A 288,358-nucleotide genomic window follows, 5' to 3' on the forward strand; every position below is an offset into this window, starting at 1 on the left:
CCATATTAGGCCAAACACAGAAACAGACAAACTAGACATACAACATAGAATGCCCACCCAGCTCACGTCCTGACCAACACTAAAACAAGCAAAACACACAAGAACTATGGTCAGAACGTGACAATTTGCCTGATCAGAGGCAGTAGGGATGACCAGATATGTTCTCTTGATAAGTGTGTGAATTGGACCATTTTCCTGTCCTGCTAAGCATTGAAAATGTAGTGTACATTTGGGTGTCAGGAAAAATGTATGGAGTAAAAAGTACATTATTTTCATTGGGAATGTAGTGAAATAAAAGTAAAAGTTGTCAAAATATAAATAGTAAAGCACAGATACCACAAAAAAACTACTTCAGTAGTACTTGGCCATGTTCTGTTATAATCTCCACCCGGCACAGCCAGAAGAGGACTGGCCACCCCTCATAGCCTGGTTCCTCTCCGGGTTTCTTCCTAGGTTTTGGCCTTTCTAGGGAGTTTTTCCTAGCCACCGTGCTTCTACACCTGCATTGCTTGCTGTTTGGGGTTTTAGGCTGGGTTTATGTACAGCACTTCGAGATATCAGCTCAAAGTGCTGTACAAAGGGCTATATAAATACATTTGATTTGATTTGATACTTTAAAGTATTTTTACTAAAGTACTTTACACCACTGATATTACATACAAGTTTTGCTCAAAGCAGCCAACTAAAGTCATGTAGTTAACATAAGTTCAATCACAAAGGCTGGTCTGAGTGCATTTCCTCATAGTTTCAATCAGTAGTACAACACAATTCACATTGCATTTTATCATGGGCACACTGGGAATTGATATATGTGATGTTTAAATGATGTCTTACCCCCAGAGTGAGAGAGTACGTCACCTCCAGCAGATCTCCTGTCTGAGGGTGGCGTTGATCATGCACTGCTTCTCATGGGGTGAGCCTGATGTTCCGCATAAAGTCAAAATGTTTATACATCTACAAATTAAATGTTTTACACAATATTGTATCATATTTGATGAGTTACTGACCTGTCTGTCCACAGGCTTGATCTGCAGTGGTCTCCACAACCGGATCACACTGGCACAGGGTGTCCATGCACCGGATAGCATGAGGGATGCACTTCCTTTGGATTTGAAAACAAAGAGACATGTGGTCAGTGGTAGGTCTTTTTCCAATGCTGTATCACCATCTTTATCTGGACAGAAAACAAATGTTTTATCACACAACACCCAATCCTCATGCTTCAACAGTATGGATCTTCCAATCAACAGTATGGATCTTCCTCTTCTACCATGGTGGATGAGCTAACTTTTCTGGTAAATACAAGGCCATTTCTCTTTCGCTCCGGAAAATGGCAGCTACAGACCCGAATGTTGTCACTGGGTTTCCGGTCTGACCATCTGAAAGACAAAAAAATAGATATTTTTACAAGCTAGCTAAGTTGATTACTAAAATGGTAACATCTACTGTATATTAAAATACCATCACCCACAGACCTGTCTATAGTAATGGTAAACTCGTCTGGGCTTTGGTCTATCTGCACGTCTAAAATCCTGCTATGTGGATGGGACATTTCTGCTGGGTTGGAGGAATTATCTGGAATGCTCAACTTGATGATCAGGACAGTCTACGGTACTATTTCCCAGAAGAGGTGAAGTATTGCAATGCGCTATACGACTATACTTCTGATTCTAATTCTCAAGTTTCAAGTTAAAACCCTCAGCCGTAATTTCACTGAGGAGGACCAACAGTGATAGGGGGATCGTCTGAAAGGGACTGACATGAAGGGAGTAAAATACGAATTTTGGGCACTGGCCGGCAGACCACGATTTCTACATTCAGGTCCTAAATATGTGACATGTGATGTTTGTAAAGGCAAAATTTCACTGCAGTGTTAGGCTAGTTTGGCCCATTGTCTACAAGCCCAGTCTGAAAAGTACTAGCCTCTGGATAGCTTAATTTTCATCCCTGCTGACATTTCTAACTGGCTTCACAGGTCATTTGATTAGTCATGTACAATAGATGCACTCGTTGAACAAAACCGTTTCTGTGTTTTGTATGGGGAAAACATTGAGCCCACAAGTCCTTTGTGAGCTAGTTATTCAACTTTAGTTATTGTAACCAACCAAGGTGCCTAACTAGCTAGCTCACCAGGCAATATTTAGCTCGATAGCTAGTTAACATTATCTCACTGTTTGTGTAGTCATACTTTTCTAAGTGGTGATATGCTAGCTAACCAACTATCCTTGCCATGGTGCTGGCCTGTCGTTAGCTAGCAAGTCTGACTACATGAACGGTGAGTTAACTAGCTAGCTAAATATCCTAGCTAATATCCTAGCTATAATATCCTATTATAGCTAGCTATAATAAATATAGCTAGCATGTCACAATGTGAGAAAAGTAGCTGGCTAGCTCACTAAAGACTTGTCAGTAAAAAAGTCACAACAGTCATTAATGCTAGCCTATGCTGGTTTTCTTTTTACTTGTAAGGAAGGTAACATGCGTTGTACACGTAACTACAGTTTGTGGTTATCTAGAAAAATGTCCTAAGCACCTACCATAGCTAACAACAGTTCTGTATGATAGCCACATTAGTGGTTCATTAGCAAAATTACAGGCGAATATATGAATAAAAGTTACATTGTCCAACAGAGATTTGTGCGGTTATGAAAACGTCATGCCAGGGTAAGCCTACACGAAACACAAACCTTATATGAAGTAGTTCTAAAATCCCAGATGCAAAAATGAATGGTGAAAAAACTATTGGAACCATTTCTGTGTTCTACCGCTAGGTTTTATATTATTATGACTCATACTGTGGTACTCAATGCATTTAAAGATAATTTTTTTTTACTATATGTATTTAAAGTATACCATAAAAGTGTATTTTGATGTAATTCCTAGGGTTTCACCGCCACATTGAAATGAATGGACCACTTAGCAGCGTTGCCTTCTATAAATTGGTGTATGTGTGCCTTATATTACCACAGAGTTTTCTTATACTCATACCCAGGTTGAGTTAAATAGTCTACCCACTGGACACACCATGCTATTTCAATGTGAAAAATTTGGTAATATTTGGTTGAGACATTGATCAATGAGATTACAACCTACACTGAACAAGAATATTAACGCAACATGTAAAGTGTTGGTCCCATGTTTCATGAGCTGAAATAAAAGATACCAGAAATGTTCCATATACACAAAAAGCTTATTTCTCTCAAATGGCGTGCACAAATTTGATTACGTCCCTTTAGTGAGCATTTTCCCTTTGCTAAAATATTCCATCCACCTGACAGGTGTGGCATATCAAGAAGCTGATTAAACAGCATGATCATTACACAGGTGCACCTTGTGCCGGGGACAAATAAAGGCCACTCTAAAATGTACAGTTTTATCACACAACACAATGCTACAGATGTCTCAAGTTTTGAGGAAGCGTGCAATTGGCATGCTGACTGCAGGAATGTCCACCAGAGCTGTTACCAGAGAATGTAATGTACCATAAGCCGCCTCCAACGTTGTTTTAGAGAATTTGTCAGTACGTCCAACCGACCTCACAATCGAAGACCACGTGTAACCACGCCAGCCCAGGACCTCCACATCCGGGTTCTTCACCTGCAGGATCGACTAAGATCAGCCAACCGAACAGCTGATGAAACTGATGAAACTGCACAACTGAAGAATTTCTGCACAAACTGTCAGAAACCATCTCAGGGAAGCTCATCTAGGTGCTCATTGTCCTCACCAGGGTCTTGACCTGATTGCAGTTCGGTGTCGTAATCCGACTTCAGTGGGCAAATGCTCACCTTCGATGGCCACTGACACTTCACGGATGAATCACGGTTTTAACTGTCCCGGGCAGATGGCAGACGTGGTATAAGCTACGGACAACGAACACAATTGCATTTTATTGATGGCAATTTGAACGCACAGATACCGTGACGATATCCTGAGGCCCATCGTCTTCCCATTCTTCTGCTGCCATCACCTCACGTTTCATCATGATAATGCAGGGCCCCATATCACAAGGATCTGAACACAATTCCTGGAAGCTGAAAATGTCCCAGTTCTTCCATGGCCTGCATATTCACCAGACATGCCACCCATTGAGCATGTTTGAGATGCTCTGGATCGACATGTATGACAGAGTGTTCCAGTTCCCGCCAAGATCCAGCAACTTCGCACAGCCATTGAAGAGACGTCTATGAAACAGAAGTTTGGACATTAGAGTACAGCGCAGTAGAGTATAGTTCAGTACAGGATAATACATTATAGTGTGCTCTACTGTGTACTGTACTCCACTCTATTCTACGCTACTGTACAGTACAGGACTGAACTATACTCCACATGACTATACTGTAGTGAACACTACTGTACTGTACTGAACTCTACCCTACTTTTCTTTACTGTACTATACTCTACTGTCCTATAATGTACTGTACTGAATTATACTGTACAGTAATGTACTGTATTCTCCAAATGTGTGAAACAGAGACGTCTATCATTGGTTCAGATTTCGTCCGGACCAATCATTGACGTCTAAGTTTGGGCCAAATGAAGGCCGGTCCAGACGTCTGTGGACGTTGAAATCAAGGCAAGGGCGGACTTACCAAATGTCTACTTTTCAACATCCATGTACATCCGGTGTCATTTGGTGCTCAGTGGGTGAGGATGCTAGTTAAAGTAAATGGGGAGAGGGAGAGAGAGTCCAGATTTGACCCCCAGATGACAGATTTGAGATTTGACCCCCAGATGACAGAAAGAAAAAAGTTATCAGCTGAACATAACAGAATGCCAGTGGAAGGGAGGACAGTGGCATGTGACTACATGTATCAAATAATCTCTCACACCAAGGTACTTCATTCCTCAGTGTCAACATGCACAGACGCAAAGATGGGCCCAGTCACCATCCCCACGGATGCACGCACACACACACACACACACACACACACACACACACACACACACACACACACACACACACACACACACACACACACACACACACACACACACACACACACACACACACACACACACACACACACACACACACACACACACACACACAGACAGAAAAATAAACTCAGTTTATTTGTCGCATACACAGTTCAGCAGATGTTATAACGGATGCAGCTCAATTCTTGTGTTAATAGCTCCTAACAATGCAGTAAAAATGTCAAACAAGTACACAATTAATAATAAGAATCAAGAAATCTGCACTCTATATTGTAGCAGGGTTCCACAAACAGTGGAAACTTAGAGGTGCCCTTTATACAGTATGGCAACGCCGTATGATTTGTCAAACATCTAGTGCTTATGAAGATATTTTATATGCTGCACTGTATTATAGCCTTTATATGTTGTAGTTTGTTAAGAGTGGGGCTGCCTTCACAGGTTGAAGCCTTCCAGGAGCAGGTCTGGACCTAAAGGATGGACACCCCGTTGCTCTAATGACTGTGTTTATAGAATGCTGTATCCATGTTGTCTTAATTTGGACAGGAAGGATGCTGCTGGGTAAACGGTCCTTAGAAAATTCGCAAATATATATATTAACGTATTTTTGTTGATGTTCAGTAGGAGGCAGATACCTGGCCTAGAGCGTGTTCTCTGCCAAGAGAAGCCAATATTATAAGTTCCCAGTAAGCCAAACTGGTTGACCTGAAATGACAGTTACACCTGACCTGGTGCTCATTTTAAAATGTTGTTTTGCATATCGATGTTGATACAATCCAATCTTATGTGAAAGCCTGACATTAGTTCCACCAGGTTATCCCGGCCAGGATACGCTCTAGGCCAGGTATTGCATTTGCATCATACTTCAGATCCCCCTTCTATCAGATATTGGATAGTTAGACTTAAATCATTTTCTAAGAAAATTCCAAGGACTATTTACTCAGTGGCATCGTTCTGAATTACAATACGACGTGGCAGCATACATTAAAAAATGTATTTAACCTTTTATTTAACTAGGCAAGTCAGTTAAAAGGATCAGACTCTTTTTTTCAATTTTCGCCTAAAATGACATACCCAAATCTAACTGCCTGTAGCTCAGGGCCTGAAGCAAGGATATGCATATTCTTGATACCATTTGAAAGGAAACACTTTGAAGTTTATGGAAATGTGAAAGGAATGTAGGAGAAAATACAAAGAAAAAAACATTCGTTTTTTTTGTTGTTGTTCCGTCTTTGAAATGCAAGAGAAAGGCCACACTGTATTATTCCAGCTTAGGCGCAATTTAGATTTTGGCCACTAGATGTCAGCAGTGTATTTTTTCGACTGATCCAATGAACCATTGTATTTCTGTTCAAGATTTGTATCAAGACTGCCCAAATGTGCCTAATTGGTTTATTAATACATTTTCAAGTTCATATCTGTCCACTCCCCTCAAACAATAGCTGTAATTGTAACGGCTCTCATCGAAAGTAGTGGACCAAAGCGCAGCGTGGAAAGTGTTCATGATTTTTATTATCAAAAAAACACTCAAACAAAATAACAAAACGAAAGCAAACAGTTCTGTCAGGTAACAGACACTAAACAGAAAACAACATCCCACAAAACCCAAAAGGAAAATGACAATTTATATTTGATCCCCAATCAGGGACAACGATAGACAACTGCCCCTTATTGGGAATCAACCACACCAACATAGAAATAAGGAAACTAGAATGCCCACCCTAGTCACACCCTGACCTAACCAAAATAGAGAATAAAAACCTCTCTACGGCCAGGGCGTGACAGTAATAGCTAATGTAAATTGAACAGTGCAGTTAGATTAACAAGAATTTAAGCTTTCTGCCCATATCAGATATGTCTATGTCCTGGTAAATTTTCTTGTTACTTAAAACGTCATGCTAATCACATTAGCGCACGTTAGCTCAACCGTCCCGTGGGGGGGGGGGGGGGGGGGCACCGATCCCGTAGAGGATTTACTTCTTATGGGCAGGTAACGTCCCACCTGGCCAACATCCGGTGAAATTGCAGAGCGCGAAATTCAAATTCTAGAAATATAAATATTTAACATTCATGAAAATACAAGTATTATACATCAAAATAAAGCTTAACGTCTTGTTAATCCAGCCGCTGTGTCAGATTTCAAAAGGCTTTACGGCGAAAGCACACCATGCGATTATCTGAGGACAGGGCCCCGCATACCAAAGCATGACATTTTTTTTCAATCAGGCAGGTACGACACGAAAGTCAGAAATAGCGATATAAAAAATGCCTTACCGTTGAAGATCTTCTGTTGGCACTCCAAAAGGTCCCAGTTACATCACAAATGGTCCTTTTGTTTGATAAAGTCCTTCTTTATATCCATAAAACCTCAGTTTAGCTGGCACGCTTCATTCAATAATCCACCGGTTTCCCTCTTCAAAATGCATACAAAATGAATCCCGAACGTTACCAATAAACTTATCCAAACAAGTCAAACAACGTTTATAATCAAACCTCAGGTACCCTAATACGTAAATAAACAATACAATTTAAGACGGAGAATAGTATGTTCTTTACCGGAGATAAATAACAAATAACGTGCTTTCCTCCAAGCACATGGAAACACTACAGCCAAAATGGGAGCCACTTAGAAAAACTACAACTTCTAACTCATTTTCCCAAAAACCAGCCTGAAACTCTTTCTAAAGACTGTTGACATCTAGTGGAAGCCCTAGGAACTGCAATCTGGGAGGACTTCGCCTCATAATAAACATGAAAGCCATTGGAAACAGTGTTAGGCTGAATTCTTTTTTTGTTGTTGGATGGTTTGTCCTAGCGGTTTCGCATGCCATATCAGTTCTATTATACTCACATACATTATTTTAACAGTTTTCGAAACTTTAGAGTGTTTTCTATCCAATTCTACCAATTATATGCATATCCTAGCATCTGGGCCTGAGTAACAGGCAGTTTACTTTGGGCACGCTTTTCATCCGGACGTGAAATACTGCCCCCTACCCAAGAGAGGTTAAAATAACTAACTTTGGCCTTCCGAATAGCCTGAGTGTACTTATTTCTCATTTACCTGAACGAGAGCCAGTCAGCCTGAGTATGCGTGTGCCGAGCCTTTCGCCAAATGCAATGCTTGAGGTGGGGTAACTCTGCAAGATCACAGTCGAACCAGGGGCTGAACCTGTTTTTTAATTCAATTTTTTTTTATGGGGGCGTGTTTGCTAACAATACCACTGAAAATATCAAAAAAGGAGGTTCAAGCGTCTTCAACGGAGGGGATCAAACTGATTTCTATACCATTTTACAGAGGCCAGGTCATGAAGGAAGACTTTTTTCATTAAAGTTTTTTAGCAAGCGTCTATGACAAATCAGGACAGGTCGTTTCACTGAGCAGTCATTACGAACACAGGCTGTAAAACAGTGATCACTAAGGTCATTACAGAAAACACCAGACTGATTCCTATCAGGATTATTTGTGAGGATAATATCGAGGAGAGTAGCCTTTTCTAGGTGTTTGGAGATTGGTAATAATAATCTGAGAAATGATTAATGATTCACCAAATTATATTTTGAAAGAGGAAGTAAAGTATTTTAAGAATATGTTTTCGTTTCAGGCTCCACCTTCTCCACTAACCGAAGCGAATTGTATGGATTTTTTTTCCTATTAATAATGTAAAATTAACATTTGTACAGAAAGACTCATGTGAAGGCCAAATTACAGAGGAGGAACTTCTTGATGCAATTAAAGCCTTTAAGGCTGGGAAAACTCCAAGGCTGGATGACATACCAGTGGATGTATACCAAACTTTTTTTATATACTCAGAGGACCATTATTAGCATGTTTTAATCACTCCTATATAAACGGTAGATTATCGACACACAACAAGGTCTGATTTCATTATTACTGAAACAAGATCCAAGTGTTGTATATATAAATATCCAGTCCATTTAAAAAATTGGAGGCCTCTTACATTTCAGTGTTGTGATGTAAATTTCTAGCTAAATGCTTGGCGCCTGGAATTAAAAAGGTATTGTCAGATATTATTCATCCTAATCAGACAGGTTTTTTACATAAAAGAATACCATGAAATATCGGGGACACCAGGCCTGGTTTTCATACCTGATTTTGAAAAGGCTTCTGATAAAGTACGACTGGAGTTTATATATAAATGCCTAGAATATTTCAATTTTGGAGAATCTCTTATAAAATGTGTTAAAGTTACTGTATGTATAGGTGTAAAATAGTGTAAAATAGTATATAGGTGTAATAGGTGTAAAATAATAAAATAAAATAATAAAATAAAATAAAAAAATAAAAATAATAGGTATAAAATAGTAAATAATGGCTGCATCTCAGAAAGTTTTAAACTGTCAAGAGGAGTAAAACAAGGTTATCCACTATCGGCATATCTATTTATTATTGCCACCAAAATGTTAGATGTTAAAATTAGATCCAACAATAATATTAAGGGATTAGAAATCCGTGGTTTAAACAAAGGTACGCTGTGCGAAAAAAAGTACGCTGATGATTAATGTTTTTATTTAATGTTTTCTTTTAAAACTACAATTAGAATCCCTCCACAGCCTCATAGAGGATCTAGATACTTTTGCTATCATCTGGATTAAAATCAAATTAGTATGATAATACTATATTATGTATTGGATCACAAAAAATGCTACTTTTACATTACCCTGTAGTTTACCAATAAAATGGTCTGACGGGGATGTGGACATACTCGGTATACAAATCCTGAAAGAAAGAAATTATCTCACTCGAATAAATGTTTATAGAAAGTTAGCAAAAATAGATAAGATCTTGCTACCATGGAAAGGAAAATACCTGTCTATTTATAGAAAAATCCCCATGATTAACTCTTTAGTCATATCACAGTTTACCTATTTGCTTATGGTTTTGCCTACACCTAGTGAGCTGCTTTTAAATTATATGAACAAAAAATATTCAATTTTATTTGGAATGGCAAGCCAGACAAAATTAAAAGGGCCTATTTATATAACGAATATGAATTCGGAGGGCAGAAATGATTAAATATTAAATCATTAGACCTCTCACTAAAGGCATCAGTCATACAAAAGTTATACTTTAATCCGGATTGGTTCTCTAGTAAATTAGTAAGAATGTCTCAAGAATGGCCTTTTTCCCTTTATTCAGATTACAACTGCTCACTTTCGGTTATTTGAAAACAAGATAATCTCCAAAATATCGTTATTTTTTAAACAAGCCTTAGAAAGTTGGTTGCAATTTCAGTTTAATCCACCTGAAAAGACAGAACAAATAATATAACAAATATTGTGGTTAAGTTCAATTATACTAATTGATAAAAAAAAACATATTTTTTGATAAGATGTTTAAAAAAGGTATCATTTTTGACAATTATGTCATAAATAGGACTGGTGCCAGAATAACAACCTATCCCTCAACGTAACCAAGACTAAGGAGATGATTGTGGACTACAGGAAAAGGAGGACCGAGCACGCCCCATTCTCATCGACGGGGCTGTAGTGGAGCAGGTTGAGAGCTTCAAGTTCCTTGGTGTCCACATCAACAACAAACTAACATGGTCCAAAAACACCAAGACAGTTGTGAAGAGGGCACGACAAAGCCTATTCCCCCTCAGGAAGCTAAAAAGATTTGGCATGGGTCCTGAGATCATCAAAAGGTTCTACAGCTGCAACATCGAGAGCATCCTGACCGGTTGCATCACTGCCTGGTACGGCAATTGCTCGGCCTCCGACTGCAAGGCACTTCAGAGGGTAATGCGTATGGCCCAGTACATCACTGGGGCAAAGCTGCCTGCCATCCAGGATCTCTACACCAGGCGGTGCCAGAGGCCTTAACATTTGTCAAAGACCCCAGCCACCCCAGTCATAGACTGTTCTCTCTACTACCACATGGCAAGCGGTACCGGAGTGCCAAGTCTAGGACAAAAAGGTTTCTCAACAGTTTTTACCCCCAAGCCCTAAGACTCCTGAACAGGTAACCAAATGGTTACCCGGACTATTTGCATTGTGTGTCCCCCCCACCCCTCTTTTACGCTGCTGCTACTCTCTGTTTATCTTATATGCATAGTCACTTTAACTATACGTTTATGTACATACTACCTCAATTGGCCTGACCAACCAGTGCTCCCGCACATTGGCTAACCGGGCTATCTGCATTGTGTCCCACCACCTGCCAACCCCTGTTTTTACGCTACTGCTACTCTCTGTTCATCATATATGCATAGTCACTTTAACCATACCTACATGTACATACTACCTGAATAAGCCCGACTAACCGGTGTCTGCCTTGCTACTCTTATTTTCAAATGTCTTTTTACTGTTGTTTTATTTATTACACACACACACACATATACCTTTTTTTTCGCACAATTGGTTAGAGCCTGTAATTAAGCATTTCACTGTAAGGTCTACTACACCTGTTGTATTCGGCGCACGTGACAAATAAACTTTGATTTGATTTGGTGGAGTTATGTCACACATGCAGCTAACACAGACATATGGAAATGTCTGCTCTACCCAAAATTACAACCAACTAATTGTAGCATTACCACAAAAATGGAAGAGGCAAGTAAAAGGGGAAAAAAGTAAGGAACTTGTCTGTCGGCCCTGCATTAAACACCATAAATGGTTAAAGAAATTTGTGATAAATAAAAACATATACCAATTTCATTTAAGGACCAAAAAATTGACAGCTGTGCCATTTAATTGCAAAATAGTTGGGGAGAGATTCTCTATGTACCGATTCCATGGCACATGGTTTATGAATTGACACGCAAAACAACGCCGGATTCAAAACTTAGAATTTTTCAATTTGAATTATAATACAAAATTCTTGCAACCAATAGAAGATTGTATGGGGGATACAATCTTCCCAGCTCTGCAGATTTTGCTGCGAGGACGCAGAGTCATGTTCCTTTCATATTATTCATTTACAAAGTGTTGGCTGCTCTTCGATTCACAATACAACCACAATTAGTGTGGGCCTAATAAATATTTGAAGTGTAGGCTACACTAAAGTCCCACTTATACCATGTATATTGCTGAATATTCCTTTCTTATTGGCTTGAAGGGCATTCTAGAGCGTGCTTTATTTCCATATAACGCACGGTATTCATAGGTTGCACCTCCGTCACTAGGCTGTGTCATGACTCTCCTGTGAGGATCCAAAGATCAGGTTTACAATGGATCTGCCTTTCACCAAACCCCTCTCACTCGCAGAGGGGAGGAGGGATTGATGTGGGGGTTTTATGTATGCAGCAGAGGACTTTTCTTTTGGTCTTCAGTAGTTGTGATTGGAATCTCTTTGTTACAGAGACATTTTGCCACCCAAAAACTCTAATGTCTAAAAGTGAACACTGGAACAATATTTATAACATCCAGATGTGGGGAATGATGAGAGATGGAATATGGAAAATGAATGTCTATTTTGGGATGTCATTAAAAATGGTATAAAAATGATATAAGAAAAATATTGTAACTTGAAGAGTTTTCACACTGTGTATGTCAGGTTTTCATCCTTTACGTTGTGTAGGAAATATCATGGATGAAGAGAATATTTTTGTTAAGATTGGAATTATGTTATTTTAGTTTTATAATGAGAACATAGTTTTGACCCTGAAAATCAACACGAGGTGAAGATGACAAAGTAGCCTCTCTAACAATCAATGTTACGGCTGAGTAGCTGTTCTAAGTACTGCATCTAGGAAAGTGAATTTAAGTAGGACCATCCTGTTACTCTCTTCAAATCATCAACTACACTGCTCACATCACCCCACTGGGGATCATCGACACGGCTGATTAGCTGTCTTCAGAGGACCACTCTTCCAGAATGGGTGAAAGTAAACACCATTCTGTTAGTTCTGCTTAAGACTACAGGACAAGGGATTGAAGCCACGGACAACTAAGAAGGACATTGTGACCTCTTGTGGACAATCAGAGCCTTACACTTAAGAGCGCTGGAGAAGGCCCAACGGAACACTTTTCACAAAGGTCTGGAACCAACAGAGATACACGAGGAAGGAAGACATTCAAACACATAAATACATTCATTACTTCTTACCCCAAACGGGCGGCGATTCGTGGCAAAGTATTATGATTACTGCGAGTGTAGTTCCAAGTGTATAAGTTTGTCTCTCTTTCTTTGACAATTTGTTCCTCTCTACTCCTCCCTCTTTTCATAAACAATAAGTAATGTTGTCATTAGTCCACTAGGGACCTGTTTCCATCGTATTAAGTGTGTGTGTGCGCATGTGTGTCCTGTGTTATCATTTAGTTAGATAGTAAATAAACAATTAAATCAATTTGTGTGGTACGGAATGATCAGTAAAGCTGGGGTTTGTGCTGATGCAAGGAGTATGCGACTTTCAGAAGTATGAGACTAATATGAGGTAATGATTAATAAATGACTGTTATCGATATATATCTTATATATCATCTAGAGTTTAATTCAGGAGATGGTAACTCGTTAAACAACTTCTTCCATGGTGCCCCAAATACTAATGAGTTAATTATTACATTATTAATTTAATCGAGTAACAATTAAACATACTTAGTTGATTCGATACATAACAATCATCAGATTAATGAAAGTCACATCAGGACAGCCGCGTCATGCCATTGTTCTGAACAATCTCAAGCCGCACTCTATCGTTGGCTGGATAGTGGTGCCCTGAAGTGGTGATAAGTCCCCCAGACAGCACACATCCATCTCGCAGATGTCGGCCTGACAGCAGTATATTGTTAGTAGATTGCGTTCCATTTAGAAGGTCAGCAGGAGGGGGGCTGTGAGTGTCAGCATCACAGAGTCGGCCATAGATCGTGTAGACAACAAAATTGGGACCCTGATAGCACGCGTCTGCCCAACGTAAGCACGATGTATACATTATACATCAGGAAGATGTAGTATGGAGAGTGTTAGGACATTGGCAAGACGTCTTGCAGATGTATTTTGAATGCCTACATTCTAAATTCTACATCGTTTATACGTCGGCCAGGCATCCACATTCTATTCTGATGTCTCGGCGGCGTCTTGCCTATGTGCAAACGCTCTCCAAACTACATATTCCCTACGCATTTTGATACGTCGTCCGAAGGTGTGTGTGCTGACTGGGGACGAGTGCCACAATGCTGCCTTCTATCGAAGCATAATCATTCCTCGCCCGCGGGTTACATTTCACATCTTTTAGCCTACACATGGACAGTCAAACATTTTCGGGTCATGATTGGCAATACTTTTATCAGAAAATTTGTATAAAGCCTATAGGCTTAAATAAATGAATAAAAGTGCCTTTTCTGATTTACAGTTAATGCCCCATGCATTCTTTTCACCACATGGCTCAAATGTTACCTTTTTTTGTAAATATAGCCTTAGCCTGTAATAAAACCTTCATTCTATATTGTAGTAACTTGACAAGGAATGACCACACACATTTCTATATAACTCCTTTATTTTCAACCTAAGAAATACAGCCCACTCAACATGTGATAGTCGCCTTGAACAGATCCGACTTTGGATGATGACCCCATCAAAGGGGAAAGGTCACAGTCAATGCCAATGCTTATAATAACCATGCACACAAAATAGCAATCATACTGTTACGCTCGTCGTTTGAATGAGGAGACCAATGTGCAGCGTGGTAGGCGAACATCTTACTTTTATTAAAATGAACATTGAAACCAACAAAATACAAAACGAACGTAAAGTTCTGCAGGCTACACAGCAACTATACAAAATCAAGATCCCACAAACTAAGGTGGGGAAAAGGCTGCCTAAGTATGATCCCCAATCAGAGACAACGATAGACAGCTGCCTCTGATTGGGAACCAACCCAGGCCAAACAAAGAAATAGGAAAACTAGATTGCCCACCCTAGTCACACCCTGACCTAACCAAAATAGAGAATTAAAATGATCTCTAAGGTCAGGGCCTGACACATACTGTACTGCCTGTAAGTACAATACATATTCAAAGTAATATAGGGTCCACACTATAACACTTCTCCCCCTATAATTTCAATCCCCCCCTGTAAGGAAAGAACATAAGGTTAACCAGAAAACCACATCAGTGTTTTCTTTTCTCTTTTTCACAACACTTTAGAACTTCTGCTAGTGTTTCTGTAAATGTAAACAAACCAAAAAATATGACAGTCCTTATTTCTTTTCAACTAGGTCTGATGTTCCAACCAAACACTAACACCACGAGACTCTCAGTCTCAACTACAGAGTTATCCTTTCAGGAGGCTTGTGACTACCCTGTGATCTGCGCAGTACTCCTGGTGTGCCACGAGACACAGGTAAGGTGTGTACTGGCGGAGCTAGGTCTGTTCCTCAGATACTGTTTCCTGTGGGGTTTCAACTTGCATACTACCACCCGCAGCTGTTCTGAATGAAAACATGGTATTTTCTTTGTCATAGCGCAGGCGGATGTGGTCCTGGTGTCTGCGCATGACTCGACCATCAGTCAGTTTGACCACAAAGGAGACTGGACCACTCTGACTCAGAATGATACCTGGCAACCAGCACTGGCTGCTGTTTGTGAAGTTGCGGATGTAGACAGTGTCATTGGGTTTTAACTGTCTCTCCCTCGCTAGGTGGTCATGTCTATTTATGTTCCACTCGTGCTTTGATGTCTGGACGCAGTAGATCCAGGTGCGCATTTGGCTTTCTGCCCATCAACATTTTAGCTGGAGCCGGTTCTATTGTTGTTTGCAGCGTGATGCAGTTCTTGAACAAGAACCGAGAGAGCTTAGTTGTGATGGTTCCCCCAGTCATCCTTTTAAGTCCCTCTTTCAGTGTCTGCACAGTACGCTCCTCTAAGCCATTTGAGGCCGGGTGAAAAGGAACGCTGCGGACATGACGAACCCCGTTTCTCCGCATTAATTCTTGGAACAAGTCACAGGTAAAGGTTCTGTGGAATGTTTTTGTATCTTCCCCTGCATATGCCTGTTACATAAGCAAGGAGACACACTTTCAGTTCATTACACAGAAAGTCAACCAGTCTGTTTTTTTTACATCCATTATGAATGACAACAGTTCTTCTCTCAATGCAAAAATATATTTCCAACACTCCCCCTCATTAACCACCAAGCCTCGGTGTGAAATAGAACATTGTCATGCTCTGAACCCATATCTCCACATAGTTTTGCGAACAGGTGTGCGCGCAGTGGATGTGGTTTGATGTACAGTAGTTCACAATCGAAGTTACCTGCTGCTGCATATCTCTGAGTGCTGTGCTCAGCTCTTTTGCCGCCAGTTGCTCGGTGTATCATACAATGCGTCCATCTGGCAGAGGGAGATACATTCATAACTAAAGTATAGAGGCCTGTTCGCCGTCCCGCCATTCGAGCCCCATCTGTGCAAAAGCCCACCGTTCGATCCCATGGAATCTGTTTTTCGTATTTTGTAGCCACCCACCACACTGTGTCGTTGCATGCTCTGGAATTGTGAGATAGAACTATATGTCCTCGCGAATTGCATGCCCCGGCATGTGTAGCAAACAAAAGTCAATGCGTGGGCATCTCGGCCCTCACAGCTAACGTCTGTTTGGAGAGCATAAGCTGGGGAGTTTTTGAATCGTTCAGTCAGTTTCCTCTTGATTGCTAGCAATAGCATAAATTCTTTGTTTGACAGCGTTATCTGACAAAGGTATTGATGTGAGTATCTGTGCCTCTGCCTCCCCACACATTACCATATCAATTGCGGCAGGTAATATCAAAGTCTTTGCAATAGTGTAGCAGGCCTAGCTATTCACCGTGGGAATTATTAAAGTGCGGCTGGTTGAGAGAATGCCAAGACTGTGAAAAGCTACTACTTTGAAGAATCTCAAATATAAAATATATTTTGATTTGTTTAAGACTTTTTTTTTTACTACATGGTTCCATATGTATTATGTCATAGTTTTGATGTCTTCACTATTATTCCACAATGTAGAAAATTGTGAAAATAAAGAAAAACCCTTGAATAAGTAGGTGTGTCCAAACTTTTGACTGGTACTGTACATATTAATGTATTTTTGTCGATGTTCAGAGGCAGATACCTGGCCTAGAGCGTGTTCTCTGCTAAGATAACTTCCCAATAAGCCAACTTGGTAGACCTGAAATGACAGTTACACCTGACCTGGTGCAGAAAATGCTTTTTTTAAATGTTGTTTTGCATATGAATGTTGATACAATCCAGTCTTATGTCAAAGCCCTTACAATGTTGTGGTCTTTAATGTGATTACAGATGCTGTGGTCCAAGTGGTGTGGTCTTCAAAGACTATATTATATGCAGGGATCATGGTTAAATAAAAACAGTGGGGAAGTTAATTCCTTTATATATTTACCACTTCCTTTACCTTACCAAGGTTGTGGTTAACTGGGAACTAACTAATGATATTGGCTTACCGTGTCAGAAAACTCACTGCAGGCCTGACATTACAGTTATACCATGTTGTCTGGGCCAGAACACGCTCTAGGCCAGGTATTGCATTTGCATCATACTTCAGATCCCCCTTCTACCGGATCTTGACTAATTACAAGATCTAAGAAAATTCCAAGGACTATTTACTCAGTGGCATTCTTCTGAATTACAAGATGACGTGGCAGTATACATAACTCTATACACACTAGGGATTAATGACAGAAACACAGATCCTGATATTTTCTGACCGAGCTCCCTCCCATTTTTATGTGAAAAATTATTTCAAACAAAATGGCAATTGAGTAAATAGATATTCACAAAAAAGCGAGATCAAGGGCTTACCACATTTATAAGTGGTCTTTAAGTCAAGTGAAAGGTGCAATGTGTAAGATTTTCAGGCGATTTCCCGTCAACTTTTTAATCTTATTTATTAATGCCTATCTGAGCTTAGTAGGGGAGACCAGGGGCAATTGTAACACTTTGAATTTCTCCAAACAGAAACAAGCAAAAGTGATCAATCTCACTCATGGCTATTTAGGTTCTCTCCCTGCTTGAAGGGTTTCAGCCAAATATCTCACTATTTGCTTGTTTATTAATGGACTGTTTTTTTCCCTTAAGGGTGAAATTATTTTTTTCCACAGGCTGTGCTGTATATGTTTTATACTGTCCTGAGCATTAATGTGCAAGAATTCAAACTAGCATAATTTTCGTTTCTATATTTTGGCTTAACATTGGCATGATTGACATGGGTCACAATTGTTTCTGCCCATTTTGAGCCTGTAATCAAACCCACAAATGCTGATGCTCCAGATACTCAACTAGTCTAAAGAAGGACAGTTGTATTGCTTCTTTAATCAGAACAATAGTTTTCAGCTGTGCAAACAAAATTGCAAAAGGGTTTTCTAATGAGCAGTTAGCCTTTTCAAATGATAAACTTGGATTAGCTAACACAACGTGCCATTGGAACACAGGAGTGATGTTTGCTGATAATGGGCCTCCGTACGCCTATGTAGATATTCCATAGAAGAATCTGCCGTTTCCAGCTACAATAGTCATTTACAACATAAACAATGTCTACACTGTATTTCTGATCAATTTGATGTTATTTTAATGGACAAAAAATGTGCTTTTCTTTCAAAAACAAGGACCCCAAACTTTAGAATGGTAGTGTACATCATCTTAATGCTAAAACTTTGGACCTATGTTTTGATACTTTGTATGTAAACAAAAGGATTTAGTTAACACTTTGGCGCCATACTTGTGAACTTTTTTTTTTACTTTGACCATGATTTAAACCATTGGTTTAAAATGGCTAGCTGCTAGCTTTTCTCATAAGCCAACCTGGCCAAATTAGCCATGATGCTGAGCAGATAAGTATATCCGCGAACAAAATAACAAATCAACCTATCAGAGACTTTAAACGGTAGAGCCACCGTCCAATCGTATTTGTTCAACAGGTCAATTTGTCCAACAGAGGCAGAATGTTAAACCATCCAAGAGCTTGGTTTAATTTGTTACCTATGGTCTAAGTGGAGTGTGCTAATATATTTTACTATGATGCCTCCTTGACTAGGCCACTGATGTCATACAAAATGCAAGTGGTTGCACATATACATGTTTTTGCTCATACATGTAACATACATCCATGCACTTTCACTGAAAAAAGTAGGAGGATTATATAACATGTAACTTTGTATTTAGACATCATAAAAGGCGAAGGCTGGAGTTGTGGTGTGATCCATTAAAATGATCTACTCCACGGTGTTGGCATATGGTGGCTGTGAGTTCGAATTCCCATTCAAGGCAAGATTATTTTTAAGGAGAAAACCTTTCACTGCTGTTCCTCAAGTGAAATAGCACAAATTTTACGAAGTAGCCAACTATCAAAATGCATGTAAAACTTTGCACAATTTTACCTATATTCACATTTCTGTATTAGGCCTGTAAGATGTATATAGCCTGTAAGATGTTCCTTTCATATTAGTAATTTACAAAGTGTTGCCTGCTCTTCGATTCACAATACAACCACAATTAGTGTGGGCCTAATAAATATTTGAAGTGTAGGCTACATTAAAGTCCCACTTATACCATGTATATGTACTTATACCATGGCATTGCTGAATACTCCTTTCTTATTGGCTTGAAGGGCATTCTAGAGGGTGCATTATTTCCCTATAACGCACGGTATTCATAGGTTGCACCTCCATCACTCGGTCACGTCATGCCATTGTTATGAATGTTTTGAAGCCGCCCTCTATCGGCATCGGGATAGTGGTGCCCTAAAGTGGCGATAAGCCCCCCAAGACAGCACACATACATTTTCCCGATGTCGGCCTGACAGCGGTATATCGTTAGTCGATCGCGTTCCATTTAGAAGGTCGGCGGGAGAGCGGCCGTGAGTGTGGGAGATCGAAATGCATGCGCGCTCAGCATCACAGAGTCGGCCGTCGATCATGTAGACATCTAAATTAGGACCCAGATAGCACGCATACGTCTGCCCAACGTAGTCACGACGTATACATGATACATCGGGAAGATGTAGTATGAAGAGCGTTCTACATCGTTTATATGTCGGCCAGGCATCAACATTCTATTCTGATTTTTATTGGCACATCTCGCCAATGTGCAAACGCTATCCAAACTACATGTTCCCTATGCATTTTGACATGTCGGCCAAAGGTGTGCGTGCTGACTGTGGACGAGTGTCACATTGCTGCCTTCTCCCGATTCATAATCATTCCTCAACTGCGGAAGGGGGGCACGTTTCACATATTTTAGGCACAGCCTACCCATGGACAGTCAAACATTTTCTGGTCATGGTTGGCAATACTTTTATCAGAAAATATGTATAAAGCCTATAGGCTTAAATAAATTAATCATAAGCGCCTTATCTGATTTACAGGGAATGTCCCATGCGTTATTTTCTCCACGTGACTCAAATGTTTCCTTTTTTTTGTATTAATCAAATATTCACTGCTCTTAGCCTGTAATAAAACCTTCCATCTTTATACAAACTAACTGCACACCCTTTGCATAAGCTATATTTTTGTTAAATGTGATGTTTCTGTTTCTCTGTCTTTCTCTTCTCTGTGCTGGAGTTCTTTTAAGAACTTGGTATATCAACACCCTGACCAACACCACTGAGGCGGACGCGTATATACATTTAATAATATTTCCCCTGATGTCATTAGCCGACCTCCTCTTTCTCTCTGTTGTTGCTTCATTCCTTCCTCGGTTTCAACAGTTAAATGAAATACATTGTGTTGTCCTTATCCTCATCATTCTAACGACACCCTTAAATAATATAGGACCAGAATTAGATGCAGAAGGCTTTCACTTCTCTTCACGAGGATTGAATGGTTATGGGTCGGGATAAATGACTGCTGTAGCATATTGCACGCTCGCTCTTCTTTCAAACTATCCTTGAGTTCTATTGGTGGCTGTATTTAACATCCAGCAAACAAGAGCTTGCGTCCCTCTTCGAAAAGTCTATTGCTATAAGAAATGCTAAAAACAATATTGTCCAGCAAGCTATTATGGTCTAGGTTTCCCTGCATTGGACTCCAAGAACTAAGGAGCGTTTTTTAAGGATAGAGGCCGAGCACAGGTGCGTGCGTATTGCGCAAGAGACAGAGGCGATTATGTTAAATCAAATCAAATTGTATTTGTCATATTAGAAGTCTATTATGCAGAACCCATCATTAATTAGCTAAATATAAGGCTAATACGGCATTGAATGTATTACCTGAAAGAGGTAGGCTAGGACATCTATATATAGAGCTTTATATTCATCTAGAACAGGATGATCTATTTTGGATGCAATTTGAATGGAGTTGATGGAGAGAGAGAAAGACTGACAGAGAGTGCTCGCGCGTGCACTGATTTCAAGCAACGGTATTTGAGTGCTAGGCCGTTTTAAAACTCTGCAGCTGCAATAAAATAAAAATGTGATTCCCGAAAGCAAGATGGAGATGGGTAAATTAGACCCGCATTCGGTCTTTATATTACCGTAGCATACACCATGTTGCAGCAAACGCAGGCCTACCTGTCATAAGAAAAAAAGCATTGTGAACTGCGCTCCATACTGAGATGAGCTGTTTGCCCCCACCATGAGCATTGATGACTCATCATGCAGAGGCCGTAGAGAAGCCAGATTTCGACATTGCATACAATTTAACATTTCCATTTCACGCCATGCTGTTCATATAAATCATTTATTATAATTTACTGGTTTCTCAAAGTTATTTTTCCCGGGAAAAGGGAGTGGTTTTGGGCGGTAAATCTCGGTAACCAGGTTCCCCCCTTTCAACTCTATATCAGAAATGTTTCAGATCTCTAAAGTACTCTAATGTCCCAATGAGTGTTTCAATTACATCATAATATTGTTTATTCTATGTTTTATTCAGTGTTACAATGTGAACATGATACAGATTTTTCACCTATATTTGTTTATGCCCGGATTTTTTTTGTATGGAGACGGCCATGAAGAATAGACTATTAAATCCTTAGATCCACAGAAAGCTGCATGATTTTGTCTATATAAATCTTGAGTATCAAGTGAGTAATGCATTACAATTGTACATTTCAGTCCTTTCCAAGTATCGTTCCAAATAGAAGGTGCATGACAGTACATTAAGTATTACTTATACTGTTGTTATGATTAATGGTCAAATAAAATCACCAAAATTGAATTACGGTCGAGTCGAAAACAGTGGTACCACATATGGAACTCGATCTAGGCCCTTTATTTTCATAAGCCAATGAATGTTGAGCATAGACAGTGTTGTCATTCTGTGGTGTAGTAACGCTACCATCCACTGGAGGGCAAAGGATGACACTAGATTGTTAGATATACACACTTGTGAGTTTAAGCAGGTGTAAACTTCTTAACCACTTCCTTTCCATGTAAAGTGATGCGTTTAAGACGTCAAAAGTAAACTTTTGTTACGAAAGTATTCAGACCGCTTGACTTTTTCCACATTTTGTTAAGTTACAGCCTTATTATAAAATTGATTAAATTGTTTTTAATTCCTCATCAATCTACACACAATATACCTCATGACATATCAAAAACAGGTTTTTAGAAATTTTTAAGAATTTATAAAAATAAATCAAATGTCACATTTACATAAGTATTCAGACCCTTTACTCAATACTTCGTTGAAGCACCTTTGGCAGAGATTACAGCCTCGAGTCTTCTTGGGTATGACGCTACAAGCTTGTCACACCTGTATTTGGGGAGTTTCTCTCATTCTTCTCTGCAGATCCTCTCAAGCTCTGTCAGGTTGGATGGGGAGTGTCGCTGCATAGCTATTTTCAGGTCTCTCCAGAGATGTTTGATCGGGTTCAAGTCCGGGCTCTGGCTGGGCCACTCAAGGACATTCAGAGACTTGTCCCAAAACCACTCCTGCGTTGTCTTGGCTGTGTGCTTAGGGTCGTTGTCCTGTTGGACAACGACAGTCTGAGTCTGAGGTCCTGAGCGCTCTGGAGCAGGTTTTCATCAAGGATCTCTCTGTACTTTGCTCCATTCATCTTTCCCTCGATCGTGACTATTCTCCCAGACCACTGAAAACATCTACACAGCGTGATGCTGCCACCACCATGTTTCACCTTAGGGATGGTGCCAGGTTTCCTCCAGATGTGACGCTTGGCATTCAGGCCAAAGAGTTCAATCTTGGTTTAATCAGATCAAAGAATCTTGTTTCTCATAGTCAGAGTTCTTTAGGAGCCTTTTGGCAAACTCCAGGCGGGCTGTTATGTGCCTTTTACTGAGGAGTGGCTTCCGTCTGGCCACTCTACCATAAAGGCCTGATTGGTGGAGTGCTACAGAGATGGTTGTCCTTCTGGAAGGTTCTTCCATCTTCACAGAGGAACTCTGGAGCTCTGTCAGAGTGACCATCGGGTTCTTGGTCACCTCCCTGACCAAGGCCCTACTCCTCCGATTGCTCAGTTTGGCCAGGCGGCCAGCTCTAGGAAGTTTTGGCGGTTCCAAACTTCTTCCATTTAAGAATGATGGAGGCCACTTTGTTCTTTGGGACCTTCAATTCTGCAGACATTTTTTGGTACCCTTGTTCCTCGACACAATCCTGTCTCGGAGCTCTACGGACAATTCCTTCAACCTCATGGCTTGGTTTTTGCTCTGACATGCACTGTCAACTGTGGGACCTAAAACTTAGAGGTAATCAAGACCTGGGGGAACCACAGTCTTGCATTGGATATCTTGTTCATAATGTATTGCAATGCTTTTCACAATAAAAAACGAAGAAATTCAACATCAGTATTTTCACTTTTTGCCTTTATGGCACATTATCGCTCATATCCATCTCTGAAAAGTTTGTTTTGACTTTATATTTATTGTAGCTGACAGTGTGCTGAATCCATAGATCTAAAACACTTCATGGTGCTTATTACAGAAATGCCTGTGGAAGCCAAAATGTCAAGGTAGTGAAAAACTACTTCATGGGGTAAGTGTTATCAGCAGATGTCTTGAAAATAGAAAAAGGCATCGAGTCAGTAGTTCCTGCGCCATAGACAGGCAATTGCTTTGGAGTTGTTGAAAGAATGCTTTGGTATTTCTATATGATCAACCATTACATCATCTAGACCTACATGAAACAGTATAGTACACAAGGTAGACATTTGAAATTTGGTTGTGCATCAGCAGTCACTCAATTAGCCCATGTTCGCAAATTTGTTTTGATTGGTAAGTTAGTCTAGTGGCCAGCTATCTAAACTTGTAGTAAGCATGGTCGAATTACCGACCGGGGTGGGGCCCTTTGATCATCAGTTATCATATTAAAAACGGCAAACATTTGCCTCCACCCTATGGCAAAATGTGTAGGATTGCAAGAAATTAGCTGTAAAACTGCTAATGCGGGTATATGGATGTGGGGGGGGGGGGGGTTGATTTTACTCCTGGCTCAGAGTTTGTCTTAGCAGTGTCATAACATCATCCTAAAAATGACTCTGACATGGGAGTTTTTTTCTTGTCTTAAAACAGGTTTTAACAGAATTCCTGAGACGTTTGTGGATACAGGCCCTGGTTTCCATGTTTGATACCATTCCATTCATTATAATGAGCCTGCAAAATGTCTAAATGATCACAGTTTATACTGCGTGTTCATCTACACTACCAGTCAAAAAATGTAGAACACCTACTCATTCAAGGGTTTTTCTTTATTTGGACTATTTTCTACATTGTAGAATAATAGTGAAGACAACAAAACGATGAAATAACACAACTGGAATCATGTAGTACCCAAAGAAGTGTTAAACTAATCAAAATATATTTGAGATTTTTCAAATAGCCACCCTTTGCCTTGATGACAGCTTTGCACACTCTTGGCATTCTCTCAACCAGCTTCAACTGGAATGCTTTTCCAACAGTCTTGAAGGAGTTCCCACATATGCTAAGCACTTGTTGGCTGCTTTTCCTCCACTCTGTGGTCCGACTCATCCCAAACCATCTCAAATTGGTTGAAGTTGGGTGATTGTGGAGGCCAGATCATACGATGCAGCACTCCATCACTCTCCTTCTTGGTAAAATAGCCCTTACACAGCCTGGAGGTGTGTTGGGTTGGCGCTCCCCCTTGGGTTGTGCCGTGGCGGAGATCTTTGTGGGCTATACTCGGCCTTGTCTCAGGATGTTAAGTTGGTGGTTGAAGATATCCCTCTAGTGGTGTGGGGGCTGTGGTTTGGCAAAGTGGGTGGGGTTATATCCTGCCTGTTTGGCCCTGTCCGGGGGTATCATCCGATGGAGCCACAGTGTCTCCTGACCCCTCCTGTCTCAGCCTCCAGTATTTATGCTGCAGTAGTTTATGTGTCGGGGGGCTAGGGTCAATCTGTTATATCTGGAGTATTTCTCCTGTCTTATCCGGTGTCCTGTGTGAATTTAAGTATGCTCTCTCTAATTCTCTCTTTCTTTCTTTCTTTCTTTCTTTCTTTCTTTCTCTCTCTCGGAGGACCTGAGCCCTAGTACCATGCCTCAGGACTGGCATGATGACTCCTTGCTGTCCCCAGTCCACCTGGCCGTGCTGCTGCTCCAGTTTAAACTGTTCTGCCTGCGGCTATGGAACCCTGACCTGTTCACCGCACGTGCTACCTGTCCCAGACCTGCTGTTTTCAACTCTCTAGAGACAGCAGGAGCGGTAGAGATACTCTCAATGATCGGCTATGAAAAACCACCTGACATTTACTCCTGAGGTGCTGACTTGTTACACCCTCGACAACTACTGTGATTATTATTATTTGACCATGCTGGTCATTTACGAACATTTGAACATCTTGGCCATGTTCTGTTATAATCTCCACCCCTCATAGCCTGGTTCCTCTCCAGGTTTCGGCCTTTCTAGGGAGTTTTTCCTAGCCACTGTGCTTCTACACATGCATTGCTTGCTGTTTGGGGTTTTAGGCTGGGTTTCTGTACAAGACTTTGATATATTAGCTGATGTAAGAAGGGCTATATAAATAAATTTGATTTGTTGGGTCATTGTCCTCACAAAGACATGGCGGTTGGAACCAAAAATCTCCAATTTGGACTCTCTCAATTTGGACACTGCTCGTGTTTCTTGGCACAAGCAAGTCTCTTCTTATTATTGGTGTACTTTAGTAGTGGTTTCTTTGCAGCAATTCGACAATGAAGGCCTGATTCACACAGTCTCCTGTGAACAGTTTATGTTTTGATGTGTCTGTTCCTTGAATTCTGTGAAGCATTCATTTGGGCTGCAATTTCGGAGGCTGGTAACTCTAATGAACTTATACTCTGCAGCAGAGGTAACTCTGGGTCTTCCATTCCTGTGGCGGTCCTCATGAGAGCCAGTTTCATCATAGCGCGACTGCGCTTGAAGAAACGTTCAAAATTCTTGACATTTTCCGTATTGACTGACCATCTCTTAAAAAATGATGGACTGTCATTTCTCTTTGCTTATTTGAACTGTTCTTGCCATAATATGGACTTCATCTTTTACCAAATAGGGCCATCTTATGTATACCTGATTGGCTCAAACACAGTAAGGAAAGAAATTCCACAAATTCACTTTTAAGAAGGCACACCTGTTAATTGAAATGCATTCCAGGTGACTACCTCATGAAGCTGGTTGAGAGAGTGCCAAGAGTGTGCAAAGCTGTCATCAAGGCAAAGGGTGGCTACTTTGAAGAATATAAAATATATTTTGATTTGTTTAACACTTTTTGGGTTACTACATGATTCCATGTGTTATTTCAGTTTTGATGTCTTCACTATTATTCTACAATGTAGAAAATAGTAAAAATAAAGAAAAACCCTTGAATGAGGTGTTCTAAACCTTTTGACTTTTGAGAAGTAACATCTCTCAGCTATATAATTCTGGTTTATCTTCACGTTTACCAGGATGTCCAAGGTGATCTTTACTGTTCCCTCATCACGGTAGCTCTCCACCACTGTTTCCTGCCTGACATCGTTCTCTAGCTGGCTTCCTACAGGAAATTCAGGCTACAGGCTGAAATCTTTCTAGTTGTTCTTCAGTCAGCGCCTTCAGCATCCAGCAGCAACAAGTCTGTGACAACATGTAAGGAATACAACTACTGGCAACAAGAACATCCATATTTTTGGGGATATACTGGAATATTTTAACTTAATCTCTCAATCTCATAATCATGGGACAGATTCACTCACTAACACAATTTGAAAGCTTTCAAATTATTTCAGAGTTGGCTTTAGCCTGCCTGGAGTTTGTACTTCTGGGATCACTGGTTCCATTAAAACAGGCAGGCTCAATCAAGAACAGCCTTAGTATTTGAACTCCCATTCAATGACCCATCTAACCCATTGTCTTGCAAGTAAACCCATTTAATAAACAAAAACAGTTTTTAGTCAGGATACAGTCTTGAACTACACCCATCTGATCCATTTTGTGACTCATCATTGGTGAAAACATTGATTTGACAATGTGAGTGCACTTAAGTGCCATCCAACCAAGTTTGTCAATGAATGATCATAACATAGATGCTAGGTTTGGTTGAGGAGAGGATTGACACTCATGATATTGGCAATGACGTATATATTTCATACAAAAATGACCCTTCTGCATGTTCCAATGAAATAACATGATACATACAAACCATACGTATTTGCATTGGAAGTCCTCATAAAAACATACAAAATCAACAGTGTGCTTTCAGAAATTCCTCGCCGGTGAGCAAATACGGGAAGACGATATGAAGTACTAGATAATATACCATAGTTGTGATTAAGTCCTCTCCCATGGGACACCTCCATGGCCATGATAGGGCCGCATTCGCTTGGCTTCACTCTTTCAGCCCTCTCCTAACCTTATTGGCTCAGTCCAAACTTAAGATGCATGCAAGCATCTGAGACTCTCACATAAATCATACATTGTTAATGGGATTCGGACCAGTTCAACTTACTCACATGAATCTCAAGATAGAAGAGCGGCCCCTTGGTAGATTGGCCCTTAGTAAAAACAAAGCAGTGTAAACTGTTGCTGGGACAGCTTCTGAGGCCAAAATGTCCCACCATCATCATCATAAAGGACAAAGAAAAGAGCAAGACTGTTCCTGGGCCAGTTTCTGAGGCCAAAATGTCCCAATCAGGACAGTCACTTCTGCTGGAAAGGCAGCTTCCTGCGGTCTTTGCCAGCATTCCTCTTCCTCTTCTTGCTGAGGAAGTTTTCCAGCTTGCCGCTCTTCTTCAGTTCGCTGTACTTCTCTGCCAGCTCCAGCTTCTTCTTGTCAGCTGTGAGAGGGTTAAGAGAGCAGAGTAAGGCTTTTGAGTATCCTATCTGCGCTTTCACCGTAATGGCATTACTACAACCAGAGTCTTGTGGTCAATGAAGATGACGTTTGGACAGCGATACAGTCTCTTATTCCATTGTAATATGTCTGATTTACAATGTGAAAAAAACATGAGATTCCCCACCCAACCAAACAGGGTACAGCATTGTATTATAGTCTAGTGGCAAATTCTGAGAGCGGTTCAACGATATTGCATTGTTGTTGCCTTGATTATAGAACTGTATCATATTTGAAGTTAAGAGCTTTACAACATAGAAAAATAATGTCTATAGAGAAGAATAAATAGACTTCAGAGTAGAAGAAATAGAATAGAATGTCACGCTTTTACATCCCAACTTACATTTCTTGAGGAAGAAAGGCTTCAGTCCCTGGCCCGCCATCTCTCTCTGCTTCCTCTTGAACTCTAGCTCCTTCTCACGCTGCTGTTCCCGGCTCTTCCGGGCCCGCTCCTGGTTCTCCTGAATATGAGAAGGAGTCGGGTGAATTATATAGAAAAAGCAGCCCTCATTCTAAAACTACTTTGCATGGTTGTGTGTGTGTTCAGCAGTTAACTCACCATTCTTTTCAACAGGAACTGAAGTTTCTCCTTCTTCTGGTTGCCCTTCATTGGTTTCTTGAGCTTCTTCTGCACTACCTATATATATACCACAAAGAATGAACACAATTAAATTCAGTGATAGTCAAATGTAAAAAATCTTGAGGACAAGCAGGACCATGTTGTACAAGAGATAATGCAGAACAAGTCCTATTTAAAATGTATGTTGTCTAAAATGAAAAACGGACTGATATGGACTAGACAAATATGGACTGATTAGAATTGATCGTTCACACACATCTCTCTCGCGCTGTTTGATGTCGGTGATGAATCTGTATGTTTTCTCAAAGATCTCCGGTTTGTATTCACCGGACAGATCGTCAAATCGAGGATCTCTTGACACCTGAGAGGGGGGGAAAAGTGACAAACGATTACAATTACACCTGGGGCGGCAGGTAGCCTAGTGGTTAGAGCGTTGGGTCCAGCAACCGAATCCCCGAGCTGACAAGGTAAAAATTTGTCGTTCTGCCCCTGAACAAGGCAGTTAACCCACTGTTCCCAAGTAGGCCGTCATTGTAAATATGAATTTGTTCTTAACTGACTTGCCCAGTTAAATAAATAAAAGACAGCATGCAACAAGATGGTTTGAGAGGTCAAAAGCAACATTTTGGAGATGTCAATCTACAAAATACTTCAGAAGAGCCTTACGGATTTCTTGACAGGAACTACTTGTCTGAGAAAAGGGGCGGGCCTCTTGGCTGATATCTCCATTGGCCTTAAAGAGAAAAACAATGTTTGAGAAAGGATTGTTAGGAGTTTAAATACATACACCATCCCCCACAGTAATGAAATAACAGATTTTCTCCAAAATGACGTACGCTCAACATATACTGAATAAAAACACATACAATAAGGTTCACAAAGGAATCGAAAACCCATAACACATATTTAGAGTGCCATCCATGCTCCAACTCAGCTATTGGAATGGCCTTATTCTAATGCATGAAGGGGAACAGACAATTGGACATTACCTATTCTTGTTGAGGCGTTTCTTTGTGGGAGTTTGTTTAGCCTTGGTTGTTCCGTAGGCTATTTCATTGTAGACCTTTGTCCCCACCTTGTTTTGAAGCTTCATAATGTCCTCAAAAGACATTGTTGAAAGCTCTGTAAAAGTCATAAAGAAAAATGAAGGATTCACTGGCTCGCTTAGAATACATGACATTTCACTAGTCGAGAATATTTTATAATCTTATTATGTATAAATTATAAATTGAATCTTCAAACGCAGACAATTTCCATTTGGTTACAAATTGTATAGTTATAATTCTGTATGGATATAGGACTTGTTCTTCATAAATGAGATGGAAAACACACCAAACTATCCTATAGACCGTCATTGTAAATAAGAATTAGTTCTTAACTGACTTGCCTAGTTAAATAATGGTTAAATAAATAAAATAAAAAGACCTAACATTTGTTCCTGGGAGTTCAACTGCAGTGAATGAAACTACGCATACGATTTACCTTTTTTAATGCCGTCTTCTGTTTGTATTTCACCACTGCTGTTTACCAATTCCGGTTGATCTGCGTCATCATCGACATCCTCAGAGTCCTCAGTGTCACTACCCAAACCTGTCTGGTCAACACCATCACTCTCTGCATTTTCAACCTCTGCATCATCTTCATCATTAGCCTCTTCTTCACTGTCATCCTCAAGAGCCTCTCCACCACTCAAACTGTACTCCTCTTCCTCTCGGCCAGACTCTTCCTGGCTCATACCTGAGGAGCTCTTTTTACTGAGTAAGGCAAAGTTTTCTTCCAGTTCAGAGTCTTCACCACTACTGTCAGGGGCTTTATTTGACAGACTTTTGGTCTTTTTTGACTTGTTATCCAACCTAGACACAGTGACAGCCACTTCTTGATGTTGCTTTCGCTTCATCGTTGCTTTCTGGTGCCCGGAGGACATTGTGGACTGTGAAAAGAAACAAAGGAGTTGTAAGCCTTAGCTCACTCGCTTACAAAGTGTATGTGGCCTGAAATAGATTTAGGTAGCCTACTTTGAGAAAGTCGATTTTAAACAATAACAACAAAGGGTGAAACACCTCTACACCTAACATGTTGCTATGAGGCTGCACGTTCTAGCAACACGTAGACACACAGGTACCAGAAACAGCACGCGTATTTAGAGTCCTTGGAAAAACGGTGGCTTTATAAATAAATGTGATTGATTGGCTCACCTGCCTATGCCGAGAAAGGTTACATAAAACCCCTAAAAACAAATTGCCGTGCGCTACATTGGAAAGCCACTCCTTGGTGGAACGGTAAGTATGGTAGCCAACTATTGCTGTTACGCCTACATAAATACTGTAGCTTTTATTTTGTGACATGCAGAAATAATGTCTCTCAACGCAAGTCCCCGGCGTTCACTCTCCCCCCGAATAGAACACAACTCGAGTACCAGGCTTTAGAGAGGCCTTGTCTTGCATGGCTAATGTTACTAGTTAACGTTAGCTATAGTGGCTAGCTTGCAATAAAAAAGTCAAACTAACAACAACGGTGGATATAACACGGTATTGTTTTTGGCAGAAGAGTTATTAAGTAGGTACGTTAACGACCTACCATTATATGAACGACGATCCTTACTTAGAAACGAAGTATAATAGCAACCAGCCCAAGAAGTTATCCACGTGGGTTTTAGTTGTGTACTGTTAGCTAGCTAGCTACTCTGAGTCTGACTGATTCCCGTGCAATATTTAATCGACCAACGGGGGGCACTGTTGAATAGGTATTGAGATACAGGCAGACGCGGGCCCAAAGATGTATGTGTTACCTTAAATTTGACCTTGTTACAATGCTGACATTTTCTAATTCAATGCACCTTTCTCTGTCTATCCTAACAAGAATGTGTTGCTCATCCCCCGATGTACTTCAGACCTTTATTCTTGATAAAATTGGACAACACTGCTCAAACTTTTTTGTCATTCTCATTGGTAGGTAGGCTTACTTGCAGAGTGAAAAAAACGGCCCCGCTTTAAATGATGTTCAGCTTTTAAAGGCTTTATAGTGCCTTCATAAACACTTCATGAATGTGTTACAAATCATCTATAACCGTATGTCATGCATTATACAGGCTTCATAAATGTGGCATAACTGTGTGACATAATCGCCAATATCAAATGTGACATAACCCACTTATGTCGAATATGATATAAACATGTGACATGTTGTGCTGTAGGATTTCCCGTGCTCTGAAGTGTAGTCATGTTTGTCACATTACACCTAATCTCGTTCCCGGACACTTATGCCCAAATGCGCGGAAGGTCCAACGAATCAAATTTGGCCTTCATTAGTTAGGGTTAGGTTTAAAATCCCATTTTAAGAAGATAAATTGTGGAAATGTGTAGGGTTTGCTGTCCTTCAAAAATCAGCAGTACATTAATTACCTATTTATTGGCACTTTATTTTGTGTCCTGTAATACTTAGTTTGAAGTGAGACACTTTCAGTCATTCATAAAGACTATATCGCATGATGCTGTACTTACTTTAAAGTCAGACCCCTTTGGTAATTTGTAACACATACATAAATTCCTTGTATCATATGACGCTGTACTTACCCTAAAGTCAGACACCTTTGGTCATTCATAACACATACATAAAGGCTTAATGATGTAAACACACACGTATTAACACTTAGGGAATTCACTATCAGCTCAAACAAATACACATTAAAGACATGTTTAAAGCGTTTCCTTTTATTTTTACATTCTTAAAACAATACAAATACATTAGGTTTGAAAAAGTCCAGCAATGTAATTATATTGAACATTACACAGGGCTGTGTATAGTGTAGCCTGTGACAGGTACCAGACACAAAGATCAGGAGCTTGTCCCTGAGCTGGTGGACGAATGGTTCTCGACTGCTGGAGGTACTGCATGTTGGTTAAACCTTAAAAGTAACAAAGAAAGTTGGCAGGTCTGTTAGGAAACACCATCTGAATAAAGGCATTTCTGTGCTGCGCCAGAAATAATCTAAATGGGGAGATGGGGAAACTCCATTCGATTCGTATTATTATATTCCTCTTTCATTTACAAATCTCCTGATGTGACTATGAGATGTGGCTGTTTCTAGGGGGATTTTTATTTAGCTGAGCCTTCTAGCTAGCTAAATTTACTTAGCTAGCTACCTAGCTCGCAATTGCTGTAAAGTGACTGAAATTATTTGAAATAACGATTAATCTAATTCAACACTTAACTACTACAAACAAATTGAAATGACAATAAATAAAGGTTAACTTACTTGTTTTCCGCTATCCGGTGGCACCACAAGTGGGCATTGCTTTGCGTGTGCTTACAGGAACACCAATGCTCAAGAGACCACCAGAATGATCCTGCGGTGCAGAGGTGAATGCCACCTCTACAACAAAAGCTTGGGCATTAATAAAAATAAATGAAATGTTACATTTACATAAATATTCAAACCCTTTACTCAGTACTTTGTTGAAGCACCTTTGGCAGCTATTACAGCCTTCAGTCTTCTTGGGTATGAAGCTACAAGCTTGGCACATCTGTATTTGGGGAGTTTCTCCCATTCTTCTCTGCAGATCCTCTCAAGCTTGGATGGGGAGCGTCGCTGCACAGCTATTTTCAGGTCTCTCCAGAGATGTTCGATCAGGTTTAAGTCTGGGCCACTCAAGGACATTCAGAGTCTTGTCCCGAAGTCACTCCTGCATTGTCTTGGCTATGTACTTTGGGTCGTTGTCATATTGGAAGGTTAACCTTTGTGCCAGTCTGAGTTTCTGAGCACTCTGGAGCAAGTTTTCATCAATGATCTCTCTATACTTTGCTCTGTTCATCTTTCCCTAAATCCTGACTTGTCTTCCAGTCCCTGCCACTGAAAAACATCCCCACAGCATGATGCTGCCACCACCATTCTTCACCGTAAGGATGGTGCCAGGTTTCCTCCAGACGTGATGCTTGGCATTGTCTGGTTCACCTAGGGGTCATGAAAAGGGTTGTACCAAAATGTTTGATGTATTAGAATAATTGATTATGCTTATGTTATATTAATAGAAGGGGAGGGGTTATAAGACCCCTCCCTCCTTACATTTATAGGGTCCTAGACTACAGATTAACAATATATATATTCATTATATAGTTTTAGAATTGTCCACAGTTGTTTGCTCTTTCTCTCTCTTTTATAAAGAAGACCCCTCTTAGAAATGTGTGACTGAGACAGAACTCTGCAGGGGAGTGTGGGAGATAAGAGACTACTCAGACATTCCACAATAAATCAACTTTGGGGAGGGGACATTTATTGCCTAGCTTTTAGATAAACACTGAAACTCTATGTTTGTACAGCTGTGGATGCAGGGTTTTGGTCTCAGGAGTAAAAAGGTAATGACGTAGTCAGTGACATCACTAAGGCTGGACTTCGCTTTAATAAAACAACTTGAGACCTTTTGTTTGATGCAGAACTTACTTGGAAACATGCGTGCTATGTTCCTGATTGTCAACTTCTGAAAGAAACGAACCCTAACAGCATTCAGGCAAAATAATTCAATATTGGTTTCATCAGACCAGAGAATCTTGTTTCTCATGGTCTGAGAGTCCTTTAAGTGCCCTTTGGCAAACTCCAAGCGGGCTGTCATGTGCCTTTTACTGAGGAGTGGCTTCTGTTTGGCCACTCTATCATAAAGGCCTGATTGGTGGAGTGCTGCAGAGATGGTTGTCCTTCTGGAAGGTTCTCCCATCTCCACAGAGGAACTCTGGAGCTCTGTCAGAGTGACCATCGGGTTCTTGGTCACCTTCCTGACCAATGCCTTTCTGCCTCAATTGCTCAGTTTGTCCGGGCGGCCAGGTCTAGGAAAAGTCTTGGTGTTTCCAAACTTCTTCCATTTAAGAATGATGGAGGTCACTGTGTTCTTGGGGACCGTCAATGCTGCAGAATTGTTTGGTGCCCTTCCTCAGATCTGTACCTCGACACAATCCTGTCTCGGAGCTTTACGGACAATTCCTTCGACCTCATAGCTTAGTTTTTGCTCTGACATACACTGTCAACTGTGGGACCTTATATAGACAGGTGTGTGCCTTTCCAAATCATGTCCAATCTATTGAATATACCACAGGTGGACTCCAATCAAATTGTAGAAACGTCTCAAGGATGATTAATGGAAACAGGATGCACCAGAGCTCAATTTTAAGTCTTGTAGCAAAGGGTCTGAATACTTGTGTAAATAAGCTATTTCCTTTTTTTATTTCTAATGAACGTACTAACATTTCACCCCCAAAAATATTTGCTAACATTTCTGTTTTCATATTGTGTGTAGATTGATGAGGAAAAAAACGAATTCAATCCATTTTAAAATAAGGCTGTAACGTAACAAAATGTCAAGGGGTCTGAATACTTTCCGAATGCACTGTAGCTACAGTATTTTTGTGAAGTGAAACATCAGGGAGGTTGTCTGTGGAGTATGGAAGTGGAACTGAGGCTAGTGTGATGGCAAGGTTATATATTTCACAACTACAGTGTTCTGCTGGAGGGAGAAGTCTCCACGAACGATTCCACTGTCCTCTGAAAGTTATTTAGTTTTTTTGATTAATTTGATTATATGTAAGCAATGATTTATAATTGATTTTGAGGTCAATGTCAAAATAAGTACAAATAGCTGGGGGATTCCAACGTTATGGACATTACATTTACACGCACAATCACAACTTTAATGTCTCAGAATGGCGAAACAATATATAAATTAAACTTTTGATCTTTGTGTCTATAGTCGTCCTTGGGGGGAGTGTATACTCAACAAGGCAGACTTCTAAATATAGGCATGCTAGAGAAATGAAGCAAATGAGAGACATTATGGACGTTACATGAAATGGACAAGCCTTTTTGGGAGACTAAACATATTTAGCAAAGGTCTGAGTTTATAAGTCTTAAGGCTGCAGTGACACGACGTTAATGTTACAGTACTCGAGTCCAGGACTCGGACTTGAGTCCGACACAAGTCCCAATTATCATGACTTGTGACTCGACTTGTGTAACGGATGTGAAATGGCTAGCTAGTTAGCGGGTACGCGCTAATAGCATTTCAATCGGTTACGTCACTTGCTCTGAGACCTGAAGTAGGGTTTCCCCTTGCTCTGCAAGGGCCGTGGCCTTTGTGGAGCGATGGGTAACGACGCTTCGTGGGCGACCGTTGTTGATGTGTGCAGAGGGTCCCTGGTTCGCGCCCGTGTCGGGGCGAGGGGACGGTTTAAAGTTATACTGTTACACTTGGACTTGACAATTGTTGACTTGGATTTGGACTCGACCATTGCTGACTTGGACTTGCCTTCTCGTGACTTGTATTTGCACTTGCACTGGATAGGCTGATCTGATAAGCAGAGTATGAGCAGCTCTGGCTGCGCAGAGCAGCGATGGTTCTGTTCTCTAGCTGCGGGAAGGACGTGCCACATCCGGCACACACAGCCTACATCAGCTGGTGAGCTGCAGGAGCACAAGCGATGATTGTGGCCAGGCAGACATCGCTCAGGCTTTTACTCCGATCATAGGCTACACTTTTGACTTTCTTGCTTCCCCGTAACCACCAGTCACAAGCCTAATATTTAGCTTTGCCTTTTTAAGAAACACAAACAGCTTTGCGAAATTGCAAACAATAGTATTGAATTTAGTAGTAAAACAACAGTCTAGCTCTCTCTCCCCTTGAGTAGGCGTATAGAAAAGTAGGCTGTCTTTGAATTTGTCATTTTCTCTCTGACTTGGACTTACCCATAGGAACTCGACTCGGACTCGAGCACAGGGGACCTGAGACTTGACTCGGACTTGAGCTTTAGTGACTTGACTACAACAATTTTAGTTGCAGTTGCAGGTTGCACGTGACATCATCTCAATCAACGTTGCTGTTACATGAAGCAACTCAAACACAATTAAATTAGCATGCAACAGCCGATCAAATTGAAGCTGCTTCTGTCATATTGTTTGAGAATTCTAAACTCACTTCATGTCATCTTCTTCATTACATCGTGATTTCACAAATTAGACAAAATGCTGGTTGTACAATTTTGCTAGCTAGACACAATTTCATTGCCAGCCCTGTTTGATCAAGCCAGCTAGCAACGAGCTAACCAAGCTAACCAAGCTCTGCACACATAGACAACAGCCACCCTCGAAGCATCGTTACCCATCTCGCAACAAAAGCCGCGGCCCTTGCAGAACAAGGGGAACAACTACTTCAGGTCTCAGAGCGAGTGACGTCACCGATTGAAACGCTATTAGCGCGCACCACCGCTAACTAACTAGCCATTTCACATCGGTTACACTAGCAACAAATTTGCTAGCTAGTTCATGTTGAACAATTTCAGTTGAAACTGGTCAGAAAGAGGTCTGGGTTCAGTTAAAAAAAATGTTTTTTTATTGACGTCCAAACCATGCACGTTGCTGTTACATGAAGCAACTCAAACACAATTAAATTAGCATGCAACAGCCGATCAAATTGAAGCTGCTTCTGTCACCCTTTACTAACCCTGACGCCAGTATTTTTATATAGCTATATAGCACCTATTTCAGTCCAAGTCCGTCACTGGTCTAAACATGCATACACCCTCAGATAGAATTCTTAGCAAGCAATAGGGAGCGGGTGGGAAAACAAAAGGGATATATATTGGCAATAATAATGTTACATTTTATTTGGCAGATGCCTTTCATGACACTCAAGGACATCGTACATAAAATCTAGTGCTGTACATTTATCTAATCGAGGACCTTGAATACAGTTTTAGTACATTCAGATACAATGATCAGCACTACAACTCCATTTTTATACAACACTCCACTTCGACTCACACTCTCTCCCTCCCTCCGCTGAGACAATTCAGTTGAATAAAAATAAAAGAGTTATTTAAATGTATGGTCCTATGTGCCTCACAAGTAATAGGCTACAACAACTGACATATTACCAGTGTAATTATAAAAGTTATACAACTTTTGACCGGTAGTGTATATGAAAATAGGTAAATGCGTGAAACAATATTTATTTCCAGTACCCTATCATTTTTCGGAATTGAATTGGAAGTAGAACTTAGGTCTGTGCTTCTCTGTCCGTGCACTATAGTTAGGCCCTATAAGCTATTGATAATTTCATTGATATCACACAATACATTGTAGGTGCACTTGATGTCCCGCACCAAGTAGAGAATTGCACTCCCTTGCATAAAGTGATCTCGTCTAAGAATATTATTTCCACTGTTCTAGTCTATATAGGCTATGGCCCTGTTATTATGTGCATTACCATACTATTAGTCTATAATTTAAGTTTTATTTGATGGTGTTTCATATGCAGCGTGTAACCTATTGCAAACCTGATCTACTTTGATTGGCCTCCGTGTCAGTGATTAACACTAGAAAAGCCTGGCCTCGTTGGACCCCCTTTCGGGCCAATGAGGTGTCTTTTGAAAGTCAACATTCTATTAGTCTAATAAATACATTTCGTATATACTATCGGAAGAATAAGAATTTGGTTTCCGTTTATGAAGGTCTTGGGTAACAGAATATGGAAGAAAATGTATTTCAAAAAACACAATAGCATTTTTATTAGTTTATTTAACATTAGGCTGGCTATATGTACAAAAGAAAAACCACTAAAACACCACCATTCAAGTGTTATAATCTATAAATAAATACCATCACAAAGAGTATTTATTTGTTAAGGGCAGGTCTTAAGGAATTTATATCTGAATTTAAGAAAATACATTTCAAAAGAACAGAATGGCATATTCTGAGTTTAAATATATTACTATGCTTTGAGTGTAGAGAGTGTGTCCCGTGTGCTCCCACTCCCCCTCACAGGCGGCCAATCATTACGCACACCTGTCACCATCGTTATACGCATCAGCACTTCATTGGACTCACCTGGACTCCATCACTTATTGATTGCCTCCCCTATATCTGTCTATTCCTCAGTTTCATTCCCGTGTCATCGATAATGTCGTTTTTGTTCCCCCTGTCCAGACGCTGTCCTTGTTTTGTTTCATGTCAGTTATTTATAAAATATTCACTCCCTGTACTTGCTTCTCGTCTCCCAGCGTCTGTCCTCACAGAGTGCATGTAATAGCAGTAATTCTGCTAAGAATCTGCTCTTTCGGATATTATATAGACATCAAAATGTTTTACCTGCTTGTGATTCTGTAGGAGAATTAGCAACAGTCACTTTTTCGCACTCTGTTTTTTTCCCTGCCTCTGTGTTATTTTCCAAGCTGTGCTGTTCATCAGATTCTTCCTATACAATTTATAATATTCTCACCCACCAGACTATTGTCAATGTAATCTTGTCTTTAGGGTAACAATTGTTATATGTGTGAAATTTGTTTTGATATAGTTTAGGTGTAGTTTCAATTGACATGCCCTCTTAAAACTGCTTATTAAAAAAATGGTGTTAAACTTATTTAGGAAAAGTCACGGATGGGGGGACATAACCTTTGAAATGGCAGAGTAATTTAAAAAGTACATTTGTTTTGAGTCAATACGGAGCTCTCGGCTCTCCTCGTGTTAAATGACATTTGTGGCCGCCTAGCCTAATATCTCCTGGTCGCTGAGCCAGTGAGAGGTTGCCAAGCCTATTGTGATTATTACTGTTATACCTGGGCATTATGTTTTAGTCTCATAGTCTATTAATTATAGGTCTATGGTTTAATATGTGTAGGTCGACGTGAGTCGCTTGTTAAATGCAAGCGTCATTGATTTACATAGGCCTAGAAGACTATTTGGTCTGTATAAAAAGAAGTGATGTGGTCTGAAGTGGTCTGTATAAAAATAAGTGATATAAAAAGAAGTGATGCAGTCAGTCTCTCCTCAACTCTTAGCCAAGATAGACTGGCATGTATAGTATTTATATCAGCCCTCTGATTACAATGGAGAGCAAGACGTGCCGCTCTGTTCTGGGCCAGCTGCAGCTTAACTAGGTATTTCCTTGCAACACTCGACCACACGACTGGACAATAATCAAGATAAGACAAAACTAGAGCCTACAGGACTTGCTTTTTGGAGTGTGGTGTCAAAAAAGCAGAGCATCTCTTTATTACTGTCAGACCTCTCCCCATCTTTACAACCATTGAATCTATATGTTTTGACCGTGACAGTTTACAATCTAAGGTAACACCAAGTAATTTAGTCTCCTAAACTTGTTCAACAGCCACACTGTTCATTCCCATATTCAGCTGAGGTCTAGAACTTATGGAATGATTTGTGCCAAATGCAATGCTCTTAGTTTTAGAGATGTTCAGAACCAGTTTATTACTGCCTGCCCATTCCAAAACAGACTGCAACTCTTTGTTAAGGGTTGTAGTGACTTCATTAGCTGTGGTTGCTGATGTGTATATGGACACACATGCCTTGTTTAATGCCAGTGGCAGGTCATTGATAAAAATAAAAGAGTAGAGGGCCTAGAGAGCTGCTGTGAGGTACACCACACTTTACATGTTTGACATTAGAGAAGCTTCCAATAAAGAAAACCATTTGAGTTCTATTAGATAGAAAGCTCTGAATCCAAGATATGGCAGAGGTTGAAAAGCCATAACACATATGTTTTTCAACAACAGGTTATGGTCAATAATTTCAAAGGCTGCACTGAAACCTAACAGTACAGTAATTTGTGTCAGTGCAGTACATGTTGAGTTCCCTTCTCTATAAGCATGCTGAAGTCTCCATATACCAAAAATGTGCGAACCAAAAATGTGCGAATATGAGCTTGGTTGTACCGTTGTTGCTCAGGTCCTATTGCAGGAAGATAGGGGTTGAACAATAAGTTGGTCTGTGCATACCCGCTGTCACCAAGTATGATTCCACTATGAGCATACAAAGAGGAGTTCTAGAGTTGAACCTTTCCGGCGTGCAACAATGTTGGAGAACTGCAAATTGGGAGTGCACACACTTTGTACAGTTTTTAAGATTCCTGTACTTCTCAGCATCTGCTGTAGACGGGAATATGACTTCCATCTATACAGCTAATGACTCCAGGGAAGTTCCCATATTCATATAACTCTACCTTGTAGTTGGCTTGGGTAACAGCATAATGGAACTTCATGTAATTGTCTTTCAGTTCGAAATTGTAGACTTTGTGGACTATTCTGCACACTGTCTGTTCACTTGCACCACACAAATCTCCTGTTTCACAATTGAAGGTTCCAGATGCCAAAAACCTCAATGTCAGCTGCATTTTCTTTGTATATACGGAAACGATCACGAAAATTGATTTAATCAAAATCATTCAGTGGGTTGCTCCTGTCTATAATCGCCCTTCTGTCTGGCCATGGTGGTGGTCTTTGATCATCATTGAAATAGTCCAGGTAATACATTTTTTGGCCAGGTTTAATTTAAGCTTTCACTAAGGTCTTCGAAAGCTAAGTTAATAAACAGATCACCGATCATCTCGAATCCCACCGTACCTTCTCCGCTGTGCAATCCGGTTTCCGAGCCGGTCACGGGTGCACCTCAGCCACGCTCAAGGTACTAAACGATATAATAACCGCCATCGATAAAAGACAGTACTGTGCAGCCGTCTTCATCGACCTGGCCAAGGCTTTCGACTCTGTCAATCACCATATTCTTATCGGCAGACTCAGTAGCCTCGGTTTTTCTGATGACTGCCTTGCCTGGTTCACCAACTACTTTGCAGACAGAGTTCAGTGTGTCAAATCGGAGGGCATGTTGTCTGGTCCTCTGGCAGTCTCTATGGGGCTACCACAGGGTTCAATTCTCGGGCCGACTCTTTTCTCTGTATATATCAATGATGTTGCTCTTGCTGCGGGCGATTCCCTGATCCACCTCTACGCAGACGACACCATTCTGTATACTTCTGGCCCTTCCTTGGACACTGTTCTATCTAACCTCCAAACGAGCTTCAATGCCATACAACACTCCTTCCGTGGCCTCCAACTGCTCTTAAACGCTAGTAAAACCAAATGCATGCTTTTCAACCGTTCGCTACCTGCACCCGCCCGCCCGACTAGCATCACCACCCTGGACGGTTCCGACCTAGAATATGTGGACATCTATAAATACCTAGGTGTCTGGCTAGACTGTAAACTCTCCTTCCAGACTCATATTAAACATCTCCAATCCAAAATCAAATCAAGAATCGGCTTTCTATTTCGCAACAAAGCCTCCTTCACTCACGCCGCCAAACTTACCCTAGTAAAACTGACTGTCCTACCGATCCTCGACTTCGGCGATGTCATCTACAAAATAGCTTCCAATACTCTACTCAGCAAACTAGATGCAGTTTATCATAGTGCCATCCGTTTTGTTACTAAAACACCTTATACCACCCACCACTGCGACCTGTATGCTCTAGTCGGCTGGCCCTCGCTACATATTCGTCGCCATGCTAGGTAAAGCTCCGCCTTATCTCAGTTCACTGGTCACGATAACAACACCCACCCGTAGCACGCGCTCCAGCAGGTATTTTGCACTGATCATCCCCAAAGCCAACACCTCATTTGGCCGCCTTTCCTTCCAGTTCTCTGCTGCCTGTGACTGGAACAAATTGCAAAAATCGCTGAAGTTGGAGACTTTTATTTCCCTCACCAACTTTAAACATCTGCTACATGAGCAGCTAACCGATCGCTGCAGCTGTACATAGTCCATCTGTAAATAGCCCTCCCAATCTACCTACCTCATCCCCATACTGTTTTTATTTATTTACTTTTCTGCTCTTTTGCACACCAGTATCTCTACTTGCACATGATCATCTGATTTATCACTCCAGTGTTAATCTGCTAAATTGTAATTATTCGCTCCTATGGCCTATTTATTGCCTACCTCCTCATGCCTTTTGCACACATTGTATATAGATCCTTTTTTTTTTTCCTACTGTGTTATTGACTTGTTTATTGTTTACTCCATGTGTAACTCTGTGTTGTTGTCTGTTCACACTGCTATGCTTTATCTTGGCCAGGTCACAGTTGTAAATGAGAACTTGTTCTCAACTAGCCTACCTGGTTAAATAAGGGTGAAATAAAAAAAATAATAAAAAAGATCAAAATGAATTATAATCGTCCTTCTGGAAATCAGACTTTTTAAATCTAGACTATGGCAAGTCTGAGACTATTTTAAACCATGTCTGTAATAGAAATTTGTCCAGTTTAAAAGTGAAAATTTGTCTAGGATTAGGCTTAATCTGTGTCCGCGAAACCACCTCATAGAGTTTGTTTTATGGTAGGATCAAGATGGTCAGATTTATATTAAGATACTGCATATTGAAATGTATTCGTGGAATGCTTAATGTTTCATTAGCATCATGGCAAAATGAAAATGTCTAGTAACCCATGTTGGTATAAGTGTTGGAAACGCAGGAGTATGTGACTGAACTCTTTGTTCTTGCTATCAGCAAAACAAGAGCTGTCATTGTAAGGGGTGAGCTATAGCCATAGGAATTCGAGGTCATGCAGCTACAGTGCACATAAGACGGTTGGTTCTTGGAACAGTAAATGGACAGGGCTGTTTCACGCCTTAAGTATTTTTGGTCGTCATGGTGTTGACCCTAAGTCAATTGACTTCAGTTGAGCCTCGAGACAAAGGGGGCGTGGGGTGTAAGGGTGAAATACAAACACGAGAAGGGTGTTTATTTGTGAGAGCGAGCAAGTTAGCACGGTGTAATTGTGTCGCGTTCATAAATCAACGAGGGAATTTCCCCACATCTTGTACAAGCCAAATATGTGAACACAGTTCCACCAGAGTATAGTATTACACAGGGAAATATCTGAGAAAACAAAAGTAATCTTCTTTCTACAAACCCCCAATCCATCTTCATGAAACAAAAACAGGTATTTTCTCCTGTTCCTATAAGAACAAACAACATTGTATAAGTCCCAGTCCACATACAGTATAGGCCTATGGCTTATAACATGGAAAATACCTGTAAGTGATTGCCAAAGAAGGACAGAGGATGTTACAGTAGTAGCCTGATGTAGTTTGACCCATAGATAGGACACCTGGTTCAAATCAAGTGGAAGCCTGAGGCCTGAGTAAGCACAATGTGTTTCCTATGTGTGTCTGTAAATGTTTGGACTGTGAATGTGGAATTAGAAAAATAAGTGGGAAATTGCATTGGATTTTGTTACTCCTCAAAACAAACTCCTAGGGATTGTTATGAAAAAGTGTGAAAACTGTTAGAAAAGACAATGGATTCTTGAGGCGTGTTTGAGGACAAGCAAATACCCTCACCTTTAGTCTTTGTAGAGTAAACATTTGACAATTTGACCAGTTATGGAGAGAAATAAAGAGAGATAGGGAGAAAGAGAGAGAGAGAGCAGACTGCAGACGTGAGATCTAGAGGTGCTTCATGTTTGTTGTTCTTGTTAAAAGCATGACCTCATTGTCCAGCTGTGAGCAGGCGAGACCAGAGTGAGAGCGAGAGAGAGCGCAAGAGAGCATTTTACCCCTCTGTTACTCTACTCATATCTGAGCATGGAGCTTTTTGTTTAGGGAGGAAGTTTTTACAGCTCCAGTTTTACAACCCTCAGTCACTCTGACTCTGCCCAGCCCTTGACAGAAAGTGGTGACCTCACTCCTCTAATGAAACTTCCCCCCTCTCTTTCCCTTCCTATTTTTTCTAAGAGAGCACCCAGGCAGCAAGCCAGACACTTTCCCTTTTCACTCAGTTCTCTCTCTCTCTCGCTCTGTCTCTCTCTCTGTCTCTCTCTCTCTCTCTCTCTGTCTCTCTGTCTCTCTCTCTCACTATTGGCTTGGTGGTTGCTCAGAAGAGGCACTCCTCCCTCCTCATATTGGTTTCCCCTGACATGACACAGGCGCTGTAGCTCAGTGGATAGCTTCGAAACAGACAGGAGGGTACGTTCTATTGTGTGTCCTGTACTTGTCTTCCTCTCCATGAGGTGCAAGGAGGCGGGTGGCTTTTTGAGTGAGTTTTGCGTTTGACAATTTTTTGGGGTAAAAGAGCGTTGTTTATTCGGGGATTCGTCTTATTTTTCCTCTAATTTTGAACTTCTGATACTGGACATTGCAGTACATGAGGTGAGATATCTGTATTGTTTTGTGATTCTTGTCACAGTATGCCCATCTAGACGAAACTGCACAGCTATCAAAAACCATGTCTGAGGGTGTCGTCAGAAAAATCCAACCCTTTACCATTGGGACCAGGCTGTCTGTCCCCTCCGAAGCCAAATGCCAGGAGTTCGTGGACGTCTATCTGCCGAAGTCTGCTGCTCCGAACAAGTTGGAGCTACACGACCAAATGTCCCTTTACGTGGGCCAGTCCCAGGGGTGGCCTGGGGACTCGGAACTCCCACAAGTGGCCACCCAGGTCTACGCTTCAACACCAGAGGGACATCAGGATGAGAGAGTGGAGGAGGACAGGAATTCTGTGTCCCCCACTGCATCCTCTAGATCCATCAGGAAGATTGCTATTTGCCGGAACGTCGAGACAGTCCCCGACGTGTCCGTGTGTGACTCTGACCTGGCCACTTCAGTTAGATCCACGTCAGAGACCATCCGAAGCAACTGCAACAGTGTTCACCCAAAACCGCCATCCTTGATGGTAGAGGACGACTTGGATAAGAGGTCCAACTCTCAGTCTAAGGTAACCTTGGATTACAGTTGTTTTATTCATGGTGTCTCACATGTTATTGAGTTGGGATTGGCTACAAGCCAGCACCAACTAATGTACATTTCAAATCACTTGGTTCAAATCAATTGACTTTGAAATGGTGAATATCTCAACCAGTGTTATGGACATTTGTTTTGTTTCTGTTGGTCAATGTGACCAGTGTTAACCATTCTCGAGCTTTCTGAAAGCAAATGAGTTTACTTGTTTACTTTAAAGAAAGTAAGTCCAGAGCCAAAAGGCAATAGGAGGATTGGGAATTAAATCCATAACCACAAAACCCAGTGTAAGTAATGTTTTGTTTTTCTCCCTCATTTCACATACTATGTGATGCTCTCATTACGTAATAGTGTTTTTTAACATACTAATAATTACTGGATTTGCGTTACTGACTAAGCTGAGTAACAACATCAGGTTCTTTCCATTGGACGCCTTCCACCCTGCAACACAATATACTTTTTTTTCAGCTGTTACCAAAAGCAACGTGATATAAACACCACCATAACGTGCATTGTTCCAGCATGAAACCTCCACACACACACACACACACACACACACACACACACACACACACACACACACACACACACACACACACACACACACACACACACACACACACACACACACACACACACACACACACCATAACGTGCATTGTTCCAGCATGAAACCTCCACACACACACACACACACACACACACACACACACACACACACACACACACACACACACACACACACACACACACACACACACACAATGTGTGCACTATTACCTCAGTGTTGCATTATCCACACTGTACTCTGGAGCTATGAGATCATCAGCAGGCTTTCATTAAGCTAGGCAAAAGGCCACGTTTCGGATGAACTGGTTATTTCCACAGAATAAACGACTCCCAATTCCATAATTGAAGGGGTTGTGCGATAAAAATAGCAATCAGGCACATTGCGTTGGCGGATATAATGATGCCAAACTGAAGTTGGTACCTGTGATTAAGTGTTTCTCCAGATCCACAGCTGGCAAACGGGTTATTTCAATATTTGCGAGTGCCTTTCGGAATTTAACGGGATCCTGATTGTATTTAATGGCGACATTGAACAACTATTTTGAAATGTAACTCCACACGTTCCATAAGTTCCACTCCAGTGGCACAAGCATACCAAAATAAGCTTACAGACGAGGAAGATCGTGTACTTATTATCACATACCATGTTAAGATGCATATTTTATGCACTCCGAAAGCATGACATACATTTGAAGTAAACCGGAAAATTAAGTTAGATATTTATACAGACAACAGTCCCATGGTTACAGTTTTCAATGCTGAGCGTGCAACTAGCAAAAGGACAGTGGGAGGGGGAAAGGAACGCCCCAACAGCGAGAAAGAGGAGCAATTATTTTGAGATGAGATCATGGCTTTGGCTCTCTTCGTTCTTCATCTCGGCCCTGTGTAGGTGGGCTGGCTGAGTCACACAAAGCTGTGTTTAGTACACGTTCCATTTTTCACCAGGCTTGAGTATAGCTCTGGGGGTCCGTTTTTGTGCATCCGTCTGTACATTTCCCTGTTTCTCATGACAATGTCTACATCTCTTGAAGTTTTCAACTTTTCAAGTACCCAAGACTAAATAGACACATTGTTTATAGCCAGCCAAGCTATCCAAATACTACAGGGTATGTGCATTCAGTTTTGTGGTCTTTTGTAGCCTACCTGTGGCTGGAACTACCAAGGCACGTGGAAATCTTGCAACATGATGAAACCTGTGCAACAGTTCTTACATGAAACCTGTGCAACAGTTCTTACATGAAACCTGTGCAACAGTTCTTACAGAGACACATTATTGTAAAACATTATAAAAGCTCATATACAAGCTTATCAACGCATCATACTGCAAGCTTTAAGTAAACTGTTACCAAAGTTTGTATTTCACTGCAGAAAATACAGTACATTACGTTCCAGGAAAACAAACGTCATTCTAAGATGAAAAGCAGGCAGGCCTAACAAGTTTCAGATTATTGTGGAGACTGTAGGGAACCAGCAGCAGGTTGCTCCATGATTTAGCTACACACAGTGATGATGTAAGAGGTCTCAGAAAGATAATAGGCATCATTCAACGTTTTGCATGAGGTCATCAGTACAGAATGTATTGGCATGGCATTGAGAGAACGGCGACAGACAAGGAAAAGGTTATGAAATCGCATGGCGTAGATGGAGATGGAGTAGTGCTCTGGAGCTCGCAGAAAATGATTAATTGCAAAGTAGCAGAAGTAAATTATATGAAATGAATGTATCGCCTGTAGTGATTTAACAGCTATGGTAAAAAAAAAAAAAAATGTTTTTAATTTTTATGTTACTAATACTGATAACCATCTGTATAATGCATGACCATGCTCATAGTGCAGTAAATGCGATAACCATTCATAACACATCATGAGTACTTTTAACAGCACTTCTAAATGAATAACAGCTACATTCCTAATACATTACACTACAACTCATGGATCCCTGTGACAGCCAATGTATTGCAAATGCTTAAATGACCATACAGAAATCCTTTGTAATATATTACACATAGGTGGTTCAAATATATACTGAACAAAAATATAATCGCAACATGCTACTAAGATTTTACTGAGATACAGTTCATATAAGGAAATGTAAATAAATGTGTTAGGCCCTAATCTATGGATTTCATATCACTGGGAATATGAAAAATGGTAGGTGCGTGGATCAGAAAACCAGTCAGTATATGGTGTGACCACCATTTGCCGCATGCAGCGTGACACATCTCCTTCGCATAGAGTCGATCAGGCTGTTGGTTGTGGCCTGTGGAATGTTGTCCCACTCCTCTTCAATGACTGTGCAAAGTCGCTGGATATTGGCGGGAGCTGGAACACGCTGTCTTCCTCGTCGATCCAGAGCATCCCAAACATGCTCAATGGGTGACATGTCTGGTGAGTATGCAGTCCATAAAAGAACTGGGACGTTTTCATCTTCCAGGAATTGTGTACAGATCCTTGCGACATGGCACCGTGCATTATCATGCTGAAATATGACGTGACAGCGGCAGATGAATGGCACAACATTTCTGAGATATTTTATTTCAGCTCATGAAACATGGGACCAACACCTTAGATGTTGTGTTTATATTTTTGTTCAGTATATATATCACCGTTCAAAAGTTTGGGGTCACTTAGAAATGTCCTTGTTTTGAAAGAAAAGTACATTTTTTGTTCATTAAAATAACATCAAATTGATAAAAAATACAGTGTAGACATTGTTAATGTTGTAAATGACTATTGTAGCTGGAAACGGTTGATTTTTTATGGAATACCTACATAGGCGTACAGAGGCCCATTATCGGCAACCAAGCATCCCGGAGTCGCTTCTTCACTGTTGACGTTGAGACTGGTGTTTTGCGGGTACTATTTAATGAAGCTGTATTTCTGATCAATTTGATGTTATTTTAATGGACAAAAAATGTGCTTTTCTTTAAAAAACAAGGACATTTCTAAGTGACCACAAACTTTTGAACTGTAGTGTGTATTATATACAGTTGAAGTCGGGAGTTTACATACACTTTAGCCAAATAGATTTAAACTCAGCTTTTCACAATTCCTGACATTTAATACTCGTAAAAATGACCTGTCTTAGGTCAGTTAGGATCACCACTTAATTTTAAGAATGTGAAATGTCAAAATAATAGTAGAGAGAATGATTGATTTATTTCCAGCTTTTATTTCTTTCATCACATTCCAAGTGGATCAGAAGTTTACGTACACTCAGTTAGTATTTGGTAGCCTTGCCTTTAAATTGTTTAACTTGGGTCAAACGTTTTGGGTAGCCTTCCACAAGCTTCCTACAATAAGTTGGGTGAATTTTTGCCCATTCCTCCTGACAGAGCTGTTGTAACTGAGTCAGGTTTGTAAGGCCTCCTTGCTCGCACACGCTTTTTCAGTTCTGCCCACAGATGTTCTATAGGATTGAGGTCAGGGCTTTGTGATGGCCACTCCAATACCTTGACTTTGTTGTCCTTAAGCCATTTTGCCACAACTTTGGAAGTATGCTTGGGGTCATTGTCCATTTGGAAGACCCATTTGCGACCAAGCTTTAACTTCCTGACTGAGGTCTTGAGATGTTGCTTCAATATATCCACATCATTTTCCTGCCTCATGATGCCATCTATTTTGTGAAGTGTACCAGTCCCTCCTGCAGTAAAGCACCCCCACAACATGATGCTGCCACCCCCGTGCTTCACGTTTGGGATGGTGTTCTTCGGCTTGCAAGCGTCCCCCTTTTTACACCAAACATAACGACGGTCGTTATGGCCAAACAGTTCTATTTTTATTTCATCAGACCAGAGGACATTTCTCCAAAAAGTACAATCTTTGTCCCCATGTGCAGTTACAAACCGTAGTCAGGCTTTTTTATGGCGGTTTTGGAGCAGTGGCTTCTTCCTTGCTGAGCGGCCTTTCAGGTTATGTTGATATATGACTCGTTTTACTGTGGATATAAATACTTTTGTACCTGTTTCCTCCAGCATCTTCACGAGGTCGTTTGCTGTTGTTCTGATATTGATTTGCACTTTTCGCACCAAAGTACATTCATCTCTAGGAGACAGAACGCGTCTCCTTCGTGATCGGTATGACGGCTGCATGGTCCCATGGTGTTTATACTTGCGTACTATTGTTTGTACAGATAAACGTGGTACCTTCAGGCATTTGGAAATTACTCCCAAGGATGAACCAGACTTGTGGAGGTCTACATTTTTTTCTGAGGTCTTGGCTGATTTCTTTTGATTTTCCCATGATGTCAAGCAAAGAGGCACTGAGTTTGAAGGTAGGCCTTGAAATACATCCACTGGTACACCTCTAATTGACTCAAATGATGTCAATTAGCCTATCAGAAGCTTCTAAAGCCATGACATAATTTTCTGGAGTTTTCCAAGCTGTTTAAAGGCACAGTCAACTTAGTGTATGTAAACTTCTGACCCACTAGAATTGTGATACAGTGAATTATAAGTGAAATAATCTGTCTGTAAACAATTGTTGGATAAATTACTTGTGTCATGCACAAAGTAGATGTCCTAACCGACTTGCCAAAAATATAGTTTGTCAACAAGAAATTTGTGGAGTGGTTGAAAAACGAGTTTTAATGACTCCAACCTAAGTGTATGTAAACTTCCGACTTCAACTGATATATATATATATATATATATATATATATATATATATATATATATATATATATATTACCCACATGGGACCAATTCTTCTTGTTTACAGACTGTCGTAAAATTGAACTAACTGTCCAATAATATATGTAAGAAGTGGGAGCTAGAGTCGTCTTTTTAATTCATCACTTCTTTTTCATTTATTTGTGCAATTGTGAAACACAAGAATTATGAGTACCACAGGCTTGCAACTGTCTCTCAGTGCACCTGCAATGTTTGACATGTCTGTATAAATTAGATTGGGAAATGTAAAGGAATGTATTTCATGATATATTGCAGGCTTGTTCTGTTTTGACTATCAATAATATATTTCATGATTATATTGCAGTTTTACTTTGTAACAAATGACTATCAATAATAGTACATTTACTCCTTTTTGCTTGCTCACTTCCAGATGTTTAATCCCAGGTTCCAAACTGTTTAGTTAGCCAAACACGTAAATAAGTGTTCCAGTGTATTTTTATATATTCTTTTCAGTATATTTTCTGTATTTATAAACAGTAATCTCCTCACTAAAGGCACAGTACTCATCAAATGTACTCATGTCATCATGGACAGATACTTTAGTGTAAGAGCATATCTGCTGCAGTAAACATCCCTTGAACTCATTTCGTATCAACTTGATTTTAAAGACTTGTTATTACTCAATCGTGTTTCTATACAGGTGGACTCTTGGTTCAAGAGGAAGTATTGGGATCTGAAGTATGGCTGTAGTGTCCTTGGATGTCCTTTGCAGGACCCAGAGGACGTGTCACCGACCCAACAGCGAGACCGAAAGGACATTGAGAATTCCCTCATACAGATGACGAGAAGTCTGGACATAAAACAGGTTTGTGCTTCAATTAATGAATCAATGTTTAGTGCACAAAGGTCCATGATATGGTGAAGCTCATAGTTCAGTGTTTCTCAATCCATAAAACATATGTTGTTCTAGCCCAGCACTAACACACCTGACTGAGTTGAGTCAGGTGTGTTAGTGCTGGGCTCAAACAAAAATGTGCACCCTGGAATGGATAATGAAACGTTGTCATGGACCTTTATGCACTACACATGAATTACATTTACTTCCTACAATATTGTACTGTATCCACATACATGCCCTCAAGTGTCAGAACCATGCATTGAGTAAACTGGTTCACAGATTCTTCCTTTATTTACATTTACATTTACATTTAAGTCATTTAGCAGACACTCTTATCCAGAGCGACTTACAAATTGGAAAGTTCATACATATTCATCCATATTCATCCTGGTCCCCCCGTGGGGAATGAACCCACAACCCTGGCGTTGCAAGCGCCATGCTCTACCAACTGAGCCACACGGGACCAAATTATAATGTCCTCTATAGGATGGACATCAGTACGAGACGCTTGACGTGGAGACCGACCACAGGGGAGAGAAGAGGAAGAGACTGCAACAGATAGAAGGCAACAAAATCCCTTCTAGAGAGAACACCGTTAACCAAACGTAAGTCCCATTTTTGACCGTTTGAGCAAGATGTATCAATAACACCTTACTTTAATTAAAACATAAAGCAATAACAGCAAGGCACTCGAGGCCCCTAAGCTGTGATATACTCATGATAAATCATGGCCACTCGCGCTTTATTTGAGTTTTTTTGATTTCTCTATGGCTCAATCAAATCAAATGTTATTTGTCACACGCGCCGAATACAACAGGTGTAGACCTTACTGTGAAATGCTTACTTACAAGCCCTTAACCAACAATACAGTTTTAAGAAAAAAAGTGTTAAGAAAGTATTTACTAAAATAAATTGAAGTAAAAAAGAAAAATAGAAAAATAACAAATAATTAAGGAGCAACAATAAAATAACAGTAGTGAGGCTATAAACAGGGGGTACTGGTACAGAGTCAATGTGCGGGGGCACCGGTTAGCCGAGGTAATTGAAATAATATGTACATGTAGGTAGAGGTAAAGTGACTATGAATGGATAATAAACAGTGAGTAGCAGCAATATAAAAATGAGGCTGGGGGGGAAATAGCAAATAGTCTGGATAGCCATTTGATTAGCTGTTCAGAAGTCTTATGGCTTGGGGGTGGAAGCTGTTAAGAAGCCTTTTGGACCTAGACTTGGCACTCCGGTAGCACTTGCCATGCGGTAGCAGAAAGAACAGTCTATGACTAGGGTGGCTTGAGTCTTTCTCTGACACCGCCTGGTATAAAGGTCCTGGATGGCAGGAAGCTTGGCCTCAGTAATGTACTGGGCCGTACGCACTACCCTCTGTAGTGCCTTGCGGTCGGAGACTGAGCAGTTGCCATACCAGGCGGTGATGCAACCAGTCAGGATGCTCTCGATGGTGCAGCTGTAGAACTTTTTGAGGATCTGAGGACCCATGCCAGATCTTTTCAGTCTCCTGGGGGGGAATAGATGTTGTCATGCCCTCTTCACGACTGTCTTGGTGTGTTTGGACCATGTTAGGTTGTTGGTGATGTGGACACCAAGCAACTTGAAGCTCTCAACCTGCTCCACTACAGCCCCGTCGATGAGAATGGGGGCGTGCTTGGTCCTCCTTTTCCTGTAGTCCACAATCATCTTCACGTTGAAGGAGAGGTTGTTATTCTGGCACCACACTGCCAGGTCTCTGACCTCCTCCCTATAGGCTGTCTCATCGTTGTTGGTGATCAGGCCTACCACTGTTGTGTCGTCGGCAAACTTAATGTTGGTGCTTGGCCATGAAGTCATGGGTGAACAGGGAGTACAGGAGGGGACTGAGCACGCACCCCTAAGGGGCCCCGTGTTGATGATCAGCGTGGCAGATGTGTTGTTACCTACCCTTACCACCTGGGGGCGGCCCATCAGGAAGTCCAGGATCTAGTTGAAGGGAGGTGTTTAGTCCCAGGGTCCTTAGCTTAGTGATGAGCTTTGAGGGCACTATGGTGTTGAACGCTGAGCTGTGGTCAATTAATAGAATTCTCACGTAGGCGTTCCTTTTCTCCAGGTGGGAAAGGGCAGTGTGGAGTGCAATAGAGATTGCATCATCTGTGGATCTGTTGGGGCGGTATGCAAATTGGAGAGGGTCTAGGGTTTCTGGGATACTAGTGTTGATCTGAGCCGTGACCAGCCTTTCAAAGCACTTCATGAATACAGACGTGAGTGCTATGGGTCGATAGTCATTTATGTAGGTTACCTTGGTGTTCTTGGGTACAGGGACTATGGAGGTCTGCTTGGAACATGTTGGTATTACAAACTCGGTCAGGGACAGGTTGAAAATGTCAGTGAAGACACTTGCCAGTTGGTCAATGCATGCTCTGAGTCCACGTCCTGGTAATCCGTCTGGCCTTGTGAATGTTAAATCGTTTTAAGGTCTTACTCACATCGGCTACGGAGTGCATGATCACACAGTCATCCGGAACAGCTGATACTCTCATGCATGCTTCAGTGCTGCTTGCCTCGAAGCGAGCATATAAGATATTTAGTTCGTCTGGTAGGCTCGTGTCACTGGGCAGCTCGCGGCTGTGCTTCCCTTTGTAGTCCGTAATAGTTTGCAAGCCCTGCCACAGGGCTTTGCCTGTTTGATGGTTTGTCGGAAGGCATACTGTGATTTCTTCTAAACGTCTGGGTTAGAGTCCTTGACTAGGCTACATATACTTTGTCCTTGGTGCTATGGATGTCTATTTGTTATGGCTACCGTTAACATGTTGTTTTCCTAACTACTCCTATGTAACTACAGCTTTCCATGTTATGTAACAGTACTTGATCTGACTTGAATTACTTCCACATCCATCTTGGATTTCAAGTCATATCTGGGAATTTGACCCCATTGTGATCCCATTGCCAAAGCACTGAACTAGATACTGTGTCTCTTTGGTAGCAGGCTGAGGTTCCAGTCACTGTTAAGAAACTATCACCAAGACCTCAAACTGGCTCTGGACGTCTCCTCCTTCTACCAACAGGCTGACACCATCATCTGCACCATCAACAGGAAGGTAAAAAGGCAGAATAGGAATTTGGACAAGAGTCCTATTTTGCACCAGTGATCCTTTAAAGGTACAATCTGCAATATTTACATGCTGTTAAATGTTTGATTGATTCTTGAAAAAATATATGCGTCATGAGCTTAAGTACATCATCATACATCATCATGTCCCCATCATAACATCATAACCCCAAATTTAAGATCGTTTTACTCCATAGTTCCTCTTTGTTATCATTTGAATGGCATGTGGAAATGTGGTCCCAAGGTTCTGCAGATTATCATTGTTTTGTAATTACACGTGATTACACATGCTTATTATCATAAGATTGACTCTATATTATTTTGTTTGTTTGGTAGAGAAGCGTCCTGTCTGGATCAGATAACCAGGGGAGCTGCGGTCAGACAGAGATCTACAATATTGCCAGTCAAATCATGGTGAGTGGCACATGGGTTATGTAGCTCAAAATAATTCATGCATTTATGGGGAAATGCAGCAATGCATCATTCATGCATCAGGGTTGTGTTCAATTCCATTTCAAGTGAAATACCGGTCGTTTACAAATGTTCTCATTGAAAATACTAAAATGTACTCCGATATGAATTTAAAAGGAATGCACTACAACTGTAATGTATGGTCTAAGCACATTTTGTAACCTTTATCTAACTAGGCAAGTCAGTTAAGAACAAATTCTTATTTACGATGACGGCCTAGGAACAGTGGGTTAACTGCCTTGTTCAGGGGCCGAACGACAGATTTTTTACCTTGTCAGCTCAGGGATTCGATCTAGCAACCTTTCGGTTACTGGCCCAATGCTCTAACCACTAGGCCACCTGCTCAGTACTCAAGACTACCTCAATCCTAAGTAGAGAGAAACACAGAGAAACTATCATAAGACAGTGAAACATAACACTAAAATCTAGACTACTCCTTCCTAGACCTTCTCTGAATCTTTTTGGGGCGTTTCCCCCTTCACCATAGAAGAAGCCTTCTATGACGGGATGTTATACTTCCGTGTTAAATCTAACCGTAGACTTCCATTTTCAAGAGCGTGGGTCGTTTTCCAAGACTGTAAATCAACTGTAAATGAATTGTGTCACATCCATCCACTACCCCCATCCCCTGCTCGACCATGCTCTCTCCAGATGCTGAACGAGACTGTTTCACGCCTTTCGGACCTCCACCCTACCCTGGCTGCCAGAGTGACACGGAAGCAGGCTGAGGTGCAGGAGAGCTGGGGCCTTCTCCAGGAGGGTAGTGGGTAAATAAGGGTCCTAAAGCCCATAATGTTTGTTTGTCGGTTTCTCTAATGCAGCGTTTCCTAAAATTGGTCCTCGGGGACCCCAAGGGGTGCACGTTTTGGTTTTTGCCCTTACACTACACAGCTAATTCAAATGATCAAAGGTTGATGATTAGTTGATTATTTGAATCAGCTGTGTAGTGCTAGGGCAAAAAAACTAAATGTGCACCCCTTGTGGTCCCGAGGAACAAGTTTGGGAAACCTTGCTCTAATGGCACCCTATTCCCTATATACAGTAGTTCACTATTTTTGACCAAGGCCCATGCGACTCTGATCAAAAGTAGTGCATTACATAGAGAATAGGGTGCCATTTCAGGATACCCTATAAAGTCCTTCTATTATATAACACAGTGTTTCCTAACTCCAGTCCTTGAGTACCCCCAACAGCACACATTTGTTGTAGCCTTGGACAAAAACACCTGATTCAACTTGATTACTTGAGAAGTAAAATCAGATGTGCTTGTCCAGGGCCACAATGTGTGTTGTTGGGGGTACTCGGGGAAACACTGATCTAATATCGCATTATCTAGGGGTGTGTTACAAGGATGCCATCTATCATCGTGTCTATATATTATGGCAATATTTTCTATAAATGTAAGATCAAATGCGAACATCAAAGGATTTTGAGAATGTTTGCAACGTTCACACATGGTTCCTGAATGCCCTTCACATAAAAAGGACTGGAATGGTTTCTTCCAAATTGAGAGATTTATTTTCAATAAATATATAAATACAAAAACAGGCTTCAAAATGGCAGAGCTAAAATGTTAAAAACATGGACTAAAAGATGATTAAGCCCCAGAATATAATAATAACCTTCACTGGTCTATCGTTGCTTACCTCTTCTTCCCCACTGGCACTCTCCCACACACATTTAAACATCTGTAGCTCATTATCTCAGTGGGAGCCAATACCAATTCAATACCAACTCAGTAGCCAATACCAATTCAATACCAACTCAGTAGCCAATACCAATTCAGACACAAACACTCAATTACTACACACTTAACTGGTTCAGGTGAATTGGTGGAATGAGATCTCAACTATGGCATGATATGAATAATGTATGTTAAGCAGGAACCATGGAATACAATTAACATAGAAATAAACACTCACAAATACAATTTAAATTAGGGGCAAGGTTCAAATGTTCAAGTGAGGATGTGTTTGTATCACTCAACCCTATTGGTTTATTGAAGACTGTGGTTTCAGGAGGGAAATATACACAGTCTGACAACCAGGTTGCTTACCTGTAGCCTATTTTTCAGTGGTGAAAAAAGTACCCAATTGTCATAGTTAAGTAAAAATAAAGATGTCTTAATGGAAAATGACTCAAGTAAAAGTGAAAGTCACCCAGTAAAATTCAACTTGAGTAAAAGTCTTAAAGTATTTGGTTTTAAATAACAAAAGTAAATGTAATTGCTAAAATATACTTAAGTATCAAAAAAGAAAGAAAAAATAACATTTAAAATGCCATCTGTAAGCCAGATGGCAACATTTCTGTTTTTTTATTTACTTACGGATAACCATGGACACACTAAGACATCATTTACAAACGAAGCATTTGTGTTTAGTGAGTCCGCCAGATCAGAGGCAGTAGAGATTACCAGGGATATTCTCATGATAAGTGTGTGAATTGGACCATTTTCCTGTCCTGCAAAACATTCAAAATGTAACGAGTACTTTTGGGTGTCAGGGAAAATGTATGGAGTAAAAAGTCCATTCTTTTCTTTAGGAATGTAGTGAAGTAAAAGTAAAAGTTACCCCAAAAATGTCTTTTTTATTTTTACTTAAAAGTACTTCACACCATTGCTATTTTTCCCTCCATAAAATCGCTTACATTTGGTAGTGCTGAATAAAATCAATAATGGAGGTCACCAATAACTGAATTAGCGAGCCGTTGCTACAGTATAATGGGCAGCCCTTTTGACCCAACCCACACGTCGACTCCGAACTTTTCAACATGTTGATAAACATTGCGTAACAGTTTACGTCTGGATGAACTCATATGGAATATGTGTTCCAGATGAAAAGGTTTGATGTTTACAATTGGAATAATGGAAAACATACTCGGTGAAGAAGAAGATTGTTTTTCTACTAACACTCTTGTTGCGTAACTAACACGACATTCTGGCATTAGAACCAATGCCCTAATGGCAACTGAAGCCCACATTGAAATGATTCTTGCCCTAATAAGCCATAGTCTGAGTTTCACTCATAACAAATGCAGTCCAAATAATCGCCATGGAATCAATTCGGGGGAATTCATTCTTGACATTCTCTTTGTGTTATGCAATGCGCCAACTTTAAACATGACACGGATTTTGCAAGCCCCTGTGTCTCAGTAAAAGTGTTCTGTGTAGAAGCTGGAGCGATGTGTAAAATTAGATATAGATAAATATAGAGAAAGACATTTTGGGGAAGATTATACTATACGATAAACCTGCTCCTAATTTCTTCAGCAGATGTGTGCAGAGTGCCTCATAAGTATGGTATGGCCTAGTGACCAGGGATACAGATGGATGTAGCTTATAAAGCTCATTGAACAGAAGTATACTGGTCAGTTACCATGTTAGTCATTCGATTGTGGGTTAAATGCACTTCTGCCTTTTTAAAGTTACATTTTGGAAGTTTAATTACAAATGTTCTACCTCAGATGTTGGATTTAAACTGTATGGTTTACAGAGGCATTAACACATTTCTTAACCCATTGAACCATAACATTTTAGGGTATCAAACCTTTGAAATATAAACAGATGACCCACATTCCAAGCATCTGTGTGGAGAGGTGTGCCCATTTCTGTCGCGTGTGTATCAGCATCACAAACGCTGTATTTTTGTTGTACGGGCGGCAATGGGCTCTCTTCTGTCAAAACTGGAAATAGATTTCCTTCACAGGCGCCGGCGGGAAAGAACGTTCGAATTAAAGACAACCGACATACACAAAGTGTTCCTTTTTGATTCCAAGATGTCTGACTCCTCCCAGCTGTTCCCTCTCTATTTTATAGTCTCTTTCAAAAACAAAAGCACTTTCCTGAAACCATGACCTCACCCCTTCAGAGGGGGGGGTGACATCATTCCTTTATACCCCTGCCAGCCCCAGTCAGTCACTCCAAGGACAAAGCCCTCTGTCTGTTCAGATTGTCATGGTTGCATAACATGTCTTTAGCTAATTCAGCTTATCCGGTGGATCCAGTCAATGTTGTTCATCCTGGGATTTCTGAGTCACGTGACACGTCTCCAAGCAGAAGCGCTCTGGACATGTTGAGGAGTGCTCAAACTTGTGGGTATGACTCAAACCCTGAAGAATATACTGTGAAACTGATTAACAGGCATCCGCAGCTGCCACAAAGGATCCACTTTGGACATATTGTCTCGAATGCATGACAATAGGTGCTATGCCGTGGTTAAGTGGTATCACTCCCTTCGCTATGTACCACAGCCCTGGGGTCCAGAGTTCAATCTTCGTGTCCACCCTTCTGACCTCTCCCCCACATCTATCTACCCCTTTGTTTCCAATCTGCCTACATTAAAAGCACTAAAATACAGTATGTGTTTTATTTTTAACACTCCGCACCACAATGCTTTTCTCTCATCTTCTTTGTGGGGCTGAAAATAGAAGCCTCAGGAAACACAATTTCCCTAGTATATCACCGGGGTGTATACAATACACCAATGTTTGCTGTGGAGAATGAGCATAATATCGTACCTTGTAAAAGACTACTCCCGGACACATGATTACATCTGCATGTTTGTTGTTGTCAATATTTCGGACAGTGACTTTTCTCAAGACAATTTTGAGTTAGTTCTCTATCCGAAACCACAATGGCAACAACAGCAAAAACAATGTGCAGAGGTAATCGTATGTGCTGGAATGGTCGTTTACAGTGAGCTTGTTCTTGCTTTATCACGATTTTAGCCCAGTCACTCACATGAACTGTTCTATTTCATTACCAATGAATCTAACACTGAGAGTGTCAACTGGCCTTCTGGATGAAGTAGGGTAGGGTCACTATCATTGATAGAACCAGGGTTACAATAAGTAACCCATCATGTTTTGCCATGCAGGAGCGAGTGGCCAGATTTGCCCACCACCCTTGACATAAATTTCTCCTGCGACGAACCTGGCTCACCGAGTCAAACCAGAGATACGGAACATGAGGCCCAGAGGACCATAGGAAAGGACATCAAAGAGGAACAGAACCGTCTCAAAGGGTTCGAGGTCAGCAGACCCATTTTTTCAAATAACTAGGAAATTCTCTTTAAAAGTAGTTAAAGGGATAGTTCACTCAAATGACAAAATGACGACAGTTCACCCAAATGACAACATGACATATAGGTTTCCTTACCTTCAAAGCAGTCGATTAAAAACGAATATGTAATTTTGTAATATGTGGTGTAATTTGGGTGAACTGTTATGAAACAGGTAAATCATCAGAATAGGTGATACTTGATACCTCTGTGAAATAGTATTTGAACTCTAATTATATGACCTACCAATGACCTATGTCATTTCCTCTCTTTTTTTTTTTTAGAACATGAAAGACTGTGGTGTCCCCAGGAAGCTGACTGTTTGTCAAGTTGAAGAACAGCCTTCCGAAAGCTATGCCCGAGTCTCCTGTGACACCGCCAGCAGTCTGGATGACTTGATTGGAAGACGGCGTGCGGAGAGGCAAGGGTACAGACTTTCATCAGCGTCTTGTTTTTTGAAACCAGATTAAATTGTTGACGACACTTTAAGCAGAACATTAAGTGGACGTGTGTGCTTGCTTTGCAGAAAGGACCAGACAACCCATTTGAACACTTGTTCTCCAGATTCCCAATCGGAACTTGGTATTCAGTTGCAAAATTCTACCACATCTGCTGATAAGGTAGCTATGGATTGATTTCTGGTGTTTTTTGTGGTCTGCTACTACAGTACCAGTACTAATACTTTAGAGTAAATATCCAGTGACAATGTTCGCGACATGAACAGTGTGTGTTGATTTTAACGGGGTTTACAACTTTGGTGCGGTGTAAACATCGAGAGTGAACCCCCAGTGCGCTGTAGTTTTCCTTTATCTGCAAATGATTGAATTTGGGCCTGGATGCATCCCACTGGGTTAACCAAACGTCACTTCCTCCTCTTGTTTCCTCACTTCCTCTTCCTTTCCTGTTTCTTGGTTGAAGACTCTGTCATGGCTGAAAGACAACCTTGCTATGTCAACCCCCAGTCCAGATGTGACTAAAAACCTGCCAGCTGATATTGACCAAGACAATGTTGTTTCGAACACGATTTGCTTAGACCTGTCCAAGGGAGTAAGTCTTGTAGCTTTTCTTTGCATAATATGCAGTCTTTGCGACGGTACTTATCGGATTCAGAAAGTTTTACATTGGGCAATATATACTGAACAAAAATATAAATGTAAAGTGTTGGACCCATGTTTCATGAGCTGAAATAAAATATCCCAGAATTGTTCCATATGCACAAAAAGCTTATTTCTCTCAAATTTGGAGCATAAATTTGTTTACATTCATGTTAGTGAGCATTTCTCCTTTGCCAAGATAATCCATCTACCTGATAGGTGTGGCATATCAAGAAGCTGATTAAACAGCATGATCATTACCAGTGGCGATTTTAGCATTTAAATCTTGTTGGGGCAAACCACTTTTTTTTATTTTTATGTATGCCAGCTAAGCTACTACACAACACAACACTAAACAATACATTCATTGCACTATAATGGCGACAAGCGGTGCCCACAAACTGTTAGGGCCTACATAAAGCTGTCCCAACAGCAGAGCTTTCTTTTCAGCACCATGGAGTGAATCCTTACCACTGCTACACCAGGCTATCAGCGGAGCCTTGTCTGGCAGCGAAACAGTTCATTCATCCTCATTTACTGCCTTTTTAAAAAACATAGCTGATATGGCTGACCATATCACCCTGGCATATTACATAAATTATGCAGCAGCATATAAGACATTTTTGGAATCACTTTGTTGTACGCGCCGGTCCCTCTTTGGCAAATTTTGTCATCAATAAAAATTATTTACAATTCCGAGTTGGATGACTGTTCAAAACGTATTTTCCCGGTCTGACTTCCCAGCTGCAATGCTTGCAATTAACCACTGTCACCGATTCCTTCCAAACAACTCATTGTTGAATTTGCTATATCCAAATTGTTGTGTAATGTTTATGTCCAATGGCCGATGAGCACTGATATGTTTTATCTATATTTTCTCTTCATTATATCTCTTCATATGACAAGGATTAAAAAAGATTTGCCAGTAGACTTGATTCACGAATCATGATGATGACTGCTAGCTAAAATTATGAAAGTAAGATGTTAACATGATCAGTCCAATCAAAGCTACTGGACATAGAACGTGATTTGACGTAATTTATGTGGCTAATGACCTTGAGCCTACCAAAAGAACATGCAAACAGGCAAGCCCCCCCTCCCAAAAACAATAATAATATATATATACATTTATTTATATATTTTTGCAAATGTGGGACTCTGCCCCACCTGCCGTGAATGACGAGTTGCCACTGATCATTACATAGGGCCATTACAACACTACCACAGATGTTTCAAGTTTTGAGGGAGAGTGCAATTGGTATGCTGACTGCAGTAGAGCCCACCAGAGCTGTTGCCAGAGAATTGAATGTCCATTTCTCTACCATAAGCTGTCTCCAACGTATATTTAGATAATTTGGCAGTACGTCCAACCGGCCTCACAACCGCAGACCACGTACAACCACACCAACCCAGGACATCCACATCCGGCTTCTTCACCTGCGGGACTGTGGGTTTGTACAACTGAAAGAAATTCTGCACAAACTGTCAGAAACCGTCTCAGGGAAGCTCATCCGAGTGCTCGTCATGCTCACCAGGGTCTTAACCTGACTGCAGTTCGGTGTTGTAACTGACTTCAGTGGGCAACTGCTCACCTTCCATGGCCACTGGCATACTGGAGAAGTGTGCTCTTCACGGATGAATCCCGGTTTCAACTGTACCGGGCAGATGGCAAATAGCGTGTATGGCGTTGTGTGGGTGAGCAGTTTGCCGATGTCAACGTTGTGAACAGAGTGCCCCATGGTCTCAGTGGGGTTATGCTGTTGTGCTGATGTCAACAGGCATAAGCTACAGACAACAAACAAAATTGCATTTTACCGATGGCAATTTGAATGCCATGATGCGATCCTGAGGCCCATTGTCGTGCCATTCATCCGCCGCCATAACCTCATGTTTCAGCATTAAAATGCACGGCCCTGTGTCGCAAGGATCTGTTCACAATTATTGGAAGATGCAAATGGCCTGCATACTCACCAGACATGTCACCGATTAAATGTTTGGGAATACGACAGCGTGTTCTAGTTCCCGCCAATATCCAGCAACTTTGCACAGCCATTGAAGAGGAGTGGGACAGCATTCCACAGGCCACAATCAACAGCCTGATCAGCTCTATGTGAGGGAGATGTGTTGCGCTGCAAATGGTCACACCAGATACTGACTGGTTTTCTGATCCTTCTGATAAGGTATCTATGACCAACAGATCCATATGTGTATTTCCAGTCATGTGGAATCCATAGATTAGGGCCTATTCATTTATTTCAATTGAATTACTTCCTTATATGAACTGTAACTTAGTGAAACCTTTGACTGTTTCGTTTATATTTTTGTTCAGTATATGTATGATGAGATTTGCAGGTGATATCAGAGTTGGGGTCATTCATTCTGGCAAAGGGTTTAAATTGAACATTACTTTCATTATCGGGATTTTCCTATTGACTAATAGAATTTACAATTCAGAAATGTATAAATGTGACTGTTAAAATGGAAAATATTTTATTTTATCCTACGAAATGACATAATAGACTAGAGCAAAGATTCATGTTCCATGCTTTGGGACAGGAAAAGCCAGGGTCAACCCAAGGCCAGCACAAAGGTGGTGTGAAGATGGAGGACCTCCTTGGCCAAGTGGAGACGCTATGGGAAGTTCTGAGGAGAAGACATCATAGAAGCATGATTGATGCAAACAGCTCTGAGAGGCTCAACTTGGAGGTATTGATTATTGGTGTCTATATACTGATCTGGGCCTGTATTCATAGTGTCTCAAAGTCGGAGTGCTGATGTAGGATCAGTTATGTATTTTACATCATATTAATAAGATTATATGGATAGGGGGACCTGATCCTAGATCAGCACTCCTATTCTGAGACACTCTTTGGTCCCCAGAGGGCAATTTATACAGCATTGAAGACAAATCCATGCTATCCTTTGTAGAGGGATGACAATCATGAGACAGACAAGGATCGGCTCGAAGGACGCATGTCAGAATACAGGGCAACCACGGACAACGTGGAATTCTGGAGCGTCCCAGATGTCAAGGATCTCTCTGAGACATTGGAGGAAAACGACAGAGGAATGCTGACAGAGCTGCTTAGGTGTCTTGACCAGGATGAAAACTTTGATCGTTGTGAGGTAGAGGAACAGGTAAGGTTTCAGCTTTATCCGTTTACGTGGTTTTCCAAATACCACTTTATTAATGTCCTTCTTGCAACTCGGTTTCCTCAAACCTCTGTAAAAGGAAGGTGGGGTGTGTTTTTTCTCTAGATACATACACTCCCACTAAAACTCCCATTAGACCTCAACAAGACATGGTCACTGGCCTTGCAGGCAAAGCTAATCACACTCCAATTCTATCATCAGATAACTTAAATTAGATTAATACAACCACAATCTACCAAAATACTGAATAATTTATTTGAGTATCATGGCAGACCCTTACTGGACAAATGGATGACCAGGGGTGCATGGACCACCCTATGGAGGAATTGGTGGAGGTCCTGGAGGATCTTGGTGAAGCAGTGGAGAAAAGAGGACATTCCCTCTATCAAAGTCAAGACACCCAAGAACGTATGAGTCAGGTAGGAGTTGACGTAACAGTTTTCTATTTGGATGTGGTCCTCTGTAGCTCAGTTGGTAGAGCATTCCCAGGAACCCCCGTAAGTAAAATATGCATGCATGACTGTAAGTCCCTTTGGATGAAAGTGTCTGCTAAATGGCATATATTATATTATTATTTTCTGTTGCTTTTAACATAAAAAAACGCCACAAATTTGCACACTGTGCTTGTAGTGTAAATAGTGTAACCAGTCAATGCTAGTAAAGTCAGGCTGTTTCTGTTACTATTGTTCAGTTTGTGAAACTCTACAAGCACAAATTGTCATTTTTTACCTATTGGCTAAAATAAAATCTGTGATGCCCCCTCTCCTCTCTTCTCTCCTTTCCTCTCCTCTACTAGCAATCAACACTGAAGCTGCGCATCAACCAGCTCTTGTCCAGGTGTGCAGAGTTCAGCATGGACATTCTGGACACTGAGACAGACATGGCGGTCAGATGTGAGCCCTATAGTTCTGAACTCGAGGGACTGCAGGAGCAACAGGATGAGCTAGAGGTATATACAGTGTATGTATGTGTGTTAAAAAGAGGACATTCCCTCTATCAAAGTCAAGACATCCAAGAACGTATGAGTCAGGTAGGAGTTGACTTAACAGTTTTTTATTTGGATGTGGTCCTCTGTAGCTCAGTTGGTAGAGCATGGTGCTTGCAATGCCAGGATAGTGGGTTTGATTCCCAGGACCTATCATCTGATAGGGTACCAGTCAAAAGTTTGGACACACTTACTCATTCAAGGTTTTTTCTTTATTTTTACTATCATGTAGTAACCAAAAAAGTATTAAACAAATTAAAATATATTTTTGAAGAATATAAGTAGCCACCCTTTGCCTTGATGACAGCTTTGCACACTCTTGGCATTCTCTCAACCATCTTCACCTGGAATGATTTTCCAACAGTCTTGAAGGAGTTCCCACATATGCTGAGCACTTGTTGGCTGCTTTTCCTTCACTCTGTGGTCCAACTCATCCCAAACCATCACAATTAGGTTGAGGTCGGGTGATTGTGGAGGCCAGGTCATCTGATGCAGCACGCCATCACTCTCCTTCTTGGTAAAATAGCTCTTACACAGCCTGGAGGTGTGTTGGTCATTGTCCTGTTGAAAAACAAATGATAGTCCTACTAAGCGCAAACCAGATGGGATGGCGTATCACTGCAGAATGCTGTGGTAGCCATGCTGGTTAAATGTGCATTGAATTCTAAATAAATCACAGACAGTGTCACCAGCAAAGTACTCCCACACCATCACACCTCCTCCTCCATGCTTCACAATGGGAACTACACATGTGGAGATAATCCGTTCACATACTCTGCATCTCATCAATGTGGTTGGAACCAAAATTTTCGAAATTTGTACTCATCAGACCAAAGGACAGATTTCCACCGGTCCATTGCTCATGTTTCTTGGCCCAAGCAAGTCTCTTCTTATTATTGGTGTCCGTCAGTAGTAGTTTCTTTGCAGCAATTCGACCATGAAGGCCTGATTCACGCAGTCTCCTCTGAACAGTTGATGTTGAGATGTGTCTGTTACTTGAACTCTGTGAAGCATTTATTTGGGCTGCAATTTCTGAGGCTAATGAGCTTATCCTCTGCAGCAGAGGTAACTCTGGGTCTTCCATTCCTGTGGCGGTCCTCATGAGAGCAAGTTTCATCATAGCGTTGGATGGTTTTTGCGAATGCACTTGAAGAAACTTTCAAAGTTCTTGACATTTTCCGTATTGACTGACCTTAATGTCTTAAAGTAATGGACTGTTGTTTCTCTTTGCTTATTTGAGCTGTTCTTGCCATAATATGGACTTGGTCTTTTACAAAATGGGGCTATCTTCTGTATACCACCCCTACCTTCTCACAACACAACTGATTTGCTCAAACACATTAAGAAGGAAATAAATTCCACAAATTAACAAGGCACACCTGTTAATTGAAATGAATTCCAGGTGACTACCTCAAAGCTGGTTGAGAGAATGCCAAGAGTGTGCAAAGCTGTCAAAGGCAAAGGGTGGCTACTTTGAAGAATCTCAAATATAAAATATATTTTGATTTGTTTAACACTTTTTTGGTAACTATATGATTCCATGTGTTATTTCATAGTTTTGATGTCTTCGCTATTATTCTAAAATGTAGAAATAGTAAAAAATAAAGAAAAACCCTACCATGAGTAGGTGTCCAAACTTTTGACTAGTATTGTATATATATATTCATATATACACACTACTGTTCAAATGTCACGCCCTGACCTTAGAGATCCTTTTTATTCTCTATTTTGGTTAGGTCAGGGTGTGACTAGGGTGGGTACTCTAGTTTTGCATTTCTATGTTGGTCTGGTATGGTTCCCAATCAGAGGCAGCTGTCTATCGTTGTCTTTGATTGGGGATCATATTTAGGAAGCCTTTTCCCACCTGTTGTTTGTGGGATCTTGTTTTTGTATTGTTGCTTTTGAGCCCTACAAGGCTGTACGTTTCGTTGGTTGCTCTTTCTTGTTTAGTTGCTGGTTATCATTAATAAAAATGATTAACCTACCCCACGCTGCATCTTGGTCCGACCATCCTTACAACGACGAAGGTGACCTCAAAAGTTTAGGGTCACTTAGAAATGTCCTTGCTAATTTTTTGACCATTAAAATAACATCAAATTGATCAGAAATACAGTGTAACATTGTTAATGTTGTAAATGACTATTGTAGCTGGAAACGGCAGATTTTTTATGGAATATCTACATAGGCGTACAGAGGCCCATTATCAGCAACCATCACTCCTGTGTTCCAATGACACATTGTGTTAGCTCATCCAAGTTTATTATTTTAAAAGGCTAATTGATCATTAGAAAACCTTTTTGCAATTATGTTAGCACAGCTGAAAACTATTGTTTTGATTGGAGTCCACCTGTAGTCAATTCAATTGATTGAACATGATTTGGAAAGGCACACACCTGTCTATATAAGGTCCCACAGTTGACAATGCATGTCAGAGCAAAAATCAAGCCGTGAGGTCGAAGGAATTGTCCGTAGAGCTCCGAGACAGTATTGTGTCGAGACACAGATCTTGGGAAGGGTACTGTGATAGAAGAATTATGTATTTACCTGATTGGTTTGATATTAATAGTTAACGATTATATACTTGACTAATTGTAAGACATTTCTGTTCTATTAATGCTGTGTTTCTGAAAAGGGATGGTTTCCACTCTAGCTTCCTGCCGTTAGTCTGGGAGTATAGTCAAGCAATGGGTTTTGCTTGAGATAGCTTGAGCTGACAATGACTTGTTGATTAAAAACCTAAAGTTCCCCAAGAACACAGTGGCCTCCATCATTCTATTTGTTTATTTGTTTATTTTATTTGTGATATCCAATTGATAGTTAGTCTTGTCCCATTGAGAGGCAAAGGTCGAGAGCCATGCGTCCTCCGAAACACAACCCTGCCAAGCTGCACTGCTTCCCGGTCATGGCCGGCTGTGACACAGCCTGGGATCGAACCCAGGTCTGTAGTGACGTCTCAAGCACTGCAATGCAGTGCATTAGACTGCCGCGCCACTCGGGAGGCCGGCCTCCATCATTATAAAATGGAAGAAGTTTGGAACCACCAAGACACTTCCTAGAGCTGGCCGCCCAGCCAAACTGAGCAATCGGGGGAGAAGGTCCTTGGTCAGGGAGGTGACCAAGAACCAATGGTCACTCTGACAGAGCTCCAAAGTTTCTCTGTGGAGATGGGAGAATCTTCCACGAGGACAACCATCTCTACAGCACTCTACCAATCAGGCCTTTATGGTAGAGTGGCCAGACGGAAGCCAGTCCTCAGTAAAAGGCACATGACACCCCGCTCGGAGTTTGCCAAAAGGCACCTAAAGGACTCAGACAATGAGAAACAAGATTCTCTGGTCTGATGAAAGCAAGATTGAAATCTTTGGTCTGAATGCCAAGCGTCATGTCTGGAGGAAACCTGACACCATCCCTAAGGTGAAGCATGGTGGTGGCAGCATCATGCTGTGGGGATGTTTTTCAGCAGCAGGGACTGGGAGACTAGTCAGGATCGAGGCAAAGATGAATGGAGAGAGATTCTTGATTAAAACCTGCTCCAGAGCACTCAGGACCTTAGACTGGGTGAAGGTTCACCTTCCAACAGGACAACGACCTTAAGCACACAGCCAGACAGCGTAGGAGTGGCTTCGGGACAAGTCTCTAAATGTCCCTGAGTGGCCCAGCCAGAGACCGGACTTGAACCTGATCAAACATCTCTGGAGAGACTTGAAAACAGTGTGCAGCGACGCTCCCCATCCAACCTGACAGAGCTTGAGAGGATCTGCAGAGAAGAATGAGAGAAACTCCACAAATACAGGAGTGCCAAGCTTGAGGCATCATACCCAAGAAGACTCCAGGCTGTAATTGCTGCCAAAGGTGCCTCAACAAAGTACTGTGTAAAGGGTATGAATACTTATGTAAATGTTATACTTCAATGTTTTTTTTAATACATTTGCAAAGACATTTTGAATAGGGCTGTAACGTAACAAAATGTGGAAAAAGTCAAGGGGTCTGAATACTTTCTGAATGCACTGTATGGTCCAGTGTCTTCAGAGATATTGTGTATGCTTCAGCTTCCTTTAACGCTCCATAGCATTGTATAAAAAAAACTCTAGAATTGTCAGATATCATCTCAGATTCAGACTTTACACCTGTGTTAAAATTTCGAACATCATTAATAAAGGGAAAGTTGTCTCAAACTATCCAGCATAAGCTGTCAATAGTGTAATCTTGGCTATCCAGTCATGATACATGAGGAGTTCAATCATACTAGCCATGGTATCCCTCTGTAGATTGAAAGACCAGAAAGAAATATAGATTTTGTTTTCATAGCAGAATGCAACCCCATGTCCATTATCTATCATAAGATCATGACAGGCATTATTAGTTCAGAACTCGCTAAATTGGATTGGTTTTGAGCCTCTGTCAGGCTTAAACTCCGATACAAGAATATTCATCTCACCTGCGAAAGTGTAATTGTTCCACATACAGTATAAAACATACAGTATGATCTTCTTTCAGAGGGACTATCAGGTCATAAAAGAGGAGGTGGAGGAGATGGAGGGACTGGCTTCGCAACTACAGGTCCTCCTACCTGAGATGGCAGGGGCTTTGGGGGAGAACGTCCATGCGACCCAGCAAGCTTGGCAGGAGTTGGGCTGGAGCATGGCAGAGAACCAATGCAACCTCCAACAATTTCGGCAACTGCAAGACTTTCTTAGGGCCTACCTGGCCATGATGTAAGGGATTACACATACAGTATGATGTCAAATATTGTTCTTGGTACAACTGGAATGTTGTGCCTGTTTTGTCCTGAATAATGTACATGTAAATGTTTAGTGCTCATGAATGCTTATTGTAATAACCAATTGACCTACTGAGCTCTCTCCCCTCTCTCCCCTACAGCTCATGGACAGAGGACACACAGACTTGCATTTTCTCAGAGGCTTCAGCCCAGCAGTGGAGATTGGCAGAATCGAGTGTTCCATCTGAGCTAGATCTGAGGATAGAGCAGAAGTTTGACGAGTTTGACAAGCTCGCTGCTGCTGGGCAGAAGCTTATCAAGGAGCGACATCACTTGGCAGATATTGTGAGTTCTTTTACAACAGGGGTCACAAACATATTTTGCCCTGTGGACCACAGCCTTTGAAAAGACTGTGATTAATTAAAATATTTTGTACTTTCACGTGTTTTAAAAATGTAACTAGTCTAGGTGCACAAACCCCAATGACCCAACCATTAGAAGAGACTGAAAATATCTGGCAACTGTTTCTACAGATAAAGGAGAGGACTGAGGAACTGCAAAGCATGCTGGGATGGATCCTGGTGTACTGGAGGGCGCAGAAAGACCAGCTGGGTCGGGAGAGGTCAAGGGATTCAAGAAGAAGTGATGCCCCTCAGGGAGACGCAACCAGATTTTCACAAGGCCAACCCCAGGTAGGATATCCCTGCTACCCCCTAAAAAATGTATAATAATAGTAAATAAATAAAGGATATCTCTGCTTTCACGTCAATACGATATTTATTCGTTATAACAAATTCTTTCAGAACAATACCACTGCTCTCTATTAGAATTAGACACATTTAATGCACTGAACTACATCGCTGTGGTGAAGCTACTGTATAGATGTGTATAGAAGACCAAGTGCTTTCTGACAATATTCAACCTGCCCAAATCTTGGCAAATTATGCTCCTAAGGATCAAGGCTTATTGCACAAAACCTAAAAATAATTTAAATATTTTAAAATAGGAGTTATTGAACAAAATCTTTGGTTTTCTTTGCAGAATCTATCCTCTCTGGCAGAACACAACAAGTCCTCGGAAAGACTGTCCACAAAGCACAGGCTGATGGTGGCGAGCCGGTTTGAAGGACCACAAAAATCCCAACCGGGGATAGGTCACCATGGAGAAAACTTTGCCAAGCTGGTAAACGTCACACCACACGTCCCCTTGGCTGTGGCAGTAAACTCGCCCAGCATTATCCTTGAAGAGCCCTGTGCTACTGTCACCCCACTGGGCAGCAGCATCAACCTCATCCTCAGTTTTGACCAACAGCCACCAGGGGGCAGTCTGCAACAGGGGCCAGTGGAGCCAAGGCAGGCAGTGGAACCTGTGCATAGGGTGAGTACAGATCACCACATATTCATATCTACATACCACAAGACAACATCAACCAAATTAAATGGAGGATGCAAAGTTTTGGACAACAGTCAGATTTGAATTATGTTGCTGTAGATGTCTGTAAGCAGGTAGTTGATCCAACGTGTACGATGATGTTATACTGTCAAGTCTACCTAAAAGGCACAAATACACTACATGGCCAAATGTATGTGGACACCCCTTCAAATGAGTGGATTCGGCTATTTTAGCCACACCTGTTGCTAACAGGTGTATAAAATTGAGCACACAGCCATGCAATGTCCGTAGACAAACATTGGCAGTAGAATGAGCTCAGTGACTTTCCATGTGGCACCGTCATAGGATGCCATCTTCCAAACATGTCAGTTTTAACATTTCTGCCCTGTTAGAGCTGCCCTGGTCAACTGTAAGTGGAAACGTCTAGGAGCAACAACGGCTCAGCCGCGAAGTGGTAGGCCCCACAAGCTCACAGAACGGACCGCCGAGTGCTGAAGCGCGCAAAAATCGTCTGTCCTTGGTTGCAACATTCACTACCGAGTTCCAAACTGCCTCTGGAACGGTTTGTCGGGAGCTTCATGAAATGGATTTCCATGGCCGAGCAGCCGCACACAAACACACTTCACCATCTGGCAGTCCGACAAACAAATCTGGGTTTGGCGGATGCCAAGAGAACGCTACCTGCCCCAATGCATAGTGCAAACTGTAACGTTTGGAGGATGAGGAATAATGGTCTGGGGCTGTTTTTCCATGGTTCAGCCTAGGCCCCTTAGCTACAGGGAAGGGAAATCTTAAACCTACAGCATACATTGACACTCTAGACCAGGAGTGGGCAATTCCAGTCCTAGGGGGCCTGATTGGTGTCACAGTTTTGCCCCAGCTAATACACCTGACTCCAATAATCACCTAATCATGATCTTCAGTTTAGAATGCAATTTGATTAATGAGCTGTGATTGCTAGGGATGTAGAAAAAGTGACACCAATCAGACCCCAGAGGATTGGAGTTGCCCACCCCTGTTCTAGATGATTGGTTGCCTTCAACTTTGTGGCAACAATTTGGGGGAGGCCCTTTCCAGTTTAAGCATGACAATACCCCCGTGCACAAAGTGAGGTCCATACAGAAATGGTTTGTCGAGATCGGTGTGGAAGAACTTGACTGGTCTGCAGAGAGACCTGAACTCAACCCCATCGAACACCTTTAGGATGAATTGGAATGCCGACTGCGAGCCAGGTCTAATCAGTAGCGACCTCACTAATGTTCTTATGGCTGAATGGAAGCAAGTCCCCGCAGCAATGTTCCAACATCTAGTGTAAAGCCTTCCCAGAAGAGTGGAGGCTGTCATAGCAGCAAAGGTGGGGATCAACTCCATCTTAACGCCCATGATTTTCGAATGAGATGTTCGACGAACAGGTGTCCACATACTTTTGGCCATGTGGTGTATTTCAAGGCCGATAAACCCATCCCCACAGCTAATAACACAAAACATCTAGTAGAACCTCAAGACATTCAGGCACATTTCTATTGTGTTGATCTTAAAAAGCTTTATATTGGGACTGGGATAGGGAGAGCTGATCCCAATGGCTTAGAGCAGCTATTAGTAAAGGAATGTGCTGTAAGATTTCTGTAAGGTCCCCCATTCCAGATGTGGTGTTTCATCAACTTGGCTCACACTCAGTGGATTAGTCATGGTCAAGCCATTGCAGCTGGGTATGAGACCACCTCATCTCCATGTGATTTTGATAACGTTTGCAGAATGTGTGATCCCATTTTGAAGGCTTGCAGCTGAAGTGATGTCTTAAAATAACGTACAGTATTTTCCTACAGAATCCACTACATATTTCATAAAGTTTGCACGAGTATCAAATTGGGTCTTCGTACATGAATCTAAGATGTCTTTGATCATGGTTGCGTAAGCATTTAACTTCCAAGGATAATGAAAGTCACATTTAGCAGAGTTTTGTATTTTAATACATCCAATTATCTTAATCTGTTTCAGGTGAGCACCTATCTGCAAGTCACAGATGGAAGTCCTGTTTTTGAAGAGGTGGCATCGCCTCATATCACAGACACGAGCCACCTGTCAACCACCGTTTCCACAAGCTCAACCAACGCTACTTTCGTACCCCAAGTCAGTACTGTCTTGTTCCCCACCTTACCCAGAACCAGTCCCACCTCTACCTTAAACCTGAAGGGACCGATGAAAAGGAGGAAGAAAATTACACACAGGCACACTGTGACTGGCATTGTCGGAATGCCCAAGCCGGAGGGGGTTACTACCGTGCCCATCGGTGCCACTCACAGAGCCTACACCTGGCCACTGGAGGATAAGAAGGAATGCCGTGCCAAACAAGGGAGTCCAGTAAATACAGAACTCCAACTGTATATCAAAAATAATTCTGTGGTGAGTGTCATAGATAGAAACTCTTCAGACACGTCAAGCATTCCTACCGTTCCTACCATCCAGGGGCATTTCTTGCATGGACCCAATGAGATGACCATTAGGCAAGACAAGAGCCACTATGGCGTTATCCCTCTTGGGTCGATGTTGAGCTTTGACCTGCCCAAGGATTGGGGGAAAATCTCACAGATGGGTGCAAAAGACCTCACAACTGAGAAAGTGCCTTCTGAAGCCAATGGGGACCATGCCAGTCCACCTTCGAGTCTGTATAGACCATCGTGCTCAAACACACTCGGTCAGACTCACGTATCGTCCAAAGTAATTGGACAGACTTTCGCCCTCAGTCCAGAGAAGGAAAGGCATCTTGAAGCTGATGGGGAACATGACAGTCCGAATGGTTCACCTTCGATTCCGTGTAGACCGCCAGGATCAAATACACTCAGTCTAACTCAGAAAGTGATTGGGCAGAATTTCACCCTCAGTCCAGGGGAGGAAAGTATCTGCAAAACAGGGGACTTTGCTGGTCAAAATGGTTCACCTTTGAATCTATACAAATTGGCAGACTCAAACCCACTCAGTCAGACTCACAAAGGGATTGGCCATACTTCCGCCCTCAGTCCGAAAGAGGAAATGAGCTGTGAAACAGCAAGGCAGGACTTGCAGAAGGTCAGCGCAGAGTCTGCTTCTCTTTTGGTTCAGTGTGCCTCGCTACCTGCGAAAGATGACGCCTATCACGACCTAAGATGCGCCACGAGGAGTCCTGCCCTTGCTGCTGGACATGAGAACATTTTCTCCAGCACTGTGGGTCTCCACGATGAGGATAAGGTTGAGAGTTCTGTTCCAGTGGCCATTTTGGACTCTAACAAGCAACGCACTGAACCACACTGCAGCAGCTCGATGATGTATGACTACGCCCGCACTGAACCGCCACCAAACCACAAGCACAACTGTTTAAGTGTTCACACTAAGATTCAAGACCTCAATAACCACATATACTTCCCTTCGGCAAAGAGGCAATTCACTTTCCAAAGTGCACTTCGAGTTGTAGAGATCAAGATCTTGTCTACTGTGTCTGAAGACTCCACGTGGATGGGTGTGCGCAGGTCTGGACGAGTCATTGTGTGCTCTGAGGACAACTGTTGCGTGTGCTCCGACAGCTCCACACCCATGATGGTATTGGAAAAAGAAACTTCACCCAAAAGAGAACCAGATCATATTCATCCTGATCATTGGCAGTTTGAGGAGGAGGAAGAGGAGCTGGAGGATATTTGGAATGGCACAGACCGGGAAAGAGCGCCTTGAATTACTGTGGTCCAAAAATATGAGGTATGTAAGATCAACAAAAGTGTTCATCTTATATTTGTATATATCTGCATTCAAAACACACACACACACACATACACACACACACACAATGCATCTGCAATAGTGTAATACACATACATTCTTGCATTAATATTTCTACACACAAACCAACTGGTTTCATACTGCAAAGTGTAGCCTAAGTAAATAAGTAACATTGATTTAGATTTCAGACTTTTACATTTCAATTCTAAATCAAGTTCTACATGGACACCGCATTAGGAAAAGCTTGAAGTGTATGCATGTCTGTTTTAACACAGATAACACCTTTTGATACAGCCTGAACATTCTGAGTGAACAATTGTCTGAAACTGGTTTTGCCCTGAACAACTCAATTTTAATCTTCAATGTATTCTCATGTTCCTTCTTCTCCCACCAGGTGGTGCCCATGCCACGCTGAAGCACAGACCAGTGACCAACCAGCCAGAGATGAAAGTGGCCCTAAACGTATAGCGTCTCAGAGTAGGAGTGCTGATCTAGGATTAGTTTGCTTTTTTAGATCATAATGAATAAGATGATATGACAGATCCTAGATCAGCACTCCTACTCTGAGATGCTTTGTGGGATTCGGACCCAGATCTATGATCAGTTTATTCTGCCCCTTTTCCAACCTTGACTCCAAATGGACTTTTACTTCACATTGCCTCAGTGACATTAGAGGACTATCGTGTGCAAGCAGCAGTGGTGGAGAAAGTACTCAATTGTCATACCTTAATAGAAAATGACTCAAGTCAAAGTCACACAGTAAACTATTACTTGAGTAAAAGTCCAAAGGTATTTGGTTTTAAATATACTTAAGTATCAAAAGTAAACTGAATTGCTAAAATGTACTTAAGTATCAAAAGTAAAAGTATAAACCATTTCAAATTCCTTATATTAAGCAAACCAGATGGCACAATAATAAAACAAATGTTTTAATGGACGGATAAGCCAGGGGCACAGTCCAACCCTGAGACATAATTTACAAACAAAGCATGTGTGTTTAGTGAGTCCGCCAGATCAGAGGCAGAAGGGATGACCAGGGATGTTCTCTTGATAAGTGTGTGAATTGGACCATTTCCCTGTCAAAATGTAACAAGTACTTTGGGTGTCAGGGAAAATGTATGGAGTAAAAAGTACATTATTTTCTTTAGGAATGTATTGAAGAAAAATTAAAAGTTGCAAAAATATAAATAGTAAAGTACAGATATCCCCCCAAAAATACTTAAGTACTTTACACCAGCTGCAAGCAGTCTGCAAGAATCTCACTACAGGAGACTGAAAACATCCATACAAGACCAAAGTAGTCATGAATGTACTGTTCTTCAATAAGGGAAATTAGCTAGAATTCCCCATATTAAACTCTTACCTGTGATTTTGACTAGGTATCCTCAACCCATTTTTTTTTAACCCTTATTTTACCAGGTAAGTTGAACACATTCTCATTTACAGCAACGACCTGGGGAATAGGTACATGGGAGAGGAGGGGGGATGAATGAGCCAATTGGAAGCTGGGGATGATTAGGTGGCCATGATGGTATGAGGGCCAGGTTGGGAATTTAGCCAGGACATCGGGGTTAACACCCCTACTCTTAAAAGTGCCATGGGATCTTTAGAGACAACAGAGAGTCAGGACATCCCATACCAAACGTCCCATACCAAAGATGGATTTCCACTCAATAATTGATGGGTGTCAATGGCCAATGGAGGGCCGAAGCACTACAATCTTCTTTGTGTCTCTTTCCATTGGTTACTGGCTGTTACCATGACTTGACTGCCTGATACAACATAAAACAATACACATTACTGTATTGAAGCAATCAGACACTTGATGCAAGGTCACAAATAGTGCAATACACTGAACTGAATAGACTTACCCCATTGAATACAATACAAGATGATCAAAATGTATTTGCTCTGTCTCTTTAATGCCACTTGGTGTCTAATTTCTTTCAACTGTGTATGGATTGCATGCAGGGCACATAAAGAAAGAACTGCCATTGATACCTATTTTAATCTGCTGTACAGTAGACTATCATTTATAATTGTAATCACTTTTGTAAAGAAAAAATTAATAAATCAAAGATAATTTGCAGTCTCTGTTCATATTGAATTGAAGTGGTTTGTCAGTTTATTAGTTGTAATAGAGAAGCCTATTTCAGGTTATCATGAAGAAGTTCAACCTCTCATACTCTTTCAATGAATTTGAAGTATCTAGGAAGATTGCCTTTACGAGTAGACATTTTAGAAGGCCAGACTCAGATATATTCACTTTATTATTGTTACAAAAAGCAAGACAACTTGTAGTCCAATTCATGGCTGTGCAAACTTCCAGTTGGGGGTAGTAATGGACCATTTAAGAGCCTTCATTTAGAAAGGCTACTTTATGTGGACACAATGTGGACCAAAGTGGATTCATTGTCGAGCAGTACAGGAAAGATAATGTGTCACTACTATTACTTATGCTCACGTTTTCATTACTGTATTCTGTATGATTTTACTCATTCTTTCTGCATTATCTGTGTCTATGTTTCAGTAATTACAAGTGATGATTGACATCTCAGAGAACAAACGAGCAATAACGTCACGGTAGGTCAGCCTATCCCTAAACAAATTACCGCATGGGATAGGCGGGACTTCTGCCGATGCTGCCAGCGCGACCCAACAGAAACTAGTTGTATAGACAGACACAGCTAGGCCTATTGATACAGTTCATGAATTGTAGGGACGGGGCTTTGTCTAGTTGCAATTGCAAAAAGTCATTGATAAATACAGTTTATTCTTCAACTAGGATGTTAAGCATTCAAGTTAATCGTTTTGGATAAAATGGGATGGGAGTTATCTAGATCTCGCCTGAGGTAAGATCTTTTTTGTTGTTTTAAGTAATTCGATTAAAGTAGCCACATTTATAAGAATTACACGTTGGCATGAATTGATATGAAAGCTGTTCAAATGGTATCATAACCGAATGCAACTTTAAAAGTCGGCCTGACCAGCTAAATCTGGTGTCGAATGGTAAAAACAACAGCGAGATCTGAAAAGGGTCTGCGATTCTATTGTGCTGTGAGTTCGCCCTCAACAGCGGGCTCTCTAGCCTAAATTACATTAACTTTTCATTAGAAGCAAAACACCGTTCATAAATTGTAAACTGGACTGATATTTTGTAGCCAGAATTGATACGATACGGCTTCTTGATATTCTACAAATAACAGCGCTAGCTCAACTTCTTTCCTTTGAGTCAAATGTTGATTGTTTGCAAAACTCACTGCATGCTATGTTGGGATTCAAAGGGAAGAGGTATACAAACCTTTTGCCAAAATTATACAAACTTTTTTGTGAAGAATTCTATGAGAAACAGTGACATACACACCTAAAATGATACATCCTATATTGGTCTTTAAGTCAGGACAACCTAAAGGCGTCCACATACTTCCCGTCTGGAACAGTTCCTGCATATATTATGACGACATTTTGTGACGTTTTTGGTTTTCGGCAAATTTTTTTTTTCGGTTGTTCGTGCACAGATTTTTGTCTAGAGGCAAGCCGAAATAGGTTGAGGAAGATTGGTGATTGGTCAACAGTAGGGATTGTTCAATTAAGTGTTTGTAATTCAAGGAGAGACTAATAGTTTTTTATGCAAAAAAATGTACTTGAGAAAAACTGCACTAAACATCATAGTTAATGTAAAATTGCCCAGCTATGATCTCCTTGACAAAAAAGTGAAAATAATGACCGATTTCTTCAGTTATTTTAGATTAATTCAGACTATTTTGAGGAAGTGTATCTGGCTATGGTGTCTCAAGATGGACAAACAGTACTATTATGGCCTTTTTCTTGTTTTTCTAGCGAAGCACCCTCGTTTGGGTCCCCTAGCTGTAGCATGCAGTAGGCTTAAAGGCCTACATGCTTCCCGTGGAGAAATATTCGGAAACAGTTTGTGTATATATTATGACAGCATTTTGTGATGTTTATGTTCGTTTTGGACTTCAGCAAGGGTTTCTTTGTGCGTTCGTGCGCACACAAAAAATTGAGACAAGCCGAATTTCGGTAGCCTAAGTTTACACCTCTTCATCAGTCATTGTTCAGCAGTGGGGATTCTTAAATTAAGTGTTTGTTGTCGTTCAACGATAGACGGCTCGTTTTCATTCTGTTTTTTTTTCACTTGAGAAATACTGCACCAAAAAACTTATTTGGATGTAAAATTGCGAGACTATGATCTCCTCGACTAAAAAAATCTAAATGATTCACAGATTTCTTGAGTTATCTAAGATTCATCCTGACTATTTGAGGAAGTGAATGGCTACTGGCTATGGCACCTCAAGATGGACAAACAGTACTTTTGCTGCTTTATTCTTGTTTTTCAAGTGAAGATGTGAGCACACTCGTTTGGCTAGGTGCCAGCCGCACTGAAGCATGCGGAAGCCTTAATAGTTAGCCCTTGATCATGACTCATTGGATGAAGGTCATTGGATGAAGGTGTTATCTGTACTGGGGAGTTTTGTTAAGAGCCCTGACACTCGTTCTGAACATTGACATGCATTGCTTGTGGTACAGTTTTGGAAGTATAACGACTTTATATTTCATATCAGCAAGAAACGTTCAATTGATGCACAACTTTTTTATGGGGTTAGTGTTCCCATAAGGCCATATCTCCATCTTACAACAAGTGTTTACAGAAGAAATACGGAAGACTGAGGGACCACTGTGCTATCTAGCATGCTCCGAACACCTGTGTGTAACGGAAGAAGGCCGCCAGAAACGTCACTGAAAAATACTGTCGGCTACAACTGTGATAAAGCTGGTTAAAACAGTGTGTATTTTGCATATGTGAAATTATTTTGTTGGGATAGGAAAGTAAAGTGGTTTATTTTTCTAGAATCGTATTGCAATTGAGAATCAATTCCCGTTTAGATGGAGCATTTGGCTGTTTTGGCAGCCAGAGCCAGTCTACCTCCGAAAATAACATGAGGTCCTTTGGCCTTTAGGAGTAACGGCAATTATTAGGCTCCTTAAGAGTACATCTTGGGCTTGCTAATAGTAGGCCTGCTATTGAAACAGATAAATAAGTCTGTCAACGGAGTCAGAAATTCACAGGTTTCAGATTTGCCCCATGTTTTTTCTCTCAGGTTTTCGCTCACACCTTTTTAAATAAAATATCTAATTTTGTTGTTTTTCTAAGTCCACAACAACGCGTAAACCACATCAGGAGACAACTTTTGAGATCTGGGATTTTTTTTAAAATTTTTGAGTGTAGTTTCCCTTTAATTCAAAGGCTCAGGTACCTAACACTGTGGTTAGTGGTGTTTCGGTTGCACATGAGATGGAGTTTGCAAAACAAATGGCCACTGGATTGATAACAATAATCATGATATTATTTCGCAAGGTAGGCATAGGCTACTTTGTAGCTAGTTAACATTTAATTGAGAAGGCTTTTGGGAAAGCCTTTCCATCTACCTGGGGCCTATCATTAGCATTGCTATATTTTTCCTGTTCCTTAATTGTTTGAAACCTGGACATTTTATTTCATATTATGAGGCATTTCTTACCTAGCTTCAAAGTAGCCTATAGCCAAAATTCCACCATAGAAATGTGGAGGCAATTTATTTTATTAAGCCTTCCTCATATGTATTATCCTGTTCAATTAGTGTTCTTTCATTGTCTAGCAACCAGTGTTCTTTCATTGTCTAGCAACCAAAGGCATTATCCTAGTCATATTGGCAACCCATGATGGCTGTTGCATCTTTGGATCACTTTCTACATTTCAAATGGATATTTCCATCTCTGATGGTATGCATCCTGGGCATTAAGAAGTGAGTAAATGCAATGACCATTGAAAATAAATGGTTATACGCCGTACACTTGCGCATACCCTCCACTACGCCACTGAGTATGCCTTCTCAAATTGGATACGTTTGCTCTACAAGACATTTTGTATAGTTTCTAATCAATCTATCCTAAGTATGTAGGCTGTTGCTAAAAATGGTGTTTTGATAGCGTAGTGATGATGATATTATTATGCTATCAAAATAAGTCTCACACACACAAGCATATATGAGGATAATTTGTCAACTAAACTAGTTGGTACCTGTGTAAAGGGTTGGGTTTTATTAAAACTAAGTCTGTTTCTTCTACCCAGTGTGGCAGTGTTAACCTTGACAGTCCAGCTGTTGCCTTCATCAGCCTACAACGCGGCACTTTTGATTTCAGACTTTTGGAGAAACGCCTGCTAAGTGCATCTTCTTATAGCTCGCTGATGCTTTGCGTGTTTGAGATGTCAAACACAATGACTTGTGAAGTGGTTTATCGGGCCACGAGAAAAGGAATCTGACAGAAATGCTCAACTTTGAAAAGAGGGAGTCGTTTTCTCCAGGATAGACCTTGGTAGATCAAGAGGCAGCCAAGAATACATTAGCCGAGATTAGCTTTTTCCTAAATATAAAGTCCCCAAAACACACAAGGATCCCTAAAAAAATGGCTATGGGAACAAGGGAAGTGCTGTGGTCCTTTGGCTCCCAAAATCCTTCCACTCATCAACATGCCTAAAATGCTCAAAACTGGCAACCAATTCTAGCCTGCATACCCTCCTCATATGGCTAAAATCAATAGCATTTGTATTGCCAAGCGCCTGGGAGGACAAGCTTAAGGGTGATTTTGTTTGGCCAGATTAGCTCCTTTTATCTGAATTTGCAAAAGTACCTGTCAGCACTCAAGCCTGCTCAATGGGGCTCCAACTTTTTTTTTTACTGGAGGCAGCTAATTAAAAGGCATAGCTTTTGTTTTGTAAACCTGTTCCTGGAATGCTGGACAGCTGAGATGAGCCAAGCCCGTTTATAGATGCAGTCCACACTCCAGAGCAGTGTATTCAGGGTATTTTCTGTCTGCATTAAAGGTCCCCTTGAGCAGGCCAAGGAAAGTCGTCCCTCAGCAAGGTGTTCACTGTAGATGAAAGTCATCCACAAATCCTTATCTGCGTTCCCTTTTCCCCCTTTTCCACTCTTGATGTTTGAAAACTCAGAGTACTTCTTGCTGTAGGGCGTTGGAGCGTAATGTTATCTGGATCTGTTGTTTGCGGGTCAGGTTTCTCTACTCATCTCCATATTCCCCACCTCCTTGTACTCTGCTTCGTTGGTTCCCCCGGGGAGGTTAAATAATTGGAGTGTGATCTCATTGCCAGTATCCTACTTGGCAGGGATGATCATGTGCATTGTTTGCGTGATTATAGATAATGGAGTGCGAGAGAATCAATCCTGACGTGTTTCGTGTTCCTCCAAACAAGGTCAAGAGAGGAAGGACTAAGTGCCATACTGCTGTAGACTAAACAAGTTCTCCTCTTGTCCTTCACTTGACCTTTTTCTTACCCTGCCCAGTAGTGTACCGCACATATTTCAATTCCTAACCAGGTGTCTGCAACTTTGTGCCGCATGACTAGAAATACTGTGTGGTGCAGAACAGGAAAATGGCCACTGGCGATAGTCTGCACATCGAATCATCCACATGTGTAACCTGACCGCAGGCCAGCTTGTAGACCTATTTCAATGTGCATGACTAGAAAGGCTGCATGATAGTGTTACAGACAAGGGGTTTTGGGACTGGGTAAACACATTTTTTAAAGGGCCTTCAGCAACTCTTATGACCCGGTATCTGGTAACAAGGGAATGCACGGACGCAGACTGGGATTAGCTAGCCTGGGCCATCTGTGCGAAGGACAGCGGTAGCCAGCCCTTTTCTTGGTGTCCCTGCATGGAGTCCGGAAGTCTCTGCTGGAATCTCCGTTGACCTCCCTTCATCTGGGCCACTCTGGGGGTCTTTAACTTCTCACGAGTCACCAACCCTGATCCGGTAGCACCCCCCCCCCCCACTGAGTAGCATAGCTAGCATAGCGTCACAAGTAACTTGTAGCATCTAAATATCATTAAATCACAAGTCCAAGACACCAGATGAAAGATACAGGTCTTGTGAATAAAGCCACCATTTCAGATTTTTAAAATGTTTTACAGGGAAGACACAATATGTAAATCTATTAGCTAACCACGTTAGCAAAGGACACGATTTTTTTACTCCCAATAGTTTTTTCCTGCGTCAGTAGCTATCACTAATTCGACTAAATAAAAATATATATAGCCACTAACCAAGAAACAACTTCATAAGATGACAGTCTGATAACATATTTATGGTATAGCATAGTTTTTTTTGGGAAAAATGTGCATTTTTCAGGTATAAATCACAGTTCTACATTGCAGCTGCAATCTGAAATAGTGCTGACCCAGCCAGAACAATTACAGAGACCAACGTCATATAACGAATTACTCATCTTAAAACATTTCAGAAAAATACACAGCGTACAGATATTGAAAGCCCAACATCTGGTGAATCCAAACAATATTTCAGATTTATTAAATGTTTTATAACGAAAACAAAATGTAGCGCTAAATTAGCATAGCTATACCAGGCAGATTCGGCTAGGCGCCCACGGCCAGTTCACATGCACAACAGATATGATATAACATCGTAAATTGGGTCTTACTATGGCTGATCTTTCATCAGAATGTTGATCAAAGTGTCCTTTGTCAAGATGAGTCGTTGGTTCCGTTCAGAATTGTTCCTTTCCCACTCCATTTAGCACAGGTACTGGTCGAGTGGCACGGATCTCTCAAACGTAAATAAAATGGTCGTGCCATTTTATATTATATTATATTGAACTATATTGAAAAAACATACATTACGATGATCTGGTCACATGTATCAAACAAACTTCGAGACGGAGATAGTTTTCATCCATAATGGCCGCACAACAGAAGACAATCGCAGCTACAAGTCGCACGATTTAGAGAACCGGAAGTTGTCGGTCACGCCAAAGAATTAGCTCTCATTTCACGTCAGTCCCAGATAAACAAGATATTTTTCCTCTGACGTCCTCTTGACACCCAGAGGAAGGCCAATGAGGTGTGTTTCGGGTCATAGGGGGCACGACCATATATAGGCAGAGAGTTGAAGCTGGCATACACATCTTGCTTTTTTCTTCTTGGTCATGGAAAGTGCTGTCAAATGACTTCTGTATCACTCAGAGACAAAATTGAAACGGTTTTAGAAACTAGAGATTGGAAAGAAAACAATGGTATTATTTATATGCATATAGTAAGAGCAATAATTGAATAAGAGGCAGTTTAATCTGTAGAGCATATTATGCTAATGGGAAAATAGCACCCCCTGTATTCTCAAGAAGTTAATGATTTGATTTCACCATGAAGCTGGAGGGAAGAGCTGCCTCCACAATCACCTCCCTTAATTCCCAATTCTCCATACCACAGGTGAAAGGAGACTGTGGCCAGGCATGCGCCACTCCTCCGTAAACCCCATAGAGAGTTTAGTTGCAGGTCGATGGAGAAAAAAAACGTATCCTTCCCCATGATAGCAGCAGAGAGCCCTAAAGAGGCGACACCAGCTCGGGGGAAAGGCCTCTGACTTCCGCTCTACTGATCGCGGTGACATTCAAACGTGAATCACCTGGTCTTAGCACGCTGCTTTGCCAGCCCAGCTAGTCAGTCACGGGGGCCATAGCCCTTGCAGGTTGACAAATGGGATTTAACAGGTTTACCAGTATGGACGGCTTTATTCACTCGACTCGTTTGTGTGTTTAATCTATTCTTAGCTGTAATTACTATACGGTGACTGGGCCTGCGCGGTGTTTGGGCTGGTGCCATAAACTGGTCAGGTGATTGACTTAGGTCACGGACCACGGTCAAGGTTTAAGGTCAATTAAGTGGATTGACTTAAGTGCAAGGAGTTAAAGCCAATTAAATATTTAAATACCGAAGCAACCTTTTGATGAACTTCCTAGACGGCACAGCTCTACTTTTTCGAGTTTCGAAGAATGCAAAATAATTTCCGGTGTGTAATATGTCAGCATTTCTTCATAGCTATGGCTCTCGGTGGGTCCTTGGGAAAAATATGAACGACTTGAATCAACACTACTGCTGTTCTCTTACACTCCTGTAAAGGAAGGATAACATTTAGCCTGCTCGTGTGTTGTTGTAACCGCATTCCCAGTCTCTGTAACCGTTTGGAACCTCTGCGCTATCATCTGACATTCTCTCTATCCAGCACCACATACTCTCAAGGGAGTGGATCAAGCTGCTGGCAAGGCCTTTTCCAAACACGCAGCCATCTGCCTCGACACCTGACACCATAGCCCACACTGGGATCCAATTCGACTTCTCCTCAGACACACGTTCGTTTCTATTAAAGACTGTTTCAAAGCTGATGACAGAGCTTTATCGCCGCCAATCGAATAGATGGCCTATCTCCGTTCATAGGAGTCATCCACACGTTCCTTTATTTTCACCCAGAAATGAATCTGTTGACGACATGTTTTAGTATTTGAAAATGACTGTGGACCAATCAAGTGTGCCTGAATGCTTTAGCTGGGGCGGTGTTGAACCGGTTTGGATGCATTTCAAATTAGATGTGACAAATGGATGCGGTGTGTAATCTTGCTGACAAGTATAAATGAGGACTTTGGGCCTTTTGTAAATGTATTTGTTTCATTGGTTTGTGCAAAGGGTATTTTTGACTGTGCCGTGTTTCTATTCGTAACATTTTCATTTGGCTGAATTGATGGTTATTGAATCTTTAAGTTAGTAGTAATAGGAGGCCAGGTCCGATACAGTTGCTAAGTACACGCTTTGTTTCCAGAGTGCTCGGTGAAAGTAACTTTAGGATCTTAGACATTTTGAACTTTACATCAAGCTACTAACAAAGACAAGTGCAACGTTGCTTAAAACAAACGGTGTTTAAAGAAGACGGCCACCTTTAATTTCCTCAAGGTTGAAGCTGGTTTCAGGATGTCAGCAAATTGCCTCCGGGTGAAATTTTTAATAATTTCAGCTCGAAATAACCTCTAATTGACAGGCACTTCCTTGGTTGGTGTTCATCTGGGAACTACGAACCAACGAATCGAGCTTGATGGGTCTATGAAAGAAAGAGGAGCCTTATGCTATTGTAGAAACACCCGTCGAAAGGTTGGTAAAGCAACAACCGTTGTTGTCATTGAGGTGTATGCAATCAAAAGACAGACCGGTTTATTTAGAGTGTTACGACACTTGGAGGCCTTCGTAACTATTGAGTAGCGATGCGCTACAAAGCAGTAGTGTGGGTGTCTACATAGACAATCATCTGGGGCTTGTCTTAACTGGTCAAAGCAAAAAAACGTTGTCATATTTGGTCACCGTCTCGTTGAAGTTTTCTATTGGTTCTTGGCAGCTGTGCTGACAAGTTTCTTGTGTTTTTCCTCTTTAACACTACTAATGCATTTGAGGATTGAGCAAGGCTTTTTTTTCAGATGACAGTTTCAGTGACAATGGTTCTGCAATTATTAGTGAATGACAAGCGACTTTGTTGTATTAATGTGTACATTAGCCCTTTGGGGACATTGCTCTCCATTTCTGTGCTTTGCAACATTTGTTTGCTCGATTTACTAATCGTAGTTTGTTACATTTAGTCCCTCAGCGCTATCAACTCCAAACGGGAGTCCCAGAGTTTGTGTTATTTCAGCAACGACATGGGAACCATTTAGTATTTCCATTTGTCATTGCCAGAGGAGACAGCTTTCGAGCCATTTGTCTAAGAATTAATGAGGATGTCGACTAAATGTCCTCGACAGTAGAGTACAAATTATGTTGTTTGTGGCCTACAATTCCCACCATATTACACTGATGGGATATCCCATGGCATTTCTATTTTTCTTTGTGGGTTCGTTTGTGTGGGTGGATGAGGAGCCCTATATGATTGATTCATTTATGTGATCCTCCTTAACCCTTTTCTTGTGTTGTAAAGGAAGATTAGTTTGCTCTGACTGCTTTCGTAACAAATCTGTCTTCAAGTATTGTTATTCTTCGTCGTTTAGTGGATGGTGGTAAATAATAGGGCGACATTGTCCTTTTTCTGGAACACACTATCATTAGAATTATTATTGTGATAATGACAGAATGACACTGGGTGGGTTATGGCATTGTTAGACCCATTTGTAGACCGCACCCAATTGTAATCATGGGGTGATTTTTTTGGGGGGTTAAGGTGCAAGTGCCCTCGATGCACCACATTGACAGACGTGGGTCAGCCACATCCAATCAGAGTTTTTATCTCAATCAAAAGGTTGAGATAAATAAAGCCTTTTCTGTTTGGCTCCCAGAGAGGTGTTCTCACCTAATCCCCGTAGACCGACATCCGCAACCTATGATAGGTCACTAGTGTAACCTTTGTATAACCCTGGGAATCCTTAGATTCTCTGAGGATTTGCATGTCAAAAGTAAAAGTCCTGTCAATGACCAATCACTGCACTGACGTTCTCCCCTTGGTGTCGGTTAGTTGCAGGGGCCGATTTACTAAGTCTTTATACGTGCTTGACCTGTACAGCTGTCTACCAGATGTCTTCCATATATTTGTGAAAGAGAAGAAAAATATAGATCCTTCTCTTAATAAGTGTCATTTGGCTTAATGACCTTTTCAATGACTGAAACATTTTAAAGGGCTAAAAATAAAGGACACCATGAAAAAGTTGTTGCCTTGTTCAATCTTTCAGATACAAACTAAGCCCACCTTACCAGGTATTTTCATACAAAGTCAGGAAAGCAAAGTCTGCCACGTCATTGACCCTGAACTCAAGCTTGTGATAACCGTAGCACGGCCAGAGGGGTTAACTGCAGCCCCTCTGAAGCGAAACAACCTGGGGGAATGTGTTGTGTTTTCTCCGGCCCAGAGCAGAAGCGGGGTACTGACCTCACTGGCCCCAGCCTCGAACGGGAGATAAGAAGAAGATTACCGGCCTTCCCTCCCTGCATTCCTTCTCCTCATTGAGGCGAAAAGGGACATCTCAATTGGAAGCCCTCGGGGGATCTCCTTTTGACATTCCTGGATCACTCGACTCTTCTATCTCCACTGATGTCGTTTATGAATTGGGATGGGAAGTCGTCGGATCAAGTCCCACTGAGCAGAGCTGGCTGAGGGAAATGATGGATGTGCTGATATTAGCAGGAGGAAGTTTGTCACCAATTTTCTTTCTTTTTTTTCTTTTCTTTTTTTTCCTTCTTCTTTTTTTTTGTTTTAAAGGACGAGTACTAGCAACACATTGTCTTTGAACATTTTTGGTCGACAAGTCAAAAGGTAGAAAAAGATGACAGCATATTGGTGGTTCAGTTATTATAGGAACCAAGAAGAACTTTAGTTGGTTAGAGGATGGTGCTTGGAACACCAAGGGTGTGGGTTTGATTCCCTTTTAGGTTATACTTATTGGAGGCCTAAGTGGCTTTGGATGCTAAACAACCATATTGGCTCTAATGGTTTTGATTACTGTCACCATGTTGGCTTGCATGTTAGAGGAATGTTCTGAATCAGGCAACTTCGTCAGACTAATGCATGACTACCAACTAGGGCCGGGCGATGTATCAAAATGAATTCAAATGTATGTTTTCGTGCAATGTTCCAAATGCCTGTATCGCAAGGTTTAAATTTTCCGTTAGTTTTCATGAGTGTTATGTGTTTTTGGTCTCGTCTTCTTCGTTTCTTCTGTGCTGTGTGCACATGTGCACCTTCCCACTCGCACACAGACACCAATTCCTAATAGTTCAACTGGCCTACCTTGTTAGCAAGCAAATAGATCCAAGTTGTCTAGACTCGAAAAATGAGGATTAGCTGGCTACTCACTAGCACGTGACCTTGTGCTTGAGAGCTTGTGCAGGAGACATGTGTTCGTTTTCTACAATGCCTGCTACCAGAAGGTGGTCATTACAAGTGGATGTGCATGGTTCTGGTTACATTTGGAACCAAAAATCGAATTTCTGAAGACAGACTTGAAAGCCAGATCTGTGATTATTGCAAAAAAAGCAGGTTAATAATTCAACTATTTTGATAAAATAATGAAATTATTTGTGTGTGTTATGATTGTGGAATGCTTATTTTGCCTAGGTATAATGTTTCACGCCCCGAATTCATTAGATTATTATTTTTTTTAATTTTCCAACAAAGCTTATTTAGAGAAAACGTTAAAGAAATTGAGATGTATATCATGAAACGCCCATAAATTTGGAAAAAATCGAAATAGGATTTTTAGGCCATATCACCCAGCTCTACTACCAACCAGTCATAAGACCTCATGACAGATGTTTTGTTATGTAGTCATTTACCAACAGTGTGACCTACTCCTAGTGGCTTTGGATTGGTATCGAGTTCTATTTTGGTTGTCGTGCTTTTTTTAATTACAGTTTCCTTATAGGTTTTAAAGTATTATGTTTTGTTTACACCATCTGTGTGTGTTGGTTATTTTTCTGATCCACGTCTTTCAATTCTTCAAACGTTTATCCCTGCCACCACACTAAACTGTTTTCTGCTCCCAAAAGGGATTTTGTAAGAAGCTTTGGGGATACAATAACACACATTTTAGGTACCGACCAGTTGAAATGTTATTGCGTACCTAAGTCTTCTAAATCTTCTTCACTTTTGGGAGCAGCTTCTCTGCTACCTTTGGATGTATTTGTAGAGGGTCCTCAGCACAGTAGGCCTCACCACACAGGAAGAGCTGGGTTTTTTTCTGTCTTTTTTTCTCCAGTCAAGCGATTCCACCATATGCTTCAAACAGAGAAGCTAAATCTTTTTAAAAGTGCTACTCAGTGTCTTACTCACCAAGAGTTTTGTCTATGGATAGGCTTGTCTATGGATTTAATTCATAATTCATGGAATACGTATTGCCAGCTTCACAATTCTGCCACACACATCCTGCCGGATAACATTGACCCCAAGTTGACCCCGCTGACCAGGAAGCCCATCGATATCCCACTTCGGCCATCCACTCGAAGCCATTCCGGCAACTGTGGAAATTATATAGTGAACTCGCCCTCACGACGAGCTGCTGATGAACCGATTACCGGTGCCGTCTCTCGTGTGCCGTCACGTGGGGAGTCCTCCGTTCTACAAAGGGAACCATTAGATGGAAGATGACCCCATCTGTTTCGAGGTTAATTGGAATTATGTTCGCTAATCAAGAGCGGCAACGTGGACCCGGGAGCAGTTTCAACGGGCTTAATTAGTTGCAACGGCAGATAATGGGTAGTGACCGTAATCACCGGATAACATGCTCTTTGCCGTAGTTTGCAATAGTAATCACTCCCAAAAGTACGACTTTATGGATTTAGGATGATGGTGTCTTTTATTCAATGTGATTATTCAATGGACGTTTCTGGCCAACACGGCCATGAACACTCAAAGGCCATAGGTCAAAACGCAGAAAGAGCCACTGGCGTTGTTCAAATTCACTTCATAATGGGCAGAAATGCTCTTCTGATATCATTCAGGGGGCCAGGGTTTTCGTGTGTGTGTTAAGGCTATCTATGGGGCTAGTCTATTCACATGTTATATATAGACATCTAGCATAAATGTATATAGACATCTAGCATAAATATCTGAAAATCTTGGCCCACGTCTATATGGTCCATGTGTTGTTGGATGACTGGGTCATAATGTGCGAGTTTGTCGTAATTGGAAAATCATGTGTTAGGTGGGTGTTAGGGCATATGTCTGTTTGTTACTAGACTGTTGTGTTTTGGTATCTGGTTTATATATGGTGTGGGTGTGGGCGCAGGAATTTGTAGGGCTGACTAATCCTCCCTTACTCAGCACTCATTGTGCACTTTCAGAGTAGAGAAAATGGCTCCTAAACACACAGGCATTTCAACAGGTAATGTTACACCAGAGAAATATTTTATTCTTATAGTCGTCACTGCCTTGAACTATTCTGTTGTATAATACAAGTCAGCATTTCCCCAAAGCCTTGTTCGCTCTTTTCCCCTCTTTCTTTCCTAACCCAGGATACACATTTCATCCGAGTACCTGCCTCCTTTAAAAAGGCATGTCTTTTCATGAGATCATTAGCTCTGACAGACTCGAGAGGTCAAAGGTGGCCACTCCTCAGAGACTAGACATACTGCTCCTGGAGACATGTTTGCTGAAGGAAGCCTCGATGCAGGCATGCCCCACGCCCGCCCCTGCATGCTTTTCCCTGAGTAGAGGAGAGAAGGGGGGGATGGAGGGAGAGGTAGAGAGGACATGGGGGGATGGAGGAGCACGGTTGGGGGGGGGGGGGGGGGGGTAGTTCAATCTGTCTTGGTTGAGGCTTCCCAAACCTGCATCCTAGAATCTACTGATGTGACCGCCTCCGGTCGGGGAAGGGCTCTGATGGGGCATTAAACATGCATTCACTTTCACTCACTCACTCACTCTCTCCACTCTTCCTCTGTCATTGTCTTATTTCTGCTCTTCATCTCTTGAGGCTTTTAGTCTGCTCTCTCCCTCTTGCCCTCACTCTTTCAATCTTTTTTATTTTGTCAATGGCTGTCTGCTGCGTCTTCTCTCCTTCTAATGATTTCTTTCTCTCTGTTTTCAGATGCTTAGTTCTCTCTCTCTCTCTCTGTGTCATTCAATCTGACCTCTACATTTCTCGCTACCGCACTTTTCCCTTTAAAATTTTTTTTTTTTGTATTTTACCCCCTTTTTCTCCCCAATTTCGAGCTTGTCTCATCGCTGCAACTCCCCAACGGGGTCGGGAGAAGCGAAGGTCGAGTCATACGTCCTCCGAAACATGACCCGCCAAACCGCACTTCTTAACACCCGCCCGCTTAACCCGGCAGCCCGCCGCACCAATGTGTCGGCGGAAACACCGTTCTACTTATTGTAAAGTGTGGGAATAAGCTTATGCCAGACTTAGCCTACGTTTAACCTCTCCCTTGTTCATTTCAAAGGATGTTCATGACCCAATTCATATAAATCATGTCAAATGAAAAATTTATATTAACCCCCCCTACAGAATATGCTTTGGCAAGATTTTGAGTGATGCAAAGACTCCAGTGGTCATTCATAATTCATAGATTCACCAAACATCATATTATTATTATTATTATGTGTTTCATTATTCCTGGTAGATACTACTGGTTATGATTGCAGACAGAGCCCAGAGAATGGGACGGTGCAATATTAAATGAGTCATGTTTTGATAAGGTGCATGCATGGGTACGTCTACGTCACCAGAGATATGCCCATGCTGTAGAGATATACCTAGCGGACTGAAACTTCACTGTTGTAGGCATAGTACAGCTAGTGCTATCTAGACTTGCGTTGGCAAACTAAGCCATGACATTAGCTAACTAAATGTGAAGGTAACTCGGCTGAGGAGTAGTAGAGAATGGAGTGTTTGTTTGTTTTACCCCCCTTTTCAACCCAATTTCGTGATATCCAATTACCATCTTGTCTCATCGCTGCAACTCCCCAACGGGCTCGGGAGAGGCGAAGGTCGAGTCATGCGTCCTCCGAAACATGACCCGCCAAACCGTGCTCCTTAACGCTTGCCCGTTTAACCCGGAAGCCAGCTGCACCAGTGTGTCAGAGGAAACATGAATCAACTGACGACCGAAATCAGCCTGCAGGCGCCTAGCCAACCACAAGAAGTCGCTAGAGTGCGTTAAGCCTAGTAAAGCACCCCCGGCCAAACCCTCCCTTAACCCGGACAACTCTGGGGCAATTGTGCGCCGCCCTATGGGACTCCCGGTCACGGCCGGGTGTGACACCGCCTGGGATCGAACCCGGGTCTGTAGTGACGCCTCAAGCACTGCGATGCAGTGCCTTAGACTTCTGCGCCACTCAGGAGTCCTTAAAATGGAGACTTAACTTGAAAATGTGCAGGATACCTCTTTCCGGTATTCCCTGACTTCAGTTTTTTTTTACTGTGTTATGCTTGCAGACAGAGCCCAGAGAATGGTAGCACTCCTCACAGGCCAATTTTTTAAAAATGAAACTGCTAAAACTCAAAGATATTATAATTGCAAGAAGATTTGTTCGAGCCTAAAATGTTAGTCTGTAATCGTAACATGGTGTCTGTATGTTCACAGATGAATTTTAATGTTTACGTTTCACGCATGGCTTTTCTTACGATCCTAACAATTTCCGTATGGATTTTCTTACGATCCTACTGATAGTGGAGTCCTATCAACAGATCGCTTGAAGATGCATATCTTTCATTTTAGCGGGAGAAGTATGGAGCGAGATACCTGACAAAGGTTGAACATCATAGGACAGCGCCTGTCAGTCACAAAGTGAGTGACAACAGTGAAACACTGCTGGTTTGAGTCTGCTGTTCGGTCCTACCTCTCTTTACCTGGGTGTGTTGTGTGCGCTGTGGGTACTGTAACATTTCTGCACTGAGCGTGATAAAATAAACAGATTTAATTGTTTTTTTAAAAGCTAATGATGCTTACAGTGCTGTGAAAGTATTTTCCCGCTTTCTGATATTCTCTAATCGCATATTTTTTTTTTTATACTGAATGTTCAGATCTTCAACCAAAACATAATATTAGACAAAGGGAACCGTAGTTAAAAAAAAAATTATAAACTGAAAAAGAAATGTATTTACAGGAAGCATTTGGGTGCAGTCATTGCTGTTAAAGGTGGCACAACCAGTTATTGAGTGCAAGGCCGCAATTACTTTTTCACACAGAGCATTCGATATTGCATAACTTTGTTTATGACATAAGTATGTAATCGTTGTTATTTGTTCACTCAGTTTCCCTTTATCTAATATTAGGTTTTGATTGAAGTATCAGTATCAAAAGTATGCAAAAATAGAAAAAAATCAGAAAGGGGGGGAAATACTTTTTCACGACTCTGTATGTGATATTTTCGAAGATGTTGATATATGTCTAATGATTTTAATCCAAGTGTTGACAATGGAGTAGTCATCTACTGCTTTCTGTGTAGCAAAGCCCACATTTAACACCTGTATTGCAAATAGCTTAGAAAGTGCATCTTAAAAGGAAGCTTGACGCCTGTGGATGTCCGCAGACTCTTTGTAATTTATGTCATATTGTACAACAGCTGATGCAAGTAACACTGTAAAAGTGTGAAAACATTTTTCTAGCGATGCACCGATATAACATGTTTGGACGATACCGATATCCAATATTTTCCTTGCAAAAAAGCGATAACCGATTTTAAACATTTAGACGGCCATTTTAAGCATTCCAGTACAGTTAAGTAGTTAACACACACATGGACGCGGCGGTCTAAGCCACTGCATCTCAGTGCAAGAGGTGTCACTACAGTCCCTGGTTCGAATCCAGGCTGTATCACATCCGGCCGCGATTGGGTGTCCCATAGGGCGGCTCACAATTGGCCCAGCGTCGGCCCGGGTTTGGCTGAATGTTATCATTGTAAATAAGAAATTGTTCTTAACTGACTTGTCTTGTTAAAGGTTACACACACACCACACTGACCAAACAGTGATTTTGTTGGCATTTACGTATGTCCCCATTACCAGTAAAACATAATCAAAACCTATTTCTTTCACTTACTTGCTGTGCTGTTTCGTTGTTAATTTGTTCAGTCGTTTCATTCTCAACCAGGATTTCGTCAAGCAGTGAAGTTTCAGCTCTATCCGTGGCCTCTTCCTCGGTGCGTACTGTCACTGTGTCCGTTTCCATCTTGTCCAGCTGTGTATGTAACATTTCACGTAAACCCTGGTTTCTTGTCTGCATCAAAGTGGCGGTCCTTGTACATGGCATCGAGCATGGTGGCGACACAGTAAAGAGAGAATGCCACCAAATCGCTTGTTCACAGCCTGTGTCGGCAGTTTTGTTGAGCAGGCGTTTCAATGCCATGACAGAGGGTATCACGCCTGCTGCAGGAGCAGTCGATGAGCATATTTTTTGAGTCAGTTGTTCGACTGGAGCCAGCTAGTGTGTTCATGTTTCAGACATGTTCTCAAATGCCATTGACATGGCAGCAGCGATATGACAATAAGCACATTCATGAGCATGCAATACGACTTTCCTCAGTACGAAATCCTCGACGACCCACTGTGCTGTCAGACTCAGCATGCTCATTCTCATTTTTAGCTAATATCGGACATGTTCACCGACTATATCGTGCATCCCAAATTTTGTTTTGCTTGTTCTGCAAAGAAAATCAGACCCCCCCCCACCCAGCCGGGGGAGCCTGGCTGGCTACTATTTCAATTTGGCTGGCTACTCCATGTGCTTGTGGAAAACACTGCTATGGCCACTGGTCAGTTTGTAGAAACATCATCTGTTTGGCTGTACAAATTCACCATGTACAGATGTGCTCGTTTGCTATCAGTCTGGAACAGGAAAACAAACATACTGTAAAAGGGAGTTCTGAAAATCCAGTCAGTGACTCACACACACACACGACTCACACACACCCTGTCTCACTCTGCACCCTATCTCAGGGCGGCAGATAGCCTAGCGGTTAGCGCATTGGGCCAGTAACCCCAAGGTTGCTAGTTCGTTTCCCCGAGCCGACTCGGTGAAAAATCTGTTGATCTGCCCGTAGGCATACGTGCCTTGCTCAATTGCTCCGGGGTAGGTGTCAGTAATGTCTGATCCCTGGCCGTCTCATTGCTATATGCAAAGAAAACATATTTACATTTTCGCACCACACACTTGTACGGGTTGCTCTTGTACATGTGTGGCCTGTAAAAACAAAAGACCAAGAAAAAACATGTCTGTTTTTGCTGCCTTGCCAACTCTTGTGGCCATGACGACCACCACAGGATTTGTCTACAGCCTACTATACAGCTCAGACACGCGGACAGGCTAGAGCTTGGAGGCCAACCAACTACAATGCTTTGGGTCTAGCCTTAAAGCTCCAGTCCCTTCAAAGACCGACTGTACTCTCTCAGCGAGACCTAAATGTCATACAGCGATGTCTCATACGCTGCCGTAAGCACCACAAGAGAACCCCCAGTCTGTCTGTCATTAGCATCACGCTTCCCATCCACTTCAGAGCTGACATAGTGCAGGTGTTCTGGCTCCTCGGAGGGGGGAGACGGTAATTAAAGCTAGTGATGGCTAAATTGCTTACGTCGTTAGCGTTGCGCGCTGCGCCGCCCCTGCACGTGTGTGAGATGGGATTTAGGAGGAGAGTTTTGAGAGTCCGTGAAAACAAACAAAGCGTTTTATTTGTATTTTCGCCGTATAGTAGAGGATATTTGCATGATCAAGCAAGCCTGGTTGATGATCAAGCAAGCCTGGTTGATGATCAAGCAAGCCTGGTTGACTTTGTAAAAGTTAGACTGCTCTGTTTCTTCTCTCCCTAGATGATGAATGGACATACCATACCCCTCCACTAGCATACAAAGGAATGGAAATATCTTGCTCTACATTCAACTAGACAGTTAGGCTTTCTCTGGAGCAAAACCTTTCATTCAGCTAGTTACTAAGTTTATGATCATTTGTGTGTATTTTTTTATTTTTTACCATGCCTGTATACACACACACACTTTAGCATGGATTAGTGTGTGCTAGGCCGGCGGGTATGAACGTTTTCCTGCTTTTAGACTCTTACCAGTCTGTCGAAGATGGGGGTGAATAGACTGGGTGAATACAGCATGATAAATATTGAAAGTTAAGGCACCATCTCATCTTTTTCTTCCAGCTTATCTCCTTCACACAGGGGCCTCTGAAGGGGGAAAAAATGCTGCCCCTTCCCCTTCACTACCCCTTCAACCCACTCACACAAATGCAACACTCCCTTCTTTTACTCAAGTGGACCACGAACTCGTATCATTTTGACTTTGGCACAGCGGGCTGCAAAACAGATGGCACGTCACTTCTTTAAAATGGGAGTGTCAGGTGGTAGAAACATCTGCTGGCTATCCCCCCCCTGCCAACCCCCCCCACCCCCCCCCAACACTCCCACTCTTTCCTACACACACACCCAACCAACAGATGTGTTGAAGCAATGCCACACTTTATGCAGGCTTGAAAGAGCCTTAAATTACAGTCTATCCCCCTCCTAAAATGTTTTCCCGACAGGCCTTAAGCCAAACGGAGAGGCAGATTCTGTCAATCAAATTCCTCTTCAATGATACGGTGCACGCCTTCCCAGCCGACCGGTTGCTGTCTCTGAAGAACATAGTCCAATCGGTTGGTTGTTGCCTAGAGACGGAAGAAGAGAGGCATCAACATACTCACTGCGACCATGCAATCTCCATCTCTCTCGGTTTATCTCTACCTCATATACTTCCACTCTCTTCCCCATTCCATTGTTGCCTAATCATTTTGTTACCCATCCCTCTTTCCTGCACTATTTCACTTCAAACCTATGTGAATTATTGCTATCACACTCGGTCACCAGTCCAACAGATCACTCAACTTGTGGCTGGCACTGCTTTCCTCTGCGAATGGTGGGTAACTAGGTCATATTCATTAGGTAACAAACAGAATAACACAGACTGAAACAGGGAGGCACTACCTGTACTTGTCCATTTAAGAAACCGTTTTTTTTCCCATTGCAAAATGTTTGCATTGCGTGGTGGCCAACTGCACACAGGGGAGAAGGACTGCCCCCTCTCATTGAAGCCATGGAAGTTTAAGGCCGACAGCGGTACATCATGCATTGTTAGCAGAAAACAACAGGATCCTCTGTTATAGTGAATGGAAAAACATTTGGAGTCTCTCATTCTTCTCTGCAGATCCCCTCAAGCTTTGTCAGGTTGGATGGGGAGCGTCGCTTCACAGCCATTTTCAGGTCTTTCCAGAGATGTTCAATCGGGTTCAAGTCTGGGCTCTGGCTGGTCCACACTGAATTGACATTCATAAACTTGTCCCGAAGCCACTCCTGCGTTGTCTTGGCTGTGTGCTTAGGGTCGTTGTCCTGTTGGAAAGTGAACCTTCACCCCAGTCTGAGGTTCTGAGCGCTCTGGAGCAGGTTTTCATCAAGGATCTCTTTTGTACTTTGCTCAGTTTCTCTTTCCCTAAATCCTGACTAGTCTCCGAGTCCCTGCCGCTGAAAAACATCCCTACAGTATGATGCTGCCACCACCCTTCACCGTAGGGTGATGAGCAGTGCCTGGTTTCCTCCATACATGATGCTTGGCATTCAGGTCAAAGAGTTCAATCTTGTTTCTCATGTTATGAGAGTCCTTTTGGTGCCTTTTGGCAAACCAAGCGGGCTGTCATGTGCTTTTTACTGAAGAGTGGCTTACGTCTGGCCACTCTACCACAATGGCCTGATTCTTGGAGTGCTGCAGAGATGGTTGTCCTTCTGGAAGGTTCTCCCATCTTCTCAGAGGAACTCTAGAGCTCTGTCACTGACCATCAGGTTCTTAGTCACCTTCCTGACCAACGCCCTTCTCCCCCGATTGCTCAGTTTGGCCGGGCGGCCAGCTCGAGGGATAGTCTTGGTGGTTCCAAACTTCTTCCATTTTAAGAATGATGGAGGCCACTGTGTTCTTGGGGACCTTTAATGCTGCAGAAATGTTTTGGTACCCTTCCCCTGTGCCTCGACAAAATCCTGTCTTGGAGCTCTACGGACAATTCCTTTGACCTCATGGCTTGGTTTTTGCTCTGACATGCTGGGACCTTGTATAGACTGGTGTGTGTGTGTGCCTTTTCTAAATTATATTCAATCAATTGAATTTACCACTTGTGGACTCCAATCAAGTTGTAGAAACATATCAAGGATGATCAATGGAAACAGAATGCACCTGAGCTCAATTTCGAGTCTAATAGCAAAGGGTCTGGAATTACCTGGACTTCTGCATAAATTGGTCATCAAATTGATCTGATCTTCTGAGTCACAACAGTAGACATATTGTGCTTAAACTAATAACACACATTATTGTATTTTTCTTGTCTATATTGAATATATCATGTTGGAAAATGTATGCGAACCCCTAGGCTAATGACTTCTCCAAATGCTAATTGGAGTCAGGAGTCGGCTAACCTGGAGTTCAGTCAATGAGACGAGATTGGAGATGTTGGTTAGAGCTGCCTTGCCCTATAAAATAACACGCACAAAATGTGAGTTTGCTATTCACAAGAAGCATTGCCTGATGTGAACTATACCTCGAACAAAAGAGATCTCAGAAGACCTAAGATTAAGAATTGTTGACTTGCATAAAGCTGGAAAGGGTTACAAAAGTATCTCTAATATCCTTGATGTTCATCAGTCCACGGTAAGACAAATTGTAAATAAATGGAGAAAGTTCAGCACTGTTGCTACTCTCCCTAGGAGTGGCAGTCCTGCAAAGATGACTGCAAGAGCAGAGCGCAGAATGCTCAATGAGGTTAAGAAGAATCCTAGAGTGTCAGCTAAAGACTTACAGAAATATCTGGAACTTGCTAACATCTCTGACGAGTCTACGATACGTCAAACACTAAACAAGAATGGTGTTCATGGGAGGACACCACGGAAGAAGCCACTGCTGTCCAAAAAAACATTCTGAAGTTTGCAAAAGTGCACCTGGATGTTCCACAGCGCTACTAACTAAATATTCTGTGGACAGATGAAACTACAGTTGAGTTGTTTGGAAGGAACACACAACACTATGTGTGGAGAAAAAAAGCACAGCACACCAACATCAAAACCTCATCCCAACTGTAAAGTATGGTGGAGGGAGCATCGTGGTTTGGGGCTGCTTTGCTGCCTCAGGGCCTGGACAGCTTGCTATCATCGACGGAAAAATGAATTCCCAAGTTTATCAAGACAGCAGAATGTAAGGTTATCTGTTCGCCAATTGAAGCTCAACAGAAGTTGAGTTATGCGACAGGACATAGACTCAAAACACAGAAGTAAATCAACAACAGAATGGCTTCAACAGAAGAAAATACGCCTTCTGGAGTGGCCCAGTCTGAGTCCTGACCTCAACCCGATTGAGATGCTGGGGCATGACCTCGAGAGCAGTTCACACCAGACATCCAGAAAATGTTGCTGAACTGAAACAGATTTGTAAAGAGGAATGGTCAAATTCCTCCTGACTGTTGTGCCGATCTGATCCACAACTACAGAAAATGTTTGGTTGAGTTTATTGCTGCCAAAGGAGGGTCAACCTTTGTCAGCAATAATTAAACTTTTTCCACCCTGCACTGTGAATGTTTACACGGTGTGCTCAATAAATACATGAAAACATATTGTTGGTGTGTTATTAGTTTAAGCAGACTGTGTTTGTCTATTGTTGTGACCAATTTATGCAGAAGTCCAGGTATTTCCAGAGGGTTCACATACTTTTTCTTGCCACTGTATGTAAATAAGGAATTTAAATTTATTTGAATACATTTGCACACATTTCTAAAAACCTGTTTTTGCTTTGTCATTATGGGGTATTGTGTGTAGATTTAATGTTTTTTTTATTTGATCAATTTTAGAATAAGGCTGTAACGTAACAAAATGTGGAAAAAGTGAATGGGTCTGAATACTCTCCGAATGCACTGTGTCATTGAACCAATTATTTTAAAATCGCACACAGAAGAAGTTATGAGGATAATTTAGTTTGTAATGGCGCCCTGCCGCCTTTTACTCCATGTGTAACTCTGTGTTGTTGTATGTGTCGAACTGCTTTGCTTTATCTTGGCTAGGTCGCAATTGTAAATGAGAACTTGTTCTCAACTTGCCTACCTGGTTAAATAAAGGTGAAATAAATAAGAAATTCTCCATAGACAAACATTAGCAGTAGAATGGCCTTCCTTAAAAGCTCATTAACTTTCAACATGGCACCGTCATAGGATGCCACCTTTCCAACAATTCAGTTCATCAAATTTATGTCCTGCTAGAGCTGCCCCGGTCAACTGTAAATCCGGTTATTGTGAAGTGGAAACGTCTTGGAGCAAAAACGGCTCAGCCGCGAAGTGGTAGGCCACACACGCTCACAGAACGGGACCGCCGAGTGCTGAAGAGCGCAGAGTGTAAAAAATCATCTGTCCTCTGTTGCAACACTCACTATCGAGTTACAACTACCTATGGACGCAATGTCAGCACAATACCGGTTTGTCGGGAGCTTCATGAAATAGGTTTCCATGGCTGAGCAGCCACTCGCAAGCCTAGGATTACCATGCGCAATGCCAAGTGTCAGCTGAACTGGTGTAATGTATGTAGTGTATGTTGATGACAAACAATCTGGGGTCAAGAAGGTCAAGAGGGTCTTGTTAGTCTCTGGTTGTTGTGGCTGCAGAGTGAACGTGTCCAAATATGTATTAGGATCTGTTTGGTGTTCGGAGACAAAGGTTTGATCCAAAGACTGTCTTTCTCCTGTTCTCTCTCTCCTTCCATGTCTGTCATTCGGTCTCCATTTGAATCCCTCCCACTCTTATTATTCCCCATATTGCTTTTTCTCCCTCTCTGTCCATCTTTATCACTCCCACTCTTATTCCTTTCCTTCTCTTTACTTTGCCTCTGTCCATTTCGGCCTCACTCGGTCTTATTTCTGTCTCTTGTCCTCTCTCTGCCCACAGACAACACATAATTGACAGCTGTCTGATTTGGGAGGCAGTGATCTACAGCACTCCACCAGACTGAAACGCTGGCAGCCCCCCCCCCCCCCCCCCCACACACACACACACACACACACACACACACACACACACACACACACACACACACACACACACACACACACACACACACCTCCTCTCTCACCCACAGAGATCTATTTTAAAAATACAGATATGAAATATGGAAAGTTTTCAATGGTGTGTGGAGAACAACCGCCGGTGATTCGTGTCTGTGTTAAATATGGATTAGTATAATGGCAACCACATATATTTTTCGACCAATGAGAGGGGTGTCTAACCCTCAACCAAAATATGTTTTGATGAGACAAGCCTTCTAGAAGTTCTCACGCACCTGTTGTTGCGTGATTGAGCAAACTGACAAAGTAATCATACAATTGTAACCACTGGGACTGGCTTTCATTGACGTTCTTCTGACGCTTAAACCATTGTTGCGTGCTATTTTGTGTGGCATTCGATGCACTCTGAAACGACATTAAAAAAGTCGTGACATTAACGCTAGTTTTAATATTGCGTCGACTCCTTGACTCCGATCTTTTGTGTCACGTGTGACTCCGAAGCAGAGTGCGAAATACACCGGGGCATTCGGGAGGGTGGCGGGTGGTCTGTATTGAGTGCACACGCTTGCACATTTTTTTTTTAATGAGCCTAATAATCAACACGCAATTTTAACAGTAAAAATGAATGACCTTTTTATTGTGGCATGAACATAACCCGTCATGATATTTTCATCTGACTGTCCAACAAATCAATAAAAAAAAGTAGGCTACCTGTGCACGTTCGTCCACTCTAAAATAATTCCAGTATACAAACTGCGTGTGTACTTGCATCATTTTATGAATGGAAATGGACATCTGTTACATTCAGTGATTGCCATTTAGTTAATAGACAAATTGACATTTTTTTTTGTGGTCTGATAAGTCGGGACACCTAAAATGCGTCAAACTGTCCTGGGGAAAACGTGATGGTCACACGGTCAACTTACTAAATTAGGCTACAATGTGTATTACTGTGAACTTCAAATAGGACTACTGGTAGCCAGTGTGTACTGGTAAAAATAAATAGTGCTTAATGTATTAATGCTTGGAGTCTTTACAGATTGTGTGACATAAAACACTACCTTTCCTTACATTAATTACAATTATGACCGTGTTATTTGTCATTTATTAAGCATTTAACAATTGAACTTAAACCCTGTATGAATCCTTGATCTTAAGAGGTCTCGGGAAATGTCCTGTATGTGTAACTATGCCTACGTAACGTTTCGCCATGAAAACAGTTCTCGTGTACACAAATCCAAAATAATTTCGGCCGATGCCATTGCAAAATCGAATGCTTCTAACCGAAAGAGGTAACTATACGCCTACTGTAATTAACGTATACTTGTTGGATGGATTGGATGCGCATTGGTGTCCAGCTTTTGGCTAGTTGTCTAGTGATATTGTCAACCATCAGCTGAAAGAAAGCAAATATATATATTTTTTAAATCGACTTTTGGGCACGGAGAACACCAGTGCTCGTGTGCACCTGAAACACAAAGCAATGAGCACTCTAAACAGCTACCTGACAAAAGCAAACAATGATAAATCAAGGGATAAATCTAATGCTTTGGAATAAAATCATAGGCTGTTTTTTTTTTAAAGGACGCATTGCAAACAAATGAGGAAGTACAAAGGAAACTGTGTAAAGGAGCTCAGCTGTGGTCGAAATTCAGCACTACTGATTGGACAACGCCACCACATACAAATATGGTTTAAACCATGACTGAGCGGTGGGGGTATTTGTTTTCATATTTACCACTGTAAAACATACCACTGCATTTTAAACATGTAGGATCATTGTTAATTTTGCATTATTTAGAGCCCCCCCCCACCCTAGAGTCTAAACAAACTGAACAAGATTTCTCTTTTTGCCTGTTTAGGTTGCACCAGGCAGACGTTTTCAGGGCTTGATTCTGAGCACACAGAATCAAGCCCTCGGCATCAAACCCTGCATTGTAAGACGTTTATACAGTTAAGACCAGTGTAAAACAGATTAGGAAGGGTTACTTATTGACTTAGAGACCGATCGCTCTAGTCTGTCTAAATAGAGGCACTGGTGGCGGTGTACTTGAGGATTAAGCAGAAGCATCATGCTGTTGTCGAGGATGTTTCTCTTAGAATTTGGTTGATCCCAGATGATCTCGTCAGACTTGGTAGCGCTTTCAAAACACGCTCCCAAGTGAAAGGGAGTGGTTAGATGAATGGAGTGCAGACGCACACATGCAGAGACGCTTGCATGTACAGACCCGCACGTACACCCATACACGCAGGCCCGAAATCGAGACTGCATTGTACATTCGGATCTCTATGAAAAATCACTCTCCCTCCATACCTTTGTCCTATTCTTTCGCTGCAATCCACAGGAAGACAAAAATATGCCGCCCAGAGAAGGTCCTATTGGAGGCTCTGAAAGCACCAGATCCTTTGCCTCCTTAGCATTTTTCTTTTTAAACCTCATGAACTTAAAGGGGCTCCGTTCTTTTATTGTGTCCCCCCAGAATAAGTTGAAAGGCCCTTCTTCAATCCTGTTGTTCCCCCTCTAAAGGCCCTTTCAGCCCCTCAGAAGTTGGGGGGTTGCAACGTGGACCGGGGTTATTTTGGGCGACACAATCGGGTTGTATCTGCCGTCCTGATAAACTGAATGTCATGGTGTCCCTTTCCTCTATACACATGCTAATACCTCCCAATCAGTTCGGCAGTTGGAGAGTGTGGGCATTTGTTCAGGGAGGACACCCGGGGATAGCTAGCTACACATCCCATCCCTCTCACAGTAGGGTGTGAGGGGAGTCTCACTAGCTCTCTGTTCAGTGCTCCCTCTGTCACCAGATGGTCGAAATTTGGGGGTGGATGGATGTACTTCTCCTTAAAGGTGTTATTGTTCGACAACTAGGCCAAGCTATAGCCTGATATGGGATGACTGACTTGACTTCATTCAAGCGAAGCAGAGCGACTGCAATGCAATCAAGCTACCTGCTGCTCTGTTTTTTCCTTCTCCTTTTTCATATTCATAGGAGACTTCAGTTGCCGCCTCTCTTTCCCTCGTTTTTTCTCTTTCATTAGCATTCCAGCATGAATGATGATTCCTCCTCGCTCCCACCTAATGGGGTACATTTTTTTTGTCAACAGACAATGCAACAGACGGCTTTCCTCAAGCTCTATGGGGAAATCCTGGCGGGAAAATAGGCTTGTGGAAAAAGCGACTGTCCGTCTTCTCGTTTCACTCTCCTACTCTGTCTCTGCTACCATTGTCATTGGACATAGCACTGCCCTTAGCACTGGCACCGGAGAGGATGGCTGCCGTTTTTATGGGCTCTTAACTAGAGGTCGACCGACTATGATTTTTCAACGCCGATACCGATACCGATTATTGGAGGACAAAAAAAGCCGATACCGATTAATCGGCCGATTTTTATAATAAAAAAAAAGTGTGTATATATATATATATATCATACACACACACACATTTTTGTAATAATGACAATTGCAACAATACTGAATGAACAATGAACACTTTTATTTTAACTTAATATAATACATAAATACACACACACACACAGCTCTGAAGTGACAATGATACTGAAGAGTCTGCTTAGGAGACAAATACTCTCAACTGTTTGAATAAAAATAGAGTTTAAGTTACCTGTGATGAATGTTGAAAACAAAAACTGTCATTTCTATATGCAGGAAATCCTATTTTAATAATGGGCATGGTAAGAATTGACGACCAAAGTGCGAGTCATAATTCCCATGACACCTTCTAGCAAAATCTGAAAAGCGGTTCCTTCATTTATTCCATAGGATATTTTTAGATTCCCTTAAAATAAGGTCTGTTTCGTGTAGGCTTACACCACCTTGCCAATTTTATACTGTGGTAACTGATCAATATTGGCTAAATATAAGCGAAAATCTGTCTTTCTAGAGTGGATTTATGAAAATATGTTGACAAACGTTACCTTATCCTGGTGAGATTTACACGGGTATCAAAACGCCGAGGCGGTTTAAGCCTGCACGAAACACAGACCTTATTTGAAGTAGATCAAGAAATTCTCTATGGAAGACATGAACGGTAAAATAACGAAGGAACCCCTTTCAAGTTCAGCCGCAAGTTATTACAGGAATTATAACGCGTCGACTATTTCTCTCTAAACCATATACCTTTGACTATCACCTCAAAAACAAAACGTTTATTCCGTTCCGTATTTTATCTAACGGGTGGCATCCATGAGACTAAATATTCCTGTTACATTGCACAACCTTCAATGTTATGTCATAATTACATAACATTCTGGAAAATTAGTTCGCAAAGAGCCAGGCAACCCAAACTGTTACATATACCCTGACTCTACGTGCAATGAACGCAAGAGAAATGACACAATTTCACCTGGTTAATATTGCCTGCTAACCTGGATTTCTATTAGCTAAATATGCAGGTTTAAAAATATATACTTGTGTATTGATTTTAAGAAAGGCATTGATGTTTATGGTTAAGTACACATTGGAGCAATGACAGTCATTGATTGATTATTTTTTATAAGATAAGTTTAATGCTAGCTAGCAACTTACCTTAGCTTACTGCATTTGCGTAACAGGCAGGCTCCTCGTGGAGTGCAATGTAATCAGGTGTTAGAGCATTGGACTAGTTAACTGCAAGGTTGCAAGATTGGATCCCCCGAGCTGACAAGGTTAACAATCTGTCGTTCTGCCCCTAAACGAGGCAGAACGTTCCTAGGCCGTCATTGAAAATAAGAATGTGTTCTTAACTGACTTGCCTAGTTAAATAAAGGTGTAAAAAAAAAAATAATAATAAAAATCGGCGCCCAAAAATACCGATTTCCGATTGTTATAAAAACTTGAAATCGGCCCTAATTAATCGGCCATTCCGATTAATCGGTCGACCTCTACTCTTAACCAACCGTGCTATTTTGTTGTTTTTTTCCGCATTGTTTGTAACTTATTTTGTACATAATGTTGCTGCTACTGTCTCTTATGACTGAAAAGAGCTTCTGGACATCAGAACAGTGATTACTCACCTTGAACTGGACGAATCATTTTTCTTTAATGAGTCTGACGAGAGGCATTTACTCCAGACACTCGAACAGATCCTCATCCCCGTAAGTCGCAGGAGAAAACGGCGGAAGAGATATTTCGGAAAGATATCGGGGTGCCTTGTGAGGATCCTCCGACGATTGGCTAATCTGCCTTTGCCATCGGCCAATGTACAATCGCTGGATAATAAATTGGACGAACTAAAAGCACGTATATCCTACCAACAGGACATTAACTGAAATATCTGAACAACAACATGATTAACATACAGCTGGCGGGTTACACACTCCATCTGCAGGATAGAACAGCAGCCTCTGGTAAGACAAGGGGTGGCGGTCTATGTATATTTGTAAACAACAGCTGGTGCACGATATCTAAGGAAGTCTTTCACGGAGTATCTCATGATAAGCTGTAGACTACACTATCTACTAAGCGAGTTTTCATCTATAATCTTCGTAGCTGTCTACATACCACCACGGACTGATGCTGGCACTAAGACCTAATGAGCTGTATAACACCAAAAGAAAACAGGAAAACGCTCAGCCAGAAGCGGCGCTTCTAGTGGGCGGGGATTTTAATGCAGGGAAACTTAAACCTGTTTTACCTCATTTCTATCAGCATGTTAAATGTGCAACCAGAGGGAAAACAACTCTGGACCACCTTTACTCCACACACAGAGACGTGTACAAAGCTCTCCCTCGCCCTCCATTTGGCAAATCTGACCATAATTCTATCCTCCTGATTTCTGCTTACAAGCAAAAATTAAAGCAGGAAGCACCAGTGACTAGATCAATAAAAATGTGGTAAGATGAAGCAGATGCTAAGCTACAGGACTGTTTTGCTAGCACAGACTAGCACATTGAGGAGTACACCACATCAGTCACTGGCTTCATTAATAAGTGCATCGATGACATCGTCCCCACAGTGACCGTACGTACATACCCCAACCAGAAGCCATGGATCACATTCAACATCCGCACTGAGCTAAAGGATTGAGCTGCCGCTTTCAAGGAGCGCGACTCTAATCTGGAAGCTTAGATCAAATCGTACTACACCGGCTCCGACTCTCGTCAAATGTGGCAGGGCTCGCAAACTATTAGACTACAAAGGGAAGCACAGCTGAGAGCTGCCCAGTGACCCGAGCCTACCAGATTAGCTAAATTACTTCTATGCTCGCTTCAAGGCAAGTAACACTGAAACATGTATGAGAGGACCAGCTGTTCCAGATGACTGTGTGATCACGCTCTCCGCAGTCGATGTAAGACATTTAAACAAGTCAAAATTCACAAGGCCGCAGGGCCAGACGGATTGACAGAACGTGTACTCCGAGCATGCACTGACAAACTGGCAAGTGTTTTCAACCTGTCCGAGTCTGTAATACCAACATGTTTCAAGCAGACCACCATAGTCCTTGAGCCCAAGAACACTAAGGTAACCTGCCTAAATGACTACCAACCCGTAGAACTCACGGTGTAGCGATGAAGTGCTTTGAAAGGCTGGGCCATGGCTCACCTCAACACCATTAACCCTAGACCCACTCCAATTTGCATACCGCCCCAACAGATCCACAGATGATGCAATCTCTATTGCACTCCACACTACCCTTTCACACCTGGATAAAAGGAACACCTATGTAAGTTAAGAACCCTGGGACTTAACACCTCCCTCTGCAACTGGATCCTGGACTTCCTGATGGGCTGCCTCCGGGTGGTAACAACATATCCGCCACACTGATCCTCAATACGGGGGCCCCTCAGTGTACTCCCTGTTCACTCACGGCCAGGCACGACTTTTACACCATCATTAAGTTTGCCGATGACACAGTGGTAGGCCTGATCACCAACAACGAGACAGCCTATAGGGAGGAGGTCAGAGACCTGACCGTGTGGTACCAGTACAACAACGTGATCAAGACTAAGGAGATGATTGTGGACTCCAGGAAAAGGAGGACCGAGCACGCCCCCATTCTCATCGACGGGGCTATAGTGGAGCAGGTTGAGAGCTTCAAGTTCCTTGTCCACATCACCAACAAACTAACATGGTCCAAACACACCAAGACAGTCGTGAAGAGGGCACCACAAAACCTATTCCCCCTCAGGAGACAAGATTTGGCATGAGTCCTCAGATCCTCAAAGGTTTCTACAGCTGCACCTTCGAGAGCATCCTGACTGGTTGCGTCACTGCCTGGTATGGCAACTGCTCAGCGTCCGACCGCAAGACACTACAGAGGGTATTGTGTACGGCCCAGTACATTACTGGGGCCAAACCTCCTGCCATCCAGGACCTCTATACCAGGTGGTGTCAGAGGAAGACCCTAAAATTGTAAAAGAATCCAGCCACCCTAGTCATAGACTGTTCTCTCTGCGGTATCGCAGCGCAAAGTCTAGGCCCTTGAAGCTTCTAACAGCTTCTACCCCCAAGCCATAAGACTATTGAACATATAATCAAATGGCTACCCAGACTACTTACACCCCCCCCCCTCTACGCTGCTGCTACTCTGTTATTATCTACACATAGTCACTTTAATAACTCTACCCACATGTATATATTAACTTGTCTAACCGGTGCCCTGCACATGGTTCTCCCTGTATATAGCCTCGGTATTGTTAATTTACTGATACTCTTTAATTATTTGTTACTTTTAGGTATTTTCCTCAACTGCATTGTTGGTTAAGGGCTTGTAAGTAAGCATTTCAAGGTCTACACCTGTTGTATTCGGCACATATGACAAATAACATTTGATTTGATCAAATGAATATAGAAATGAAAGAGAACACTAAGGCTGTGTGCGTGCACATGGCTTGTTCTTCTATGTTTTGTTCACACCCTCCTATGTGCCCAGATTCAAAGTGTCTGCAACAGCAACAAGTTGCAAGAGCCCAAAACCAGCCGTGTTATGAGCGGCAACCCTCGTAAAACTGATGATTCTACCGATCCTTGACTTCGGCAATGTCATTTACAAAATAGCCTCCAACACTCTACTCAGCAAACTGGATGTAGTCTATCACAGTGCCATCTGTTTTATCACCAATGCCCCATATACTACGCACCACAGCAACCTGTATGCTCTCGTTGGCTGGCCCTCGCTACATATTCGTCGCCAAACCCACTGGCTCCAGGTCATCTATAAGTCTTTGCTAGGTAAAGCCCCGCCTTATCTCAGCTCACTAGTCACCATAGCAACACCCACCCGTAGCACGCACTCCAGCAGATATATTTCACTGGTCATCCCCAAAGCCAACACCTCTTTGCTTAAAGTTAGTGAGGGAGATATGAGTCTCCAGTTCTCTGCCGCCAAAGAATGGAACGAATTGCAAAAATGACTGAAGCTGGAGACTCATATCTCCCTCACTAACTTTAAGCATCAGCTGTCAGAGCGGCTTACCGATCACTGCACCTGTACACAGCCCATCTGTAAATAGCCCATCCAACTACCGCATCGCCATATTGTTACTTTTGTTGCTCTTTTGCACCCCAGTATCTCTACTTGCACATCATCATCTGCACAACTATCAATCCAGTGTTAATGCTAAATTGTAATTATTTTGCCACTATGGCCTATTTATTGCCTTACCTCCCTAATCTTACTGCATTTGCACACACTGTATATAGATTTTTCTGTTGTGTTATTGACTGTACGTTTGTTTATCCCACGTGTAACTCTGTTGTTTTTGTCGCACTGTCTTTGCTTTATCTTGGCCAGGTCGCAGTTGTAAATGAGAACTTGTTCTCAACTAGCCTACCTGGTTAAATGAAGGTGAAATAAAATAAATAAATAATAACAACTGATGTCATCAACCGAGTGCTGACCCATTTCTTTTGTGTTTCTTGTTACTCGGCAAACGGTTACCGTCACGCAGAGACATTTGTCCACGGGCCTGTGTATGCTGTTAACATCATATTGGTGTTGCAGCTGTACTGTTTGGTGATGATGAGGTCCTACTACTGTTTTCCTCGCTTTTGTCTGTAAGACGAGTGGTAAGATGCAGTGACACAGTAAACAGTCTTATCTCGAGCACCTGTCCTTTCCAAACAATGCCCGACTGCTGTATATGCTGGTATTGTCTTCAACTCACCTTTTTTTATTTTTAATTATGCTCTCAATGGATGGATGCTGCCTTTCAGGTGATTTTGTAGTTTATTCCAAAGATTTGCATAAATGTAAGACATTTCTTGAAGAGTCTAGTGCTTACATAGTGGCCCTCCAGGACTGAGTTTGGGTTCAGTGTTCAGTATGCTGAAGTTAACAAAAAAGAAAAGGGGAATGCATGATTGAGCCTTTTATAGATTGACACAGCAACAGTCTGCAGTTGAAAGGTTTTGGTTCTTGGCCATCCCATCCTTGTGCTGTATTTAGGACACTCGTCCCAAGTTGTTTGGTAACGACACAGTCACATCCCCGTCTGGTCCTTAGCCTCTAAGAGTGGCATTGTTGCATGCTGCAAGGCATATGGTAGGTATTACTTTAAAAGTTAGACATTTGAATAACTGAGCCTTAACACACTTAATTGCCCCCGAATTCCAAGGCTTGCTGTTAAGGGAAAGAACGTGGGAGTGTTTCCCAGCATGAGAAGTCCAGATGGGGGAGTTGAACAAAATGTCAGACCCCCTAAAAGAAACAAACAAAAGTCAACATTGTCCTAGTCCAGCAGTTCCATCTCAGCTGGGAGCTCCTTGCGTGGGCTCGATACGATCGAGCCTGGAGCACCATGTTGCTAATCAAACAACAGCCCGACATACAGTTCCCATAAATCCCATAACTTGTTTAAAGATGTCATCAGTGCTTTATCTATGCAAACAAAACAAAAAACAGATCTTGGTTCCATGTGGCAGCTTGCCTAGAGCTCAGCTGTTGAAGGGTTATGTTGGCTGGGGGTAAGTTCACGGGTTGAAAAGGGCTTCTGGTGCGTTCTGGCCTTGATTTATTGGAACAGCTGATCCAAGTCAACTGGGCCAGTCAGCGGAGCCAGAGCATGGCCATCCCACTTTCAATAAAACTCGACGAGAGCTTTATTGGCAGTCCCTAACGTTGACCACTTGGTTTGCCAAGAAACTGCTAGAGATTGCTGACATAGGCTGATTGAAAGTAATGATACAGTACTTTATACTCCAACACGGATAGCTATACCATATACGTTTAGGATGTGGACGAGCAACTGCTGTGAGAATCCAATAAGCATGCGACCTGTAACTGCGTCATTTCAGCCAGCTTAGCCCAGTTTTGCCCACCGGGAGTAGTGATATGAAAATTGATTTTTCAGATTGTTGTCTTTAGAGAGATATTTGACTTAATCACATACTTGAATATACTGGATGTACTGATGCAGTCAACTATCTCCTTTTTACTTCTCATCTCACTCATCACAGACTATATGGGCCTAATTCAGTAACAGCTTGCCATTTAGTAAAAAAAGCGACTACATGTACACATGTTATTTTTTACACTAAAAGCATTCAGGTGAGGGGGGTCTACTTTGTATATCTCCAGTACCCAACGCCATTAGTTTGTGATTTTATTTGGCTTTTGGGGTAAAGGCATATTTACTCTCTGCTAGTATGATCTCAAATAGCTCAGGGTAGGTGCTGAGGGGTATACTACAAAGCAGGATCACTGCGTTAGCCAGCTAACTTTGATTAACAACCATATATAACTAGATTTTCTGGTTTGTAAATCTAAACTGCTACTGAGATGTAGCCATTTATTTACTATTTTACACCTAGGGTTACTATACATAACTTTAACCCATTTTATAAGAGATTCCTCAAAATTGAAATATTCCAGGCATTTATATATAAACTCCAGTCGTACTTTATCAAAAGCCTTTTCAAAATCAGTTATGAAAACCAGACCTGGTGTCCGCGATATTTCATAGTATTCTATTGTTTCCATTACTTGTCTTATATTATCTCCAATGTATCGTCCATGTAAAAAAAACTGTCTGATTAGGATGAATAATATCTGACAATATTTTTTACATTCTATGCGCCAAGCATTTTGCTAGGATTTTTGCATCAAAACACTGAAGTGTAAGAGGCCTCCAATTTTTTTTAATGGATTGGATATTTATATATACCACTTGGGTCCTGTTTCAGTAATAATGAAATCAGACCTTGTTGTGTGTCGATAATCTACCACATGCTAATAATGGTCCTCTGTGTATATCAAAAAAAGTTTGGTATACTTCCACTTGTATGCCATATTGCCCTGGAGTTTCCACAGCCTTAAAAGCTTTAATTGCATCAACAAGTTCCTCCTCTGTAATTTGGCCTTTACATGAGTCTTTCTGTACAGATGTTAATTTTACATTATTATTAGGGGAAAAAATCCATACAATTTAGCTTCGGTTAGTGGAGATGGAGGAGACTGAAACGAAAACCTATTCTTAAAGTACTTTACTTCCTCTTTCAAAATATAATTCGGTGAATCATGCGTGACTCCATTTGTAACAAGTTTCAATAAAAAAAAAAAAAGATAGCATTTCTATATTGAAGATCGAAAATGATTTTGGTGCGTTTTTCCCCATATTCCACCCAGTTCGCTTTATTTTTATAATATATTGCACTGGATCTTTCTTGAATAAGTTCCTCCATTTTTCTTTTTGTTTTTCCTCTAACGTATTCTGTGTCTCTATGGTACCGTTTTTATTGCTATCTAACTGTACTGTTAGTCCTTCAATTTCCTTTGTTAATATGGACTCTTGATCTAAATTACTTTTGTTTTATAGATGAGAACTGAATTGCATGGCCTCTAAAGGCACATTTTAAGTGTCCAATACAATAAAGGGATCTGCTGTACCTAGGTTATGTCTGACAAGGTCAAATAAAAATAAGTAAATTGTTTAACTGACTATTTCAAAAATATGTAGGAAAGTTAGCTGGCCTGTTTTATATAGTAAACAGAAAGACCAACAGTAGAGGAAATAGCCACAACAGTAACAACACCAATGTTAATGTCCAGATGCACTATCCTTCCCACAACCCACCCATATGTGCCTCCCCGGAACCTTCCCAGGGGTCCGTCTTTCATTTAGCTCCTGCAGAGCCATCATAGTGTTTACATTCACTTCCTTGATGTTCCGCATTTCCTCTCTTTTTGTTTATGTATGGCCTTTCTCCATACCTTCATTTGGCCCACCTACCACTACCACCGCTGCCCCTCTTCACTAGCTACAGCCCCACAACTAAACAGCCGCACAGTGTTCTCGATGGATGACCAACCTCTCCCGCCCCCCCCCTACCAACCTGCCTTCTTGAGGGAGTAGTCATTTTTAAAGTAAACACACACTAATTTGTCTCTGCTTCAGGGAATCAAACGCATGTCGTGGTGGAGTGCATATCGCAGGACCGCACTGGAATGTGTATGTGAACTGATCCCCGTCTGTACCCCCCCCCCCCCCCCCTCCCACCCCATCCTGCATGCCTCCGCTTGGAATTAATCCCGGAGAAACTTCCCCTGGCATGGAAGGCATTAGGGCCTGTGACTGGGAGTATCTCGTAGTTCTTCCAGGGGCTTAGAATGCCTGGGTACTTAGGCTAGTGCACCTAACAAGGCAAAGCAGACGAGCAGTGGGAAGATGGATGGGGACCCTGCTATCTTAGCTCTGTCTTATTGATGTGTGAGGTTATGTGAGTGCCAGGGTGGGTTGCCAGTTAATGGGATGCACCCATGTACGGTGTTGGAAGCAGGCTTGACGCCCTTGTTTTCTTGCCCCTTGGTTTGGATACGAGCCCAGTCAGCAGTTGGAGACACGTGAGCCCCTTGATTCGAATGCTTCAAGGCATATTGCGGCCAATCCCTTGGTGCGAATTTGAATCTCAATTTATAATCCAGCCCCCTGTATGTAAAATACATACAGTACATATGTTTTACTTTCTTGAATCATTTTTAATGGTAAAGATAAAGCTCACATTGTAAAAGTAGAACAAAGGAATGACGGGGTTGTCTGTCTGTCTGTCTCTGGGGGTTTTGGAACTGGCAGCAAAGCTTCCACTGCTCACTGACCTCCTTTCTCTGTCATTTTTTTTGTTGCCCACCTCATCATACTGCAAAGTGGAGGTCTATCTGCCTTTCTTAATCTGTACCCAATGTTCCCAAAGGACATCGCCACTTGCGCTCGTTCCCGTGGTTAATGAAGTGTGATGATACAGGGCATTTGAACATTTCCAAAATGTGACTGAATAACTGAATTTGAACTTGGGTACTGCAAATAATAGCTTCGTCACATATGAAAATAGCTCAAGTACAATGTCCAGATCAAAACACACATCTATAGTTCAGTATAACAGTGTGTCACATGGGTTTGCGCCATACAGACAAACATAACAAGTACAAACCTCTGCAGCCAGCAATGGGTTAGGCCTGGCTCATTTCTAGATGCCACACACCATTCATCTTAAACTCTCCCAAATCACAGAATCCCATACCCAGTACTGACATCCACTTCACTGTACCTCAGTCGGGTTACATAGTGTCAATTCTATAGATTTTCAACCAAAACAACGCTACTCTGCCTCCCAGCCAAATGTTGCTCCCATGTCACTAGCCTAACATTTGCACACCGTTATGTTTGGGTGAGTGGCCAGCTCTGTGTGCCCCGCTGGTCCGTGGAACCGACTGTGGCACACATCGGTTCTGTCATTAACCAGGAGCGGTGAGACTGTAGCCTGCATTCAGGCTGACGTTTGATGGACGGTGTCGCCCGTTCATTTGTGACCACGTTTGTATGTTTTTTAATTGTAAAAAAAAAAAACACCCCCTTTTTTAGATGGTCTTGTTTTAAAGACCAATGTTCATGCAATTTATCTGACTCTTGATAATTACTATGTGCTTATTGCAATTGTGTCGTTTCTCTCTATAACGCTTAATATAGTGCTGTATGTACTGTTTTTTTTTAAATGTATTTTTAATTTGAGACATATTACAACACAAACATTGACATATTGAAGAATCGAGCATCTGATGCAGTGCACCATCATACTTGAGCTTGTCCCAACTTCCAGCATCAGTCAGACCCTACTGCAGCATCAGTCAGGCCTTTGATGGCCAATAGGAAGTATACATACTGATATGTAAAGCAGTATGAACTTGTACTTCTAAACCCATATCCACTTAATTCGGCTTTGTAGATCAGATAACTGACTCGATCCTTAGAACCAAAGTTGTCTTCTTTTGCCGAAGCGGGAACCTTTTCATAAGATTCCTGACGAGTACTGAAGGGGGGGAAGAAAGTATGTCACAAGCTGTTTTCATCTCACGCTTTCATGATCCGTTTGCTCTCAAGCAGTCGGACATCAAGGCCATGCATTTAATGAGGGCTCTTTTCTAATTTGATCTAATTTTATTAGGGTGTTTTTAATAATGGAGTAGGGCGTCATTGGGGGGCGGATGGCATCGGTTTCTCCGACTTGGGCCCCCTCGGTGTTCCGTGTCATAGCACGGCTGCCTCTGTAGTGATTGAAAATAACTTTTACACCTTGATGTTATGAGTGCTTAATGCTCGTTTCGAACAGCCGTCTGTTAGAGGTGTTTCTACACTGATTAGTGCGCAGTAGACTGTCTGGCTCTTGCAAAGAGTGTTGATTCATAAACTAGTCAGTGAAGGTCCATGGTGTTTGAATGGATGTGGCACCTTCAAAAGTATCCTGTAACAAATAAAAAAATAAAAACAAGATGTTACTTTATTCTAGTTATCATACTCTTTATTTAGTCACATTTTTTTACACTATGGTAACCTTAAAGTTAAAGTGAGCATCCAATCAGAGCCATTCAACATTCAATATAATGAGGCAAGAGAGACCGATGAAAGGATAAGGCCTGTGTTTTTCCTCAAAGGGTAGGGGGGACTATTTCGTCTGGTCAAAGTTTTGGGGCCTATCTAAAGATCGTGCACTGCTTTCGACCCGGGACTATGTAGGGAATAGGGTGCCATTTGGGACATATTCAGACGGGTATTTTCCAACATGGTATTAATATACCCCCCGGTGTTAAATCTGTTGATGTTTACTGTAGGAAATGGTGAATTATGGATATTCAAATCTGGTACGGATGTACATTTCTCCTTGTTCACAAACATTGTAGCCTGTTTTGAAATAAATCCTCTGAATAATGCAACTTACCTTAACATAAACATACCCCCTCCACTCTTTTTACAATTTTTAATAAGGGCAATTCCACAGTAATGTTGTAAGTAGTATCACTTTCTAATGCATACAGTACTTGTCAGGAAGGTTGAAATGTTGGTCACATGTTCACACGGTTAATCACATTCCAAGATGACTAACCAAATACTGGTTAATGTTGGCAGTTTTATACTGTTTTCCGAAATTTTGCCCTGCACAACTTTAACATTTTAATGACTCCACAGTCCAGAGGCAGTGTGATAAACAGTTGACTTTGAGAGTGATAGGATGATTCAAATCATATGACATTGTTACTCTTCTGTAAGACCTAGGAGGCATTACTTGTTTTTGCATAGGCTGTGTGGCATGTTACATTATTAACAGATCAGATAACTGTGATAAATCTTTCTAATTCAACAAGGTTGTGGGCCATTTACAGCCATGTAGTTTGCAGCACCTAGAGACATGAAATAATTCATTCTAAATTATTGCAAATGAGCCTTTGAACTTGAAAAGGCCTTTAATCTTTCAGCCACACCATTCCCAATGTGCCAAAAAACCCATCAAAGCAATACATATGTCTTTTGTTCTAATATTGGTACATGGACATTGTTTGTAGGCCCTCGGTCCGATTGATTAAACCGAAATAGCAATGACAATTGATGTTCATTGCGTTTAGGCCTTTGTACAAATTGTTGAAATGCAATTTTAGATCTGTTTTTATTTTTGATGTTATAATTGAATGAAATTAACCTGTGTTATGTTTCTCACTTTTTAAGATCTGAATCCACAAAGGATCACCATGTGTCGGTCATTGGCTTGATGTGGACCAGGAAAGGATCTTCACCTTCCTCTATGCTGCACTGTCCCTCAGAGACCCAAGCAGATCTGTCAAGCTAATCATTTTCTATGGATTATGGACCTGGCGAAGTGAAACCCCAAATTTGGGTTTTTGCCTAGTACTACCTGATCGCAGTTTCCAGAGCAAATGGCTTGTATTGGAAACCAGTCATGAAATTTGGGACTGTAAGGTACCTGTACACAGGATATGAACGCGCCTAGCCTCTGGACTGAGGACGTAGCGAATCTTGCTGGAGTAGCTGGCGAACCAAAGGGCTCCAATCATCTGATGCAGTCGGATAACCCGTTCAACAAGAAACTCCAAGCGTTAAAGAGGCCCATGGGACCTCCAAACGCCAACGTGCAAGGAACGCCAGCCATGCCCAAGATGGGTGTCCGGGCGAGGGTGTCGGACTGGCCCCAGCGAAAGGACAGCTGGGAGTCACAACCTCCACCAGGCTATGACAGCCTGGTGCCGACCTTCCAGAAGGGACCGTCAAATCTTAGCACAGAGGTCACCCTCCAAAAGAACCAGGAGTTGCCCAGTGCCGAGTTCCCAGAGACCAAGTATCCGCTGTGTGACCTCCTGAGCCACTCCCCCATGAAGGGCTTCCCTGGGATCAAGAGGAGCAACAGCGAGGTCACCATTAGTGACATCGGCGCCGAGGACTTGGATCACACCACCATCAACCCCAACACTGGGGCCACCTTGCGCCGTGAGTATGGCAGCACGTCCTCTCTCGACAAGCAGAGTCTGTCCGGCGCCAGCAAAGACCTTGTGGGAACCCTGAGGGGCTACCACATGGAGGACCGCTCGGACCAACCCAGCGTGCCTCCTCCACAGAGTTTCCCGGAGCTACTGCGTCTCAACACCACCCTGTCACCCAGCCTACAGACGGCCGCCCAGATCGCGCGAGGCGACATAGTCTGCATCCCGGGCTACGACTACGTGGACAGCTCCCTGCTCTACAGCCGTGAGCGGGAGAAGTCCTTTATCCAACGCATGAAGGCGGAGAAGGCCGACACCTCCATCTTCCGGAGGCTGCGGAATGTGAAGAGCGAGGGCGAGTACCTGGACCAGGAGGACGGAGGGCGCTTCGGAAGGCCCCTGAGCTTCCAGAAGTGCTTCGCCCACTACGACGTGCAGAGCGTCCTCTTCAACATCAGCGAGGCGGTGGCCAACCGCGCCGACCTGGGTCGCAGGAAGAACACTACCACTGGGGCATCGGCCGCCTCTCAGTGCCAGACGCCGGCTTCTGGGCTGGGAGACAGCGCCACGACTATGCCCATCTGTGAGTCACCCGTAGGCAGCTGCGAGGACCTGGGCCACAAGGCCAGCATGGATGCAGATGAAGGGGATGGGAAGAGCAATACCCTGGTGCTCAGCTGCCCGTACTTCCGTAACGAGACTGGTGGCGAGGGCGAGAGGAAGGTGGCCCTGAGCAAAGCCAGCAGCGCCAGCTATGGGAGTGGAGACTATGCTGCTAACTATGGGGTTGGAGGACAAGGCTACTCTGTGGAATCATCGCTCAGCACCCGGTGCACCAACGCAGGGGTGTCGGTGCTCGAGGTGCCAAGGGAGAGCCAGGCTTTCCACAGGGACATGTACAAGCGCTATATAATCGAACACATTGACCAGGGGGCCTACTACTACCACAAGTACTTTTACAATAAAGGTAAGAGAGGCATTGATTACCTCCTAATACTAAATTGTTTCCTTACTATAATGTACTTTTCAGTTTTTCAAGTTCATTTACGATGTGCTTTGCAGTGTTTACAAATGCACACCGTTTGCAGACACGCCATAGAATCTGGCCATGTGTAGCTAAATGTGAGCGTTGCTGAAAATCTTTGACCTGCTCAGTGAATGAGGAAAGAATTGACTGGAGTAGACGTCAACATGACACCTGAGATTGCAGGTACATGTCAAATCTGCAATTTTCCACTCCGCTTTTTAGATGGCATAAGTGTAGCTTGTTTGTTGACCACAACTTCTGGGCACTTAAAGGCACTTAAATGTCGCTTATATGTCAGAGATGACGACAGTCACGCTCGAGTCACCGTCGCAATGCAGCGCATTAGTTTTCCTCTCTACATTTGTCAGTATCCATAGGTTGAAAATAAATAAATATTAGTCATATGAATATCCACAATCAACCCAAGATGTCGCTAATAGCTTTTTTCAGACTTGAGCTAAACTTGAAGATGGGCGATTCCACGCCAGCGTAGGTGGAAAATATTTTTTGGTGTCTCAGATTGTTCTGGCAATTTCTCACAAACTTCGTTGGGAGGAAGAATGATGAACTGATGAGTTAAGAACAAATTCTTAATTTTAATGACGGCCTAGGAACAGTGGGTTAACTGCCTTGTTCAGGGGCAGAACGACAGCTCGGGGATTCGATCTTGCAACCTTTCGGTTACTAGTCCAACGCTCTAACCACTAGGCTACCTGACGCCGCAGATTGAGGGACATTTTTTATTAAATCAATTTTAGAGTAAGGGGTCTGAATACTTTTCGAATGCTCTGTATAATTTATAAGTGATATAGACCATTGAAGCTCTTTTGGGATTTTTGTTGTTGTGGGAAAACAAACTATATACACTTCATGATCAAAAGTATCGTCAAACATCTTAAAATGGAGTTGGTCCCCCATTTGCTGCTGTAACAGCCTCCACTCTTTTGGGAAGGCTTTCCACTAAATGTTGGAACATTGCTGCAGGGACTTGCTTCCATTCAACCACGAGCATTAGTGAGGATGGGCACTGATGTTGGGTGATTAGGTCTGGCTCGCCGTCGACGTTCCAATTTATTGTGAGCTTGTGTGGCCTACCACTTCGCGGCTGAGCCGTTGATGCTCCTATATGTTTCCACCTCACAATAACAGCACTTAAAGTTGACCGGGGCAGCTCTAGCAGGACAGAAATTTGATGAACTGACTTGTTGTAAAGGTGGCATCCTATGACGGTGCCACGTTGAAAGTCACTGAGCTCTTCAAAGCTTGTCTATGGAGATTGCATGGCTGTGTGCTTGATTTTTACTCGTGTCAGCAACGGGTCTGGCTGAAATGGTCGAATCCACTAATTTGAAGATTAGCGTCCACATACTTTTGTTTATTTATATATATATAATCCCATAAATTAAAGCTAGACAGTCAGGGAGTACATTTTGACAGAGGAAATGGAACACATTTCCAGTGCAGCTTGCCGGACCTCGTTGAAATCTGAATGTGGCCTCCGGGGCAAAATGAATTTGACACCCCTGGTCCTCTCCTTTATTTACCTTTTCAACACTTTCTACTTTCCACTTATGTTTATTGTTATGCACTTCATTTCAGGGATGAATTTAATGAAACCCGTACTGAAGTTAATGGAACTACAAAGACTGTTTTTCCTACAGTGCAGGTTTCGGTCCGTGCAGGATTTATGGAAATGAGCCTGTAGTTACATGTCTTTTCGAACCCTACAAGGTCATATGCCTACATGTCAATTAATCAAGTAAAGGGAGCATTACTACATGAATTGTATTTTGTCTACTCATTGATTTATTGATACACTAGGTTAAGGCATATCTCTTTATGGGTTATTGATACACTAGGTTAAGGCTTATCTCTTTATGGGTTATTGATACACTAGGTTAAGGCTTATCTCTTTATGGGTTATTGATACACTAGGTTAAGGCATATCTCTTTATGGGTTATTGATACACTAGGTTAAGGCATATCTCTGTATGGGTTATTGATACACTAGGTTAAGGCATATCTCTGTATGTGTTATTGATACACTGGGTTAAGGCATATCTCTTTATGGGTTATTGATACACTAGGTTAAGGCATATCTCTATGGGTTATTGATACACTAGGTTAAGGCATATCTCTGTATGGGTTATTGATACACTAGGTTAAGGCATATCTCTGTATGGGTTATTGATACACTGGGTTAAGACATGTCTCTTTATGGGTTATTGATACACTGGGTTAAGGCATATCTCTTTATGGGTTATTGATACACTAGGTTAAGGCATATCTCTTTATGGGTTAGCAATGTCAGTGGGTCCATCTAGTTGGTGAATTTGGTCTACTTTTCTGGCTTTGCTCGGGTTATAATCTGTGACGCGTTGGCCCTATTCATGGAGTTTAAGGAATGCAAAGGAAAATCCAATCAAAAGGCAAATCATGTTAAGTTGAACTGTGTTTGTTGCAAATCTTTTTTTTAAATTATTTTTTTAAACATTTTACCTGTAAACCAGAGTGCCAAAGGCACATTTTCATTTTACGTGAATTGAAAATAAATATTTCTTATGTATATCATAATCCAAACCACAGCTAACGTTTGTGTTGTGCCGTCGTTTACCATTTACCCTCAGATCACCAGAACTACTTTGGCACGGATGAGAACTTGGGCCCCGTGGCGGTCAGTATCCGCCGGGAAAAGCTGGACGAGGGAAAGGAGGGAGCACAGTACAACTACCGGGTCACCTTCCGGACTAGCGAGGTAAATCATTGAAAAGGGTAGATGTCACTTAAGGCTGAGGGTGTCCTAAAATGTTTGATGTACACAGGTTCTTACTGTGGACTCTCACTGCTGACTATGCTGAATTCTAAAGTCGTGGAATATTGTCATACCTTCATACATACCGAATAATCAACGAATTCTATCACAACAAATGGTGTGACATAGAAAATACCTCTAAATTGAATTCAAACTCAACCAAGTAGTTCCACAGAACCCCCAAGTTCAACTCTAGATAATCGCAACCAAAAGGTACATCTGTTCTGAGACGATACACAGTCAACTAGATGAGCAGACTTTTTGTATGATCAAACCAATGGGACATTAGACAACTTTTAATCTGAGTTAATGGAAGTTAAACTCTTAAAGGGAAAGTTTGATCCCACGATATGTTAGTTCTCCCATGAGACACTGTAAGTGGGGCGTTCGTGGTTGCACTTCTTATGACTCGCTAATGCTAAAAGCTAATCTATTTAGTTTTACTAAAAGCTAATTCCCTAACTTAAACGTCTCTCTCCCAGTTCACTGGGTTAACTGCATGCAAGCGGGAAAGTGAAGCTGTTTGGGGAGGCACTCTCTTTTCATCACAAGTATCCTAGGTTACTACTCCATATATCACTCACGTTTCTTATATATCACAGTAATTTATCTTTTACGTTTTCTTCCTGATGTAGTTAATTTTTTAAATATTATTCATAATTTGTAAGCATCCCCCCCCCCCCCCCCCCCCCAAAAACGGAATACTTCTTTAAATAACATCATAGCTACATTACTCAAGATAGTCAAACACTTAAATGATTCCCACTCACTTATAATGTGTTACAAACATTATTTAGGATCATGTTGCTCTAAAAAACATGGGTGCAGAAAAGATTCTGACATCCGCACCAAATTTTGAACCTTTAATAACAACTTTCACGAATGAGCCTTTATAGATGCTTACACTTCATGAATAACTTTCAATGTTGTACCTAAATCCTTATAGGCGTTACAATCATTACAATTCATATGTGCTCAATTCTTAAGTCTAAGCCGTTTGGGGGCTTCTAAGCTGCCATATGGAATTGCTTTAAGAAGGTCATACCATGGATCATCCTTTACTATTGTAACCCATAGAAACGCATTGAATTACACATTCATAAATGGCCAAAAATACAATAAAAAAAATGAATAAAGTTTTGAAGTGTGTCTTTTATCTAGGAGATATAAGAACGCTCAGGAAATATTTTTTGGGCACAGAACTACCTCCATACTTCCATTAATTTGTGTGGGTTACATTTAGACGAATCCCGTGTCACTTGTGAGGGTCGTAGAGCAAAATGGAGTACACCATCACGTTCGTTTGTCTCCCCGTTCTACGGTGATATATGTAGCCCAAACGGTTCTGGACACTACAGACAAACGTTAGTACATTAGCGTTACCGACTTCAAACGAGTCCCGTGACAAACTGTTTGGATGCTAGAGACGGAGAAGACCGATTTTTTTCGGCATGTCTCCTGGTCTGACAAACAGCACTGTAGATCTGCCACTTTCCACGCAGATGTGGAAGGGTGACATGGGTGACGCGGTGGATTGAGACGCAGCTCTAGCTTAAACTGACAGACTTTGATGCACCGGTGCATCAATACACTCTAGGGGGTTAAACTTAGCAAATAATGAAACCGTTATTCATAATTTATACTTACTTATAATTTGCAACTTTATTCACGAGTTTATAAATTGTTACTCGAAATTCAACTCAACCGTCAGGGCGAGACACCCAGCTGACCTCCAGCCTCTCTCTCTGTCCTCCCCAGCTCACCACTCTCCGAGGGGCCATCCTGGAAGACGCCGTTCCCTCCACCGCCAAGCATGGCATGGCCAGGGGCCTACCGCTGAAGGAGGTGCTGGAGTATGTGGTCCCAGAGCTCAACATCCAGTGTCTCAGGCTGGCCATCAGTTCGCCCAAGGTCCCTGAGCAGCTCCTCAAGCTGGACCAACAGGGGGTGAGTAACCATAGACATGCAGTCACTAGTGAAAATCTCCACACCTCTTGCACAGTCTTCATTTTGCTGGCTTAAATGATCTAAAAAGGTAACAAAACTACTCCATATTTTCAAAGTGTGTGTGTTTTGGGTCACTTAGAAATTTCCTTGTTTTTTCCATTTAAAATAACATCAAATTGATCCTAAATACAGTGTAGACATTTTTAATGTTGTAAATGACTATTGTAGCTGGAAACGGCTCATTATTTTATTTCATGGAATATCTACGTAGGCGTACAGAGGCCCATTATCAGCAACCATCACTCCTGTGTTCCAATGGCACGTTGTGTTAGCTAATCTAAGTTTATCATTTTAAAAGGCTAATTGATCATTAGAAAAACCTTTTGCAATTATGTTAGCACAGCTGAAATCTTTTGTGCTGATTAAAGAAGCAATGAAACTGGCCTTCTTTAGACTAGTTGAGTATCTGGAGCGTCAGAATTTGTGGGTTCGATTACAGGCTCAAAATGGGCAGAAACAAATACTTTTTTCTGAAACTCGCCAGTCTATTCTTGTTCTGAGAAATGAAGGCTATTCCATGCGAGAAATTGCCAAGAAACTGAAGAGCTCATACAATGCTATGTACTACTCCCTTCACAGAACAGCGCAAACTGGCCCTAACCAGAATAGAAAGAGTGGCAGGCCCCGGTGCACAACTGAGCAAGAGGACAAGTACATTAGTGTCTAGTTTGAGAAACTGACCCCTCACAATTCCTCAACTGGCAGCTTCATTAAATAGTACCCGCAAAACACCAGTCTCAACGTCAACAGTGAAGAGGTGACTCTGGGATGCTGGCCTTCTAGGCAGAGTTGCAAAGAAAAAGCCATATCTCAGACTGGCCAATAAAAGATTAAGATGGGCAAAATAACACACACATTGGACAGAGGAAGATTTGAAAAAAGTGTTATGGGCAGAAGAATCTAAGTTTTTGTGGTGTTCGGATCACAAAGAAGAACATTCGTGAGATGCAGAAAAAATGAAAAGATGCTGGAGGAGTGCTTGAGGCCATCTGTCAAGCATGGTGGAGGCAATGTGATATGCTGGGGGTGCTTTGGTGGTGGTAAAGTGGGAGATTTGTACAGGGTGAAAGGGATCTTGAAGAAGGAAGGCTATCACTCCATTTTGCAATGCCATGCCATACATACCCTGTGGACGGCGCTTAATTGGAGCCAATTTCCTTCTACAACAGGATAATGACCCAACACACAGCTCCAAACTATGCAATAAATATTTAGGGAAGAAGCAGTCAGCTGGTATTCTGTCTATAATGGAGTGGCCAGCGCAGTCACCGGATCTCAACCCTATTGAGCTGTTGTGCGAGCTGCTTGACCATATGGTACGTAAGAAGTGCCCATCAAGCCAATCCAACTTGTGGGAAGTGCTTCAGGAAGCATGGGGTGAAATCTCTTCAGATTACCTCAACAAATTGACAACTAGAATGTCTTAGGTCTGCAAGGCTGTAATTGCTGAAAATTGAGGATTCTTTGGCGAAAGCAAAGTTTGAAGGACACAATTATTATTTAAATAAAAATCATTATTTATAACTTTGTCGATGTCTTGCCTCTATTTCCTATTCATTTTGCAACTCATTTCATGTCTGTTTTCATGGAAAACAAGGACATTTCTAAGTGACCCCAAACTTTTGAACGGTAGTGTAAATGACTACGGTATTTGTATTGCAAATGAGTGCACAATATGACACACCCTAATACAATCTACATCACTGTTGTCATAAGTAAGTATTTCCGCTTACAGCAAGGGATTACGCTGCAGATTTTGATTGCTTCACTCAACTCTGGACAGGGGGAAAACAATAAGCGCTATTGCCGTGTAACTGGATATCTGGGTAACCAGAGACGTGCATCGAGACAGATCGATTCCTAAAGCATGTAACAGCAGGGGGAGAAATGGCATCGGTGTGCAATAAGAGTAATGACGAGATCAAGTTTCATACAAGCCTCTGTCATTGGCGGAAAGTGGCGGGTGGTTTGTAAATCTATTGGAGAGCGAGGAGGGGGACTCTTGACCTCTGTGAATATCTAGGGGTCACGTCTCTTATTCCTCAATTCGATTCAAGTTTAATTACATGTTCCTGAATTCAATTAAGTTTAATTACATCACCTTTCATTGATGTGATATTCATAATATCATAATAAACTTTCACCGGTTATATCTACCGTAAGTAGGACTGGAATGCTATTATTGTTTTAGCTACTCGTTAAGCAACCGTGGTGATACATCGTGAAGACAACAATCAATGGCAATCTAACGTCGCTTTACCAGCAGTACTTCCCCCACCCCCCTCAAGTGTGAATCCTTCACTAAGGCGGCACAGCTTCCGTTCCCCTTGTCCAAAACAATATGGCCTCGGCTCCTACTGAATTTGTGCAGTGTTGCCACGACAACTGCCGCAGCGGCACCAGGAGGCGCGAGACCCTTTATTTCCTTTATTCCCTGTGTTAGGAGAGATGAGAAGAGACCAGCCAAGCAAATTGGGACTTTTCTAGATTTTAATAAATTTTTCTTTTGACCGCTCGTCTCGTCATGTCGCCTAGCTGTGAGCAGTGGGCACCCCCACTGTCTTTTGTTTCACAAGTGTCTACTGATCCCAGTCTTGCACCACACACCTCAAGCCTCCCCACACACCAAAAAAAAAAAACGTTTCATCCTATAGCATTTCTAAGATTATTAAATGATTCAGGACCAACAGTTAGGTGTGGTCTGAGGGGCACTCACACTGTAATTACTTCCTCTTTTTGTGTGTGTGTCTGCTCCGCAGTGCACTTAGCACTAGCTCTCAAAATGAACGATCTCAGCACCGGGTGTCAGGTAATAGGTATTGATAGCAGGAGATAAAATCCACTTGGGCTGGTAAAACTCTTGGAAAAAGCCCTTCCTCCCTGAGTGCTTACATGGGCGTTTCAGTCTAATTTGACACCGTACACCGGCGCCGGCATTCGTCTCTGACACTACAGAGCATTTCAATCAAGAGTGTAGATAAGGAGGAACGCATTGTTGGAAACTGTATGTCCCATCTCGGTGTTGCGCTGAAATAACGTGTCTTGTAAAAAATAGCACCTGCTATAATTTGGTCATGAGCCCAAACATTTTGAGAAATGTTTCACAAGCGTTATGCCAGTTACCTTTATAAGATTTGAATTGAGATAAAAATATATATTATCGTATAATAAACGGATATTAGGTGTCTGTTTAACCCACCTCTATATTACAAGGTTCTTTCACCCATTAGCATGGAATAAACAGACATTAGGTGTCTGCTAACCCACCTCTATATTACAAGGTTCTTCCACCCATTAGCATGGAATAAACGGATATTGGGCAGACATTGACATGTCATAACCCCAACCCTATTGTTCTTTGTGGTTCCAGTTGAGCTTCCAGCACAAGGTGGGCATCATGTACTGCCAGGCGGGCCAGAGCACCGAAGAGGAGATGTACAACAATGAGAGTGCCAGCCCCGCCCTGGAGGAGTTCATGGAGCTGCTGGGCCAGAAGGTCAGGCTGAAGGGCTTCACCAAGTACCGGGCCCAGCTGGACAACAAAAGTAAGTGTTCACGGCTCAACACACACACCATTTGTTTGTTTTATTCGCATTTGATTTATCATATGGTTGATAAATGTGCAATAAGTTAGAAGATCAGGGCCCAGCTGGACACGTACTGTACATCATCTTGTACGGACCAACTGAAAAGAAGAAGAATGCCGTTTTGAATGACATATCTTTTGATAGGAGCAAACTTAGAAGTTAGTCCTTTTCTCTGTATAAAAAAAATGTGGTAGATCGCAAAAGAACTACAAAAAAAAGTCCATGTCTCTCTGTACACTGAAAAAATATTTTTATTTTATAATACTTAAAAAAAAATATACAGTGGGGAGAACAAGTATTTGATACACTGCCGATTTTGCAGGTTTTCCTACTTACAAAGCATGTAGAGGTCTGTAATTTTTATCATAGGTACACTTCAACTGTGAGAGACGGAATCTAAAACAAAAATCCAGAAAATCACATTGTATGATTTTTAAGTAATTCATTTGCATTTTATTGCATGACATAAGTATTTGATCACCTACCAACCAGTAAGAATTCCGGCTCTCACAGACCTGTTAGTTTTTCTTTAAGAAGCCCTCCTGTTCTCCACTCATTACCTGTATTAACTGCACCTGTTTGAACTCGTTACCTGTATAAAAGACACCTGTCCACACACTCAATCAAACAGACTCCAACCTCTCCACAATGGCCAAGACCAGAGAGCTGTGTAAGGACATCAGGGATAAAATTGTAGACCTGCACAAGGCTGGGATGGGCTACAGGACAATAGGCAAGCAGCTTGGTGAGAAGGCAACAACTGTTGGCGCAATTATTAGAAAATAGAAGAAAATAGAAGAAGTTCAAGATGATGGTCAATCACCCTCGGTCTGGGGCTCCATGCAAGATCTCACCTCGTGGGGCATCAATGATCATGAGGAAGGTGAGGGATCAGCCCAGAACTACACGGCAGGACCTGGTCAATGACCTGAAGAGAGCTGGGACCACAGTCTCAAAGAAAACCATTAGTAACACACTACGCCGTCATGGATTAAAATCCTGCAGCGCACACAAGGTCCCCCTGCTCAAGCAGGCGCATGTCCAGGCCCGTCTGAAGTTTGCCAATGACCATCTGGATGATCCAGAGGAGGAATGGGAGAAGGTCATGTGGTCTGATGATTCAAAAATAGAGCTTTTTGGTCTAAACTCCACTCGCCGTGTTTGGAGGAAGAAGAAGGATGAGTACAACCCCAAGAACACCATCCCAACCGTGAAGCATGGAGGTGGAAACATCATTCTTTGGGGATGCTTTTCTGCAAAGGGGACAGGACGACTGCACCGTATTGAGGGGAGGATGGATGGGGCCATGTATTGCGAGATCTTAGCCAACAACCTCCTTCCCTCAGTAAGAGCATTGATGATGGGTCGTGGCTGGGTCTTCCAGCATGACAACGACCCGAAACACACAGCCAGGGCAACTAAGGAGTGTCTCCGTAAGAAGTATCTCAAGGTCCTGGAGTGGCCTAGCCAGTCTCCAGACCTGAACCCAATAGAAAATCTTTGGAGGGAGCTGAAAGTCCGTATTGCCCAGCGACAGCCCCGAAACCTGAAGGATCTGGAGAAGGTCTGTATGGAGGAGTGGGCCAAAATCCCTGCTGCAGTGTGTGCAAACCTGGTCAAGAACTACAGGAAACGTATGATCTCTGTAATTGCAAACAAAGGATTCTGTACCAAATATTAAGTTCTGCTTTTCTGATGTATCAAATACTTATGTCATGCAATAAAATGCGAATTAATTACTTAAAAATCATACAATGTGATTTTCGGGATTTTTGTTTTAGATTCCGTCTCTCACAGTTGAAGTGTACCTATGATAAAAATTACAGACCTCTACATGCTTTGTAAGTAGGAAAATCGGCAAAATCGGCAGTGTATCAAATACTTGTTCTCCCCACTGTATACACACAAGTGCCTTGCAGAGTTTTGCTAATGCAGCGAAGGACTACCTTCCATGTTTGTTCCTATCAGTCAATACTGTTTCCGCCACACCCAAACCCACACAGCTCCTATCCTTTGTTTCTCCTTCGCTTTGAAAGTGTGGAGTATGTGAAACAAGTTATCTTCTTGAATATGAAAACCAAGCCACTGTATATGGAGATATGACTAAAGTCTATAGAGGTACTGTATGAGTTTGGCCAACTTCAGAGCTGTTGTTGCCTTCTGCTTGATGCTGGCAACACCAGGACTGATTGGTACTGATTCCCATATGTGTTTATAAATTCAGCAAAAAAAGAAACGTCCTCTCACTGTCAACTGCGTTTATTTTCAGCAAACTTAACATGTGTAAATATTTGTATGAACATAACAAGATTCAACAACTGAGACATGAACTGAACCAGTTCCACAGACATGTGACGAACAGAAAGGGAGTAATGTGTCCCTGAACAAATGGGGGGGGGGGGTCAAAATCAAAAGTAACAGTCAGTATCTGGTGTGGCCACCAGCTGCATTAAGTACTGCAGTGCATCTCCTCCTCATGGACTGCACCAGATTTTCCAGTTCTTGCTGTGAGATGTTACCCCACTCTTCCACAAAGGCACCTGCAAGTTCCCGGACATTCTGGGGGGAATAGCCCTAGACCTCACCCTCCGATCCAACAGGTCCCAGACGTGCTCAATGGGATTGAGATCCGGGCTCTTCCCTGGCCATGGCAGAACACTGACATTCCGATCTTGTAGGAAATCACGCACAGAACGAGCAGTATGTCTGTATAAGAGATCTTAAAACATATCTTTTTAGCTTTGCTTTTCCTTCGGGTGCTTTTTAGTCATTCAGTTTTTGTCACTCTTTTTAGTTTTTATTCTTATGTTTGTTGTGTAGTAAATATTTCAGCTTTTATTTTACTTGTTTTTTATCATTTTTTTCCTGTGAAGCACATTTTGTTGCATTCCATGTCTGAAATGAGCTGTATAAATAAAGCTTGATTTCACTTGGTATCTGTGAATAAACCCGGGTGGGTCTTTTCTATCTAAACCATAGCAACACTCTCTTTACATTTATTGTCATGTGTACCATGTTGGTTTTATTTGCTTCGCAGTTCTAAGCTGTATCGTGCGTAATGCTCTTGGGGAAATCATTCAGATCACTCTTTTGATTATTCTGGAGGCCCGAAATTCAGTTACAGCAATCAAGATTTTATGCCATCTTAAAGCAGTGTCCGTCTGTCAAACCTGATTCCTAGACATAACACGCAATCTGCCCAGCATTCATATAAAGCCACCTATACAGGAACAAGGGCCAGTGTTGTTTCTGAGCTCAAGGGAAAGAGAACGGGCCATTTAGAAATACCCAGAAATAGACTGGCCATAGGGCATTTCAGGCAAATGCAAGATAGCAGGTCTGTCAGCCCAGTGGTCCTGTGTACATTTGTTTAAAAAAATCATTTGCGCTGTATTATCGTTATTTGACTAATAATGGGGGGCCTCACGAAAACAAATGGGCTGTGGGGGGCCTCACGAAAACAAATGTTAGAAATGCTCATTTCTGGTTCCAGTCCGTCCCTGGCAACACCACAGGATTATTGTTGCAGAATACAATGATCTTATTGCAGATAATTTTTCCCGGAGACTGCAGTATAGCATTCTTTTCATTTCTATTGTTTAGAATGTCTCCGTCTGAGCTGCTCTGACCTAAATTCTTTGTTTGGGTGTTACAGCGGATTCCACCGGAACACATTCTCTCTACACTACTTACAAAGACTACGAGCTGATGTTCCACGTGTCCACACTGCTCCCCTACACCCCCAACAACAGACAACAGGTGAGTGGACTCTGGAAGTCTCTGGGTATCTGCTAGCAACGCTACCTCTAGCTTCCTTCACACTGGACACGGACGCGTAACATTTTTATCCACGTGTTCATCTGACTCTGGGGAAGTAGCTAAAAGGCCTCATTGCCAACATCCCCAAGTATCCCTTTTAAAGCAGCTCTAGTCAATCTGTGTCCACCCACAGTGGGCCCCCAACATTTTGTGAAAGTAGTCTGAGAGATTGGTCTCGGCAAATGTCACTGCCACTGAGGTATTTGAATATTGTTGTAACTGCCCTTAAATCCAGATTTTGGAGTGCCACTTCAAAAGAAGTTAAGTTAACAACTTTTTGATAATTAACATAAAGATCTAGTAGGTCAGCTTTTGAAACATTAAGGGCTGAATCTAAACTTGAAATGTGCACATAACCAGTGGTAGAAAAAGTACCCAATTTTCATACTTCAGTAGAAGTAAAGATACCTTAGTATGGGATGACCAGGGATGTTCTCTTGATCAGCGTGTGAATTGGACCATTTTCCTGTCCTGCTAAGCATTCAAATTATAACAAGTACTTTTGGGTGTCAAGGAAAATGTATGGAGTAAATAGTACATTATTTTCTTTAGGAGTGTAAAAGTAGTCAAACATAGAAATAGTAAAGTACAGATACCCGCAAAAACTACTTAAGTAGTACTTCAACGTTTTTTTACTTAAGTACTTTACACCACTGCACATAACCCTCTTGAGTTAGATTGTCGCAGAGCCACGGAAATTAATTGGCATAATAAAAAAATCCCCATCAAAATCGATAGCTAGTTGCTATCTATTTTATTACATGGGTTTAACTGGCAACCCGGTACCAGTTTAAAAAATGTATTAAAGTATATATGGAAATAGTTTAGTGCCCAAAAAATTGGGTTAAATATGTGCAAAAATAATAGAATAGTTTCCTGATCTTATATCACTCAAATATAGGACAGACACTTCAAAACAAACTTACATTTTTTTACTATCTAAAAAGGATCTGTTTTTACATGTATGAATATGTTATCAATGTGTTTTCTATCGGCTAAGTTCAGTAAGCCCAAATTCAATGTTTCATCAAATACTGTTTTAATATTTTTGGGGGGATATCTAAAGGGGTTCTAAAATTCTAAATCAAATGGCTAAATGATCCTTGATATGACCATCTTAACAATTCCATATGTTAGCTTGGTATCCCCCCCCCAGAAACTCAAGTCAAGCTCACATTTTTTAAGCTGCTTTGAAAAATATTTTTTTTAATCACTTATGTTAATGAAGTTAACTCTAAATGCAACCCTTTTTTTAATCGTCATTATAGTGATCCTTATCATGAACATTTCTTATAGTTTATAACCCTTTACTACAGCAGGTATCTTGCCATGTTGATCCTTTAGTCACAATCTGCTCTCCAATATTAGAAATTGGCACTCTTCATTTCAGAGTTGCGCATAATTTCCCCCCAGTCAGTGACTTGTTAATTGGAAATGATATTTCTGGAGATGTTGCCACGACAACAATTTCGCATGCACTCCTCAATTCAATTCCCACTCTGCTTGGTGTCTGTGAATATGCCTGGGTGGGTCTTTCTATCTAGACCATAGCAACACGCCCTATAAATGAATTGTCACGTGCACCATGTTGATTCTATTTGCTTTGCAGTCGTAAGCAGTATCTTACGTAAAGCTCTTGGGAACAGCATTCAGATCAGTTTTTTTATTTTTATTAATGGACTATTCTGCAGGTCTGAAATTAAGTTACAGCAATAAAGATTTTAGGCCATCTTAAAGCTGTGGCCATCTGGCAATCCTGATTCCTGGACATGCCGCAATCTGCCCAGCGTTCATAGAAAGCCACCTATACAGGAACGAGGGCCAGTGTCTTTCTGAGCTTTACGAAATTAGAACGGGCCATGTGTCTTGGGCTTCGCATGTGTCTTGGGCCTTGATGATTATTATTATTATTATTATTCCTCCCCTGGGATCCCATTTGATTTCTGAGATTAGCCGTAAACCCCCCCCCCCCCCCCCAAGGTCGGCAGAGGCTCTGCCACTACTTGAGCCCCTTTATCCAGTCAATTCCACCCCTCATCCCGTTTGTTTACCACCTACACCAAGGGACTTAACAGATTATGGCCTCCTGGTGAGGAGGCTATCGCCCTGTTAAGAAACCCTGGACCCTAGCCACTGCCTTTAGCACTTCTGTTGATTGGCAAGGATATGAGAGGTATAAGCAATATGACAGAACTGTAGCTCCCACAGGCCCTCTGATAGACTACAAATAAACAAGTTTTACTGTTCTCCATATCCTTTCCTTGACCACTTAACAGCTTGACTTGTGTTCTAGAATGGGATAGATTTCCATCATTTAGGTCTTCATCAGCCTTTGAGACCTTGTCCTAGTCTCTCATGTACTGTAAGGGCATTTATTCTTCTGAATTCTAATGTGCTTTTTCTTTTCCGTTTCCTTTTCTTGCCATTTAGCTACTGAGGAAGAGGCACATTGGAAATGACATCGTCACCGTCATCTTCCAGGAATCTGGTGCTCTTCCCTTCACTCCCAAAAACATTCGCTCACACTTCCAGCACGTGTTCATCATCGTCAGAGTCCACAACCCTTGCACAGAAAATGTTTGCTACAGGTGAGCAAAGCGGACCGCCGACACTTCTAAAATGCATGGTGTGAGAGATGTGTAAAGCTGGTTTCAATTAACTTGCATTGATTCAAGCATTCATGTACCTAAGGGCCCAATTTCAATAAGGCTGGAATCCAATCATTATAAGAAGTACCTCTATTAATGATTGTTGAATCAAGTGTCAACTCCCTCCATCGCTAAAGTTCAGTCCCTGGACAATAAAGTTGACAAGCTTAGGGCTAGGATCTCTTTCCAGAGAGACATCAGGGACTGTATAACAGTCTTTTTTTTATGCTTCAAGATTGTTTTGATCATGCGGACCTGGAAATATTCCGGGTCGCCTCTGAGAATAGTAGTATTGACGTACACACTGACTCGGAGACTGGGTTCATAAGGAAGTGCATAGAGGATGTTGTCCCATTGTGACGATTAGAACTCATCTAAACCAAAAACCGTGGATAGATTGCAGCATTCGCGCAAAACTAAAAGTGTGAAATATCGCATTTAACCATGGCAAGGTGACAGGGGAATGTGGACCTGTACAAGCAGGCGTGACCTCAGTAACGCAATCAAGAGGCAAAACAACATTACACAGTGGAGTTGTATTAAACTGCTCCGACACGAGACATATATGTGGCAGGGACTCCAGACAATCACGGATTATGAAAGGGAAGCCAGCCGCGTTGTGGACACCTACACCTCACTCCTGGACGAGCTAAACACTTTCTGCCGTTTCGAGGAAAACAACATAGAGCCGCCGACATAGCTACCGATGCTCACCAGAACTCTGTGCTTTCGTCCTCCGTGGCTGACGTAAGTAAGTAATTGAAGCGTGTAAATGCATGCAAGGCTGCCAGAGCCACTCCTCAGCAAAAGGCACAGGACAGCCCACTTGGAGTTTGCCAAAAGGCACCTAAAGGCTCTCAGACTACGAGAAACCAGATGCCCTGGTCTGATGAAACAAAGATTGAACTCTTTGGCCTAAATGTCAAGAGTCACGTCTGGAGGAAACCTGCCACCATCCCTATGGTGAGGCGTGATGGCAGCATCATGCTGTGGGGATGTTTTCAGCGGCAGGGACTGGGAGACCAGTCAGGATTTGAGGGTAGGATGAACGGCGCAAAGTACAGAGATCCTTGATGAAAACCTGCTCCAGAACGCTCATGACCTCTGACTGGGGGCGAAGATTCACCTTCCAATAGGACAACAACCCTAAGCACACAGCCAAGACCATGCAGGAGTGGCTTCTGGACAAGTCTCTGAATGTCCTTGAGTGACACAGCCAGAGCCCGGACTTGAACATGATCGAACATCTCTGGAAAGACCTGAAAATAGCTGTGCAGCAACGCTCCCCATCCAACCCGACAGCGCTTGAGAGGATCTGCAGAGAAGAATGGGAGAAACTCCCCAAATACAGATGTGCCTAGCTTGTAGCTTCAAATCCAAGAAGACTCGAGGCTGTAATTGCTGCCAAAAGTGCTTCAGCAAAGTACTGAGTAAAGGGTCTGAATACTTATGTAAATGTGATATTTATGTTTTTTAATAAGTAAAAATGTGTGAACCTGTTTTGCTTTGTCATTATGGGGTATTGTGTGTAGATTGATAAGGGAAAAATAAGGATGTAACATAACACAATTTGGAAAAAGTCAAGGGGTCTGAATACTTTCCGAATGCACTCAATATACTGTATTCTAGTCATGGCTCAACCTATATATCAACTGCTGGACAATACTGTCCATACTGCCTTTACACCATTATATGTGTGTATATACATATGTGTGTATATATATATTTATATTGCAGTCTCTGACATTGCTCGTTATTTTTCTGGATTGTGTATTTTACGTTTTTTAATTGCTAGCTATTACTGAACTGTTGGAGCTAGATACACAAGCATTTTGCTGCACCTGCGATAACATCTGCAAATCTGTGTTAGCGACCAATAAACTTTGATTTGATTTGGATATGCTGCTGTACGATTCAAATCCACTAAAATGATTTCCGGCCCTTACTGTTAGAGGACCTGAGTCTTGAGTCAGAATTCTGATCATACAGAAACACCAGTTGCTTGTGTCGTGGATAACTTCCACACTTGTCACTACCTACACCACTGTGAGGGTTGAAACAACCTCTATTTGTTTAAACTGAAACCACACCTCTATTTATAATAGAGGATTTTAAAATTAAGCTTGTGTAGTCAATTATATTCACGCAATGGAACAGCACTTTAGCTATCTAATATGACGTACAGTTGATCATGAAACAACTTGTTCTGCTCTTGTAATTGCCCTTTGGATTGGCAGAACAACAGTTTGTAACCTTTTCATTTCCAGGGAGTGGCTTTAATTCAAATCCCCCCCCCAACAAATCTCTCTCAAATGTATTGTTTTGACCTGTTTGTGTTACTTATAAACTATCATGATGGTAAACGACAGAGGGATTAAAATAGCTGTTTGTCTTTATTTTAGTGTGGCGGTCACCAGATCTAAAGACGTGCCCGCCTTCGGTCCTCCCATCCCCCAGGGGGTGCTCTTCCCAAAGTCGGCCATGTTCCGGGACTTCCTTCTGGCCAAGATGATGAACGGTGAGAATGCGGTGCATAAGTCGGACAAGTTCCGCGCCATGGCCATGCGCACGCGACAAGAGTACCTGAAAGATTTGGCCGAGAACTTTGTAAGCGCCAACCCCGTGGACTCTTCAGCGGCCAAGTTTAGCTTCATCTCGTTGGGTGTCAAGAAGAAAGAGCGCAGCCGACCCCGGCGGAACGCCCACCTCCAGAGCTACGGGGCAGTCACTTGGGCCGTGGTGGCCCGGGACTTTGGCCAGTCGGCGGACATTGGCTGCCTGCTGGCCGTCTCCAATGAGTTTGTGGTGCTGATCGAAGAGGTGTCCAAGGAGGTGGTGTTCAACTGCTACTGCCGCGATGTCCTCGGTTGGAGCGCGACATCTGGGAGCGTCCGGCTCTTCTACGAGCGAGGCGAGTGTGTGGTGTTCTCCACGCTGGAAGGATGCTGGGACGACGTCCGGGAGATCATGCAGAGGTTGGAGGTAAGAAGGTTGTGTTAGGCTAAAAGACAACATAATTCAGTGCTACACATCCTGTACACAGGTTAAGCCTAATACTGGACTAAGCATTATTTTCAATTAAGATCTTCCATTGAGAATTATATTTAGTCCAGGCTTAATTTGTGTCCGGGAAACCACGCCTCAGTGTTAAAGTCCTTTAAACCAGGGGTCGCCAATCGGACCCACAAGGAACATATCTAATTCAACTTCTCTAAGTATTTACTGAAGACTAGGTTTAGTTGATCACTTGAATTGGGTTTGGGTTTGTTACTGCTTGGCTGTACCCACACTGGACCGACCAGAGAGAAGATTGGCCACTTCTGCGTGAGACATACACTACCGTTCAAAAGTTTGGGGTCCTTGTTTTTGAAAGAAAAGCACATTTGTCGTCCATTAAAATAACATTGAATTGATCAGAAATACAGTGTATACATTGTTAATGTTGTAAATGACTATTGTAGCTAGAAATGGCAGATTTTTAATAGAATATCTACGTAGGCGTACAGAGACCCATTATCAGCAACAATCACTCCTGTGTTCCAATGTCACGTTGTGTTAGCTAATCTAAGTTTATCATTTTAAAAGGCTAATTGATCATTAGAAAACCCTTTTGCAATTATGTTGGCACAGCTGAAAACTGTTCTGATTTAAAGAAGCAATGAAACTGGCCTTCTTTAGACTAGTTGAGTATCTGGAGCGTCAGAATTTGTGGGTTTGATTACAGGCTCAAAATGGCCAGAAACAAAGTACTTTCTTCTGAAACTCGTCAGTCTGTCCTTGTTCTGAGAAATGAAGGCTATTCCATGCGAGAAATTGCCAAGAAACTGAAGAGCTATGTACTACTCCCTTCACAGAACAGCACAAACGGACTCTAACCTGAATAGAAAGATTGGCAGGCCCCGGTGCACAACTGAGCAAGAGGACAAGTACATTAGTGTCTAGTTTGAGAAACTGACCCCTCACAATTCCTCAACTGACAGCGTCATTAAATAGTACCCGCAAACACATGTCTCAACGTCAACAGTGAAGAGGCGACTCTGGGATGCTGGCCTTCTAGGCAGAGTTGCAAAGAAAAAGCCATATCTCAGACTGGCTAATAAAAAGAAAAGATTAAGATGGGCAAAAGAACACAGACACTGGACAGAGGAACTCTCAGAGGAGACTGACAAGCTTCAGAAGAAAGGTCTTTTGTTTCTGGACATTTTGAGCCTGTAATCAAACCCAGAAATGCTGATGCTCCAGATACTCAACTAGTCTAAAGAAGGCCAGTTTCATTGCTTCTTTAATCAGAACAACAGTTTTCAGCTGTGCTAACAACATTGCAAAAGGGTTTTCTAATGATCAATTAGTCTTTTAAAATGAAAAACTTGGATTAGCTAACACAACGTGCCATTGGAACACAGGAGTGATGGTTGCTGATAATGGGCATCTGTAAGCCCATGTAGATATTCCCAAAAAAATCTGCCATTTCCAGCTACAATAGTCATTTACAACATTAACAATGTCTACACTGTATTTCTGATCAATTTGATATTTTAATGGACAAAAAAATGTGCTCTTCTTTCAAAAACAAGGATTTTTCTAAGTGACCCCAAACTTTTGAACTGTAGTTTAGTATCATAAGACACTTGCATAAAACCTTGTACCTCAGTATTTGGCTGCGTTTAGACAGGTAGCCCAATTCTGATATTTTTTCACTAATTGGTATTTTGACCAATCAGATCTGTAAAAGATCTGATGTGAAAAGATCTTGTTTAGTTAAATGGTTTACTATGGGTTAATGCCGCATTGAGAAGGTTACTCAAGTCCTGGGAGCCGGCCCAAGTCACAGCAGTTCAGTCAGCAAGTCAGCAGATGTCCCCCATTATACCGCCACTTTACCTCAGCCTCACAACAATATGTTTGTTGTTAGAAGTTACTGTTCTTGAATCACTGTTGGTAATAAACGCCTGCCGGGGCATGTACTTTCCTCCTGCTTTTTTTTTGCCTGTAATTGATTGAGTCATTTGGTTGATAATTGTGTTATTTAGGGGGAGACGAGAGGTCGTATGGGGTCGGGTGTCCCTGAGCCCTCTGTCCCAGGCCCTTTAAATTTCAGTTAAATGGCATAATCCAAAGGTGTCTAAAGCATCTGCTAGGGTTGTTACGATACCATTAACCTCGTACGCCCAGGCTTTAAGACGCCAAAAAGGGGTGAAGAACTGGGGAGTCTGCATGAAAAATAGTGACACGTTGCCACTCCAAACAGATGGTGTTTTTTTTTTACCTTTGGCATCGTGACGACCCTAATCTCTGCAGAGCTTGACATTGTGCGATTGGCTGGTTTGTTCTGAAATTATCTAGGTATTTCTTCTGTTGTTGGCAAACGTTTTTTGTCAAATCCCGTAACTGTTTCCTGCGCTTCAAGAGGCCAGCTCAGGCCACTTTTGGACTATATTTTGTTTTTGTTGCCAAGTTTGATTGAATGGAGCCCTTTAGTCTTTTCAACCAACTTTATCTTGGAAAGGGATAATGATTTAAGTTCTTATTGGCTTTGTGCGATTTTGATTTTTTTTGTTTTTGTGTGGATTAGATCAAACCACAAAGTTGCTAATTACTGCCCCTCCATGAGGTTAACTGGGGTAAAGGTTGATCTACAGTAGGCTTTATAAGGTAATGCTCATAACGTATCAAAACAGTTGCCAACATGGATAAACCCTAATAAAGCCATTAGATCAGAGTAGGCTGGAATTGACTCTCTTGGTCATGTCGTCCTAGATTGTCACCCGGGGCTGCGAGACAGTGGAGGTGACCCTTAGGCGGAACGGTCTGGGCCAGCTGGGATTCCACGTCAACTTCGAGGGCGTGGTGGCGGACGTGGAGCCTTTTGGCTTCGCCTGGCAGGTGGGTCTCCGTCCGGGCAGCCGGCTGATGGAGATCTGCAAGGTGGCTGTGGCCACACTATCCCACGAGCAGATGATCGACTTGCTGCGCACGTCCAACACAGTCAGTGTGGTCATCGTCCAGCCCCACGAAGACGGTACACCCAGGAGGTAGGTTAAACACCACTACCTTCTTTGCACTTAAACTTGTGCTGTTTTATTCTTACACAGAACAAAAATATAAATGCAACATGCAACAATTTCAATGATTTTACAGAGTTACAGTTCATATAAGGAAATCAGTCAATTTAAATAAATTCATTAGACCCTAATGTATGGATTTCACATGACTGGGCAGGGGCGCAGCCATGGGAGGGCATAAGCCCACCCACTTGCGAGCCAGGCCCAGCCAATCAGAATTCGTTTTTCACAGCAAAAGGGCTTTATTACATGCATAAATACTCATTGGTTTCATCAGCTGTCCGGGTGGCTGGTTTCAGACAATCCCGCAGGCGAAGAAGTTGGATGTGGAGGTCCTGGGCTGGCGTGTTTACCCGTGGTCTGTGGTTGTGAGATCGTTTGGACGTTCTCTAAAACGACATTGGAGAGGCGGCTTATGGTTGAGAAATGAACATTCAATTCTCTGGCAACAGCTCTGGTGGACATTCCTTTAGTTAGCATGCTCCCTCAACTTGAGACATCTGTGGCATTGTGTTGTGACAAAACTGCACATTTTAGTGGCCTTTTGTTATTCCTAGCACGGGGGTGGCAGCATCATGTTTTGGGGGTGCTTTGCTGCAGGAGGGACTGGTGCACTTCACAAAATAGATGGCATCATGAGGCAGGAAAATTATGTAGATATATTGAAGAAACATCTCAAGACATCAGTCAGGAAGTTAAAGCTTGGTCGCAAATGGGTCTTCCAAATGGACAATGACCCCAAGCATACTTCCAAAGTTGTGGCAAAATGGCTTAAGGACAACAAAGTCAAGGTATTGGAGTGGCCATCACAAAGCCCTGACCTCAATCCTATAGAAAATGTGTGGGCAGAACTGAAAAAGCGTGTGTGAGCAAGAAGGCCTACAAACCTGACTCAGTTACACCAGCTCTGTCAGGAGGAATGGGCCAAAATTCACCCAACTTATTGTGGGAAGCTTGTGGAAGGCTACCCAAAACGTTTGACCCAAGTTAAACAATTTAAAGGCAGTGCTACCAATAATAATAATATAATAATTGAGAGTATGTAAACTTCTGACCCACTGGGAATGTGATGAAAGAAATAGAAGCTGAAATAAATCACTTTCTCTACTATTATTCTGACATTTCACATTCTTAAAATTAAGTGGTGATCTTAGCTGACCTAAGACAGGGGATTTTTACTAGGATTAAATGTATTTAGCTAAGGTGTATGTAAACTTCCGACTTCAACTGTACCTCATATGTTTTTAGCTGGTGCATTTATATCGATCTATTCCCATATAGAATAGATACAAAAAAAAAATGTACCTTCCTGTTAGTGAGCATTTCTCCTTTGCCAAGATAATTCATCCACCGAACAGGTGTGGCATATCAAGAAGCTGATTTAAACAGCATGATCATCACACAGGTGCACCTTATAATAAAAGGCCACTCAAAAATAGCCTATGGGCCCTGGTCAAAAGTAGTGCATTATAATGGAAATGGGAGCCATTTGAGACTTATGAATCAAGACAGGGCTTTCGTGCTGTGCCAATTTTTTGGGGACATTCCAAGGTCGTCGTTTGGGTTGGTTGAGATCTTGAAACTTGCCAAATCATGTTTTAACAGGAATCAAGCAGAGTGAAGGAGAAAACATGATCCATAGTTTTGTACTATATGTGCGTAAGGAACATTTCTCAGATCTTTTATTTTAGCTCATGGAACATGGGACCAACACTTTACATGTTGTGTTCATATTTTTGTTCAGTATAGGAAATAGGGGGCCTTTTGGGACTCAGCCTATATAGCTAATTATCTCTGCAGTCATGACCTAAGTCATGTTAAATTAATCAACGTTGTCTGTTAATGTTATGTGCTATGTCATGTTTTGTGTGGACCCCTGGAAGAGTAGCTAATAGGGATCCTAATAAAATACTAATACCAGTGTTATTGATGTCAATCGGCCACAGGCTTAGTCAATGTAGCTCATATCCATCAGCAAATATTGAACATATTTAACTGTAGCAAAGTAGCAGTACATTTGGATGAGGTTGGACACAAGTTGGCAGCGACTGGTCCCAAATGCAATGGAAAGTTGGTCATCTCTTTCGCACTCAGAATATTGGGTTAATAATATATTCTGAGGGTTAAATCAAGCGAGCAAGAAAGAAGTGGAACGACAGCTGTACCTCTTTTGGAATCGGGCGTAGCAGGCAGTGAAAAATCTCAAAATATCAAACACTTAAAATGCAGTCCATCTGCCAAATATCAACATAACTCTCCCATTGACTTAGAGTAGCCTATGAGGATTGTGTCACACTTTTTACATTAGATGCACATAATATAACATGTAACCACACTTACTCATGCTCTTACAGTATAATGTAAGTACATGTACTTCGCCGTTTTAAGATTGTTTTGTAAGACGCTCAATTGTTAAGGTGTCTTTGATTTGTTCTATCAGGAGCTGCTCGGAGATGTACCGCGTCCCCGTGGTGGAGTACAAGACCAGCGCGGCTGCCGCCTGGCACCGTGTCTCAGCAGCCCCGGGTGGTGGCCCATCCATGTCCCGGACCTCCCCCACACAGGGCCCCAGCCCCGGGCAGCAGATGTTCCATTACGCCCAGGGGGCCATCTCCCGCAGCACTTCCTTCGACAGGAAGCAACAGGACGGGACCAGGTACACCTCAGCACCCACTTCCATCTTCTTTGACTCATAGTTCCTAGTTCCAGCGCCCTAGATCCGAGGTACTCAAATTTTGAGCCTGGATGGCCAAAGTCCTGATGTTTTTTTTTCCCGAACAGAGTAAACTCATTGTCACTGTTTTGGTTAGTGCTAGTGAGTGGAATATCGATCTTAAATCAGTCCCTGCTTCGAGCGAAGAATTTAAATCAGCAGTACTTCTTGTCTGGAGGCCAGATTTGAGTATCCCTGCCTTTGACACTCATGATCATGCTCAAAGTGTGTCACCGAAAGAGACTTGAGCTATATTACATCAAGCATGCTTCCTTGCTTGGCATGAAGAGTCACTCCAACTCAGAAAATATTTTCATGTACATATACAGATTTGCTGGCCAACCATGTCTGACTCATCCCAAGGACCTGTACTAATAATTGAATAGGACTCATTGCCGACTTGTTAGTGAAATTGTATCATTTTCTCGACGGACACAATGGCACCTCTATCCTTAGTATCACTGACACACTGCACGATATTAGCATAGGCTGTGCATAATGAGGTCAAGGTTTTTGTAATTTGATTAGCATAAAATTAGCAAGGGGCAAATACATGACTGGGAAACTGAGACTGGGCTCTGACAGGAAGAAAAACAAGATGGCGGAAAGGGCGTTGTGGATACCAACAAAGTGTTTTAAAACGATTTGCAATGGAAAACAGGAATGAGCTTTTATTTGACAAGTCTGGGTAAACCGTCCCTGTTTGTCGGTTTTCTACCGTTCATGCCTAATGAACTCGACCCAGCTCTAATTCCAACTCTAACATACTGTGGCTACTATACTTAAATCAGTGTTTCTCATAGACATTGTTTCAGATGGTATTTGCACACACAGTGGGTCCCAGGACTAGAGAAAACAACTGAATCAATGCTGAATGTAGATGGCACTGTGATATAGTCTCTTCTGTTTTGTTTTTCTGTTAGTATTATAAGGTTTTTCCTAGTGTTTTATTTTTGCTCTTATGTTGGGTCATGGTTTATGGAGTGATTTTAGTGGCAACATAATTTTTATCCGAATTTAATCATGTTGAATTTGTATTATGAAATGCTTCATTTTGTTGGCACTAATATCACTCCATAAGCATCAACTTTCTTTACCCTGTATTTAGAGTGTATGTTTCTCACTCTGAGGGTTGAGGATCGACCTCCATGTTGTGCCCCTGTTATTTAACATGGCACACAGCATGAGGGGGGGAGGGGTGTTAGCTAGCAGGGTGTCATGGCGTGTGAATGTTTTATTGAGCTCTAGAGTGTCGAGGTGCTTGTTTGCAGCCCTGCACTGCCCCTCTGCTGTGGACTGTCCACAATTGTCTGTACACACACACACACACACACACACACACACACACACACACACACACACACACACACACACAGCGACAGTAAGGCTACCTCAGCACTGGTCTTTCAGGGTAGTGTTGCATTACACATCGGGTTGAACGCGCGTGTGTGTCCATGCCATGCGTATCTGTGGTGTTACATCTAATCAGTGTGTGCATGTCCATTTACAACTGTGTGACAACTGTGTGCGCATGCAAGCATACTGGTATATGTGGGAGTAGTGCAATTGTGTGGGATGAGTTTGACCTTTTGTAGAAAGAAAAGCACAGCCTGTTTGCTGGCGGAAAATTGAGATGAAGGAGGAGCAACTCCATATTAGGAAGGTGTTCTTAATGTTTTGTACCAGTCAGTGTATATTATAGACCTGTTGAAGAAAATGGGTGGTTTGCTTCGCTAAAAACTCTTCTGTTGGCAGTCTGGGAACCAAATGGTTGTTGTGACATTTCTCTCATTAAACTTAATATGTCATGAGTTAAGATGTCAACCCCGCTTGGCACCAAATGGTGAATTCATTTCATCTTTATTTTATCAGCGATTCAGTCTAGAGGTCGACCGATTTAATTGGAATGACCGATTTTAATTAGGACCGATTTCAAGTTTTCATAACAATCGGTAATTGGCATTTTTGGACACAGATTCTGGCCGATTACATTGCACTCCACGAGGAGACTGCGTGGCAGGCTGACTACCTGTTATGCGAGTGCAGCAAGGAGCCAAGGTAAGGTGCTAGCTAGCATTTAAACTTATCTTATAAAAAACAATCACTCTTAACATAAACACTAGTTAACTACGCATGGTTGATGATATTACTAGTTTATCTAGCTTGTCCTGCGTTGCATATAATCGATGCAGTGATTTAACAAGCGCATTCGCGAAAGAAACACTGTCGTTGCACCAATGTGTACCTAACCATAAACATCAATGCCTTTCTTTAAAATCAATACAGAAGTATATATTTTTAAACCTGCATATTTAGTTAATATTGCCTGCTAACATGAATTTATTTTAACTATGGAAATTGTGTCACTTCTCTTGCGTTCTGTGCAAGCAGAGTCAGGGTATATGCAGCAGTTTGGGCCGCCTGGCTCGTTGTGAACTGTGTGAAGACCATAATTCATTTGCCAGAATTGTACATAATTATGACATAACATTGAAGGTTGTGCAATGTAACAGCAATATTTATACTTAGGGATGCCACCCGTTAGATAAAATATGGAACGGTTCCGTATTTCACTGAAAGAATATACGTTTTGTTTTCGAAATTGTATTTTCTGGATTCGACCATATTAATGACCTACGGCTCATATTTCTGTGTGTTATTATATTATAATTAAGTCTATGATTTGATAGAGCAGTCTGACTGAGTGGTGGTAGGCAGCAGCAGGCTCGTAAGCATTCATTCAAACAGCACTTTCCTGCTTTTGCCAGCAGCTCTTCACTGTGCTTCAAACATTGCGCTGTTTATGACTTCAAGCCTATCAACTCCCGAGATTAGGCTGGCAATACTAAAGTACCTATTAGAACATGCAATGGTCAAAGGTATATGAAATACAAATGGTATAGAGAGAAATAGTCCTATAATAACTACAACCTAAAACTTCTTACATGGGAATATTGAAGACTTGTGTTAAAAGGAACCAGCTTTCATATTTTTATTTTTTTATTTAACCTTTATTTAACCAGGTAACAAGTTCTCATTTGCAACTGCGACCTGGCCAAGATAAAGCAAAGCAATTCGACACATACAACAACACAGAGTTACACATGGGATAAACAAAACATACAGTCAATAATACAGTAGAACAAAGAAAACAAAAAGTCTTTATACAGTGAGTGCAAATGAGGTAAGATAAGGGAGTTAAGGCAATAAATAGGCCATGGTGGCGAAGTAATTACAATATAGCAATTAAACACTGGAATGGTAGATGTGCAGAAGATGAATGTGCAAGTAGAGATACTGGGGTGCAAAGGAGCAAGATAAATAAATACAGTATGGGGATGAGGTAGGTAGATAGATGGGTTTGTTTACAGATGGGCTATGTACATGTGCAGTGATCTGTGAGCTGCTCTGACAGCTGGTGCTTAAAGCTAGTGAGGGAGATATGAGTCTCCAGCTTCAAGGATTTTTGCTGTTCTGAGCAAGGAACTTAAATGTTAGCTTTTTTACATGGCACATATTGCACTTTTACTTTTTTCTCCAACAGTTTGTTTTTGCATTATTTATTTGACACTAAATTGATTTTATTGATGTATTATATTAAGTTAAAATAAGTGTTCATTCAGTATTGTTGTCATTGTCATTATTACATATATATATATATATATATATAAATCGCCCGATTTTAATCGGTATCGGCTTTTTTGGTCCTCCAATAATCGGTATCGGCGTTGAAAAATCATAATCGGTCGACCTCTAATTCATACTGAAACCAAGATCTCTTTTACAGATGGCACCCTGAGTTACAGAAAATACCCACATCAAAATATAAATACAAAACGCAAGCAGAAAGGAAAACACGGTCATAAGAAAACAAACACATTCATCAGTAATAAGGTCCTCAATCAGCTTTCTGAATTACCCTAGAGGCGCCAAAACATCACATTTAAGGACATTTTAAAGACCGTTCCACAAAATAAGGTGGCAGAAAACTAACAGCGGAGTTACAGAACTCTGTAGAGACCAACGGAATTTTCAGAGTTCGCCATCCCTGAGACCAGGTGTCTAAAGTTTAGTGAAGATGTCAGTCCCACTGTACCGATTTTGTAAAATGGCTTTATAAATGAAAACATAGCAATGTATCAGCCTACGTGACATCAGAGGGCCAACCAACTTTCTGGTAGAAGAATGCAGTGATGAGTACTAAAATTGTCGCCCATAATAAAGTGCAGTGTGCTACGATAAACTCCATCTAAGGCTTTAGTGAACCTAAAGTCCTGACCCACTAGTCATTGTCCTTTTTTATTATTTGGGTTTTAGTTAGCGCTTTGAGCTACACTTCAGGGGGAAAGCTTTCAGAACAAAGTTCGAATTTTCAATGTCGCCGTAATGTCTTGAAAATAAAAACATATATACAATTTTAAATGACCACGTATTTCCAAGACACTAGCCTCCTCAGTCTACGTTTCGGACCAGACCAGTTAATATAGTAACATACTGGTTCTTATAAGCACTGTGGAGCGTACCGGGAGTCACCACACCGTTACCAGCGGGAAATATAAAAAACGGATTTCTGGGTTATGAGTCACGTAACATTACATTTCCCCGCACACTTTTACCATACCGTATTTGTCATATGTGACACTTTGCCTGGGTTCTACAGAAAAAACAGAAGTGATAGACTCTGAGGTAGTACAGTGGAACCATTCAGGTGACATGTTTTCCTAAGGGAAACCTACATGGAGACACGGAATTCAAAACGATCCCCACACAATAAACATATGCAAACACTTTGTGGCTTCGACTCCTAGTCAGAGCTTTGCCAGGTAATTAAGAGGGAGTGGGACTCAATTTGCAGCTGCCAACGCTTTGCGGAGCAGGCCTGCTCCAATGCTGCTGAAGATGCAGCATTGAAGATCCCTTTCACACCTCCTCATCCTTTACTCCCTCCCTGCCCTGTATAACCTCCATTATGCTCGCTTCTCCATTGCACATTTACGATCCCATCTCAGCTTCTCCATATGATGTGTAATTCCGTGTTTCCTTTTCGAGGGCTCAGCGTTCTTCCCGGGCCGGCGGGAGAGTCGGGTTTCACGAGTCGGAGGCTCGAGCATCTCCAACTCCGCGGAGGCTTGGAGGCTTGTGTGTTCAGGCTAAGAATAACGCCTTGCCTAACTGCTTAGTTACGCTATGTTCCCCAAGTATTTCCCCAAGCACACTTCATAAATGGATGGGATTCTCGTAGTCCAGTTACAACTTATCATCACAGTATAACGGTTGACCTACTCTTTGTATTGTCAGTATCGAATAAACCCTCTTTTTTTTTTAAATATACATATATATAAACGTTCTTATCTGTAATTTGACCTTTGGCATAGTACACATAATGATATACAAAACAAACAAACAGGAGCATATGCATCATGCGTCCAGACGAGGTGATGAGTTGTATTGACACGCCTGACGTTGTCTTGACAGCTCTTTTTAATTTAGTTTCACAACTCCTGAGAATAATAGGAGTGATAACATGGTCGTTTAGCAGATGCATTTACCCCAAGTGACCCACCCGGTGGCCAATTTGGTTTGGTCTGCTCGGTGCAGTCAAATCGTTTCCTTAGACCTAGTGTGCGTGGCCCTTTTGAGAATCAAACCAACAACTAACCCTTTCCATTCAACGGGGCCATTGGAGCTGTAGCCTATAGGTGGGGCACTTTGAGGCCTGTTTAGATTCAATGTCCCCTGAATGTTATTTTGTGGTTTTCAGGGTACTGCAGGAATATGAGATCTCCCCTACGGCCTCCTGTAGCAGTCGGGAAGCAGGACAACTGTACTGCAGCTCCCCCAGCAACCAGTCCACGTCCAGTGACCCCGGACCCTGTGGCACCTGGTCCCAGAAGGCGGGATGCATTAACGGGTAAGTGCATTAGAGCACAGTGCTGCGGTGCACATTTTATGACAGCTATGGTGTATATTTTAGGACGACTACGGTGTACATGTGAGGGAACTCTCAACCTCAAGCCTCACCCTTCCATGGAGAGTTACGTACACAGCAGACTGGGTTTGAATACAATTATATTCAAATACTGTAGCTGCGCCTGATGTAGCTTGTCTGGGGCAATCGTGCCAATGAAATAGTACCAAAAGTGGAAACCCCGCCCACTTATCTGTTTAAAGGGATAGTTTTTATTGGATGTTTACGTTTCTCAAAATAATCAGGTCCATATTTGATGGCATCTGTTGTGTGTCCCGGTTACAGATAGGCCTACAGATATGAGCATTAGGAGAAATCTACAGACCCCGAGCACAAATAAATGGTAGAGATGGCTGTCATCTAATAAAATGCATTTAGGGGCTTTTCTTTGCTTCTAGATTAGATCAACTTTATTATCCCAACGGGGGGAAATTCATTTGGTTACGTGCTTAAAAAGACAATGTACATAATATATAGAAACACAGAATAATGCACAATTAAAATTCATATGAATAGTGCTACAGGCTAGATATTTACATCGAAGGTTCAATCCATATTTACACTCCTTTAAACCAGACTATTCCCTCCTGTGTATACTGTAGATGGCACATAATCTTTAGAGAAAGAGGACTATAATAATACTATGATCATTTAGCATTTTTTTTTATCCAAAGAATTTTCATAACTGTTCAGCATTCACAGTGACTCATACTGCATATGAATCAATCAAATTCAATCACATTTATTTTAAAAGCCCTTTATCCCTCAGTTGTTGTCACAAAATACTTTACAGATACTCAGCCTAAAACACCAAAGACCAAACAATGCAGGAGCATCAGTGTAGTGTTTATTTTCACTACATCGGCTCATATATTCAGCATTGTGTATATATTCAATACAGTGACCCATACATTCAGTATATGTAGTGGGACCAGTTGTGTCATATGATAGGCCGTCTGCTCTATCTAGGACAGAACAATACCGTTACTACCCCCCCATCCTGGTTCTTCCAGGACCCCCCATTCCTTGACCTTCGGCAGTCCAGACCAGGTTATAGGCGCCGGGCCAGAGGCCCCAGCCGGACCCTGGCTCTCAGGTTATAAGGCATTCCTTCAATATCCCCACAGCATCCGTTGTGGAAATGTGTCCGGGCAGCCGCAGCTTAACGGATACTGTTACACACCAAGGGAAAGGTTTGAAATAGCTCCGTGCGACGAGCCAAGTGGTGAGAAACAGTGAAACAATGGCCAGTGGTGTGAAAAGCAGGAAGTGGGGTTGATAAGTATTACAATGCACTTAAAAGGTTCCAATGCAAAGCAATGGCAAAGCATTGAGGATGCTGTGGGAGAAGACTATAATTTGAACACATTTTCTCAATTGTAATGTTTGGGAGCCATGATATGCTGGTTAGCATTCTCTTTTCTCTTTGAGGCCTGAGTTTAGGACAACAATTCTCATTTGACAAAATTATTGCATTGAAAGTTGATACAGTTGTGATTAGGTAAGGCATGGGTAGGCAACCCTGTTCTTGGAGTGCCGCAGGATTTTGCTCCGATTAGGTACCACACCTTACCAACTGAGGTAATTGGTCAGTTAAATGATTGTCTAAATGCATAACACCTGGTCATCCAGGTAGGTTAAATCAAAAACATTTGAAGTGCCTACGTCACTCCAGGACAAGGGTTGCCAACCCTTGTGATAAGAACTGGCAGCTCGACATTGGATCATTCAGGTACGGGGTCAGTTAACTGTGAGTTTGTTTGGGGGGGGGAATGGCTGACCTGATTTGTCTTCATGGTTAGAATGTTCAGCAAAGACGTCATATCTTTCCTCCCACTTTTGAAGATTTAAACCAGTTTGCTGATACCGCTAGCTTTGTCATATCCGTCTCTCGTGCACCTGTAGATGCCAGTCCCCTGCACTGCTCCTGGACCAGCCGAGCGACAAGGAGGGAGAGGGCCGGAGAGAGAGGGAGCCCAAGCTGGAGAGGACCAGATCTGCAGGTATGAGTTACCCTTCTTCATCACCAGCACCATCATAAGCATCATGTTTCACCAATACCATTTTCATCATCATTATCAACTGTGCTACGACAGTGACTCACTCGCCTGTCAGTAGAAATGCACTTAGCGAAAAGGTCAGCTGGAGACAGACAAAACAGAAAGCAATATTAACTGTCATTCTTCCAGATTCAAGATTGTCATTCACATTAAGTGTTACCAAATGTGTCATGTTGTGATGTCAACAAATGACAAATGTGCTTTCATAGCCTGTAACATAAAATAGAATGACCAAATAACTGCCATTCCAATTCATTTTTTTGGCATTTCAGGAACTGCGTTGAAAAAATGCCAGTAATGGCAACTAGGGTCATATTCATTAGTTCACACTGTATCAAAAGGTTTTGAAATGGGAAAGGAAAACAGGCGTTTCTTATTGGACACATTCAGGTAGTCCCTCCCCACTTCAATCTGTTTGGTTCCTAGTGAATATATAATAGTTCCTGACGTCAACTCTGGTGAGCAGTATCGTAGAAATTGCAACACAAGTATTTTAATGAGAAAATTATATCAACAAAAAAATAAAAAATAACAAATTGTCTTATTCCTCTTTTGCAGAGGCCAAGTGGCACCATCCCTCCACGAAGATTCTGAGCACGAGGGAGAGAAGCCAGCCGAGACAAGGAGCAAAGGACTCCCCCGATAAATACCGACACGTGAGTACTCGTACTTGGAAAGAGTTATCCTGATGTTTATTGAGGGTTGCCAGGTTAACTTTGATTTTACGCTGTAATGCTTTTTTCTTTGGGTTAGCTTGTTGCGTCTATGTCACCTCATGCAATAGCCTACATTTTGAACATCAATGGACAGTATGTCTTGTAACACTGTTTCAGGACTAAATCAGGTAGTTGTAAGTAAACAAAGTAATTCATTAATCAATCATATGTTTCATTCGTTTCATATGAAAGCATTCATGTCATCCAATGACAGAACATCCTGGCCTTTCGATGACCGTTTCCCATAGGAGTCCCGCCAGTCAATAAAGGCTTTGGTAGACCTAACTATGCGCGCGCAGAGCACCTTATCCCCTACTAGCAAAGTGCATGGTCTTCGGTTTTGGACCGCAACACGACACCCTTGACAGATGGGTCATGATACCGTACGTATAGTCATCTGATCTTTAGGGTCACACCTAGATGTAGAGAACGGCTTGGTTACCCATACAGCCCCAAGCCTACACAGTGCGATGGTGTGTAGCGCTATGACTGCGGAGAACGAGGGCCCCCCCTCCTCTCGTCAGGTTGACTAGAACGGTCCTTGATGGATCAGGCCAGGAAAGGTCAGCTTACCCTTGTCGTTGATGACGTTTTTACTAACAGCAAACTGTCGCTTCGGGATTTATTATCCTGTAATACCCCCCCCCCCCCCCCCCCACCACCACCACCACCACCACTTAATTTTAAATACATGTAAATGTGTATTGAAAGTAATGGCGACGCATGGTGAATATCGATTCATGTGCGTTATTTATTTTCATTAATATTACTGTAAATGAGGAAGCATCCCAACAATTGGCCCTGGGAAAAATATTGCAATGTTTGAAGCTTGAGGGGATAAACAGAACGAGGGGTAGAATGTACTTGTCTCCCTATGCAGAGCGTATTAAAGTTTCATATGCCCTCCGAACCCATTTGGAAATGGCTCGGTTTATGGAGTTTTCAATTAATTGCAGCTTCAGGAATTATTTATTTTACTACGGTGTAGTTAAAATGGGACCCAAGTCGGCTATGAATATACCTCTCTTAACAGGAGTAGGAAGCTCAATGGCTGGATTGCTCTATTAAAGCAAAATGTGAATGGTTTAAAGTCCAAACCACATATAGTCTAGCAACAAGAAAAGTATGTTTTAAATTAAATGTAGTTTTGTTACACTAAAGGCCTGTGAAGTGGTATGTTGGTCATTTTCCCACACGACTTGTTGGATTAGATTAGGGTTAGGTGTATGGTAATTTACTGCTGTAAATACATTGTAACAACGAGTAAGTACAATAGTAAATTGTACCAAACATTTCCAGGGCCCCAATTTCATCATTCTCAAGTTAAGTGGTTAATACATTCTGAACCAGTGAATAAATCCACAATGTGTTTTTCCGCTTTTATCTAAGATATGATTGAATTGTGGTGTAAGGACACCGAGCCTCTGTACACTAGCTGCCGAATTCTTGTTTCCTCAATTCCTTTCAAAGGTCATTGGAGGTCGGAGGGCGAGGTCTTGGATCCTTTACTCCAATGCTCTTTGAGAGGAACTGAGAAAACAAGAATGGACGAAGCAAGGATTTAACCGCTAATTTTCAGACACAAATGAATGCTGCTAACCACTAACTATTGTTGTGTTTGATCTCCATCTCTTCTCCCAGTCCGGCTCCAGCCACTCCAGCAGCAACACGCTCTCCAGCAATGCCTCCAGCGGCAGCAGCGACGACAAGCGCTTCGGCTCTGGTGACCCCATGGACCCCGATGCCCTGGGCCTCATCTACATCAAGGGTGCATCTACCGACAGCGGCATCGACACGGCACCTTGCATGCCCCCGCCACCTCCCCCTCTACCCGGCTGCAGCGGAGGTGGTGTACCGGGGGTCTCGGCTGGCCGGCCAGTCCCCCAGAATGCCCGAGGGGAGCAGTGGGTGCTGGAGTACCACGGGACGGTGGGTTACCACGGAGCGGGGACGCCGGAAGGAGGATTGGCGTCACAAGGCTACAGCACCCAGGCCACTTCGGCTGGGCACGTAACGGACGGGAGCCTGGGCGACCTGAGTGAGATTTCCTCCATGTCCAGGTAAGGTGTAGCTCCAAAATAAAGATCTAGGATCAGCTTCCACTCTCCCAATCCATTAGTGGGGAAACCGCAAAACTGACCCATGATCAGTGTCTAGTGGCAACATCACCCTACACCAAGAGGCTGACTGGATCCCTTTTATCTGACCAATGACCAGCGCTTGAATTGTTGGCAACAACTCACCGATCCGCGGTACCAGCATCTGACATGTTATTCTGCTTGATCATCAGCACCTCTTGTAGAATATTCACTCTAAAATTAACCCTGGTACTGAAAAATGTAAATCAGTACTGGTACCTTTTTCATTCCAATGACACATCATCAGGCTAAGTAATGTGAGGTCAAACTGCCCATGTTTTCAATGTCTGTCATTATTGGATGTGAGTTATTTTTGCTCTAGGCATGTACACATTACACATTGGCATGATGAGTAAGCAGGGACGGACTAGGACAAAAAAACGGCCCTGGACTTTGACGCAGACTGCCCCACCACAACCAGTCCTCGGATACTCCACTACACACGTACACACACCAGCCCCTAATACCACCACCTAGCTGCGTCACAGCTATTATACACTAATGCAGTACTATTTTCAGAGTGCTACAGAACACACACACGCTGTTAAAAGAGTTCTACAGAACATATACTGAATTGTCATGATTGAACAGCCTAGAATAAAGGTATAGTAGCTAGAATACTCAGTGAGACAGAGCGCTGGCTGGCTATTTTTTCAGAGAGGGCTGGCTGGCTTCACTCTGTCAAAGCAGTAGACAACACTACTACAGACAGCACAGTGAACCAGAAAAAGACACCCGAAATTTGGGTGTAAAGAGAATGGTAAGTAAGCAAGTTATAAAAAAAAATGTGCCCTGGCTACCTTATTGGACGAGCAGTTTTCTCAGCAGCTCACTTTCCTCTAGCTTAGCACAAACATTCAGTTCATCGTTGTTTTAGCTACAGATTATAAATAAAACAACAGGTTTAGTCAGAATTAATCATCATCAAATGTATAAATAAAAGGCAGCTGTGTCAAAGGCTGCCTTTTCAAGCATTTCACTACACCCGCAATAACATCCTCTAAATATGTGTATGCGACCAATAAAGTTTGATTTTGATTTGACTAATGTCAATTGTAGGGCTTCAAAAAAACATGTTGAATGTAATGTCAAAATGTAGAATTCCGCCTAAATATACATTCCCAAAAGTAATTATTTAGCATGAGTGCCATTAACAATAGCTAGTAATGCTGCTATACTCCAAGAAAGATAAAAAATTGCAACTTTCTGGTAAAAATAGCCGAGGTGTACTCACTTTTAAAGACACATAATAAAAATATGAAATCATATGTTGTAGTTCCTATTCAACAAAAGTTGAGGAATCGGGCTTGAAATTACAATGGCTGGCATGTACATTAATCAAGAAACTGGCTGGCTGGTATCATGTTACTGGTATAGTTAGTTAGCCTAGTTAGTTTGCCCAATATTGATGTTGCGTTATCCATGTCTCCCTCCCTGCCCTGGATCCCCATTGCCTAGCGCTTCGGCTAACACTGACTTTTGCTGGTGCTAGGCTCACAATCGTTAACTATGCTGTCGCTGTCCTCTTCTTCTGCTAGAACTCTTTGACCCGGCGCTGTGACATCCTCCTCGGAATGGGCTTACATGCACGTTGACGTTAGCATTGGCACTGTCCCTTAAACTTTCCGGCTCCACCTTTTGCGTGGTGGTGTTACTTTTCCATGTTGATTTGGGAGTTTTCCTAAGTGGACTTCTCTTGATAGATAGCTCTTCTCGTGAACGGGAGACCCTGCTCCCTCTAGTTTTTCCTGCACACTCTACTTGGTTCACTATCACTCCGACTCTCTGGTTCATTCGTACGCTGTCTGGGCTGTGTTCAGTGAAAGGAAATGTTTGGAACGTTGCAGATAGAAATGTAATAAATAGAGCTGACATGATTCTCTAGTGTTAGCCATTTCGGGTGCTCCAGATGGCCAGTCCATTACTGTGAGTAAGGCTAAATAGGTCATTGCTGTGCCTGCACAATAGATTGTTTTATTAATTCACATAGACACTGGGCACATCAACATCGATAATGGCGCCGCTAAAGTAGCCAGCTAACCTACTTAGCCAGCGACTAAGCAAAAACCACCGTAGTCATCATCACAATCTCCCCACCAGATTCCCAATCCATTATTCTCGCACGTCCTCTCCGAGCTTGTGCACAGTAGCCTAGAGTCAAGGTTACCTTTCCAACATTTCATGTCCTTCATTTTTGGATCAGACCGAACGAAACGGAGTAGACCGTTTCCTGCCCAACTCTGCAGTTTCCTGCTGGGCCAGGCTGAGTACCTCCATGTTGGGGTCAGGTAGGACCAGATATAGTCTTCATTTTCATGCTGTGCCAGGCTGAGTGGGGACATCAGGTTCTCCATTTTAAGTCAGACTGGATGAGCCAAAGTGCAGTTTCCTACCGGACTAAAAGTAACCTCGTCCTCCGGCTATTGCGCCCAGCCTATATAATCCTGGGATATCGACCACTCTAAATTGGCCTTAATGGGAGTGGCCATAGAATTCTATGGGAGTGCTCTACTGAGTAAAGTATTTGTAATTACATTTTAGCGAATCACCTGACTGCGAGGCGTGGCTCTGTGCTAGCATACGGGGGATAGTGAAGGGGAAAGCGTTCTGGGAGATGATTGGTTGGTAGATTAAGCCTATTTAAACCAATGCCTGCGCTGGGAGTTTCTCCAGCCTCTCTGTATTGTCTAACAAAGGCTACGTTTGACGCGTTGGTCCACCAGACTCTTTGTGCATTTGGGGCGAAAGTGTCTGGGAACAAGATTATGCTAAAAGGTTGACGACCGGTCCTCCATGTTGTGGCAGGCTCACTGTGGCCATGGCATGATCCTGCCTCCCCCCGCAGTGGGCACAATGCAGCATTTAATGAGGTGTGACACATTTGCCCTTCGCTGCCAGCGGCAACAGTGCAGTGTCATCATGCCCCAATTCGTATCACTATGTTGTCCGCATAGGCAGGGTTGGCATGAATTCTGCTGAAGTAGGCTAGTGGAGTCATAGGAGTTAGGATCAAAACCTGCTCCGAGAACCACACAGAGCCCATTGTGAGGAGAACCACTGATATGGGTAGCAGGGTTTGGGTCAGTTCAATTCAGGAGGCAGAATTATCCCTCCTGATTATCCCCTGACTTTACTGATCTAAAATGGACTGACCCCAAACCCCAGATTTTTGGTAGCCACTCATATTTGACGTAATTGGCCAACTGTGATCACATGTTTCTGTCTCGGTTTTCCTAGTGGCTCACGGCACTCAGGCAGCCCCTCGGAACGTGGTCCTAAGACCTCCACCTCGGTCGACTCCTCCAAAGTCTACATCGTCTCCTCCGGCAGCACGGTGACAGGGGTGGGGCTTAATGATCCCATCCACGCCCGCCAATCACCAGGCAAAGAGTATCTGATTGGCTGGAAGAAAGCCGTGGATGGCTCTCCAATGGAGGATCTGGGCAGGCCAAAAGACTACGGGTGAGTAAATAAGCAGTGTTTTGTGGGGTTGTATTCTTACTTGGACATGTAACTTGCTCCTAGAGCGCTGTCTGTATGCTCTATAGCATCATAATAGTTGCCAGTGCCACACGTCAGTCTGGGAGGGAGAAAAATGATAAGTTTTCAGGCTCGACTCTACGTAACCCGTTGAAACAAACCCCATCGTCCTATTTTAATAAAGAAGCCACAAGTGCGTACGCGTGTCAACTTTACTAGTACTTTCCTGCTAACCTTTGGCCAGGTTGACGGTCTTTCTTGGTTAAGTTAACTGAACTGGAAAAAAGATGGCGAGCTGACAAAAACTGCCTGCTTTGGTGTTGTTGAAAAGGTGCCATACTGCCATACTAACCAAAGGCCCCCATTTTAGGCAGGTTCTGATCAAAGGGGACAGCCACATTAAAAGTAACCTCTGATTACTTGATGCTCTGACAGAATCCTCTTGACACATGTCCCATCTTATTGATAAGTAGGAGTTGAAGCATTGTCCTCTAGTACGGTCTCTCATTTAGCTAGTTTCAAGTGTCCATCGGCTAGTGCGACCTTTTCTGATATTTTCCGTTCACAAAACAGCCTTCGTAGTGGGCAAAGTGGCCCTAAAAATAAACATATCATTTTAGATGGGACTGTACATAGATAATACAAAACTAGTGTGGATTGCTGCAGCTACACTACATTAAAAAACATATGTGGGCACCTGCTTGTCGAACATCTCATTCCAAAATCATGGGCATTAATATGGAGTTGGTCCCCCCTTTGCTGCTATAACAGCCTCCACTCTTCTGGGAAGGCTTTCCACTAGATGTTGGAACATTGCTGCGGAGACTTGCTTCCATGCAGCCACGATCATTAGTGAGATTGGGCACGGATTTTGGGGGATTAGGTCTGGCTCGCAGTCGGCGTCCCAATTCATCGCACAGGTGTTCGACGGGGTTGAGGTCAGGGCTTTGTGCAGGCCAGTTAAGTTTTTCCACACCGATCTCGATAAACCATTTCTCTATGGGCCTCGCTTTGTGCACGGGGGCATTGTCATGATGAAACAGGAAAGGGCCTTCCCCAAACTGTTGCCACAAAGTTGGAAGCACAGAATCGTCTGGAATGTCATTATATGCTGTAGCGTTAAGATTTCCCTTCACTGGAACTAAGGCGTTTAGCCTGAACCATGAAAAACAGCCCCAGACCATTATTCCTCCTCCACAAACTTTACAGTTGGCTCTATGCATTGGGGGCAGGTAGCGTTGTCCTGGCATCTACCAAACCCAGATTTGTCCGTCGGACTGCTAGATGGTGAAGCATGATTAATCTAGAACATGTTTCCCCGCGAGCATAGCTTCCATCAATGTAATTGTCTGCATCATTTCTCATGCATTTTTTTGGACTATTTTCTACATTGTAGAATAATAGTGAAGACATCAAAACTATGACATAACACATATGGAATCATGTAATAACCAAAAAAGTGTTAAACAAATCAAAATATATTTTAAATGTGAGATTCTTCAAAGTACCCACCCTACACCTTGATGACAGCTTTGCACTTCAAGAGGTAGTCACCTGGAATGCATTTCAATTAACAGGTGTGCCTTGTTGAAAGTTAATTTATGGAATTAACTGTAATGAACTTATCCTCTGCAGCAGAGGTAACTCTGGGTCTTCCTTTCCTGTGGCGGTCCTCATGAGAGCCAATTTCATCATAGCGCTTGATGGTTTTTGCGACTGCACTTGAAGACACTCTCGAAGTTCTTGAAATGTTCCTCATTGACTGACCTTCATGTCTTAAAGTAAAGATGGACTGTTTCACTATGCTTATTTGAGCTGTTCTTGCCATAATATGGATTTGGTCTTTTACCAAATAGGGCAATCTTCTGTATACCAACGCTACCTGGTCACAACACAACTGATTGTCTCAAACGCATTAAGAAGGAAAGAAATTCCACGTCCGTCGGTGAAGCGTGAGTCATCATTCCAGAGAAAGCATTTCCACTGCTGCAGAGTCCAATGGCGGTGAGCTTTACACCACTCCTGCCGACGCTTTGCATTGTGCATGGTGATCTTAGGCTTGTGTGCGTCTGCTTGGCCATGGGAACCCATTTTATGAAGCTCCAGAAAACCGTTCTTGTGCTGATGTTTCATCCAGAGGCAGTTTGGAGCTCGGTAGGGAGTGTTGCAACCGAGGTTTCAGCACTCGGCGGTCCCCTTCTGTGAGCTTGTGTGGCCTACCACTTCGGCTGAGCCGATGTTGCTCCTAGACGTTTCCACTTCACAATAACAGCACTTACAGTAGACCGGGGCAGCTCTAGCAGGGAAGACATTTGACATCCTATGATGAAAGTTACTGAGCTCTTCAGTAAATGGCTCTTCAGCCAATCTACTGCCAATGTTTGTCTATGGAGATTGCGCGGTTGTGTGCTACATTTTTATACACCTGTCAGCAACGACTTTGCTGAAATAGCCGAATCCACTCATTTAAAATGGTGAGTGACCACATACTTTTGTGTATATATAGTGTAGAAGTAGCATTCGTGGACAGTTGTCATTCTTTTGTTGTTATATTAAATCATGGCATGACAGGTTTCATTGTAATGTTTATGATTGGTGGAGGTTAACAAGAGTAGAGCAGTATTTTCATCACCACTTTACATTGGCCTTATTCCAAGGTAACTATTATGTAATTAGTTTGTACTATGTATGCAAGAACAAGTAGTTAGTGTACTTACCCCTGTACAGAAACAATTAACACAAAAGTAACAGGTTTATAACATAGTCTGCTTGATAAGGCCAATGTTATTTGAGGTATGACCATATATAGCATAACAATTTTGACCGCAATATGCTTGCATATCAGCCATGTATACAGCTTTTGTTTACATCTCAATGTACATTACCATTATTTCCCTCCTTTTTTCACTTGGGGTTTTCTACATCAGTGGAATGGAAGGCGTATTGTCTTTCCTACTAAAGACTCTAACACTGAGATCCAGGTACACTAGCTTTTACGGAAGCCTGGTTGGTTCAATAAACCTCTTACGTGTGCTTTATTTTACAGTCCACTATTTACTTTGTATTTTACTAAAAAATGACATTGTAAAATTGAGATTATATAATATGTAAAATTGAGATTATATCATATTTACCCGTTTCTTGAGATTAAAATCACCATTTGGTTGTGTGGAAGTCTAAGTTAAGTGCGTAATTTCTTAATAAATATTGGACAGAGCCCGGTTGAAATGGGCTGGTAAAATAAATCGACCCACTTTGTCATTCGCATGGTGTCTGTACACAATGCAAACTGTGCCTTCCGTGACACCCGACCCCCACTCTGTGTGTTTACCTGGAAACTGCAACTCCCCAAACTAGATGCCCTCCAGTTGAAGAACTGTGATTGACTGGTTCCGAACAGCATATTGTAATAAATTACTCCCCCTGTGTGTGTGTGTGTGTGTGTGTGTGTGTGTGTGTGTGTGTGTGTGTGTGTGTGTGTGTGTGTGTGTGTGTGTGTGTGTTTGTGTGTGTGTGTTGATATTCCACTTTCAGTAACCCTTTACAGTAGTTCTGGTAGTATACTTATTTCTTATGACCTTGTTTTATTATTTTCTCCTTCCCAAGAGCAGTGTAATGTGCTGCCTGGTCTTACTTTTGATAGCTTTTATGCTTCTATATATGTCTTACTCTCCCACACGTGTCACTATGCCCCCTCTACCTCACCTTTGTGGGCAAATTACCCCCTATTCCACATGTAGTGCACTGCTTTTGACCAGGCATTGGGTGTTATTTTAGACACATGTTCTTTGTTCAGGAGAGACTGCCTTCCCACCTACCCTTGTACAATAGCTTTCACAAGAAACTTCAATGAAACTGTTAAGCTTGTCTCTAATGCAGCTCTCTTACCTTTTTTTTTGCCCCCAATATACACCCTCTCTCTGCCTGTTTCTCATCCCGACCTCTTTCTTCCCTCCTTTCTCCACCTCACTTTCTCTCTCTACCCTCACTTTCTCGTTACATTCTCTACCTTACCATCGTTCTTCATTTATCCCTTTTTCACTCATCTCAATCTCTTTTCTCTCTTCCGCCTGTTCGTCTTCCCCTCCCTCCCTCTCTCCATTGCATCCCCCATCCTCCCCTGGGGAGCAGGCTGCGGGCCATGCTGGGTGCAGACAGCCAGCCCAGCCTGACCAGAGAGGACTTCCTGAAGATGATGCTGCCCGACAGTTCCCCTGGGGAGGGGGGGCGTGGCAAGGTGAGCCCCTGCTCCCGCGAGTTTTTCTCCACACACTACTCTGTTCACTATCACTCCGACTCCGTGGTTCATTCGTACGCTGTCTGGGCTGTGTTCAGTGAAAGGAAATGTTTGAACGTCGCAGATAGAAATGTAATAAATAGAGCTGACAGCATTATCTAGTGTCGTGTTAGCCATTTCCTCCCCTGACAATGAGTGTCTTGCTTTAATTTCCTTCAGTCGGCTCCTTCCTCCGCTCGACATAATCCATTCAGATTGCTTGTGATATTAAAAATCAAGGCCGCCGCCGTTTTCAAATGAACTGAAATGACAACCAAGTGGGATTATAAGGCGCCAGACTTGGGCTAACCTTTTGTCGAGCACAGCTTCCCTCCGCCTGTCGAAAGGTTAATTTAGACATCTACCGTTCAATACCACCGGCCTAGCGTCAGGAAAAAGCCCCACCACTTGATGTAAAGGCTCTTGGGTAATTAGAAGAAGACAATGTGGCCAGGAAACAAGGGTGGAGGTAGAATGGGAAGGGGTTGATACAAATGGATTTGATCTGGGAGCTAGCAAGCTGCTCTTCAGTCCTCTTTGTTCACTGATTGAGAAATACATCACAGGAAAATGGCTGCCAGCAACATAATAGTCAATAGTCTTGACATATCCTCCTGTAATAAATGGAAGATTATTGTCTGATGCCCTGAATTGATACCAACTACTATGCGCAGGGAAGCTATCGTCAGATAATTGAGGGGAAATTATCGGCTCTCATTTTTGGCACTGTGGTAGACCGAAGTTACTGTTTAGCCAATTTTGTGGAAGATTCAGGCAGTTTTTTTCCTAGTTTAGCACTACCAGCTGGAGCTTGAATCACCCCTTCCGCGGTGCAGCCCTCCGAGATGTAAAATGTCTCAGGATTTTCAGTCACCCTTTTTCCCCTCCCTCATTTTCTCCATCCCTTCCCGCAGAGTCTGACTGGTCCTGGCGGCCTGCCCATGTCCCCACGGAGGTCCCTGTACCGGACCCTGTCGGACGAGAGCCTGTGCAGCAGCTACAGGAAAACCCTGTCCCTGGTCAACTCTCGGAGCTCTCTCCTGGACCAGGCCCTGCCCAACGATATATATCTGTTCAGCACCCCCACTGAGCCCTACCCCAGCACCCTGCCACCTCGCATGAACCTCGGCCACAGCCACGGGGCGCCGCTACACAAGAGTGAGTGTCTGCCCGTTTAGGGTAGGGGGGGTGGCGTAGTCTCTCTCGCTAGCTAGGTCTTGTCAGTTGTGAAAACAGAATGTAATAGAACAGATAGATAATATATACTTTATATCTAGGGATGGCCAACCTTTCTCCTGGAGAGCTACAGGATGTATACTTTTTCTTCCAGCCCTGCTCTAACCCACCATATTCAGCTCATACCTTTTTTTACAAGGCCCCTTTTACCTTAAAATCGAAATATGCCAAACTGTATAGTCAGTGTAAAAGTACCAAAGTTTGTCCTACATTTTATTATATGTTAGGGAAACCTTGGAGTACATTTCATTGATTCAGACAGTCAATTAGGAATGGAACACATGTTACGAAATCATTAATGTATCTGCCAAAGATGGAACGCAAACGAGGCAAATGGACAAACGCATTAAATGGACAGTGGACAGCTGCATTCACCTACTCCTGAAAAGCACTTAAAGGCCTACTCTGTGATATTTACAGCCACTTTTATATTTCTCCAGACTCATTCCTCAGCTTAGTAGTAAACAAAGTGGCAGGGCAGCCATTTTGATTTTCAAATGAAGGCCATAGAAATAAAAAAAGATCTAACTGCGAGCTCATTGTGGTCAATTAAATACAAACGCCCTTGCCAGTCTGAAGCTGAACTTTACGAGACCCGTTGTAAAAGCTACCAGCGTATGCCACTTTCAATTTCCCATCTGTCTTATGCAAACCTATTTTAAAAAGTTTACTCTGTTTATAAGAAACACAGCAAGATATTGGATATTTTCCACTGGGAAAAACATCCCAGTATGTGCTCATTGAGTATGCAAGATATTAACCCTTTCACTGTCGGTCCTGCTTGCGTTCTTTGTTGAAACATTCTAACCACTTGTTGTATTTCACAATGACACACAGGGGCTGAATACCCCCCCCCCCCCCCCCACCTTGGAGGGTGGAGGTTGTGTGTGTGTGGATATGTGATTGCTGTGTCTTATTCAGATCACCTTAACTCTAGGGGGGGGGGGGGGCTGCTGTCTGGGATCAGAAACCATAATTAAGCATCATGAATCTCCAGCTGTGTGTGAGATTAAGGTGCGTATGTGAGGTTTTTATGCACACATTTGTATGCCTAGGTTTGTGTGAGTCTGTTCGCCAAAGCTGACCCCTGTGGATGTCCCCTAGATGCAGGTTAATTGTCTGTCTGGCGGGAGGAAGCTCCCCCTTTCGTCTCCGTCCTCTAATCAGCTTTCAACAGCAGACTGTGACATAGTTTTTTTTAGTAACCGTGTTCTTGGCAGTTTTCCAAGCAGGAGTGCAATTTGAGTATGTAATTGTTTAGCATTTTCTAACATTTTGGATGGGGGTTTGTCTCGCACGGTCAATTTGGTGCAAATTGAACAGGCTGAATTGTATTTGCTTCAAGGGGAATTCCAGATGTCTCTAAAAAAAAATACCTCTGCGAGATGTTTGTCTTACGCTTTGGTGGAAAGTGCCCGTCTTTCATTCGTTAAGAGTACCATCTTATTTAAACTCTATTTGTGTTTTTACTGACTTTGAAACCCCAAAACCCTGAAATGACTTTGGAAATCTGCAAGCCGTTTGGGCTTAACATGGGAGCAGGTGTTCCAAGTGGAGAATGGATGAGCACTGATGTCTAATTATCAGTAGACAGGAGGGAGAGGCGGAAGGTGGAAGGAGGGAGAGGCGGGAGAGGGAGAGGCGGGAGAGGCGGAAGGAGGGAGAGGGAGAGAGAACCAAATTGGTGAGCTTGTCAGTCACTTATCTAAACCCGAAATGTCTCATCTCTACAGATGAGCTGTGGTTCTCTGACAGCTCCCTGGCCGACCGCTGCAAAATGGCTGATGGCAGTCTGATGCCCCTCCCGGAAGCAGTGTCTGGCCTGGACTGGTCCCATCTTGTTGATGCCGCAAGGGCTTTTGAAGGTAAGGACAACGTCTCGATTCATCATACTCCCGCATGGCATTAAACAAAACTGGGTGCTTATTCACTGTTTGACCTTTTGATGCTTCCAAAAGCTTACCCAGCTAACAATTAACATTGCCTAGAACAGTATGGAATGTTTTTTTGTCGGGTACCCATTTGGTTGTGATGTGAGAACATCAGAAGGGGAATCTTCACATTTGTTGGGAAATGATACGTTTGAGCAATGTCAGAAGGAAAATATCCCTTTGGACAGACTTTCTTAAAGCACTTAAAAGCTGGACCAACAAAGGTTATGGGAATGTTATCCGCTAACCTACCAGAAATGTTCTGGGAATGCTAGCTAGGTGTAAGTGGTACCTGATTAACATTTGCTGCTACCAAGGTTCTTCCTGTCAGGTGTCATATTGTCAAAGGCTGTCAAATCTTTTGTCCCTAGTTCTCATCAGGCTTTCACCCTTTTGTTCACTCAGTATTTGTATTTATTATGGATCCCCATTAGCTGCTGCCAACAATTCCTGGCCTTTATTCAGTGTCTAAATCGAACTGTTTTCCCCCCCCCACTCTGGTCAATTTAGGTACCGTATTTAATTTGGCGTGAAATTCAAAGTGCGAAAAGACCATTGTTTTTCTTTTCTCTTAATGTTCAGATGTGATTTCATTGTCCGTCATCCAGTTAAAGTCTGCCAAATTCATTTGCTGAAGCGACTTGACATGAATTACAATTGACCCCCCAATATCATCTTGACCCAGTCAAAATCTTCAGTCTCTCCCATTGTCTGTGTCTACCTTGAACTCAGTCTGTCTACCTCGAGGTGCTAATTAGCAGGAAGTGGAAAGAGAGAGTATTTGGGGACTTGAGAAGCGAACCATTTTGCCAATTCGCGCCGTAATTGCACCTCTTGCTTGCACACGTTCTCTGGCAATTATAGCTTCGCTACCTCGTCCAACTGTGTTTCTGGTCATCTGGAATTACAGGGTGATGTACTCACAATGTTTTTTTTCCCTTCCTGCAAATGCCTTCTGCTTCCTTCATGACCAACAGATGTTTATAGACTGGATAGGTTGGACCCGTTGACCACATTTTTTTTCACCCTGAGCAACGAGGGGTGGGGCCGGGGACTCCATTGATTAGCATCGGGCTGCACAGCAGCCTTCGATTTGTATAGAAGTCAACAACAGAGAAAAGAAGGGGGAACTCATTTTCTTGGAGAGTCGCGGGAGTACTGACCCTGGCATTATTATGCCGTGTCGTTTAATTGGCTTGTGTTTTGTGTCGCTCGCCGTGTGCTCTCAAGGCAGTGTTGCTAAGCACGCAGAAACTCGAGCAGGCTAGCCCTCATTAGCATGCCGTGGGGGAAAAGGGCGGGGTGAGCATTAGTAGCAACAAGCGAGCATTATTTATGTTACCGTAGACCCACGCATACTAGAACAGGACAAATGGTTCACAGTCAAGAGGGCAGCAGAACAGACACAACACAGACATTCCTCTCTCCCTTGCGCGTCTCATTCTTCGGTTGTGATTCATATTTATCTTCAACCGTTTGTCTTCCATGTTGAGCGTTACAGAAAGAATGTCGTGGGATGTTTTTAGTTGTTTCCAACTCACTAGTCTTTTTAAGGAAAAGGAATATCTGGCTCTGTTCTATATCTCTCTCTTTTACTTCCCCCCTTTGCCCTCTTGTGTTCTACTATGATAATCACTTCACCTGTGATTTACTTCAGTCAATGTTAAGCCAATGTTGAGACTGTCAATTAGAACGGAGTGATTGTTAAAAGGAAGAAAGAGGGACGTGTAATTATGGGTGAGGTTTTCAAAGCCTCAGTCTCTCGCTTGGCTCTCAGAAGCAACTTCAGTGAGACACGTATCTTTAGTGAGAACCACTTTCATCTCTCTTCCCTCTCGCAATTCCCTTTTTCTCTCTCCCCTCTTCTCACTCCTGAGCGAGGACAATCTTAGCGAGAGCAGCTCCCATCCCTTTCCCCTTCTCCCTGTCTGTCCTCAAATACCACATTCCAAATCCACGTCACCTCTCAACACCATCCCAATATTGAGAAGACAGATGCAGGTGGGGGATGGTTGGTGCTGCCCTTTCGCAAGAAACTTAACCTCACTTTCCTCAACCTCACTTTACCCGGCTTTCTAAATTGATATGTGATGCCCACTCGGACATCTTCTAGGCTATTCTGACTTCTCACAAGCTTAGTCTGTTTTTTCTTGTCTTCTTCCCTACCCAGAATTGTCCTATGCTCTCTATCTGGAAGGTATCAATAGTGTACTGCGCCATGTCAGTTACTAAGGAAGGGTACTGGCTTCTAGTGTTTCTCCACTCGGCAACCCATCTGACTGCACTTTATCGTTCTAGCCCAGTGCTAATGCGCTTGATTCAACTTAGCCACGGGCTGTTTGAGTTGTTGACTAGTTGAATCGAGTGTGTTAGTTTTGGGCTAGAACAAAATGTGCAGTCATGTGGGTCTTTACAGCTGGAGTTGAGAATCACTGGCTTATAATGCCTTCTAAAATTGATTAAATTGTTTTTACCCCCTCATCAATCTACACACAATAGCCCATAATGACAAAGCAAAAGCAGGTTTAGACATTTTTGCAAATTTATTAAAATAATAACTATTATTTTTTTAATCACATTTACATAAGTATTCAGACCCATTACTCAGTATATTGTTGAACCACCTTTGGCAGCAGTTACAGCCTTGAGTCTTCTTCGATAAAATGCTACAATCTTGTCACACCTGTATTTGGGGAGCTTCTATCATTCTTCTCTGCAGATCCTCTCAAGCTCTGTCAGGTTGGATAGGGAGCATTGCTGCACAGCTATTTTCAGGTCTCAGGTCTCTCCAGAGATGTTCGAGATGTTCGCGTTCAAGTCCGGGCTCTGGCAGGGCCACTCAAGAACATGCAGAGACTTGTCCTGGAACCACACCGGTGTTGTCTTGGCTGTGTGCTTAGGGTCATTGTCCTGTTGAAAGGTGAACCTTCGCCCCAGTCTGAGGTCCTGAGCGCTCTGGAGCAGGTTTTCATCAAGACTCTCTATGTACTTTGCTCCGTTCATCTTTCCCTCGATCCCGACTAGTCTCCCAGTCCCTGATGCTGAAAAACACCCCCACAGCATGATGCTGCCACCACCATGCTTCACCGTAGAGATGGTGCCAGGTTTCTTCCAGATGTGACGCTTGGCATTCAGGCCAAAGACCAGAGAATCTTGTTTCTCATGGTCCGAGAGTCCTTTAGGTGCCTTTTGGCAAACTCCAAGCAGGGTATCATGTGCCTTTAACTGAGGAGTGGCTTCCTTCTGGCCACTCTACTGTAAAGGCCTGATTGGTGGAGTACTGCAGAGATGGTTGTCCTTCTGGAAGGTTCTCCCATCTCCACAGAAGAGCTTTGTCAGAGTGACCTATCGGGTTCTTGGTCACATCCCTGACCCAGGCCCTTTTCCCCCGATTGCTCAATTTGACTGGGCGGCCAGCTCTAAGGATAGTCTTGGTGGTTCCAAACTTCTTCCATTTTAAGAATGATGAAGGCCACTGTGTTCTTGGGGACCTTCAATGCTGCAGAAATGTTTTTGTATCCTTCCCCAGATCTGTGCCTCGACACAATCCTGTCTTGGAGCTCTACGGATACTTCTTTCGACCTCATGGCTTGGTTTTTTTCTCTGCCATGCACTGTCAACTGTGGGACCTTTTATATAGACAGGTGTGTGCCTTTCCAAATCATTTCCAATCAATTGAATTTACCACAGGTGGACTCCAAGTTATAGAAACAGGATGCAACTGAGCTCAATTTCGAGTCTCATGGAAAAGAGTCTAAATACTTATGCAAATAAGGTATTTCTGTTTTTTTATTTTTAATACATTTGTGAAAATGTCTAAACCTGTTTTCACTTTGTCATTGTGGGCTATTGTGTGTAGATTGCTGAGTTTTTGTATCCATTTTAAAAGGCTGTAATGTAACAAAACGTGGAAAAAGTCAAGGGGTCTGAATACAGTCTGAAGGCACTGTATATTATACTGTGAGTGGGGCCTTAACTGTGTGAAATCTAGTTTGCTCTCATATTTAACCCCCCAGCCTGCTCGTGCAACCCTCTTCACCCACCGAGAGAGTGGATCCAGTTGTTATATACAGTGCAGTGAAAAAGTATTTGCCCCTTACTGATTTTCTCTATTTTTGCATATTGTTGATACTGAATCTTGAACCTTCATCTAATATTAGGTTTTTGTTGAAGATCTGATAACGTTCAGTATAAAAAAATATGCTAAAGTAGCGAAAATTAGAAAGTAGCTCCATTGCTTTTAGAATAGACTCTGGCAAAGTTTTAGGGATGGGCGCTAACCATAGCACCTCCACAGGATCCATCCTACTCTACATCACTCCCTATTAGTCATGCTCTCCACCTTCATGGTTGCAAGATTGGACTGCTTAAAAGGGCTGCACCAGAATGTGCCTTTCCTTAGAACATTGCTTTTGGAGCATTTAAGCTCTTCTGTAGGTTATTTGCACTGAAAGTGGACTGTACACAGTGCGGGTAGCTGAACTGTATCTGAGGGATGTGCTGTCTCCTGTTTTCAGGTCTGGAGCTCGACAAGGATGCCAGTCGTCTGGGTGATAAAGACTGTCCGAAAGACTCACTAGGTGACATGACATTTTGCTCAGCGAGGCGCTCTACTCTTCACTGGAATTCCTTGACTTTTACTACCACTAGTTAGTTACTGGCATTAGAGCTTCTTTCGCCTTTACTGCCGTTGGTGCTTTTGCTATTACTGCTATGGGACCTCCACAACTAGATTTAGTGTTGAAACCAAATCAAATGAGGGTTTTTACGAGCATTTCTGTAACACTACAGTAGCTACTACCACCACTGTACTTCTACCACCTTGTAGCCGCCTAATGCCTCTGCCTGGTGTTACCTCAACCACTTCTTCTGTTGTGATGTTTTCTCCCGCTAACGTTTGTTCCAGCCGAGCACTAACACGCCTGATTTAAACTGCTCTCCTCTTCCAATCTAGCGTTTCCCAGCAGTTCAGAACATTATTGAAGTCGAAATGTGTGTCATGGTATTTAAAGGTTCACTATGCAGAAATCGCTCCGCCATTTCCTGGTTGCTAAAGTTCTAATACTTTGACTAATTTCAGTTTGTGAGAAAACAAGCAAGTGGAGAGAATCATTGTACCAATGCTAAACTGCTGGGAAATGTATATTCCATAACCAAAAACATTGTACACTGAAGAAAAATGTGAAGTCTTGGTCCCATGTTTCATGTTTCATGAGCTGAAATAAAAGATCCCAGAAATGTTCCATACGCACAAAAAGTTTATTTCTCTCAAATTTTGTGCAAAGATGTGTTTACATCCATGTTAGTGAGCATTTCTCATTTGCCAAGATAATCCATCCACCTGATAGGTGTGGCATATCAAAAAGCTGATTAAACAGCATGATCATTACACAGGTGCACCTTGTGATGGGGTCAATAAAATGGCACTCTAAAATTACACAAAACAATGCCACAGATGTCTCAAGTTTTGAGGGACCATGTAATTGGCATGCTAACTTCAGGAATGTATACCAGAGAATAGAATGTTAATTTCTCTACCATAAGCCGCCTCCAACGTCGTCTTAGAGAATTTGGAAATACGTCCAACCAGCCTCACAACCGCAGACCATTTGTATGGCGTTGTGTGGGCAAGCGGTTTGCTGATATCAACGTTGTGAACAGAGTGCCCCATGGTGGCAGTGGGGTTATGGTATTGACAGGCATAAGCTACGGACAACCAACACCAAAGCATTTTATCAATGGCCATTTGAATGCACTGAGTGACCATTACGAGACCCTGAGGTCCATTGTTGTGCCATTCATCCTCCACCATCACCTCATGTTTCAGCATGATAACGCAAAGCCCCATGTCTGTTCACAATTCCTGGAAGCTGAAAATGTCCCAGTTCTTTCATGGCTTGCATACTCACCAGACATGTATGGGATGCTCTGGACCGGCGTGTACGACCGCGTGTTCCAGTTCCCGGCAATATCCAGCGACTTCACGCAACCATTGAAGAGGAATGGGAGAACATTCCACAGGCCACATTCGACCGCCTGATTAACTCTATGCGAAGGAGATGTGTCGCACTGCATGAGGCAAATGGGGGTCACACCAGATACCGACTGGTTTTCTGATCCACCCCTCTGCCTTTTTTGTGTCTGTGAAATCTATAGATTAGGACCTAATAATACATTTTTTTCAGTTGATTTCCTTATATGAAATGTAACTCAGTAAAATGTTTGAAATTGTTGAATGTTGCGTTTTATATTTTTGTTGACTATTTTCAGCCATTTGAAGCTGGTGTGCAAAACGAAACGTAAGAATGGGATGCATAGAAATAGAGCACATAGAACAGATCTACCCCCAAAAAGTTACATATTGCGGCTTTAATAGTAGTGTGTGTTTTCTTTAGCAGCGGACCAGGGTTCACTCTGCTCCATGTTGGATGTGGAGCAGGCCCAGCAGGCCATGGAGCTCTCCCGTGAGCTGAGTCGAAGGGTGGCTGCGTCGGAGGCTGCCGCTCTGGAGGCAGGGTAGGTGTACTGCGCCTTTGGGTGGGGGGCAGGCAGTTAAAGGAGCTTGACTTAGTAGAGAAGGGGATTTAGTTATTGAAGGTCTTACATATGTGTATGTTTAACACTACTTACTGACTGAATGCACTGACAATAGCATGAATCCTGAAATATTGTTCATCCTCCTCTAAAGGAATAACTTTTATGATCAAAAGATTCCGATTAAAGCCCCAGTGTAGTCAAACATGTGATTTATCCCTCTCTCTCTCTGTGTGTGTGTGTGTGTGTGTTTAAAAAACAATCACATTGTGGTTGGAGTAATACTGTGAAAAATCTGATAATGCCTTTCTAGTGTAAGAGCTTTTTGAAAGACTGCCTAAAATTTCAGCCTGTTTTGGTCGGATGGAGTTTTGGCCTGCCTGGTGTCAACACAAATTAGTTAATAGACCAATAAGAAAGAGTTCCAAACCTCTCTGCCAATAACAGCTCGTTTTCAGTTTTCTCCACCCCCCTCAGACCTCTCCCAGACAGTCCTAGCAGTCCTTCCTTGAAAAATTGCTCTTTGCTAAGAAGCTATTTTTGTTTATTTTTGACTATTTTAATTGAAAACAATCACAGTAATTGTTTACCAGAACATTTTATTTGGAGATAAAAACATCTGCATAGGACCTTTTAAAATGAACTAATAACTATAAACATTTTCATAAATGACCTTAAAGACAGAACATAACGAAGAGGTCCTGTCACGCCCTGACCATAGTTTGCGTTGTTTGTTTCTATGTTTTGTGTGGTCAGGGTGTGATATGAGTGGGCATTCTATGTTGTATGTCTAGTTTGTCTGTTTCTATGTGTTTGGCCTGATATGGTTCTCAATCAGAGGCAGGTGTTCCTCGTTGTCTCTGATTGGGAACCATATTCAGGTAGCCTGTTTTGTATTGTGGGTTGTGGGTTATTGTTCCTGTTTTATGTGTTCTTGTGTTCACGTTACGGGACTGTTTCGTCGTCGTTTGTTTTGTTGTGTTTTTGTTTTGTTCAAGTATTCTATTAAAATGAATACTCACCACGCTGCATCTTGGTCCTCCTCTCTTTCGCCCGACGAAGATCGTGACAGGTCCATTTCTATTTCTATAGACTGCTCTATAGTCTCGCAAAACTTTAAAGAAGCCTGTCTCTCTCTATCTCTATATAGGGATGGCTCTCCTGCTCTGCTCACTGGCAAAGTCATCCAACTGGAAGAGATCCTCAGACAGCTTCAGTTCGACCTACGAAAGGTATAGTCAACTCCCCGAAGCACATCGGTAACGTGTCCAGTGAATCACTTTAGCATGTATAACAACAATAACATGGTAATTTAGCTAATTACCTTTATCCAAAGGGATGCGCGGCGAACGCATGAATCAGTATACTACTACGATATACTAAAATGGTCTGTGCAATTAGCTGTTGTTTTAAAAATGTACGCTTCTCTGTCGGTGTATGTTGTGAATCATACAACCCCAGCGAAACCAGTCGTCATGGTCAGGTGGAATACTGATTGTAAAAGGACGTTTTGTCAGTCTTTTCAGCATCCAGAAAGATATGTCTTTATCTGACCAGATAAACAGCAAGAACACGATTGCTTGCCCATGATGTGGTGACGTCGTCGTATAACATACATCTTTACCTGGCTATAACAGAGACCAGTTGCTTGTCATCTGGTTATATTTTGTATTCTCATTCAGAAAAGCAGTGTACAACCGGACAATTGTGTCACAATGAAGCCAAATGTTGTCTACTGTGCCAGATGGTGATCATATGTATATATGTATACGCCAGGTTGCGTAATAACCGGAGTGTGTGTGTGTTCCCTCTCCACAGGAGCAAGAGGACAAGGCCATGTTGCAGGAGCAGGTCCAGCACTTGCGTCAGGACAACATGCGTCTGCACGAGGAGAGCCAAACGGCAGCCGCCCAGCTCAGGAGGTTCAGCGAGTGGTTCCTACACTCGGTCGACAACAAGAAGCCCTGAGCGACGACAACAAAAAACACTGACACACACTGCAACATGGCCGTTAAGTCCACATTACCTGAGCCGGTGGCATGTCGAGAGCGTCGATGGCTACGGTGATTCAAAGTGAATAGCCATCGCATGAGTGCGAGTTAGCGTGCTAATGCTAGTAGCATTGTTTTGAAATCAAAACCACAACATGAATTAGTGTAAATATACCAAGGGGCCGAGGGAGGGTAAAGGGATACATTTATAGAAGGTTAAGATAAAGGGGAGGAAGGGAAGAATGCTGCAGATCTCATGTTTTTGGCTATTTGGTTATAGGAAGGAACATGTGAATTTCAAAAAAAAAAAATGAATGTAACTTATGTGAAATCTATATTCTTTTGCCGAATAAGGCAAGTGTAAACTTATCGGTTCCCTCAGTAAACAAGTTCACTCAACTTTACCTTGACTTTTAATGCATTATATAACAACCAGGAAATAACTAAGGTGTTACAAGGTTCTTGTATAAGTTTTGTAAATACTCCACTTTTGAAAAAAAAAAATGAAATTGTCCTAGCAATAAATATGGTGATAGTCACAAAACTGTTATTAATGGTTAGCACTGATTGTGGTGTTGTCGAAATTGCGGTTGTATCGGATTACTTGGAAGTGTTTATTTTGCAGGAACAAAAACGTGCCTGACTTTAACCAGTGGTGTATGGATACTGTAGTCTTTTCTGTTGTTGTAGTCCCTTTTCCAACCCCACGCATTGTCTACCATGATGTTATTACCTTTTTCTTTTTGCCACAGAGAAAAGTATTCTTATGCAGTCGATCCTGAACACTTGCAGGTACATAAGGTACCACCAAGTGTACGAATGATGTATTTCCAATGCCAAAGTGTGTTTGATGGTCTTTGTACAGTACTTTAGAGAAAGTGTCTTGTATTTAACACTCTTATTTAAATTTACCCTCCAAATTGTTTATTTTAATATTGAGTATTTTGATCCTTTCTGCACTAAAAAAGAGGAATGGCTCCTTATTGGCAATGTCTGTATAGTTGGCAAGAGATGAGATATAAATACTATATACATATAAAGGGTTATTTCTGGGAAGTCCAACGTTTGGATGCTGCTAGAACACAGCCTGTTGATTTGTATGCCTTTCTTTCTTTGTAAGATGTTTTGTTAAAGATGGGACAAAAGGTTTGCTTTTTTAATAAATGTAGGATGTTGGAAAAACAAAATGGACTCAACAGTGACAACGTTTGTGAGTATTAAGGTGTTTTTTTGTAAAGTTCCGTGCTGTTTTGCAGACAAATTATGTCTTAAACAGATATCGTATGTCCCTGATGAACTTGTTAGTTGACATTCTTGATAAAAATCGACTATAATCAGTGCTACACACTGTTTGGTAAGTGGCATGCAGTCGTTTAGAGTATTGAATTATGGGTAACACTTGTACAATCATATCTTCGGCACAATTGGGAATCCGCATAGTGCCTTTTTTATAGGTCAGGCCATTATTCAAAACAGCTCCTCTCTAAAGGATCTAGCAAAAGTGGTGCCTGGCTGGCTGGAAACGGGTGTTCTGGAGTGTAGCACACTATCATCAAATCTTGTTAGACCCAGATGGGCCGGCAGTGTTCACAAGCATCACCTAGATGAACCTTTTGAATTATTCATGGCTTGGAAGAAATATCATTATAATACTTTCAGATATGGATCCTGGACCCATGTTAAACAAATAAAAAAAATATATTTGCCCCAAAATGATGGTACTGTAAAGTATTTGGCTCAGAGGTGATGGGCTACCAGCTGTTATGGCAAGGTGGCACAAGTGAAATTTTGCTCTGAGTGCAAATAGCTGTCAACCTTGTGTCTTGAACTGGAGAATTCACACGATAGTAATCGGACTATAATTGTGTTTATTCCTTTTCGGGTTAGACTTAACATATTGGAAAGTCTTGTGTGTTGAGAAATCAGAGCATAGTATTTTCCTAAAACCCCACACAACCAAACTAGTCTCTTATGAAAACAAGGCCTAGATTTGGTTGACACCAGTTTTACCTCTTAAGGATCTCTACAGATCAGTGTCCCACCCTCGTGACCGTTGAGCTAATGTGCGCTAGTGCGATTAGCATGAGGTTGTAAGTAACAAGAACATTTCCCAGGACATATACGTATCGGATATTGCCAGAAAGCTTACATTATTAATCTACCTGCACTGTCCAATTTACAGTAGCTACTACAGTGAAAGAATACCATGCTATTGTTTGAAAAATTATTAATAAACCAATTAGGCACATTTGGGCAGTCTTGATGCAACATTTTGAACAGTTCTTTGGACCAGTCTAAAACTTTGCACATACACTGCTGCCATCTAGTGGCCAAAATCTAAATTGCGCCTGGGCTGGAATAATAAATTATGGCCTTTCTCTTGCATTTCCAAGATGCTGGTACAAAAAACTATATTATTTTGTATTATCTTTTACCAGATCTATGTTATATTCTGCTACATTCATTTCACATTTCCACGCTTCAGGTCCTGAGCAGTTAGATTTGGTTATGTCATTTTAGGCGGAAAAAAAAAAAAAAAAGGTGGATCCCTATCATGTCCAACTAAGAAGGCAACATACTCTCATTGTGTCCAACAGATGAGCCATTATGTATGGCAGATCGAGAACATTCCCATCCCTTAGGGACAATAGCCTGTGGTATGGTGGGGAAGTCTGTACAGATATCAGCCCAGCCTGTCTACAACAGTAGGCCTATGTCCCAGATGCCTCTCCTACAGCCCCCAGCCACCCAATTTAGGTCCCATTACCTCACCTCTCTCCACATCAAATCAAACTTTATTTGCCACGTGCTGAATACAAGTGTAGACTTTACTGTGAAATGCTTACTTACAAGCCCTTAACCAACAGTGCAGTTCAAGAAAAAGAAAATATTTACTAAGTAGGCTAAAATAAAAAGTAACAATAAGAATACGAATAACGAGGCTATATACAGGGGGCACCGGTACCGAGTCAGTGTGCAGGGGTACAGGCTAGTTGAGGTAATCTGTACATGTAGGTGGGGGCGAAGTGACTATGCATAGGTAACAAACAAACAGCGAGTAGCAGCAGTGTACAAGGGGGGGAGGTCAATGTAAATTGTCCGGTGACGATTTTCATGAATTGTTCAGCAGTCCAGTGGCTTGAGGGTAGAAGCTGCTGAGTAGCCTTTTGGTCCTAGACTTGGCGCTCCGGTACCGCTTGCCGTGCGGTGGCAGAGAAAACAGTCTATAACTTGGGTGACTGGAGTCTCTGACAATCTTATGGGCTTTCCTCTGACACAACCTATTATTTAGGTCCTGGATGGCAGGTAGCTTGGCCCCAGTGATGTACTGGGCCATTCGCACTACCCTCTGTAGCGCCTTACAGTCAGATGCCAAGCAGTTGCCATACCAGGCAGTGATGCAACCGGTCAGGATACTCTCGATGGTGCAGCTGTAGAACCTTTTGAGGATCTCCGGACCAATGACAAATCTTTTCAGTCTCCTGAGGGGGAAAAGGTTTTGGCGTGCCCTCTTCACGACTGTCTTGGTATGTTTGGACCATGATAGTTCGTTGGTGATGCGTACACCAAGGAACTTGAAACTCTCAACCCGCTCCACTACAGCCCCGTTGTAACGCTCTAGGTGTCGGGGTGTTTGTGGAATCAGACGCAGGAACAGCAGAGCTTCAATAGGTTGAGTTTAATTCCCAACTCGTACACAAACAATGTCCAAACCGGACTACTGGGTGTCAAATAAACACCTGTCTTCCAACATGAAGACAAAACCAGTACACACACACGAACCACTCCCGAAATCCAAAGAAACAGACGAACAATCCCGCACAAAGAAGCAGACAGGCTGGCTGACTAATAAAGCCACCCTGATTGCTAATTCCCTCAAACCAGGTGATAACCATAAACACATAAGGAGGGGGAGGAAAAAGAGTCAGTAGCAGCTAGTAGGCCGGTGACGACGACCGCCGAGCGCCACCCGAACGGGAAGGAGAGCCTGCCTCGGTTGAAGTCGTGACAGTACCCCCCCTCTGACGCGCAGCTCCCGCAGCGCGCCGACACCGGCCTCGAGGTCGACCCGGAGGACGAGGCGCAGGGCGCTCCGGATGGAGGCGATGAAAATCCTTTACCATAGATGGATCCAACATGTCCTCCACCGGTACCCAGCACCTCTCCTCCGGACCGTACCCCTCCCAGTCCACGAGGTACTGTAGGCCCCTCGCCCGGCGTCTCGAGTCCAGAATGGCCCGTATCGTGTACGCCGGGGACCCCTCGATGTCCAGAGGGGGAGGAGGGACCTCCGGTACCTCACCGTCCTGCAGGGGACCAGCTACCACCGGCCTGAGGAGAGACACATGAAACGAGGGGTTAATACGATAATAGGAAGGGAGTTTTAATCGATAACACACCTCGTTTATTCTCCTCAGGACTTTGAATGGCCCTACACACTGCGGCCTCAGCTTCCGGCAGGGCAAGCGGAGGGGTAGGTTTCGGGTCGAGAGCCAGACCCTTTCCCCCGGTACAAACACGGGGGCCTCACTGCGGTGGCGGTCAGCGCTCCTCTTCTGCCTTCCAGTAGCTTGTTGAAGGGACTCCCGGACGGCCCTCCAGGTCTCCTTGGAGCGCTGTACCCACTCCTCCACCGCAGGAGCCTCGGTCTGGCTCGGATGCCATGGTGCCAGGACCGGCTGGTACCCCAAAACACACTGAAAGGGGGACACATTAGTAGAGGAGTGGCGTAGTGAGTTCTGGGCCATCTCAGCCCAGGGAATGTATCTCGCCCACTCCCCTGGCCGGTCCTGACAATACGACCGCAGAAACCTACCCACCTCCTGGTTCACTCTCTCCACCTGCCCATTACTCTCGGGGTGATACCCGGAAGTCAGGCTGACCGTGACCCCCAGACGCTCCATGAACGCCCTCCACACTCGGGACGTGAACTGGGGGCCCCGATCAGAAACAATATCCTCCGGCACCCCGTAGTGCCGGAAGACGTGAGTGAATAAGGCCTCCGCAGTCTGTAGGGCAGTAGGGATACCGGGCAACGGGAGGAGACGGCAGGACTTAGAAAACCGATCCACAATTACCAGAACCGTAGTGTTTCCCTGAGAGGGAGGCAGATCGGTCAGGAAGTCTACAGACAGATGAGACCATGGCCGTTGTGGAACGGGGAGGGGTTGCAACTTCCCTCGAGGAAGGTGCCTAGGAGCCTTACTCTGAGCGCATACCGAACAGGAGGAGACATAAACCCTAACGTCTCGAGCTAAGGTAGGCCACCAATACCTCCCCCGAAGGCTCCCCACTGTCCTTGTCACCCCAGGGTGACCCGAGGAGGGTAGGACATGAGCCCACCGAATAAGGCGGTCCCGAACACCAAGCGGTACGTACTTACGGCCCGCCGGACACTGAGGAGGCGCAGGTTCCGCCCGTAGCGCCCGCTCGATGTCCGAGTCCACCTCCCATACCACTGGCGCGATCAGCCTCGAGGCGGGGATGATGGGAGTGGGTTCAGTGGTCCTCTCCTCCGTGTCGTAAAGACGGGACAGTGCGTCTGCCTTTACGTTTTTTGAACCGGGTCTATAGGACAACGTGTACCTAAACCGGGTGAAAAACATGGCCCACCTTGCCTGACGTGGGTTCAGTCTCCTAGCTGCCCGAATATACTCCAGATTCTGGTGGTCGGTCCAGATGAGAAAAGGGTGCTTGGCTCCCTCAAGCCAGTGTCTCCACACCTTCAGAGCCCTGACCACCGCTAACAACTCCCAATCCCCCACATCATAGTTACGCTCCGCTGCACTGAGCTTACTAGAGAAGAAAGCGCAGGGGCGGAGTTTTGGTGGCGCACCCGAGCGCTGTGATAGCACGGCACCCACCCCAGCCTCGGAAGCGTCCACCTCCACTATGAATGCTAAAGAGGGATCCGGATGCGCCAACACGGGAGCCTCCGTGAACAGAACCTTCAACCTGTTGAAAGCTCCGTCCGCCGCTGACCACCGCAACCTCACCGGACCCCCCCTCAGCAGTGAGGTAATGGGAGCCGCTACCTGGCCAAAACCCCGGATAAATCTCCGGTAGTAGTTGGCAAAACCCAAAAACCGCTGCACCTCTTTTACCGTGGTCGGAGTCGGCCAATTACGCACAGCCTTTATGCGGTCACTCTCCACCACCACCCCCGAGGTGGAAATGCGATAACCCAGGAAGGAGACGGCTTGTTTGGAAAACACACACTTCTCAGCCTTGACGTATAAGTCATGCTCCAGCAGTCTGCCAAGCACTTTGCGCACTAGAGATACATGCGCGGCGTGAGTAGTTGAGTAGATCAGAATGTCATCGATATACACAACTACCCCCTGCCCGTGCAGGTCCCTGAGAATGTCGTCTACAAAGGATTGGAACACGGCTGGAGCATTCTTTAACCCATACGGCATGACGCAGTACTCATAGTGGCCCGATGTGGTACTAAATGCGTTTTTCCACTCGTCTCCCTCCCGAATACGCACCAGGCTGTACGCGCTCCTGAGGTCCAGTTTTGTAAAGAACTGCGCTCCGTGAAATGATTCCACCGCCGAAGCGATGAGAGGTAGTGGGTAACTAAACCCCACCGTGATGGCATTTAGACCTCTATAATCAATACACGAACGCAAACCTCCCTCCTTTTTCTTCACAAAAAAGAAACTCGAGGAGACGGGTGAGATGGAGGGCCGAATGTACCCCTGTCCCAGAGATTCCGTGACATATGTCTCCATAGCCAACGTCTCCTCTTGGGACAAAGGGTACACGTGACTCTTAGGAAGCGCAGCGTTAACCTGGAGATCTATCGCACAATCCCTACCCGGTCGATGTGGTGGTAATTTCGTCGCTTTCTTTTTACAGAAAGCGATTGCCAAATCGGCATACTCGGGGGGAATGCGCACCGTGGAACCCTGGTCTGGACTCTCCACCGACGTGGCACCAATGGAAACTCCCAGACACCTTCCAGAACACTCCTCTGACCACCCCTGGAGAACCCCCTGTCTCCACGAAATATTGGGATTGTGCCGGGCCAGCCAGGGAATACCCAGCACCACTGGAAACGCAGGCGAATCGATAATGTATAGACTGATACGTTCCCTATGATTCCCCTGCGTCACCATGTCCAGGGGAACTGTGGCCTCCCTGACCACCCCTGACCCTAATGGCCGGCTATCTAGGGAGTGCACGGGAAAGGGAGAATCTATCGGCACAAGCGGAACGCCCAACTCTCGGGCGAGTCCGCGATCCATAAAGTTCCCAGCTGCACCTGAATCGACTAGTGCCCTATGCTGAGAAGAGGGGAAAAAATCAAGGAAAAAAATTGAGACAAACATGTGACCGACAGGTGGTTCTGAGTGAGTTTGGTGCTGACTCACCTGGGGTGATCGAGAAGCGTCCCGCCTGACATCTCGACTCCCAGACAGACCCCCCCAGCACCGATCGGCCGTGTGTCCTCTCCGACCACAGTTGGTGCAGGGGAGGCCTCGTCCTCCGATACCCCTAGGCGCGGCCCCTCCCAACTCCATCGGGATGGGAGCCGGGGCGCTGGGTGGTGGAACGCACAGGACCCTCTCCGAACGCCCGCGGGCAGCCAGCAGATTGTCCAGTCGGATGGACATGTCGATGAGCTCATCCAACGACAGAGCGATGTCCCGACACGCTATCTCCCTACGGACGTCCTCCCGGAGACTACACCGGTAGTGGTCAATAAGGGCCCTGTCGTTCCACCCTGATCCCGCGGCCAAGGTCCGGAACTCCAGCGCGAAATCCTGTGCGCTCCTCCTCTCCTGCCTTAGATGAAATAGTCTCTCACCCGCCGCTCGGCCGTCTGTGGGGTGGTCGAACACGGCACGAAAACGACGGGTAAACTCCGGGTAGTGCTCCTTCACGGAGTCCGGGCCATTCCAGACTGCGTTGGCCCACTCCAGAGCACGACCCGTTAGGCAGGAGACGAGGACACTCACCCTCTCCGCTCCCGAGGGAGTGGGGCGAACAGTGGCCAGGTATAGCTCCAGTTGGAGTAAAAACCCCTGACAACCTGCCGCTGTTCCATCATAATCCCTCGGGAGCGTAAGACGGAGCGCGCTGGAGCCGGGGGATGGAGAATCCTGGGGAGGGGGAGCCGAAGGTGGAGAGAGGAGCCCACTCCTCTCCCATCGCTCCATTCTCTCCATCATTTGATCCATGGCGGATCCGATCCGATGGAGGACGGTGGTGTGGTGGAGAACCCGTTCCTCCATCGATGGGAGAGGGTTAGCTGCTGCTCCTGCTGACTCCATGATGGGTGCGGGATTCTGTAACGCTCTAGGTGTCGGGGTGTTTGTGGAATCAGACGCAGGAACAGCAGAGCTTCAATAGGTTGAGTTTAATTCCCAACTCGTACACAAACAATGTCCAAACCGGACTACTGGGTGTCAAATAAACACCTGTCTTCCAACATGAAGACAAAACCAGTACACACGCACAAACCACTCCCGAAATCCAAAGAAACAGACGAACAATCCCGCACAAAGAAGCAGACAGGCTGGCTGACTAATAAAGCCACCCTGATTGCTAATTCCCTCAAACCAGGTGATAACCATAAACACATAAGGAGGGGGAGGAAAAAGAGTCAGTAGCAGCTAGTAGGCCGGTGACGACGACCGCCGAGCGCCACCCGAACGGGAAGGAGAGCCTGCCTCGGTTGAAGTCGTGACACCCGTCAATGTTAATGGGGGCCTGTTCGGCCCGCCTTTTCCTGTAGTCCATGATCAGCTTCTTTGCCTTGCTCACATTGAGGGGGAGGTTGTTGTCCTGGCACCAGACTGCCAGTTCTCTGACTGATTGTTGATCTGTTTGAAAATGTTGTTCACATTGGCTGCCGAGAGCGGTATCACACAGTCATCCAGAACAGCTGGTGCTCTTGTGCATGCTTCAGTGTTGCTTGCCTCGAAGCAAGCATAAAATGCGTTTAGCTCATCTGGTAGGCTCGCGTCACTGGTCAGCTCGTGTCTGGGTTTCCCTTTTTAGTCCGTAATAGTTTTCAAGCCCTGCCACATCCGACGAGCATCAGAGCCGGTGTAGTAGGATTCAATCTTAATCCTGTATTGACGCTTTGTTGTTTGATGGTTCGTCTGAGGACATAGCGGGATTTCTTATAAGCGTCCGGATTAGTGTCCCGCTCTAGCCTTTAGCTTGATGCGGATGTTGTCTGTAATCCATGGCTTCTGGTTGGGATATGTACGTACGTGTACTGTGGGGACGAGGTCATCGATGCACTTATTGATTAAGCCGATGACTGAGGTATTCCTCAATGCCATTGGATGAATCCCGGAACATATTCCAGTCTGTGCTAGCAAAATGCATCCATGTCATCTGACCACTTCCGTATTGAGCGAGTCACTGGTACTTCCTGATTTAGTTTTTGCTTGGAATCAGGAGGATAGAATTATGGTCAGATTTGCCAAATGGAGGGCGGAGGAGAGCTTTGTATGCATCTCTGTGTGTGGAGTAAAGGTGGTCTAGGATTTTTTCCTCCATGGTTGCACATGTGACATGCTGGTAAAAATGTGGTAAAACTGATTTAAGTTTGCCTGCATTAAAGTCCCCAGCCACTAGGAGCGCCGCTTCTAGGTGAGCATTTTCGTCTTTGCTTATGGCCTTATAGAGTAGGTTGAGAGCGGTCTTAGTGCCAACTTCGCTTTGTGGTGGTAAATAGACGGCTACGAATAATACAGATGAGAACTCTCTTGGTAGATAGTGTGGTCAACAGCTTATCATAAGGTACGCTACCTCAGGCGAGCAATACCTCGAGACTTCTTTAATATTAGACATCGCGCACCAGCTGTTATTGACAAAAAGACACACACCCCCACCCCCTCGTCTTACCAGAGGTAGTGTCTCTGTTCTGCCGGTGCATTGAAAATCCCACCAGCTCTATATTGTCAGTTTCTTCATTCAGCCACGTCTCGGTGAAACATAAGATGTTACAGTTTTTAATGTCCCGTTGGTAGGATAATCTTAACAGTAGGTCATCAATTTTATTTTCCAATGATTGCAGGAGAATGGGAGTTTGCTCGCTCGCCTCTGGATTATCAGAAGGATCCCTGATCTGCGTCCTCTTTTCCGGCGTCTTTTCTTCACGCAGAAGGCGTGGATCTGGGCCTGTTCCAGTGAAAGCAGGATATCCTTCTCGTCGGATTCATTAAAGGAAAAAGTTTATTCCAGTCCGCGGTGAGTAATCGCTTTTCTGATGTCCAGAAGTTTTTTTCGATCATAAGAGACAGTAACATCAACATTATGTACACAATAAGTAAAATAATAAGTTACACAAAAACAATAACAAAATTGCACAATTGGTTGGTAGAATGTAAAACATCAGCCACGTTCTTTGGTGCCATCTTCTCTGTCATATGGTTTGACCACAGATGTAAAAAGTGGAGGAACCGATAGAGACACACACCCACTCACACATGCAATTGGGAGCAGACACACGCATGCACGTCGTTGAAGTCCAGGAGGAGTAGCAAGGTTTGGTTGGAGATGAAAAAGAGAGTTAAAAAAATGAGGGCCCGAGAGAAACAGAAAGGCCAGGAGGAGCGACATTGAGGAGAAGAGCGATCAAACAGAGGCATCCTGCAAGGAGGGGAAGACAAATGGGCCAGTGAAATAGTTCAAAGTGAGCTTTTTTTTAAAGATGAACGGAAGAAAAAAGGGAAAGTTAGATGGATGGAGTGCTGAATATTGAATGGAGCTCCATTGTCACCCCCTTTACTCTAGCTCATGTTTCACCTTCCATTTCAAAACCCCAGCGTTCTCCTCAGTGGAGCCGATCAGAGTATTTTAGAGCACTTTGGTGGTTGCGTGGTGAAACGTATAGAGCGCCTGCCGCATGACAAAGTGCTTTTAGGATGAGAGCCCCGACCCGAGAAGTGTAACACGGAATGAGAAGATGCTGTGTCCTACCCTTCCCAATGACCCCGTGTTTTGAACCAAGAGTTGACTTAATGGAACAACAATTTACAAAGATGCTTGCGAAAGCACCAGGCACGCTAAATCCCGAACAGAAGCGTTCAACCCGAAGGGAAAAAGAAAGCTATGCAATGTTGTCAGTGCCGGAGTTTGTCATGGAGAGGGATCTATAATTCATAGGTCCGATGACCTGATTTCATGAAGAAAAAAATGCTGCGAGAGAGGGAAAAAAGATCAATGCATTGGTATTTTTCACTGTGTCCTACACACACACAATGGAAAGCAGGAAGTGTAGAGAAAGATCAGAGACCTCTATGGCTCGGGGTCAAGCTGCAAATTGTGCAATGGTTTCAGCTGTGGTGCCGCAAAGGTTTGGACTTTCTTGTATTCTCAGCAGTGAGCCTTAGGTCAAAATGAGAACATTTTTCTAATAATAATCATGGGAATGCAATGGTAATTTGGAGTATATTGCTGTGTATGTGACCGACCGTGTATCGAAGCTTAATCTAAGCATCATTAGGGCTCCATCAACTTTGCTTTTCACTGCGCAGTCCTTTCAAATAAGTTGGAACATTGTTTCTCCCCCGAACTAATCAAGGGCTTGATGATAAATTGAGTGGTTGGAACAGTTCAAATGGGATAAAACAGAATAAGTTAAATGTGCAACCTTTCGGGTACACAAGGACCAGGAGGGGGGGGGGGTGCAGCCAGACACATGAAAAGGTTCATGCAAAGTCACATCTCCCGGCGGTCCTACAGGGAGAATTCAGCAGCTCTACTACCAAGGTTAGCCATGTTGACAGTTTGGTCCGGTGCACTGAATGAAAAATTCCCGAAGCTATCTGTCAGTAGAGTTGTGAATTGAGACGACAATATTATGCTAGCCTGCTGAGCTAAAGCTAGCCAATGAAAATCTTCAGGTCTTACGAAGGTTACTTATCACATGAGCATGGTTCACCGAACAACCTCCACTATACTCACTCTTTGCCAATGTTACAAAGGTGACAAAAATGTGTCCAGTGGACTAAGTGTGACATTCCCGAAGCTATCTGTCTGTAGAAATGAGGAATAGTTCTTGCTTAATCTTTGCTATTGCTTATGTAGGAAAGAGTAGCAGCAGGTTCTTCCGTAAGTAGTTCATTTACTCCTCCCTTATCAAATGAAGGACATTTTGGGTGAACATAACAGCCAAGGGGACTTTAAAATAATAATCTTTCAAATGAATTATTTACACATAAAGCTGTAGAAGTTAAAATCTACAGTGCAACGTGTATGTTTATCAGAAGAAACCAAAGTGAGCTAAAGGTCACCATTCGTTTCACTTCAGTATGGCCCCATGTACTTTTTATCAATTATATATGTAAATTGAGCAATCAATAAACCGTTGTAATAACCAGTAATTAAGTGTTAGATAGTAACCGTAGTATTAGTGGTTGGTGAACAGTACAGTATGTGTGCGTGTGGTGACTAGTAAGCGTGCGTGAGGATGTATCGGTGTGCATGTGTGCATGTAAGGATGATTTACATCCTAAAAAAATGATTTCAGGAAAGTTCACAGGAAGGTCAGTGAAAATGAGCCACATCAATTAGTAAAGGATTTCCATTTTGTTTCAGATTTTTGGCCCTGGATTTCATAATTACAAAATTATTTCAGGCAAAAAATATATAATTTGTTTATTGGAACATATAGGCCTATAGAGCTTTTAGTTACAGAAAGATACATACAGGAGTCCATAAGCGCAGATGAAGGATATCAAGGATCTGGAAAGATTCTGGATGGAGGTGTAATATCCCTCCCAATGTGTTCTCCAATCTCATAAAACATTTTAGAAAACGGCTCAGTGTTAGGAGGGTGCTGCGGTATTGATAATAGTGGGTACAGTCAGTTCTCTGAGCAATTGTATTAGTATATAATAATATACTTTAACATTTTTAGCTCAGTATTTGTATAACTTATTTTTTACAGTCTTTTTTTGCTCATCTTTTATCAAGGGAGCCAATAATTCCGGACCCCACTGTATATGTAAGAGGTTACACAGGACCTTTGTGTCTAACCTTTCAGTACATTAAATGCAGAGTCAGTGTAATGACGTACAGTAGATGCAGAAAGTAAACAGCACAGGGGGTACATTTCCACAACAATTAAGAACGTTGAAGCGCGAGGCTCGACTTCTCCGCTGTTCTGAACAGAGTGACCCGAACCCGTGCACATGCGCAGAGACTGTGTGACTGTGTTAGAGCGGAGTCTTGCATCTTGCTCATCTCAATATCTGCGGTGCCGCTCGTGGCAATGTCACTTCGCTGAGTCTACATTTAAGTAAGCATTTCATAATAAAATACAATACAACTGTTATTGTAAAATGGAAATGTGTCTTTGCTGTATTATGTTTTTTTTTTTTACCAACCCCTTCGGACATGGGAACATACACTTACATGAGAGCCTAGAAGCAGCACAGGGTCAACACAGGGTCAGCTGAAGAGGAGCACCCTGGAGCAGTTTATGGATTAAGTGCCTTACTCAATGGCATAGCGGCAGTAGGTGGCACCTCACTCCCGCCAGATTGTTCCCCGTCAACCCTTTGTTTACTGGCCTGAGGCTACTGCCTTCATAAAAACGAAATAATTTTGGTCCCACTTTAAACAAAGTATAATTTATAAAGGCTTCCTAAGCACTACAACAATGCTTCACAAATCTCCTATAAGCCTGTCATACTCTATAAATTGTGAATAAAGGGTACATAACAATTCCCACAGTATGGTGAATTGCCGAATCAAACATTCTACAGCATTCATAGGGTATGACATACGCTTATAGATGATTTGTGAAGCATTTGTGTCGTGCTTATGACGCCGTTATCTTTATGCATGCTATATAAAGCCTTTATAAATTATACTTTGTTTAAAGTGGGACCAAAATGTGTTTATTTTTTTATGAGGCAGTAGCCTCAGGCAGGCCAGTAAACAAAGGGTTGCCGGGGAACAGTCTGGCGGGAGTGAGGTGCCATAGAAAGTCTTTATAAGTTGAAGTCCATTTAAAGTGGCACCCACATTGTCAATAAAGTGTTTAAAGTCGCTAATAGACTTCTGTTATGAGCTTCACATGCATGTGATAACGACTTGAACGCAAGCATCAACTAGATCGGCTCTGAGTCGTTGCACTTTGACTTTCCCACATCACCATAGAAACTCAGCATTCCTTTTATAATCGGCACTAGAACACATAAAAAGAATATGGCTTCTACTGTGGCGTCGATGCATTGAAAACGGTCAGCGGCTCTCACAACCACAATACCGGTCCACACATGGCGACAATCCAATCAAGACAGCCACAGGTCCAGATGTCATTGTCTCTGTGTACAGTACATCTCCCCTCTGATCTCCAAGAGATCCTACAGGCACATATTTCTATCTAAGCATAGGTCTTTACCTGTTCAATTGTCATTTAAATTAATGATCCACATTGATTATTTAACTACGTTTATGCCCTTAGTAGTTTAGTACAGCTGCCACACTGGTATATACTATCATAACCCGAGAATTAAAGCACTTTTGGTATTTTCTAAAGTCTAGCCAGCAAGCATGCCAGCTAAGATACCAAGACAAGCTACTCTTAACTTGATTGATAGCCTGAAATGGCTTGGTAGCTAGTTATGAGGTTGGTCCCGTGTGGCTCAGTTGGTAGAGCATGGCGCTTGCAACGCCAGGGTTGTGGGTTCATTCCCCACGGGGGGACCAGGATGAATATGTATGAACTTTCCAATTTGTAAGTCGCTCTGGATAAGAGCGTCTGCTAAATGACTTAAATGTAAATGTAAATGGGAGATTGGGAACCTATCTAGCTGGCTAGTTAAAGCCAACTTGATAAAATTGCTAGGTATTACAGAAAAACACCAAAACGGTTTTATTTATTCATCAAAAAGGAATCAATAGGCTAACATAGCTTGATCAAATTAATTTACAAACATACCTCCTGGGAGTCCTGCCCATCACTGGCAGCTAAAATCAAATCAAACGCTGTGTGTGTTACTCGACACTCTCTCTCCCCCTCCACTGATGATAGTGGTATGCACACATTAGAGAATCTAGTGTCCTGCCTAGCATACCTTTGCTCCGTGGTGCACCTTGGAATAAACCCTGACAGATCTTCTTTTTATAAATAATTGTGATCAAACGTGGGCTTAAAAATGACGTTTAGTAATTCATTTAACATGTGAAAAATTAAGAAACAGTACAAATCTGAGCAGCATGACACCTCTGGGTGTGCTGCAATTCCGCATCAGCCAGTGGGTTTTGTAATCGACACCATTTATGTGTGATGGAGAGTGGATGTCTTTGTCTCCTCTGGACTGGAGAAATAGAAGGCTTATAATAAAGCCCCGTGGAGATACCGCCTGTTCCATCTGTTTTTTTCTTGAGGAAAACATCTGGGCCCGAATTCACGTAATACTTCTTAAGAAAAAACGCAAGAAGCGTCTGGTCTCTGCTTTTCTCTAGCATCTGTATCCAGAGTTTTTCCTTAGTTTGCATTATTAAGGCAGAAGATAAGGAGATTACTTTTTCCACATTTTGTTGTGTTCCAGCCTGAATTGAAAATATTTTAGATTTTTTGGTTACTGTCCAACACACAATACCCCATAATGTCCAAGTGGAATTATGTTTTTCAAATATTTTACAAATTCATAAAAAATGCTGAAAAAAGCTGAAATGCTGTTATGGCAAGCCTAAATAAGTTCAGGAGTAAACATTTTCTTAACAAGTCACAAAATATGTTGCATGGACTCTGTGTAGACCAGGGAGGTTTTCCAATGCCTTGCAAAGAAGGGCACCTATTGGTACATGGGTACAAAAAAATCAGACATTGAATATCCCTTTCAGCATGGTGAAGTTATTGAAGTTACAATACTAACCTAATTGACAGAGTGAAAAGAAGGAGGCTTGTAAAGAATACAATTTTGGCAAAGTGTTATGTTTGTGGCAAATGCAATACAACACATTACTGAGTGTCAGTTTCCATATTTCCAAGCATAGTGGTGGCTGCATCATGTATGCTTGTAATCGTTAAGGACTGGGGAATTTTTGGGGATAAAAATGGAATGGAATGGAGCTAAGCACAGGCATAATCCTAGAAGAAACCTGGTTCATTCTGCTTTCCTCCAGACACTGGGAGATGAATTCACCTTTCAGCAGAACAATAATGTAAAACACAAGGCCAAATCTTCACTGGAGTTGTTTACAAAGAAAACAGTGAATGTTCCTGAGTGGCCGAGTTATGGTTTTGAATTAAATCTGCTTGAAAATCTATGGAAAGATCTGAAATTGGTTGTCTAGCAATAATCAACAAAAAATTGGACAGAGCTTGAAAAGAATAATGGGCAAATGTTGCACAATCCAGCTCTTAGAGACTTACCCAGAAAGACTCACACCTGTAATCGCTGCCAAAAGTGCATCTACAAAGTATTTGACTCAGGGGTGTGAATTCAAATGTAAATTAGCTATTTCTGTATTTCATTTTCAATAAATTAGAAAAAATGTCCAAAAACATGTTTTCAGTTTATCATTATGGGATATTGTGAGAGAAAAAAAATATTTCATCCATTTTGAATTCAGGCTGTAACACAATAAAATGTGGAATAAGTCAAGGGGTATGAATGCTTTCTGAATGCAGTGTATGTGACAGTGCCATTATGTTGATTAACTCTGTTTAGTTTTAGCTTTTGCATAGTTGATATTTCATTGCCTAAATTTTCAGAAAATGGCACGGTGGGATTTGACCTCACAACCCCGAAGAGACTAGAGCAGCGCTATTCAAAGCCGAGGGTCGCAATCTCACTAAACTACAGTGAAGTTAAAAATGTATAATTAAGAGTACAGATTATTGTATGGGACAATATAAAAACTTTTTCAGAAAGATAACTTCCTCTTTTTGTAAATGTATTAATTGGTTTCTTTTTCAAAATTGACAGATTTCACAGTTGTATCATTAGATTTGGAGTGGAGTGGGGTCGTGAGACATTCTTGGGGGAAAAAATTGGGTCTCCAGAAATTCTGTTGGAAAAAATGTGGTCCCCTCTGAAAAGGTTTGAATACCAAACCCACATGAAAAATATTAAGTTTATTAAAGAATACTATAGTAAACTGTAGTGTACTGTAGAATACTATACTCCACACTGTAGTATCCCTTGATCATGTTTAGTAATTACTATATAATTTTGTAGTAAACTATAGAACACTATACTACAAACTGTAGTATCCCTCAATCATGTAGTGCTACCTTTAGAATATTTTACTCCACCCTGTAGTATTCCTTGGTTGTGTAGTGCTGACTATAGATATTTTTTTGTATACTGTAGAACAGTGGTTCCCAAACTTTTTATAGTTCCGTACACTTTCAAACATTCAACCTCCAGCTGCGTACCCCCTCTAGCACCAGGATCAGCGCACTCTCAAATGTTGTTTTTTGCCATCATTGTAAGCCTGCCACACACACACATTATTCGATACATTTATTAAACATAAGAATGAGTGTGAGTTTTTGTCACAACCCGGCTCGTGGGAAGCGACAAAGAGCTCTTATAGGACCAGGGCACAAATAATAATATAATAATAATAATCAATAATTTTGCTCTTTATTTAGCCATCTTACATATAAAACCTTATTTGTGAACAAAAATTGTGAATAACTCACCACAGGTTAATGAGAAGGGTGTGCTTGAAAGGATGCAATGTTGGGTTGTATTGGAGAGAGTCTCAGTCTTAAGTCATTCATCACAGAGTCATCCACACAGAGTCTGTGCCTGTATTTAGTTTTCATGCTAGTGAGGGCAGAGAATCTACTCTCACATAGGTACGTGGTTGCAAAGGGCATCAGTGTCTTAACACCGCGATTTGCCAAGGCAAGAAACTCTGAGCACAGCCCTATCCAGAAATCTGTCAGTGGCTTCTGATTAAATGAAATTTTCACAGAATTGCTTGTTGCAATTTCGATGAGGCTCTCTTGTTCAAATATCGGTAAGTGGACTGGAGGCAGGGCATGAAAGGGAAAACAAATCCAATTGTTTGTGTCGTCAGTTTTGGGAAAGTGCCTGCGTAGTTGCGCACCCAGCTCACTCAGGTGCTTCGCTATATCACATTTGACATTGTCCATAAGCTTGAGTTCATTTGCACCCCAATAAAATCATACAATGATGGAAATACCTGTGTGTTGTCCTTGTTAATGCAGACAGAAAAGAGCTCCAACTTCTTAATCATAGCCTCAATTTTGTCCCGCGGAGAGTCCCTGTAATCCTAGATCCCTGTAATCCTAGATTCAGATCATTCAGGCAAGGAAAAACATCACCCAGATCGGCCAGTCGTGTAAGAAACTTGTCATCATGCAAGCGGTCTGACAAGTGAAAATTATGGTTAGTAAAGAAAACTTTAAGCTCGTCTCTCAATTTTTTAAAAACGTGTCAATACTTTGCCCCTTGATAATAACCAGCTTTACATGGTTGCTGCCCATATCTTTGCATAGTGCAGAAAATATATACAAGAGTTCAGGGGCCTTGCTTTAACAAAGTTAAAAATTTTCACTGTAATGTCCAAAACGTATTTCAAGCTGTCAGGCATTCCCTTGGCAGCAAGAGCCTCTTGGTGGATGCTGCAGTGTACCCAAGTGGCGTCGAGAGCAACTGCTTGCATACGCGTTACCACTCCACTATGTCTCCCTGTCATGGCTTTTGCGCCATCAGTACAGATACCAACACATATTGACCACCAAAGTCCATTTGATGTCACAAAGCTGTCCAGTACTTTAAAAATATCCTCTCATGTTGTCCTGGTTTCCAGTGGTTTTCTGAAGAGGATGTCTTTCTTAATTGACCCCATAAACGTAACGAACATATACCGGGAGCTGTGCCAGGCACGCCATGTCTGTAACGCATATTATTCACTGGCTTGTATGCGAAGCAGTAATTGTTTCAAAACATCTCCTGACATGTCACTGATGCTTAGTGAAACAGTGTTGTTTGATGAAGGCATTGTCTGTATAGTTTTTTGGGCCTTTTCCCCCAGCATTGTCCCAGCCATATCTACGGCAGGAGGAAGAATTAAGCCCTCCACAATACTGTTGAGCTTGCCTGTCCTAGCCACTCGGTAGTTCACCATATAAGATGCTTCTAGACCCTTCTTATTAATGGTATCTGTTGCTTTTATACATGTCTTATTACTCGAAAGTCTTCTTTATTCTCGATCAAAAAAGTCTGGTGGCTTATTTTTCAAATTGTCATATTTATTTTCTAAATGTCTGCGCAAGAGTGAAGGTTTCCCGTGAGAGAGTAATGGTTAATGTGATTGGATGTTAATTATTTGACCAGGCTACCTGTATTTGACTTGTTTTGTTATTTCGCTGAACACTAGATGGTTTAATTTTATTTTTGACAGTGAAACGAGGCTACTCAGGTGAGAAAAAAAACTCACCTAAATGTATAGCCCCATTGGAAAATATAAATGTACTGTTTGAAAATGTGACGAATAAAACATTTTTAAATTTTTAAAAAGTGAATCACATTTTAATTTGGCGTACCCCCAATGGCATTGCGTGCAGTTTGGGAATACCCCTGTTTGGAAATACCTGCTCTAAACTATCCATTCAGACTCCAGTCCTACCTACCTTTAGTATTTGTCCAGTAGGTTTCCTCAAGGAGAAAGCCTCCACTTCTATGTCAAAGATAAAGCAAAAACACTAGGGTAAATACTGCAGTAATTTCCACAAAAACACTACAGTAAATGCTATAGTATACTACATTCATGGCCGCAAAAACAGCAGATTTTTTGCTCCTGCTGCGTTAGGTTCCGTTCAACATTAGCTTCTTATTTCATCCTTCTAGCTGGCTAAGTAATACTAGCCAGAGCCCTTCAACATTACTGCAATAGAAGTCTCTGCCGGCAGCTAGCCTCCTGACTGACTGACATATTTTTAACCCTCCTGCTGTGTTCCGGTCGAATTGGACCGATTTACAAGTTTTCTCTCTGAAAAATGTAGTTCATTTAATCTGATTGTCATAAGGTTCCATGACTTTGTCCCCACAGGGCGTGTGATCACACAAAATTCATTTTGACGATTTTCATTATATTTTGGGTGTTTAATTTAACTTTTGTACACCTGTGGTGTTCCTGGTCAAAAATGACCGGTCATTAGAAATGAATAGGTGAGACTACAATTAGTGTGTCAAATTTAGTTCAGGCACATGCTCGTTCATCAGATGGACACACTTCCTCTCCCAGAACCCCACCCCCTTCTTGGCTTCAATGGCAACCCCCACGGGAACCTGTCCCCAATAGAATCTTTCCCCCACGGGAACAACACCTGTTGGCATTCCCACAAACAATCGCAACATTGTTTCAATAATATATAGAACTTTTCTCGCAGCGCTGGGATATAAAGCTTTTTTGAGGCCTTGCTCACAATTCATTCTGTGGCAGCACAATGACCAAATTATATACTGTGTGTGAGGCTCTTTGATCATGACACTGGTGAGGAGGAGAGAGTCCTTGTTAAACTTTGACACAAAGTAGTCTGTGATAAATAGCACATTATGTTTCATCTGAGTATTTGTTATAGTCAAAAACGAGTTGTATGAGCTCAGGTCCATGAGGCCTACAGGCCATAAATAGCAAATAGAAGTTTAAAACTTGTAATGTTCACAAGAACTTAAGGTGCTAAAAAGATCTAACACAACATTAGGTGATAATGTATGTATTATTATGGGTTTATAATCAGTTATAATGGGGCGGTCATTTTGGACCGGGAACACAGAATTAAATAACATGAAACGAACACAACAGGAGGGTTAAGCTACTATTTACCAGTTGTGCACTCATTTTCCGAGAGTCAGTTTTTGTTTGTTGGGGGGTGTCTGTAGACACCGCATGAGTCGCAGGATGGTTACAAATGGCCTTTTGTCTGGTATCTCGCAAACACATTGTCAGCTGGGTCTTTCGTTGCCTACTTGAGCCGACTACGAGTTGGGATAGTAAGTTTCTCCTCTCAGGCCCTCCGGTCTGCGCCGCGAGTGGGCGGAGTTAGCCGTTTGAGAGAGTAGTGAATGTGCTGCTAAAAAGTCCAATCCGGAAGGCAAATCCGGGGAACGCAGGCGGACATAACGAACAAACCACTGTTCATGATTCCATTTGTTAGCAAAGAGGCAGGCGCAGTTAGAACTCAGTCAAAAAAAGAATATAGCCTAAAGCAATCTGAGCTTTAATCAAACGCTGGGAGCAATATTAAATGATGACCAGTAATTGATTTTCTTTGTGTACAAAATATATATTTGTATTATTGTTGTTTTATTATTTATTTTTATTACCGAGTGTCGTGGAAATACTAGTCAATAATGAGGAGAGACAAGGTCAATCCCCAATCAGGATATTACTTTATTCAAAACGTATTAATAGCATAGATGAATTATTGCAATAATGAAGCTGGTTGACGAACCCCCCCTAGATGATTCATTGCGAGCCCAACGAGCGGATTTGAGCCACAGCATTGTATAGCAAAGTACATTCTCCTGAATGTTCATGACAAACAACAGATGTATGGAATGGGTCACACGGTTAGGATTTGTATGAAAGATACTAATAATTCACAGCAGACAATATCTGCTGTATAGACTGTTCTCATTGTGTAGAAACCAGAGTCTGGCCCCCAAAAGAAGGTTCCCCTCATCATTATCCATACCCGAACCATCTCCACCCTGGTACCTCCCGGCACACAAACACCAACTCATGCTATGGAATGCAGTCTTTAGGTTTTTATCACCAAAGGCATCGTAAATCCACTGTCAGCCTTAAGAGGCACAACTCAGAAGACCACGCACAGATGAGAGTGTTCTAAAAACCATATTCTACTCCATAAAACAACCATTTGATGTAGTTACGGCACTGCTGATAATGGTTAACAGCTTTGCATAGTTGAAACAAGCAGCAGACTTGAAACAAATAGTCTGCCAATTCTCAAGTGCAACAGTGAGGGATGCAAAGTGGAAATCTAACTCACCAGAGGAGGCTGACTGTAACTTTGTTTGTCATATCCTGCGGGTGACCTGGTTACTGTGCCAACAAATCATGTAATCGGCAATGAAGTTGCCACAAAGACAAGGCCGTCTTCTCATATCCCCTGAGCATTGCGTCAGTATACAGCACAAAACACAACATCCACTTCCCTTACGCACGCACACATCCACAAGGACAGATTTACAAGGCATTTGCATTGCTAGACATGGATTTCAGAGAGGAATACAACATACAGTGAAAAGCTGAAAGAATTGAATGCGTAGAAGTCACACCGCCTTGCAGAAACATTTCAGAAGCATTTCATTCACAGGAAACAAACTCACATTTGCTAATGCCTTCTGTCATGTAATGTCACAGCATCATATATACATTAGGAACACCTTCTTAATATTGAGTTGCACCCACTTTGCCCTCAAATTTGATTTGATTTGACTCGCCGGTCAGTCTATGTCATGGAAAGAGCAGGTGTTCCTAATGTTTGGTACACTCAGTTTATATGTGCCATTTAGCATACGCTTTTATTCAAAGTGACTTACAGTCATGCGTGCACTATCCTGGCATAGCAAGCACCATGCTCTACCTACTGAGCTACAGAGGTTTCAAACTGTTCCAAAACCACTTACTCTGTGTACCAGAGTGGCCTTATTCAGCCTGTAAGGCGTCTTATCTAATTTCATGGTTCACCAATGTGTCATCGAAGCTGGCTTTTTAGGAATGGTTACGTTTGCCCATATTCTTTTTTTCAACAGAAAACATTATTTTTAGTGCTCCGTGTGAGGAGAGTTTTGTCCACCCCCAACACTTCTTTTCAAAGGGCTCTGATACATTCCACTTTAGGCTTCACTAAACTACAGGCTTTTTGACATATAATTTGTACTGCACATCCTTAACTTTTTCATGAAAATTCATTTGGCTTTTTGCAAAACAGCTTAATACACTGACCAATGTTCAAGGGATTTTAGGCAAAATTGTATGTTTCATTACATCGCTCACAAGCAATTGGAGTAGTAAATGAAATAGGTTTTGACGGATGGCTTGATTGCCTTCTGCAGCCTAGCCTTTTGTAGCCTAGAATTTTTTTGTTTTAAGCCTATCCCAAACCTTAACCCTTATGTTAACCATTCGGAGTTGTCTAAACTTAACCTTAAACATTTTTGCGTTTGCAAAAACTTCGGAATTTGATGTTTGAGAATCATGGGTGAAAATGTACACTGAGTGTTCAAAACATTAAGAACACCTGCTCTTTCCGTGACATAGACTGACCAGGTGAAGGCTGTTATCCCTTTATGGTGATTGATGCCCTTTATGTGATTGATGTTAAATCCACTTCAATCAGTGTAGATGAAGGGGAGGAGACAGGTTAAAGAAGGATTTTAAAGCTTTGAGACAATTGAGACATGGATTGTGTGTGTGCCTTCCAGAGGGTGAATGGGAAAGACAACATATTTAATGGCCTTTGAATGAGGTATGGTAGTAGGTGCCAGGGTTTTTCACACTCAACAGTTTCCCGTGTGTATCAAGCACAGGGGGTTGGTGGCACCTTCATTGGGGAGAACATGTTTAATCAGTTGTCCTCGTAATAGAAACCAGTTAAAACCATGCTAATATTTCAAATTTCATTTCCCACAACTCTTTTATGATGCCGAATGATAACTACGCTGTGGTTTAGAACTTTGTAGTACACAGATGTATGGCTTAATTTTTACATGGCTCTTACTACTAAATGTTAAAGGGACACTTCATTAGTGTTTCTCAAGCACCACCAGTGTCAACATTATGTGAAAGAATTTAGAAAGTCATCATTGTCAAATGTGTAGACACTGGTATGACGCTGGAGATATTAAATACGTGTCAAATATTAAGTGTCCCTTGATATTTTTTCTTTAACTTTCCAAACTTTATTTGTTCCTTTGCAGGTCTTTAGCGTAAGCTCTCTCTTCTTAATATTTTGGTCGAATAAAAATACTCCCGTTTGTCATATCCAATACATGCAACAACTTCAAACAAACAGCTTGGCAAAGGTCATTGGCCAAGAGCAAGACACTTTTGAAGGCCAGCGCAGCACAGTGATGGATTCTTCGAGCTGTCTGTGTACAACAAAACAAATTCGTTTCCAGCCTTGTCACGAAGCACCACAAAGCATTGACAGACAATCATCCTAAAAATAACTGGGAGAGAGACAGAACATAGAAAAATGGACCGGACAGCACCCAATATATATATATATATATATATATATATATATATATATATATATATATATATATATACTCTCTCTCTCTCTCTCTCTCTCTCTCTCTCTCTCTCTCTCTCTCTCTCTCTCTCTCTCTCTCTCTCTCTCTCTCTCTCTCTCTCTCTCTCTCTCTCTCTCTCTCTCAGCTGTTATTTTTAGAGGGTTGATGATGTACCTTTAGGAAGATTTATGGTCTCTACTTCTAGTCTTAGTTGACAAGTACAAGGTTGATGAGGAAAACTTCTCCCACCAAGGGGAGGTAGGCACACACACACACACACACACACACACACACACACACACACACACACACACACACACACACACACACACACACACACACACACACACACACACACACACACACACACACACACACACACACACACACATTTACTCTTATAGGCCCTATACTGGGCTCTGGTAAGGGGTCTAAGAATGCTGTCTTTAGTGCCTGGAGGAACTGAGACGCCCCTATGCCGTCTAACCTGTCAATCACAGGAGCCACGGGCCTTGTTTCAGCCGTCAGTCTCCTGTCTGTTCCAATAATTTCTCCTCAAAGACATCAGCCTTCTACTGACTTCAACACCCATACAACAGTCATGTGTACATACTGTTGTCAGTTTATGTAGATTGTCTCTGTGTCTCTTCTTGGATCTCCTCTCCCATGGTCTGCTGTCGTCACGTTTACCTTTTCTTATTTTTCAGTGAATCCGTATTTAATTTGAAGAATTTGTGCCATTTTGTAAAGATCCTATGAGAAATAGTGGAGACCTACTGATATTGTCAAAGTAATTCTGTAGGATAGTGGCTGGAGAATACAATGACAAAGGAAAAAACTAAACCAGTGTTACAGTTGTTTGTTTCTCACTCACTAAAATAGGCCCTCTCTCTTTCCATTTTCCAAAAGACTGGCCAAACATTTTTAAAACAGACGTGCATGGGCAGCACAACCAAAGGACAAATTTAAGTGACCCTTTTTTGCCCTTAGGCACTGGTTGCTATCCAGTTAGGAACATAGCATGGCTGCCACTCACGGTTGCCATGGGATCGATATGTAATGTGTCTTCCTTCCATTTCCTCATACTGCCTCTGTTTATTGTGCAACTGGCATTACGACCGGCTCAGCAGGACCCCGCAATGGCTTCCCTTTTTTAGGGTGCTCCCCTCTTGCATTCTCCTTTGTTAACTTGTCATTCCCTGGTCCGGTTGATGAGGAGAAATAAAAGAACATTTCTTTATTTTGTCTGTCGCAAAGCAGAGGAGAGAAATGGCCTTTGGGTGACACGGCGGTTTTCCTCCGACTGAGCATCCTGGTTCGTTTGCATATGGGTTTTGTCAATCTGTCAGAGTTTGTGTGGAGATTGTGGAAAAAATGTTCTCTGTCTTTCCCTTCAGTTTAGATTCTTGTGAGATGGGGGTAGACCTCTGTTTGCTTTGTGGAGATCATTTGCATGGCGCACATTAGCATAAACAAACGTACTGTAATGTCTGAATAGGCAGGCACGGGAAAGAGGTAGTGTTGGCGGGTTTTCCGTCTCTATGGATCCATTTTATAGCAATACATTAATTCTTTGTCAGATTATTCTGAATTTGTGATCATTCATCTTTGTTTTATGTGTATTACATGGAATATTAATTAATTCAGTCTGGTCCCTTCTGATGCTTCTGCCAACTCTATAGCAGTGGTGGAAAAAGTCTAAAAGTCAAAGTAAAAGTCTAAAAGTATTTGATTGAAATGTACTTAAGTATCAAAAGTAAATGTAATCGCTACAACATACTTAAGTATATTAAAGTGAAGTACAGAAACTTTACACCACACAAGTACTTTACACCACACATGACAACAATAGTCGATTTATGAAATGTCCTAATGTAACGGAGGCGGCATGTTGATCCACTCTCATGTGATAAGTAAACTTGCCTATAACCTGGAGAATTCCATTAGCTCCGTAACGTAACACAGTTTTGTGGCATACAGCACACCCGGTTCAAATCCAGTCGGTCACACTAAGTTATCATAGTGATTAGAGTGAGAATATGGGCCCAAGTAGTGTGCAACCCTAGATTGAGACAGACACATCTGTCTGTTTGGCTTTGCAGCAGCATTGGAATTAACATTCCAACAATTATGTATGAACGCTGCAAAGCCAAAACTGTTCAAATGACACATTGTAGTGGTGGGAGTCTTTTTTTGACACAGCATGAATACATTATCCACACTTACACAGTGTATCCGACCGAAAAGAAAACTACTGGTACATGCCAAGAACAACAATTGTGTGTGTGTGTGTGTGTGGTAATACTGAGTACTGAGCAGCACCATTAGGACATTGCCCTAGACATTTGTGTACTTGCTATAAGATGTGTGTAGGCAGGCACCCATCTTAGCCCCCTTCCTGTAACACACCGAGAGGCATTGGCTTGAGTGAGACCAGGTTGACTCACACTCATTTACAGCCAAACACAATGTGGTTGATCCAAATCAAATCAAATCAAATTTTATTAGTCACATACACATGGTAAGCAGATGTTAATGCGAGTGTAGCGAAATGCTTGTGCTTCTAGTTCCGACAATGCAGTAATAACAACAAGTAATCTGACCTAACAATTCCACAACTACTACCTTATACACACAAGTGTAAAGGGATAAAGAATATGTACATAAAGATATATGAATGAGTGATGGTACAGAACGGCATAGGCAAGATGCAGTAGATGGTATAGAGTACGGTATATACATATGAGATGAGTACTGTAGGGTATGTAAACATAAAGTGGCATAGTTTAAAGTGGCTAGTGGTACATGTATTACATAAAGATGGCAAGATGCAGTAGATGATATAGAGTACAGTATATACATATACATATGAGATGGGTAATGTAGGGTATGTAAACATTATATTAAGTGGCATTGTTTAAAGTGGCTAGTGGTACATTTTTACATAATTTCCATCAATTCCCATTTTTAAAGTGGCTGGAGTTGAGTCAGTATGTTGGCAGCGGCCGCTAAATGTTGGTGGTGGCTGTTTAACAGTCTGATGGCCTTGAGATAGAAGCTGTTTTTCAGTCTCTCGGTCCCTGCTTTGATGCACCTGTACTGACCTCGCCTTCTGGATGATAGCGGGGTGAACAGGCAGTGGCTTGGGTGGTTGTTGTCCTTGATGATCTTTATGGCCTTCCTGTGACATCGGGTGGTGTAGGTGTCCTGGAGGGCAGGTAGTTTGCCCCCGGTGATGCGTTCTGCAGACCTCACTACCCTCTGGAGAGCCTTACGGTTGTGGGCGGAGCAGTTGCCGTACCAGGCGGTGATACAGCCCGACAGGATGCTCTCGATTGTGCATCTGTAGAAGTTTGTGAGTGCTTTTGGTGACAAGCCGAATTTCTTCAGCCTCCTGAGGTTGAAGAGGCGCTGCTGCGCCTTCTTCACAACACTGTCTGTGTGGGTGGACCAATTCAGTTTGTCCGTGATGTGTACACCGAGGAACTTAAAACTTTCCACCTTCTCCACTACTGACCCGTCGATGTGGATAGGGGGGTGCTCCCTCTGCTGTTTCCTGAAGTCCACAATCATCTCCTTTGTCTTGTTGACGTTGAGTGTGAGGTTATTTTCCTGACACCACACTCCGAGGGCCCTCACCTCCTCCCTGTAGGCCGTCTCGTCGTTGTTGGTAATCAAGCCTACCACTGTAGTGTCATCCGCAAACTTGATGATTGAGTTGGAGGCGTGCATGGCCACGCAGTCGTGGGTGAACAGGGAGTACAGGAGAGGGCTCAGAACGCACCCTTGTGGGGCCCCAGTGTTGAGGATCAGCGGGGTGGAGATGTTGTTACCTACCCTCACCACCTGGGGGCGGCCCGTCAGGAAGTCCAGGACCCAGTTGCACAGGGCGGGGTCGAGACCCAGGGTCTCGAGCTTGATGACGAGTTTGGAGGGTACTATGGTGTTAAATGCTGAGCTGTAATCGATGAACAGCATTCTCACATAGGTATTCCTCTTGTCCAGATGGGTTAGGGCAGTGTGCAGTGTGGTTGCGATTGCGTCGTCTGTGGACCTATTGGGTCGGTAAGCAAATTGGAGTGGGTCTAGGGTGTCCGGTAGGGTGGAGGTGATATGGTCCTTGACTAGTCTCTCAAAGCACTTCATGATGACGGAAGTGAGTGCTACGGGGCGGTAGTCGTTTAGCTCAGTTACCTTAGCTTTCTTGGGAACAGGAACAATGGTGGCCCTCTTGAAGCATGTGGGAACAGCAGACTGGGATAAGGATTGATTGAATATGTCCGTAAACACACCAGCCAGCTGGTCTGCGCATGCTCTGAGGACGCGGCTGGGAATGCCGTCTGGGCCTGCAGCCTTGCGAGGGTTAACACGTTTAAATGTTTTACTCACCTCGGCTGCAGTGAAGGAGAGCCCGCAGGTTTTGGTAGCGGGCCGTGTCAGTGGCACTGTATTGTCCTCAAAGCGGGCAAAAAAGTTATTTAGCCTGTCTGGGAGCAAGACATCCTGGTCCGCGACGGGGCTGGTTTTCTTTTTGTAATTCGTGATAGACTGTAGACCCTGCCACATACCTCTTGTGTCTGAGCTGTTGAATTGCGACTCTATTTTGTCTCTGTACTGGGACTTAGCCTGTTTGATTGCCTTGCGGAGAGAATAGCTACACTGTTTGTATCCAGGGACCCCATCTGTAGAGGAAGTCCTATAGGACTAGATGCATATAGAGTAGAATAGAATATAGAATAGTAATATAGATTTGGAAGTTTGGACACACCTACTCATTCAAGGGGTTTTCTTTATTTTTTACTACATTGTATAATAATAGTGAAGACATCAAAACTATGAAATAACACATATGGAATCATGTAGTAACCAAAAAAGTGTTTAACTTCTTTGGGGTAGGGGGCAGCATTCGGAATGTTGGATGAAATGCATGCCCAAATTAAACTGCCTGCTTCTCGGGCCCAGAAGATATGATATGCATATAACTGGTAGATTTGGATAGAAAATACTCTAAAGTTTCCAAAACTGTTGAAATAGTGTCTGTGAGTATAACAGAACTGATTTGGCAGGCGAAAACCTGAGAAAAATCCATTGAGGAAGTATTTTTTGGGGGGGTTTTGTAGTTTTCTATTCAATGCCATTACAGTATCCATTGACTTAGGACTCAAATTGCAGTTTCTATGCCTTCCACTAGATGTCAACAGTCTTTAGAAATGGTTTCAGGCTTGTATTCTGAAAAATGAGGAAGTAAGAGCAGTCTGAATGAGTGGACCCTAAAGTGTCACAGAGCTTTTTCATGCGCGAGACCGAGAGAGTGCCTTTCTTGTTTACCTTTTTAAATTGACGACGTTATTGTCCGGTTTAAATATTATCGATTATTTAGGCTAAAAACAACCTTAAATCTGACACCGTGGTTGGATTCACAAGAAGTTAATCTTTAAACCTATGTAAAATATGTTTCGTTTTCTGAATTTTTATAATGAGTATTTCTGTATTTGAATTTGGCGCCCAGCAGTTTCACTGGCTGTTGAAGAGGTGGGTAACGTCTCACGTACCCAAGAGGGTAACGTCTCACGTACCCAAGAGAGGTTTTTTATAAATGAAAATATATTTTATTTTTGAGATTCTTCAAAATAGCCACCCTTTGCCGTGATGACAGCTTTGCACACTCTTGGCATTCTCTCAACCAGCTTCACCTGGAATGCTTTTCCAAAAGTCTTGAAGGAGTTCCCACATATGCTGAGCACTTGTTGGCTGCTTTTTCCTCACTCTGCGGTCCAATTCATTCAAACCATCTCAATTGGGTTGAGGTCGGGTGATTGTGGAGGCCAGGTCTTCTGATGCAGCACTCCATCGCTCTCCTTCTTGGTCATATAAGCCCTTACACAGCCTGGTGGTGTGTTGGGTCATTGTCCTGTTGAAAAACAAATGATAGTCCCACTAAGCGCAAACCAGATGGGAGGGCGTTTCTCTGCAGAATGCTGTGGAAAAACTATCCAAGATGGCGTAGCAGTGTAGACGTGTTTCTTTAGTCCTCTCGTGTACGTTTGTATTTTTTCGTATTTCTTGTATATATTTTAACATTTTTTTTCTATCTCTTTTCGATTTTTAATTCGATTATACCTTCCGGTAACCTACCTCACCCAATGTGATACGGAATCGCTATTATTTTTTAACTTTTGAACACTTTCAAGAACCCCCAGTAGCTAACCAGCTAATCAGCTACAAGCTAATTTAGCCATTTTTTGCCGCTGCTAGCAGCTTTTACCTTCTGCACAGACACCAGCCCTGTTATTAGCCTGGATATTACTCACCAATTTACCAGCATCGGACTGTCTCTCGACAACAACGCCGGATTCCTGCCGTAATCCCTGAGCCACTACTTCTGATCCTCACAGCTAGCTTGCAGCTAGCGCAGCTAGCGCCACTGCCACGAAGCTAGCACCAGTTAGCAAACACAATTCTACAATTCACAACCTCTCTTTCGCCATCGCCATCCGGCTTGGATTCTCTGTCGACACGACCACGTCTGGTCTGCAGACGAATACCCCATCCGCTGTGCCCTCAACCGGCCTCCGTCTGAGCAGACCCCCTCCGTCTGAGCAGACCACCCCCCGGGCTACTAACTTTAAACGCCGCGTGCTAGCTTAGTGGAGGCCTCCCTGCTCCATCTACGGCTGCCCCCTGGACACTATGATCACTTGGCTACATAGCTGATGCCTGCTTGACTGTCCATTAATTCACGGTACTCCATTCTGTTTATTTGTGTTTTATCTGTCGGCTCTGTGCTTTAACTCAGGATCTGTGTGTAGTTAATCCGACCCTCTCTGCCTAGTCGTCGCCATTTTTACCTGTTGTTGCTGTGTTAGTGGACTAGCTGCTGTTATCTTACCTGTTGTTTTAGCTAGCTCTCCCAATCAAGACCTGCAATCACTTTATGCCTTATTGTATGTCTCTCTCAAATATCAATATGCCTTGCATACTGTTGTTCAGGCTGGTTATCATTGTTTTGGTTTGCAATGGACCCCGTAGTTCCACTCTCCGTACCTCTGATACCTCCTTTGTCCCACCCCCCACACATGCGGTGACCTCACCCATTGAGACCAGCATGTCCAGAGATACAACCTCTCTTATCATCACCCAGTGCCTGGGCTTGCCTCCGCTGTACCCGTGCCCCACCATACTCCTGTCTGCACATTATGCCCAGAATCTATTCTACCACGCCCATAAATCTGCTCCTTTTATTCCTTGTCCCCAACGCTCTAGGCGACCAGTTTTGATAGCCTTTAGCCGCACCCTCATCCTACTACTCCTCTGTTCCTCGGGTGATGTGGAGGTAAACCCAGGCCCTGCATGTCCCCAGTCACCCTCATTTGTTGACTTCTGTGATCGAAAAAGCCTTGGCCTCATGCATGTCAACATCAGAAGCCTCCTCCCTAAGTTTGCCTTACTCACCGCTTTAGCACACTCTGCCAACCCTGATGTCCTTGCCGTGTCCGAATCCTGGCTTAGGAAGGCCACCAAAAATTCTGGGATTTCCATACCCAACTATAACACTTTCCGTCAAGATAGAACTGCCAAAGGGGGAGGAGTTGCAATCTACTGCAGAGATAGCCTGCAAAGTTCTGTCATACTTTCCAGGTCTATGCCCAAACAGTTCGAACTTCTAATTTTAAAAATTAATCTCTCCAGAAATAAGTCTCTCACTGTTGCCGCCTGCTACCGACCCCCCTCAGCTCCCAGCTGTGCCCTGGACACCATCTGTGAATTGATCGCTCCCCATCTAGCTTCAGAGTTTGTTCTGTTAGGTGACCTAAACTGGGATATGCTTAACACCCCGGCAGTCCTACAATCTAAGCTTGATGCCCTCAATCTCACACAAATCATCAAGGAACCCACCAGGTACAACCCTAAATCCGTAAACATGGGCACCCTAATAGACATTATCCTGACCAACCTGCCCTCCAAATACACCTCTGCTGTCTTCAATCAAGATCTCAGCGATCACTGCCTCATTGCCTGTATCCGCCACAGGTCCGCGGTCAAACGACCACCCCTCATCACTGTCAAACGCTCCCTAAAACACTTCTGCGAGCAGGCCTTTCTAATCGACCTGGCCCGGGTACCCTGGAAGGATATTGACCTCATCCCGTCAGTTGAGGATGCCTGGTCATTCTTTAAAAGTTACTTCCTCACCATATTAGACAAGCATGCTCCGTTCAAAAAATGCAGAACCTAGAACAGATATAGCCCTTGGTTCACTCCAGACCTGACTGCCCTCGACCAGCACAAAAACATCCTGTCGCGAACTGCAATAGCATCGAAGAGCCCACGCGATATGCAACTGTTCAGGGAAGTCAGGAACCAATACACGCAGTCAGTCAGGAAAGCAAAGGCCAGCTTTTTCAAGCAGAAATTTGCATCCTGTAGCTCTAACTCCAAAAAGTTCTGGGATACTGTAAAGTCCATGGAAAACAAGAGCACCTCCTCCCAGCTGCCCACTGCACTGAGGCTAGGTAACACGGTCACCACTGATAAGTCCGTGATAATCGAAAACTTCAACAAACATTTCTCAATGGCTGGCCATGCCTTCCTCCTGGCGACTCCAACCTTGGCCAACAGCCCCGCCCCCCCCGCTGCTACTCGCCCAAGCCTCCCCAGCTTCTCCTTTACCCATATCCAGATAGCAGATGTTCTGAAAGAGCTGGAAAACCTGGACCCATACAAATCAGCTGGGCTTGACAATCTGGACCCCCTATTTCTGAAACTGTCCGCCGCCATTGTCGCACCCCCTATTACCAGCCTGTTCAACCTCTCCTTCGTATCATCTGAGATCCCCAAGGATTGGAAAGCTGCCGCGGTCATCCCCCTCTTCAAAGGGGGAGACACCCTGGACCCAAACTGTTACAGACCTATATCCATCCTGCCCTGCCTATCTAAGGTCTTCGAAAGCCAAGTCAACAAACAGATCACTGACCATCTCGAATCCCACCGTACCTTCTCCGCTGTGCAATCCGGTTTCCGAGCCGGTCACGAGTGCACCTCAGCCACGCTCAAGGTACTAAACGATATCATAACCGCCATCGATAAAAGACATTACTGTGCAGCCGTCTTCATCGACCTGGCCAAGGCTTTCGACTCTGTCAATCACCATATTCTTATCGGCAGACTCAGTAGCCTCGGTTTTTCTAATGACTGCCTTGCCTGGTTCACCAACTACTTTGCAGACAGAGTTCAGTGTGTCAAATCGGAGGGCATGTTGTCCGGTCCTCTGGCAGTCTCTATGGGGGTACCACAGGGTTCAATTCTCGGGCCGACTCTTTTCTCTGTATACATCAATGATGTTGCTCTTGCTGCGGGCGATTCCCTGATCCACCTCTACGCAGACGACACCATTCTGTATACTTCCGGCCCTTCCTTGGACACTGTGCTATCTAACCTCCAAACGAGTTTCAATGCCATACAACACTCCTTCCGTGGCCTCCAACTGCTCTTAAACGCTAGTAAAACCAAATGCATGCTTTTCAACCGTTCGCTGCCTGCACCCGCACGCCCGACTAGCATCACCACCCTGGACGGTTCCGACCTAGAATATGTGGACATCTATAAGTACCTAGGTGTCTGGCTAGACTGCAAACTCTCCTTCCAGACTCATATCAAACATCTCCAATCCAAAATCAAATCTAGAGTCGGCTTTCTATTCCGCAACAAAGCCTCCTTCACTCACGCCGCCAAACTTACCCTTGTAAAACTGACTATCCTACCGATCCTCGACTTCGGCGATGTCATCTACAAAATAGCTTCCAATACTCTACTCAGCAAACTGGATGCAGTTTATCACAGTGCCATCCGTTTTGTTACTAAAGCACCTTATACGACCCACCACTGCGACCTGTATGCCCTAGTCGGCTGGCCCTCGCTACATGTTCGTCGTCAGACCCACTGGCTCCAGGTCATCTACAAGGCTATGCTAGGTAAAGTGCCGCCTTATCTCAGTTCACTGGTCACGATGGCTACACCCACCCGTAGCACGCGCTCCAGCAGGTGTATCTCACTGATCATCCCTAAAGCCAAAACCTCATTTGGACGCCTTTCCTTCCAGTTCTCTGCTGCCTGCGACTGGAACGAATTGCAAAAATCTCTGAAGTTGGAGACTTTTATCTCCCTCAACAACTTTAAAAATCTGCTATCCGAGCAGCTAACCGATCGCTGCAGCTGTACATAGTCCATCTGTAAACTACCCACCCAATTTACCTACCTCACCCCCATACTGCTTTTATTTATTTACTTTTCTGCTCTTTTGCACACCAGTATCTCTTCTTGCACATGATCATCTGATGATTTATCACTCCAGTGTTAATCTGCTAAATTGTAATTATTCGATTTATTGCCTACCTCATGCCTTTTGCACACATTGTATATAGATTCTCTTTTTTTTTCTACCATGTTATTGACTTGTTTATTGTTTACTCCATGTGTAACTCTGTGTTGTTGTCTGTTCACACTGCTATGCTTTATCTTGGCCAGGTCGCAGTTGCAAATGAGAACTTGTTCTCAACGAGCCTACCTGGTTAAATAAAGGTGAAATAAATAAATACAATAAAATAGCCATGCTGGTTAAGTGTGCCTTGAATTCTAAATAAATCCCAGACAGTGTCACCAGCAAAGCACCCCCACACCATCACACCTCCTCCATGCTTCACGGTGGGAATCACATATGCGGAGATCATCCGTTCACCTACTCTGTGTCTCATAAAGACAAAGCGGTTGTAACCAAAATCTCTAATTTTGACTCATCAGACCAAAGGACAGATTTCCACCGATCTAATGTCCCTTGCTTGTGTTTCTTGTTCCAAGCAATTCTCTTCATCTCATTGGTGTCCTTTAGTAGTGGTTTCTTTACAGCAATTTGACCACGAAGGCCTGATTCACGCAGTCTCCTCTGAACAGTTGATGTTGAGATGTGTCTATTACTTGAACTCTGTGAAGCATTTATTTGGGCTGCAATATGAGGTGCAGTTAACTCTAATTAACTTATCCTCTGCAAAAGAGGTAACTCTGGGTCTTCCTTTCCTGTGGCGGTCCTCATGAGAGCCAGTTTTATCATGGCTCCATGGTTTTTGCGACTGCACTTGAAGAAACGTTCAAAGTTATTGAAATGTTCCTGATTGACTGACCATGTCTTAAAGTAATGATGAACTGTCATTTCTCTTTGCTTATTTGAGCTGTTCTTGCCATAATATGGACTTGGTCTTTTACCAAATAGGGCTAACTTCTGTATGCCACCCCTACCTTGCCACAACACAACTGATTGGCTCAAACACATTAAGAAGGAAAGAAATTCCACAAATTAACATTTAACAAGGCACACCTGTTAATTTAAATGCATTCCATGAAGCTGGTTGAGAGAATGCCAAAAGTGTGCAAAGCTGTCATCAAGGCAAATGGTGGCTACTTTGAAGAATCTCAAATATGAAATCTATTTTGATTTGTTAACACTTTTTTGGTTACTACATGATTCCATTTGCGTTATTTCATAGTTTTGATGGCTTCACTATTATTCTACTATGTAGAAAATAGTAAAAATAAAGAAAAACCCTTGAATGAGTAGGTGTGTCCAAACTTTTGACTGGTACTGTACAGTAATCACGTGAAAAAACAGGGAATTTCATGTTAGTTTTTTTGCATGTAGTCGTTGCATGTTAGAAAACACACCACACAATTAGATATGCAACACACGCATAGAAGACTCAGAGTCAGAGCAGAGTAAGCGGCAAGCCTTCTCACAGAAGATTACCCAACGTTGTGTTAACTAACCCTCACTAACCCTTAGAGACAAATCAAATCAACCATATAACGCTCCAAGGGAGAGGGCCACACTATGCAGAAGGACAGAGAGACTTCGTCCCAAATGGCACCCTATTCCCTTTATAGTGCACTCCTTTTGACCAGGGGCCCATAGCGCTCTCATCAAAAGGAGCACACGTTATAGGGAATAAGGTGTCATGTGGGACGCACACAGAGCTATGTCAAGTGGTTTCAATACATTTCACATAGAATACCAGATGAGCTGTATGCTATTAATTATACATACAGTAGGCAATCATTGGCCAGTAGTTGGCTGTTTTTCTTGAAGTTGCTCATGTACCGAGGCACCTTTTATTCTGAAAACAGCAAATCAGCCCATGCTGTACTTACTATGTACTATGTATTTTTCCAGTTGGAATGGCCACCTACTAATCATTATGGTGTTACCAATACTGTGCTGTACATTGGTGAGGGTTGATGCCATTGTGGTCCTGTGTGGCTCAGTTGGTCGAGCATGGCACTTTCAATGCCAGGGTCGTGGGTTCAATTTGTATGAATGAATATGAAAATGTATTCCCTCACTACATACAGTAAGTTGCTCTGAATAAGTGTGTCTGTAAAATGACTCAATTATTATTTATTTTGATTTTTTAAGACTTATGATGAATCATATGACTCATTTGTTAGTTGGGGAAGAAGCAGGTGGGCTGATCTAATGATGACGTTAATGTTTCATGAACACGCCTTGAGGAAATATCCTCATGTGGAAAAGTATACCTTTTCCATCTCAAGGGCTGTTGTATGAATCTGCTCGAATGTTTTCCTATTCAATTGCGTGTAGGCGCCATCTGCAGTACGAAGGATGCTGTGGTGATGTATTTAGGCTTGTCATAGGCTTGTGTTGCCGACACAGATAGTCCACAGTTGGGACTTACTACACCTAAACACCTTCACTCGATACAGTAGTAGGTCATTGAAATCTTATGCCTATGCTTATGCTTTCAAAGAGCGACAAGGCCACGCTTGAATTAGCTGGCGGCGCATAGCAATAAAATCACTCAAGTGTTACATCGGGTAATGAATAACTTGATTCGAGATGACCCCAAGAGATCAGTACCAATGACAAGTCAGTAAGCTACACCGTGACCCCAACGAAATATCTAAATGATTTTGGAGGAAGAAAATGAAATTCAAAAAGGCACTCGCACATCTGAGCAATCATATTTGCAGGTGCATGGCAACAATTGAACAAGATGAAGGAAAAAGGAAAGTCGCACACTGCTCTTGATAGTATCACCGATATTTAAGAAGCTTACGTATCGGCCTCACGGCCTTCGTCAGAGCTTTTGTGATTTTAGTGATCTCTGACTAGGAGGAAGTAAATGACCTTTGCTTGCAGCACATTGTAGCATATACAACATAAGAGGTGTTTATATTATCAACGTCTGATTATTGCTTATCGGTGCGGATTCAATAGGTTGTCATTAAAAGATCAAGACACTGACAAAAACAAACACACATTCTCACTCAGTCACCACAGCCTTGAGAAGGAGGTGGTGAAATGGCCCTATCTCCATTGCTGGAACGAGCAGACACCTTGTTGACAGAGTCAGAGTGACCCCTTCTGGCATTGAGACAATTAGTCGGCCATGACAGGGGGGTGCCATAAGGGCTTACACACCCAGCGCTGTTCGACAGCTAGCGAACACAAACCAATGAACAAGGAACGTGACGCCGAGGACATAAAGAAGTGGAGGGAGCCTCATTGTTGCCGTATGTCCCAATATGGATGAAGTAGGATGGACAAATTCGATGTCTTGGAAATCAACTCAGCATAAAATAAACAATAGCATCTGTATTTTCAGCATACAAATGGATACAGACTCTGTTTTTCAGTAGGCATGACGCCCCTGACGCACACCCCCCTGCCCCCTTGCTTCTGCTTTTTTGCCTAATGGCCGGACGTTATGCAGACGTTCTCCTCGGGGTGATCTGCCTGCGTCCTTGGGATATTGTCCGCATCGCATCTCGTATATAGGTCAGGCTGTCTTCAGCTGTTGTCAGACAGTCTCTCTCTCTCCCTGACACACTTTCCAGGGCATATAACTCATGTCCTTTCCTAAGTGCTTTGGTGTACTAGAAGATAGCAGTAAAGACATTCCTCAGGGATCTGTTCATAGTCTTCTGATGTTCCTTTAGTGTTCCCCTGTGCTCCAAGAAGAACAAAACATCCTCCTGCCACCTATTTTCTCACATGTTCATTTGGGCACTATCAACAGGCGTTAAGATATTTGATGCCTCATAGGTTCTTTCACTGTAGATAGATTTTTGTTTGCCCTTTAGATTTAATGTATTGCTCTGGGGTTTGTTTGTGCTTATTTGTGCTTATCCCTGAGCATGGCACTGATTTCGTCGTAGGCTACTATGTAAAATCTGCAAGTCTGATTACAGAGCCTTGCGGTATACACCCAAAAATGTTTGCAGTGGATGTTGGATGCCATACCAACCAGCATACAGTACATTAACTTAACATTGTCGAGGAGATCAATGTGTAAAGCCACCTTGGTGGCGTTTCAGGTTGTTTTTTTGGAGTTGTGCTGTGCAGATTAGACATTGTGTGATCTGATCATTTCTACCGAGTGATACCTGAAACAGCACCCTATCCTACCTTCTATTAGCAATGCATTCACCTGGGAGATCACACGACTGTATAGCATGGAATTAGCACCCACGCACCGAAACAGAAGTAGCCCCCAGTCCGCATGATGTACACTTATGTAATGCATAGGCTTCTATGGATTATCTACCCCCCATATATACAGTTGAAGTCGGAAGTTTACATACACTTAGGTTGGAGTCATTAAAACTTGTTTTTCAACCACTCCACAAATTTCTTGTTAACAAAACAATAGTTTTGGCAAGTCAGTTAGGACATCTACTTTGTCCATGACACAAGTAATTTATCCAACAATTGTTTACAGACAGATTATTTCACTTATAATTCATTGTATTACAATTCCAGTGGGTCAGAAGTTTACATACTAAGTTGACTGTGCCTTTAAACAGCTTGGAAAATTCCAGAAAATGATGTCATGGTTTTAGAAGCTTCTGATAGGCTAATTGACATCATTTGAGTCAATTGGAGGTGTACCTGTGGATGTATTTCAAGGCCTACCTTCAAACTCAGTGCCTCTTTGCTTGACATTATGGGAAAATCAAAAGAAATCAGCCAAGACCTCAGAAAATAATTGTGGACCTCCACAAGTCTGGTTCATCCTTGGGAGCAATTTTTAAATGCCTGAAGGTACCACGTTCATCTGTACAAACAATAGTACGCAAGTATAAACACCATGGGACCACGCAGCCGTCATACCGCTCAGGAAGGAGACACATTCTGTCTCCTAGAGATGCACGTACTTTGGTGCGAAAAGTGCAAATCAATCCCAGAACAACAGCAAAGGACCTTATGAAGATGTTGGACGAAACAGGTACAAAAGTATCTATATCCACAGTAAAACAAGTCCTATATCGACATAACCTGAAAGTCCGCTCAGCAAGGAAGAATCCACTACTCCAGAACCGCCATAAAAAAAATACAGATTACGGTTTGCAACTGCACATGGGGACAAAGATCGTACTTTTTGGAGAAATGTCCTCTGGTCTGATGCAACAAAAATAGAACTGTTTTGCCATAATGACCATCGTTATGTTTGGAGGAAAAAGGGGGAGGCTTGCAAGCCGAAGAACACCATCCCAACCGTGAAGCACGGGGTGGCAGCATCATGTTGTGGGGGTGCTTTGCTGCAGGAGGGACTGGTACACTTCACAAAATAGATGTCATTATGAGGAAGGAAATTCTGTGGATATATTGAAGCAAAATCTCAAGAGATCAGTCAGGAAGTTAAAGCTTGGTCGCAAATGGGTCTTCCAAATGGACAATGACCCCAAGCATACTTCCAAAGTTGTGGCAAAATGGCTTAAGGACAACAAAGTCAAGGTATTGGAGTGGTCATCACAAAGCCCTGACCTCAATCCCATAGAACATTTGTGGGCAGAACTGAAAAAGCGTGTGCAAGCAAGGAGGTCTACAAACCTGACTCAGTTACACCAGCTCTGTCAGGAGGAATGGGCCAAAATTCACCCAACTTATTTTGGGAAGCTTGTGAAAGACTACTTTAACCCAGGTTAAACAATTTAGGCAAGGCTACCAAATATTAATTGAGTGTATGTAAACCTCTGACCCACTGGGAATGTGATCAAAGAAATAAAAAATAAAAAATAAAAGCTGAAATAAATAATTCTCTCTACTATTATTCTGACATTTCACATTCTTAAAATAAATTGGTGATCCTAACTGACAGGGAATTTTTACTAGGATTAAATGTCAGGAATTGTGAAAAACGGAGTTTAAATGTATTTGGCCAAGGTCTATGTAAACATCCGACTTCAACTGTATTACAAATGACATGATTCTATGAAACAATCCATGTAAAAAAGGGGGAATCATCAATATATAGACTGCTTACACAACACTGATCCATTGGTTGAGGAGGTCACGCCAAGGTTAAGCCAGGGTTAGGGATAGAATGAAAGATAATGACGCCCTTGACGCCCTTGATTATTAAATCACATGGTTTTAAAGGCTTACTTTGTGATAATTTTAAATGATCTTCATAGCATATCAAGTGCTGGGGCTGCATTGTATTGTTACAAATGAAGGAATGGGTCTTTAACGGTTGTCTGTGCAGCTCTAATAGGATATTGTTAATCCAATCATAGTGTGTTTTATCATCGCTCAGCTTTTTAATGCAATATCGTTAAGTGAGGTGGCTTTTATTTTCTGCTACAACCAATGGATATAATCAAAATATATCATATAGCTACACCTATTCCAAGAGCCCAAGGTTATGCTGCTTATTGTACGCTGTTCTGTCAACTGACAGCTGTGGTGGACTGGGACATGCATATGGGGATCCTATTGGCATTGATGGCATTCTGTATGCACTTCCAGGTTTTAAATAAAAAACTAAGTTGACCTCTGATCTATGGCAGGCCAAAACGAAAAGGATAAGCCGAATAAATTGATTTTTTTATGACACTGAAATTGTCTAACATTTAAAGACTGACCTATTATTCTGATACGACCCCCCTAGCTAAATTAAGTCTGCTAAATGTGGTAATAAGATAACAGGCTCGGATTTCAACTTGGGTAACCTTGTTTGATACAAATGTATGCAGCTTTTGGTGTGTGTGTGTGTGTGTGTGTACGTACATGTCTAAGGGGGTGCTAGGACCATCTGTGCCTGCTTTCTCTAACCCTCTCGCACTGAAATCATTGTCCTTGGCATCTGGAGCATCTCATGCAGCCAGATCCCTGCACCCTATTCCTTATCATGTATATTTCACTACTTTTGCCCAGGGCCCATATGGCTCTATGTAGGGCCCTCAAACTCAACTCTGGACCTCGAAGCCAGTTCCACTGCATTTTGTCATCGTTCCCCTCTAATCAGGGACTGATTTCGACCTGGGACTCAAGGTGTTTGCGATTCATTATTAGGTAGAACAGAAAACCAGCAGGCTCCGGACCTCGTAAGGTAAGAGTTAGGATGCCATTTGGGACGCACACATTAATAATTACAATTAGGTTTAGGTTTATTTGAACATCTTGGTACATACAGTACCAGTCAAAAGTTTGGACACACATGCTCATTCAAGGTTTTTTCTTTATTGTAGAATAATAGTGAAGACATCAAAACCATGAAATAACACCTATGGAATCATGTCGTAACCCAAAAAAGTGTTCAACAAATCAAAATATATTTTATATTCTTCAAAGTAGCCACCCTTTGCCTTGATGACAGCTTTGCACACTCTTGGCATTCTCTCAACCAGCTTTTTTTATGAAATTGTTTTTTTCACCTTTATTTAACCAGGTAGGCCAGTTGAGAACAAGTTCTCATTTACAACTGCGACCTGGCCAAGATAAAGCAAAGCAGTGTGACAAAAACAACAACACAGAGTTATACATGGGATTAACAAATGTTCAGTCAATAACACAATAGAAATATCTGTATAAAGTGTGCGCAAATGAAGTAAGGAGGTAAGGCAATAAATAGGCCATAGTGGAGAAGTAATTACAATTTAGCAGTTATTAACACTGGAGTGATAGATGTGCAGATGAGGATGTGCAAGTAGAAATACTGGTGTGCAAAAGAGCAGAAAAAGAAAAACAAATATAGGGATGAGGTAGGTAGTTGGTTGGATGGGCTATTTACAGATGGGCTGTGTACACCTGCAGCGATTGGTAAGCTGCTCTGACAGCTGATGCTTAAAATTAGTGAGGGAGATATAAGTCGTGCTACGGGTGGGCGTTGCTATGGTGACCAGTGAGCTGAGAGAAGGTGGAGCTTTACCTAGCAAAGACTTATAGATGACCTGGAGCCAGTGGGTTTGGTAACAAATATGTAGCGAGGACCAGCCATCGAGAGCATACACGTCGCAATGGTGGGTAGTATATGGGGCTTTGGTGACAAAACGGATGGCACTGTGATAGACTGCATCCAATTAGCTGAGTACAGTGTTGAGGCTATTTTGTAAATGACATCACTGAAGTCAAGGATTGGTAGGATAGTCAGTTTTACGAAGGTATGTTTGGCAGCATGAGTGAAGGAGGCTTTGTTGCTATATAGGAAGTCGATTCTAGATTTAATTTTGGATTGGAGATGCTTAATATGAGTCTGGAAGGAGAGTTTACATTCTAGCCAGACACCTAGGTATTTATAGTTGTCCACATATTCTAAATCACAACCGTCCAGAGTAGTGATGCTAGTCGGGCGGGCGGGTGCGGGCAGCGATCGGTTGAAGAGCATGCATTTAGTTTCACTAGCATTTAAGAGCAGTTGGAGGCCACAGAAGGAATGTTGTATGGCATTGAAGCTCGTTTGGAGGTTTGTAAACCTCTCTGGGGCAGGTGGGACGCAAACGTCCCACCGGCCAATAGCCAGGGAAAATACAGTGCGCCAAATTCAAATAACATGATATAAAAATCTAACTTTCATTAAATCACACATGTAAGATACCAAATTAAAGCTACACTCATTGTGAATCCAGCCAACATGTCAGATTTCAAAAAGGCTTTTCGGCGAAAGCATAAGATGCTATTATCTGATGATAGCACAACAGTAAACAAAGAGAGTAGCATAATTCAACACTGCAAGCACGACACAAAACGCAGAAATAAAATATAAATCATGCCTTACGTCCCATAAACATCACAAATGTTCCTTTTGTTCGATTAATTCCGTCGATATATATCCAAAATGTCAATTTATTTGGACCGTTTCATCCAGAAAAACACAGCTTCCAACTTTCGCCATGTCACTAAAAAATATATCAAAAGTTACATGTAAACTTTACCAAAACATTTCAAACTACTTTTGTAATACAACGTTAGGTATTTTTAAACGTTAATAATCGATCAATTTGAAGACGGGATGATCTGTGTTCAATACAAAAAGAAAACAAACTGACCCAACTTTTTTCGTAACGTGCCTCTTCTCAAAAGATTTACATTTACATTTAAGTCATTTAGCAGACGCTCTTATCCAGAGCGACTTACAAATTGGTGCATTCACCTTATGATATCCAGTGGAACAACCACTTTACAATAGTGCATCTAACTCTTTTAAGGGGGAGGGGGGGGGGGGTTAGGAGGATTACTTTATCCTATCCTAGGTATTCCTTAAAGAGGTGGGGTTTCAGGTGTCTCCGGAAGGTGGTGATTGACTCCGCTGACCTGGCGTCGTGAGGGAGTTTGTTCCACCATTGGGGTGCCAGAGCAGCGAACAGTTTTGACTGGGCTGAGCGGGAACTGTACTTCCTCAGAGGTAGGGAGGCGAGCAGGCCAGAGGTGGATGAACGCAGTGCCCTTGTTTGGGTGTAGGGCCTGATCAGAGCCTGAAGGTACGGAGGTGCCGTTCCCCTCACAGCTCCGTAGGCAAGCACCATGGTCTTGTAGCGGATGCGAGCTTCAACTGGAAGCCAGTGGAGAGAGCGGAGGAGCGGGGTGACGTGAGAGAACTTGGGAAGGTTGAACACCAGACGGGCTGCGGCGTTCTGGATGAGTTGTAGGGGTTTAATAGCACAGGCAGGGAGCCCAGCCAACAGCGAGTTGCAGTAATGCAGACGGGAGATGACAAGTGCCTGGATTAGGACCTGCGCCGCTTCCTGTGTGAGGCAGGGTCGTACTCTGCGAATGTTGTAGAGCATGAACCTACAGGAACGGGTCACCGCCTTGATGTGAGTTGAGAACGACAGGGTGTTGTCCAGGATCACGCCAAGGTTCTTAGCGCTCTGGGAGGAGGACACAATGGAGTTGTCAACCGTGATGGCGAGATCATGGAACGGGCAGTCCTTCCCCGGGAGGAAGAGCAGCTCCGTCTTGCCGAGGTTCAGCTTGAGGTGGTGATCCGTCATCCACACTGATATGTCTGCCAGACATGCAGAGATGCGATTCGCCACCTGGTTATCAGAGGGGGGAAAGGAGAAGATTAATTGTGTGTCGTCTGCATAGCAATGATAGGAGAGGCCATGTGAGGATATGACAGAGCCAAGTGACTTGGTGTATAGCGAGAATAGGAGAGGGCCTAGAACAGAGCCCTGGGGGACACCAGTGGTGAGAGCACGTGGTGCGGAGACAGATTCTCGCCACGCCACCTGGTAGGAGCGACCTGTCAGGTAGGACGCAATCCAAGCATGGGCCGCGCCGGAGATGCCCAGCTCGGAGAGGTTGGAGAGGAGGATCTGATGGTTCACAGTATCAAAGGCAGCCGATAGGTCTAGAAGGATGAGAGCAGAGGAGAGAGAGTTAGCTTTAGCAGTGCGGAGCGCCTCCATGACACAGAGAAGAGCAGTCTCAGTTGAATGACTAGTCTTGAAACCTGACTGATTTGGATCAAGAAGGTCATTCTGAGAGAGATAGCAGGAGAGCTGGCCAAGGACGGCACGTTCAAGAGTTTTGGAGAGAAAAGAAAGAAGGGATACTGGTCTGTAGTTGTTGACATCGGAGGGATCGAGTGTAGGTTTTTTCAGAAGGGGTGCAACTCTCGCTCTCTTGAAGACGGAAGGGACGTAGCCAGCGGTCAAGGATGAGTTGATGAGCGAGGTGAGGTAAGGGAGAAGGTCTCCGGAAATGGTCTGGAGAAGAGAGGAGGGGATAGGGTCAAGCGGGCAGGTTGTTGGGCGGCCGGCAGTCACAAGACGCAAGATTTCATCTGGAGAGAGAGGGGAGAAAGAGGTCAAAGCACAGGGTAGGGCAGTGTGAGCAGAACCAGCGGTGTCGTTTGACTTAGCAAACGAGGATCGGATGTCGTCGACCTTCTTTTCAAAATGGTTGACGAAGTCATCCGCAGAGAGGGAGGAGGGGGGAGGAGGGGGAGGAGGATTCAGGAGGGAGGAGAAGGTGGCAAAGAGCTTCCTAGGGTTAGAGGCAGATGCTTGGAATTTAGAGTGGTAGAAAGTGGCTTTAGCAGCAGAGACAGAAGAGGAGAATGTAGAGAGGAGGGAGTGAAAGGATGCCAGGTCCGCAGGGAGGCGAGTTTTCCTCCATTTCCGCTCGGCTGCCCGGCGCCCTGTTCTGTGAGCTCGCAGTGAGTCGTCGAGCCACGGAGCAGGAGGGGAGGACCGAGCCGGCCTGGAGGATAGGGGACATAGAGAGTCAAAGGATGCAGAAAGGGAGGAGAGGAGGGTTGAGGAGGCAGAATCAGGAGATAGGTTGGAGAAGGTTTGAGCAGAGGGAAGAGATGATAGGATGGAAGAGGAGAGAGTAGCGGGGGAGAGAGAGCGAAGGTTGGGACGGCGCGATACCATCCGAGTAGGGGCAGTGTGGGAAGTGTTAGATGAGAGCGAGAGGGAAAAGGATACAAGGTAGTGGTCGGAGACTTGGAGGGGAGTTGCAGTGAGATTAGTGGAAGAACAGCATCTAGTAAAGATGAGGTCAAGCGTATTGCCTGCCTTGTGAGTAGGGGGGGGAAGGTGAGAGGGTGAGGTCAAAAGAGGAGAGGAGTGGAAAGAAGGAGGCAGAGAGGAATGAGTCAAAGGTAGACGTGGGGAGGTTAAAGTCACCCAGAACTGTGAGAGGTGAGCCATCCTCAGGAAAGGAACTTATCAGGGCGTCAAGCTCATTGATGAACTCTCCAAGGGAACCTGGCGGGCGATAAATGATAAGGATGTTAAGCTTGAAAGGGCTGGTAACTGTGACAGCATGGAATTCAAAGGAGGCGATAGACAGATGGGTCAGGGGAGAAAGAGAGAATGTCCACTTGGGAGAGATGAGGATCCCAGTGCCACCGCCCCGCTGACCAGAAGCTCTCGGGGTGTGCGAGAACACGTGGGCAGACGAGGCGAGAGCAGTAGGAGTAGCAGTGTTGTCAGTGGTAATCCATGTTTCCGTCAGTGCCAAGAAGTCGAGGGACTGGAGGGACGCATAGGCTGAGATGAACTCTGCCTTGTTGGCCGCAGATCGGCAGTTCCAGAGGCTGCCGGAGACCTGGAACTCCACGTGGGTCGTGCGCGCTGGAACCACCAGGTTAGAATGGCAGCGGCCACGCGGTGTGAAGCGTTTGTATGGTCTGTGCAGAGAGGAGAGAAGAGGGATAGACAGACACATAGTTGACAGGCTACAGAAGAGGCTACGCTAATGCAAAGGAGATTAGAATGACAAGTGGACTACACGTCTCGAATGTTCAGGAAGTTAAGCTTACGTTGCAGAAATAAAATAAAATCTTATTGACTAAAATGATATAGTACTGCTGGCGGTGAAGTAGGCTGGCTAGCAGTGGCTGCGTTGTTGACTTTGTTTGAACGTGTAGCTGGCTAGGTAACCTCTAACTGGCTAGGTAACCTCGACAATTTCTCAAAACTACACAATTATCTTGGATACAAGGACAGCAAAGACAACTATGTAGCTAGCTAACACTACGCTAATCAAGTCGTCCCGTTGTAATGTAAGTTGTAATGTGAGTTTCTACAGTGCTGCTATTCGGTAGAAGTTGGCTAGCTAGCAGTGTTAGCTAGCAGTGTTGACTAGGTAGGAGACGGCAGCGCAGAGCGGCGGACGAAAATAGCTGGCTAGTTAACCGAATAATTACTCTAACCAACTCTAAGCTACACAATTATCTTAGATACAAAGATAGCAAAGACAACTATGTAGCCAGCTAACACTACACTAATCAAGTCGTTCCGTTGTAATGGAATCGTTTCTCCAGTGCTGCTATGCTGCTATTCGGTGGCTAGCTGGCTAGCTAGCAGTGTTGACTACGTTACGTTACGTTACGAAAATAGCTGGCTAGTTAACCGAATAATTACTCTAACCAACTCTAAGCTACACAATTATCTTAGATACAAAGATAGCAAAGACAACTATGTAGCCAGCTAACACTACACTAATCAAGTCGTTCCGTTGTAATGGAATCGTTTCTCCAGTGCTGCTATGCTGCTATTCGGTGGCTAGCTGGCTAGCTAGCAGTGTTGACTACGTTACGTTACGTTACGAAAATAGCTGGCTAGTTAACCGAATAATTACTCTAACCAACTCTAAGCTACACAATTATCTTAGATACAAAGATAGCAAAGACAACTATGTAGCCAGCTAACACTACACTAATCAAGTCGTTCCGTTGTAATGTAATCGTTTCTCCAGTGCTGCTATGCTGCTATGCTGCTATTCGGTGGCTAGCTGGCTAGCTAGCAGTGTTGACTACGTTACGTTACGTTCGGACGAAAATAGCTGGCCAGCGAACCTCAATACCTACACAATTATCTTTGATACAAAGACGGCTATGTAGCTAGCTAAGATCAAACAAATCAAACCGTTGTACTGTAATGAAAATGAAAATGGTAAAACTACCTGTGGAGCGAAGCGGAATTGCGACTGCACGCTCCAAACCGGAAGTATCTGGTTGTATTTACTTCATGTGACTTCATGTGACCCTCATTTACGATAGCCCTACTTCTTCACTACACAAAGGAATAACCTCAACCGATTTCCAAGGACTGGTGACATCCAGTGGAATCGGTAGGAACTGCAAGCAAGTCCATTAGAAATCTGGTGTCTCTAAGAAATCTCATTGAAAAGACAGTGACATCAAAAAAATACAAATTCTGAATGCTACATAAGTTCTGTTATTCTCACAGACATGATTCAAACAGTTTTAGAAACTTCAGAGTGTTTTCTATCCAAATCTACTAATAATATGCATATCTTATATTCTGGGGATGAGTAGCAAGCAGTTGAATTTTGGCATGCTATTTTTCCGAAAGTGAAAATGCTGCCCCCTGCCCTCAAGAAGTTAACACAGTGTTCAAAGAAGGGCCAGATGTATACAGAATGGTGTCGTCTGCGTAGAGGTGGATCAAAGAATCACCCGCAGCAAGAGCGACATCATTGATATATACAGAGAAAAGAGTTGGCCCAATAATTGAACCCTGTGGCACCCCGATAGAGACTACCAGAGGTCCTTCATGATGTCCTTCATGAGGTAGTCACCTGAAATGCATTTCAATTAACAGGTGTGCCTTATTAAAAGTTAATTTGAGGAATTACTTTCCTCCTTAATGAGTTTGAGACAATCAGTTGTGTTGTGAGGTTGGTGTATAGAAGATAACCATATTTGGGAAAAGACCAAGTCCATATTATGGAAGGAACAGCTGAAATAAGCAAAGAGAAACGACAGTCCATCATTACTTTAAGACAAGAATTTCAATAACTTTGCAAGTTTCTTCAAGTGCAGTTGCAAAAACCATCAAGCGCTATGATGAAACTGGCTCTCATGAGGACCACCACAGGAAAGGAAGACCCAGAGTTACCTCTGCTGCAGAGGATACGTTCAGTAGTGTTACCAGCCTCAGAAATTGCAGCCCAAATAAATGCTTCACAGTTCAAGTAACAAACACATCTCAACATCAACTGTTCAGTGTGAATCAGGCCTTCATGGTTGAAATGCTGCAAAGAAACCACTACTAAAGGACACCAATAATAAGAAGAGACTTGCTTGGGCCAAGAAACATGAGCAATGGACATTAGACCAGTGGAAATTTGTCCTTTGGTCTGATGAGTCCAAATTTGCGATTTTTGGTTCCAACCGCTGTGTCTTTGTGAGACGCAGAGTAGGTGAACGGATGATCTCTGCATGTGTGGTTTCCACTGTGAAGCATGGAGAAGGAGGTGTGATGGTGTGGAGGTGCTTTGCTGGTGACACTGTCTGTGATTTATTTAGAATGCAATGCACATTTTACCAGCATGGCCACCACAGCATTCTGCAGCGCTAAGCCATCCCATCTGGTTTGCGCTTAGTGGGACTATCATTTGTTTTTCAACAGGACAATGACCAAAGACACACCTCCAGATTGTGTAAAGGCTATATGACCAAGAAGGAGAGTGATGCATCAGATGACCTGGAATATACAGTCACCCGACCTCAACCCAATTGAGATGGTTTGGGATGAGTTGGTGTCACGTATACTCCCTCTTCAGCGCTCTAGGTCACCAGGCTGCTCATTATTACGCACATCAGTCACCATCATTACACGCACCAGCGCCTCATCAGACTCACCTGGACTTCATCACCTTTCTGATTACCTTCCCTACATCTGTCACTCCCTTTGGTTCCTTCCCTAGGCGTTATTGTTTCTGTGTTGTTGTTTCATGTCTGTACACTATTCATGTTTATTGTTATGTTTGTTTGTTTATTTATTAAATTATTTACTCCTGAACTTGCTTCCAGACTCCCAGCGTACACTTTACAGAACGTGTTTTTTATTATTATTATAAAAAAAAAATTGGTAGGTGACGTCGGGTCCGGCTGCCGCTGCCGGAGCAATCGAGGATGCCTCAGCCGAGTCGTCAGGCTTCCATGCCTCAGCCGGCACGTCAGGTTCACAAGACTCGGTTGACCGGTTAAGCGTCTGTTGCTGAGTCTATCAAGGATGCCTCAGCTAGCTCGTCAGGTTCACAAGACTTGGTAGGCTTGGCAGGCTCCCATGCCTCAGCTGGCTCATCAGGTTTCCACGCCTCAGCCGGCTTGTCAGGTTCCCGTACCTCAGAAGGCTCAACAGGTTCCCGCGTCTCAGCAGAGGCGACCAGTCCACTCCTGGTCCCTTTGGTCGGCGTCCTGCGGCTGGAGCCGCTCATCAGGGAGGGGGTATACTCCCTCTCCGGCGCTCTAGGTTACCAGGCTGTTCATTATTATGCACACCTGTCACCATCGTTACGCACACCAGTGCCTCATCAGACGCACCTGGACTTCATCACTTTCTTGATTAACTTCCCTATATCTGTCACTCCCTTTAGTTCCTTCCCCATGTGTTATTGTGTCTTTTTCATGTCTGTACCCTCGCTCTTGTTTTGTCCATGTTCATTTATTTATTTATTCCCTCCCTGTACTTGCTTCCCGACTCCAAGGTTACACGTCACAGTTGGATTGCAGAGTGAACGAAAAGCAGCCAGCAAGTGCTCAGCATATCTACCTAAATATATGGATAGCGCATCATCAATAAATAAGTCATACACAACAAATTTGCACACCACCAATCGGAATGCACATTGTCCGCAATGCACATTTTAAAGGCAATGTTTCCATGTTCACGGAGACCACAATACAGTAAAATATGTATTTGTCGGCTCAATCGTAAATTACCTTTAAATGGTGCATTGTTTAAATACATGATCGAATTGAATCAATGCATATGCATTATGAGGACAATACATAGGGGTTGTCTATAGATACCTGTGTATAGATCCACGTTAGGTTTTGTGTAAGTTTTGAGGTCAGTTCCAATCTCTTAATTTATGCAGATAGGACTATTTGAAATTCATAAGTCAGTACTGTATGTCCCCGTTTTTCATGAAACATGGTAAATATATTTATGCAACTGTTTGAAATAGTCTAATGAAAGAATACAAAAATGTATGTCTTTCGACACAAGTAGGCTAACAAACATGGTATTTATTGCGGTTTGCCATTGCTCAGCATACTTGAGTCTGCTGTTTTATATGCCTTGCTGACTATTGAGAGTCCGAGTGGGGTTTGACTGTGATACACGTTTCTGCAGTGTGTGCATTGAGAGATGTCCTCTGAGCAAGGCCATCACCATATGCTTCTCAACCCTCTAGGGAGAGTATCCATCTCCATTCACTGTTATTGATGTCCGGGGCTGTCTGTGTGTGTGTGTGTGTGTGTGTGTGTGTGTGTGTGTGTGTACACACTCTCTCTCTCTTTATATCCCCCCCTCTCTCTCTCCCACACACACACACTATTTCTCTCTCTATCTGAAAGAATTGCAGTTGTCACACCCTGATCTGTTTCACCTGTCCCTGTGCTTGACTCCTCCCCTCCAGGTGTCGCCCATCTTCCCCACTTATCCCCTGGGTATTTATACCTGTGTTTTCTGTCTGTCTGTGTCAGTTCGTCTTGTTTTCCAAGTTAACCAGCATTTTTCTCCCAGCTCCTGTTTTTCCCAGTCTCTCTTTTTCCTCGTCCTCCTGGTTTTGACCCTTGCCTGTCCTGACCCTGAGCCCGCATGCCTGATCAATCTGCCTGCCCCTGACCTCGAGCCTGCCTGCCGCCCTGTACCGTTTTGGACTCTGCCCTGGCTATGAATGCTTGCCTGTCCCCGACCTGCCTTTTGTCTATAAATACCAGAGCTCAAACCATCTGCCTCCTGTGTCTGCATCTGGGTCTCGCCTTGTATCGTGATAGAACGAATTGGCCATGACCGACCCAGCAGACTTAGAATCCCGCTTACCTCCTCGGGAGCAATTTTGAGCTTCAGCCAACTTCGTTACCTTCGGATCGATTGAGGATAGAGTATCTAATTACGCTAATGTCCAGAAGGGCGCTCTCCTTGGCGTTGTCCGTTTGGGAGCAACAAAACGCAGTTTTGTCATAACCTGGAATATTTCATGGCGGAGGTGAGGAAGGTATTCGATTCTCCGGTTTCCGGGAGAGAAGCGGCCCAAAAACTACTGAAGGGACATCAGAACTCCCGTAGTGTGGCAGACTACGCGGTAGAGTTTCGCACATTGGCCTCAAAGAGTGCCAGGAATCCGGAGGCTCTATTCGATACCTTCCTTCACGGTCTGTCGGAGGAAATAAAAGACTAGCTCGCAGTGCGGGAGTTACCATTGGACCTCAATTCCCTCGTCGCCCTCACGATTAGGATTGATGGGCGTCTACGAGCACGTCGAAGTGAGAGGATGTCGGGTCTCGGGAACATTCGCTCATCCCCTGCTGCCTGCTCACCTCCGAAGGAATCCAGAAGTCCCCGAAGTGTGCACTTCCGAGGAGAGCCGAAGCCAACCGAGTTCCGTCGAGAATGATCGGCGATGAGTGAGTCGGTTACCCATGAACCTATGCAACTGGGCAGAGCTGGACTATTGCCTAGGGAACATTCCCGCAGGCTGAGCGCCAACTGTTGTCTGTACTGTGGGACTGCAGGACATTATATAGCCACCTGCCCGGTTAAGAGACCTATTTCGTTTGTAGTTATAAGTACTCTGGTGGGCCAAACTGGGAATCCTCTAATTCCCATCACCTGCACTCACTTTTTTTGTGATACTGCTGTGGGGAGACCAGTCTAAGTCTCTCCGGGTGCTCATTGACTCTGGGGCGGATGAGAGTTTTATCGACGCTACTGTCACGCCCTGACCATAGTTTGCTGTGTATGTTTCTATGTTTTGTTTGGTCAGGGTGTGATCTGAGTGGGCATTCTATGTTGTTTGTCTAGTTTGTCTATTTCTATGTGTTTGGCCTGATATGGTTCTCAATCAGAGGCAGGTGTTTGTCGTTGTCTCTGATTGGGAGCCATATTTAGGTAGCCTGTTGTGTATTGTGGTTGGTGGGTGATTGTTCCTGTTTCTGTGTTTGTTCACCATACGGGACTGTTTCGTGTTCGTTAATTTATTTTGTTATTTTGTTTGTTTAAAGTATTCCTATTAAAATGGATACTCAACACGCTGCATCTTGGTCCGACATTTGTTACTCCTCAGACGAGGAGGACGAAGAATTCCGCTACAGCTACCCTAGTTTCTGAATTAGGTATCCACACTCAACTCCTCTCTGTTCCCATGGACGCTAGAGCACTGGACGGCCGCTCCGTTGGAAGAGTTACCCACAGCACTGTGCCTATTAATCTGTAGGTTTCAGGAAATCACAGTGAGGCTATACAGCTTCTCCTCATTGATTCCCCTCATGTTCCTGTTTCGGGATTTTCTTGCTCCAAAAAACCCCGCTATTGACTGGACCACGAGTTCAATCCTGGGTTGGAGTCAGTTCTGCCATTCCCATTGCCTCAAAGCGGCGCAGCCTTCCCTGAGACGTCCTCCTCTGGGCTTAAGTCAAGCCTCGGATTTCCTGCAGAGTACCATGACCTCCTGGAGGTCTTCAGCAAGGCACGGGCTACTTCTCTTCCCCCACCCAGGCACCCCACCGCCTCGTGGTCGGTTATATTCCTTATCCGGCCCGGAGACCAAGGCCATGGAGGAGTATATTGAGGACTCTCTGGCTGCTGGAGGCATCCGTCCCTCTGCATCCCCTGCTGGCACAGGGTTTTTCTTTGTGGAAAAGGACAAGACCCTGCGTCCGTGCATTGACTACTGGGGCCTTAATGACATAACGATCAAGAATCATTACCCCCTACCTCTCCTCGGCTTTCAAACCTCTCCAGTGGGCTACCATCTTCTCCAAGCTGGACCTTCGGAATGCCTACCACCTGGTTTGGATAAGCGAAGGGGATGAGTGGAAGACAGCCTTCAACACTGCCAGTGGACATTATGAGTACCTGGTCATGCCGTTTGTACTCACCAAGGCCCTGGTAAACGATGTGTTCCTGGGAAATGTTTCGTGTTCGTCTACCTCGACGACATCCTGTTTTTTCCCCTGTTCTGCCCAAGAACACGTCCTCTATGTTCGACAAGTCCTTCAGCGCCTCCTGGAGAATCCGTTATTTGTGAAAGAAGTGCGAGTTCTAGCCTCTCCTTTCTGGGATATATCATCGCTGAAGGAAATGCCCAGATGGACCTGGAAAAGGTGAAAGCAGTAGTGGATTGGCTCCAACCTACATCCAGGGTGCAGCTACAACGTTTCCTGGGGTTTGCCAATTTCTACCGCCGTTTCATTTGAGGCTACAGCACCCTGGCGGCCCCCCTCTCTACACTCACCTCTCCCAAGGTACCGTTCACATGGCCCCCAGCTGTTGACAGAGCCTTTGTGGACCTGATGCATTGGTTCACTACAGCCCCCATCCTCGTCCGGCCCGTCCCATCAGTTTGTGGTTGAGGTCGATGCTTCTGACATTAGATTGGGGGCTATCCTGTCCCAGCGATCCTCCCAGAACCAAAAGCGCCATCCCTGTGCCTTCCTGTCCCATCGTCTCAACTCTGCAGAAAGAGACTACGGCGTGGGTAACCCATGAACTCCTGGCAGTCAAGAGGAGAAGAGTGGAGACACTGGCTGGAAGGATCCGTTACCGGGATTGATTTGACAACACCCAGTGAAATATCAGCGCGCCAAATTCAAAAACAGAAATACTCATAATAATAATTCATAAATCATACAAGTGTTATACACCGGTTTAAATATGAACTTCTTGTTAATCCAGCCACAGTGTCAGATTTCAAAAAGGCTTTACGGCGAAAGCAAACCATGCTATTATCTGAGGACTGTACCCCATCAAACAAACACATGAAAATCATAATTTAACCAGTCAGGCACAACACAAAAGTCAGAAATATCATATAATGCATGCCTTACCTTTGAAGATCTTCTTCTGTTGCCACTCCACTATGTCCATTAAACATCACAAATGGTCCTTTTGTTCGATAAATTCTGTCGTTATATATCCAAAATGTCCATTTATTTGGCGTGTATGATTCAGAAAAGACACCGGTTTCAACTCACGCAACATGACTACACATGATCTAATTAGTTACCTGTAAACTTGATCCAAACATTTCAAACAACTTTCCTAATCCAACTTTAGGTATTTTTTATTAATTAATTAATAACATTTAAAACGGAATAAACTGCGTTCAATACCGGAAGAAAACAAAGTGGAGCGTGCTTTTCAGGTCACGCGCCTCTATCAAACAGCACACTTCACTCGACCCTCATTCTGAACAGGGCCACTTCTTCATTTCTCAAAGGAAAAACATGAACCAATTTCTAAAGACTGTTGACATCCAGTGGAAGCGATAGAAACTGCAATCACCTGCCTTAGAATTCTAGATTCCCAATGAAAACTAATTGAAAAGAGAGTGACCTCAAAAATGTTTTCCTGGATGGTTTGTCCTCGGGGTTTTGCCAGCCAAATAAGTTCTGTTATACTCACAGACATCATTCAAACAGTTTTAGGAACTTCAGAGTGTTTTCTATCCAAATCCTAGCTTCTGGGCCTGAGTAGCAGGCAGTTTACTTTGGGCACACTTTTCATCCGGACGTGAAAATAGTGCCCCCTAGCCTTAAGAAGTTTTAAGAACAAATTCTTATTTACAATTACGGCCTACCAAAAGGCAAAAGGCCTACTGCGAGAATGGGGGCCTGGGATTTTAAAAATAAATACAATTTAAATATAGGACAAAACACACATCACAACAGAGATAACAGCACATAAAGAGAGACCTAAGACAACAACATAGCAAGGCAGCAACACATGACAACACAGCATGGTAGCAACACAACAAAACAACAACATGGTATCAACACAACATAGTAGCAGCACAAAACATGGCACAAACATTATTGGGCACAGACAACAACACAAAGTGCAAGAACGAAAAAAACAATAAATCACACAAAACAGCCACAACTGTCAGTAAGAGTGTCCATGACTGAGTCTTTGAATGTAGAGATTGAGTTAAAACTGTCCAGTTTGAGTGTTTGTTGCAGCTCGTTCCAGTCGCTAGCTGCAGTGAACTGAAAAGATGAGCGACCCAGGGGTGTGTGTGCTTTGGGGACCTTTAACAGAATGTGACTGGCAGAACGGCTGTTGTATGTGGAGGATGAGGGCTGCAGTGGATATCTCAGATAAGGGGGAGTGAGGCCTAAGAGGGTTTTATAAATAAGCATCAACCAGTGGGTCTTGCGACGGGTATACAGAGATGACCAGTTTACAGAGGAGTATAGAGTGCAGTGATCTGTCCTATAAGGAGCATTTGTGGCAAAACTGATGGCCGAATGGTAAAGAACATCTATCCGCCCGAGAGCACCCTTACCTGCAGATCTATAAATTATGTCTCCGTAATCTAGCATGGGTAGGATGGTCATCTGAACAGGGTTAGTTTGGCAGCTGGGGTGAAAGAGGAAAGATTACGATAGAGGATTTAACTTTAGCCTGCAGCTTTGATATGTGCTGAGAGAAGAACAGTGCACCGTCTAGCCATACTCCCAAGTACTTGTATGATGTGACTACCTCAAGCTCTAAACCCTCAGAGGTAGTAATAACATCTGTGGGAAGAGGGGCATTCTTCTTACCAAACCACATTACCTTTGTTTAGGAGGTGTTCAGAACAAGGTTAAGGGTAGAGAAAGCTTGTTGGACACTAAGAAAGCTTTGTTGTAGAGCATTTAACACAAAATCCTGGGAGGGGCCAGCTGAGTATAAGACTGTATCATCTGCATATAAATGGATGAGAGTTTCCTACTGCCTGAGATATGTTGTTGATGTAAATTGAGAAGAGCGTGGGGTCTAGGATCGAGCCTTGGGGTAATCCCTTAGTGACAGGCAGTGGCTGAGACAGCAGATTTTCTGACTTTATACACTGCACTTGGAGAGAGGTAGTTAGCAAACCAGGCCAAAGACCCCTCAAAGACACCAATACTCCTTAGTCAGCTTACAAGAATGGAATGGTCTACTGTATCAAAAGCTTTGGCCAAGTCAATAAAAATAGCAGCACAACATTGCTTAGAATCAAGGGCAATGGTGACATCATTGAGGACCTTTAAGGTTGCAGTGAAACATCCATAATCTGAGCGGAAACCAGATTGCATACCCGAGAGAATACTATAGACATCAAGAAAGCCAGTCAGTTGATTATTGACAAGTTTTTCCAACACTTTTGATGAACAGGGCAAAACAGAAATAGGCCTATAACAGTTAAGATCAGCTTTATCTCCCCCTTTCAATAAAGGATGAACCGTAGCTGCCTTCCAAGCAATGGGAACCTCTCCAGAAAGGAGAGACAGGTTAAAACGTTTGGAGGTAGGCTTGGCGATTATTTGGGCAGCAACCTTAAAGAAGAAAGGGTCTAAACCATCTGACCAAGATGTTTTTTGGGGTCAAGTTTAAGGAGCTCCATTAGCACCTCGGACTCAGTGACTGCCTGCAGGGAGAAACTTTGTAGCGGGGCAGGACAAAAAGGAGAAGCATCGGGGATAGTCGCAATGGAAGGGGTGGGAGATGAGGGAATGTTGGATGGGCAAGGTGGCATGGCTGAGTCAAATAGGAATCCTGACTTAATGAAGTGGTGATTAAAGAGCTCAGCCATGTGCTTCTTGTCAGTAACAACCACATAATCAACATTAAGGGAGAGAGATAGTTAGCAAACCAGGCCAAAGACCCCTCAAAGACACCAATACTCCTTAGTCAGCTTACAAGAATGGAATGGTCTACTGTATCAAAAGCTTTGGCCAAGTCAATAAAAATAGCAGCACAACATTGCTTAGAATCAAGGGCAATGGTGACATCACTGTTCGCTGCTCTGGCACCCCAATGGTGGAACAAACTCCCTCACGACGCCAGGTCAGCGGAGTCAATCACCACCTTCCGGAGACACCTGAAACCCCACCTCTTTAAGGAATACCTAGGATAGGATAAAGTAATCCTTCTAACCCCCCCCTTAAAAGAGTTAGATGCACTATTGTAAAGTGGTTGTTCCACTGGATATCATAAGGTGAATGCACCAATTTGTAAGTCGCTCTGGATAAGAGCGTCTGCTAAATGACTTAAATGTAAAATGTAAATGTAAGGGACATGGGCAGCTGTGAGGAGGAGGGTTTATTCTCCCGGTCTTTAACCGTTTTCCAGAACTTCTTGGGGTTACACCCACAGAGAGAAATCTGCTCCTTAAAGTAACTAACTTTGGCCTTCTGGATAGCCTGAGTGCACTTATATCTCATTTGCCTGAACGATAGCCAGTCAGCCTGAGTATGCGTGTGCCGAGCCTTTCACCAAATGCAATTCGAGGTGGGGTAATTCTGCAAGATCACAGTCGAACCAGGAGCTGAACCGGTTTTTAATTCTCATTTTCTTTATGGAGGCATGTTTGTTAACAATACCACTGAAAATATCAAAAAAGAATGTCCAAGCTGATTCTATACCATTTTACAGAGGCCAGTTCATGAAGGAAGGCTTGCTCATTAAAGTTTTTTAGCAAGCGTCTATGACAAATCAGGACAGGTCATTTCACTGAGCAGCCATTACGAACACAGGCTGTAAAACAGTGATCACTAAGGTCATTACAGAAAACACCAGACTGATACCTATCAGGATTATTTGTGAGGATAACATCGAGGAGAGTAGCTTTTTCTGGGTGTTTGGAGTCATACCTTGTGGGATTGGTAATAATCTGAGAAAGATTTATGGAGTCCAATTGCTTTAGGACTTGGTCAGGTGGTTTAAGCATGTCCCAGTTTAGGTCACCTAGCAGGACAAATTCAGACTTAGTGTAAGGGGCCAAGAGAGAGCTTAGTGCAGGTAGGGGTGCTGGTGGAGGATGATAGCACCCAGCAACAGTCAACAAAGAGCTATTTGAACGTTTAATGCTTAAAACCAGCAAATCAAATTGTTTACGGACAGACTTGGAGGTTATCCTTGGTAAAGATTGCCACTCCACCACTTTTGGAAGATCTGTCTTGCCGAAAAAGGTTATAATCAGAAAGGTTAAAACTTCTTCGGCATTCAGGGAAGTGTTCGGAATTTCGGATGACTGACATGCCCAAAGTAAACTGCCTGTTACTCAGGCCCAGAAGCTAGGATATGCATATAATTGATAGCATTGGATAGAAAACACTCTGCAGTTTCTAAAACTGTTAAAATGTCTTTGAGTATAACAGAATTGATGTGGCAGGCAAAAACCAGAGGAAAATCAATCCGGAAATTTCGTTTTTGAGGTCACAGGCCATTTCACTGCTAGCATATGGGATATACAAATAGATAGGACCCAGATTGCAGTTCCTATGGCTTCCACTAGATGTCAACAGTCTTTAGACAGGGTTTCAGGCTTGTTTCTTGAAAAGTGAACAAGTAGTTGTAGTTTTTCCAAGGTGTCTCTCATTAGAAAGTATTCTTGTTGTGGCGTGACTGAGGTGCGCGCTCTTCGTTATTTATCTTCCCTATTGAACATACTATTCTCCGCCTTAAATATTATTGTTTATTTATATATTAGAGTTAATTAGAAACATTGTTTGACTTGTTTGGACGAACTTTACCGGTAACTTTTTGGATTTGTTTGTATGCATGTTGAACGAGTGGATTACTGAGATCATTGGCGCCAACTAAACAGACTTTTTAGAACAAAACGACCATTCATTGTGTAGCTGGGACCCTTGTGATTTCAAACAGATGTAAGTGATTTATTTCATCGCTATTTGTGAATTTGTGACGCCTGTGCTGGTTGAAAAAGTATTTTGATGTGGGGCGCTGTCCTCAAATAATCACATGGTATGCTTTTGCCGTAAAGCCTTTTTGAAATCTGACAACGCGGTTGGATTAACAAGAAGTTAAGCTTTTAAATTGTGTAAGACACTTGTATTTTCATGAATGTTTGATAATACGATTTCTGTATTTTGAATTTCGCGCTCTGGAATTTCACTGGATGTTGTCGTAGGTGTCCCGTTAGCGGTTCATGCGCCCTAAGAGGTTTTAACATCAGTATTCAAAACACTCTTCCTTAACCACGTCTCAGTAACGACCAACACATCTGGATTGGAGCTGTGAACCCACACTTTCAATTGACCCATTGTAGGTAATAAACTTTGAGTGTTAACGTGCAGAAAACTCAGGCTTTTACGAGAGCAGATATCAGTGAAGCAGATATCAGAGCACAAGTCAGAATTGGGGCTAGCAACAGTAGATGGGCCAGGGTGTATGCACATTTCCAGATATCATCAACATTAATACAATCAAGGCACGGCATAGGCCAGGGACAGCTCTGCAGTGCTTATTTATGACATCTGAATGTGCATCAGATGGCAACAAGATCATATTGTACAGCAATTTCATCAGGAAACATGAATACAAAGCCGGCGAGAGGTGGTTAGAATAGGATGGGAGTCCAAAAGTCAGTGTAACCAATAGAGAGTCAGAGTCCCGAGTGTGGGAACAAACATGGTCTGTCCCACGGTTGGGTAAAGAAAGTTTGTCGTCAACAAAGTATGCAGGAGTCATGAGGCAAATAGCAAAATAGCTAAATGCACAAGAAATGTTTTAAATATATAACGACTTGGGGCTAGCCATTGTACGTTCAGAGTCACTCGCCCCAACAGTGCGTGAGTGCTGGAGGCGTGCAAAAGCTCAGGAGAGAGGGGGGAGTGTGGTGGGTGTACCTGCACCAGACAGGGGGAGACAGGCCAGGGCAGACGGTGAACAGATCGCCAGGTGGAATCCAAGCAGCAGTGCAGCAGGCAACGGGATTAGATGTCACACCCACTTGGGAGAAGCTTTTATTTCTGGAGGAAGATTTCTTGTAGAAAATGCCAGCGAATGGTCTTTGAACAGCAGCAGGGGGCTTCAGAAGACTCCTGCCACTTGTTGGATCAAAAGGCCTCGACACCTTATACTTCGCACCTTGGTGCTAATTGAAGATGTATCTGGTCTATCCTTGCAAGACTGGGAGCCTTAACTCAGCATTCAGTCCCTATGAAATAAAATATATCATTATAATGTACTTTATTTTTATTTATTTTTTCTTATACTTTCATGCTACATCACAATTTTTGCAGCACTTAATGATAATAGTTTCTGGATCATCTGTTTCTTTTACAGTAGGTTTAAACCTCGCTAGGGTACGTGAGACGGCAGCGTCCCACCTCTTCAACAGCCAGTGAAACTGCAGGGCGCCAAATTCAAAACAACAGAAATCCCATAATTAAAATTCCTCAAACATACATGTATTTTACACCATTTTAAAGATTCACTTGTTGTAAATCCAGCCACAGTGTACGATTTCAAAAAGGCTTTACGACGAAAGCAAACCAAACGATTATGTTAGGTGAGTGTCTATTCACAGAATAACACCGCCATTTTTCCAGCCAAAGAGAGGATTCACAAAAAGCAGAAATATAGATAAAATGAATCACTAACCTTTGATGATCTTCATCAGATGACACTCATAGGACTTCATGTTACACAATACATGTATGTTTTGTTCAGCACATCAATTTACAGGAATACTCATAATAAACATTGCTAAAAGATACAACTGTTATGCATGGAACTTTAGATGCACTTCTCCTTAATGCAACCGCTGTGTCAGATTTCGAAAAAGCAACCCATGCAATAATCTGAGTCGGCGCTCAGAGCCCAATCAAGACACAAATATAGCCGCCATATTATGCAGTCAACAGAAATAAGTAGTAACATTATAAACATTCACTTACCTTTGATGATCTTCATCAGAATGCACTCCCAGGAATCCCAGTTCCACAATAAATGTTTGTTTTGTTCAATAATGTCCGTCATTTATGTCCAAATTCCTCCTTGTTGTTCTAGCGTTCAGTACACTTTCCAAACTCACGACGCGTGGGCAGGTCCAGCGGAAAGTACGTAAAAAACGTTATATTACAGTCCGTAAAAAGATGACAAACGAAGTATTGAATCAATCTTTAGGATGTTTTTCACATAATTCTTCAATAATGTTCCAACCGGAGTATTCCTTTGTCTTCAGAAGTGCGATGGAACAGAGCTTGCTCTCACGTGAATGCACATGGTCAGGGCATGTTCAGGTCATGATAGACCTTACTCATTCCTCTCTCCTTCGGCCCCACTTCACAGTAGAGGCATCAGACAAGGTTCTAACGACTGTTGACATTTAGTGGAAGCCTTAGGAAGTGCAACATTACCAATATCCCACTGTATCTTCAATAGGAGCTGAGTTGAAACTCGACCAACCTCAGATTTTTTCTCAGGTTTTTGCCTGCCATATGAGTTATGTTATACTCACAGACATCATTCAAACAGTTTTAGAAACTTCAGAGTGTTTTCCAAATCTACGCATACGCATATGCATATTCTAGCTTTTATGGTTTTGTAGCAGGCCGTTTACTCTGGGCATGCTTTTCATCCGGACGTGAAAATACTGCCCCCTACCCCAAAGAAGTTAATAAAGGATCATCTCAACTTCTCAAGTGTTTTGATATCATATGAAATATGAAATTCAGACTCTGGTGACGACTGCTTTGGGTTTGCACTGTAGATTGCGTGGGGATGTGTGTCTCTCTCTCCCTCTCCACATTATCTAAGCTCCTGGCTGATGGATTAGTCATTGACAGAGAGACAGAGAGGAGGATTTGAGACGACAGAGAAAGGTGCAGAAGGGAGGAGTAGAATTCTGGGGACTGAACAGTAGCCTAAATAGAAAGGTGAGGAGGAGCGATGAGAGGAGTCAGGCTATCTGGGCCCTAAATAGAACACATTCCCATGTGTTAAGTAGCAAAATGCCCCTGCCGTCAGAATGGTTTGACTTCAAAGTAGTGTTTCCAAATACACAGTGCCAGCTTATACTGTGAAGAGTAGACACGTCATATTAGTACATTAAATTATTAAAGCTAAGAACTGAGACTTGCTGTTGGCTGAGTAGAAGAGCAAGAATGGCTACTATTTTTGTGTGTTTGAGATCATGAGAATCAAAGACAGGTGCATGGAAATGTTTCTCTTGTAATACAATGGTTTTCTTTCTGCAACTCCCCTTATTTTATCTACAGTATATCACTTGTCATATGAAACAGCAAGAAAAAAAATCTAAATTGTTAGACAGGTTTAACATGATATTGCAAATGCCTCCAACAACAATGTAAGGAAAACAGGACAATGGAAATTCGCAGGTGTAAATGAAATGAAACTAACAGCGTTTTCCGGCAATTGAAGTCAATCATGGTTGCTTGTTTGCCGACAGATTGGCTGAGGCTTCAGGCAGCAGCAGGCAACAGGAGTTATTTTTGAAAAGCAATTGTAATTAAAGATACAGCACAAACACACACACATATACACACACAAACCCATTTAAAAATACTCCCAACACGCTGGAACACCTATCATGTTGAGCCAATTATCCGTATTTCATTTCACAAGGTTAAGCAGACAGCGAATAATAACATATGGTACCAAAAAAATCTATATAATTCCTAGTTGCTAAGGTAACAGCAACCTTGCTCCCCAATTAAAAAAGGTAGCAGTGATAACTAAAATGGTAACAAAAAGCATCCTATTCAACATTTCTGATGTGCAATCGAAAATTACCATCTTCATTAACCTGAAGACTCATGTTAGCTCCCCAAGCTAATGACTAGGCTTTGGCTCAGAGGGCTAACACATTCTTGTGGCGCCCAAGAGACCCGTATTCGCCCCAGCCGGTCCTTCTCACGTCACCAAATTTGGCGCTAGAAGTTGCAGCTAGAACCAGACATTAGAGGTCACGCTGTCTGTGTCGAGATCGAGGCACTTGGGGGGCCATCACAAACAACACTGTCCGTCTAACTCCACCATTAAAACCTTTACTGTGTCTCCCTTTCAGAGGAAGACAGCGGATATGTAGCCTGCGTCCCAAATCGCACCCCATTCCTTATAAAGTGTACTTCTTTTGACCAGGGTCCTCTGTTCAAAAGTATATAAGGAATAGGTTGCCATTTGGAACGCAATGTAACCTTCCTCAAACAAACAACCCCCCCCCTTTCCTTTCCGCCTGCTTTGCCTTTTTCTTTGTTATTTTAGCCAAGCTTCTTATTTCTCTTTCTCTAACTCTCTTAGGGAGACAGATGGAGGGGTGAGGTGGGGGGCAGAGCACAACTCACGATTTCCACTGAAGGCCGTGGGCCTAAATGACTGATTTGAACAAGATCAGCTTTAAAAACATAGTTCTCTGATTATTTTCTCTTTCATGAGACGCAGACAGTTATTTTGCGTCATCTTTTGTTTTGTTGCTTTTTGTGTAAAAAATATTTATTTCAGATTCAATAGGCATTGGATTTTTTTGTTATTTTGATAGTTTTGGGGATCAAAAAAGGTGATAAGCATTGATACAAAACATTACATTTACAATACCAGTCAAAAGTTTGGACACACCTACTCATTCAAGGGTTTTTCTTTATTTTGACAATTTTCTACATTGTTGAATAACAGTAAAGACATCAAAACTATGAAACAACACATGGAATAAAGTAGTATCCAAAGAAGTATGAAACAAATCAAAATATATTATATATTTGAGATTCTCAAAGTGGCCACTATTTGCCTTCATGACACCTTTGCACACTCTTGGCATTCTCTCAACCAGCTCCATGAGGAATGCTTTTCCAACAGTCTTGAAGGAGTTCCCAAATATGCTGAGCACTCATCCCAAACCATCTCAATTTGGTTTAGGTTGGATGATTGTGGAGGCCAGGTCATCTGATGCAGCACACCATCACTGTCCTTCTTGGTCATATAGCCTTAACACAGTCTGGAGGTGTGTCTTTGGTCATTGTCCTGTTGAAAAACAAATGATGGTCCCGCTAAGCGCAAACCAGATGGAATGGCGTATCGCTGTAGAATGCTGTGGTAGCCATGCTGGTTAAATGTGCATTGAATTCTAAATAAATCACAGACAGTGTCACCAGCAAAGCACCCCCACACCATCACTCCTCGTCCTCCATGCTTCATGGTGGGAACCATACATGTTCACCTACTCTGCGTCTCACAAAGACACGGCAGTTGGAACCAAAAATCTCAAATTTGGACTCATCAGACCAAAGCACAGATTTCAACCGGTCTAATGTCCATTGCTCGTGTTTCTTGGCCCAAGCAAGTATTTTCTTCTTATTGGTGTCCTTTAGTAGAGGTTTCTTTGCAGCAATTCGACCACGAAGGCCTGATTCACACAGTCTCCTCTGAACAGTTGATGTTGATATGTGTCTGTTACTTGAACTCTGTGAAGCATTTATTTGGACTGGAATTTCTGAGGCTGGTAACTGTAATTAACTTATCCTCTGCAGCAGAGGTAACTCTGGGTTTCACACGCTGATATGTTTCACCTGTCTTTGTGATTGTCTCCACCCCCATCCAGGTGTCGCCCATCATCCCCATTATCCCCTGTGTATTTATACCTGTGTTCTCTGTTTGTCTGTTCATCAAATCAACCAGCATTTTTGTTCTCAGCTCCTGCTATTCCCAGTCTCTCTTTTTCTCGCCTTCCTGGTTTTGACCCTTGACTGTCCTGACTCTGAGCCCACCTGCCTGACCACTCTGCCTGCCCCTGCCCCTGAGCCTGCCTGCCGACCTGTACCTTTGCCCCACCCCTGGATTATTGACCTCTGCCTACCCTGAACCTGAGCCTGCCTGCCTTCCGTTACCCGACCTCTGGTTTACTGACCCCTGCCTTGACCTGTCTATTGCCTGTCCCTATTGGATTATTAAACCATTATTAATTTGACGTGTCTGCATCTGGGTCTTACCTTCATACCTGATAGTACAAACTGGCCATGACTGACCCAGCAGACCCGGGCCAGCGGCGCAACGCCATTTCCTCCTAAGGAGCCTCCATTGGTAGGCACAAGGAATTGCTTCGTGGTCTTATGGATGGGGTCCAAATGTTGGCTGAGCGCCATAACCACAGCCCGCCTGCCTGACCACTCTGCCTGCCCCTGCCTCTGAGCCTGCCTGCCGACCTGTACCTTTGCCCCACCTCTGAATTATTGACCTCTGCCTACCCTGAACCTGAGCCTGCCTGCCATCCGGTACCATTGCACTACCTCTGGTTTACTGACGCCTGCCCGCTTTGACCTACATAGGGATGGCATTTCTCGTATGATTGATGAGGATCTCCATATTGCAAATGTACGGTCCCTTACTAGATGTCCGCGAATGCTTTTAAAATAGGCCGATGGCCTCAGGTCGTGCCCCAGGGTCAGATCTTCTGGGAAGTCATCAAATATAGTCTCTCGGACATTTGGTTTCCGTTTTATACCATTTAGAATTTTTGGTCACTTTTCCACTGTTCCCGAAAATACCACCAGATGGCCACTGGCTGCTTATTGCAAATGGACAAAACATCACCAAAGTGACATGGCCATTTCTCCTAAACGGAAAAGACTTTGAAGATGAAACTTGCAAATCCAATCAGTTTTCCACATTGATTCAACGTCATCATATTTATTTTTTGGGGCGTCGAAACAACGTTGATTCAACCAGTTTTTGCCCAGTGCGTAGTTCATGTTCCTTCCTAAAGGCTATGAAGCTATAGATGTCACTGCCGTTAATCCATTAATTCCCTACATAGTCTGCTGGGGGCCTCGCCTTCTATGTGAACGATTCAAAACAAGAGGGAAAAACTGAGCGGAGTGCATTATTGCAACCACGTCAAAGGAATCCCTCTCCAACTTTGATGTCCACCTATAGTCCTATTTCAAGGTCGATCAAGGAAATGGTTAATAGACATTGGCACATGTTACATAGTGACCCCGGCTTTGGTATAGCGTTTGAATCCCCCCTGAGGTTTTGATATAAGAGACCCTGACATTTACGAGATTGTTTAGCAAGGTGACGAAGAAAAAAGCATCACATTTTATATCTATCATTCCTGATGGCAATTTCCTTTGTCACAACTGTGTCTACTGTTATGCCATGATCAGAGGGAACTCTCTTATCCATCCCCATTCAGGTGAGTTGATAAAGAGTTTAGGTAGAATAACATGTAACATGTTGTATATCTCCTTAAGTGTTCTTGTAACTTTTATTATGTGGGTAAGACCAAACGTGAACTTAATACAAGGATATGAGAGCATAAGAGCTCCATTCGCAACCAGGATGAAAAATCACCTGTAATCATGGACTAAGTGCCTTACGTTAATACAGGTATTGCATTGGTGAAGGCGACACATAGGGGAAGAGATAAGGATAAATTACTTCTCCAAAGAGATACATATTGGCTAGACTGTTTGGACACTCTGGCCCCAGCAGGCCTTAATGGGGAATGGTATTTTACTTGTTTTTTGCAGTATGTGTTTGATGTTGTAGTAGGTTATAAATAGGCCAAACATTTAGGTAATTACATCATAATGTATTTATATTGTGTGTCTATCTTTTATTTGATTTTTATGTTTCCCCCACAGCTCCCTCTGCTGGGATCTCTTGATTGGGCCAATACTGACTGTGCATTTATAATTATGCCCACCTGTATGGTATTATTGTTGTGACATTGATTGGCGTTGCCTTGAACGCTGAAGGAGGGGTCATACCCAAAACATTTGTGCGGCCTTCCCCCGCATATCTCAGCCGGGCCCAGTGCTGGCCAAAGCGGACAGAACTGAGTACCATGACGGTAAGGCTTAGTTTGGCTGATCACTGTGGAAGACAGGGAGGGTGGACCTGCGTCCAGACATGGTGTTCACTAGTTGAGTTCAACGTCCCTCCTCCCTCCATCAGAGGAAGACTAATAAGTAGAGCCAGGGAGGGTTCAGGGCCCAAGCTAAGTGGATGGTGGCTGTGTTTATTGTTGCGGAACGGGGTGTCATACTAAATAAGCTCTTCTGAGCTATTTGGGTTACCCACGGACAACCTCTCTACACACTCCTCTCTCTCAGTACCTAACGAAAATAACTGTCCCTGCGTCCATAGTGCCAAGATCGATTATGAATTATAACTAGGTTGCTCTTAGTAGTCGTGTTGTGAAGGAAAACATGCTGTTATCTAAACCTGGATCTCAAGGATCTATATACTGTGGACCCATAGGTCTTCAATCATTTTTCTTGCATAGATGTAAAGCAATATATTCGTAGCTCCATCTTGCCCTCTGATAGGCCTGGTGGAATTGTGGCCATATTGCGTAGACATATCCAATCCTCTCAGATCTAGTGCCTACGGGACAGGGATTAGGGGTTCATTTGGTGTTCAGGAAGCCCATACCTGCCGCCATAGCAGCATTGGTAACCGACAAGTTCACTGATTTAAAATGACTTGGTGAGGAATTTGAAGGACTCCTTTTCAGCTTCAGTAGTTTGCCAGCAGTGACTGAAGTCCAACACATCACACCACAACTTCAAATATACTGCGCTAGCACAACTGACCCTCGCTCAATCTGATCTTGGGAAGAAAAAAAAGCCTGTCACATATAGTTCACATCCAAGCATTATTGGAAAGAAACACACAGGGAAAGCAACACACAACTACTGTAGGTTGTATTCATTAGGGAACACCATAGCAAAATGTTTAAATATTGGTGGGAGACTCTGTTATAGAGGAGTGTAAATGCTTTTTTTAGGCTGGATCATGTTGTTGTATGTTTTAATTATGTCATGATTGTTGCTGCCTTCCTGGCCAGGTCTCCATTGAAAAGGAGACTCTGGGTCTCAATGGGCTTTCCTGGTTAAATAAAAACATGCAATGGTAATAACTGTTTCTCATAGGATCAGGTTATACCTCCCCGTTTTATTATACATCTCCGTTTTCTTCCATTTTGTGCCCAGTGAACATGACCCAGATGAAAGGAGTACAAGATTAAATCCAGCTGTTCGCTTGGATATATCTGACTGCAGGTTTGCAGAGCCAAGTGAGACACCCTCCGAATCACTTCTTCTCTATTCCTTGCCTTAAGCCCTTATTAAACTGACATTAGCTATGTTTCTATGACCATTGATTTTTTGGTCTACATTTAGATATTTTGCATAGAAAGTAAATGGAACAATTGCTTGCTATGGTGCGTTTCCATTTCACTATCGTGTGTCGATAAAAACAGCTGGATGTAATAACTTCACATAAGAAATTATGTTTCCATTACCCATTTAGGCAAATTGCCCGTTAATAAACTGGCGACAGCCTGTATGCCATCCCACCGATCTCTTTCATGTTTCAGGTAGCCCGCGAAAGCCAGCATGGATAGAATGCAATAATTGACTAATATTTGCCATATTCTAAATAATTCTTATGTGCCAACGTATCGCCATGGTGAAACTTGCACTCCTGTAGATCTGAAATAATTGGATGATGAAATTTGCCAGTCAACCAGAAACGCAGGGCGAAGCAATTCAGCCATTCTTGAAAGTCAGGACAATCCTTGTCCTGCAAAGAACATTATTTTTTATAGTTGAAGAAATTGATTTTGCAAGCGGTAGGCATTAAGTGGGGTGAAGCTTTATAGTTACGTGATGACATCAAGTGCCCTGCATACCTTCAAAATGATTCGGCAATCAGCATTTATTCGAAAAACACCGTTTCCATCATTATTTGTCTAAGTAAAGAAAGTTCAATAAACAGGGACTGTTCTGGCCATTCTGCCGCCCTAGGTGAGACAAAAATATATTTTTTGAGACAATGTTTTTGTCGAATAAACCTGGGTCAATGGAAACCTGCCTAATTACTTGACACACAAGCAGGTGTGTGCGCACACAGATTGATATGGAACATAGCCATTAGTCGGTTACTGCACTGACAGGACTGTCACACCCTGATCTGTTTCACCTGTCTTGTGCTTGTCTCCACCCCCCACCAGGTGTCTCCAATTATCCCCTGTGTAATTATACCTGTGTTTTCTGTTGGTCTGTTGACAGTTCGTCTTGTCTAACCAGCATGTTTTCCCCGTTTTCCAGTATCTCTAGTTTCTGTTTTCTTGTCTGCCTGCCTTGACCCTGAGCCTGCCTGCCATTCAGTCCCTGATTGATGCTGTCTTGGATTACCGACCCCTGCCTGTCCTGGACCTGCCTTTTGCCTGCCCCCTGTTTTGTAATAAACATCTGAGATTCTAACTGTCTGCCTCGTGTGTCTGCATCTGGGTCTTATCCTGAGTTGTGTTAAGGACAGTGAGACAAGGTAGTTGAGAGGTGCTGTCAGTCAATAGCCCTGCTCCCACCACCAGGGCCTTTAGGCACTTGTGTAGATCTGAAAGGATTGAATTGGTCTCATTTCTCTTGGCCTATCAGAAGGTGAAGTGGTGCGATTACCATTTCGCTGATACCTATCCAATCCTTTAATAGATTAATACATCTTTAGTAGAGATGTGAAACATTATTGTTTTGGATATTTCGAATGGACACGTTTCACTTGTCCTTTCAAATAGCTTTTCGCTGCAATATGTTTCCTTTCTGTTTATTAATTCTACACTGAACAAAAATAATATATGGATTTCACTTGACGGGGTATACAGATATGCACCTGTTGGTCATAGATATCTTAACCAAAGGTAGACGCATGGATCAGAAAACCAGTCAGTATGTGGTGTGACCACCATTTGCCTCATGCAGCGCAACACATGTTCTTCGCATAAAGTTGATCAGGCTGTTGATTGTGGCCTGCGGAATGTTGTCCCATTCCTCTTCAATGGCTGTGAGAAGTTTCTGGATATTGGCGGGAACTGGAACGTGCAAGTCGATCCAGAGCATCCCAAACATGCTCAATAGGTGACATGTCTGGTGAGTATGCAGGACATGGAAGAACTTGGAAATGTTCCGTTTCCAGCAATTGTGTACAGATCCTTGTGACATGGGGTTGTGCATTATCATGCTAAAACATGAGCTGATGAATGGGACGACAATGATCTCATCACGGTATCTTTGTGTATTCAAATTGCCATTGAGAAAATGCAATTGCGTTCGTTGTCCATAGCTTATGCCGGCCCATACCATAACCCCGCCGCCAACACGGGGCACTCTGTTCACAACGTTGACATCAGCAAACTGTTCGCCCACACGACACCAAACACGCTGTCTGCCATCTGCCATCTGCCCGGCACAGTTGAAACCTAGCATTCACTTGGGATGAGCACACTTCTCCAGCATGCCAGTGGCCATCAAAGGTGAGCATTTGCCCACTGAAGTCAGTTACGACTCCGAACTGTAGTCAAGTGAAGACCCTGGTGAGGATGACGAGCTTCCCTGAGACGGTTTCTGACAATCTGTGCAGAAATTCTCTGGTTGTTCAAACCTACAGTTTCATCAGCTGCCGGGTGGCTAGTTTCAGACAATCCCGGATGTGAGGAAGCTGGATGTTGAGGTGCTGGGCTGCCATGGTTACATGTGGTCTGCGGTAGTGAGGCCAGTTAGACGTTCTGCCAAATTCTCTAAAACAACATTGGAGGAGGTTTAAGATAGAGACCATTCAATTAACTGGCAATAGCTCTGGTGGACATTCCTGCAGTAGCATGCCAATTGCACGCTCCCTCAAAACATGAGACTAATGTGGCATTGTCTTGTGTGACAAAACCGCACATTTCAGAGCGGCCTTTTTATTGTCCCAAGCACAAGGTCCACCTGTGTAATGATCATGCCGTTTATTCAGCTTCTTGATATGCTACACCTGTCAGGTGAATGGATTATATTGGCAAAGGGGAAATGCTCACTAACAGGGATGTAAACAAATGTGTGCACCAAATTCTATAAAAATAAGCTTTTAATTTTAGCTCATGAAACATAGTACCAACACTTTACATGTTGCGTTTATATTTTTGTTCAGTATATATTCTGTGTATAATTCCATATTTATGCATAGCGTTTATTTTTTTTACATCTCATTCTGGTGCACGGCCTGTGTGTCGCTCGCTCACGCGGAAACATTAGCCCCGTAATCTGAAGCGGGCGAGGATGGTGACAGGAAATCAAATGACTACAGTCAATGAAACAGTTACCATGGCTGACGTGCCTTGTGTCTTTGGGCAACCAGTGAGAACGTCACACAGACATACTGTACCCCAAATGATATGGGGGTTGTTACATATGCAGCATGTTAGAGAGTGGAGGGAATATGTTACATGTATTTGGGTATGCTATCATGTGCTATCATGGTATGGTACGGCATGCTAGCATCATGTGCTATCATGGTATGGTACGGCATGCTAGCATCATGTGCTATCATGGTATGGTACGGCATGCTAGCATCATGTGCTATCATGGTATGGTACGGCATGCTAGCATCATGTGCTATCATGGTATGGTACGGCATGCTAGCATCATGTGCTATCATGGTATGGTACGGCATGCTAGCATCATGTGCTATCATGGTATGGTACGGCATGCTAGCATCATGTGCTATCATGGTATGGTACGGCATGCTAGCATCATGTGCTATCATGGTATGGTACGGCATGCTAGCATCATGTGCTATCATGGTATGGTACGGCATGCTAGCATCATGTGCTGTCCTTCGTGGTTTGATGAGACTGGATAGAGATGAATTGTTTATTGATCCCTTTGGGGAGATTGAGCTGCAGTTGACATGTCGCTCGTTCGTCATGCTTTGTGTTAAGGGTATCATGTCTCCATCTTCTTGGTAGCTCTGAAACGGATGCAAACTGTGTGTGCATGTGCATGTTTTATAGCCATGGAATGTGCACCTAATCTTGGGAGCCATAGATTTTGATGATTTATCTTATCAAAAGCCAGGAAGTCTTCACTGACACGTTCTAAGTAAGTGAGTATGCATATGTTTTTGAGGAGATGCACCGTATTCCTGTAATTATCGAAAATGTGGAAGAAATGATATTGATATATTTAATACATTTCACGGTATTAAACTGCCACTAACGTGTGATAGTTTTAACCATCAGCGTCTGCTGCAGACCAAGTGAATTCAGTTTGAGTTCATTAAAGAGCAATGCAATTGAGAAAACCCTAAGAATGTACTATTATCTCATTATAACATATGGTCACGTGAAGCAAAAAGGCAGTGAGTTCACATCCTGCCTTTTAAAGAGGTTTAAAATGATATAGTATGTCATCATAAGCAATTGTATAATCCCAAACACAAAACACGGATTAAACATTTCCCTTGAGCTGAAAAAGGTAGGGAGATATCTGACTGACTAGTATAGCTATAGGCTAAATTAGATTATAGAATGTCTCAGTTAAATCTGGACCATTTTTATCCTGGCAATCAATGATCTTCTATTGAATATTAGGATGAAAGTATTTCTGTAGACCGATTTGAACTGAAGGTCAACGTCTGAAGGTCAACGGAATTCCAATAGCGCAATCATGTTCGGGTTATCGGGTCGTGTTATAGACGGCATACTTTATGTCATAATGTTTGCCTAAGAGAGAGAACAGGGTTGTGTATGGTAGACACAAAACAGGAGATTTTCTTTTTATGGAATTAATTGAGCAGGTTTTTGAACCAATACGAAACACACGTTTTTGTTGTCCACACAACCCCGTTTTTTCAATGGGCATCCAGAACAAGAATTGATCAAATCACACTCTTACTCATTTCAAAAGAGGTACAGGCTCTTTAATGACCCCAGATAAATCAGGAAACCAAATTCGAACTATATTTTTGCTAAATTGTTTATTTGACAGGGACAGTGCCTACTACAGCTTTTCTCGATTGCTAAAACACTTTTAATGGAAATGGGGTCCACTTGATCTCCATCATAACCTAATGAGCACAACAGTATTATTTTTTGCAAAACTGTAATTCATTTCTAATTGCCTTCAAACACAATGCAAATGTTAAACACATTTTCGCAAAGAGTAAACAAAACTCTCTACAAAAGACACAATAGTCAGTTGAGTAAATCATGTCAAAACAAAATCAAAACATTTGGTCACAGCTGATACAAATTACTCCCATGACTGTGAACCTCTTCTGCACGTGTGCAAAACGTGTGCACAATTGTTCAATCAGCAATCGCTCCTTATTCATGCATAAAAGAGGTCACCTATGAGTTGCTGTTTGCATGAATGGACCAAGTAAGAGGCCGAGGGCAAGGACAAAGAAGGGACCCATAGAGGAAGATAGTTCAACTCTCAGTTAAAATGGAAAAAGGTAAACTAAAGCCTTTTGTTTCTGGATCTTCATGCTCTTGAGTGACATTCTTTCTTCATTGGTCACCTTTGGTAAAATCATTTTAGAAAAAAAGATTATAGCCCATGCTGATATTATGTTAACCTTCCTTTTATGGTGTATGCTATAATTAGAGTATCAACAAATGGCACAGGCATATAAAATAGGGTTAACCATGCTAGGGTATATTGATTGTTGTAGTTAGTATTTATTGGGCCATTGTGTAAAGATTGATTGAAATAACTTTTCATTAGATACATTTTTGTGTCATGTATTTACTGTTTTGAGAGTCATAATGCATTTTGCAAATGAAATGTGTCATTTTGGCCAACGTGTTTTTGTTTGGGGCTGCGTGTTAATTGTTTTGAAAAAGTGAATTCTGTTTGGACAAATGTGCTCGAGCAATCGAAAAACTGTAATCAACACTAATTTATTCACATCAAAAGTTAGCAAAAGTAACCCATTTCAATTTGTGGTTCCGACCCACTGTAGTCCCTGTCACTGCTTTGAGGCAATGGAGTAAGTCAAGAAATTGACGTGAATAGGCAATGGGTGGCCCAAATATCTACCTTAATATAATCCACCCAGACATAGCCATGAGATATTCTCTGGTAGTCTAATTTCAACCTTCAGACAACGTAAGTGAAATACCCCATTATAGATAATGGGCTTCATACCACCTCACTTAGGGTTTTGCTAACACCTTTGAAAGAAGTGAATTATCTTTAGGTTACCATGGCAGCCCTCGGTCAGGGTGTTAGTACCTGTGTGTGTGTGTGTGTGTGTGTGTGTGTGTGTGTGTGTGTGTGTGTGTGTGTGTGTGTGTGTGTGTGTGTGTGTGTGTGTGTGTGTGTGTGTGTGTGTGTGTGTGTGTGTGTGTGTGTGTGTGTGTGTGTGTGTGTGTGTGTGTGTGTGTGTGTGTGTGACACAATCTGGTGTGACTATAGGTGTGCCACGAAGTGTAAGTTAGAGGTGTGAGATCATATTAACAAACTGAAACTATGAGAGATGGCATGCTCCGTAGCTGTGCTGCAAGATCCTTCAAACATTTCAGGCACAGTTTGACAAAATGGCGCTTTATCCCAAACCCAGGTCAAGACAAGGTGAAATGACTTTTTCCGTAATTAGCCAGGGTTTGGGTCAATTCCATTCTCGAAAGTCAATTCAGGAGCTACATTCAAATTCAAATCATGATTCGTGATTATTTCATATGAGGTCTTTTGAAATCATTGTTTGAATTGACTTGAAAATGTAAATATCAAATTGAAGTCAATTTGAACGAATTAGCAAAATCTCTGTTAAAAGGTCTCCTTTCATCAATATGGCCGTGTTTATTTTTATTGCAACAGTTGGCATGGTAAATATGAGACAAATAGAGGAGAAATGACAGAATTGAAAGTTGCCAATTGGGGATTCAAACTCACGTCACAAGGGCGGACATGCTTGGTCCAGAATCAGCAGCACTACCACTAGAACATTCCCAAGCACTTTGGCTGCGTTGTTTTGATCACTTTTCATGGCTTGATAATACATGACCATCTGGGTGTTTTTTGATTCATCAACACGCAAGTCGGGAGCGTCCCAAATGGCACCCTATTCCATGTAATGCACGACTTTTGCCAGTCCTATGGGTCCTGGTCAAAAGTAGGGTACTAAATAGGGAATAGGGTGTCATTTGGGATACAGGACATTTTCTGAATTGCCAGATATCGAGTCGTTTTTGGTGGGCACTTGAAAACGTGCAGGCGCTCAGCCTGATGTCTTAATCATTCCAATTGGATTGAGCTTCTGGTGAAAGACTGTAGAGAAATCTAGAATGGAGTGTCCTTGAGTGAAGAAGGCCTTTTGGGACTGGCTTATGGTCCCCTACTCTGTGTTTGGGAATAAATTCAAATTCTATTCTATTAATTTTAATTGCATGAACAATGAAGTTACTTTGTGCTCAGACTTTGTGCTTTGTTTTTTTACCACTGTGTCTTGGCTTGACAATCAAACAAGGGAGTCGGCAATGAAAAATATTTGTTATATTTGTATCTCTTTTTATATTATTTTGGTGATGACACAATGTTTTCATCCATGCCCACTAACTAATAAACAGATGTAGGCCTAAAGAGACGTAGTAGACATGTGTGCTGCCTCTGGCCAATTAATACAGTTAATGTATGACTTAAAGGGCAATTCTGCGACTTCTCAACCTCATATTCATTATCTCCAGCAACAAACCAGTGTTTACATATGTTATATATGTGAAAGCAGTGCGTTTCCATGATATGTGGTTAAAATTATGAGAAGAAAGGTCCTAAAAAAAATGCTTCTCTGTGACATCACAGTGTAGGATTAAAAGTAAAAAAAAACATGTGATTTTAAAAACTTGCAATGAGTTTCTAGCCCAAGGGAGGGTAATTTCTTGCTCTCCACGCCACAAAGACTCTCAGTGTTTGAAAATCACTGTTTTTAAAATGTTAAATGCTATATCCACCAATTTTCCACAGTTGTTTTTTTTACAAAAAGAGATTGCTTATGGGTACCTTCATGAGTGTGTAAAATATTACTGTTCTCAGATTTTTTTTATTCATACATTTTGTTTAATAAACAATTTTCTGTGTTTTTTTAAATGGAATGTTTGTATACTGTACATTTGATGGTGATATCTGAAGATCAATTCACTTAACTGTAAGTCGCTCTGGATAAGACCATCTGCTAAATGACTAAAATGTCAAATGTAAATGTTTTACATACAGATCTAATATTACTGTATTGAATATTGATGTCACAAATGTATCATTTCTACAGTTCTTTATAAAAATATGTAGTTATTTGTTACATTTGACTGTGTAAAACCTATCAGTACTACTTATTTCTCTGAGTGTGAGGCGGATATGTACTGTAGTTTTTTGAAAAAACATTATTTGTCTCTCTGAAATGAAACAACCAAGTGATAGACCTTACCGTGAAATGCTTACTTACAAGCCCTTAACCAACAGTGGAGTTCAAGAAAGAGTTATATGCAGGGGGTACCGGTACAGAGTCAATGTGCGGGGTTACAGGTTAGTCGAGATAATTTGTACATGTTGGTAGGGGTAAAGTGACAATGCATAGATAATAAACAGCGAGTAGCAGCAGTGTTAAAAACAAATGGGGGGGTATCAATGTAAATAATCCGGTGGCCATTTGATTAATTGTTCAGCAGTCATGGCTTGGGGGTAGAAGCTGTTAAGGAGCCTTTTGGTCCTAGACTTGACGCACCGGTACCGCTTGCCATGCGGTAGCAGAGAAAATAATCTATGACTTGGGGGACTGGAGTCTTTCACAATTCTTTGTGCCATCCTCTGACACCGCCTAGTATATAGATCCTAGATGGCAGGAAGCTTGGCCCTAGTGATGTACTGGGCCGTACGCACTACCCTCTGTAGCGCATTACGGTCAGATGCCGAGTAGTTACCATAACATGCGATGATGCAACAGGTCAGGATGCTCTCAATGGTGCAGCTGAAGAACTTTCTGAGGATCTGGGGTACACATTCCAAATCGTTTCAGTCTCCTAAGGGGGAAAAGGTGTTGTGCCCTCTTCACGACTGTCTTGGTGTGTTTGGACCATGATAGTTCGTTGGTGATGTGGACACCAAGGAACTTGAAACTCTTGACCCGCTCAACTACAGCCCCGTCGATGTTAATGGGGTCCTGTTCGGCCTGCCTTTTCCTGTCGTCCACGATCAGCTTCTTTGTCTTGCTCACATTGAGGGAGAGGTTGTATCATACTCTAGTTCCACTGATTTCAAAACTTGATCCTCTAGAAAGTGGAGAGCAACACTTTTGCAGCTCCAGTACACAATACATATTTTTAATATAAGTTTTTGACAGGATTACGAACACAGACTGACCAGCTCAAACAGACAGAAGCCTTTTATATGGCAGACCAATCCGAACTCCTTTCTCGGCATGTCCAGCCCATTCATTATCTCAGCCAATCATGTCTGGTGAGAAGGTTTGCTGACTTTTTCTGTGGCTTAACCAACAAGGCACGTAATTAAACAATTTTGTCCATATTTACAGATGGCATACATGTTTGTTATTAAGGCACATGAAAGTTCAAGAATTTAAAAAAAGAAATACGTTAAAATTAGTCTCCTGTGAAGTCGTGACTTGCGACATGGTGATGGTTCTTCCTTTAAAAGTTGTGTCGTACTGCAGCACAGCTTGCCGCAGAATTCTATGGCACGTTATTTAAGTGTCAGCCATTGTTGCCATTAATGCTGCTTAGTGCTAGTTTGACCACCAGAGAGCATCTGAGAAGCGTTTGACTGTTTTTAATATTGTCTGTACTAGAGAATTTAAAACCTTTTTTTGTAAGAACGTAGTATTAGGGATTGATTTTAAGAAATTTAGCTTAATTCATTTGATTAATGTTATGGTGTTTCTATTCCAAGAAAAAAGAAAGATTATACATCTGACAGACAGCGCCTGATTCAGTAACACTAAGCAAGGATTAGATGGAGGCAGATGTTATAGGAAGAGCCATGGATGTATAGCTGAGGGAAAGGTGGGAAGTATCTGGGCAACTACAGTACCTTTTATTTAGCGATAAGAGAATTAAGAATAAGAAAGAGAGAGCGAGGTGACTAGCTTTCAAAAGTTGCCGCTGTACAACGTGACCGGTCGGGAGTAGGCTACTAAGTGACTGCGAGTGAAGAGCAAAATAATCCTAACATTTCCACACCGTAAGTGTAGACTAACCAATACCCAAACGGAGATTAAGTGAAAATAAAAATCTCATTGATTTATCAAAACCAGTCCCGGTGCTGAAATAGTTGGCCACACGCGGATAGGCTATTGCTTCAAATCCAATTATAACAATTGGATGACTTTGGGTGTTCCAGTAAGCAACGATTTGTTGCCTTTATTAGCCTACTTTATTCTTAAAATAACTCCAGCACAGAGAAGAGAAAGGAGCCTTAATTAATTAAACAATAAAGCGATTGAATTCACAAATGCATTCCACTGTTTTTAATGTTGACCATCAACCAAAAACACAGCATCTACCGTGATATTCCATTCCCAGCGAGATTATTCAAGCCGTCGACTCACTGATGGTTGAAGATGATGAGCGATAGGCAAAGGCAATCTGGAATCTGCTAGCATCACCACACAACATCAACATCGCTCTAATCACAGTCAGAAGACAGGTGAAGAAACTTAAGTGGACTTATGGAAAGGCTCTGTAAGACATTTTATTTATATATATATATTTTTTTTTTTCTTCTCCAGAACATTAACCATGTGTGTTCTCTTGTTTTGTACTGTTCTGTAGTTTCGACCCAATGATTCGTCTGACAAACAAAGTACTTTACGTGCTGCAAAACCAGTTTGTATTTAAGTATAACTTTTGTATGACTGATGCCTTTAGTGAGAGGTCTAATGCTTTAATATTTAATCATTTCTGCCCTCGGATTTCATATTCATTATATAAATAGGCCCATGTGCACCTTCATCAGATGAACCGCAACATGTCGGCTAAAGCCATTTAATTCATGAATGCATTTGAACGTTTATAATATTGTGATAGTGAAGAGCAAAATAATCCTAACATTTCCAAATAAAAATCTGATTGATTTATCAAGACCAGTCCCCATGCCATGTCATTCAGTGATATTTATTCCCATAGTAATTCGTTATGGATCCATAAATGTATTTAAAGTACCTAAATTCGGCAAGTGTATTGTCCTGCTGATAGTTGAAATAAACATCTGCATTTTAAAAGAGAATATTTATAAATGTTTTATTAACGAAAGCATGAAGATGTTGATGAAGAAATACTGTACAGTATATCCTTTACCTGACTTTTTGCGATTGCATGATGTTTGTAGTTAGAAATGTAAAACTTCAGAGTACTTAATACATTGCAAGTTGGGGGGAGTTTTTTTTCTCACACCTAGCCTGAGCTATCCTTTTGTAAAGGTTGAAGAGCCTATTGTCCTGCTAATAGCCCATCATGGAAACATTGTTTGCACCATATAGGTTTTAGGCCTGCAGGAGGTTATAACATTTTCTTCAAGAAATCTGACTCCAGAAATAAAAGCTTCTCCCAAGTGGGTGTGACATCTACTCCCGTTGCCTGCTGCACTGCTGCTTGGATTCCACCTGGCGATCTGTTCACCGTCTGCCCTGGCCTGTCTCCCCCTGTCTGGTACAGGTACCCCCACCACACTTCCCCCTCTCTCCCGAACTTTCGCTCGCCTCCAGCACTCATGCACTGTTGGGGTGAGTGACTCTGAACTTACAATGGCTAGTCCCAAGTCGTTATGTATTTAATTTTTTTCTTCTGATTTTTGCTATTTTGCTATTTGCCTCATGACTCCTGCATACTTTGTGGACTACACACTTTCTTTATCCAACCGTGGGACAGACTATGTTTGTTCCCACACTCGGGACTCTGACTCTCTATTGGTTACACTGACTTTTGGCCTCCCATCCTATTCTAACCACCTCTCGTCGGCTTTGTATTCATGTTTCCTGATGAAATTGCTGTACAATATGATCTTGTTGCCATCTGATGCACATTCAGACATCAGAAATCAGCACTGCAGAGCGGTCCCTGGCCTATGCCGTGCCTTGATTGTATTACTGTTGATGATATATGGAAATGTGCATGTACACCCAGGCCCATCTACTGTTGACAGCCCCAATTCTGACTTGTGCTCTGATATCTGCTCTTGTAAAAGCCTGGGTTTTCTGCATGTTAACACTAGAATATTAATACCTAAAATGTATCAATTGAAATTGTGGATTCACAGCTCCAATCCAGATGTGTTGGTCATTACTGAGACGTGGTTAAGGAAGAGTGTATTGAATACTGATGTTAACCTTTCTGGTTATAACCTTTTTCGGCAAGACAGATCTTCCAAACGTGTTGGAGTGGCAATCTTAACTAAGGATCACCTTCAGTGCTCGGTTGTCTCCATCAAGTCTGTCCCCAAACAATTTGATTTGCTGGTTTTAAACATTAAACTTTCAAATAGCTCTTTGTTGACTGTTGCTGGGTGCTATCGCCCTCCATCAGCACCACTACCTGCACTAAACTCTCTTTTGGCCCCTTACACTAAGTCTGAATTTGTCCTGCTAGGTGACCTAAACTGGGACATGCTTAATCCACCTGACCAAGTCCTAAAGCAATGGGACTCCATAAATCTTTCTCAGATTATTACCAATCCCACAAGGTATGACTCCAAACACCCAGAAAAGGCTACTCTCCTCAATGTTATCCTCACAAATAATCCTGATAGGTATCAGTCTGGTGTTTTCTGTAGTGACCTTAGTGATCACTGTTTTACAGCCTGTGTTCGTAATGGCTGCTCAGTGAAATGACCTGTCCTGAATTGTCATAGACGCTTGCTAAAAGACTTTAATGAGCAAGCCTTCCTTCATGAACTGGTCTGTGTAAAATGGTATAGAATCAGCTTGATCCCCTCTGTTGAAGACGCTTGGACCTTCCTTTTTGACATGTTCAGTGGTATTGTTAACAATAAATTTCCCAGGACATAGACATATCTGATATTGGCAGAAAGCTTAAATTCTTGTTAATCTAACTGCACTGTCCAATTTACAGTAGCTATTACAGTGAAATAATACCATGGTATTGTTTGAGGAGAGTGCACAGTTATGAACTTGAAAAGTTATTAATAAACCAATTAGGTACATTTGGGCAGTCTTGATACAACATTTTGAACATAAATGCAATGATTAATTTGATCAGTCAAACACTTTGCACATACACTGCTGCCATCTAGTGGCCAAAATCTAAATTGTGCCTGAGCTTGAATAATACATTATGGCCTTTCTCTTGAATTTCAAAGATGATTGTACAAAAACGTACAGATTTTTTTTTCTTTTTTTCTTTGCATTTCATATCCTACATTCAATTCACATTTCCACAAACTTCAAAGTGTATCTTTTCAAATGGTATCAAGAATATGCATATCCTTGCTTCAATGCCTGAGCTACAGGCAGTTGGATTTTGGTATGTAATTTTAGGTGAAAATTGAAAAAAAGGGTCGGATCGGTGTCCCTATACCGGAATGGTTGTTGCTAATGGGAGCTAATGTGACTAGAATGATGTTGAAAGTAACATCCAACTTTCCATGACACAGACATGTTGGCTGTTAGTTACAACGTTATTCTAGGCACATTATCGCACGTTAGCAACAACCGTGGCAGCAGGTATCCTAGTGGTTAGAGCGTTGGGCCCTATGCTGACACGGTAAAAATATGTTGTTCTGCCCCTGAGCTAGGCAGTTACCCGGGCACCGAAGACGTGGATTTCAACTATGGCAGTCCCCCGCACCTCTCTGATTCAGAGGGATTGGGTTTAATGCAGAAGACACATTTCAGTTGAATGCATTCAGTTGTAAGTAAGTTACATCTACATTTCCCTTATATGGGCAGAAAGCTTAAATTCTTGTTAATCTAACTGAAGTGTTTAATTTACAGTAGGTATTACAAGGAAAAAATACCATGCTATTGTTTGAGGAGAGTGCACAACAACAACTTTTATCACGACAACTGGTTTGATACATTCACCTCTGATAATGTACTTACATTCAGTAATCTTGCTCTGATTTGTCATCCTGAGGGTCCCAGAGATAAAATATAGCATAGTTTTGTTTGATAAAATCAATTTGTATATTCAAATGTAGGGACTGGGTTCTACAGTTTGAACCCCTGCTGCATGGAGGAGGAGGTGTGATAGTGTGGGGGTGCTTTGCTGGTGACATTGTTAGTGATTTATTTAGAATTCAAGGCAGACTTAAAACCTCTTGGGAATAGGCGGCGCTGTTTTCACTTTGGGGAAAAATCGTGCCCAAATTAAACGACCTCGTACTCTGTTCTAGATCATACAATATGCATATTATTATTACTATTGGATAGAAAACACTTTGAAGTTTCTAAAACTGTTTGAATTATATCTGTGAACTCATTTGGCAGCAAACTTCCAAACAGGAAGTGAAAATTCTGAAAATGGGGCTCTTTGTCAGGGCTTGCCTATTCAATTGCCTTATATTTATGGATCTGTATTTACTTCATACGCCTTCCACTAGATGTCAACAGGCAGCAGAATGTTGAATGGGGTGTCTAGCTTGATGTGAGACCGAATGAGAGCTTTTGGAGTGACAGGTCCGCCCTATTGTCAGTATTCAGCTGCGCACCAGGGAACACGACATTGTCTTCTGAAATGCGTTAGGTATACACGACGAAATGCTCCGTCTCGGACTTTATTGGATACATATGAGAAAAACATCATAAAGATGGATTTTCAACCGAGTTTGACCAGTTTATTCAACGTTTATTGTGACTTTTGGAATTTTTCGTTCCATGCGCCAAGACTTGATGGACACGTGTGCGCCACAATGCTAGCCAAAGTTGCTAATTCGACAGAAGAAATGGACATTCTAAAACAAAACAACGATTTATTGTGGAAATAGGACTCCTTGCACTACATTCTGATGAAAGATCATCAAAGGTAAGAGAATATTTATGATGTTATTTCGTATTTTTGTGGTATATGTTGGCTAAAGTTATTTTTTTAAATCTAACACAGCGGTTGCATTAAGAACCAGTGTATCTTTCATTTGCTGTACAACATGTATTTTTTAGTAAAGTTTATGATGATTTTTTGGTTAGATTACGTGACATTTACGTGACATTTCTCCGGACAATTTGGTGCATTATGGCGCCGTATTCACAATGTAAAACCACGATTTGTAGCTATAAATATGCACATTTTTGAACAAAACATAAATGTATTGTATAACATGATGTTATAAGACTGTCATCTGATGAAGTTGTTCAAAGGTTAGTGATTAATTTTATCTCTATTTGGGGGTTTTGTGAAAGCTATGTTGGCGGTGAAAACATGGCATTGTGTGTTTGGCTATTGTGGTGAGCTAACATAAATATATATTGTGTTTTCGCTGTAAAACATTTTAAAAATCGGAAATGTTGGCTGGATTCACAAGATGTTTATCTTTCATTTGCTGTATTGGACTTGTGATTTCATGAAATTATATTATATGATATCCCTGTGGCGCAAGGCTAGGCTATGCTAGTCAGCTTTTTTGATGAGGATGATCCCGGATCCGGGATGGGGGGTCCGTAGAGGTTAACCAGCATGGCTACCACAGCAGCATGGTTACCACAGCATTCTGCAGCAATACGCACTCCTATCGGGTTTGCGCTTAGTGGGACTGTCATGTGTAAGGGCTATTTGACCAAGAAGGAGAGTGATGGAGTGCTGCATCAGATGACCTGGCCTCCACAATCACCTGACCTCAACCCAATTGAGATGGTTTGGGATGAGTTGGACCGCAGAGTGAAGGAAAAGCAGCCAACAAGTGCTCAGCATATGTGGGAACTCCTTCAGGACAGTTGGAAAAGCATTCCAGGTGAAGATGGTTGAGAGAATGCCAAGAGAATGCTTTGAAGACTAAATTTTAAAAATATTTTGATTTGTTTAACACTTTTTTGGTTGCTATATGAATCCATATCTGTTATTTCATAGTTTTGATGTCTTCACTATTATTCTACAATGTAGAAAATAGTAAAAAAATAAAGAAAAACCCTTGAATAAGTAGGTGTGTCCAAACCTTTGACTGGTAATGTATATAGCGTTTTGGAATGAAACTCTACATGTGTTGACACTGGTATTGTGCTGGAGATGAGGTTGAAAAGTGGTGGAGTTGCCCTTTACATGCAAAGCCAGGACACTGTCGTGGTCCTTGAGGAGAGGATCAGTGCACTATCTGTCTACTCTCACACACACTACACTTTCCCTTTGTGTCTGAGCCACTTCCAGCTCACTGGAGTTGAGATTTAATCACATTTACCCAGCATCCCTATGGCAGCCCCCTATGTCTCATCAACTGCCCCTCACCGGGTCCCCCATTGCATTGTGGGAATTGCCCTCGTCGCTTGCCATCGCCACCACACACTCTGTTTTTGTTCATTCCTGCTGTGCGATGACAACCAAAGAGGTTAACAATGATTCATGTCTGCCCCCATTTTAAAGTGAGTGGATTTTGGACAGGGACTAGATCTTGCATAACACAGTGTTATTAATGCTTTAGGATGTTGTTTCTGTTTGCATGTTTTTTGGCAGCCATTTTTGGAGTCGATTTCTTTTTAATATATTTTTTCTCTCACTTTTCTTATCTGCCTTCCTTTTAGCTACGTCCACTTTTGGTCCAGTTGGCATTGTGATCTAATCATGTATCACAGCATCCCCTTTGGCACCTCCCTTGTTGTGAAGTGTCTCATCAACAGTTCATTTTTTTAAACCTTTATTTAAGTAGGCAAGTCAGTTAAGAACAAATTATTATTTACAATGACAGCCTACCGGGGAACAGTGGGTTAACTGCCTTGTTCAGGGGCAGAACAACAGATTTTTACCTTGTCAGCTCGGGGATTCGATTCAGCAACCTTTCAGTTACTGGCCCAACACTCTAACCACTAGGCTACCTGCCGTCCCTAGTGATTCCCACTGCACCGTGGGAATCGGCTACTCACCACCACACGCTCCGTGCCTCTGGCTCTGCATCCCAAATGGCACAATATTCCATATACAGTGCACTACTTTTGACCAGATCCGTATGGCCCTTGGTCGTGTAAGTCGCTCTGGATAAGAGCGTCTGCTAAATGACTAAAATGTAAGTGTGAAAAGTAGTGCAATATGTAAGGGAACAGGGTGCCATTATGGACAGAGTAAATGTCATGAAATAAAAACAGTGTGCCTCGCAGTTCATTAAGCACCAAACTGAATAAAACAGACTGACACAGAGAGGGACTACCGGGACCTTCTATAAAGTCACTATTGAAATGTAAGACATACAATGCCCTCAGAAAGTATTAACACCAGTTTGAGCTTTTCCACATTTTGTGCTACAAAGTGGGATTAAATTATACATTCTTGTCAATAATCTACACAAAATAGTCTAATGTCAAAGTGGAAGAAAAAATACAATCATTGTATGAAAATATTTAATGAAAAATAAAACAATAATAGACTACATGGGCAAAAGAATGTTGAGACCTGCTCGTCGAACATCTCATTCCAAAATCATGGGCATTAATATGGAGTTGGTCCCCCCTTTGCTGCTATAACAGCCTCCACTCTTCTGGGAAGGCTTTCCACAAGATGTTGGAATATTGCTACAGGGACTTCATTCAGCCAAGAGCATTAGTGAGGTCGGACATTGATGTTGGGAAATTAGGCCTGGCTCGCAGTCGGCGTTCCAATTCATCCCAAATGTGTTCAATGGGATTGCGTTCAGGGCTCTGTGCAGGCCAGTCAAGTTCTTCCACACCGATCTTGATAAACCATTTCTGTATGGACCTCGCTTTGTGCACGGGGGCATTGTCATCCTGAAACAGGAAAGGGCTTTCCCCAAACTGTTGCCACAAAGTTGGAAACACAAAACAGTCTAGAATGTCATTGTATGCTGTATCATCAAGATTCTCTTCATTGGAACTAGGGGGACTAGCCCGAACCATGAAAAACAGCCTCAGACCATTATTCCTCCTCCACCAAACTTTACAGTTAGCACTATGCATTGAGGCAGGTAGCGTTCTCCTGGCATCCGCCAAACACAGATTCGTACATCGGACTGCCAGATGGTGAGGAGTGATTCATCACTCCAGAGAACGTGTTTCCACTGCTCCAGAGTCCAATGGCAGCGAGCTTTACACCACTCCAGCCAAAGCTTGACATTCTCCATTGGTGATCTTAGGCTTGTGTGCAGCTGTTCGGCCATGCAAACCCATTTCATTAGGTTCCCGGCGAACAGTTATTGTGCTGACATTGCTTCCAGAGGCAGTTTTGAACTCGGTAGTGAGTGTTGCAACCGAGGACAGAAGGACAATTTCGTGATATCCAATTGGTAGTTACAGTCTTGTCCCATCGCTCCAATGGACTCAGGAGAGGCGAAGGTTGAGAGCCATGTGTTCTCTGAAACACGAACTTGCCAAGCCGCACTGCTTCTTTACACACTGCTCTCTTAACCAGAAGCCAGCCGCACCAATGGGTCAGAGGAAACAGTCCAGCTGGCAATCGACGTCAGCGTGCAGGTGCCCGACCCACCACAGGTAGTCGCTAGAGCGTGATAGGACAAGGAAATCCCGGCTCGCCAAACCCTCCCCTGACCCGGACAACACTGGGCCAATTGTGCGCCGCGTCATTGGTCTCCCGGTCACAGCCGGCTGTGACACAGCCTGGGATCAAACCTGGGTCTGTAGTGACGCCTCAAGCACTGCGCTGCTGTGCCAATCGGGAGGCCTCAGGACAGATGATTCTTAGCACGCTCTTCAGCACTCTGCGGTCTCGTTCTGTGAGTTTGTGTGGCCTACCACTTCGCGGTAGAGCCGTTGTTGTTCCTAGATGTTTCCACTTCACAATAACAGCACTTACAGTTCACCCGGGGCAGCTCTAGCAGGGCAGACATTTGACAAATTGACTTGTTGGAAAGGTGGCATCCTATGACGGTGCCACGTTGAAAGTTACGGAGCTCTTTAGTATGGGACATTCTACTGCCAATGTTTGTCTATGGAGATTGCATGGTTGTGTGCTCTATTTTATACACCTGGTGGCTCAAATAGCCGAATCCACTAATTTGAAGGGGTGTCCACTAACTTTTGACCATGTAGTGTATATCTTGATTAGATAAGTATTCAACTCAGAGTCAATACATGTTAAAATCAGCTTTGGCAGCGATTACAGCCCTGAGTCTTCCTGGGTGAGTCTCTAAGAGCTTTCCACACTTGGATTGTGCAACATATGCTCATTGTTATTTTTTTAATTATTCAAAGGCTGTCAAATTGGTTGTTGATCATAGGTAGACAACCATTTTCAGATCTTGCCATAGATTTTCAAACAGATTTAAGTCAAAACTGTAACTCGGCCACTCGGGAACATGTCACTGTCTTCTTGGTAAGCAACTCCAATGTATAATGAATCTCCCAGAGTCTAGTGGAAAGCAGACTGAACCAGGTTTTCCACTAAGATTTTGTCTGTGCTTTGCCAGATTATTTTTATCCTGAAAAGCTCCTCAATCCTTAACGAGTACAAGCATACCCATAACATGATGCAGTCACCACTATGCTCTAAAATATGGAGAGTGGTACTCAGTAATGTGTTATGTTTACGGTAAATCCAATACCACACTTTGTATTCAGAACAAAAAGTTAATTGCTTTGTCAAATGTTTTTGCAGTATTACTTTAGTTCCTTGTTGCTAATAGGTTGCATGTTTTGAAATACACTGCTCAAAAAAATAAAGGGAACACTAAAATAACACATCCTAGATCTGAATGAATGAAATATTCTTATTAAATACTTTTTTCTTTACATAGTTGAATGTGCTGACAACAAAATCACACAAAAATGATCAATGGAAATCAAATGTATCAACCCATGGAGGTCTGGATTTGGAGTCACACTCAAAATTAAAGTGGAAAACCACACTACAGGCTGATCCAATGTCCTTAGAACAAGTCCAAATGAGGCTCAGTAGTGTGTGTGGCCTCCACGTGCCTGTATGACCTCCCTACAACGCCTGGGCATGCTCCTGATGAGGTGGCGGATGGTCTCCTGAGGGATCTCCTCCCAGACCTGGACTAAAGCATCCGCCAACTCCTGGACAGTCTGTGGTGCAACGTGGCGTTGGTGGATGGAGCGAGACATGATGTCCCAGATGTGCTCAATTGGATTCAGGTCTGGGGAACGGGCGGTCCATAGCATCAATGCCTTCCTCTTGCAGGAACTGCTGACACGCTCCAGCCACATGAGGTCTAGCATTGTCTTGCATTAGGAGGAACCCAGGGCCAACCGCACCAGCATATGGTCTCACAAGGGGTCTGAGGATCTCATCTCGGTACCTAATGGCAGTCAGGCTACCTCTGGTGAGCACATGGAGGGCTGTGCGGCCCCCCAAAGAAATGCCACCCCACACCATGACTGACCCACCGCCAAACCGGTCATGCTGGAGGATGTTGCAGGCAGCAGAACGTTCTCCACGGCGTCTCCAGACTCTGTCACGTCTGTCACATGTGCGTGTGAACCTGCTTTCATCTGTGAAGAGCACAGGGCACCAGTGGCGAATTTGTCAATCTTGGTGTTCTCTGGCAAATGCCAAACGTCCTGCACGGTGTTGGGCTGTAAGCACAACCCCCACCTGTGGACGTCGGGCCCTCATAGAGTCTGTTTCTGACCGTTTGAGCAGACACATGCACATTTGTGGCCTGTTGGAGGTCATTTTGCAGGGCTCTGGCAGTGCTCCTCCTACTCCTCCTTGCACAAAGGCGGAGGTAGCGGTCCTGCTGCTGGGTTGTTGCCCTCCTACGGCCTCCTCCACGTCTCCTGATGTACTGGCCTGTCTCCTGGTAGCGCCTCCATGCTCTGGACACTACGCTGACAGACACAGCAAACCTTCTTGCCACAGCTCGCATTGATGTGCCATCCTGGATGAGCTGCACTACCTGAGCCACTTGTGTGGGTTGTAGACTCCGTCTCATGCTACCACTAGAGTGAAAGCACCGCCAGCATTCAAAAGTGACCAAAACATCAGCCAGGAAGCATAGGAACTGAGAAGTGGTCTGTGGTCACCACCTGCAGAACCACTCCTTTATTGGGGGTGTCTTGCTAATTGCCTATAATTTCCACCTGTTGTCTATTCCATTTGCACAACAGCATGTGAAATTTATTGTCAATCAGTGTTGCTTCCTAAGTGGACAGTTTGATTTCACAGAAGTGTGATTGACTTGGAGTTACATTGTGTTGTTTAAGTGTTCCCTTTATTTTTTTGAGCAGTGTATATATGTACACGGGACACGACAGGACGAGGACAAAGGACGTCTGGAAAACAATCCATACTTATTGACTCAAGACATTTCAGCTTTTCAGTTTGAATTAATTAGCAAACATTTTGAAATAAATAATTCCACTTTAAAATGATTGGGTTTAGGCCAGTGACAAAAAAAATCACAATTTAATCCATTTTAAATTCTGGTTGTAACACCACAGAATGTGAAAAAAGTCAAAGGGTGTGAATACTTTCTGAAGGTACTCTACATTTCTAATTTGTTTGCACCTACTTGTATGGCTCAAAGACAACTACAGTCCACTGCAGGAACCCACGGCTCCAGCTCAGATAAGTTGACCTAGAGTACAGTACTGTGCGTGTACAGCTCAGTCCAGTGCCTAAGAGAGAGCCAGTCATCTGATATCTCTTCCACACTATAAACTGACTATGCTGATCCTGTGAACCCCAGTGTTCCCTTCTCATCCATCCTAGTGTTGTTTTGATCCATCCCAGCGTTGATTTTCTCCAGCGCAGCCCAATGTGCTCTGGCCTTTCAGTCTCCACTGGACCTAACCAAGGATGGCATGCTTGTGCCGTACACCCCTTGCGCACACACACACACACACACACACACACACACACACACACACACACACACACACACACACACACACACACACACACACACACACACACACACACACACACACACACACACACACAGCCCTCCTCCCCAGAGAACTAGCCCCTAAGCTCCCATGGTCTTCATTTATCCTGCTATGCAAGCGTTGTTGTCTTCTAGCGCCTCTTCCTCACTCAGGGGGAGGTTGTTTACAGCATCATGATTGATAGGAGGTCCGGACTGTCCAGGCTCTTCCTTTGCAGTGTCCCCTGGTTGGCATGCATTACATTTCTTGCCCAAAACATCTCTGAAAAGGATTTTGTAGCTCAATAACTTTGTTTGAAGTTACTTTGACATGAATGATTGGGCATGACATTTAAAGCCCTTTGTTTCAGAGGGTTAACCATGCAGGTTAGGTTTATTGAGTAGCCGTTCTCATAGTAATGTGCACAATAAGTCACAAACTGATTTCACAATTTGCTCTTCGTCACATTAGTTACATTTTTTTTACAAATACTGGTCTGATGGATATGATCCGTTTGCTGCTGTAGCCCACATTTCCTCATTTTTTGTAAAAAATTACTCATTCTTATAAATGGGTCTCGCAAATGAAGTCCTCCCACGCATTCTTTTAACTAGCAGTGGCTGTGGGCCAAGTTCCCCTACTCAGTCTTAAAGGGATTGTTCATCGATTTGACATATTTGTTTGGCTACCGTAACAAAATCAAAGTATAGATTGCAGTCACTCCCTGTCCATAAACTGCCTTTAAGGTAAGGAAACAAACATCTATATACATAAATGCACTGAAATGTCTCTTTAAAATAATGAAATAAGTCACAACAAAAACAAATGATTCAATATCTACTTGCAGTCCCTGTGGAGTTTTGCTTGCTTGCTTCAGCAGACTATAATGTGGGTAATTGGACACACACTTGTCCTGCTGTCATGTCAAGATTCATCCGCCGGTCAAGAAATGCCCTTCTGAGCTACTGACTCACTGACTCATACTGTAGGCTTAGTGGAGATGAATTGAGCATTTAAAGTGAGTGCGTAAATGCCGAATTGGGGGCTTTTGGATTAAATATCAGTGACTCTAATGTTTCTCAACATCCTTTAAGGATGTTTCTCTTTCCTCTGTGAAGTCGAATGTCTCTAGTCTCCTTTTTCAGTTGTGTTCATGTGCCTGTAGGGGTTCTATGCTTCCCTTTCATTTATTTAATTTCTGTGGTTGAGTCTGCATTCTAAATAGTCAGCTGATTGGGTATGCGGAAATAATTGATGTTACACGGATAAGAGGTATACAGCTAATACTTTATGCTCCACTTACCACACAGCACGCGTTTATTTCACCTGATTGCATAAAAGACAGGGAAACATGTGTAGAGTGTAAGAAATGCAGAATGCATTTTTAAAAGGGACAATCTGGGATTCCAAGAATGTATGTATCAATCCCAGATTGTCCCTCTAAAAGGGGCAGTCTGCAGTTCGAAAAATAACAAAGTGATACCCTGCCACTGATTTGGTAAACAGCTGAGGGGTAGGGCTGGAGAAATGTAACGATTCTCAAACTCATGGACAGAGCTATAGATACACAGACTGACCATCCATAATATCAGATGTGTAGTTTTAACCATGTTTTGAGGCTATACAGTGTTTGTTTACATTTACATTGTTGGAGAAAAACAAGCTTATATTTTGAGTTCTGATGGGGTATGACATTTGAACTTAAATCACAGTATATTCTTCAATAATCAATGGGTATATATCATTATTTTAAAAGTCTAAATGGATGTAGCAACTGCAGATTGCCCCTTTAAGTCTTGAATTTCTAATGTAAATGCATCAAGCACAATGTCATTGAAGTACAGAATTCCATTGAGCACCATATTGTACATTACTGGACAAGTACAGTCCAATAAAAGGGCAAGTCCTTCAGCTGTCATCTAAAAAAACACCCAAAAAGGAAATGGCCTACAAAGAGAGAGTCACTGAGTAAAATACCAGTAAAAGGACCATTTCTATTTTTACCACTGTAAAAAAAATCTTACCGCTCTGGGTTTTTACCAGAGTGATATAATGGAATAATGGAAGCATTCGATGACATGGTTGCTACATAGTTGTCTGTTGTTACAGCTGGAACTTCCGTCAGAGAAAGCTCTTTGAGGATGACTGGAGGGCCTGTCTCCCCCAGGGCTACGCTTCAGGCTTGCCCGGCACTGAACATCGACATCTCAGAGTGGAGCCTGAAGTGAACAAAGATTTTACAACAGGGAGAACAACGACGCAGCTGCATGCACGCAGACATGGCCTCCACCACTCAACAAGCATAAGCGAAATGACGAAACGACGACTTACTGAAGCAGCGTTCTCCACTTCACAATTCGGATCTTAGAAAGCTCTAGATAGACCGTGTGTGCATTCTTTTGTTCCAGCTCAACATTAAATCACCTAGTTTAATGACTCAGCTAATCCACTAATCATGGTCTTGGTGATTAGTTGGCGAGACGAATCAGGTGTGTTGGTGCTAGGTCGAGAGTAAAGCCCACACATACTGCAGCCCTCCATGAATAGGGCTGAAGGACACTGACTTAAAGGGACAATACACTCCAAAATCAAATTTTGTCAAAAGTAGTCTAATGTCAAGATGAGTTCATGTCCCATGAGATCTGTTTTGAATTTATATAATTTTTGGGGGCGGCAACAGACATACACAACAAAATGCACAATGTAGACCTAGAGGATATCATTTGAAAGTATTAATTAAAACACTTGTTTCCAAAATGGTCCTCGATGGTAGATCCAGCTCTATGCCACAATCCAAATTGAATGAATAAGGTAAATCACCATGTCATTTCCACATTTGCAGTGCTTATCTTTTCCAATCATTTGGGCTTGAGCTGGATCTACAAACCAATGGTGATTGACGTCAACAGGTGCTTTGGTATAGTCTCTTAGAAAAAAAGCTGCTATCTATAACCTAAAAGAGTTCTTTGGTTGTCCCCATAGGAGAACCCTTTCAAGAACCCTTTTTGGGTCCAGGTAGAACCCTTTTGGGTTCTATGTAGGGGACAGCTGAAGAACCATTATGAAACCTTTTTTTTCTAACATGCTGACCACACCACCATATAAAGTCCAAAGAAGAAGAAGAAGCCTGTAGGAGGAGCGATTACTAGAAACAAACGTTTTTCATTTTATCTGTGGATTAATTGTCGAAGCAGAGGACCTTGTGCATTTCAGGTAAAATAACAACCCAATGTTTATATACCAGGACAAATTAGCTAGCAACAGCAAGCTAGCTAGCTAAATTGGCATAAATGTTTAATGCCTTTCGACCTGTCCCCAAATTAATATAATTGGTTCAGAGTTTGTTTTGATATTTCAACCTGCATGTCCTGATTGCGTCTGGTGTTGGGGGACAAAATCAACATGCGCGCGATGGCGCACGCGGACGCACACGCTTGTGCGGTCTGGTCATGTAAGAGTATGTAAGAGTGTATTCTACTGACAACCATAGCGAGCATGTCAGTAAGCCCTCACGGCATACCCATTAGGCTTCACTGCTCTTGGTGGAATGGCTTGAGATTTTGACTGAGGGATGCAAGATTGCTCATTTGAAACCATCCCTTCCTCTGCCTACATGACAGTACAATGAGAATGTATGATTCCATCATATTGATAAGCATAACATGATAACTTGGCATGGTGTCATTCTGCAATATGACGATAGTAATACAACCAATTTGGAGGCTTTTCCTCCCTGTATGACTTGATAATGAACTTACAGTACTTGACATACAGTATATTCCGATATTCTATGTGTATAATTTTCATAGATGCTAGACTGCAAAACTGTATGCCTCAAAAAGGTTGAGGAAAATTGAAAGTGTCACATTCTGTATGACATTTATATGACTTTTGACTTTGCAATGCTAAAGGCTTGTAGGGGACAGGCGTTGTCAAGCATGCACACACACACACACACACACACACACACACACTTTCTGTCATGTCATTGGTCTATTGGGACCTTGCGTGAGAGCAAGAAGGTTTGAATCTTAAATACATTTAACCTCCAGTCTGGAATGGCTGTTAATTTCACTGGGTTAATTTGGTTAGTGATGCATGAACAGGCAATACCCACCCACTCATATCCACCCACACACACATGCAAGCACGTACGGTTGCACATGCGCACACACACACACACACACACACACACACACGCGCGCGCGCGCAGACACACACACACGTAATTCAACAAGCTACTGTATACTCAGACTGGCTGATAAGAATACGCACTGACATATCATCACAAGCACACACACACACACACACACACACACACACACACACACACACACACACACACACACACACACACACACACACACACACACACACACACACACACACACACACTGCCCACTGGGGCACTGCCCACTGGGGCACACACACACAGTGCCTGCCCACTGGGCAAAGACGTCAGTTCAATGTCCATTTTTGATTTACATTCGGTTGAGTTGTCAACTAACGTGAATTCAACAAAAAATGTCACCATGACATTGGATTTAGGTTAAAAGTTGGGTGAAAAAACCCACAAAATTCCCTTGTTGATAATGTTTTGCAAACACAATAATTTCCCCACATTGATTCAACGTCATCACATTTTTTTCTTCAAATGACGTTGAAACAACGCTGATTCAACCAGTTTTTGCCCAGTGGGTGGCTGCCAAAGAGCCCCTGTCACTGGCTTCCCCCTGGCAGTGGTGGAATTTCAACACTGATCTCCTTCCGCGCAATAAGCTGCTGTCACCTCCGTGAACGGTCACAAGTCTCAGCTCCTCCAACGTCAGCCATGTTACACACACACACACACACACACACACACACACACACACACACACACACACACACACACACACACACACACACACACACACACACACACACACACACACACACACACACACAGAGACACACACTAATACACACACACACAGATACCCCCGTTCCACACACACCGCCCCCGCACACACACACACACGGCAGCCCCAGAAATGTCAAGTGGAAAGAAAGGCGCCTTGTCACAAAGGCCAAGCCAACTACTGTAAAGGTCAGTCCCAGAATCCACCACTATAAACAAACATACGTGTGTCCCAAATGGCACTCTACTCCCTATGTTGTACACTTCTTTTGACCAGGGCCCATAGGGCTGTAGCCAGAAGAAGTGCACTATTTAGGAAATGGGACACATGCACAGACTTCCTGGAAATAGCCATCATTAACTGACAAAATGAAAAGAAGGTCTTCATCTACCATTTTACTATATACTTTTTAAAATAAATACCTGCTGTAAGTGAACTACCGTAACCACTTATTCCTGTGCCGTAAAGTAAAGTGTTACCCATGAAAGGATACTGTAGTTGTAAACCATTCTTCTAGTTCTTTGGGTTTCCAAGGCAATGGAGGGAGGGGCTTAAGTTGAGAAGTGCCATCTTTGTTTTCCTTCTTTTGATACAGTTTTTTTTACAAGTGAACCATTAATCGAATGAAAAGAGCAGCCACAATTCTAACCGACAGATAATAATATCAGGTTGTACACAATACAATTCTTTCTGAGCATTGCATTCTGTAATGGGGCCCTTCGGAAAAGACTCCTGATTAAAGTTAGATGGGATTCTGGGTACCCTAGATGCCATATACCGTTGTGCCCTTAAAGGTGATAGGCAAAGGATTCCCGGTCTGTAAAAATAATAAAATCATGTTTGGACAAGAGCGATACTTTCTGTGTGTGTGAGCACGCATGTGCTTTCTATCAGCACAATGGGAATGGAAAGCAAGCGCATGCTCGCACATGGAAAAGTATCACTTGAGTCCAACATAATGGAATATAACGTTGCGGAGTTGACACATTTTGGTGTGTACGACATCTAAAGACCTGCATCACTATATTGAGAGCTTTACAGTTAGAAAATAAAATTACGTATTTGTGTCCCTCTCCTTGTTCGGGCGACGTTCGGCGGTCGACGTCGCCGGCTTTCTAGTCGCCACCGATCCATGTTTCATTTTCGTTTGGTTTTGTCTTCTTTATCACACACCTGATTTCTATTCCATGAATTATGTTCATTATTTTACCCTCTGGCTTCCCTCTCTGTTTTGTGCTTTATTGTTTGTCATGTGGGTTCGTGTTCTTGTGTTTTGGATTTTTGTGTTTTCCGTGTTGGATTTTTATTCTTCATTTTTGAGTAAGCTATCGGACTATACTCATCACTGTGCCCTGCGACTGACTCCACCTTTCTCCATCCACCAACACCCTCACAATTTGGGTGTTTTTGGAGCCTTTGTACATGTTTATCACCGCCTGATACTGCAGAATGAGCCTGAGGAAGTCTATCCTCAGTGTGGCTCAGTTGGTAGAGCTTAGCTGTTGCAACGCCAGGGTTGTGGGTTTGATTCCCATTGGGGGGGGCAGTACAAAACTGTATGCACTCCAGCTGCTCTGGATAAGAGTGTCTGCTAAATGCCTTAGAAAAAAATAAATATATATGGCTGGTGGGGTAAGTGAAATCACAAAAAGTGTCTGGACACTTCTATAATGTGCCAGTTCCGTAAAAAATATATGGTTGGTTCAAAAAGCGAATCTGTCCTTTAACTGCCAGGACACCCACTATATCTGATCCTGGTTTCAAACTCCTCAGAGTATTTAAGTATGTTCCTGAAGGGGTTGGCTTCAAAGCCAAAACGGCACATTTCGGTGATCTGAAAGCCCTCGCACAAAAACCTTTGACACGCCCGTGACGGAAAGATCAATCCCAAAGTGTTCAACCAACATGCCCGACCTATAAATTTGAATGTAACTTGACACTTACACTGTTGCAGAATCGAGTCACTCAACTGTTTAATTTTTCCTTCAAATGTGACAAATAAGCTGGCCTACTTTCCAGCTGAGAAGATACCCTGCCGAGCATTTACGAGATCCTGCTATTTCTCAAAATATTTCTATGCTCTCCCAAGACATGGAGGAAGAAATGCAGTAGAAGCAGAATCAGTAGCAGTTTTACCTCAATGACTGTCCCTGGACATTGGTATTGGGTCAGTGCATTTCCCCAATAACGGTTAAGGTTAGGACATGGGGAGGAGAAGCTAATCCTAGATCTGTACCTAGAGGGAACTTCACCCTGGAGCACCTCGTTGACTCACGTTCCAGAACAGGAAGAATGGTCCCAGGCGGCACTGTGCGATGATGTCGTAAGCCCCTTGGTGCGGCTCCTAAAAGCACAAGGCAGACAGGTATGCATCAGCCCCTTAAATCAGACTGAGTGAGCACAGCGGTCAATCTGGTTGAGTTCAGCCATCAGTAAAGTTGACCAGGCTTGCATAGCTACATATTCCAAAATAAAAAAAGTGTAGAATTCAGACTTGGGATAGTCATGTTTATGCCAGTGTCTTCATTTATAAGCGCACGCACGCACGCACGCACAAACACACACAAACACACCCCTCATAGTACACAGTAGGCCTATTTTACAGCTTCACTCATAACTGGGGCAAGAAGCCACAGGGAGAAAATAACACTTGGGAAAAGCAGTCTGTGAAGGAGACAGGAATTAAGAATTCACAAAAAAATCATGAAAAAACTCTGGAAGCATGTGCTACTTGAGTAATGGTGTGAAAAGTAAAACTTGCTACAAATAACCCTCACACGAGCGAGGCGGATGTAATCATTTGGGACTTGAATCAGCCGAGTGCTTAAAGATTCATTACTTAAGAAACAGGTTGCATGCACCCCAAAACACTGACATGCAGACTGGTAGTAGCTAGAAAACAAACTGAATAAATAAGAATAAGGAAATTACAATTAAGTCTTGGCAGTGACGGCTTGACTACTGTAAACTCACAGGCAGCAAACTCACAGGCAGCCAATGCAGAGACCTAAAAAACTGTGTAATGTTTGCTCTCCGTCTGGTTTTGGTCAGTACCCGTGCTGCTGCGTTCTGCATGTTTTGCAGTTGACCAATGGCGTTCTTGGGTTGACTACTGTAATGCTCTCCTGTATGGTCTACCCAAGAACGCCATTGGCAAAACAAACGGAATGCTGCAGCACGGGTACTGACCACGACCAGACAGAGAGCGCACACATTACACCGGTTTTAAAGTATCTACACTGGCTGCTAGGCTTTTCTTTTCCTTCGGGTGTTTTTTTAGTCATTCAGATTTAGTCATTCTTTAGTTTTTTTATCTTTTGTTTGTTGTGTAGTAAATATTTCTGTTTTTTATTTATTTTTTTTCTCCTGTGAAGCACAGTGCATTGAATTCCATGTCTGAAATGTGATGTATAAATAAGGCTTGATTTGATTTGATTTGTCTCAGAGATATATGTTTTTTTGCATGTAGTTGCTGTTTATGTGTATTTTAAAATAGCCCATAACCAAAACCAATTACATCTGTGAGAATAATAAGCCAAAAGCACACTTGAAATAAACTGTAATAATAAACACAGGACGGGGGGAATCTGCACCGCCCGCAACCGCAGAGTTCTCCAGAGGCTGGCCGATGCATCACCGGGGGCAAACTACCTGCCCTCCAGGACATCAACAGCATCCGATGTCACAGGAAGGCCAAAAAGATAATCAAGGGCAACAACCACCCAAGCCACTGCCTGTTCACCCCGCTATCATCCAGAAGGCGAGGTCAGTACAGGTGCATCAAAGCTGGGACCGAGAGACTGAAAAACACCCTCTATCTCAAGGCCATCAGACTGTTAAATAGCCATCACTAACACATAGAGGCTGCTGCCTAATACATACAGTTGAAGTCGGACGTTTGCATACACCTTAGCCAAATACATTTAAACTCAGTTTTTCACAATTCCTTACATTTAATCAGAGTAAAAATTCCCTTTCTTAGGTCAGTTAGGATCATCACTTTATTTTAAGAATGTGAAATGTCAGAATAATAGTAGAGAGAATGATTTATTTCAGCTTTTATTTCTTTCATCACATTCCCAGTGGGTCAGAAGTTTACATACACTCAATTAATATTTGGTAGCATTGCCTTTAAAATGTTTAACATGTGTCAAACGTTTCGGGTAACTTTCCACAAGCTTCCCACAATAAGTTGTGTGAGTTTCGGCCCATTCCTCCTGACACAGCTGGTGTAACTGAGTCAGGTTTGTAGGTCTCCTTGCTCGCACACGCTTTTTCAGTTCTGCCCACATATTTTCTATGGGATTGAGGTCAGGGCTTTGTGATGGCCACTCCAATACCTTGACTTTGTTAAGCCATTTTGTCAAAACTTTGGAAGTATGCTTGGGGTCATTGTCCATTTGGAAGACCCATTTGCGACCAAGCTTTAACTACCTGACTGATGTCTTGAGATGTTGCTTCAATATATCCACATAAATTTCCTCCCTCATGATGCCATCTATTTTGTGAAGTGCACAAGTCCCCCCTGCAGCAAAGCACCCCACAACATGATGCTGCCACCCCCGTGCTTCACGGTTGGGATGGTGTTCTTCGGCTTGCAAGACTTCCCCTTTTTCCTCCCCTTTTTCCAAACATGGTCATTATGGCCAAACAGTTCTATTTTTAACTCATCAGACCAGAGGACATTTCTCCAAAAAGTACGATCTTTGTCCCTATGTGCAGTTACAAACCGTAGTCTGGCTTTTTAAGGTGGTTTTGGAGCAGTGGCTTCTTCCTTGCTGAGCGCCCTTTCAGGTTATGTTGATATAGGACTCGTTGTCATGCCCTGGCCTTAGTTATCTTTGTTTTCTGTATTATTTTAGTTAGGTCAGGGTGTGACATGGGGGATGTATGTGTAGTGTTTAGTGTCAGCACTCTTTGTTTGTATAGCTTCACGTTCGTCGGTTTATTGTTTTGTTTAGTGTTTAAAGTATTGTTCGTTTTCGGTTCGTCTTCTAATAAATGAAGATGTATTGGTATCACGCTGCGCCTTGGTCCTCCTCTCTTTCACAATACGACGATCGTGACACTCGTTTTACTGTGGATATAGACACTTTTGTACCTGTTTCCTTCAGCATCTTCACAAGGTCCTTTGCTGTTGTTCTGGGATTGATTTGACCTTTCGCACCAAAATACGTTCATCTCTAGGAGACAGAATGCGTCTCCTTCCTGAGTGGTATGACGGCTGTGTGGTCCCATGGTGTTTATACTTGCGTACTATTGTTTGTACAGATGAACGTGGTACCTTCAGGTGTTTGGAAATTGCTCCCAAGGATGAACCAGACTTGTTGAGGTCAACATTTTTTTTCTGAGGTCTTGGCTGATTTCTTTTGATTTTCCCATGATGTCAAGCAAAGAGGCACTGAGTTTCAAGGTAGGCCTTGAAATACTTCCACAGGTACACCTCCAATTGACTCAAATGATGCGAATTAGCCAATCAGAAGCTTCTAAAGCTATGACATAATTTTCTGGAAGTTTACAAGCCGTTTAAAGACTCAGTCAACTTAGTGTATGTAAACTTCTGACCCACTGGAATTGTGATACAGTGAAATAATCTGTCTGTAAAAAATTGTTGGAAAAATGACTTGTGTCATGCACAAGGTAGATGTCCTAACCGACATGCCAAAACTATAGTTTGTTAACAAGAAATTTGTGGAGTGATTGAAAAGCGAGTTTTAATGACTGCAACCTAAATGTAATCTTCCGACTTCAACTGTAGACTTCCTCTTTAATAAATGGAACAGTAGTTACTTTAAATACCCTGCATTACTAATCTCATATGTATATACTGTATTCTATACTATTCTACTGTATCTTAGTCTATGCCGCTCTGACGTTGCTCGTCCATATATTTATATATTCTTAATTACATTCCTTTAGTTAGATTTGTGTGTATTGGGTATATGTTGTGAAATTGTTAGATGTTACTTGATAGATATTACTGTACTGTCGGAGCTAGAAACACAAGCATTTCGCTACACCCGCATATAACATCTGCTAAACACTTGTATGTGATCCCAAAAAATGGATTTGATTTGATAACCTTAACCATAGCTATAACCTTAGCCAGAACTTTAAGTATAACCATAACCATGTAACTTGCTCCATTTTTGACACACTGTGCATGCATTTTCAACATAAGCATAGCCATATGGCTTCCTGCATTTTCACCATACTGTAGCCTACATGCATTGATTATAGCTTGTGAAATCCAGCCGACTGGAAACTATGACCACACGATGAACCAAGTGTACAGAATGTTTTGATCAAGGTCATGAACCTTCCATTCACGCGCAAACACACACGCAGAGAGATACTTTTGCCTGCAGATAAGCGTAGTAACTCTAGTCTTCATCTTGTTTCACCCATGGCCAAACTTACTGTAGCCAGAAAAGAGAGAGAGAGACAGGTGAGACAGAGAACAGAGAGAACAGAGAAAAAGGAGAGAAGAGAGAGGGAAAAGGTCACCAATTAAGCAACACAGAGGTGGGGGAGAGTTCTCCAAATCGCATCGTGGGGAGTGTGAGGGCCCTGACAGAGACAATGCTCAACCCACTGACTCATCAAAAACAGGAGGTATTAGATCAAATAAACAAACCAAAAAATAAAAAACACTTTTCTATTTTTACTGTGGTTCCGGGCAACTGCTGTCCTTTGACTCTCAGCTCTCACATATATTTGACTTCGCAACGGGGGTGATTTCTATTTACAAAATTCACGTGCGCCAAAGTGACGCAACTAGGCCACACTGGCAGATGGGAGAGGCTGGTTTGTGTAAATCATGAAAGAGGACAAGACCCCCCCCCACACACACACACTCCCTTAACAACTACTAGTGGCCCAGTGAAGCGCAGATTGTTGACCAGACAGACGCCTTGTTGACCTGTTGTAATGCATTCATCCACCAGGCGTGAGTGTAACCACTCAAAATTGGAGCACTGATGAGCCCCAAGTTTGGGTCATGTTCATTAGGACATGCAACGGAAAATGTTTTAAAATGTTTTTACAATGAAATTCTAAAACAAATAGTTCTTATTGGACAAGTACAGATAGTACCTCCCCATTTCCCTCCATTTAGGTGCGTTTCCCTCTGTTTCATGCCTACTGAACACAACTATGGTCTAGTGGTAGTGCTGAGGCAAACCTGCCCATCCAACTGGGGCAAACATCCAACGTATGTCTGAATGCCTGTGACTGGAACAACTGAATACTGGTCTGAGTTAGAGTAAGCGTGGATGAAACTCGTTGAATTTCATTCATAGACAGATGAACCTCTACAACACCATAGAAATAGTGACTTCAGTCGATTGATGTGGTTCTTTTTCAAACAGTTTTGAAGTGGCATTTTATTTTCATATACTCTATCTGTAGTATGGAAGACTGAAGTTGCTGAGGACCAGTTGCTTGTATTACAGCGACCTCTACTGGGAGCATGTTTGTATGGTTTCGTGGCAGCTCTTTTGAATTGGTGGTATGACAGATATTTTTTGTCATGATGATAATAACACAATTGATTCGACATTTGACGTCAAGATATGTTGTGCTGCCTGTGTGACACTGCATGTTTATAGTAAATAGTGAAGGAAAAATAAATACTCTGCGATATCCTTACATTTGTATATTTTCACCAGTAGATGTGTTTTTCTCTTATATTGTGAACTTTAGTTATGATGATTAGCACCCAACCACAGAATAATAGACGGTACAATATCACCTCAAAATAATCTCCATCCAGTACATTTGCGGAACTGTGACACTGAGGGAAAAAACAAGGAAAAGATTGTAGCCTATACATGAACTGTAAATCATCAAGCACATATAAAAGACCAGAAAAGTAGCTGAGCCACAAAATCAACACAGTTTAGCTAGTATTTCATCAACTAGATGGGACTAGGTTATAGGGTTGAGGTTATATGAGGTCTTGAGCTGCCCATCAGTAAACAATAGCTACAGGCCCAATAGCCACAGGAAGGAGAGATTGGCACTTGGATCTATTTTTACTACGGCAATTAACATCAAAGAATGTGATATCTCTCCATTCTTTGGCCACAGTCTGACACGTAGCTTCGTCGAATGTTGGATGGCTCCTTTCAACGCTGCTGCTATCACTTGGATTGTCTCCATCTGTTGCAAGAGCATACCTCCACGATACAGATAGAAGGGAGATTGTGTTGTGAGAGAGGAAGGGAGAGGGAGCTATAAAGAGAGAGAGATAACCATGCACCATTCAAAAAATGTGTAACCAGGAACAAATATAGCCCTTGGTTCACTCCAGACCTGACTGCCCTTGACCAGCACAAAAACATCCTATGTCGTACTGCATTAGCATCGAATAGCCCCCGCTATTCGATGTACACAGGCAGTTAGGAAAGCAAAGGCTAGCTTTTTCACACAGGAATTTGCATAATGTAGCACAAACTCAAAAAAGTTCTGGGACACTAATGTCCATGGAGAATAAGAGCACCTCCTCCCAGCTGCTCACTGCACTGAGGACAGGAAACACTGTCAGCACCGATAAATCCACAATATTTTTCTACAACTGGCCATGCTTTCCACCTGGCTACCACTACCCTGGTCAACAGCCCTGCACCCCCCACAGCAACTTGCCCAAGACTCCCCCATTTCTCTATCACCCAAATCCAGATAGATTATGTTCTGAAAGAGCTGCAAAATCTGGACCCCTACAAATCAGCCGGGCTAGACAATCTGGACCCTCTCTTTCTAAAATTATCTACCGAAATTGTTGCAACCCCTATTACTAGCCTGTTCAACTTCTCTTTCGTATCGTCTGAGATCCCCAAAGATTAGAAAACTGCCACGGTCATCCCCCTCTTCAAAGGGGGAGACACTCTAGACCAAAACTGTTACAGACCTATATCTATCCTACCTTGCCTTTCTAAAGTCTTCGAAGGCCAAGTTAACAAACAGATCACCGACCATTTCGAATCCCACCGTACCTTCTCCGCTATGCAATCTGGTGTCAGAGCTGGTCATGGGTGCACCTCAGCGACGCTCAAGGTCCAAAACGATATCATAACCGCCATCGATAAGACACATTAATGTGCAGCTGTATTCATCGACCTGGCCAAGGCTTTCGAATCTGTCAATCACCACATTCTTATCGGCAGACTCAACAGCCTTGGTTTCTCAAAATGACTGCCTCGCCTGGTTCACCAACTACTTCTCAGATAGAGTTCAGTGTGACAAATTGGAGGGCCTGTTGTCCGGACCTCTGACAGTCTCTATGGGGGTGCCACAGGGTTCAATTCTCGGGCCGACTCTTTTCTCTGTATACATCAATGATGTCGCTCTTGCTGCTGGTGATTCTCTGATCCACCTCTACGCAGACGACACCATTCTGTATACATCTGGCCCTTCTTTGGACACTGTGTTAACTAACCTCCAGATGAGCTTCAATGACATACAACTCTCCTTCCGTGGCCTCCAACTGCTCTTAAATGCAAGTAAAACTAAATGCATGCTCTTCAACCGATCACTGCCCGCACCTGCCCGCCCGTCTAGCATCACTACTCTGGACGGTTCTGACTTGACAGAATATGACAGAATATGTGGACAACTACAAATGCCTAGGTGTCTGGTTAGACTGTAAACTCTCCTTCCAGACTCACATTAAGCATCTCCAATCCAAAATTAAATCTAGAATCGGCTTCCTATTTCGCAACAAAGCATCCTTCACTCATGCTGCCGAACATACCCTCGTAAAACGGACTATCCTACCGATCCTTGACTTCGGCGATGTCATTTACAAAATAGCCTCCAACACTCTACTCAGCAAATTTGATGCAGTCTATCACAGTGCCATCCGTTTTGTCACCAAAGCCACATATACTACCCACCACTGTGACCTGTATGCTCTCGTTGGCTGGCCCTCGCTTCATATTCGTCGCCAAACCCACTGGCTCCAGGTCATCTATAAGTCTTTGCTAGGTAAAGCCCTGCCTTATTTCAGCTCACTGGTCACCATAGCAGCACCCACACGTAGCACGCGCTCCAGCAGGTATGTTTCACTGGTCACCCCTAAAGTCAATTCCTCCTTCGGCCGTCTTTCCTTCCAGTTCTCTGCTGCCAATGACTGGAACGAATTGCAAAAATCACTGAAGTTGGAGACTCATATCTCCCTCTCTAACTTTAAGCACCAGCTGTCAGAGCAGCTCACAGATCACTGCACCTGTACATAGCCCATCTGTAAAAGCCCATCCAACTACCTCATCCCCATACTGTTATTTATAGATTTTTTGCTCCTTTGCACCCCAGTATCTCTACTTGCACATTCATCTTCTGCACATCTATCACTCCAGTTTTTAATTGCTAAATTGTAATTATTTCGCCACTATGGCCTATTTATTGCCTTACCTCCCTTATCTTGCCTCATTTGCACAAACTGTATATAGACTTTTCTATTGTGTTATTGACTGTATGTTTGTTTATTCCATGTGTAACTCTGTGTTGTTGTTTATGTCGCACTGCTTTGCTTTATCTTGTCCAGGTCGCAGTTGTAAATGAGAACTTGTTCTCAACTGGCCTATCTGGTTAAATAAAAGTGAAATAGAAAATAAAAAAATTCAGGTAAAGCCAACACCATCGTGTTACGTTACATTTGAGCTGTTTATTTAAGTACAGTTGACAAGAACACTACAACATTGACAGTGCAGTATACTCAAATTATACATTTTTTTACTCAAATGGTTCAGTGCAATCAGTTTCCTCAAACCATTTGAGTAAATGTAACTAATCAGGTTTTGTATGGATGCATATGAAAATATGTTATAAATAGGTTAGGGAAAACCTGCTTATTACCTCATAACAATGGGGTAGAGTATAGCTGCCCTATGGCCTGAAACATTGCTGACTTTTGTCTACCTTATGACAACCTTACAACAGGGTAGTTATGTCAGCGTATGACAAGTTGTTATGTTTACCTTGTGACAAGGCAGGCACACAAACCCTTCCTCGCCAGTCTGCCAAACTTGTGTGTTTTGTTTTACTCTGTATTTGTTTGTTTGTTTATACTATCTCTAAACCCCATCCCCAGGAGTGCCAGCGCAGAGCAGTGTAGGGTGATAAATGTGTCAGAGAGATGCCTGGCAGTGCCCACGGTTGGATGATTTGTGGTGTGTCCATCATTCCTTCCCTTGGCACTTGGGCAGTAATGTGCCATTAAGCAATCAAGGTGACTATTAGGTGACTCGTGGAGTATTGGATCAGTGGATTGGCAAGAGATGAGGCTTAAACTTTTCCCACCTTTCCCTAATATGGGTTGAGTCATTATTTCGCAAAAGGTAGGACAGTAATTCCCAAACCCATGAAAAAATCCATTGTGCAATGCTTAAAAAAGTATTGTGGTCACTTCGATTAGGGCCATTATAAAACATGTTGAATACGTTAAAGTAAACTATATACACAAAGTAACTCAAAGGTTACTTACATGAAACACAAAATTCCTTTTCAATTCAACATTCAGCTATGTTTCAGGCCACACTTTCCCCCTACGCTGATGATCTGAAATAACCCAGGGACCGTCTGGTTTATTTAAGGTGACGAGGAGAAAAGGAAGAGAAGGAGAGAAAGAGAAAAAAAGACAGCACACCTGACTTTCTCCACAATAAACAGTTGGGATCCATCCCAAATGGCACCCTATTTCCCAGAGGTGGGACCAAGTCATTGTTCCAAGTCACAAGTAAGTCTCAAGTATTAGCACTCAAGTCCCAAGTTAAGTCCCAAGTCAAGACAGGCAAGTCGGAGTCAAGTCTCAAGTCAAGACCGTCAAGTATCAAGTCAAAAACAAGTTATAATGTGCTCTTCACCAAATGTAATACCATTTCATATTTTTAACAAGAGTAAGTTAGTATATTATATTTACGCAAATCATGAATGCTTTTAAAAATATCTATGTATTTATTACTTTCCAAATAAACATTATATTTCCATGGAAATACATGGGTAGCCATGAGAAAGACACATCCCCCCAATAGTGATCGACTATCGAGGATCACTATGGGGCGATACAGGCTTGTACACAATCGCCCAACCTTAACACACACACACACACACACACACACACACACACACACACACACACACACACACACACACACACACACACACACACACACACACACACACACACACACACACACACACACACACACACACACACACACACACACACACACACACTCTCTGTGTGGTTACAGTAGGCTAACTTATGCCAATGGTTTTAGGAAGAGCAGTAACATCAGGCAGGATTTAGGCTACCAACTGCCAAGCCAGTTGTAGCTCAATCTTGGGTGCAATGATCACGTTCCCGCACTGACTGACTGTGTGGAGGCTCATTGATTTAACATTACATTAGCCTACACTAGTAAAGTAATACAATATATAGCTATCGGCTATATTAGCCACGACTTACCGTTCTTTGTGCAGCTTCAAATGTCGAACCAAGTTGGAAGTTGCGTAATTTTCTTCCTGCATGTTTTGCAAGGTGCAATCCGTTTTTTGTTGATACAGCGTAGTCTTTATATCCGAAAATATTTTTTTTAGGTATCATCTTTCCAAGGGCTCCATCTGAATTCACCCGCCGACGTTCCTCTGCACTGCCACGTACAACTTTTTCTCAGCTGGCACAATTTGATTGGCTGCTGTCTGATTCAAACTGTAATCCGTTAAGTGAAGAGTTGATGCGCTGCACACTTTTTAAAAATAGCATCATTTTTTATATTTGGGCCTGGGGAGGGTATCAAGTCAGGTCGAGTCATAAGGCTCAAGTCCAAGTCACGAGTCATTGGTGTTAAAGTCAAAGTCGAGTTGCAAGTCATCATATTTGTGACTCGAGTCTGACTCGAGTCCAAGTCATGTGACTCGAGTCCACACCTCTGCTATTTCCTGTGTAGTGCATAGGGCTCTGGACCATAGGGCTCTGGACCATAGGGCAGTGGTCAAAGGTGCACTAGATAGGAAGAATATAGGGTGAGATTTCAGATGCAACCTCGAAAATGAGCTGGCGTGGTACGCATCCAAGAATATCAAAACGTCTGCCCACATCGACAAAACCTCAAGAAGACACCGGGTCCCTTGTTTTCCCTGGGAGCGGTGAACCGCATAAGTGACATAAAAATGAGGGCCAAACACAGACGGTTAAATAGTATATTATTGACCTCCATCTTTTGCAACACCTTCTAAAGGTTGGTGGTAATAGCGCAGCCGTGTAGATAGGGGCAGGAATTTATATCTGGTATGCATCTGTTAAAAAACCCAGTGCGCTTATCACTTTGGGTCGACTGGGCCTGTCTTAGTGAGACAATACACATCACAGACTGAGAGATGTGGGAGTTTATGTGGGTCGTGAATGCGCAGTTGCTTGAGTCCGCTCTCCACGTTCTCTTTAAATGCTTACAGCCTTCTTCTGTGAAGGTATGGCTTTTTCAAAGCCCCCATGTGAGAATAATGGATAAATTGCAACAATTTAAGGATAGCTTAGACTATTTATCCATAAATTGCTTTGTTCATTCTATCCAGTCATTGATTATGATTTTGACTCTGCCTCCATAACGAACTGGTGTTGTGCACTATTCATCCATAACACTGCAAAAGGTCACTTTGCATACATTTACATTTACATTTAAGTCATTTAGCAGACGCTCTTATCCAGAGCGACTTACAAATTGGTGCATTCACCTTATGATATCCAGTGGAACAACCACTTTACAATAGTGCATCTAACTCTTTTAAGGGGGGGAGGGTTTAGAAGGATTACTTTATCCTATCCTAGGTATTCCTTAAAGAGGTGGGGTTTCAGGTGTCTCCGGAAGGTGGTGATTGACTCCGCTGACCTGGCGTCGTGAGGGAGTTTGTTCCACCATTGGGGTGCCAGAGCAGCGAACAGTTTTGACTGGGCTGAGCGGGAACTGTACTTCCTCAGAGGTAGGGAGGCGAGCAGGCCAGAGGTGGATGAACGCAGTGCCCTTGTTTGGGTGTAGGGCCTGATCAGAGCCTGAAGGTACGGAGGTGCCGTTCCCCTCACAGCTCCGTAGGCAAGCACCATGGTCTTGTAGCGGATGCGAGCTTCAACTGGAAGCCAGTGGAGAGAGCGGAGGAGCGGGGTGACGTGAGAGAACTTGGGAAGGTTGAACACCAGACGGGCTGCGGCGTTCTGGATGAGTTGTAGGGGTTTAATGGCACAGGCAGGGAGCCCAGCCAACAGCGAGTTGCAGTAATCCAGACGGGAGATGACAAGTGCCTGGATTAGGACCTGCGCCGCTTCCTGTGTGAGGCAGGGTCGTACTCTGCGAATGTTGTAGAGCATGAACCTACAGGAACGGGTCACCGCCTTGATGTTAGTTGAGAACGACAGGGTGTTGTCCAGGATCACGCCAAGGTTCTTAGCACTCTGGGAGGAGGACACAATGGAGTTGTCAACCGTGATGGCGAGATCATGGAACGGGCAGTCCTTCCCCGGGAGGAAGAGCAGCTCCGTCTTGCCGAGGTTCAGCTTGAGGTGGTGATCCGTCATCCACACTGATATGTCTGCCAGACATGCAGAGATGCGATTCGCCACCTGGTTATCAGAAGGGGGAAAGGAGAAGATTAATTGTGTGTCGTCTGCATAGCAATGATAGGAGAGACCATGTGAGGATATGACAGAGCCAAGTGACTTGGTGTATAGCGAGAATAGGAGAGGGCCTAGAACAGAGCCCTGGGGGACACCAGTGGTGAGAGCACGTGGTGCGGAGACAGATTCTCGCCACGCCACCTGGTAGGAGCGACCTGTCAGGTAGGACGCAATCCAAGCGTGGGCCGCGCCGGAGATGCCCAACTCAGAGAGGGTGGAGAGGAGGATCTGATGGTTCACAGTATTAAAGGCAGCCGATAGGTCTAGAAGGATGAGAGCAGAGGAGAGAGAGTTAGCTTTAGCAGTGCGGAGCGCCTCCGTGACACAGAGAAGAGCAGTCTCAGTTGAATGACTAGTCTTGAAACCTGACTGATTTGGATCAAGAAGGTCATTCTGAGAGAGATAGCAGGAGAGCTGGCCAAGGACGGCACGTTCAAGAGTTTTGGAGAGAAAAGAAAGAAGGGATACTGGTCTGTAGTTGTTGACATCGGAGGGATCGAGTGTAGGTTTTTTCAGAAGGGGTGCAACTCTCGCTCTCTTGAAGACGGAAGGGACGTACCCAGCGGTCAAGGATGAGTTGATGAGCGAGGTGAGGTAAGGGAGAAGGTCTCCGGAAATGGTCTGGAGAAGAGAGGAGGGGATAGGGTCAAGCGGGCAGGTTGTTCGGCGGCCGGCCGTCACAAGACGCGAGATTTCATCTGGAGAGAGAGGGGAGAAAGAGGTCAAAGCACAGGGTAGGGCAGTGTGAGCAGAACCAGCGGTGTCGTTTGACTTAGCAAACGAGGATCGGATGTCGTCGACCTTCTTTTCAAAATGGTTGACGAAGTCATCCGCAGAGATGGAGGAGGGGGGGGAGGGGGAGGAGGATTCAGGAGGGAGGAGAAGGTGGCAAAGAGCTTCCTAGGGTTAGAGGCAGATGCTTGGAATTTAGAGTGGTAGAAAGTGGCTTTAGCAGCAGAGACAGAAGAGGAGAATGTAGAGAGGAGGGAGTGAAAGGATGCCAGGACCGCAGGGAGGCGAGTTTTCCTTCATTTCCGCTCGGCTGCCCGGAGCCCTGTTCTGTGAGCTCGCAATGAGTCGTCGAGCCACGGAGCAGGAGGGGAGGACCGAGCCGGCCTGGAGGATAGGGGACATAGAGAGTCAAAGGATGCAGAAAGGGAGGAGAGGAGGGTTGAGGAGGCAGAATCAGGAGATAGGTTGGAGAAGGTTTGAGCAGAGGGAAGAGATGATAGGATGGAAGAGGAGAGAGTAGCGGGGGAGAGAGAGCGAAGGTTGAGACGGCGCGATACCATCCGAGTAGGGGCAGTGTGGGAAGTGTTGGATGAGAGCGAGAGGGAAAAGGATACAAGGTAGTGCTCGGAGACTTGGAGGGGAGTTGCAATGAGATTAGTGGAAGAACAGCATCTAGTAAAGATGAGGTCAAGCGTATTGCCTGCCTTGTGAGTAGGGGGGGAAGGTGAGAGGGTGAGATCAAAAGAGGAGAGGAGTGGAAAGAAGGGGGCAGAGAGGAATGAGTCAAAGGTAGACGTGGGGAGGTTAACTTCTAATTGGTCCCAATCCGGGAGGACCCCCCACAGTAAAAAAGCTGACTAGCATAGCCTAGCATAGCGTCACAAGTAAATACTAGCATCTAAATATCATTAAATCACAAGTCCAAGACAACAGATGAAAGATACACATCTTGTGAATCCAGCCATCATTTCTGATTTTTAAAATGTTTTACAGGGAAGACACAATATGTAAATCTATTAGCTAACCACGATAGCAAAAGACACAACTTTTTTCCCAACCATTTTTTTCCCGCATAGGTAGCTATCACAATTTCGACCAAATAAAGATATATATAGCCACTAACCAAGAAACAACTTCATCAGATGACAGTCTGATAACATATTTATTGTATAGCATATGTTTTTTTAGAAAAATGTGCATATTTCAGGTATAAATCACAGTTCTACATTGCAGCTGCAATCTGAAATAGTGCCGAAGCAGCCAGAATAATTACAGAGACCAACGTCAAATACCAAAATACTCATCATAAAACATTTCTGAAAAATACACAGCGTACAGCAAATGAAAGACCAACATCTTGTGAATCCAGCCAATATTTCAGATTTTTTAAGTGTTTTACAGCGAAAACACAATTTAGCATTATATTAGCTTACCACAATAGCCGGAAACACAAGCCGTTTACCAGTAGCAAAGGTTAGCGATCGTAACAATACAGCAAAAGATATATAATTTTTGACTAACCTTGATATACTTCATCAGATGACAGTCCTGTAACATCATATTACACAATGCATATAGGTTTTGTTCGAAAATGTGCATATTTAGCAGCACAAATCGTGGTTATACAATGTGATTAGTAGCAACATTTCAGGCAATCTGGCCTGCGCCATCTTGGAGAGGCACCTAATCTAATCGATAACTAATCGTAAACTTGACAAAAAAATACAGGTTGGACAGCAAATGAAAGACACATTAGTTCTTAATGCAACCGCTGTGTTAGATTTTTAAAATTAACGTTACTCGACATTCAGCGTGCGTTACAGCGAGACCATGCCTAAATCAATGGCGGACTAATAATTTTACATCTTTCCACAGATATACGAATTAACATCATAAATAGCTCTTACTTTTGGATGATCTTCCATCAGAATCTTGGGCAAGTGGTCCTTTGTCCAGAACAATCGTCTTTTGGTTGAAAGATGTCCTCTACTCCTGTAGAAATTAGCTGCTAACGCCGATGTACCGGAGAGGTGCCCAACTTGTTATAACGCCTGACAAAGAAACTCCAGAAAATCGCAATAAACTGCTATAAACTGCTATAAGTCGGTTTAAATTAACTACCTTATGAAGTTTTTAAGACAAAAAACAAATTAAATCAGAGCCGGAGATATAGAACTGCTAAACCGAAAGCTTTTGAAGACGCCATGCCAGTTTCCCTCCTGCGTCAGGCGCCTCGTCGAAAAGGTCGGTACTTCCGTTCCAAGAGGTTTTATACTCCCCCAGATGGTGCTATCCGCTCCATTCAAAGTCTCACCGCTTACTGACATCTAGGGGAAGGCGTATGCAGTGCATGTAGCCCCATAGCTTATAAGGGAATTTATAAACCGACCCTGGAACAGAGACCTCAATTTCAGAAATCTCACTTCTTGACAAGAAGTGAGCTGCAGAATGAGTTCTGTTTCACTCAGAGAAATAATTCAAACGGTTTTAGAAACTAGAGAGTGTTTTCTATCCAATAGTAATAATAATATGCATATTGTACGAGCAAGAATTGAGTACGAGGCAGTTTAATCTGGGAACGAAAAATCTTATTGAGAAATTGAGAAAAGGTTAACCTTTAGGGGCCACGGGTGCCGCTAGCGGCACTCCTCCCACATTCCACTGAAAAGGCAGAGCGCGAAATTCAAAAAATATATTTTTTTTAAATATTTAACTTTCACACATTAACAAGTCCAATACAGCTAATGAAAGACACAGATCGTGTGAATCCAGCCAACATGTCCGATTTTTAAAATGTTTTACAGGGAAGACACAATATGTAAATCTATTAGCTAAACACCTTAGCAAAAGACACCATCTTTTCTTTGTCCACCAACACCACTAGCTATCACCAATTCGGCTAAACTAAGATATTGATAGCCACTAACCAAGAAAAAACCTCATCAGATGACAGTCTGATAACATATTTATGGTATAGGATAGGTTTTGTTAGAAAAATGTGCATATTTCAGGTAGATATCATAGTTTACAATTGCACCCACTGTCACAAATCGACTAGAATAAATACATAGAGCAACGTGTCTTACCTAATTACTAATCATCAAACATTTCGTAAAAATACACAGCATACACTAATCGAAAGACACAGATCCTGTGAATACAGACAATATTTCAGATTTTCTAAGTGTCTTACAGCGAAAACACAATAAATCGTTATATTAGCATAGCAGCTGTGCAAACATTACCAGAGCATTGATTCTAGCCAAAGAGAGCGATAACGTAAACATCGCCAAAATATATTAATTTTTTCACTAACCTTCTCAGAATTCTTCAGTTGACACTCCTGTAACATCATATTACAACATACATATAGAGTTTGTTCGAAAATGTGCATATTTAGCCACCAAAATCATGGTTAGACAATGACAAAAGTTGCCCAGCTGGTCAGAAAATGTCGTGCGACATATTAGACAGTGATCTAGTCGTATACATAAATACTCATAAACGTGACAAAAAAATATAGGGTGGACAGCGATTGATAGACAATTTAATTCTTAATACAATCGCTGATTTACATTTTTTTAATTATCCTTACTTTTCAATACAGTTTGCGCCAAGCGAAGCTACGTCTAACAAAATGGCGTCATAAGCGATTAACATTTTTCGACAGAAACACGATTTATCATAATAAATTGTTCTTACTTTGAGCTGTTCTTCCATCAGAATCTTGGGCAAAGAATCCTTTCTTGGGTCTAATCGTCTTTTGGTCGAAAGCTGTCCTCTTGCCATGTGGAAATGCCCACTGCGTTCGGCATGAACTGGAAACGTGCCCAGAGGTTGAAAGTGTCTCAGAAATAAATGTCCCAAAATCGCACTAAACGGATATAAATTGCTATAAAACGGTTTAAATTAACTACCTTATGATGTCTTTAACACCTATTACAAGTAAAAACATGACCGGAGAAATATTACAGGCTACACTAATGCTTGGAAAAAGAGCAGGTCGGTGTCCACCGCGCGTCCGGCACAGCTGGAAAAGAGTTCCTACCTACACGTTTTTTTGTTTTATAGTGGCTGTGATTGCGCAATCGACACCATTCAAAGCGTCATCACGTAAAGACATCCAGGGGAAGACGTAAGCAGTGTCTGTATCCTCATAGCATTCACGGGGACCTTTAAACTGACTCCAGATCAGGGGCCAAGATGTGTGAAATCTGACTCCATGTCAGGGAAATTGCTGTAGAATGAGTTCTGTTCCACTCAGAGACAAAATTTCAACGGCTATAGAAACTAGAGACTGTTTTCTATCCAATAATAATAATAAT

The 288,358-nt window shown here is 42.7% G+C and overlaps 3 protein-coding genes across 15 annotated transcripts; 2 read left to right on the forward strand and 1 right to left on the reverse strand.

The window, feature by feature from the left end:
- Positions 1 to 27,153: 27,153 nt before the first annotated feature.
- rrp36 (ribosomal RNA processing 36) lies at positions 27,154 to 31,472 on the reverse strand. Of its 2 annotated transcripts, none has more exons than XM_071388381.1 (8): positions 31,294 to 31,472; positions 30,199 to 30,646; positions 29,706 to 29,838; positions 29,383 to 29,449; positions 28,973 to 29,077; positions 28,696 to 28,773; positions 28,480 to 28,597; positions 27,154 to 28,080 (listed from the first exon to the last, which is right to left on the reverse strand). In XM_071388381.1, exons 1-8 carry the CDS (start codon positions 31,294 to 31,296, stop codon positions 27,944 to 27,946), a joined length of 1,089 nt encoding a protein of 362 aa, XP_071244482.1. In that variant the 5' UTR covers positions 31,297 to 31,472; the 3' UTR covers positions 27,154 to 27,943. The 2 variants fall into 2 exon arrangements, with proteins under 2 accessions (XP_071244482.1, XP_071244483.1); XM_071388382.1 differs by having other exon boundaries at positions 31,318 to 31,408.
- Positions 31,473 to 44,355: 12,883 nt separating this feature from the next.
- LOC139566988 (uncharacterized) lies at positions 44,356 to 77,189 on the forward strand. Of its 7 annotated transcripts, none has more exons than XM_071388389.1 (21): positions 44,356 to 45,263; positions 51,187 to 51,351; positions 51,871 to 51,989; positions 54,356 to 54,470; positions 54,818 to 54,895; positions 55,604 to 55,719; positions 59,827 to 59,980; positions 60,294 to 60,436; positions 60,536 to 60,629; positions 60,928 to 61,056; positions 63,660 to 63,809; positions 64,032 to 64,241; positions 64,529 to 64,675; positions 65,053 to 65,205; positions 69,739 to 69,956; positions 70,123 to 70,306; positions 70,495 to 70,653; positions 71,003 to 71,143; positions 71,273 to 71,338; positions 73,352 to 75,079; positions 75,495 to 77,189. In XM_071388389.1, exons 1-20 carry the CDS (start codon positions 44,775 to 44,777, stop codon positions 75,053 to 75,055), a joined length of 4,734 nt encoding a protein of 1,577 aa, XP_071244490.1. In that variant the 5' UTR covers positions 44,356 to 44,774; the 3' UTR covers positions 75,056 to 75,079; positions 75,495 to 77,189. The 7 variants fall into 7 exon arrangements, with proteins under 7 accessions (XP_071244490.1, XP_071244488.1, XP_071244491.1 ...); XM_071388385.1 differs by having other exon boundaries at positions 44,357 to 44,515; positions 44,736 to 45,263; positions 71,003 to 71,338; XM_071388387.1 differs by having other exon boundaries at positions 64,032 to 64,229; positions 71,003 to 71,338.
- A 558-nt stretch (positions 77,190 to 77,747) lies between these two features.
- On the forward strand, positions 77,748 to 174,383 carry LOC139566989 (signal-induced proliferation-associated 1-like protein 2). Of its 6 annotated transcripts, none has more exons than XM_071388397.1 (22): positions 77,748 to 77,952; positions 117,422 to 119,158; positions 121,846 to 121,973; positions 123,789 to 123,977; positions 127,408 to 127,582; positions 131,280 to 131,383; positions 133,874 to 134,031; positions 136,494 to 137,073; positions 139,849 to 140,123; positions 142,594 to 142,809; positions 148,628 to 148,777; positions 150,740 to 150,837; positions 151,453 to 151,550; positions 153,252 to 153,670; positions 156,986 to 157,210; positions 161,360 to 161,465; positions 162,419 to 162,662; positions 164,474 to 164,605; positions 169,189 to 169,251; positions 171,067 to 171,187; positions 172,356 to 172,464; positions 173,024 to 173,177. In XM_071388397.1, exons 2-21 carry the CDS (start codon positions 117,691 to 117,693, stop codon positions 172,441 to 172,443), a joined length of 5,037 nt encoding a protein of 1,678 aa, XP_071244498.1. In that variant the 5' UTR covers positions 77,748 to 77,952; positions 117,422 to 117,690; the 3' UTR covers positions 172,444 to 172,464; positions 173,024 to 173,177. The 6 variants fall into 6 exon arrangements, with proteins under 6 accessions (XP_071244498.1, XP_071244492.1, XP_071244494.1 ...); XM_071388391.1 differs by having other exon boundaries at positions 77,749 to 77,952; positions 172,356 to 172,437; positions 173,024 to 174,383; XM_071388393.1 differs by having other exon boundaries at positions 77,749 to 77,952; positions 171,070 to 171,187; positions 172,356 to 172,437; positions 173,024 to 174,383.
- Positions 174,384 to 288,358: the final 113,975 nt, after the last annotated feature.

The sequence above is a fragment of the Salvelinus alpinus genome, unplaced genomic scaffold (assembly GCF_045679555.1).
Source record: "Salvelinus alpinus unplaced genomic scaffold, SLU_Salpinus.1 scaffold_40, whole genome shotgun sequence".
Classification (NCBI taxonomy): Eukaryota; Metazoa; Chordata; class Actinopteri; order Salmoniformes; family Salmonidae; genus Salvelinus; species Salvelinus alpinus.

What these genes read in the sequence shown, in the direction of transcription:
- rrp36 (XM_071388381.1), bottom strand. An exon ending in AAACGCCTCAACAAGAATAG is followed by an intron (nt 29,450 to 29,705) that starts GTAATGTCCAAT and finishes TTTCTCTTTAAG; the next exon opens with GCCAATGGAGATATCAGCCA. An exon ending in TCAAACAGCGCGAGAGAGAT is followed by an intron (nt 28,774 to 28,972) that starts GTGTGTGAACGA and finishes GTATATATATAG; the next exon opens with GTAGTGCAGAAGAAGCTCAA.
- LOC139566989 (XM_071388391.1), top strand. Translation starts at nt 117,691, where the DNA reads ATGAACGCGCCTAGCCTCTGGACTGAGGACGTAGCGAATCTTGCTGGA. An exon ending in CAAGTACTTTTACAATAAAG is followed by an intron (nt 119,159 to 121,845) that starts GTAAGAGAGGCA and finishes ATTTACCCTCAG; the next exon opens with ATCACCAGAACTACTTTGGC. An exon ending in GCTGCCGCTCTGGAGGCAGG is followed by an intron (nt 171,188 to 172,355) that starts GTAGGTGTACTG and finishes ATCTCTATATAG; the next exon opens with GGATGGCTCTCCTGCTCTGC.
- LOC139566988 (XM_071388384.1), top strand. Translation starts at nt 44,775, where the DNA reads ATGTCTGAGGGTGTCGTCAGAAAAATCCAACCCTTTACCATTGGGACC. An exon ending in GACATCACTTGGCAGATATT is followed by an intron (nt 70,307 to 70,494) that starts GTGAGTTCTTTT and finishes CTGTTTCTACAG; the next exon opens with ATAAAGGAGAGGACTGAGGA. An exon ending in CAGTGGAACCTGTGCATAGG is followed by an intron (nt 71,339 to 73,351) that starts GTGAGTACAGAT and finishes AATCTGTTTCAG; the next exon opens with GTGAGCACCTATCTGCAAGT.